We start from the raw sequence: 219159 nt of genomic DNA, 5'->3' as shown, positions 1-219159 counted from the left end.
TAGATAGATAGATAGATAGATAGATAGATGGATGGATGAATGCTTGATGCAGTAAATCATTTGATCTCTCACATGCATGGAAAGACTGGACATAGAATTCCTCCTTAAATCGAGGATTCTGAGGACAAGGAGGAGCGATCTCTGACGCACTTGTTCTAAGGTGAGCATAAGGTGGTCAATTCTGCTCGGTGATGACAGGGGTGGGTGCTGCCATGTGCACAAAGCTCTCATCTAACTGATGCTGACAACCACAACACCTGCCATCCTTCCTTCATGTTAGATTTAGTGTCAATCACAACCTGAGGAAAATATCATCATATATAGATATGTGTACTGCTGCTTGTGGACAAGTATCTAATTTGTATGGATAAGATTGTCTCGGCTATTTTTCTCACTCTGTTGGGAGCAATACCAGCAGACAAGATAAGAAGCTTTAGATCTTGTTTGGCAATTATTGTACTGCAAAGACTAGCTGGTATTAAATTCAGATTATGGTTTCAGATTCAATCCGAAGGTTTCGTTTTTTTCTTCTGTCTCTGTTCACTCTGTGCCAGCTGAGACTCCACAGCAGCCCAGACTTCAACGATGCTGACCTCCATGGCGTCATGCTCTTCCGCCCTCGCTCTCTATATGTATTCCCCGGGACTCGAAGCAAGCCACCACCATCTCGACTCATTCCCTCCTCCCTCTTCCAAAGCCATGAAGTCCAGTGACCCCACCACCACCATCACTTCTAGCTTCCAACACTCCTCCTCCTCCTCCTCCTCCAACTCCTCCTCCCCTACATCTTCCCCCATCTCGTCGTCTCCTCCATCCCTTCCCCCGACGACCCCGCCGCCGCCGGTCATTCACAGCCCCTGTGCCGCCTGCAAGATCCTCCGCCGCCGCTGCGCCGGGAAATGCGTCCTGGCGCCCTACTTCCCGCCCACCGAGCCGCTCAAGTTCACCACCGCGCATCGCGTGTTCGGTGCCAGCAACATCATCAAGCTGCTGCAGGTGAGCAATCCGCATCAACTACAAGATCTTCGACTCATCCCACCGCAACATAACGTTAATGATCGCATGCGCTTGCAGGATCTCCCGGAGAGCCAGAGGGCGGACGCCGTGAGCAGCATGGTGTACGAGGCGAACGCCCGGATCCGGGATCCCGTCTACGGGTGTGCAGGTGCCATCTTCCAGCTTCAGAAGCAGGTGAACGAGCTCCAAGCGCAACTGGCGCAGGCGCAGGCGGAGCTCCTCAACCTGCAAGCCCAGCACAAGAACCTCATCGCCTTGATCTGCGTGGAAGTGGCTCAGAATCAGCAGGACCGCGCGCCTCGCTCCACCGACGCCCTCGCCGCCGGCAATTACCTGCTTCAGAATGATGCATACTTCCTCGATGAGATCAACCAGGAGGGCTCAGTTTGGGACGAACCCCTCTGGATATGACTCGAGATTGGACGAACACCTCAGTAGCAAATAATTCCTTAGTAATTAATCCCGTAGGAGATCGACAAAGTCGAGAGACATGAATGATGAGGAGGGAGAACCCATTTCGTTGTTGTATCCCCTTGACACTACCAACAAGATCAGAGTTGCTTACTTACTTCATGTAGTCCTTTCAATTTCTACCATGTAATAATTCATGTCAATTTCCGTGAATTATGAGTTCCCCATCAACACGAGAATTTGATGTCGACAAGCTCGGAAGAGTCCTTCGTTTTCCCACTAACTTTAAATGACACAGGCAAAAGAAAGTTCAAAGCTCGTAGACTTTCTTCATCACGCACCCATCTAGTGAGAACAAGGAGTTGGGTGCAAGTTCAATCCATCTTAGCTGTACAAAACTCCATGCAGATCTCCATTGACGAACCTTGCAGCTAACACACGCGCTTTAATGGTGTTTCTCAACAAAACAAATAAGCTCTAGTGGGGAAGAGCAGGAAACGGTGGTACCTGAAACACTAGTCAACGTGTCAACATTGGTGAGTTAGGAGAGTAGGTTGACTACGGTATCCAATGTGCCAGCCGAGAGGCTGCGGTCAGCAAGTAGCCAAATGGAGATCGATGCCGGAGGTTGACTGAAGATGAACCTCCAAGACAAAGAAGCCTCGGAACACAATACAAAAATCCTGCGAGAGTAGGCAAAGTCGCCACTGTATTGTCCGTAATTGCTCATTGTAGATTTGACCCCGAAAGGTCCCACTGCTCACATAGTCAAAGCATCCATTGAAAAACCTACAAGGAGAAAAAAAGGAGTGCTTCAAAATCTAGACTCATGTCTGCCTACTTCCTCCTTTGTTCCTCTGTGGATGTACCACTTGGAGTGGGTGAGAACACAATTTCCGGCAGCCTAGCGGAGAAGGTGGGGAGAGGAGTGACGACCAACTTCTAGTAATTGGCAGGTGGTCTTTAAGAGTTTTGAATTATAAGTAGATGTCCGGCCTTTTTGAGCGAAGTATTGATGTATTGATCTCGTTAACTTTGAATCATCGATTCAAAATAGATTAATAACAATATAATGATGGTGATGTAATATATTTTTGAATCCAATTATGATGACTTCTTCTTCTTTTTTTTTCTATTCTTATTATTTATTAATTTTCTATTATTTATGATGAGATGATGACATATGTAACATAAATCATTAGCTTAGACTGCTTAATCTCATGTCAATGATAGTACATTCATTTTTCCCATGTATGGTAAATTAATAGATAGTTTTAAGTTTATGATTGGCATGTGGAAGGTTGTGTGTCATGATCATCTAGAGGCACAATGCACCACTTGGAATGGTGTCAATCTAGGTAGAAACATCCATTTTATGGTACACATCATGTCAGTTCATGGGAGTTCCGATGACTTCTAATGTCTCCACAGTGTGTATGAGCAATCAATGGAAATCTTCACAAACTTGTGAAGAAGTTTAGCATGGCAAACTTTGGGATACCAAATGGAAACTGGTCTCACAAAGGTCTCATCAGTCTCTGTCCAGGATTTGATGCTTGATCTCACGTCATGGAGCAGCTGTGACCTTTGGGGACATGGCAGATCCCTTTCTCACTCTGGAAGGAGCTTTCAGATGACTTGGTTTCTCACTTGCACCATGGAAACAAACATCAGACTTAGCAGAAGGCTGTTCTTCTTCTTCAGGTCTGAAGAACCACCATTCAACAACCTATAAAATGGTATCAGTCAGCTAAATTCGCGTGAGAAGGTGACTTGGATTGGAATCACACGACTCGCTTCAGATATCGAATGACTGCTACTATGCTACTCGACAGATATCATGAAGCATTTTATGGGATAGCAATGACTGAGTTCAGAGCATTTTATTGCTTCCATTTGCTCAGAACAGCCCTATCTGTCAAAGGCCAGTCCCTCAAGAATCCACCTCAGGGCCCATTTGACAAGTACTGGATGTGTTCTGACACAATAATTAAGTCTAAGATTATGTATGATCTAGTTTGGATGTGTGTTTGATCCTCCCTATTTCCTACAATGTTACATATCTTAAGCACTAGACTGGTCATGCTGTTTGCAAGAACTTGTCATTCAAACTGCATCAGAAGAATCCAAAGTATGAGAGATGACATCTACTGTGATCTGAATGAACATACCTCAAAGAACAACTAGGTCTCACCTTTAGTCTTCTTGATTCATTCCCTTCACTCAAATTTCACTAAGATCGAATAGAAACATATTGTTCAGTGAACTGTCTTGTACTCGGAGAGGAGTAATACGAATAACCTCTAAATGTACAAATGCAAGCAGATCCTTGTAAACCTGATGCTTCCATTGTAGAGGAAAGCAAGTAAACCCAACACCTGCTCTAAAACTGGAACCTGATTGGCCTAGCTTTGGTCATCCTGGTCGCTCCAAAGGCCTCGTTGTTGTCGACCCTTCTGGCATTCCTGTATGCAGCACATCCGACGACATAGACGATGACAAGGGCGATGAGCATGATGACGTTGATCACTGAGACCTTCCTCCAGCTGTGCCTGAGGCTGGCCAGAACCCCGGCCTTGCACGAGTTGCACTGATAGCACAGCTGCTGCTGGTCGTTGCTCCACTGGATGCAGTCGGGGTCATCCACCGCCAACCCTGCCACCGGGTTCCAGAACGTCTCATTCACGTAGGTGTAGCCGCATGAGGTGGGCGGCTTGCAGCATCCAGACTACATCATCAATGCATCAAAGAAGTTGAGCCAATTATGCTTCACTTCATGTTCAGGTTCTAAGAATTTGTTTTTGCTATTAACTAAAAGCAAGGCCTATATTCACAATCATGCAAATAATTAGCAAAACCAAAGCTAATTCAGTAACAATTGATGAGAAGGGGCTTCCTAAGTTTCGAGATTAGCTCCGTAAAACAATCCAGAGCGATGTACTCATGTTTCAGTAAGAATCAATGGATCAAAGAAGCTGAGCAAATGAAGGTTAGGTTTCCTGCTTTTTTTCAAAAGCTTTAGTCATTCCACGGATCAACATGATTCGCTTCATGTTTGGTTCTAAGGATTTCTTCACCATTTACCATAAGCAAGGTCTATTCACAATCATGCAAAGAATTAGCAAAAGCAAAGCTATTTCAGTAAGAATCCACGAGGTTAGCTCTGCAAAACAATCTGGAACACTACACTCTACCTTAATTGCTATGGTTATGGTGCTGAATTGGCACAGAACAAAGGTTGATGATGAGATAATCCAAGTGGATTGATACAACAGCAGGACATGAAAAAGATCAAAGACGGCGGCACAGCCGGTGATGGTTGATGCCAGATATGTTGTTTTATGTCAAATCTACAGTAATACCGTTTGCAACTTGAACTGAACTGAGCCTTCTTCATGACAAATCCTGGATCAGGTAAAGAAGAAGAACCACAAAGAATCATAAACCCTCGGACAAGAGGTCTGAGTGCAGGATATGCAGGGAGGATTCGAGACCAAGTATGGCCTCCCACTCCATGGAACATGTGGTGCCGGGATTATTATGCTGTTGCAGGAGACAAAAGTCCTCCATGTGTCTCTTGGCTATTGGCACAAAGCTTGGGTCCCACAAGCAGTAGCATAGAAAAAGATCTCGGTCCTCGATCATGCAGCCATGGTGGTCACTTTTGTTAGTCGATGAATGAAGAAAAGGCACCCCCTTCTTAATCGTTAGAACAAAGGAGAAAGAAAGAACTCATGTTTGCAGAACAGAGATATCCTGATATCAATATGTAGAACAGAGAAAGCAGATTTCTCTTGGACAACAACTAATTTAGAAGCATTTGATGAGCATAAACAATAAACAGCAAAAGAACCTTATTTTTGGCCTACTAATTACCGGTTGTTCTTACTCCAAAAGCATAAGCTTTCATCCATCAAAAGAGAGTTGTTTATAGGCACTAAGAATCAAGCAAGGAAATAGAAATCATAGCATAAAGAGAAGGAGCTTTTGGCTTAAAGTTGTCACCGTTAATGTTTTCTGCTGCTGAGAATTCAAATTTGTTTGGCCCAAAGACGCCATTTTTTTGCAGTCCCCTGTTCACAGACTGTTGCCCTAAAAGCAAACAGAGAAGGGCAAGGAAGGGGAACGCAAGCGGTTACCTCGATGGGGGATAGTTGCCTCTGGTAGAACATATCGGCGGACTCGGGCACCAGCACGCCGGTGGTGGGGTCGCGGACGTAGTGCGACATGCCGGCGCAGGCGTCGCCCTCGCGCAGGCACGAGCTGATCTTGCCCCAGTAGCCGGGGTTGGCGACGCGGTCCCGGAGCCAGCCGGAGTAGTCGACGAGCTGGTACTCGAGGAAGGCGCGGTTGAGGACGACCTGGCCGCGGCCGCGGTCGGTGACGGCGAAGGCGAAGATGATGAAGCCGAGGAGGGCGGCCACGACGACGAACATGGCGAAGAGGTAGGCGCGGAGGAGCCAGGAGAGGCGGTAGCAGGCGCCGGCGAAGCCCATGAGGGAGATGACCATGATGGTGATGCCGATGATGATGAGCGGCCACTGCAGGAAGCGGAGGCAGTCGGTGGAGTTGGCCCGGGCGCTCAGCCATATACCGCCGCCCAGCACGGGGATCGATATCAGGAACGTTACAAAGTTGACGGCCCCTATCAGGCTTGTGCTCCCTCGAATCATCTCTCCTCCTCTCCTCTCGTGCAAAGGTGGTCTTTTTACCTTCCTCCTCTCGGTGTTCTGCTTCCACCGAAGTGGTGATGCAAAGATAAATATGAGTAGCGGAGGAGAGTAGCCATCAATGAAGTCATCGTCATGTGGTATTCATGTGGGTTTGCGACTCACAGGTAGAGGGAGTTTGTGCCATGCCACACTGCCTCCTTTCTGCTCAGAGAAAGAAGAGTTGACCCCAAGTCCACGTGGAAGAAGATTCTTGATATTGTTTTTGTAAACAAAACTTGAGCTCCACAATCTCTGTTTTTTTTTTTTTTTTTTCCTTTCAATTAATTTTTTTTAGTTACATCAAACTGTATATAAATATTAATCATTAAAATATTTTTATTTTATTTTTATAAAATAGTAAATATGATATTTGAACTAGTCCTTTCGATAATCTATCATATCATTTGCTCGGAGAAAAGATTACTAATGTCTTAGTTAGTTAGTTCGATATGATCTGGATCCATATATATGTTAGACTGTCTAACGTGTCTTTAAGGTGAGAATGTTCAGTTTCCGATGTGTCACCTATATAAAAATCGAGGTCGAAAGAGGTTTTTCGATTTAATCTTTGTGACGCTTAAGTTAGTAACATAAGATATTAGAGTACGTTGAAGTTTCTTAATTTTTTTTTCTATGTTAAAGATAATTTTTTATACATAATTATAAAAGGTACGAAGAAAGCTTGTGATTATCTTTATCGACATAAATGATGAAAATGAAATCTATAATAAATACGATTGTCCTCTTCCCTCTGGACGATGATGTGTTGAATGATTAGTCGACAATGTATTTCTTATCACCGATCAAACTAATTAGTATCATAAAAAAAATACTATAATATTATTTTAAAAAATATTATATATATAATAGTTACATTTGTATTATATATTTTAATTATTTATTTGATATTGATAATCCATTCGACATGGTATTGATTTATCGTAAATTACTAGTTAGTATCAACTATGTATAATTTGCATCATAGTTTTTTTAATCTATTTTTTTATATTTTATAAATTAAATATCTACCTCTAAAGGAAAAGAGAAGAATAATTATAGTCATGTCATGGGTCATCATCATTCTCAATAATTGATTGGTCACTTTACAATGGTACATATGCAACCTCTATTTCTTGTTCTTCCCATTCAATAAAGGGCACAAAGTAGGAAGGATCCAATGAAAGAAAAAGCTACCACACTTTGCATGAATCTTCTCCTCTGGCCACATGAAAATGACCGAAAATATACATAACATCTCAAAAAGCAAAAAGAAAAAATTTATAGTTATATTTATCCTCTCAAAAGCAAAAAAAAAAAGAGAAAGAGATTAAAGTATAATAAACATAATATCGGGGAGAAAAAGATCTTTGATAATAAATGAAAATTTCAGATCAATAATAGATCATAATTTAGAAAAATCGATTTCAGATTTATATGATTCGACCCTCGTTATTTATGCTCGTAAAGAAAAATCAAATTACTCGTCCTGAGACAAAACTATAAATTATCTTTAAGTTAAGAGTCGACATATACATCATCTCACATTATATTATTTTTTATTATCTTCATGGATCCAAAAATATTTATTAGTGGGAGTATACTTTAGAACTGTGCACAGATATCACAGGAATATTTCTGATGTGAGTTAGCAAATCTCACAGCCGCTACAGCCACACATCACAAGCGAATCACGCAGTGAATTCTGATACCATTCTGCTTCAATCCTTTGCGTGGTTCTACGAAAAGAAGCAAACTACTTTCCATAAAGCATGAGGCTTTTGAATGGCTTTTCATTCTGCTGCATGACTTCGAGAGAGAGAGAGAGAGAGGAGGATGGAGATGAATCCTTCTCTCCCTGGCTGGCTTTTACGAATGTGACTTCTCACCCACAGCACAATGGTCTTAAGCATGTCACAGACAGACCGAAAGTACACTTTCATCTCATGATTAGATTTGCAGAGTGGCCTTAAGATGCTCTTTTCTGTGTGTCTACTCATCAAGGAGAGTTGTTTGCCTTTTGGCCAGAATTTGTGATGGAGATGGAACAGTCATGCATCGTTGATTCGATTGGATGAGAAATTAGTATGAGTGAAGTGATCTCAATGGAGTTGACGAACACAGCAAGCAATTTGACTCACAACTTTGAATATTTTGCTAACCTTCCATGTCCCATGTCCTATTTAGAAAGTCGATCCAATGAGAGGAAAAGGGCAGTCTGTGGTAGCTTCGTGAGTAAGCAAGCACCTCAAGTGACCAATTGCTTGTTCCTCTGTGCCATCTCTTTTCTAAATTTGACTTGATGGATCGATGATATGGATAACTATATTTGATCAATACTCAAAATTAGAGAAAATTGATTTGGTTTATAAGATTAAATAAAAATATTAGCATATCATATTGTGATAAGCACATAGTCGATACCTCGGAATCATGCCCGAATCCAACATAATATAGACAATACCTTGATACCATATTATCATGAACTTAGTTAATTTTACCTAAGTCATAATACCCTTGCATTTTCGTCCGCAAAGATCAGTCTCCCTAAAATTTCTTATAATTCCTTAAGGACATGTAAAAGAAAAAATGATTAAAGGAAGCATTTAACTTTATAAGCAAATTTTGCAAGCTCTAAATGATTGTACGACAAAAGATATAAGGTAGTTCGTTGTGGTAAAAAATCATTGTAAGTGCCCACATAACTAATATGGAACAAGATAGTGAACTAATCTTAAACAATATTTTAAAGGCTCATATAATCATGTGCCACCTAATTAACTTCAAGGTGTTATATTATTTGACACTTCGTATCACTTTATAAAACTAAAAAAAAAAAAAAGACTATCTAGATGATTTTTTTTTTAATTTTACTTCGCAACACTTTGCATCACTTTTTTTTTTTTAATTTTACTTAAAAAAAAAAAACACTTCGCACACAACTTATGTTTACATGACTAAAACAATCACAAAAGTCAATCAAAATGGGATTATTAAACCTACTACAAGCTCTTTTATATATTGAAAAAAATATAATAAAATTAAAAGATATTGATATACATAAACATTATATTGAGCATCTTTCTATATATTTGTCCATAACAATACGACACTTAAGCTTATAAGGTTGAATAAATATTATTGCATGCCAGATTTGAGAGAGACATGCCACTTTCTCTATAACTAAATATCTATCACGAGAATAATAGTATTACGAGTTAAGTACGGGGAAGGGATACCACTTTTCCATGATCCACATCTACCACACGAGTGTAACAGTGTTGTGAGCTTATTATAAAATAGTTTTTTAGGTATATTTTAGTATATATATCTTTTTCTAAAACATAAGTCAAATCCATTGAATCCATAATGATTTAAGCATAAGAAGGCAGAGCGTCCCAACATAGTTTTATAGGGTTCGTCATGCTCAAAATCAAGTAAGGTTGATATTGACTGAATTCAACTCTTGATAATTAAAAAGGATTTCAATTGACTTTGAATCAATATGTAACCCAAGACAATAAAAAAATTATTTAAAAATTATTATTAATAAAATTAAAAGATTTATGTAATCTCATCCAATAGTGAATTAAATACATAAATGATACAACTCTCGTATTCCAACATATCATCTTATGATATACATAGATCATATTATTATTATTATTTATTAATTATTTTTAAAGTACCTTTCTCACCCTATAATAGCCTGACAAGCTTACTATAAAAGCATATATGTAGATAAATTAGCGTCATTTGATCATAATCTGTTGACTTCCACACAATAACTAATGCCACCTGATATCATATAACAATTAATGGAATCAAGAAACAATATGATTCTCTTCTGCTAAACAAACCTCTTTTGATGCACGTCTCACGAACACACGGCAAGTCCAAAACAACTACTCTCATCTTGGATTTCTGCTACAGTAACGCTCAGAGGAGGTACGTGGCGTTGGCGGTGGAACACGCGGCACACATCAGACTGTTACAGCCCGCCACGTTTTACTAGGTTTCACTTGCTTCTTCCCCCTCTTCCACACCTTCCGGTTCGGAGTCACTCGTGAGAAGACCATCGTGAAGCTCCACTGGTTTCAGAGAGAGAGAGAGATGGGGTCAGAGACGTTCTTGGAAGTCATCTTGGCCATCTTGTTACCACCTGTGGGAGTCTTCCTGCGATATGGCTGTGGTGTAAGCTCTCTCTCTCTCTCTCTCTCTCTGATCAGAATCGGACATTTATGGGGTGATCTCGCAGGTAGAGTTCTGGATCGACCTGCTGTTGACGATACTGGGTTACATACCAGGAATAGTTTACGCCATATATGTGTTGGTAGGATAGTGATGCATGTAGATGGAATGTAGATGGAGGAGGGATCATTACATAGTAGTAGTGGCAGCAAGAACAAGACATGAAGATGTTTCGTGGATAAACGATGATCTACTCTCACTTTTTTATTATAATAAAGCTTGTTTTTTCTTTTGTTTTTCGCAAGTGGTATTGAATTCCCATTCGCATTTTCCTGTTGTTGTTGTGCCTGCAAATTAGCAACCTAACACCTCATTAAGCCATTGCATGTGTTGATGCCGATTAGACCATCAGAAGCAGCAGTGGTATTGGTACACCAATTCAATGAATCATGATCTCAATTATCCTATCGATCACCATCTTGAGTGACTCCCAAGTCAAGAATCGAAGTGCCAAAATTTGAATCGACCTTATAATCGATTCCAGCTATAATAACTTATTGTTTCACTTTGGGTCCTTCAAGATCGATTGAAATGTAGTCACGCAAGTACAGCTCTTTCTCTGTTAATTTTGCTGACTTGAGAATGAAGCTTCGGTTCTGATTAGGAACAAACGATTACAGATTTCAGACATTGCTCAATGTCCAAAACAAAACCTTCTCGTCCTAAGTTGAGTAGAGAACTAACTTTAGTGTCATTTCTTTCCCCAGTGCTGTGCCCATATTTTGTCCTTGAAAGTTGTTCATTCTGCAGGAGACATATTTTCCTTTTCAATGTTGATGGTTGGGGGATCACGGTGATAATTGTTCTGGTTCTCTGTTGCCTGTGTTTCTGAGTGTTTCCAAAGGACTCCGGAACTTCCATCAATCAGGATCATAGCTTCACCTTCCACTGGGATATTGGCCGTATGCTTTGGATGCGGATCACCATCTCGCTCTTTTGTACTTGGTTTTGGCAGTAGATCGCATTCAGCTTTGTTGACAACCGATGCATCAAAAACCTTTAATGGGCTATGGAAATCCTTGACGATGGGACTTGATTCTTTTTGTGCTTCTGATGTATCAGTCAAGCCACCCGATACAACAAGCTTCGGTAGTCGTTTAAGTGATGGGGACTCTGCAAGTGGACTCCGAGATAAAGCTGTTGATCGTGGAGAATCAGAATCGATGGCCATGTCCTGGTTTGCAGGTGTCACATGTTGAATCTTTCTGGGTTTCGTTTTGTTCCCTGAATCAGACTTGTTGGGTACTCCAGTGGTGGTTTTGGGGAAACTGGGCTGCTGCCGAGGCTCTGAAACTGTTTTGACATCGCAGGCAAGAGATTTCTTCTGCATATCCAAATTAAAATCAATGTTAGAACAGGTAAAAGTTACAAAAGACAATGGAGGTGGCTATGATAAGAAATGTGGACGTACTGCATCGAAGTAGCCAATTTTTGGAGTTGGCATTTTGAGTCCTGAAGGTTTGTAGCATTTTGCCCCAGAGCTATCGTTAGGGCAACTTTTTGGATGAACTTTGGTAACATGTAGTCCGTTTGATTGTCCAATATCTTCAGAACTGAGATTTGATTGGAGACCTGGAGGATGAACTTCTTCGTTGTCAGCACCAGGTTCAATGCCATCAATCAATGGTTTAACAGCAGAGAAAGTCGATGAAGAAGATCCTGAAGTGACACTGTCGAAGGAGCTACTCGGAGAAGCAATTGAAGATAACTTGACAGAAGAATTTGGAGATACTGCACTGTTACTTGTATTTCTGCTAATTTTAGATCCACTCGTCCTCATGGATGCTTTATTGGTGATTGATCCAGATAGAGATCGATTGATAGCTCTGGAAGTACTTCTCGATCTTGTTGTCTCGGAAGGAGACTTACGTGCTGTGTCTCTCGAATTGTCGACCAGTTTCGGAGTAGGTTTTGGTGAACGGGAGGACTTTATAGTGTCACAAGAACCTCCTTTTATTTTCTTAGAAACTACAGCAGATTTCTGAGTTGCTGCATTGCCTGCCAAACCCACACTTGGATGAGAATTGATTACCAAAGCATATCTTTAACAGTAAAAGTAATTGCATTGCTCAAAGATGCAAGAGGATCCCTAATGAAATTGTACCTGGGATATCTTTTTTACTACTAGTTTTTATCTGGTTGTTTCCAGAAACAAGATTTGTCTTGGTTGGCATTGCTGGAAGAGTTCCTCTGGACAAAACCCTCGGTGGCTTTAACATCTTTGAATTAGTAACTCCATCAGCACCCTTCATAAAAGTATGAAATGTGAGCTCGACTCGAAAAATGTTTCGATTTGTTTGTATAATTAGATGGCCATAATTATTAGAAGTTTGGAAAATCTTAGAGCCTAAGGAAACTAGTATATAGCACGCGCATACCACATTTGTAACAACAGTGGCTGCTCTGGTGGCACTCTCACGAAGATGGTTGCTAACACCATGTCGCTCTGATGCCACAGGAGTGCACTTCTGATGACATGAGAGTTGTTAAGAACTCAAGTACATCAGCAATATGAACCAGTGAGATGAATACGAATAACGAAAACGTACCTTATTACGGGAAGATGGTTCGAGTTTCATTGATGCTGCAAAGCAGTATGATTGACTCATTTAGAAGAATTGCAAGCCACACAAACAGAAGCAAAATTATGGCAAAAATCTACCACCAAGTGTTTCGAATATCTAAGAACATTCTTATATCCAAGGGAGAGTTCACCTCGCCTCGCTGGGTTGTTTTTCTTGATTGGCTGTGCCACATTCAAAGCTTTCTCTCCGGTGCCAAAGGTCATCTGAATGGAAGCTCGAACATTTTCGAACAAATCTACCTCAAGATTCTCCAGTGCCCAGCTATCATTATCTAAAGTTGATGTTGATTCTGTTGATTTCCTTGCATCTTCCAGAATTATAGGAAGTGAACATGCTTGAGTCTTCTTAAATGTGCTGTTCACGATGGCCAGTTCCTCATGATTCAGAACTCCTGTGGACAACAGATAAGATTCATCAAGCTTATAAAGTTCAGTTCAAAGATATGGAATGTTTGTTTGGTATCACAAACGCCATACCTTCGCTCGTAAAAAAGGCACTATCCCAGGCTAAACTTTTCCGCAAGTTGCATTTGCCAGTCTTTGTTTTATTATACTCTGGGGACTCTGAAAGATCGAGGGCTTGTTCTATTTGCTTGTTTATTTTCACTTGATTCCCGCTTTCCTCCGAACCAACAATCACTGATTGAAAACAGTAACTCTCAACATGATTTTCAGAAAGACCTCTAAGATTAAAGAACTAGAGCAACTATGTAAGAACGATGAGCACTGACAAATAACAAGCTCTAGATCATGCAACTATGATTGTAACACGGCTCTCAACAAAAAAAGAAAAAAAAATGATCAAAGTCCACATCGATGCAGAGACAATCATAGCATCATAAATAGGTTGCTGAAGAGCGTGCAGGAAGATGGTAATCACTATGTCGAACATAACAAACACAATCATAGGAGTTGGAAGTTAAGCACAAAAGGGCATCCCAAACTTGTAATTGGATATATGTAATTCTCATGGATTGTGATTCTGACTGACAACCATTGTCAACAATTACCATAATGTTCATCTCAGCTTTATCTGGTATGACTAACGATATAAGCCAAAGATGAAGAGGTTTCCTTGTCGAATATGTATCAAGAAACATGCATCAATCAAAGAAACATATTCACAAACACAAGACACGCAAGACATGGAAGCTTTGTCATTGTTCTAGTGATCAATATTTAAACCTTGTGCATTATAAATCGATTCTTTATGAGTCTACAGACATCAAAGTTCCACAATCGACCTATCTGTCCATGTGGGGTAGATCAAACCCAAGCACATCAAATCAAACGGATCAAAGGCACAAGAACCATCGACCACATCAAGATTTGTCAGGATATCGTCAAAAAGGAAAGAAAGAAAGAAACGCGATGAGCACCTGGCGAGATCTGACCGATGAAGCCATCGCAAGGGGAGGACGTGAGCAGATCATCCTCCGACGCGACGTCGATCAGAGAGAGCCTCTCCATGCTTCCTCCAAGACCCGATCGCCTCGCGAGCACCCCCAAATCGACTCGAAGAAGCAAGGAAGCGAACGAGAGAAGTGGAGATCGGAGTTCGGAGGCAAGGCAGAAAAGGCCGACTCGGGAAATGAAATGATTTCATTTGGAATAATATAATTTGATTTGTATATACACACTCCTCTTTTTTCAGCAAATGCAGTTGCCCTTTCTCTGTTGTCTTTGGTCGTGGTTGCGAAAAGAAGGGTGAAGTTATCAGATCCCACAACGTTACACAGGGAAATAAACGAGAGCGGGCAATTTGAATTTGGGGGATCGGAAAGGATCACCGCTTGAAGTTCTGCTATTGGAAATGGATCCAAACTTGGTATTGGGTCGGTACGATAGAACCATAAGCTTATTGGATCCAAAATAGAGATCCAAATTAAAGAACCCGGTTCAAACTCGAATTCCGGTTCATCAAACTCGAATCAGAGTGTTCTCTCTCGCTCTCTCTCTCTCTCTCTCTCTCTCTCTCTCTCGTTAAAGGACGAAAACACAGCGGCAAGCGCGACCTCAAAAAGCAAGAAGAAAAATAAATAAATAAATAAATAGAATAAAAAGCGAAGAGAAAGAAGGGTAACAGAATAAGGCTTGGTTTGTTGGGGACGGGAAACAGAATTGGAGGAGGGCATGAGGTTCCGTTCCGTCTTCTTTGGGGCGGCGTCGAGGGCAAAGCTCGGAACTCCGGCGCAGCAGCAGCGGTTTCGGCGCACCTACTCGCATCTCCGGCGGCCGGACTCTGAGAGGTCTCTTTCTTCGCGCGTGCTGCTTCTCCCTGCCTATCGATTCACTCTTCATTCTATTTGCCCACGATTCTGTTTCGCTGTCCTTCTTTTGGGGGTTCGCAGGCCTTCCTTTGGGATCGCGTTCGACATCGATGGCGTGATTCTTCGCGGACGCACCCCCATCGGAGGGTCTCCGCAGGCCCTCCGGAGGCTTTACGACGCCGACGGTATAGCTATTCGTTTTCTCGTTTCTTGAAATCTGGTGTTCCTGTTGAGATCTTCTTGCGTGGTCGTGCCATTTCTTTTTCTTGATAGAAGTCGATCGTGGGGGATTTGGTTAAGGGTTACAGTGTTCTCGAAAGAAATAGGCAGCACATCCCTCCTTAACTAATTCTGCGATGATAACATTAGAACAAGATTGATATACAAATTATCAGAAATTTCTCATAAATAATATCATTCTTGAAGCAGGGTTGCAATGGGTAATTTACTATGAACAAAATGTAGGCATCTCGATCAAGGAACTTTCGATTGAAGTTCCTCCAACATCGATACCATCTTGGAGATGGTCATCGCTCTTGAGCAGGCGGCTGATGCTTTGAACAAAGGAGTCACGAACATTTGGCTACCTTCCTGTACAGATCTTGCATAGTCATTCGATTGTATGACCAACTTTTGCCACGTTTGCTTAATTATTCAGGGCATTCACCTACATATGAATCGAGAATAGTCGGCATGCTGTTTTTCCAGTTCTGTCAAGATTTCTCACTGCTTGGTCTTTTTTGGATTTTATCCTGAAGCCATTCCACATTGTTGTTTCGCATGATTTCATAATCATGTAATAGAACTTCTTATGTAAACTTTGGTATGATTTTCTTGCCAGGCACTCATTTGCCATGTGCTTGTTCCTAAGAACATTCATGGAATGCGTTTAGTATGCTTTAATAGCAGAAATGCTTTTGAACATTGCACATTTATCCAACATGATTTTCCTGTCTGTGTCTGTGCCTTGCTGTTTTTTTCAATGATGTTGACTACAAGGCTTGACACTTTTTTGCAGTTGTGAAATGCGTTCTTTAATTTTCCTACAGGATACATGCAATGCTTTTGAAAATTCATACAGTGCTTGATTGCTTATTTAAAATATTCTTTTTGGATGCCTTAGTTGGAATATTTTGGTTATTTTCCAAAATAGGCATGAGTCAAAATGATTTTGGTTATTTTTCATGGCCAGCTAGATGATCCTTTATGCTTTGGTTGATTCTTTTCTACCATTTAGTTGGAATATTTGTACATATCTATTCCACATGTGGCATTTTTCTTCTGGTCATTCTTGAATATTTCATCTTCAGTTATGCCATGCTGATCATGAGCTGTAATTTTCTGAATTATTCATATTCAGAAGTATGCAGCTGAGTAACATAGAATGATATTAAGCATACAATCACAGTTACTTATATTATACAATAAATGCTCCTTTTGCTCAAGTTTATAACATCTAATAAGGAAGTAATTCTAGAAAGATTTGTGGACACTATGTTGTCTCGTGTGACCTTCTATGGTTATTGCTATTACAATTGTAAATTATCATTATTTTCTTCTTTGCAGGTTCGTTGAAGGTTCCATTTCTGTTCTTGACAAATGGTGAGCTTACTCTTTGGTTTCTTTGAAGTTCATTATATTTTATTTCAACTTATGATAAAACTGCAACTCGAAATGACATGATTTTTTATTCAATGAAGTCTTTCTACCCCTTTCTGCAATTAATTTTTAAGGTTAGCCACCTTAAGTATTTGTGAATCTTATACTGTCAACTAACCTTACATGACTATTCTTTTAGTGAGTTTTGAGGACATGTTTGTTCATTGCATTCCTTTATAACATACATACATACATACATACATACATACATATGTGTGTGTGTGTGTGTGCATATACATATATACATGTACATACATATAGATACATATACATGCATATATATATATATATATATATATATATATATATATATATATATATATATATATATATATATTCAAATTGATTGACTCATTGCAATATGAAGTGGAGTCTTTATAAGTGATGTTGAGAGAAGTTTACCTAAAGCTTGATTCTTGATATCATTGTAAATGTATAGGAGGGGGTGTCCCAGAAACCAAACGAGCTCTGGAGTTGAGTGAGCTTTTGAAAGTTCAGATTTCAGCTCTACAGGTAATATATAAATATTATCTGTTTATTTACTTGTCTATATTCAAATATGAGTGATTTGGCGAAGCTCCTACCCTACCAGTTAAGGATCACATAAAGCCATTTTATTAACTACATCCCAATTATGAATTGAAACAATTGTATGGAAAAGCTACCGAATGGCATCCATGTTATCCTCTCTTGTTTCAAAGGCATCAGGAAGCTGCTGCTAGTAGTATTGAAAATCATGTTTCAAATAACAAACAAAGATTTGAGTTTGAACTTTGAGTTTTGAAAATCTTTTCCTTGACAAGCCTGATGATAAATTGGATGACTTTTTGATATCCAGAACAAACTTGTTCTAGTGTTCCTAAAATATGTATTCTTCTTTTGATATTTTCTTTATACATTTAACATGTTAGTGTGGGGTTTGAAAAATGTATGTTACAATGCTTAAATTTGATAGTCTTCTGTTTGCTGTTGAACAGGTTTTTATGTTCCTCAGTTTCATGCATCATCTGCATAATTATCTGCAAGGACAACTGTCTAGGATCCATAACTTCTACTGATTTAACATGCACAACTGCCTGCTAAGTTAAGAAACATGATAGAAGCTATTTTTTTCTGGTTGCTTGTTTGAATATTGAACAAAAGATAATTATCTGACGTAAATATGTATAGCATTATCGGATATTGCAGCACTAAGGTCATAATATATTCAATTTCTTCCACCATGTTAGTGTATACTTGCTGGAGCAGATAACTAAGGAGTCCTGTAATAGATAATATAAATTATTGCATGTCATGCTGTAATTGATTTATTTAATTCTGCTCTTCTCATTAGCTTATAACCTCTCAAGGTATTTGCTAATTTATGTGACTATGATGCAGGTTGTGCAGGGTCATTCTCCTTTCCGACGGTTGGTCAGCAGGTACTGAAATGAAGATCACAAAATTTTCAAAATATTTGGGTGTTCATTAAAAAAATTCATTATTTTTTGTGATATGTGTAATTTTTATTAAAATTTCTTCCCATTCATGAATTTTCTTAGGAGAATCTATATATTATAGGAATTTGTGATAACTCTTCATAAGTCAATTTGTAATTTTTGTTAAGGACAAAACATTATTGCATGGTTGTTGCTACTTATAATCAGCAGATTCGAGAATGAGCTTATCGTTGCCATTGGAAAAGGGGAACCTGCTGCAGTGATGTTGGAGTATGGATTCAAGTAAGAATGAAGCATTATTATTAATTTTGAATATTCTTATCTACAACAATCAGATATTCCAAAATAGACTGCATTAGTATTGGATGTTGTATACTAGTTTCCTGGCAATATCTTACTTTATGTGCAGAAAAGTTCTTTCTATTGATGATTATGCATCATACTTCAATGACATCGATCCCCTCTCTCAGTACAAGAGTTGGGGTCTCAAGCACTCGTATGAGAGAAACTATAATTCCAAGGGTTTGCAACCAAAATATGATGTGTATTCAGAGAGAGTAAAAGGTGCATTTGTTGTTAGTGACCCTGTTGATTGGGGAAGGGACATTCAGGTACTTATTTTCTCCCATTGCTTCTAGAGTATGTAAGTTGTTTTCTTATATGAAAGTATGTGCAAATATATCGACATATCATAGTCCATTCTTTACATGCCTTTTTGACTATCAAGCACCTATTGATACAAGTATTGCACTTGCACAGATCTCATGGTAACATATAAAATTCAGATGATGAGACACAACACTTATGCAGACATTATGATATCCTGATGCTTCTCTTCAGTCAGAATAAGACCATATAGATATTGGATTATAACAGAAGTGAATTGTGAATCAACAGTTATTCTGGTTCTCGTGTGTTGATCTCTTTGGTTATGTGAAATTAAGTTCTTGTGTTTTAATCTTGCTGCTTCATAATAAGTGCCTCTCTGTTCCTTATTTATTAGATCGTTGCTGATTTGTTTCGTTGAATCGAGTCTTCTTGCAATTTATGTTTTTCCTTGTTCATTTGGATGTACCTAGCATTACGAACCATTTTCGTTAACTTTTCAAGTATGTATATGAAATTACACTACTATATACTCATGAAACTGCCTATCAACTTACGTCGAGAAAATGTTACATTAACTGGTTTTCTCGCAAGCTTCAAATGATACATATCAATTTACGCTGAGAAAATACTACAGTAACTGTTTTTCTCGCAAGCTTCAAATGATAGTTGATGATGTCTAGGTTTGAGTTGGCGATTTGACTTTCACAAACTACAAATTTTGATATGGAACATGCATGGTTGCAGGTGCTTTGTGATATTTTAAGATGTGGCGGTCTTCCTGGAAAGGAAAATGGACATCAACCACCTTTATTTTTTGCAGCAGATGATCTTGAATACCAGGCAAGATAAAATTTAGATTAGAATCTTTTGTTTGAACAAGTTCTGGCTGCTGATAAATATTCGATTTTATATGTGTAATATTCTGTAATTTCTCTGGAGAACTTGAGGGAAATTGACCTCATGCTAATCTTATGTAGGCTGTATTTCCTTCTGAGCGCCTTGGGATGGGTGCTTTCAGGATAGGACTGGAAAGCATATATAACAGGTACTAGATATCACTGCTTACCCACCTCAATGGTCATGAAATTGTGCGAAACCCTCATATGCTTAACTGAAAATGCAGTATCCACAGCAGTCCTCTGGAGTATACTTCTTTTGGGAAACCAAATCCATTTGTTTTCAAGAATGCAGAGTCCATCCTGACCAAACTGGTGACACATGTGTGCCAGGTTAAGGAGACTATGATGGGCGAGAAATGTGCATTCAATACCATTTATATGATTGGTGATAATCCTAAGGTTGACATTAATGGTGCCAAGAAGGTATGTCAAAATGGACTCAGAATTCTTCCATAAAAAAGAATCAGATTCCTGATTGTCATCAGGGGCATTAAATTGTGCTAGCATAAAAAAGAATCAGATTTATATAAGCACAATCCTAGTATGTTTGTGAATCAAAATTCTACCATATTTAAGACTTGAACTCCTAAGCATGGAACACCCGTGGTGGTCATGATCAAGGATTGAAATTTCGTACAGTACCGAAATTTCGAGATTTATTCGGTACGGTACGGTGTACCGAACGGTATATATATATATATATATATACCTCTATGTGGAGCAATGTCGCCTCGGCGATGTTGCAGATTAAAAAAAAAATTATGACGTCGTCTCCCTTCTCGGGTGACATCGCGGAGGCGACGTCATAGATAAAAAAAAAAAAAATTGCAGGCGACGTCACCTGAGAAGAGAAGAAAATAAAAAATCTTCACCTCTCTGCCCCCCGACGTCGATGCCTCTTCTCCCGCGTGCGGATGAGAAGTTGCCGACAGACGAGGAGGAGAGTGGCAATCTCCAGGTTCTCCCTTTTATTCCTATTTCTTTCTTCCCATTCTCCCTCTTCTTTCTTCTCCCTCGGTTACCATCGATGATAACGTCTCAATCGATAACGATAACGTCTCAATGGACAGTATCGCTCAGTAGCGGACGGTCCGTGTACAAGTTGATTGACGAACCGGTATGTACCACCCGGTACGGACAGTATCATTCGGTATTGCAGACCTTGGTCATGATATCCCATGTTGGCTGTAATGTACTGAAATGATCAGCATGTCTCCATTCTGCTGCTCATGCTTTGTAGATCAATAACCAGCATGTGATTCAGTCTGCTGCTGCTTCCACCATTGTCTTCACAACTCATGCTATTAACTACATAATCAGTTGGTTTCCACTTCCATGAATAATGGTGACTTCAGAAAAACCAGGGTGAGATCCTTTCTAACCTGTTTAAGGCTGCTGCTGCTACAATATTTATAACTTCCTGACAAGCTTACTGAATGTTGCAAAGAATGTTTTGAATTTTTGAAACACATCCACTGACAAGTCCTGGTTTATTATTATATTGTTGCAGGTGGGACATCCATGGTTTTCTATTCTCACAAGGACTGGGGTATTCCGGGGTAAAGACAACCATGGACAGTATCCAGCAGACCTGGTAGGTGCAATTATTTTCAAAATTATGTATCTTTTATATTTAATCATACTCTACCAATGTACCCTCACAAACTCAGGTGTGTTGGTATAGTTATGATCACATGCAGATAGAGTGCAGATCAGTAAGATACATGAGATTGTTCAGTATACCACTGTATAGTGCTAAATAATATAAAAGTATCAGGATTTTAATTTATCATCCTGATACTAACAATTTGAGCACTGCTGCAGATCTTAAATTTTATATATGCTTTTAAGAATAGATTTGTTGAGAATACACATTTTAATTAGGTGATACTGTCATAAGTATTGGTTTGGAATAGAAGGCTTGCTGCTATATGCATAATGATCTCTTTTTAGGCAAACATAAATCCAATATGCCAAAACTCGAACTGAATGGCCTGTTTTCTCAGGTTGTGGATACCGTTGGAGACGCTATTGATTTCATTCTGAAAAAGGAGTGCACATGAGGTGGACTTTCTAATATTTTGGTGGATCTCCTCTTGAAGAAGTATGAAAATGTCAAGTTTCAATCTTCACGAGCATTTGGCTGCACCGGTGCAGAGATATCTCAGATATGTTTTTGAATTTGATGTTGCAAAGATACCTCACGAACACTTTACCTGAAGTGAAACTGTTGCTTTGATTTTACTAAATTGCCAAAAGAATGATAGATGCCATGTAGCTTTTTTTCTCTGAGTTCACCAGAAATTTTAATTGACACTAAAATTTGTTAATTTTCTTATCATGTGTTGGATTCGTCCCGCACCGTTGAATGCTGCAAGCTCATACGAGAACCGCCAAAGCTCAGGGAGACGGGGAGAGAGAATTTTGGAGATCCTAAATGAAAAAGATTTGGAGTTCCTAAATCATTAAAAACCTCCATCAGGTGTGATCTACATAGTTTCAGTAAACAGAATAACAAAAAAAAAAAAATCAAGCTTAAAGGGAAATGCGCAACTGTTCTCTTTGCATCGAGAATGAAACTCAGCTACAGAGACCTACCAGGTCAGAGTTCACTTGCCCGATAACATTAGGTGAGCCTTGTGAAAACCTGAACAACAAATGAAAGATAATCAGCTCACTTGATTAGATCTTATATCTAGAGAGCACCATTTAAGAAATAACACCACCAAATGAAAGATAATCAATCACCTGATTGCTCTTGCCTTCCTTTTCTCATCTTCTGAACTATCATCCATCTTGGAGTTTGTTGCAAATCTTTCTAACCGTGCCTTCTTCTTTGCGGCCTCATCAGCTACAGTGCCATTCTTAAGCCCAAACCTAAAATATGGCAGAACAAGAGGCCTTCAAACTTCCCTCACAAAGTTCACAATCTCAGAGTGGAAAAAAAAATGTCAACCAAAAGTAAGCACCTCTCTGCCCGGGCTTTTCTTTTTTGCTCCTCTAGAAGTCCAACATTCTTTGGTCCACTTAATGTTGACCCAGTTCCAAACCTAACAATGAGATTTGCAGTAAATGTAAAGGGAAATTATGATTCCCAACGAATTTTTTTTAAAAATAAAACAGAATCTGAAAACAAAAAAATTGGGTTAAATAATTGGAAACAAGGTACTGAAACAGAACTGAAAAATAATGACCACAACGTACTCCCAACTCATAGCCCACCTGAGACAGCAATATTTTATCACAATATGAAAAAGCCGAATTGGAATGCATTCGCCACCAATTTGGATTGTGCCTCAACCACTAGAAAAAGAATCCTTCTATGTTGTAATAGCAAATATTATAACACCAATACAATTTTAACTCACAGCAACAAACAGTCAATAACACATAAATACAGAAGGCTTTAACCCTCCAATGGTCTTGTTTCAGTGAACCCATCCCATGCTAAGATATAGGCCTACATATCTTTTATATGTAGTAGGTTTGCAGTGGCCGTCATGGAAATAATCCATTCCAAATAAATGGCCGTACCCACACATAACAGTTCAGGGCGCTTAAATTAAAACCCTACAGATATCATTCTCATAGAGAATTCCATGACTTCAAATGCCTATTTAGTTTGATAAAATGGCACCACCAAGGTCAACTGAAACTGAAGGTAGTTCACTTCCAGTGTTTTTTACTACGTTAAGTAGAAAGGAGTGGAGGAAGCCTACCTTCACAAGAGCTGCTTATCTCAAGCTCCAGTGGCGATTCTCAAGAAAATAGCACAAAAACAATTAATACACCAATTTTATTATTTAGCTTAAACCAAAACAAAAAAGATATAGGGCAAAACAAAATTAAATAATTAAATTCTCCAGTGAACCACACTACACAATTTAGTTAAAGCTTTTAAGCAAGAAACTAAACAAGTTTACAATTAACTAAAGATCATATAAAATTGTTTCATAACTGTACCATGCTCTTGTTCTTATTTTTAAAAATGGATTCTCTCTAATATGCCAAAGCTGCATAGACTTTACATTATGATATAGAACAACTTGGAATCTTAGACCAGAATTAAACATAAACTTCAAAATCATTCTATATAATTCTTTATCTCCTCATTTAACCCAAATCAATATATGGTGCCAGATCTGGACATTTTACATCCGAAGAATACTAGCCTCTGCAAATAGCATCTCATACTAAAACTAGGTTCTAAAGACAATCATCTTACTGACATGATTACACATGAGAGTTTTGGCAATATCAAATTATTTCTTAAAGAGGCGATTATCATGAGCCAGCACACAAACATATTATAATTTTTTGTTCCTAAGGACTAGAACTGACAAGTTTCTATGAGATATACCCACCAGATGAACCATTCAAGACATTCCTTATACTATCAGGGAGAATATCTCATCCGCCAGTATGATCGTAATCTCCTACGAGCTATTTCCATGTTCAGTCTTCGTAAATTGGCATGCAACTTAATTTTCTAGTCACCACGATTCTCCTGGTGCCCCCGATTAAATCTTTCTCCCCCCCAAACCCAAGATAAATTTCTCTCAAACGAACTTGAGGATAAATTTCTCGGAAAATAGAATTCAAAATTCAAACTTCTTACCTCTCTGCTCGTGAATTTCGTTTCTCCCCTTCAGAAAGCATCACCGCCGTCCCGAATCGCTCGGCTCGCCGAAGCTTCTTCTGCAGATCAGTGACGGGGCCGTTCTGCATGGCACTCGTCAAGACCGAGTTGGATCCCACGGCCGCAGCGTTCCCATGGATTGCGGGATCCAATAGGGCAGAGCTCGCGTCGGGCGAGGGAATAGGGTTTTCAAGGCATGCCGCCGGAGGAGCGGGCTTGTCGGCGGCCGCTGCAGGAGGGGGAGGTGTCTCTAGGGCTTTCTTTCCGGGCTCGGCGGAAGCATGGGGGTTTTGGTACGCCATGAGGATTTGGGGGTCGGGGAGAGGGAGGCACAGGCGAGGTGGTAGGGCCGAGCGGTAAGTGGCGTCAGTTCGTTGTTGGAAACCAATAAAAGGTGCGGTACCACCGACTCCAAGCCACCGATAAAACCGGTTCAGTTCCTCGTCTCAAACTTGCAGAGTCGCTTGGGACGACAGGCAAAGGAAGGTCTTTGTCACGTAACATATATAAATCCGAGCCGTTACCCCCAATTAGGATATGCATTTAATGGATTTAGGATCATCATGGTAAAAGAGAATTTATGAAATCATTCAGAAATATATACATTGGTTATAATAAAATCTTCTAATATCTTTAATGTTACACTCAAATCTTAACGAGGAAACAAAAAGGAAAGAATTGTGTTCCAATGGACATGGATCTTATATTCATTAATGATAATAAATAAAAACAAATATGTCATATCATTACTATTGCCATGACTATAACCATTACCAAAAACATTACTATTACCATTCTCATTCCCACAACCAATACCAATAACATTACTAATACTATTACTTACCAATACTATTATACCAATACCACTATTATTAAATTTATCAATACAAATTTCGATAACATTACTGTTGTCAACACAGGAAACTAAGCATTGTCAACACATACTTGCTTATTATGCGTAGATGTAAGGCAATAATCTACAAAAAATATTTTCCTTATACTGACTAAAAGAATACCCTATTGGAACAACACGTGCAATTGTTCTTCATAGTAAACACCTTTAAGCGCCCACCGTTATGCTATAATTCTAATTTAACCCGGTCTAAATATCAATCTTTTCTAGTGGCCGAAGAAACATTAAACGCATGAGCCCGGTGGTTCAACAAATTCATACGAAGAAATGACGAAGGAAATAACAATAGGGATCTAATTGTTCCCTCTTGCTAAATTTGATCCATAATCCCCTCGTTTCTTGCATGAAAAGTGCCCGAAAAGATGAAGGAAAAACATAGCAACAAACAAGATCGCAATAGAATTCCAAATGAACAAACGGAAGAGAAGAGAGGGATAAAGGATCTCACCGAAACTTTGGAGCGAAGAGTCGGAGCACTCAGCACCAGATCAAGAAACGGTGAAATCTCCCCTCATTCATAAGTTTCTCCTCCTTGTAATGGAGATCACGAACTCCAATCCGATCGATCAACAGATCTATAGTTTCGATCGATCGCGAGAGGAATCCAAAAGAACGAACGGAAGAGAGGGAGGAGGGTCTCACCGAAAACTCGAGACCATATCAAGAAACGGCGAGGTCTCACCCTATTCATAAGTTTCTGCTTCTTGTAATGGAAATCACGACGTCTAATCCGATCGATCAACAAGTTACAGTTTCAATAGATCGAAAGAGGAACCCAAAGGAGCAAACGGAAGAGACATGAGAGCGAGGAGGGTCTCACCGAATCTTTGGAGCGAAGCGTGGGAGCACTCGACATCAGATCAAGAAACGGTGAGATGTCAACCTTTTCATAAGTTTCTCCTTCTTGTAACGGAGATCACGACGTCCAATTCGATCGGTCAACAGCTTATAATTTCAATAGATCGATAGAGGAATCCGAAGGAACAAACGGAAGAAGGTCTCACCGAAACTTTGGTGCGAAGAACCGGAGCACTCGAGACCATATCAAGTAACGGCGAGATCTTCCCCTGTTCATAAGTATCTCCTTGAGATCACGACGGCCAATCCGATCGATCAAGTTTCAATCGATCGCAAGAGGAACCCAAAGTAACAAACCAAGGAGAGAAGAGAGGGAGGAGGGTCTCACCGAAGCTTTTTGGATCGAAGAACCAGAGAACGCGACGCCAGATCAAGAAAGTTTCTCCTTCTTGTAACGGAGATCACGAAGTCCAATCCGATCGATGAATAGGTTATAGTGTCAATCGACCGAAAGAGGAATCACTATAGTCTCCATCGATCGCAAGAGGAATCGAGAGGAACGAACGGAAGAGAGAAGAGTGGGAGAAGCTTTGGACCGAGGGAACGAAGCATTCGACTAACGGACTATGACACGGCTATTTATGCGTAGTTCCTTCTTGAAACGGACGTGATAGACGACCCATTTCGTCACGTGGCATCTTCTCAACCCGTTGATTAGTCGAACAGTGGGACCGTCGTTCTTCGATGAGATGACGTCAGGGTATTAGTAGTACTCGCCTCCAACAACCATCACCGGGACCGGCTGCAACGCCGATTGGAGCAGACTAACTGACCTGCCACCAGCTGCCCCACACGTGTCCAATCATACTAACCCTCTTCGTATTCTGAACAAATTCATGTAAATATACCGATTAATCAATTTGATAGTCATAATGTTAATTATTTGCAGCAATTTGAAGACAATAAATAATATGCTAATCATTACAATAGTTGTATTAAAAAAATATAAGAAATCAAATATTAAATCAATTTGAACACAACAACACACCAACTCAAACAGATTTATATATATTAGACTCTTCTAATTGCATTTAGAATACAAATATGTATATGTAACAACAATGCCACAATTACAATCTCAAAACATTTAGGAGCGTTTGATTACAATATGCATGAGAATATCTTGTACAAGCCTGGAGGATGATACCAAAATGAATGCAAGAAAAAGAAAAGGAAAAAACTTCAGATTGCTATTGCACGTATAAACAGATGATATATATTTTTTTTCTTTGCAATGAATAAAGTATCAACTGGATTTGTAAAATCTAAAATTCAACCTCAACACAACTTTCATCAACAAGATTACTGGTTTCTTCTGGAACAGAGCTGAGAAAAGCTGCTGCCACTGAGCAAAAGGCACACAAGGCAAACCAAAGGTATCCTTGGAAAGTTCAACAAAAAATGTGAAGCACCTCCCACATGATGATGGGGTCAAAGTCCCTCTCATCCAACTAGAAATGAGTTACTCATCATATTGAGAAAACCATTTAGACCTGTTCAAAATAATTTCACAAGTTTATACGGTAGAAAGCTAGCCGGGTCAGTAGTTATTGATGAATATCAAGTATTTGCCATCAACTTACCGACGCCCAGCCTTCAGCTTACTGTTTTGTTTCTGAAACACTGGATGGATGCGTGCAAATATAGATGGTTTTTTAGGCTTGGCACCGAAAAGGAAGACCTGCAATGGTACCCTGGTCCTACTGGGAGAATGCTCCAAGCCAGCATCGGGGGTGCTTGCCGATGGAAATGGTTCAAAGTTCTCACGTAGCTTAGACCACTGCTGCTCAATTTCAGCTTGAAGCCGCCTGACTTGATCTAGTCCCTCCTGCAATTCACTTGCAGCCTTATTCTTCTCTTGTTTCATGTTCATCACCTCACCTTGAAACCTTGCAGCTTGATAAGGAGTGCACATCGCTTCCCCTGTTTCTGATTTTGTGTTGGCAGCAGTTGATATCTCCTCTTGCATATCATCAAGAGATGAGATTGTACTTTGCAGCTCACCTTTCAACAGTGCATTTTGTTCCAACCACACCTGGAGCTCAGTCTTCAATTCTCTCAGTCTTGTGGCTACTATCGCTGATTCAGGTTCCCCATCCTGATTGCCAGTAGCACCATCATTGCCCCCTGGTGTCTTGTTGTCTTTCAGCCTATCAATATCAGCTTGTAGGTCTTCATATTTGGCCTTGAACTCCTGTATGTGATGGAATGATGTGCTGAACCTTAGCCAGAATTCCAAATTTCTATCAAGCAAAGTGTCAATATCCCTTCTAAGCTTTTCTTCCACTGGTGAAATGCTCTTTGGCTCATTGATGCAATCTGCATTGCTGCCTTCCTCAGGGTGTCCATGTACTTCTGTAAACTCATCATCTGAATCTCTTTTTGTAGTGGATATACTTAGATCTTCAAGCATCTCAGAATCTCGAAGGTTGGAACTCTCTGTGACCATCACAGAGTTGGATGTGCTTTCAAGCTTTTGTTGACCATCCCAAGGGTCTCCAATGGAAGGTGCATCTGCAGTAATATCGGAACTCATCTTTAGAGAGGCCAATTGTTGTTTCAGCAACTGTATCTCCTCATCTTTCATTGCAATGACATTCTTCAGTTCCCCTATCAAAGCCATTGTCTCTTGAAGATGTTCTTCATTTTTATTCTCTACTTCAGAGAGCCTTCTCTTTGTCTCTTCGTAATTTTGTAAGATTGATGTGTACTCAGCAAGCACAATTTTTTCTGTACCTTCTAAACCACTTGGAACTACTTGCTGAAAGTTAAGAGCATGCTCTTTTTCATCAAGCAGGATTTCTTCATTGTCAGATTGACGAATGGCTAGATACGTTTGTGATAAGCCTTTCTCGCCCAGTTCATTTCTTTTCTTTGGGTCCTCAATCTCATCCGAAGCACTCTTGAGCTGAGAACCAGCCTCCATCTGGGAAGGATCTTCTGGGCGGTGACCAAGTTCCTTAGTTGTATGAATCTCCTCTTCCATATCCTTCTTGACGTCATGGATTTCAGTTACTTCTTTATCTTGGCACTCTCTCAGTGGTACAGTGCTAAACGCGGAAGCTTCTTCCTCTGTGGATGCATCTGCAACACACTCATCTTCTGGTGATTTATGAGACTGCAGCTTCTCTGAAATACCACTGAGGCTGTGACAGGCCTCACTAAAGTTGTCATAGAAATTTATTTCTCCATCTCGGACAATTTTCTCGATTGCCTGAACTCTGTTAAGCTCCTCTTCAGCTTCCTTCAGTCTTTCAGACAATGCATTTGAATCACTAATCAGAATCGTTTTCTCCTCTTCCAATTTCTGAAGGTATTTATCAAGTTCATTGTTTTCTGAAGTCAATCGATTTATATGTACAGCCTGTGATGAAACTGTCAGTTCCAGTGCGAGAACTTTATCTACAAGCTCATTAATCTTCTCTGCAATTTCGATCACAGAGCTTTCAGGATTCATTTCTAAATGTGTCTTAATTTTCTCGCATATGGACTGTAACTCAAGCCTTGCATTGTCTAGAGAATAAAGGTCTTCCTCCATTTTTTCAGCTGTGAAGCTCATTTGTGTATTTTCACCAGACATATCTGCATCTTTCATTTCAGATTGGCAATACTCACCTTTGAGAGTCTTCAGTTTGTCCTTAGCAACCTCAATTCTTTCAGACTCTACCTTAGCCTGTTCCAACGATTTTTTCCGCTGTTCCTGCAAACTGACTATGGCATCCTCACAGGATTTAAGAGCTGTCGCTGTCATTAAGGCACGTGCCTCATCGTCTTTGATGACTGAACTGGTACCAAACTCATCTTGCAAGCAACTAACTTTTTCTTGCATATCCATGATTTGCTTCTCAATCTCCCAATACTTGGCTATCCCAGTCTCGTATGAACTCTTGATGAATTCTTTTTCCGTCTGCAGAACCAGTATTCCTTTCTGAAGCTTATCTATCTCTTCTTGAGCCTTTTCTTTATTAATCTGAGGTACATTACTATTCTTCTGTTTTCTCTTAATGGATGATTCATTTTCTCTTCTTCTGTTCATTAATCCCTCCACTGTTGGCTTGTTAATTTTACTTGGATCAATTGGGGTAATTGCTTTTGGAAAATTATCATCCTCCTCCTCTAGCATCGCATACTGGACTTGTTCAGGACAAGCAGTTGCTATCGTGTGGTTGGCCTTGTGCAATTCTCCTGAGATGTGGTCATATCTTTCAGCCAATGCTCTGTATGCCCTGTAGGCATCTTCCACGAAGCTTGTCAACTCAGGTCTCCTTTTGAAGTACAACTCTGCCCTCTTAGCAAAGGAATCAGCATCTGCTTCGATGAGCTTGAGCATTTTTTTCACTACCTCCTCCATCTCTGCAATCAAAGTTAATACCACCTTAAGAAAAACAAGAGGCACAATGATGGATCACACACATTCTTTTACACTAGAATGTTCATTATGAAAATGTTCTACAGTATAAATTTAGCTTATTACAGGCCAGAATTATAAAACCTGCAATCAATGTACACAGATCAGGTACCAAGTCTGTCTTAGCCCTTCATTTCTGTAAGCAAATTGTTGCACTTGTACTGAAGCAACGCACAACCAGATACCAATGAACAAAGGTCCAAGAAACGAATGGTTCAGAGAACTTTGACATTCCATTTATCTTGTGAGTAAGGTCATTCAGTATCTGGAACACTAATAACAGTCTCAAGTGATGGAAAATTTTGGTGAAGGAACATAATTTGCTTGATTTAGAAATGTTGAAAATAATTCATAGGACTGATAAGTAGGGTGCTTTGGAGACTCGACTGGAAATGGCGTGAAGGATCGCCCTCTTATTTGGAGACTCAATTGGAATTAAATAATTCAATGAAGTATTTGCGGGCAACTGCTTGTGCGTGTCGTAAGTATTCAACCAACCAACCATCAAATAGTCTATCATTCCATCATACTATCTGTTCCAAAAAGAGACTGTTCAGTGTAGTCACAATATAAATTTTCATAACTGATTACTTGGATTTCTATTTTTGAAATAATATATTCTTGAGCCCAATATGCAAGTGATGATTAAACGTATAGTTCCAACAAGAAAATTAATTTTGACAGAATTAAAATGCTCGTTAATCAAGATATAAGGTTTTCAAAGTGAAAAAAGAAACCAAATATACATCCTGCGTATGTAATGATCATGACAATTTTCCAATTGTTCATTCATTTCTAACAATTTGCAGAAAGAAACTTGCTCAATAACTTAGTACACCATATATTTCACAGGGATAAAATTGATCGATGAGGAATAAAAATAAAAATAATAAAATAATTTTTAAAATTGATAGATGAGGATTACAAAAGATTAAAAGAAAAAAAATTCTTACTCAAGTTGACCACATATTTCCTTGCTTGAAGCAAAGAAAGTTGTGCCAATGCTTCATTAACCTATGTCAAAGACAAAATACACGAACTGCCTCAAGTTATTGCTCACAGCTCCAAACCTAAAGACAAATTCCAGCTTTGAACCAACAAGTTTAGGCTCTAACCCTGATGCTCCTTTGAAAACTCTCCTATTTTTTCTTCTTTACTTCCAAGTCCTAATATGCCACAAGTACCAACTGCCATATTTGGATGCTACAACTCACCGAAGTCCACATGCATTAGGAGTTGAATGAATGTGTAAAACAACCTTAGCCCTCTTTCCTTCAAATTACAACCCAATTTAAACAGGATCTTTATCACGAATTTAAACATAGTTGAGAATCAACTTCATCGCTTGCGATTTTATCTCAAGATGGTCAAAAATTACTGTCTGAATCAAATAAACAGCAGAATTTTTTTTGGTTGGGTTCTTTTGTGGTTGTTACGCCAATCCTTGTCCCCTTTTCTTTACCACTTCTCTTTTCCCTTTATTCTTTCCTCTGTTTCTCTCTTCTTAACATGTTGTTCTAACCCTTCCCGATCGAATCAGTAAAGTAGCTGTTGTCGCTACTGCGAGTCTGTGGTAAAGACAAAGGATGTCGATTTTGATTGCAAATAACTATTTCACATGTTTATTTTGATTCGGTTCTAAAAATACAAGCATAAATGCCACGGAACGACAAAACACATCAAGATCGCAGATAAGAGACGAGCTAAAGAGAGAGTATAGATCAAAGACTAACCTTGGAGATTGCTGTCGAGCCATTTCGACTGCTTCGTCCGGATGTGGCTCGCCCACCACCACGAGTACGCGTTGCTGGCGGCCCTCTGCAGCATGTCTCCCCTCCCGACCCCTCTCCTCTCTTCTCAGAAAAAGATGAACTCGATGTGAGAAACAAGTACAAGAAAGAAGGGGAGGAGGAGATGGTGGTGAAAGCGTCAAGAAGAAGTGATCGGCGAGCTGTAAAGGGGGAAGCCGAAGGCGGGCGGCGACTCCGAAGCAAAAGAAGGCGAGGCGATCAGTGCGAAGAGGAGGCGGTGCCGTCACCTCCCATCCTTGCGATGCCGGGCTGTCTTCGCTGGGTAAAGAAAGAAAAGAGAAGGAAATGGTCGGCAAAAGGTGGCGGTGAGGGGACACGGCAGTGCAGTACACGTCGAGACTACTTCCTATTAGTATTAAAGAGTGGTATATATATATATACATATATGTATATATGTATATATATATATATGTATATATGTATATATATAGTATATAAATATATTTACATATCGAATACAAACTTATCAATATATTATATAATTAAATATTAAAAGTCCATATCGCCTATGTTGGGTGATATATTATGGTACAATAAATATTGATATTAGTAATTAATCATAATTATCAATGATTAATTTTACTTAAAAATATATAATGTATTTAAATACTTTTAGAAGCAAAACTTTAATAGGATAACAATATCAATTAGAGTCTTAATATTAGTGTAATTTTGTAATAATAGTTAACTAAGTTTGAGTTTTATATCGGTATATGTGTAATAAATATGACGGGTAAATATGAAGGGGCACAAATGTGTGTGTAATTTTGGCATATGAAAATTACTTTTTGTTATAAATATATATATGTATATATCCTACCAAATAGTAAGATCTTGCACGTCTATTGCTATCTTATCACCCATCCGTAAAATTCAAATTAACCACAATAACATGGTGTTTATTAATTAATTTAACTTAAAACGAACAAAGATATAAACATATCTATTATTCCTAATATTTTAGTAAAATAATGAGTTTTTACTGATATTAATTGATCAAAATTTGCATAAGCAAGTTTTCAGATTTTGAAGGGATTATATAATTTTGAAGGGATTATATATATATATATATATATATATATATATATATATATATATATATATATATATATATATATATGTAATTTTGCTAACATAATTGCATAACTAATAGCTTAGTGCATGAGTTCCTTAATAAAATTATAGCAGTCATCACAAGCAACATGTCAACATTCCTAAGGCTTAAGCACGTGACTTCATTACTAAATATCTTAATCCACATTCAAGTCATGCGAGCTATAAATGATAGCCAATTGGCACTTCTTCCTTGTGCCTTTAAGATGTAAATATCATGAAAAGGAACACGCTGTCCAACAGTTCCTAAGAACGACCATTTTACAATATTTAAATATGGTAAATATCATATAATTTTAGGGCAAAGGATAGCACCAACATGTTAGGGTTGATACATACAAGAAAGAGTGAGTAATTAAATTTCCACATCAAGATTTACCATGCAATAATACTTGGGAATACAATAAAGTGAAATCATGTGCCCACAGGCCAACCATCTACGTTGAAGAAGTTTGTATTTAGCAAATTGCTTTGCAAGTTCTTACCAATTGCTACACAATAGTAGTCAACTTGACCGATGCTTTCAAGGTAGCATACTTGACCATGTCTGGCCTTGGATGATGGATGCAGCTTGAATTTGCCAGAAAAGCAGCAGGGTATGATACATTTTGTGAGATTCATCAATGTCATGTTGTGCAATGGAAGGGAGTGGAGTTGGAAGTAAGCTAATCCCAACTCCCATTCAACAATCATCTGTTGGCTGGTCATCCATCAACTATTCTGTTTGCAGTTGCGTAATATAGGGCTAGCAATAGAGCTGTAGAAGAACCTACTGGATGATGATAAACTCCATGACAATTTCTTCCAAGAGGTCATTCTCTAACAATTTCTCCATCTCTTTAACAATTACTTCAATGCTATTTTCGATATCTAACCATCTAGGATACAGAAACTCCTCCAGATTGCAATCCATCTCCTTCCTTTGGTTAACCACCATTTGCCACAGCCTTTCAAGGAGATCCTCGTGTTCCCATGTGTGCGTAGACCTATTTGATGGTGCCCATGGGCGGGGACCAATGCCTGAGGCCACGATACCCGCTAAAACGCAATTAACAAGATCAAACAACAGCTTTCTTTCTAATCTTGACCATGATGCCATCACACCGTACTTCCTTTCAAGTTCATCGAAAACATGTGGGTTTACTGGATAATCAAGCGAGTAGCAAGCATCCAAGAGTCTATCTTGGTCAGCACCATGAATACCTGAAGCAATGAGCATGTCGAGTAAGTATGAGAAATCTCTGTCATCTTCATCCTTGAAGGCTTGAAATATCTCCCCTGTTGGTAGAACTGACAGACTATCTCCTGCAGAATCCTCATCACTTGATATGCTGATGCCCAATTCCTCTTCATACCTTTCTGCCGACTCCAGCTTAAGAAGATTGAGTTGCATTCTGAGCTCTGCAATATAGTGAATTTCATAGGAGTTACGACATGTCACCTAAATATGTTAGAAGATCAGAACAATGGCATGGTTAATTCACTTGCCTTGAAGATCAGCACTTATTCTCTCAAAGCAGCCTGAACATGAACTTTCTTCTTCAGACGGAGGCTCTAGGACAGAGACTGGACTTTGCTGTTCACACTCCTTGGAGCTTAGTAGGCTTGCTTCAGATGTCTCTGATTGAGATAGAAGTGGATCAACTTGGGGATGGTCAGCTAAATCTTCCTGGAGTGTCTAAGATAAATAAGAAAAGACCATCAAGAATCACATGCTGAATATCAAAGAAATAAGCTATAATAGACTCAGCAAAAGGAAAAATGTAGTGTATATATATACACACACTTGGGGATTGAAATTATGTTGTGAACATCGGCAGGCACTCTAAACTGATAGAGGCACAACAAAATTTCAGCAGTAAGCTGACTTTATTTTGTGTCATTATCTTGGTTTATGAAGATGGCTATCAGGCAGTGTGTGTGCCAATGGAAATAGAGGGAATACTGCAAGATAACTTACATATCCAACAAGCATATCTTTTCTAATTTATGGTGTAGGAGGATAAATGAAGAGATTGTGAGATGCTAAAATAGGATCAGAGCAAAAGTTCAGATTATCTTAGACTTAATATCCTTCAGTTTCATCAAGCAATCAAATCTTTAGCTGCTGTCATGCTAGAAAAAATTGTGTGCACAAAACATGAACATGATAGAAAAGCACCTTATTGATAATGTCATTAAGATTGTGGGCAGATAGTTCTTCATTCTCAGGTGTCAACTGCTTAACAAATTGCTTCACATGCTCTCCTGGAGTAGTCAGACTTGTTGCGTCTTCACAAGTGAGAACCGAGGGGGTGTTTGTTAGGTGCTTTATGTCAACGTGAGGCTCATCATGGTGTGCTAGAAGTACATGCTGTTCTTCTGAGAGGTCTCTCAGATGAATGCTCTTCCTCGGTTCTTCTGAATGTACATAAATATCCAGCTCAGGTAGCTCATTTTCTGCTCCAATAGAATGTGACAGGCGATTCTTGTTGGTGCGATGCCTAGAGCTTCTGGAAAGTGGCTTTTGCCTCTTACCAAAGTTTTCGACTGAGAAATCATCAGGACTCATGTTCAGTACATCCTTGAGCATATAACAGTCATCATTAGCACTATCACCACCTTGTTTTCTGTAGCTTACGTTAGGACTTTCAATTGTAGTGGACTTAGCAGGAAGAGACTTGGACCTTTGCAATTTTGTAGATCTGTTCTTGCTGCTAATACCTAAAGAAAATCCCCAGGTTCCAAATGACTTGTTTCCAGAGAATTTGTCATCTGAAACTTTCTTTGTACCTAATGGGACCACAGTGGCATCTGGTGTCTCTCTATCAGATAAAGCAAGCATTTCACCCAGTGTGCTCATGCCTCTGACAACAAGCCCAACATCCTGACACTGGTGGGTCATTTTCCATCTCTCAGACATGCGTTTTCTGGCCTCTCTGCTCACAGATGATTCAATTGAGTATGAAGATGGAGAGCTGAAGTCAATACTCCACTCATCAGAGTGGTTAGGAAACTGGCAAAATGATTCAGTATTGTTGAGCTTAGCAAGATCTGATGGGATAAATGGACTTCCACTCCCTATATGTGTGTTCAGTTCTGAGGCGATCTGCCTATTCGAATGGTTACCTACAGTATAACTCAACTGTCTTGCAATCTCTGTGGCAATATCTCTGGAATCCTTTGTTGTGTGCCCCAAATACTCCACATTTTCAGAAAACTTCTGCCTGTCTGTTCCTTCCTTATGTAACTTCTGAATTGCAGAAACTGCAAATTCTCTGTGCTTTCTTGATCCAAAATGTAAGTTCTCATGTGAAAAGGAAACAGGACCAACCATCTTTTGGGTCTTCTCAAGACTTGGTTTCAAAACAACAATGCGTGTAGGATGTACATGAGTTTCAGTCTTGCCCATGTATGGTGGTGTTGAAGAATTGTGGGGAACAAAACTACTGTATTCCCTACGAGAGCGATTGGTAAAGCCTTGTGTAGATTTCCTAATAGAGCTTGTAATTTCATTTTGCATATGAGAGTACCTTCCATATTTCCTTTCTGATTTTGACCATTCAGTGTTCCTGTGCTTCTCAACTATAGAGGATTTTAGTACCGTAATCTGGCTTGGATGAGAAGAGGGTGGTAGATGGTTAACATCTTTGAGATGTCTATTGAACAAAGAGTCAGGATCTTGTAGTAATTTCATGAAAAGGTCTTTGTTGGAATGAAGAATTTCCAGTGCATCATCAAACTCTTTAGAGTTCTGAAGTGCTTCATCAGTTGAAAGACGCTTGACATCCATGAACTTTTGCCTTACAAAATTCATGCCAGTCTCACTTCTTTTAGAACTTAGCATCGTCTTCCTGGTTGATCGGTTCTTATGTTTCCTAAATTTTGCTGTCTCCATCACTTCAAAAATGTCTTTGAATTCTTGATCCTCATTAATACATTTGTGGTGTGAATGCACCTTTGGTGGCACAAAATTTCCCTGAAATCCAGTAGATGATTCTGGCTGAAAATAAGCTTCAACATTTTTCAGTTCTTTATGGGCTACTGGAGGCGGCGAGGGGAGCGTATTGAGACCCATCAGTTTCGCAATTACACTTGGAGAGGCATGCCTACTTTCCATTTCTTTTGACATATCTTCATCCATTAATGTTTGTATAGGCTTCATAATGGCTTCCTTAGACGAGCATCGTCCAAACTCGAGGGCAAACTTCAAATGCCATGAATGGGTTAGTTAGCATAGTGAACTCGTTTAGAAGCTAAAAAAATAACAGTTGATGCTTTGTAAAATTGGAAGAATAATAAAAAGCTAAACTAAGAAAGCTCAGTAGAAAATTGAGTGAGTATCGAGTGCCACTAAAACCAAAACACAAGCAGCATAGATTTGGATAACAATGATATCTTCTGGGAATCTCTCTCTTGCTGACGATTATGGAGCATTTAGCAAAACACCAGATATAGTAAATTCTTAACATCCCAAATATCTCGTTGGTACCAGGAAATTTCACATGCATCTTCATGACTGAAATACATGAAATTTTCGGATGTCATGGAACCTACAGATTTAAAATACACTTACAGAATTTTCTTCAGCGAAAGAGTTACTTTTATGAGAAGAACCACGTGTGATCCTTGAGGTATCCATTCGTCTTCTGGATTGAACAAAACCTGCGACAAAAGATGCATTCTGTAAAAGAGTCATTCATAAGGTATGAACTACAACCAAGAAAATTCATCCATAAGGCACTTGTGTGCTTGTGAGGAGATCAACACGAATTATATGCACTGTCAAGAATTCACATCCAAGCAAGATGATTTTCATCACCTTGAGTAACTTACGTGAATGATATGTGCAAAAGAGTGGCTATTTTAACTCGATTTTGGTACAGAAAATATGTATGGACATGTACATCAGACGGAACATCAGGGTATATGTAAAACAGGTAATTGAAGGAAAAGACTGTGAAGCATTTCTTAGGCAGACCATCTACTTGAAGGAAAAGAATGTGAAGCATTTCCCTTGACCGATAATTCTATCATGCATTTCCACAGCTACACCTATCTCCGCTCATAATGACAGACCATCTACTCAACTCTATTCTAGAAACTAACATCCCAACACAAATACGTCAAATCCAATTATGGAAGAAACTACGAAATAACTTCTAATGTCCCAAATGTTACTTCTTCTAGTACAAATTTGCACATTTTGTCCCCTGGGTTTAGTGCTTTTCATTTCTTCCTTGCAGTTCACAACTTCACATATACCTGACAGGCTTAGACACTCAAAGCATATGCATGGGACAGTGAAATAGATATTATATATCAAGAAGAAAAGAAATATAGATTTCAGCATTTGAGAGACAACAATGGAAAACATGACCATATCCATAATTAAAGAAATAAATTGCCATAAGCGCTACCACTCTAGTAAGCATAATTAATCCTTGACTTCCAGGCATCATTTAGTATGATTTGCCGTTTACAAACTGGACTTTAGCAATACCTGAAGACAGAGTTGGTTTTCGCACAACCAGAACGAGTTCATTTACATATCCAACTGAGCTTTTCTAGATAACTTACATTAGGTGAATCAGGTGACGGAGGTTGTACATCTCAACCTCTACGGGTAAGGACTAAGGACAGTTGCCCATCCTATAGAATGACCAAAGAGGAGCTAACCTAATAACAGGAACTCATTCGAGAGACCAGTATCTTCCACCAAAAGATCATCCACACATTCGATCCAAAACCTACGGAACTCAAGAATGACAATAGGAAAAAAAAGAAAAAAAACACTAAGGCCCTTAATCAATGCGGCAATCATTCATAGTATGACTTTAAAAGAAGAAACTTGGGGACACCGTCGCCCACACCGTCCACTTCACTGAGATGGACCATAAAGAACTATGCAGAAATGGAGGTCATAAAACGGATCATTAGAAACATATAGTTCAAACAAAAGCCATTTCACCGGAAGAGCCTCTGGCCAGTGCTGGCTTGTCTCTCTTAATTAGACGAAATAAACAGCACATCAATTTATCTAAGCACAATAAAATAAAAGAAAAAAAAGCTAAAAAGATCTCGATTTCCCGTCCGGATTAGAATAGAACCCACTTGGAAGACCTGGTCCGGTGATCACAACTTCACAAGAACGAATTTTTTACTGTTATTATTTGAAACAAACCGACTAAACACAAGGAAACAGAGCAGCACGCCCTCGTTGCATCGCTTTGAAGACGATGAGGAACGAGAACAGCCAAAGCATCCCGAGAACGGTTCAAGAAAACAACAACAACAACAAAGAACCCTCGAAATCCACAGTATCCCACGCTCCGAGCAGCTCAAGAAAACACTAGTCGAGAAAAAAAGAAACAAAATTTGAACCCAAGAAGAGGGAAAAGAGGTGGACCATCCCCGGGGGACGACGTCGCAGCGGCGGGCCGGCCGGAGCCGAGCTGCGGCTCCTTCGAGCGGCGGGGCCTGCCGACGCTCTTGTACATTTCTCACGTCCAAGAACTCGCGGGGGAGATTAGAGACGTCAGGGAAGCAACTCAAAAACCACGAAAGTGGAATGCGAAAGCGGCGGATGGATGGAGCCCCACGAACCGGTAACTCCTGCCAGGAGACGCCGGTGATCGAAACCACAGATCTCAGAAACAAGGAGGAGGCAAGAAGAGGTGGGAGGAGGATGCGGAGGAGAAGAGGGAAAGGTCGGGTTCGAGTGATGGGTAGTACTAATCACACTCCGCTTTCTATTATTTTATATGTTATATATTTATTAATAATAATTATTATTATTATTTTGTTGGGTTTTGAAAATTCAAAACGAGAGGGAGGCGTCGCACGTGCGATCACGCGCCGCATCGAAATTGTATGCGGGGAAACGCTACGCGACTACGGACCTGCTGCAGCGGGGTCCACGTAACACGAACCACGGGATTCGAGGTTTCTTTTTGGGTCCAAATTTAATATCGTATATAATGCGGACTCTCACACACCGACGATGGAACCAACCGAGTCGAGTACGAGGCCGTACCAAAACTGGGAAACGATGGGACCGTGCAGCGGTCTCACCGTGTGACTGACGTGGGTAAAAGAACTGGGGGTAGAACAGACAGTGGTCAGCGGAGGCATGTGAGTGGGGCGGCCGGCGGACGCAGGGGATGGACACGTGCGTCCGGCCGCTACTGCTCGCCGGTGGCTCGTATCAGTACTGCAGCGGCGGTGGGGGACGGAGAAGACGAGAGTGGGCGCCTCTTCGCGGAGTTATCTACTTAGCAATGTATGAGATATTTTTGTATTGATCGATGCATGACAAAATATAAATGAAATAAATACTAGTAGAAGCTTGGCGAGCAGGATGTCATGACATGGACGATCGAAAGAGCACGCAACATGGCCTCCTCCTCCGATCACGGGTTGCGATGAACGCCACCACCCACATGGGAGTCGACATCGATTTCTCGACCAATTATTAGGATTCTGTGATCGGTTAATGATCGTTTTTAATAAAATTAAAATAAGTTTTAATTACATAAATTATAAATTATAAATTATTATTTGTATAATAAATATATTAATGAATTCGGATGTCTCTATATAAACATAAAAAACAAAATCAGCAGAAGTTGGCTCAATCAATCATGTCGAGAATATATTCTTTATGATTCCAATTTGTGCGTCTCTTTGACAAGCAAACATTGCGGACATTAATGTGACATGTGATGCTTCATCATCGATCATTTGTTTAAAGGACAAGCGTCTTCTTAACCAAGAGCTACTAAGAAATGTTCACATGGGAGTCTAACATAGCTTAGGTTAGGTAGTGATGTAGATGGGTGAATCGAACACACTACCAACAACAATAGATGATAGCTTAGTAGACAGAAAGTATATTATGATCTCTTTTAAGAAGTTCATTGACTCTTTAGAGTGATCTTAAGAGGAAGAGAATGATATATAAATATATATATTGTTGTGAACGATATAGCAGCTAAAGATCTGATTGCTAAAGAGAGAGAATAAAAAATAGGATGGCTAAACGATTGCGTATACAATCTACAATCGAGATGAGACAAGAAGCAAATCCCAGAACACGCGCCCACATGGGGACACCTACTTAAAGGCAGCAACAAGACAACAATGGGGAAGAAGAAGAAGAAGAAGAAGAAGACGCAGTTGCGTGCAATACAAACATTGAAGGCTTTCCACAGCACCACGGCAGAGGTTTTTTGTATCTGAAAAATGAACGGCTCGGATCATAACCTTTTTCACGATGGTATGGTCTCATCTTCCCTCAGTGCCATACATTACTCTTACGAGAAGGATAGCAGAGGCAACATTGAAGAAGAGGACATCAACATCATTATTACATGGGTGATGCAAATAAATAAAGACATCCATCCATCCATCCATCCATCTGTAGCTCGTTATGTACCTTTCAGGGATGACTTGTGCAACATTGGATCGTTCCCCTTAATGTTGCTGGTTATGAACCTTTCCGGGGTGACTTGTGTAACAGTTGCAGCCAGCCATCACATTGTGCAATCATAGCTGTAGCAATAAATTAGCAGTCAAAAAGTAAAACTATGCAAAGTAGCAAAGAAATTAACAATCTTTTAGTGTAGAGAGGCCTCTCTCATACCTGCTGAAGCTGCTGCTAATGTCATTGCTCATTGCCTTCTTCGGTAAAGGCATCCTCGTACACACCTTGCCTGGTCGCCATTAAGCTCAAGTATCCCCGTTTTCTCGCCACAGACTTAGCTGACAATATGACATGATATGTTGCATGTCTATTTTATGCTATGGACACCATGAATTAAGTGCAAGATCTGGCTTCCAGCATTACAATTTACAAGCATGATACCAAGGAATTTATCACATGAAGTATTATTTAATTGTGGTACAGAGATTTGAAGATTATTAATTGTCATGTAGTATACATGAAAAATTAGGTCTCTTGAAATAATAACACAAGGATATTCCAGAGCAGTTGGGTCTTAACAGCTCCCGAGTCGGCGAATGCAATGGTAATCCGATACGATTAGTATGATCAATCTACGCAAATTCAAGAAACCTGCATGAGTTGGGAAGAGAAAGCACACGACAATAAGTTAGTTACTGATAAAAACAAATAAGTTATTAGTTTGACAGCTTGAACTACAGAAAAAACACACAAAGAAAAAGGAAAAACGATCGGTGCTTTTAATCTCCAACAAACCATCTTGAAGGTCACTGAATAACATGAGAATGATCCATGGCAAGATGAATTAAAGAAACCAAGCAACTGCCAGCAACATTGTCCAAAAGAGAATAGCAGCAGTATAACATCAACATTATATTACCTCCTGGCAAGAATCCCAAAAACTGATTGTACAAGCGGCAAGGGATGATGCTGAGACAATGTGGAACTCATAGATCGATGCAGTAAGATACCAAAATGTGAGCTTCGATCAACTCTTCACATACACAAGATAACATGATACCATAGACTGTCACTCAACTACTATAGAGATGAAAGTCATTGTTATAGTGAGTAGAATTGGGTTGTCAAGCAATGAGGATCGGATAAGGCACACAGCATACAGAACCAAATTTGTTAGGATAGACAATAAAAGATCTCATTGGGTCCAACAATATCAATGTCTAAACTCAATAGTTTTCTACTCTTAGTTACACATTCAATAGCATCTCCACCCACCCACTTGCAAGATCACATGAGCAAAAAAGAGAAAAAGTTGCAATTTGTTTGCAGCCTCAGTGAAGACAGCATAAGCACTATTATAAAATTACATCATATAGGTGCACATTTAAAGAATGATCTACTGATTCATATGATTGATCACTTCTCTGACTAGGTAAAACTGCTGAGCATGTCCTTTCTTTTATCTATCATCCAGAGTTATATTAATATATTGAAAAGAATTAAATAGAAACTGTTGTAAGAAAGATAGCACCGTCAGAGAGCAAACACAATTATGAATGAAAATTGTGGGATATCGAACTGGAATGTCACATCAAAGAAATAAAAAAAGACCAAGCACCAAAACTACAATATGATATGCAATCATATCTTTCAATGTTGCCATCTTCGTGTTTGACTTTCACTAGATGGTAGGCATAGACATTTATTTGCACGCTGCATGGCAGAGAACCTACAACTTTGTGCATCTTGATCATACCCTTCAAGACCATATAACTTTGTTAACTTTATTTCCTTCACACTTTCTACTAAACTCAACTGATTCCTTGAGGTTCTTACCTCACCTAGAGGAAAATAAAAGATTTTCACTATACCTATGGCTCACAGGAATCTGAAGAAATAAACTACTTCTCTTTTCCGTTGCTTTATTTACTACACCGCAGAAGCAGCCCAAAACAGCCTTTTAGAGAACTCTGATATTAACAGAATATATGATGTTCTAAATGCCAAGAAAGAGAATACATATTTACAATCCGTACCTAGGTGTTTTGAAAAACATTAAGAAGAGATCGGTTCCTTGCGAATCACTATGTATCCAAAAAGTATCCATCTCTCACATGCGTGCATGGTTCTCTTTGCAAAATTCATTATTGGTGAAGGCAGAACTAAAGGAATTGACAGAAGTATACCTCAAGATAGAATACCTCAAGATAGAATAACAAGACCAAGGTATATGGATGCACAAAGAAATGTAAATGATATCAGACCCCTACAAACAAAAATATGAAAAAAAAAAAAAAGTCATCCTAATGAAACAAAGAGAATATGCACCACAAGTAGATTAAAAATACCCTCTCATGATAAGCTCGTCTATCAACAATAAATCTCACCAAACAACCCCCCATGCCACACCGTTAAAAGGGCAAGGACAAAGCAAGCAATTAGCCTTTTCAAAAATATTAACTTTTGCCTTACAAAAAATAACAAAGAAAAAACAAAACAATTGATATAGTCTAATATGTACAACACTGACAAACAGACCTTTAGTCAACATTGTAGCTGAACCACTACAACAAACAAAAGTGTAGTTCATAGACCTTCCTTGTCTTTGTCAGCATGATGCTATAAAGGAACCAATTTCATAGACCTTGTATATATCTACTTGTCTATGTCGATTCGATGAACAAAGCAAGCAACACACTGGTAGCATTTTCGTAGAATTAAACTCCAGCCTACAATAAAAAGGTATTATAGCATGCAGCAGGAAAATTGTCATGGAAAGGCAACTCACTCAAAATTTAAGCATCAAGTGCAAAGATTGCCACCTTTGGGTAAAATTGCGACCGCATACTGCTTACAGAAATTTCCGGCAAAGTTCATGAGCAGTGTGGAAATTAAAGATTGAAGAGTGAGCTACAAGCATCAGCTATCCCTTGAGACATTTCCATGAGTTGCCCCCCTAAAAGAAAAGACTGGAGCAGATCTTTCAACACCTGTAATAATGAGTTTTTCACATTCATTTGCAAGATGCAGTAATTGCATAAAATTATTGAAATATGACATTACATGAGCCAGAAAACTGAGTAAGGTGGCAGATTATTCCACCCATACAATTCTCCAATTTGCACTCATATCAAATATCCTAATTTCTGTACTAACACAAATGCACCTTTCCAATACCTTGGCAAATACTTTAAGAGAAGGTGGAATAGGAAATATTATAAAAGTTTGTGATGACTATTAATCAATTACTAAAGTACTTGAGAATCTAGGCACTTAAGTTCCCCACCTAAGCAGCCATGCAGAAGCGGTCGCATGATCGACTGCTCTCCATGTTGGTATAGCAAATACCTTGTAGAAGAACTGGATAAAGAACAAAAGGATGCCTCTCAAAACTTATTAACAAATGCACATGATCAAATTCATACATATCTCTAAAGGTTGGGTTCACCAAGAAACATAATTATAAAGGCGAATTGGATCTGATGAAATATGATGAGTAAGTCCTATAAGAAGATTCAGTAATGAAAAAATATTAACATTAGTGTCATCATGATAAATCGAACAGGTGGAAAAAGTCTCCAGCTCCCTACTCTTTCAAAACCTATTTCAACAAATTTGGTATGTGATTGACACTAAGATAAAATGTCATGTTTGATGATAGATTAGTGGCAGACACATGAAGGTGGACATGATATTACCAAAATCGCTGATGGTAGTGAGTGAAAACAAACATGAAAGAAGACATGATTACTGAATACAGATGAATCTATGCACTTAACAAGAACTGCTATATCAGTGAAACTTAAGCAGCTGGAAAAGAATACTTACCATGTGCATTAAAGCAGCAAGTTTAGACCCATCTTCGGACAATCCAATGCGACAAAACTCAACAATTTTACTGGTGAATTCTCAAAATGAAGCTTGCTGATCGACACAGGAATTAGTAGGACTAGATAGAATGCTTTGCATTTGTCAAAGGCTGACATTTTACTTTGTAATTTAAATTCCTTGATATAAATATCTTACCGACAACCTTTCTAATGTTTCAGAGCAGTCTTTCTTCTGTATTCATCCATCTGCCCAAAAGCCTTCACAATCATGTTATCGTCGCAATACTGCGCATAAGGTTGGCCCTTCGGAACGACTACGCCTCATCCTTCTTCCTCGACAAAGTTTACATGATGCCCTAACAGAGATAGGGCCGGAAATCCATCGGCTCCTCCTTGACATAGCTAATTGCACAGTTTTCTCTTCATAACCTCCTTCCTCCTGGGCTTCTTGCACAGCCCAATTGCTTCCTCAACCCTCTTTAAGATGCCGTCGAGCTCTCCCTCCTCGTCCAAACGTTCGCTTCCCGGTCCCCGTGTCGTGTCTTTTAACTCTGAAAGTGGGACTTCGGTAGGGGGAGCTCCTTCTCGCCGCATCGAGGGCGATGAGCCGGCCGACGATGTCGATAGCCTCGACGAGCCTCCCAGCCTTGATATTGAGCTCCACGAGGGCGGGCGTGGAGGGAACGGAATTGGTTGGGGTGAGAGGCCAGGCGCTCCTCGAGAATGCGCTGGGGGGTGGCCTCGAAGGATTCGTCGGATTGGGCGGCGGCGGAGGCGATGAAAGTGGACTTGATGAGACCGCGAAGGCGGAGAGGGGGTTCGGGTCAGGAGGAGGAGGAGGAGGAGAAGGAGAAGGACTTAATAAGGAGACGATAAGAGAGTAGGGGTCTGGAGGAGAGAGGGAGGCGGAGCGGGTGGCGATGGGTGGTGCGGCGGAAGACAGAGTGGAGGCAGAAGAAGGCGGGAGAAGACCAAAAGCCTGACAAAGAATAAAGACGATTCTTAAAAGGAACATACTCATCTTACGCACACACTACACGCGGTGACGTGAGGGCACGTTCAGCGTTGGATACCAGAAACAAGGATTTGAAATGATACGCGAGATATATTACGCGTCTTAGTAAATTCTCATAAAAACATAAATATTTCAAATAAATCCAAATTATTAAGAGAAAAATCCAAGTTATAATTTTTTTTTTAATTTTTATAAAAATGACAAGGAAAAAACAAGTTTTTTATTTGAGTATGCAATTAAAATAATTACCTTTTTATGACAAAATAATATTCATAAAGTGTTCTACCAATAATAAAATGTATTTTTCATCTCCAACCTAATAAAAAAAATGAAGGATATAATAAATAAATGAGGGTTTGTTTAAGATTTAAAATAATTTTTTTTTAGTTTTGATACCATCACATAATTTTATCTCTTTTGTTGCACCTATAAGTTGCATTTTTTTATCTCGAATCTAATTCAATTCAACCTTCAGGTTTATTATATGTTAGACATCGAGAAGATTAAAATCTTAATCATATAAAAAATTTATGTCACGAGATAAATGGTCATCTCATACTTAAATTAGTATAAATTTAGATAACTTAGATAATATAAAATAATATAACTTTGAGTAACATTTGTGAGTTAATAACTCAAGAAACGATTATTATACGAAATAATCAACTATCAATAATAAATAGTGAAGTTGTAGTGCGAGATCGAGTGTCCCTCCGTGCCTACATCGAGTCATCGTTGCAGTATGATAGTGGTGTAGTTATCATGTTAGGCTGGCAAGAGATACAACATGTCATTTTCAACATGTGACACCCACCCCATATCTGTTCTAATTTTATTGGCTGAGAATTATGTCATACATATTAGATTTGGTGAAATAAAAATGTATAGTCCACGGAAATTGGAATGATAAACATAAAAAAATTACATATTTTTCATCAATAGATGTTGTAATGTATGGGTTTATCCATTTAATTAAACACAAATTGGTTAAAGCATGAACTAAAAAATGTGGTAATTGTGCTGCTTAATCAAGAGCATAAAAACCATCACTGCAATATTAGCCATCCGATTAGCTTTGAATTTACTTCCATATTCATCAAAATTACATGGAAATTTATATTAACAAACATTGACAATGTAGCTAATCATTAAGCTTTACGTGCAACCCTCGAATGGATAAATCATAACATATAGAGATGGTATTGATCTATGGGTAATTTATCTTTGGACTTGTTTTGTGGGGTAGATAGAAAAGGCATGGAATTAGATTCCATCTTTAAATCTTCTCCTACCACTGTTGATTTATGCTCCTTTCCCATCCCACATTCAATTGTGGTTGCCTCATCAATCATCCCACATAAAGAAGCTTATCTCTAAATTATTCTGATACAGAAGATAAACCAAGAAAATGACATAATTAATGGTAAACAAGAAAAAAATGTAAAGAAAATTTTTATCTCCTTACCATTTAGATTTCTAATTCAAAATATTTCCATTTATATTTCTATTTCAAAATATAGCCACATAAATCTCTCATCAAAACATGGCATATATATATATATATATATAATTATAATTATAATTATAATTAAGAATACTCCTCCCATTATATACATAAAAAAAACTCAAGTTAATGATTTTAACGAATGATTAATATTGACCAACTTAATTTAAGATGGGTATAATATTCTCCTAATATCACAACAATGATATTTATTATTTAGATAATTAAAATGACAATGATGTAGTTTTCATTTAGTAGAGTTTGCAATGATGTATGAATAAATAAAAATAAAAATATAAATATATATACTTTGGCCAAAAAAAAAATCAAAACAACTGAATTAAGGATGTTAAAGCTAAAATTCATTCAGAAAACAAAAAGTATTGACGAATTTAAATTAAAAAAAATAAAAATCTAAAGTCCTCTTAATATTATAACTATCATAATAAATATTTAGTAAATAAGTATTTTAATTAATAATTAAAGGAAAATGAAGATTAACCAACTAATTTAGATGGATAAATACAATATATATATAATTTTGGCCCCAAAAATAAAACTAAATTTATGGATGATTACAACAAATTAAATCATTGCCATTAGCACCCTCACACAACAGAAAAAGATATTCCCACGGCATTAAACCCGTTCAAATTGCCTTTTCCTATCCCATCTCTTCCTCGTCTCCTCTCCTCTCATCTCATCTATAAGTAGCAACACCCTTCACCACCTTTTCCTGTCCCCTCTCTCTCTCTCTCTCTCTCGGTGTCTTCTCTGCTCTATTGCTTTCCTTCCCTCACATCAACGATCGGTCTTTTTTGTGGGGCGATATGGATATCGACTTGACGCCGAAGCTGTCGAAGAAATCGTACGGCGGGGATGGGGGCGCGTACTACGCGTGGTGCAGCGACGATCTCCCGATGCTCCGCGCGGCCGGCATCGGCGCCGGGAAGCTCGCGCTGGAGAAGAGTGGCTTGGCCCTCCCCTTCTACTCCGACTCCTCCAAGGTCGCCTACGTCCTCCAAGGTATACCATAGAAAGATTCGATTTTTATTTCTTTTTGGCCTCCTTGATGCTTGGTAGTTCATGTGCTTTTTGGTGGTGATCCGGGTTTTGGGTTCAGGGTTACGATCTGTTTGCTACGACGTCAGATTTCTGCGAAAAATGGCTTTTTTTTTTAAGACTTCTATATATGGAATTTGTGTGACCGGATCCCGAAATTTTTGCCCTGATTTATCTTTAGACGTTCGTTTTATAGGAACAGTTGGTGTGGCGCGTTGTGGCGAACGATTTATGTTGGCAATCGTTTGAGATTTGGATCCTATTTGTGTATATCCTCGTGCTGAAATTAATCTCTGCACACTGAGAATTACTCGTACTTTGAACTTTAAAGAAATAGATTTAAAAATTTTCGACATGGTAACCTCCGCTGGTTGAGATGCAATTAGATTTTATGGATGATTTAAGGGTCTCCTTGAATGAGAAGATCGAATCTTCTTTTTGTTTTGATTGGTTCGGTACAATCTATTTTATTTATCTTGTCCTTGACACAATCCAAATTCCATATTTGGCTTTTCAATAATGGGGATGAACACATTCTAAGCATCTACATGAAAAGTTTGATCTTTGTATTGGTTTGATTGGGTTATACTGTACTTTGCGATTTTGTTGACTTTGTTTTACTACTATTTTTCACTCAGTGAAAATTTTGATGTATTGACATCAATCTACATATCTAGTGCCACAGATATTCTGTATTACAAACCCAAATGCAAACAGGCATGGCTATAACAGTCATTGATCCCTTTTTTATGTTCATCTACTGATAATGGATAAAAGTCTAGATTCTTTTGCGATAAGAAGGGTCAGAATTGTAGCCATGCCTGTTTGCATTTGGGTTTGTTTCAATTGTAACCAAAATATATATCTTTGCAAATGCTACGGAGTATGATTGTATGTTTAACTGTAAAGCTGTATGGACTCGAAGACAATGTAGGTTACATACGAAATTGTTCTGTTCTAAGACAATATTTTCACAATTCTTAGTGCAATAATTTTGTTGTGTGGAATGAATTGTATTATGATAGTAGCATTCTTGATGTTGCCATTGAAATTTTAGTAGTCCAGTCAGCTATAAACATTCAGGGAGTCTGTTTCTGTCACTAATTCCTCATCAAGTTCTCGATAAGAATCTACGATCAGTTATGCATCAGAATAAGTAGGGCCACTATGATCCTTCATCACATTTTGCTTTTTGTTCATAGGTGGTGGAACTTGTGGAATTGTGCTCCCAGAGGCCACAAAAGAGAAGGTAATTGCAATCAAGAAGGGTGATGCTATTGCCCTTCCCTTTGGAGTAGTGACCTGGTGGTTCAACCCCGGTGACACCGAGCTCGTGGTACTCTTCTTAGGAGACACTTCAAAGGGCCACAAGGCCGGTCAATTCACCAACTTCCCAATCACTGGTGGCAATGGAATCTTCACTGGTTTTACCACCGAGTTCGTTGGCCGTGCCTGGGACCTCACTGAAGATGAGGCAAAGAAACTTGTCCACAGCCAAACCATTGTTGGCATTGTCAAGGTGAAGGACGGGCAAGCCATGCCTGAGCCTTCGGCCAAAGACAGGGAGGGCATGGTTCTCAACTGCTTGGAGGCACCTCTGGATGTCGACATAAAAAATGGGGGCTGTGTTGTGGTGCTGAACACCAAAAATCTTCCCCTGGTAGGAGAGGTTGGGCTTGGTGCTGATCTTGTGAGGTTGAATGGCCATGCCATGTGCTCCCCTGGATTCTCCTGCGACTCTGCATACCAGGTGACCTATGTGGTTAGAGGGAGTGGTCGTGTGCAGGTTGTTGGTGTCGACGGCAAGCGCGTCCTGGAGACAACTGTGAAAGGTGGTTGTCTGTTCATCGTGCCAAGGTTCTTCGTCGTGTCAAAGATTGCTGATGCTGATGGACTGGAATGGTTCTCCATCATCACCACTCCAAAGTAAGTTGGAGCTCCACCTTCGACACTTTCTGCAAACAAATAGGAGCTCCAGTGTGGAATTAGGCTTGTTTTTGATGATGCATGTTTTGTTTGTGGAATTTTGCAGCCCGGTATTCACTCATCTGGCCGGAAAGACATCTGTGTGGAAGGCAATATCGTCGGAAGTGCTGCAGGCTGCATTCAATACCACCCCTGAGATGGAGAAGCTGTTCAGATCCAAGAGGACCTCTGATGAAATCTTCTTCCCTCCTCCTAAGTAAGCCAGAACTCGGCTGCCGTAGTCACCTTTAAATAAGTTCGGTCCAACACCATGTCAAGTTTGTGCTAATCTTTGTTTCTAATAATGGCGACATGTTCTTTGAATGCTCAAGGCATGCTCTAAAACCTCATCAGTGTAATTAGATACTGTTTTTAGCAGTCTTTTTCTGTCTCTTTCAACTTGGATGGCTTGTTCCTTTTCCACCCTAATAATGGTAGGAAATTTTGCAAGATTAGCTTCCTTGGTTCTTGATTCGGTAACATGACTCTAATTAGGTAATGCTATCCAGGTTGCCCAAGAAACATTTATGATCGAGGAGAGTAAGAAGAATAAATTGAAATCACAGGATGACAAAGTAAAAAGTCTAACAGCTTATTAAAATAAACTGGGAGAATAGTTTTATTCTCCTTATATGTATATTGTGGTTAAACATATTTATTACTCCTATAGCCGTCCATCAAAGCAAACAAAGAACTTTTGCAGAACTTTTTCTGCATTGTTCCATCGAGAGAGAGAGAGAGAGAGAGAGATCAAATCAAACAAAGCACTCTCGGAGAACTTTTTCTGAATTGTTCCATCAGAAGAGAGAGAGAGAGAGAGAGAGAGATGAATCAAGCTGCATCATGAAAAATTCCACACAGGAACAGCACAGCAAATCTGAGAAGCTCTATGACCGGCATGGTCTGTTGGGATCATGGCCACCGAAGGAACTTGTAGATGCCGCAGGGGTGGGGGAGGATTGCGCCACTGCGGCAGCTTCCCCGCCACCATAAGAGTCTGCAGCAACGGCCCTGCTTGCAGCACAGCTTGCACAAACCTGCCTCTTTCCGGTCGATTCCCCTTCATGGCGAGGCTATCAGTTACAGCAGAGGCTTGTTCATACTTGCCCATGCTGGAAGACGACGCCCCCCTCGAGGAATCGCCCATGTTCCCGGTCGAGAGCTCCGGAGAAGTGACGGCGGTGGCGTCGACGAACGACTCGACCGGAGACGAAACGTACCGCTGGGAAGGGTGGGCTGTCTCGGATAGGCTGTCGGAGATGTTGGAGCTGCCGATCGCTTGCAGTAATGGAGAAGCATCGGTTGGAGGATGGGGAAGCACTCGAGGGAGACCGGCGAGGCTCGGTTGTCCGATCTGGTTCAGCAGGAGCTGCAGCTGGTTTCTCGCTTCGTCTCTCTCGGAGGTTCGTAGCTCGAGGAGTTCGATCAATTGCTGGTTGCTTTCCTTGGCTTTCTGCAGCTCGTCGTGGGCGTTGGTCCGCAGCGCCTCCAATTCCATGTTGGTGCAGGTGAGCTTGTGCTTCAAGTCCTCGATCGTCTGCTGGAGAAAGATCTGCAACACGATTGATTGATGAGACAAATATACAGAGAGTGACTCCGGTGAACTTCGAAGAGAACCCTCCACAAACAAAAGAGAGAGAGAGAGAGAGAGAGAGAGAGAGAGAGAGATGAACAGCGCCTGACCTCGTGATAATCCCAGGCAGCAGCCAAGCAGTCGCCCGTAGCCAAAGCGTCTCCAAACGACCACGGACTCACATCCATCGCCACGCGCGCGTTCTCTCTCCCGAGCCGATTGCTTTATATATATGATGAGAGGACATAATACGACACGGTAAGGAAAGAAGAAAATACTTGGAATCGGAGTTGAGTTTGCATGGAAACATATTTCTCTTCATGGTAAGAAAAATATAATGTAGGAATTCCAACTCCATTCTCAATAGGGCTTTGATAAGGAAAGTTTTTTTTTTTTATTGAAATCCTTTTTCAATTTCATTTTCCCTTTATAACAATACAAAAGAATCATGAAATTATTCTTTGAGATTCGTGATTGGATCTTGATGGAATCATGGAAGAGTTTCATAGGCATGAGATATTTTTTTTATTTTGTTCAGTCAGAACTACATATAGCCGCTACCATTCTCAAAGCACAAGCAAGATTGATGGATCCAGGGAATCGGACTGGGAGTGAGAAGAGGGATCTCGGCGGAGTTCGTAAAGACTTTTATTTCTAAGGATAAGAAAAGGGTTGGATTTTTTTAATCGATTTATAATTTGGAGAAAGAGAAATTCAAATTCAGAAAAAAAATCTATTTAAAGAAGATATCTTTGGAAAAAAAAAAAAGATTTTGGAATGGGATGTGAAAGAAAAAAATCTTTCAATACTTGTAAGATATTAGAACTTTATGTTAAGAAAAACATTAATAAAAGATAATTATTTCAGGATTGGGATTGTTTTTTCCTGTAGAATAGAAACATAAAGCAGTTTGTCCCAACATCTATCTAACGATATGTTTCAGAAAGCAAGTATGAGAGATTTAATAATGGAGATTAGCATGATATATTTGTCACAGTGTGAATTTAATATGGCTATTTCCTAATGCTCATTTTCTTGAACTAATGCACTCATTCACAAAAGCATAAAGAAAACATAAGTTGAAAGGACAGCAAAATTTGAGTTAACATTTGCAAGAGAAAAAGGAGATGGTGTTCGGTTTTACCATGTTCGGCCAGTATGCTTTCACCATTCTGGGAAGAAGAACAAGGAAGATGATGTCCTGTGCAATAAGGTTTCGCCAATATGATAGAATTAGTTGGACTTGTAAGAGAACTATAACTGCAGGAGAAGTAATTTAATTTGATTTTATGCTTATGGTTCTATGAAATATGAAAAAATAAACATGCATCGAGTCCATAAGCAAACTGAAAAAACAGAATCACGGATAGAAAAGAGAAAAAACAAAAGAATTACAAAACAAATAAAATTTTGAACTTTGGAACCAAAGAGAAATAGGTAGAACGTTAAAGCATGTCGATATCTATCCTACTCCAGAATAAAATAAGTCATGGTATAACTGGTATAACGATCACCTGCTCAGACAAGGATGTGGCTCCATCAAGACTATTTGCAGCAATAATACTCGCTTCCGTTTCAAGTATGATCCTACAAGCGGTATACATGGAAGGAAACACTGAAAAATGGCACAAGTGCTAACATTTTATGCAAGTCATGCAAAGAGAGTACAAAGCAGTATCCTACTCATCAACAAATTTCATCAAGGCAAATAATTCAAATATATAAAATCTTTACTTTGACCAAAATAAATAATTAAAAGCAAATAGATTATGCACCAATTGAAAGAAAGTGGCTTTACCAAGCATTATGTGTTCCAGAATAATGTGGTATAAATGCATTTGAGGGTAAAAAACTAAATTATGAAAGTAGAACAAACTAACAGCAGACATGCTACCTTCAGTGCAAGCATTAATTTTTAGTGTCCTGGTAAATACAGATTTCTCATAAGCCGATTTAGCAGCAAGAGTTGGCCAATCATCTGTATAGTACTTAACATTCTTGATGGATGGACAAGTATCCTGCAAAAGAAACAGATACAGAGAAGATTGTATTATGGGAAACAAAATATTCAATGACTCCAAACGGAGTGGCTGAAAACTTGCTATCATGAACAAAACATAACTCGAAAGAATAACGAGAGAATTCTATGTGGGCATGAGTCTACTGTCTCACCAGTTGATGTCAAGTGAATTTCTAGGTGTCATTTGATAAAACAATTACCACATTTGAACAATAAAACTCATCTCAATCTAAAAAAAGCATTGCAAAGCGAAGCATTAGAAAGCTAAGGCTAAGGACTTTTGCAGACAAATAGAGATTAGAACAATAACCAAAGATATTAAACTGAATCTAGAACCATGGACAAAATATCTGATGATGAAATGTGATCAAATATTAAGTGGGATAAGCAGTTGCAGAACAAGAAACACATGTAATTACCTACTTACATATAGAAAATTTCCTGTGCCAAAAACAGATCCATAAAATTTGTGTGACATGTCCTAGATAGACTGCTGCGACCAATTTAATATGATGATACATCAGTCTATCTAAGAAAAAAGGAGCAAGTCCTCCTTACTAAAAACTTCCAATACCACTGCAGAAAAATAGAAACACAAAGCATTGAACTCTATTCTCAGTTATTCCGATTCATACTCTCAGGTATTTACAAAAGACAAGACCCCACGGAATCCTGATAAATACCTACTAAAACAGATAACAACCAATCAGATCTCTGACAGTCCAATCTAGCTCGATATAAATACTAATTTGTAGTGTGTCCTCGAAGGTTGATCTTAGCTACATTAACACAAAACATTACAGCATTAAAGCTTAAAACCTAACGATTCCTATGACAATCTTCTATATTGGCAAATGCATCATCGACACGTTTACAGTGCAGAGAAGAAGAGAAGGATATGCCATATATTTTCTTGATATTATAATTCAGGCTCGCAAATCCTTATTCCTAATCTTTTCGAGCTAATGCGCCAAATCATTGATTCTACTACACATAAAAAAAGCATCTCCTTCGAATTCTCTCCCTATCGTCCATTCTAATGGCATTCATCAAAGCCTACGAAAACCAGCACACCATCGTCAAAGAGATCTAGATCTTAGTGTTCCTCGGTTAGATCCATCACGACATCGACACCACCAGAATCCGTAAGAATGCAGAAACTTGTAGATCCGTAGAACCCTAAAACCATGGAATTTGACTTGAGGTGAGGAGAGACGATCGAAGAACGTACCATTTCAAGAGCGAGAGGGGAAGGTCGAGATCCGATCCAACGAACGCTGACCAAAGCCGATCTCCAATGCTCTCATGCTCGCCCTTCCGAGGTTAACAAGGAGTCTATGAAGCCACCGCGGCTGTGGTCACCAAATCGGATTCGGGTCAAAATTTGTCCATCGACTGCAATCGGGTCACAGCATCCGCTCCGACAAAGCACATCGAATCCTGATCGTCCAGCGACACTTCCGTTGTTATCGATCTGACGCTATTTTCAAGTGCCACGTTAACGATCCGTAACGGAACCCATTCTCCAATAAAAATCTCCCGCTTGCCCTTTATATATGCCTGCCTCCGCCTCTGCTTTCCCTCGTCGCTTGCGTTCTACGGTTCGATTCCATTCCTTCTCTTCTGCCCACGCAACTCCTCCCTGCTTTCCGAAAGCCGTCTCCCTGATGGCGCCCAAGGCCGAGAAGAAGCCTGCGGAGAAGAAGCCCGCCGCCGAGAAGCCGGCGGAGGAGAAGGAGAAGAAGGCGGAGAAGGCCCCAGCCGAGAAGAAGCCCAAGGCTGAGAAGCGGCTCCCCTCCAAGGACGGCGTCGCCGGCGACAAGAAGAAGAGGAAGAAGACCAAGAAGGGGAGCGAGACCTACAAGATCTACATCTTCAAGGTGCTCAAGCAGGTGCACCCGGACATTGGCATCTCTAGCAAGGCCATGTCCATCATGAACTCCTTCATCAATGACATCTTCGAGAAGCTCGCCCAGGAGGCCGCCCGTCTCGCCCGTTACAACAAGAAGCCGACCATCACCTCCCGCGAGATCCAGACCTCCGTCCGCCTCGTGCTCCCTGGCGAGCTCGCGAAGCACGCCGTCTCTGAAGGGACCAAGGCGGTGACCAAGTTCACCAGCTCTTGAACTGTTGCTGCCGCTTGATGGCGAGCAGGTGGCTTCCCTGATGCTGGGCTAAGATATGTGTCCTGTACAACTTTCTAAGCTGCGTTAACGAGTCAAGAAAGGGTCTTGTAGGGTTTCTAAGATATGTTTCAGCCCACCAACTGTTTGAATGAATGGCGGAAAGGTCACATGCGCTTCTACGGGTCAAGTGTTCTACAGTGAAGTTCAATTCGATTGAGAGTGTTGGTACTGACCTGAACCAAACACACATCTCCGAACCTTTTTGAGGAATAATTCTAACATCTATGAAGACTATATATATATATATATGGAATCCATATAAGTGAATATACAATTATTAATAGATTATAAAAACATCAATCTATCTTTCGTTCGACACATCGTAGTTTAGGTAAGATATCATCGCTAAGTTTATTAATCCGTAAATTAACACTCAAATTTTATCAGAAATTAAAGTTTCAAATCTATGTTTAAAGATGAAAGATGATGTGTTCAATTCCCTTGTTGTTTTGCCAACTAAAAGAATTCAAGAAACGGAGGAACCCAACCGAACCAGATCAACATGAGGAGTCGCTGAGAAGATGCGTCAGCGAGTCCGGTCACCGACTCCTCGTCCACTTAAACCTCACCTCGGCCCCCTCACGCGTTCTGCTTCTCTCAATTCCACCACTGCGACTATTATATACTGTGCTCGCGCGCTCTACCGACAGGCAGCTTTCTGCCACCATGGCCTTCCCTTTCCTCTCCGCCGAGTTCCGAGACGCGCTTCTCCACCGCTGGCCTCTCCTCGTGTACGCCGCCACCTGGACGGCCATGATCACCGCGACGGTCGCGGTGGCGGCCTTCTCGCCGGAGCTGGCCTTCGTGTGGGCCGTCTCGCCGTCCTCGGCCTTCGCGCGCCCGTGCGGCGCCGCCTCGGTGAGGCTCCCGCTAGACGGGCCGCCGGGGGAGGTGGTGTGCGTGCCGGCCTACCTCTTCGACCGCTCCGGCATGGACGTCCTCATCCCCCCGCTGTTCGCGGTGGTGGTGGTCGCCGCCTCTGTCTGCGTCACACGGGCCATCGGGCTGTGGGAGGATGAAGAGGAGGAGACATCCAGCTAAGCCTGGTGGCATCGAAGATCGATTCTTCTTCATGTTCAGGTGGTGGTGCTCCAAAGTCTGATACAGGCCAAGGACCTGAGGGAGCCTCTCTCTTCCCCTGCCAAACCACAGTGTACTGTTGCTGTAAATACTGTCGCATGAACCAATTGATGCCTGCATGCAGTGGCTGTTTCAATCCTGCCTGACTCTTTTTTTCTGATGTCTGCTTGAGATATTGATGTCATCACAAAAATCATCATAAATTTCCAAGCACGAGATAGCATACAATCTATTATGCAATCAACAATCAACAAATAGCACAAGTCAAGGATGAAGCAAGACGAACATTAATATAGTTGGAGCTCACAACATATAATTATAGAATCAGGTGGGAAATTAAAGGTGATGCAGCCATTTAGTTACTTGAAGCAGGGATCATTCAACAACATAAACAATATAAAAAGCTCCAGACCTGATGATTAGAGAGATAATAAGCAAATTAAGCAGGTTTACACTGATCTTGCTGTAGATGTTTCCAGCATTTGGCTGTTTTAAGTTACATAAGAAAACTATTTGCATATGTACATGGAACATATACACAACATGCATCCATAAACACCACCGCAAGGAGCTGTCTCTATAGGACACAAAAGTGAGCAGCTTACTGTACATCAATCTGATGAACACCTTTGTTTAGTATTATTACATTACAGCAACTGCAGTGATGTTCCATTCTTCATTCAAGTTTCCTTTCATCCATCTCTTGAGCATTTCCAGTGCTGTTTCAGGCTGATCCATTGGGACCATATGACCAGCATCATGGACCTAGACAAGCAATAGACCATTGATCTTTCTAAAACTACAGGTGATACATCCCATGTAGAACCATTAAAGCAATTTGAATGGTTCATGCAAGTCAAATAAGAAGGAAAATTCATGATGGGTGGGAACACTATCCAGTCAATGTGAACTACTTTGATTTTTGTAAAAAAAAAAATCCTAATCAAGATGCAGTTCACTTTACACTTTAGGACCTATTGCATCGATTCAACAATCTTGACCCCAGCTCAAATCAGCAAATGCTAGAATGGAAGGAAAAGGACATCAATATAACCATTCATGAGTTCTAACCTTTAGAAAACTCAGAGGCCCGTGTGTTTTTAAGATTCCAGCCTCTTTGCCATGGACAGCAAATTGTCTGAATGGAGCTTTAGTAAAATTCTGACTACCTGACCATTCCATCGAGTTAACCCATCTTAAGTTTCCTGCACAAAACCACATCTGCAAATTAATTACTAGTTCAGTGTAAACACACAACATCATGTTAACATTCACATTCAAACACAGATCTTGGTATCTTGGACATAGATCATTTCCATCTCTTTGAGTTTCTTATATAGGAGTTTACATGTCAGACTCTCTTACATGCAGTATAGACAAGAAATATCCTACTCTCTTTAGCAGCAGAAAAATTTACAGAACCCCTCCTCTACTCAGCAGGTTGCTGAAGTCACATTCTACTATTTATTTGTCAAATGATTAATCCCAAGATACAACAACAACAAAGCCGTAAAGTCTCAACACAAAGTTGCTTTTACATGAGAACATCTCAAACAGTGTAATGTTATATATATCTCAAAAAACGAAATTAGCATGGGATGCACCTTCCACCTTAAGGCTATACAATTAAGCCAGTCCATTTACTGTCAACAGAAACAATCTTTATAAACGGTTTGCTTTACATAAGTTAGGCGCTGGTCATTCTTGAAGATGCAACCAAACCTTAACATGAAGGGGTGACTTGTTCAGCCACCTTTGCAGAAATCCTTGAAGTAGGAACTGTGGGAAAAAGCAGCAAGTTGGAAGACAGTCTAAAGCTTTATGGATTAAGGCTTGGCCAAGAACATGACACTAAGGATAATTAACTAACTCAAGAATAACAGCTAACAGGTCATAAAATTTTGCCATCTTTCATGAAAGCTTCTTAAATGTTGAAGAACACTAGTCTCTAATATGTATTTTTGGAGTTTAGATGACAAGTTGTGTTCTTGGATTTTATGTCTAATTAACATAAAAATACTACTTATAAACACATTACTTTTCTGTTCTTGAATTTTGAACAATATTAAATCATATATCAGATAAATTACATGTAAAACTGAAGAAGGCAACTTTTTGGGGAATAAATAAACATATTTAAATAAGTCAAAATGATACACTTAAGCTTTTATGTTCATCAGTAGGATGTACATGTATCTACCATCAAATATAGGCTTATGTTATTAAGCTACATGCATACTTAGGAACACTGTCTTTAAGTTACTCAAATGTATTAAAACAGTCAGAACAATAAACACCAACGTAACTATGGATTTACTTAGGAGTATGTGCTTACCCAACCAATTACAAATGAGATCATATTCACCAGCATATACCAGCAATTTGATGTCATCCTCAAGAAGAGTAGGAATACCCACTTCTAAGTTCTTCATCCAGTCAGTAATCATGGCTTCATACACAAGAGGACTACATGATACAAACTTCCTACTTCCAACACCAAGAGCATCCCTCACGGACTCCTGGTTCAGAAATTTCTCCATGTTTGAAAAATCATAACAAAGACTCCCTTCACATTTTTTCCGGATATCATAGTACTGTAGGAAAGAAGGTGCTTCTTAGACAAGGAAGATTAAATACAGTGCATTATAACTAATTTGAGGATGGACAGAAATGTACATTAATATCTCCAGCAAGAAGTAAAATTGCATTGAATATGGAGTTGCAGACAATTAGAGAAGCAACACATGATATAACCCCAGAAGAACCTGCACAAGTAACAGTTGGAGATCATTATTTTATCTTACAAAGTTACTCATTTACTTCCTGCAGCATTGAAGGAGCATGACAAAAGAAAGAGCCAGTTACCACAGAGCTTTATTCCAAGTTGGCAAACAGGATATATTCTGGTGATGCTATTATGTGCTCTTTGTCCGATAATACCCATCTCAAGTGCATAATCAGCATAAGCTCCATATTGAATAGCAGGATCTGTTAGCCCATTGCCAATGGCAAAACCCTACATAAAAAGTAAATAATATACTTGCTCAATTATGATTAAGTTCTCCTACTAGACACAACGAACACATGATAATTCTGGAAGACGATGATCATGCTAAAGCATGTCATAAAATCATCTGTTTATATGCTAAAACTACTACACGATCAAGTATTATTCTAAAGCAGTGTTCCATATAGCTACAAGCATGAACTCTAAAAAATGTATCTGCGATTTACCTTTAAATTTAACAGAAGACCTTGCCTTTCTTTGTTTCCTCTATGAATTCTTTCAGCAGCAGCAGGAATATAATGTCCCGCATATGATTCTCCAGTTATATAGAAGTCATTCTTTAAGAAACCTGAATGCTCCTTGAAAAAGGCCTACACTCAAGGAAAACAAATAATAGTGTATTCAAAATATCAACAATCAAATCCTTCTCTGGTGTGTGTGTGTGTGTGTCTGTGTGTGTGTATATATATATATAATAGTAATAATAATATAAATTATTTACCTGAAAAAAATCATATAGGTCATCACTAACACCTTTCTCACCGTAGCGAAGGTCTCTTAAGTCTGTACTATAGCTAAAGCCAGTTCCAGTGGGTTGGTCAACGAAGATAATATTTGAAACCTGGAGAAAAGATAAAGCATGATGAATACCTAAACAATCATGGAATACTATGGTAAAATCAGGATATAGTATTATGGTATAGTAGTGTGTGGTGAAGATATGTAGAGTAACTAGGATAGATTCTTGACTTTTTCACAGAAAAATTATCACGATGATTGACAGGCTAATGTAGGAGTACTGACTAGACATTGTACTTCAACATAAAGTTCCTTGCTTTAGTTTCTCAGTTTATAGATGTCCATCTGTTTATGAGTATATTTTTTTTTTAACAAAAGAGAAAGTGTCCAGAAAAGTTGCTGCATATTCAATTTGCAGAAAGAAATGCCTGCCACAAAATGGAACATTCCATAGATAAACAAATATCAGGATGACATAGTATGTCATCCAAGTGAAAAGTCCGAAACATAAAATTGTTGGTCATAACAGGAAGATGTTTGTAAAGATTCACTAGATCTTTCCAACTAATGATGTGCTATCAGTTCTTAAATCTTCCACGGTTCATTAAACCCTTGTCATGCTTTGGCTATTGGCCATCCTTGTTCCCAGAAAATTGTCTTTATTCTAGTTTAAATGCAGCTTAGATGTATACATATGCACACAGCAGCAGATATTAGTAAGGAGAAGGTGAAAAAGGAATATGCAGCTAGCAAATGTCACCAAGAAAGATAATGTACAGTGCAGAAGTAAATGGAATTAAATATTACCACCTAACTTGGTGACACAGTGACCAAATATGCTAACAGCATGATCAGGCAATGCACTCAATCTCAAGCACTAAATCAGATGAAGAACACGAGGTAACTAATGGATAATCATTTAGAAGATTTCATCCCTTTGGCAAATAATGTACACATTTCAAGAAAATGAAGACAACAATAAAGTGGTCATAGATACAGTACCTTGTCCCATCCATAGTCATTCCATATAAGTGACATGTTATCAGCAATCTTGAAGGGACCATTTTCATAAAATAGGGCCAGTTCACTGCTGCATCCAGGACCACCGGTCAGCCAAATGACAACCGGGTCACTACTTCTGCCACGAGACTCAAAGAAGAAATAGAACATCCTGCAGCCAACAAGAAGCTGCCTATGAAATCCAAGTACCATTGATGCCTGAGTAGCACAGCATAATGGGGAATACAAGCTTCACAAGCACAGATGCAAACATAAATATACATGCATAAGTAGATATAGAAAAATCTCACACACAAGCATTCCAAATTTCCAATCCACTCAAACAAATATCCTGAACTTGTAATGCCCTAATGAAATGATTAGATATATTCTCACATAAGAATTGTCTAACTGTTGTTGTTGCCGGTGGGTATATATGCAAAACTAATTGGTTTTGGACAGAGCTTGAAGAACTATTTGTTGTTTGCGAGAGCTTCAAAATTTTGGATGTCCTCGTCAAGGCTTAGCATAGCCCAGATTAAACTCTAGTACAGTATGTGAGTCATAAACCAGTGATAGCTTCACGTCATGATGAGTTTTCTAACTCCATACTATTTGCCACAACTCGGACACGATGGATTAATTAATTTATCAACTTTATTGAACCAAAGCCACTGACCATCCACAGATAATCCTTTCCTATTTGAGCCCCTCACGATGCTCGACTCTAAGTCGGATGGGCTATCCGGCCAATCAACTATGTTTAATTTAAATTACTTATCAAAATATTTCAACTAAAGTTGACAGTAGTATACTCGTCAAACCCTAAGTGAATCTTAGTCTTGTTCACTTTCGGACTAATCGGGCGGCCAACAAATAGAAAACTTAAAATTTTACTGGATAGTAATTCAAAGGAAAAACAGCCTTTGCTCAGTTAAAGAGCTTTTAACACAACACAAAACACTTCCTAAGTTGAAAGAAAAGGGTTTAGTGCTTCAGTACTTGGCGGCATGAGTGTGTTCTAGGCGATAGTATCCTGCGTGATGACCCAGCTGCTCGACGGGAATCTCCGATCCGCTCTCCCCAAGGATTCGGAGATCGAGCCTTCGCTCGACGAGGCGAGGGCTCGATGGATCGTCCGCCTCAGTTCCCGCTCCGAGTTCTTGGATTCCCGGGAGGAGGTTGAGGTCCCTGATGAGGCTCTCTGCCGACCACAACAGATGACGAGGATATGCTCGGTGACGGTTCGGGGTAGCGGAAGAAGAAGAAGGGAGAAGGAGGAGGAGGAGGAATAGGAAGAACGGGCGATGCGACTCCATCCGACGCCTTCCCAAATGGCGGAGAGTTCGGTCGAGAAACCGAGAGCTCAGTGCCGAATATGGGCAACCAAGTCGCGGCGACTTCAGTTGTGGGATTCTCTGTCAGATTCCACACAGACCTGCTGTTTCCCATGACGATGGCGACTTCCGGAGCCGACCACACTAGATCAGATGGATGTAACTCCACGACAAATCTGAACCCTGACTGCCTAAGTGAGGAATCTGACCTAGAAATTACATAGCGGTGCATCAAAGATAAAGATTAATCTGCTACACCAGAGAGAGATAAAAATAAGATATTATTAATACAATTAATTAATTATTAATCTTTTGAAATCACGATAATAAACTAATAAAGACTTAGTTATACGAAATAACTCAAATAAGAGACAAAGTGGCCCACGTGGCCCACATCTAACCGTCGTTGGGGGTACTTCAGTGAATGATGACACTGTACAATGTCTCGAATCGGAATTCGCATCGCACGGGGAACAGAGAAGGGGGACGAGAGACGAGGAAGTCCGATCCGTGGCCGGTGTTCATCGACAGGGAGTAGAGCCTCACTGACCCTTCCTCGTCGGATTCACCATCACCGGGGCCCTCATCGTCAAGTTCACCGCCTCCCCGGCTGGTTCGCCCATCTTTCCTCTCCGATCTCTCCATTCTTTTTCTTATTCTTCTTCTTATGATCCTTCTTTAACTCCCTTCTTTTTTCTTGATCTGCAGATGAGGACGCCAAGAACTCCCGATTCGTGCAGGAGCTCAATCGGAGGTGAGCAGATCTTCCGACTTTTAACCCTAATAATGGTCGCATGATTCCCAATGCGATCTAATCGCGATTTCCATCTTGACGGTTAATACGGATGTTTGCCAAGGGGGCCAATCTGGTTAGGCGTGGGAGGATATATTAGTTGGGATGGATGATGCGTGTGTGATGGGATTCTTGTCGTAGATTAGTTCTTGGAAGATCAATCTATAGTCAAACTAGATCCGATGTTTAGGCCTCTGCCATTATATCACTAATCTGACTGTAAGGACCTCTTTAATGCGATGAGTGTGCGATAATAGTTGCTATAGGCTCACCTTTTGTTCCATCTTACTAAATTCCATCTTCAGTTTCTTCTGTTCCTCGATTTTTTTCACCCTGATTACTAGTAACAAACAAAGTTGACTTATATAATACTGTTAGCACATATCTATCTTCAAAGCCCTCTATGTGGAATTTATATGCTGTTGTTACCACGTATCTATCTGCAAGCCTCAGGTACATCATGACATGTTAGGTGCTAATTCCTTCCAGAATTTAACCATCTCTGGCCTTTGCTTTGACCAATCATGTAGTTTGTCATGTCCAGTACCTGGCTTGACTGTTATTTTCATCGAGTTTGTGTCATTATGTGGTTGGTTCAATGTCGGAGTTTGTAAATTGAGATAGTATCTCTGAACTGAAAGTAAAAAGTGGTTTAATTGTTGTGCAAATATTACTGCACTTTAATCTCGACTTTTATATTTATTTATGGATCTATTCTTGTTTCTTCATGTGATATTTTTTGAAATGCAAGAGCTTACTGAAAAGCTCATTTTTCGAAATGCGTTTATGCCCAGGCTCAGCATATCAGTGCTAGATATCCATTTGGGTCCTAATTGCACTGCTATGGTGGGGGATAAACCAAACAGGTTGTCATTGTTCGTCACAGGGGAAGGGATCTTGCCCGTCTTTGTGAATGGCAATGGACTATGGAGAAGTAATGAATGGACGATGAGAGAGTGGTGATCAGTTGATACTATCTTAAAGGTAAACGCCCCACCTGAGCTGAATTTCCTCTTTTTTCAAAGAATTTGGCTAGTCCAACATAAACGTCTGTGAAGATGTGATCAGGAAGTTGTTTGGATATAATTATTCGATTGTACTGCTTGGTTTACCTCCTCACCAGTCACCTCTCTCCATCTGTCTCTCTCCTTTCTCCTTAATTTCATTCAATATTATCGGGTGGAAGAAGTTAAACAAAGCAAATTAATGAATGCTGAAGTTTATTCTTTTTCTACTTACTGGGGTAAATGATAGTATCAGCATACTAATGACTTGGAAAGATTGAATTTATTGCATGATAGATCCTTTTGTATTATCAGGTCTAGGAAACAAAGATGGATAAATTAGTAAATTGGTACCAGGATCTAGATGTGGCTTCTGGACAATGAAATGTTGAAATTAGTTCTGAACAGTTTTTTATCATCACATAATGGTTCTTAAAGGCCTGTTAATCTATCACAATATTATTGTATCAGACTAACAGAGGCCTACAAGATTTCTGCTCGACCTGATTCCCACATATAATTGACCCAACAAAGGTAAGGTAAAATTCTTGAGAAGATACTTACACAACCCTTATACCCAAAAACCTATTGAACCCTATTAAGATTTTTTCAAACCTATTTGTTCAGGTAGTGACCAAAGCAAAGCAGCAGTGTGCAAGTAAATCTTGTAAATATTACTTTTCTTTTCAGTCATTACCTACTTTGTGATTTCATCATCAGGTTATATCAGCTAGATTGCAACTCCTAGAGAAGTTGGGAAATTTGAAAGGATGTTTTGCAAATGTGATCAAAGTAGTCCTCCCAGGTATATTTTCCTTTATCTGGAGTTGAACTTTCTGACATATTTTTAGTTCTCATTAAATACCCGGCTTCCAACTTTGATGTCATCAGTCTGTTAGACTAACTATAATTTGAACAGCACTATATCCTTTCTTCTCTATTTAGTACTTCACTAATACCAAGTATTATGTAGAAAACAGATATCATTTTACTATGTGAATCTTGTGCACAATATTAATAAAAAAGATCACATGAATACTGCATAAACAATAACAGAGATCGCATAGCGGAGTGGATATCGCGTTAGACTCCGGATCTAAAGGTCGTGGGTTCGAATCCCACTGCGATCGTTGTAGCATCTGTTTCCCTGTTTTTGTTTTTGATTTTTTTTTGTCTTTAACCAAATCACAAAGTAGGACCACAAACATTTGATGGTAAATTTTGACGTTACATGTGGTGCTGTCCTAGATTTTGCCATGCGTCAATGTTGTATATTTTCATTTGTCTTCTAACTAAATCATAAAGTAGGACCACAAGCATTTGTTGGTAAATTTTGATGTTGCATATGGTGGTGCCCTAGATGTATATTTTCAGTTGTAGCATCTGTTTCCCTGTTTTGTTTTTGATTTTTTTTTGTCTTTAACCAAATCACAAAGTAGGACCACAAACATTTGATGGTAAATTTTGATGTTACATGTGGTGCTGTCCTAGATTTTGCCATGCGTCAATGTTGTATATTTTCATTTGTCTTCTAACTAAATCATAAAGTAGGACCACAAGCATTCGATGGTAAATTTTGATGTTGCATATGGTGGTGCCCTAGATTTTACCATGCTTCCGCATTGTTACACTGTGATATGTTGAAAACTCTCGGTAACTAGTTTACTGGTCTCATTCTAACATTAGTTTTTGTCTCTTCCATATGGTAGCTCTGTTTCATCATGTTGTTGTGGACATGGTGATGAGTAGATTTTTACCATGATCTGATACTATATGATGATATTGTATCTTCAATTAAATCATTGGTGGTAAAGTTTGAGCTACATCTGGTGTCCTAGAATTTATAGTGAATTTGTTATGTTACTTTATGATGATCTGTTGATAAACTCTGTAATTTGTTATATTCAAATAGCTGCTTTCATCTCTTTGCATGTGCTGACTGTTTCCTCGTGATATATGTATTCCGTGATGTGGCACTGCACTATGATAGTAACTTCAGCTAAATCACAAAGTATAGGGCCACAGGCATTTGATGGTAAGATTGTGGATGTTCATGATATTACTTTGTGATGATATGCTGAGAACCCTCAGTGACTAATATGATGGTCTTATTTAAATTTTATTTCTTGGATATGGGAACTCTGGTTTTTAATGGTAGTGTGGTCAAATGATAGCCTACAATTTTACCATGATGTGATATATGATAATATGGACAGTGATGTTGCCAGCAAACAGAAAGTAGGACGGCAAGCAGTTGCCAGCAACCAGGAAGCAGATGGATATTTTTGGTCTCACTCGCATCAGGTGGTAATACTTGCGGATGGTTTACATTGGTAAAAACAGTTCATTCTCTTGTTTTTTGTTCTTTACTGGTGCGGCAATGCCTTTTTCAGTTTTCTTTCGTTCATCATTCTTCAGTTCAGCAGTGTCGACTGTGCTGTTGATTGTTGTAGCTTTTGCTTCTCTGAGTTTTGCAGCCGAGTGGTTTTAGAGAAGAAAAGATCCTGTCTAAACCAATCAGAGATGTCCAGCTAGTCGGCTATAAAGGAATAGAATTATGGGATGACGCAGAAGTCAACCGATCAATTTTAAGCCTAAGCGACAGGCGTTCAGATTTAATATTTGCTACCTTTGTTTCCACTGTAACATAGAAAAGATTTGAGCAGGATTGCTGAAAACATGTACGAGTTCCGACATTCTACAAGTCTGAAACTAGCATACCAGGGTCTCCAGAATTCCAAATCAACTTTGTTTCCACTGTAACACAAAGGAACCCATCCAATGGTCGGAAAAGGCTGCACATGGATCGCCCGATCATTCCTAGGACGAGTTTCTTGGTGCTCACATTGCCTTTTGAGTGCCTATGAAGCATGAAGGTACTTAACATATCTTCATCTTATCACATGTTCGACATTACGGTTTTGCAAATCCAGATTTCAGTAGTGACACTGAAGCTGTAATCAAGCTTTATCTTCTGGTAGTCAGATATATTATGTTGAAAGAAGTACAAATCTGCGAAAGCAACAACCTACATATGCCTCATCGGACGCAATTCTCTCGACAGGGGGTGGAATTCGAAGATTGTGGCCAACAAGGTAAATTTAGAGTTTTTGTTTTTGCGGTGCAATAAAACAACAAATTTTAATTTTCTTTCAGGTCGTATCTTGGTACAGGAACACTCACATATTGCAGGAAGTTGTGGAGAGCGAATTCCACTCTCATATTCTCCAGCTAGTGAACTCTCTGCTCTCTACATCACACTGATCTCATGCTCCCGTGGTCAGGTGGGCGAGAGTTGGAGAGCGGGCAGACGGCCATCGCGTTCACGCCGCTGCACCAGCTGGAAACCGACGGAAGGACCGGCGCCGTCCAATCGCCTACGCGGACGTGGACGTGGCCTACATGCGGGCGGTCGAGAACGGAGCGGTACCGGTGAGTCCGCCCCAGGCCAAGAACTGGGGGCAGATGGTGGTGCGCTGGGAGAACTACTTGGTGGAAGCCCGTCGTCCGACGTGGCGATGCGTGGTCATATTTATCGCTCTAATGGATTATGGTATTTATCTTTGGCAAAGGTTATCCAGAAAAAGTCCCAACGCTTTTACAGGGAGCATTTCTTTTTTTTAGTTTCTTTAATTTACCTGGGTGCCACTAGAACAATTATGTCATTGTTATTTAAGAGCGTGTCGTATTCGATTGCATAATAAAATATATCAAAATTATTCAAAAATAGAAAAATTAATGAAATTATTATTATGAATACGTATCGTATTTATATATCATGTTAAAAGATTATAGTGAGCTTCCCTACAGAATCAAGATTCTAGAATTTAATCGAGTATAAAGATTGACTACTAAGTTTTATCTTTTTAATAGGAAATCGTGTAATAAAAAATTGTGAATTACTGTGAACATTTGATCTGCATAATAAAAACCAGGTTGCAGGTAATTAGAATTTTAATCTAATCATTGGACACCCAAAGATTACCTGCAAAAAAAGTAATATATAATTTAACAAGACCGTACAAAATTGAAATATTGCATTTACTTCGGTGTCTAATGCTGATCATATTTTTTGCTTAGTTTGTGATTGATAAGCTCGACTCATGATATATAACCATGAGAAAGAAAAGAAATTGACTATTAACCGCAAAAAAATGTTCTTCAAAAAAGAAGCAGAATAAATTTAAACCCATCAGTTTCTTCTCTCTCTTTTTTAGAGCTCCATTTGACAATTTTGCCCATCAACCAGTGTGACGGAAGCTGGAATGTTCGAATAAACCCGCGAGAGGGTTCTCGAAGCGCCCAGTGGATGAACGAATCGTCTCCCGCTTTCCAACTCAAACCAGCTTACGGGTGATCGAACGGTCAAAAGCTCAGTGTCAGAAGCTTCCCGAGACCACAGCCCTCCGATATAAAACGACGCCCATCCCTTCTCTCTCCTTCACATAGACAAACCGAGAAAACTCGCATCGAGCGAAAAGCTTAGTCGTCGTCTTCTTCTTCTTTCGTTTCTTGTGGTATTTTCTAGCTGTGTGATCGATGGCGAAGGGCGAGGGGCCAGCTATCGGGATCGACCTCGGCACCACCTACTCGTGCGTCGGGGTGTGGCAGCACGACCGGGTGGAGATCATCGCCAACGACCAAGGCAACCGCACCACCCCATCCTACGTCGCATTCACCGACACCGAGCGCCTAATCGGCGACGCCGCCAAGAACCAGGTCGCCATGAACCCCACCAACACCGTCTTCGGTAAGACCCTCCTTGTCCCTGCTTCGAACATGCTGTGTTGTGTCCGATGCTTATCTGTAGTCGTTCGATGGTCTCGATCCGTGTTTGATGGATGGAGCAAGGAGCGAGTTCTGATCTCTTTGTTGGTGCAGATGCCAAGCGATTGATCGGCAGGCGCTTCAGCGACCCCTCCGTGCAGAGCGACATGAAGTTGTGGCCCTTCAAGGTCATCGCCGGCCCCGGCGACAAGCCCATGATCGTGGTACAGTACAAGGGCGAGGAAAAGCAGTTTTCCCCAGAGGAGATCTCCTCCATGGTGCTCACCAAGATGAAGGAGATCGCTGAGGCCTACCTGGGCACCACCGTCAAGAACGCCGTGGTCACCGTCCCCGCTTACTTCAACGACTCCCAGCGCCAGGCCACCAAGGACGCCGGCGTCATTGCCGGCCTTAACGTCATGCGGATCATTAACGAGCCCACCGCCGCCGCCATCGCGTACGGCCTCGACAAGAAGGCCAGCAGCTCGGGCGAGAAGAACGTGCTCATCTTCGACCTCGGCGGCGGCACCTTCGATGTGTCGCTCCTCACCATCGAAGAGGGCATCTTCGAGGTGAAGGCCACCGCGGGTGACACCCACCTCGGCGGAGAGGACTTCGACAACAGGATGGTGAATCACTTCGTGCAGGAGTTCAAGAGGAAGCACAGGAAGGACATCAGCGGCAATCCGAGGGCTCTGCGGCGGCTGAGGACGGCGTGCGAGAGGGCGAAGCGGACCCTCTCCTCAACCGCTCAGACCACCATCGAGATCGACTCCCTATACGAGGGGATCGACTTCTACTCCAGCGTCACGCGCGCGAGGTTCGAGGAGCTCAACATGGACCTGTTCAGGAAGTGCATGGAGCCAGTGGAGAAGTGCCTGAGGGACGCCAAGATGGACAAGAGCAGCGTCCATGACGTCGTCCTCGTTGGGGGTTCGACCAGGATTCCCAAGGTGCAGCAGCTGTTGCAGGACTTCTTCAATGGGAAGGAGCTTTGCAAGAGCATCAACCCCGACGAGGCTGTCGCCTGCGGTGCGGCGGTGCAAGCCGCGATCCTGAGCGGAGAGGGCAACGAGAAGGTGCAGGATCTGCTGCTGCTGGACGTCACTCCTCTCTCCCTCGGGCTGGAGACCGCTGGCGGCGTGATGACCGTCCTGATTCCGAGAAACACGACCATCCCCACCAAGAAAGAGCAGATCTTCTCGACCTACTCCGACAACCAGCCGGGAGTCTTGATCCAGGTCTACGAGGGCGAGAGGGCGAGGACCAGGGACAACAACCTGCTTGGCAAATTCGAGCTCTCCGGCATCCCTCCCGCCCCCCGCGGCGTGCCTCAGATCAACGTCTGCTTCGATATCGACGCCAATGGGATCCTGAACGTGACGGCAGAGGACAAGACCACCGGGCAAAAGAACAAGATCACCATCACCAACGACAAGGGGAGGCTGAGCAAGGAGGAGATAGAGAAGATGGTCCGGGAGTCAGAGAAGTACAAGGCGGAGGACGAGGAGCACAAGAAAAAGGTGGAAGCGAAGAACGCCCTGGAGAACTACGCCTACAACATGAGGAACACCATCAGGGACGACAAGATCAGCTCCAAGCTTTCGCCTGGTGACAAGAAGAAGATAGAGGACGCGATCGATGAGACGATCAAGTGGCTGGATAACAACCAGCTGGCGGAAGCCGATGAGTTCGAGGACAAGATGAAGGAGCTCGAGAGCCTCTGCAACCCCATCATCGCTAAGATGTACCAAAATGGCGGAGCTGGCATGGACGAGGGTCGTGCCAAGGGCGGCGCCACTGCCGGCGCCGGCGGTGCAGGACCTACGATTGAGGAGGTCGACTAAGTGTGATAGGGTACCGAGTCCTCTGTTTCCGCCATCAAATCAACTGTGTTTTTAACGTTGGTGTCTGGTCATGTTTGACACATCCTCCTACTGTTCCCTGTAAGATGATGACAAGCAATAAATGAACGCTCCCTTTTATTTTCCCCTAAGATTTAACATTGTTGTTTGAATATTAAATTGGGAGAAGGATACGTGAGCTTGAATGTTGATGATCGGAGATAGGCAAAGCTAACCATGACCAAGAATCCGTCTAATCCTGTTTGCCATTGATGGCTTCACCCAGTTCTTGGGAACGCTCCCTCACCACCGAAAGGTCCGATCCCCTGCACTGCTTCTCATGCATCCGATGAGACCAGAACTCCATCAATACTAAAGAGGAAACCGAGGCTCAACATCTCCGCCTTCCTCACCGTGTTCTCTGGCCGCTCCTCGAACACTAACACGACATGTACATGTTCTCCAAGTCGTGTCACGGACAAGCAGCACAATCAAGTTGCAGGCGGGACATGCGAAGCCCCGAGACGCCATTCGCGCTGTGGATGATCTTGCCCTTCGATTTCTCAGTGAGCAGGGAAGAATCGCGCACATCATACGCTGCCCAGCCCCGATGGAGCCACCAGCGGCACCCGCCTTCGAAGATTCGAGGACTCGATCGAGAGCTCATCGTCACGATCGTCGCGGGCGGAGACGAATCCATGGTCTCGATCACCTCCTCGCCTCTTCCGCTCCTACCAATCTGGTAGTGTTGAAGACCCCACAAGACCATCCCGTAAAAGAAACCCTCACCAATTCCATTCCCAAATCCCTGATAAACTGCCATCCCCCACCCTAGAATACCGAGGGGGAAAACCAAGAAAAAGAACGGGCGAAAAGGGGCAGAACGAGCCAAAACCTTGTCCTAACCCTAGAAAAGAACGGATTTCGAGTCTCCCTGTCAGAGGATTTACCTTATGCAGCTCGAAGAAGACGGGGAGGGCTCAAGCGGTGGAAGAATATAGCGCCTCGACGCTCACACGGCGGTCGCCGTCTCCATGTGGGAGTGTCATCCGCGAGGGACGGCAACCCAGAGGATGCCACCGAGAGAGATCGAGGAGGAGAACGAAGAGATGCAGAACCAATTCGGGGTCCACTGATCGGACGGATAAGCACCAACGAGCAGGTGGAATCATCGCCGACCACGTGTCATCCCGTTGGTGCTGAGCATAACGGCTTTAACGACATTCCCGCCATGAGTTCCCGCCTGAAGACCTGCTCTCCATTCTCATTTCTCCTGTTCCCTCCCCACCCTCCCAATTAATCCCTCCCTCCCCACTCCGCTTTCGTTCTTCCTTCATCTCTACAGCTCTCAGTCGAAGAATGGATGAGGAATACGATGTTATAGTCCTTGGCACCGGCCTCAAGGAATGCATCCTCAGCGGCCTCCTCTCTGTCGATGGGCTCAAGGTGCTTCCTCTCCCCTTCCATTTTTTTAACGCATCACATCATTAGCACTCGGTGGAAACAAAAGGCTTGGTGTTTTCTTGATGTGTTTGGCGCTTAATATTGTGCAGTGCATATTGATTGGTTGTGCATGGTGAGACAGGTGCTTCACATGGACTGGAATGACTATTATGGCGGCGAGTCGACATCTCTTAATCTCATTCAGGTATTGTCGGAGGAATCTTTGCCTCGTAATCTCATTGAGTATTATTCATATATTCACATTATTTTTCTTGCACTGAACATGTTTGATATAATAGCTCTGGAAGCGATTCAAAGGCAACGACAAGCCGTCAGAACATCTAGGCTCGAGCAAGGAGTACAATGTCGATATGGTCCCTAAGGTGTAGTGTACTTTTACTGCTCTCTTTTTTATTTAGTTATGGTTTATTATCACTAAATGCACCAAAGGATGTAACATCTTTTAGTGATTCATATAAGGATGCTCTGTTCTAGGTTAGTTTTGGAAGATGGGTATTATTAGCTAGATTTCCTGACCAATTTATGTTAGTTAACCACATTAAAAAAATAGGAAATGTCAAAAATCTCTGCAAAATGAATTCAGGGTGCAAGCAACTCAAAAGAGTGGTATTCTATCTCTGTCTTCACCGGGGATCTTTTTCTGTTAGGTGAGTTCTTCCCAATCTAGTATACATGAATATTGTGGAATAGTGAAAGAAAGCATGTGCAGGAAGGAGAATGTTAAAGAAAATGGTGCACCATGCTCTTGGACAATTCTGTCCTTACAAAAGTTTGTTTCTTTTTCATTTCTGTTATCAAATGTTCAGAGGGATTGGTCATCTTTCCCCTCATCTATCTATTTCCTGCCGAAATAGAACTTGTAATTTGTTTAAGAAATTAGGAAGATGTAATAACCTGATAGAATGTGATTGTAGTTTGCTTTATAAACAGATTCCTCAGAGGAATCCCTCAGACTCTATCAAGATTGAGCTTTTTCTTCATGTTCCCCATGCATTGAAGCAGACAGATCCTTTATATACACACGGCAGGAGAAAAATATCATTTATGAAAACTAGTCATCTGTTAAGAAAGTGTGCTGAACAACAACTATAATGGTACCATGGTCTTTTGTTGATCCTCTTTTCCCCCTCTAGTCTTGCAAATTTGGGATTAAAAGATCTCAAACAAATGTTTGTACTTCGATTTTTCAAATGATTTATACCATATTATTATTTGGCAGTTCATGATGGCCAACGGTGCTCTGGTTCGTGTTCTCATCCACACCAGTGTTACCAAGTATTTGAACTTCAAAGCAGTTGATGGTAGCTTTGTGTACAACAAAGGGAAGGTACAAATGTATTTTCTTTCATCATCTACTATTAGTGTTTGTGATCCACTTCAAAAAAATTTCATTGGATTTCTCATGTTGTTCTGCTAGATATACAAAGTACCAGCCACTGATGTTGAGGCACTGAAATCTCCATTGATGGGACTTTTCGAGAAACGCCGTGCCCGAAAGTTTTTTATCTATGTTCAAGATTATGCAGAGGATGATCCAAAGTCGCATGAAGGACTGGATTTGCATAAAGTTACAACTAAAGAAGTCATTTCGTAGGTCTCTTATCTTTGTCATTCCAAGTTTTTGTTTTATCTAAATGGGCAAAAGTAGCTTAAATCACATTTGATTACTGATTCCACAGGTAGTTCATGTCTAAGTTCCAATAGCAATCAGGGCCATTTTTTATGACAAGGTTGTGTTCATGCTGATCCTTCACAGATATGTGTCTTTTACTAACTAAATTATGTTTGGTTCAAATAGCTGACAAAAAAAAAATTACAGAAGGGTATTATGTGTGCACAAGATCAGAATCCCCTCTATTCTAGTATCATATGTTAGAACAAAACATGGGAGATCATGAGAAAGAATACCTTTAGAATAGAGTTTCAAGTATAAGGTTTGGACTTTATAGGGCATTGAGGGCCTTCAACTGGTAACAAAGTTATTCAGTGGCGATGGTACAATTCACTGAATTTTCCAACCATATTAATCTTATCAACACAGGTAGGCACATTCCAGTTTAGCTTATCCTTCACTGAAGTGCTCCCTTCATCTAACATTCTCTCCATTGAATATTTCACTCTGACAAATATTAGAAGTAATTGCATACAAGTTATTGATTTCTAAAACTTTGCCTTCGTTGCTGCAGCAAGTATGGACTGGAAGACAACACCATTGACTTTATTGGGCATGCATTGGCACTTCATAGAGATGATAGCTACTTGGATGAGCCTGCAATTGATACCATAAAGAGAATGAAGGTAAAACCATTCCTTCCTTACACTGCAATCTTAGATCATGATGGTCTTTTGAGAATCTGTCACACCTACCTGTTCGTCCCATTTTTAGTCTATTATAAACTACTTACTCTTTGAGTTGTGAAACCCCTACCTACTCTAATATTTATGAACTTAGTTGGCCTTGTAATTACCTTAACTGCTCGATTTATGCCTGTAACCTGTAACCTGTATTTCACAGTATTACTAGTTTTACTGACTATTCGTTGTGTTTAAGTGGGTACACAGTAAGTTTATTTTCCTATTGTGATTTCACTAGCTATTCTAATTCAACTCTTTAACTCATATGAAAAATGTAGAAGTTCTCATCATCGCTTTTGTTCTGAACAGCTATATTCGGATTCATTGGCACGCTTTCAAGGAGGTTCTCCATATATATATCCTCTTTATGGTTTGGGAGAGCTTCCTCAGGTTTGTTCTAATCTCACCATGACATTGTTTGAACTTTGAAGCACGATTCCAAGTAATCTGAAGTATAACAATTATTGTTCGGTATAGGGGTTTGCTCGTCTAAGCGCTGTTTATGGTGGCACCTATATGCTTAACAAGCCAGAATGCAAGGTGATAACCTCTGCTTAGTTGATGAAGAAGAACAAAAATAAACCTAAAATATGCTAATGTTCTATAAGACAGGTTGAGTTTGATGCAGATGGAAAAGCCTCTGGGGTGACATCTGAAGGAGAGACTGCTAAATGCAAAAAAGTAGTCTGTGATCCTTCTTACTTGCCTGATAAAGTAAGATCTCTTTAAGTGTATGTCAATTAGCACACACTGAAGTTTTGGTGTTTAAATCAGAATGTGTAACAGGTAAAGAAGGTTGGAAGAGTGGCACGTGCTATATGTATAATGAGTCACCCAATCCCAAATACCAACGATTCACACTCAGTGCAGATTATACTTCCACAGAAACAACTAAGCCGCAAGTCAGACATGTATGTGTTCCTTAATTTGTCTTTTAGAATATTTTTCATTCATTATATTCAACAATGTAAAAAAAAAAAGGCAATAATGCACTAACCACTAATCTTATCTTTCTCTGGCACGTGAAAGCATGCAAATAAATGTTCTAATATATATTATCACTTATAATTTAACTTCCCATAAAAGCCTAATGATAAGTTGGCAAGTTATAGTGGATTGAGCCAACATTTTCAGCTGATATATTACAGAATAATTAACGATCTTCTTTTTGTTTTTATTATATTGATGACATACTTCACTGCTCTAGTTTGTTATGAATTTTTCATTGATAATCCTTCTCTACTCTGGCAAACAATGAATGAGCAAGATTTAATCAGCCTTACTGAAAAGGATTCACTCGAACATTGCTGGATTCTTGTGGAAATAAATCAGCTCTACATTTATTAAATATAGCTGGGGGACCTGTTTTATATCTTTGCAATATTTTGTTAAGGTATTTTCTATTTCTTTTCACAACTATTTTGGCACATACAACAAGAAAGGGTTAAATTTTGCCTAAAAAGAAGAAAGAAGATTGACTGCTCCCATAAAGTTTTCTTTCCTAGAGAAGTGCCTTTTTTGCTCCATGAAGCTACTCCTAAGAAAATGATATGTCCTGATTACTTGCCAATTGATAAAATCCATCTAATAACTGCATAAGAAATATGTGATATTTAGATTCTAACTCCTGTTCTAACTACAGGTACGTGTTTTGTTGCTCTTATACTCACAATGTTGTGCCAAAGGGAAAATATATTGCTTTTGTTTCGACTGAAGCTGAAACGGATCATCCCGAGATGGAACTGAAGCCCGGGATCGATCTGCTTGGACCAGTAGATGAGACTTTCTTCCATATTTATGATAGATATGAACCTACAAACAACCATGAACACGACAACTGCTTCATATCCACTGTATGTATAAGTGTAGCTTCTGAATTTTCCTGCATACAGTTTCACAATTCAAGTCATCGTTCACTAAGCTTTGAGGGTATAACATTTTCCTTTTGCAGAGTTATGATGCAACGACACACTTCGAGTCAACCGTACAAGATGTCATCTCCATGTACAGAAAGATAACTGGAAAGGTAAATTTGAACTGTTTGAAACAAATGTTACAAGCTAATTTTACATATGCTGCATGAGATATGTTTTGGCTTAATAATAGATATGCCAAATGTGCAAGAAAACAGACTTAGAATTCTTGTTAACATTAGTTTGCAATGCTTGCTTTATCTCATAATCAAAAGATGACAAGTCCATACTCTTAGAACGATCTACAAAATCAGAGAGCTTTAGATTTCTAGAGTTCTGGAATTAGAAAGAGGTGAACGGTCATAGGCTTTACCACGAACTTGAGGGTGAAACAGTAAGAAAATTGTAGTTGCACTGCTAAATGCTAACCATTTCTTTTGTTGGTTTCATGCCACAGGAGCCTGATTTGACTGTGGACCTGAGTGCTGCCAGTGCTGCTACAGAAGATGCTTAATCTTTCCTCCATGGATGGCCTATATTAATGATCCCATCTGTGCTTTCTGTTTCACAGTTGAAGACTACATTACCCTCTCTCTTTTTTTTTCCTTCTCTCTTTGATGATGAATTTGAATTCATTCAAACAAGTTAGTTCTGTGCCATTTTTGAGGAGCCTGAAAGCTCGACTAAGTTCCTTGCCTACAATATATGAATCGAATCATCTATGTATTGATTTAATCTCTTCCATTAGATTGGGTTTATCCTGTAAACAAGGATGGAATGAGTTGATGTAGTAGAGGGAATCTCCTTTGATTAGCTAATTGAATCTCTTTCTGTAGTATGACATCCAACAGTCGGACTAAGACTGGTAGATGATGAGATGATTATATGTATCCTATACACATTTTTAGTCCATCATCAATGGGTCATTAAATCATACACCAAGGGATACAATAACGATTAAATCATCGATGGGCCATTAAATCATACACCAAGGGATACAATAACGATTAAATCAACAATAATGTGTCAACCAAATGAAATTGACAAGGCGGAGGTCACATAACGATACAACGTGACCTACTACACTTGTGCTAAAACAAGTAACATCTGCAAACCATCATATCAACAAAAAGAGACGAAGATGCGAAGGACAACCAAGAAGTTTGACTTCAAAGTTCTTTTCAAGACTGCAAACTCTACTGGTCACAAGATAACATTGGCATGAAACAATGTGTTTCTTACAATAAAACTAGCCCACTACAAAGAGACAGAGAATGTGTGAACAACAGCACTTCCTACCACATCTCTCCAGATAGCAAAGTTGTCATAAAGAAACATTGCAGCAACAAGGAACTAAAAGTCAACAAAATAAGTCCTATTACATCCTTGCTTGATCGGGCTTATGCTGTCTTTGACTTGCAGAGAGCCTTCCTGCGCTGCCCAAGCATATACTGGTACATGTGTGGACTTCCTGCCAATATTTGTTATATGATCAGAAGAGAGAGAAAAAAGTTTTTGAATACACAGCTTGGCTAGGATATACGAAGAAAATGCAGATAAACATGCCTGGTATGTAAATTGCAAGAGCAAGAATTGATGCAGAAAAATAATCAAAAGAGAAGTTCCATTTATTGGGCATCCTAATGCAGTACTTCTCAGATGCCTGCACGATGACACAGTTAGACAATACATCACGAGAGAAAGGAAACAAAGAAATCAGAAACAATGCAACTAACTAATAACATTAGTGCATATTCTTGATTTGGATACCTTAATGTAAGGCAAAGCAACATATATGAGGCCAACCTCACTGGTGATTCCAGTTGGGTACAGTATAAAAAAAGTGCTGTACCTGCACACAGTAAATGACACCCAAATAAGATGCTTAACACGAAAAAAAAAAGAGGTTTATTTTTTGTCGAGTGAAAAAAAATATTGTTCTATCATTTGGGGCGACCACTCACCTAAGCCATAAGAACCAGGAAGGTGCAAAGCCAAATGCCTCTTTCATTCTGAAAAAAGAGTACCTAATGATCTGCAAAATATAGAAAACAGAAATAGTATTTAAATTTCCAGATTAAAGTGGCATCCCTCAGGTGAAGAAAGAGGACCATTCATTTATCAATATCATGAAGAATGATGATGTTCATATATGCAGCAATAGTTTTCTTAAAGCAATGTGAACGCTGATCAAAAAATAAAATGCAACATGCAGGACACACTGTTGAAACTACTGACTATATCATGTACAGAAAAAAGAAATAAATGTACAGATGGAAGTATTATTCAGCGGAGAAACTTTGACACATACAGTTGTATAGTTTTAGAAGAACCAATTAGAAAAGATGATCTAAGGCAACAATAATGTCAGTGATAGTTGTTAACTAACAGAAAAAGAAGCCATTCATTACTACCAAGATGTAAAATTCAACAAAACAGAAATGCATTTTTACGAAATCCACTCGATGTTTAGAACCTTGGACTATTTCAGATTTTAGGTTTGTTGTTATTCCCATCCCTCTTTGCCACCTTTCCAACCGGTTCACCTTTTCCTCCAGGCTCTCTTGTTTACCAAAAGAAGCACACCATTAATAGACAATCAAGTTTAGCAGGCTTTGAGTATTACTCTGCCTGAAGAACTAGCAAAGAATGACTTTCCAACAGCTCCCTAATAGACGCACAAGGTCTCAAATCTCAATGGTCACATTCAAAGCAAACTGTATTTATTGACCCAATCATTCATTTCTTAATTGTTTTATCTAACGATGATGGATGATATATGTCAGCATACTGCTGATAAACCAATATCACGCTAGTCTGGTTGGTTAGCAAATTCGATATCATACCAGAGTTTAAATCTTTGCAAACAAAGGTTCTATATCAAAAGACCGACACCAATCGCCGAGACAACCGTGAAGCGGCAAAATCAATCTGGTCCTTCCGGTTGATTGTATCAAAAAGCAAAGAAACAAAAATAGCCCCATCAAATAAGTAATGGAATAAATTAAGCTTTAGTGAAAACATGCCAAATAACACAGGCACTGAACAGCATGCATTTGGTTTGGTTTGGCAGATCATAACATAAAAAATGTTGCATCCAAAAGATAAAATGATGCATCGCAATGCAGATGGAATTATCAATTTATATGTGACTAGACATATAATCTCTCCATGAACCAAGGACCACATAAACAGTGCAAATTCTTGTTTACCTCAAATCTGAAATGCATTTAACATTCAACAATGCAAGCAAGCAACGCATTGTTTTCCCCCCTTATTATCCATCCCAAGTAACTAAAAGGATGTTTCAAGGCCAATTTCTTTCTCTTTTGGTGGTACACAATCAGCTGAAAAGATGCACAAGAATCTTTCTTTCATAAGTTGCATAACTTGATAGTACAAGATTGTAGTTATGTTTTCTTAGAGTACCACCAACTGTTTGCACATTGATCTCTATATCAATTGTCAGAGATATGTGCACTTGGGTTTCAGCCATCACATGATCCATTTAAAACCTGATGACTTCAAAGGAACAGCTTAACCTACCAACACCATAAAAAGGGAATAAAGAATCGTACCTCTGTGATAGACCAGCTGATGACCAAGGAGCTAACGAGAATATGTGCCCTCGTCTGTAAGCCAATTCCAGACGTTGATTCAAAGCAAAACTGTGGTCCAATTGAACGCATTTTTTGGAAAAAAGATACATGATTACCTCAGGGAAGCTCCACAATATGCCCCAGGTTAAAAACAATCTTGATCCAATCTGTGGCAAAGTTGCCGAGACCGGTGACCTGACCAACCCTACAGCAAAAGAAATGACTTGGGGCAAGAAATGTGCACATCTTAAAGAACAATATGTCCTCACAGTGAGACGAAAATGAAATGAAGTAGTTCCTCACCTACAAGGCCATGAAGAATCTGAAAGAAGAAAGAAAGCAAACGGAACTAGATCAACACGAGACACCAGCAAATAGCCGCAGAAGAAACGATCCTTACAAATAAAGTATGCTTAACCTCCATGACCGCGGCAGTCTGTGCGAGCTGCAGAGGCCGCTCCACGAAACCGTACACCGTGGTAGGCCCGCCTTCCCTCAAAGCCTTCACGGCGAAGTAGAGGACTTGGAACCTAGACCGAATACACATCACGAAGAACAAGATCACCACAAAACGGCATGGGCCAAAAAATGAACAGGTCGAGGAAGATGAAATTACCATCCTACGAACACGGTCCAGTTGTAGAGGGAGAGGTAGATCCGTCGGAGAGTGGAGAGGAAACCGGCCATGGGAAGTCGGTGGTGGGATGGGGATGAGAGATTGAAGGGGAGGCGAGGGGTCTGAGGGTGTGTTAGTTAGAGAAGCTCAGGATGAGGAGGAGGAGATGGGTGGTGGACTCGCTTGCATCGATGCGGTTTAGGTGGGGCGGATGAACCACACCGGCGAGGTTGATGAGCTTTCACTGCCGCCTTCGCCTTCTTCGGCTCATCCCCGGTGACAGGGACTACATTGTGATTCCCTTTATTGTGGCCTACGGGGGCATATATAGAGATATCTTCTTTATTTTTCCCTTCACCCTTGTAATTCTTAATAATATATATATATATATATATATATATATATCAAAATCATTATTATCATATTAATAGGATTAATTATATATTATCATATATAATTAACTATCTTTTAGTGTTTCGATCTTTATATTTTTAAAAATTATATTAAGATCTTTATACTTACGAAAGTAAAATATTTAACCTCTTCTTTACGTCATTGAATAGAATTACTATACTAGTAAACATAAGTGAGACAATGTTAGTACGTGCTTGATGGGAAACCCTATAATATTTTTATTAGTAGAGTCAATGACTTGAGGAGAAATGAGATTAAATATTTTACTTCTATAAGTATAGATATCCTAATATAACTTTTAAAAATATAAGAATCAAGATACTAAAGATAGTTAATTATATGAAAAATTCATAATTAACCTAAGTTAATGAGAGAATCAAGTAAACAACCTAAGACTTTAAAGACTTTGGTTGTTTATGATAATAATAATAATAATCTTCTTATGATAATAATAATTAGTAAATTTTTTATCACTAGTTATTGTCTTTGGTTGTTTCCGATCATAAATCAAATTTAATAATTTTTAATTAATATGTATGATATGAGAATAACATAGAATTTTTTCTTAGAAATAAATAGAGAATTATATGCTCTTGATTTAACCAGATATATAGTAGATATTTATAGTAGATATTTAGAATATTATATTAAATCGATCATGATAATTTTATATTCCTTATTTATTTTAGATCAATCACATATTTGAGTGTAAGATTTGAATGCATGTATGATTCAGAAAAATCTTTCTTTACAAATCAATTAGCTCTGATATTAGATATCTCATAGCTTGGTGGAATTAGGACACGGATGATAATCTAATATATATAATCATACGAAAAGCATCAAGATTTTAAAATTTAAAATATATTTTTAGAAAGATTTTAATATGTAGGTTCATTCAAGTGAAGTGTTGGGCTTAAATCCAAAAATAGTTCAAGATACTAAGTGTTTTTCTTATTACGAAACTCAATATAATTTCCTTTTTTTTGTTTCCACCTTGGTTTCTTCTTCTTTTATTTGAATTGATCTTTGGCTAGTAATATCTTGTTACTATTATTTAAGAAATGATTGTAATATTTCTCTTTATTTTTTCATATGGTATCAATGGCATTGTCGGTGAAGAAGATAATCTCTTTCGATTATAGATATCAATAGTCGAATTGGTGGGTTTGGTATTGAATTTCTCAATTAATCTAATTACAAAATCCGGAAGAGCTCACTTGATAAATTCTTCTCCTTTTGCAAAAGAGCATGACATAAAAAAGAAACTCATATTTCCAAATACACTATAATAAAATAGTGTGGTGAACAAAAGATTCGATATCTCATTAAGATTTATAAGTATTGGTTTCATACAAAAAAAAAACTTACCCAAAGTCTTACAACAGATAGAAGGTATGACATATGTAACTTATGCCATTAATCGAACTCTTAGTTCAATCAATTTAAAGTCTCTATATAAACTCATATTTGGTGAGAAACCAAATATTAAATATTTTAGAAATTTGGTTCTCTTCATGCACCAATCTCAAACAGAAGTTGGATGGTAAGGCTAAGAAATTTATCTTTATTGACTATGATTAAAGGAAGAAAGGTTGAAAAGTATGGATCCACAAAATATAGATTTGTGGTATCCCGAGATATTGTGTTTAATGAAGTTTCTTCTTGTTATCCATCACAAAAAATAGTTTCTTTCAAAAATATCAAATTATAATAGTGAAAGTAATATCGGTTCAAAACATGTGATTGAGTTTCCTTTGTTATCTAATGCTTCTATAGATTTTGGCTCATCTTCTTCCTCATCTATATAAGTCCTAAAGATCCTGAAACTTGAATGAGAATAAGGGATTGAGTTATAAAATTATCATTAGAAGTGATAATACTTAATTAAGATTGAATTTGACTTTGATACGGAGATGAAGAAGCAATAAACTGATTAAAAACAAAATACTACGATGTAATTAAAAGATAATATTTCCAAACAAAAAAATTAAAATAGTATTAAACAAGAGATAAAACTAAGAACATTTTAAAATATTCCTAATCTCATACAACCTAATAGTAACTATCTCGTCATCTTATATCACCTATGATTAAGTATAAAAAGATCCCCATGATAATAATTTTTCAGATCATAAGTTACTTAAAATAAAACTAGCTACAATATGATTAATATTATTTAAAATATAAATAAATATCTAAAATAATTATTTATGAATCAATTCTCACCGAAATGTTCCCATCTTTGTCCTTGGCGGAGGTACCTTTGATGTCTCTCTTCTTACAATCGAGGAGGGTATTTTTGAGGTCAGGGCTCCTGTTGGTGAGGATTTTGACGAGTGCATGGCGAACCATCTGTCCAAGAGTTCAGAGAAAGCGCAAGAAGGATATTAGCGGCAACCCAAGGGCTCTTAGGAGGCTGAGAACATCATGTGAGAGGGCAAAGAGGACTCTCTTCTCCACCGCACAGACCACAATTGAGATTGATTTCTTGTACGAGGGCATTGATTTCTACTTCCGTATCACAAGAGCCAGCTTCGAAGAGCTTAACATGGACCTGTTCAGAGAAAGTGTCTGGAACCAGTCGAGAAGTGTTCGAGGGATGCAAAGATGGACGACAAGAGCAGTGTCAACAGCTGTTGCAGGACTTCTTCGACGGGAAGGAGCTATGCAAAAGTATTAATCCTGGTGAGGCAGTTGCTTATGGTGCTGCTGCTGTTCAGGCTGCCATTCTTAGTGGTGAGGGTAATGAGAAGGTGCAGGACTTAGCTTCTGCTGGATGTCACGCCACTCTCTCTCGGTCTGCAGACTGCTGGAGGAGTCATGACCGTCTTGATCCCCTGGAACACCACCATCCCCACAAAGAAGGAGCAGGTCATCTCCCCCTATTCCGACAACCAGCCTGGTGTCTTGATCCGGGTCTCCGAGGGTGAGATAACAATCTGCTTGGAGAAATTGAACTCTCCGGAATTCCGCCTGCTCCGAGGGGTGTTCCTCGTATCACGGTTTGATGCCAGCGGTATCTTGAATGTCTCTGCTGAGGACAAGACCGCCGGACAGAAGAACAAGATCACCATTACCAATGACTGACAAGGAGGAGATTGAGGAGATGGTGCAGGAAGCGGAGAAGTACAGGTCAGTGGACGAAGAGCACAAGAAGAAGGTGGAGGCAAAGAATGCCCTGGAGACCTATGCATACAACATGAGAAATACCATCAAGGATGACAAGATCGCGTCGAAGCTTGATGCAGCAGACAAGAAGAAGGTCGAGGATGCGACCGAGCAGGCTATCCAGTGGCTCGATGGCAACCAGTTGGCGGAGGCTGACGAGTTTGAAGACAAGATGAAGGAACTCGATAGCATTTGCAACCCCGTCTTCGCCAAGATGTATCAGGGAGCTGGTGCAGACATGGGTGGCGGGATGGATGACGATGCCCCTTCTGCCGGTGGCATTGCTGCAGGCCCAAAAATCGGGGACGTGGTTATCTTGAAGTAATTTATCTTGGTAATCGGAACTACTACCTATTGTCGATGCCCTTCGGCCCATTGCATTCAAGTATTCTTTGTCTCAAGCAGATACTCTCGACGAGATCTAAGATGTCGAGCCTTCTTGTGCTGTGTTGCAAACTATTGGTAGGTTGAGACTAGTTTAGGCGCATGATCTTGACATGTTCATCAAACTGTTCGATGTGAATGGCAGTCTATCCCAATAGTTCTGATGTTCATCAAACTCTTTTTTTACTTACGCATTCCACAAGAAAAAATCAACACGCACAATAGTGCAAGAGATGAGTTTCATGTTCATATCGATGGCACGCATTGTGCTCTGTGAACGCATCCTCTTTACTCGGATACTGTGCCTTCAGATACACATGCGAGCATGATTCAAGCTGTAGTCTTAACAAGAAGCATAGCCATCAAATCGAATACTAAAACAGAGACAAATGACCAATTAATCAGCCTAATGCAGCCACAGAGGTAGAATAAATAATGAATCATGATGCCTGAAAATTTTCAAAGCTTAGTGTCTCGTCCAACAGATGCCGCTCCTCCGTAAAATTTGAGGATGAGATACCTTAAATTATCACCATGGCACACGTTACAAACAACTCTTTCGGGACTTTCTGACCTATTTTCCTGCTTACGGCGGTCGCGATTATACGCATCCAGCCTATCTCCCCAACTCAAACATAATAACAAGCCAATTAACTTTTCAAGGCAGGTGATCTTCCACCCCTCCGGTCTTATAATTAGATAACAGCAAGTTACTTCACCTTTGTTAAAAAACCAGCTATGTATCGGTCGAAGCTGACGCAGTTGTATCTCTTGACCTGTCCACCAGACCCTGTATCCAAGCTCGAGTCTGAGCCTTAGCTTGAACATGAGCTTCCTTCTGCTGATCCAGAAACCTGTTCATTCGTTCGAGCAACTGCGCAGCCTTCCTCTTGCCTCTGTCAGTGCCACTCTCTACCATTGCAAACAATGGTTCCATCATCCCCTGTTCCTGCAACTCAGCCAGATGTTGCTGCTGCTGCTCCCCATTACAGAGATGCACCAAAACAGCTGCTGCGTTTTCCTTGTTTCTCGGTGATCCACTTCTTATCACCTTTATCAGCACTGGCAGTGCCTCTGCGGCCGTGATTGCTGCCTTTCCCTCGGGATGACTTGAGAGTATTGCCATGATAGCAAGCGCTTCATCCATCATAGAAGCTTCTGGATCTGTCAAGAGCCCCATCAGCGTCTGAATCACCCCAGCCCTTACAGCCTTTCCCTTGTTCCCCTGGTAAATGCACAGGTTGAAGAGAGCAGTTGCTGCATCCTTTTTGCCTCTTTGACTACCTTCACTTAGCAGCAAAACAAGAGGGGGGATTGCCCCCGACTCGCCAATTATGACTTTATTCCTGTCCACCACAGAGAGGCTGAAGAGTGTCGCTGCCGCATTCTCCCTTGCTTCCATACTGCCCCTCTTAAGAACATGCACTATCCCGGGCACAGCACCAGAGACGATTATCTTCCCCTTGTTCTCCTCAAAGATAGAGAGGTTCAAAAGTGCAGTAACGGCGTGCTCCTGTGTGCGCATATCATGGGTAACGAGCAAACTCACCAGAACAGGTATAGCACCAGCCTCAGCTATGCACACCCTATTGTCAGCATTTCTCTTGGCAAGAAGGCGAAGCTCACCAGCAGCTGATCGTTGGTCTTCAAGGTTCTGTGATGATAGCTTGTGGAGAAGATCAACAACTTTGGCATGTTCACTTGCAGAGCAATCTGATGGAGGCTTGCCAGTTTGAGCTGGGCGCTTGGGTGGTTCCATCCCATTTTCCTCACACCACCGCATTATGAGGCTGCGAAGGACGTAATTTGGTGTTAATGATGTGCTGGATAGTTTCTGTTGTGTCTTGGGGCATGTGTTGTGCCCTGCTTCCAGCCATTTCTTGATGTATCCCCGTTCATAAGTCTGTAGAAGAGGATATAAATAGTTACAGTTATCTTCAAGGCCCATGAGAGATACAACCTAGTAGAGTCAAAATCTAGGATATTTATACCTGTCCAGTGGACACAATAACTGGATCTCCCATCAGCTCCAGGGATATAGGGCAGCGAAAGTCATCAGGAATAATAGGTGTTTTAGTTGTTCCATGAGATGGAAGAACCCTAGGATTTGTTGGAGTGCCCATTTCTGATTGCTGTGTCTGCACAAAATCCTTTACCTTCTTTAGCAGCATTACCATCTTTTCAATAATTTTTCCAGGATCTCCGCCACTGGAGACCACCATCTCATGCAATGCAATTGATTCTTGTTTGAGATCTGATATGGTCATCAACTGTAATTTTTCTGCCAAACTCTGTAGGATTGTAGAGTCTACTTTGGCATCAGCACTCATACTGTAGACGGACAATAGATCAGTGTGCAGCTCAGTATCAGTAGCATCAATCCGTTCTTTGGCTCTTTTGAACTGAGAATGCACAAGTTCAACCTGTACAAAATGCTGAACTTTGTAGGCATTTGAACTAGAAAGTTAATATATAAATGCTGTTTGGATATGATGGAGGAATAAGGACAATAAAATTGTTAACCCCACATATAGTTTCTTAAATGACACTAATAATTAAGTTGAAGGGAGAGAATATCATTATTGATAGTTTACCTGTTCTTTTACTTCATCTGATATGTCAATCTCATCAAAGGGAATTTTATCCAAAGCTTGTTCCAGTTGAAATGTAACAACTTGGAACATTTCCATTATTCTGTCTCGTTCCAAGACCTGGAAACAGAAGTGCAGAAATTGGTGACTGCAGACAGAAGAAGACACCACTAAGAATTTCGCACAAGTACAAATCCATGCTAAGCAGCAGGAAGAAATCAGATACCAGATAGGTTTCTCCAGTTCATGCTTCCAATATAATTGATGCATAGTTCAGAAAATCAATTGTATACACCAAAATTGCCATATTTACATAAGGTTTAGGAAACATGAATTATACTATGTAAGACAGAGAAAGGACCATTCAATCTTTTCATGACAAACTGTTGGTCGTGAAGATCGTTTTTTCCTTCAAGAAACAAACCTCTATTCACAGAGATCAAAAGGCACATCATAGCATAAATCTATGCCACCAACAAATGCATGATTTTGGATTACACGTAGAACCTTAATGCGCACACAAGTCAGCATTTTGGTGCCATAAATCTCACATCTCGAGTGAGGAAGATTGTGATTCTCCAAGAACCTCATAACAGGGTTAGTATGTTAACCCTGTCAATTGCATCATGACAACCCCTCTTTGTCCATTACTCCCTTCACATCGTCTAAGGTTGGACTCTGTTAGCCTCTTCAACATTATATTCACCAGCTCTTTTGATGCCCTGAAAGAGATCCTCCTCAACATTATATTCACCAGTTCTTAGGATGATACGAGGGAGATCCATTTGCTCTTTTCCTCATGAGTTTCCCTATTCAGTTCCCTATGCGGTGCCTTCCTTTCTCATTTCCTTTTTTTTTTTTTTTTACATATTAAGTACCACTTTTAGTTACATTCACCTATGTTTGGCCAATTTCAAGGATAGAACATTTTTATCATCAAACACTTGTTCAGATTAGATGTCTTCTTTACTTATTATATGTTGCCTTTGCTTATTAAATTTTCCAACAGCTAAAAGATGATAGTCTGGTGAACCTCTTGGTAGCAATGGCATGTATGAGAGGTTGGACATAAAACACCGAACATACTGGAAATTCTTTTCCAGTGTATGCTGAATTACCAGTGCCAAAGCATATATGGATTAGACACCACAAACTTACTCGAATTGTACACATCTGTTCTTGAAAGCAATAACAAGGAAGATCTGGAAAAAGAAACCCAACAATTGCAAAGGAAGTGTCAAGATCAGATTTGTCATGCCAAAGCTAATAAGCAAAACTAAAGAATTTAAGCAGTAAGTGCAGGGATTGACAATCGCTTTGTTACATGTGGGAGCAGTTTAGGCCTATGGACAATAAGAATCTGCTAGCAAAGCCACCCAAGAAGGATCATCCTGAGAACTGTGATCATAAAAACTGAACCTTTGAAATGTCTGGCTTGTTCAAAATCTGATAGGGGAATCTCAAAGCATCAGATATGGACAACCTTGCTATTGTTGAAATCAACTTGGACAGTGCTGCTTTTCTTCTTTCTTTTTGGTGGGTAAGTGACCCTATATAGGTAGGTTGGTTCTTATCCTTCTGACCATCTGACAGCAATGGCAGAAAGTGCCTCATCCACTAGGCTGCACTTCTATGATTATTCAAGATTAAGTCATCTTTTACTTAGAGCCACTTAAAGCTACTGATAGTGTGCTAACATATAATAGAATCAATTGGTCCATTGAATGTACACCTGCATTTACTAAGCATGGTGGCCGATCTTCTAGAATGCTTGTGAATATGGCCCGGCTTGTGTAGAACAAGAATCGTGTTAATTCACCTAACACGATTCTTTTCCTTATCGACCAAGGTCTTAACAGAAAGGTTCCGAGTGACATTGTATTCTTGTACATACCCATAAAAAGCACATATACAGCAAAGCAATCATTGAATTTTCTTATTCACCTATTGCACTCCAAGTGAACTGTGGACAATGTATGTCACTGAAATGTACTTCAAGAGTTTGGACTCATAACAAGTTCCCAAGAAATCAAATCATAATCCCTTGATCACATCAGAGGAACAAAATTTTATCTTCCAAAGCTAGAAACAATTTGGTATACCTATCAAAGATTTGCCTTAAGTGAAGGGAAAAGATATTGCAAATATTGTGCATATATAAAAGAAATAAATCTTTTTGACAAACTGAATCTTGCTCCACAATTTTGATAACAAAGAACAGAAAATTCCCAGACAAACAATTGCTTCAAACTTAACAGCTGATAGGTTTCATTCTAATCCTAGTTTCTTATAGCCATTCATGAAACCACATAAATCTAAATGCTTATATATTACTTTCAGAACAAAGTTATTCTGCCGAGGAAAACCACACAGCTCCTAAATCATAGCATTATTCAAAAAGATTAAGAAAACAATTTTCAATTTCGAGGATGCGGCCGATTTTCCTAACAACGGCAGTAAGTATGCAGGATCTAATAGAAAGGTTAGAACAAGAAATAAAAGAGAAAAAAATGGTCTTGATTTCCAGGAAAGACTTAAAATTGAGCTCACGGGATACCAGAAAGAAAAAGGTGCCGCATTTCACACAAAGAGGATAGAAATGAGAGAAAACGAAACGGAAAAGCTTCGGCGACGCCGCTTCGACATACCAGGAAAATCTTGCTCCCTTCTCTCCCCAGCCGGAGGAGGTCCTTGGCCGAATCGAGGGCCCGATTGAGCTTCTCCAGGGCGCCGACCGCCGGCTTCGAAATCGGATCGTTGCTCTCCTTGAGCTCCTCGAACATAGGCGCGAGCAGCTTGATCCGCCGCGAGAGGTTGCAAAATTGCTTCTTGTAAGCGTTCCGGTAGTCGGAGATGCCGGCGATCTCCTCCACCGCCTCCGCCAGCCTATCCACCACCCTCCCCGCCGCCGTTGGCACTTCCGGAGCTGCCGCTTCGTTGGCTCCTTCGTCCATCGCTCTTCTATCTATATCTCCACCAACTGGTCGACGAATCGACCTCTACTCCAGCAACTGATTTGCGGGGATCTCAACGCCGCGATCAATTCCACGAAAGATTGACGGACCTGCTCCGCGTCTAAGATTGCTTCGAGGAAATCACAGAAAGAGACTGGAAAAGGAGCTGCCTTTTTCCCATTCGAGGCGAGTAGAGGGGGAGCGTCGCAGGGTAGGGGATGAAGAGCGTAGCCGCAGCAGGAGGTGCCCCTATAGTTGGTCTCGGGGTGAGGATCCTTCCCAAGCACACATTGTTAACAAAACCATAAAATTCCTACACTAACCGTCCATCTTCGCAAACTTAAACTTGTCCTCCGTCACTTTACAGCAATCAAATTGGAAAGCTACATTCGTTGGAGGCGATCCCACCTCCCGTCGTTCTTTCTTTATTTTATATGCCCTTTTCCTTAAATCGGCGCGGCTTGGAGCCGCGGCTCAGAGAGGGATGAAAGTTGCAATGATTTAAATGGTCCAGTCGGTGTTGCTGCAGTGTGGACCTGAGAAGACTCAAGCTGGAAGCTCATAAATAATATAAATCGGAGATTACAAGGCACTAAAAGCTTCCATTGGTTCCAATTGCTATTCCCACTGTCTCAATCTCGTCGTCGTCTTGGTTAATGAATGGGATGGCAAAGTTGACAGATGTGAAGGAGATATGTATACAGATAAGATGCCTTTCTTCTTTATTGCTGAAACCTTGTGTTGAATGGAGGGAGATATGGGGATTGAATGATTCCGATGAGCATGTTTTCGATCATAAATATGCACATAGTCGACTACATCTGCATGTTTATAATCAAAATTTAATCTTCAATGAAAATTGCAGAAGATTATTATTAGCTCTTTTGCTGGCCTGCTATTCAGCCAACATCCACATTTAATATAGGAGAGAGAATTTTGCTCCTTAGGTAAAAAGCATCAAACTGCTGCTGCACTTGGCAGATTGCCACACTGCAACTAGCAGCAGCAAGAGATCTTCCCTTTACATGATTGACCTCAGGTCAACCTACCATGTCCTGGTTCTTGTGGATATAAACAAAACAAAAGGACCAAAAGGCAAAAGACAGAGTAGCAGCATGTACAAGAAGATCAAATTGACAATGAAGCAACTTAAGGAAAACACTTGTGGTTGTCTCCTATTTATGAGGGGTATTAAAAGGAAGACGAGGAAGGAACAGTAGTGAATGCACATGGACGAGGTGTATGATGCATGCACGGTGCAAAAGAGTCGAAGCCCAGACTGTCACACTAATGGGCGCGGGCGCGGCTTAATGTTAATGACGTTAGTTATGTTGTGATAATATGGTAATAAGTGGATAATATGGGGCTCGGCTTGGAGCCGAGGTCGAGCCGCCGTGGGAGGCTGTTTGCCGCCACATGGGTTGACGTGGCCGGGGAGCGGCGGCCGTCCCCACCGGCCACGCCCACCGACAAGCGGACCCTCCCGACCGTCCGATCTGGGCGGGCGGGCGGCGGTGATAGGATGGGCTGCGAGGACCGCCGGTTCACGCACCCGGTCGCGGCGGTCGCTGTCGCTCGCCACGTGCCCTCTTGTCGACTCGAGGACTGTCGGGTTCGGTGAGCGCACGAGGTCGGTCCCACGCTAACAAGCCGCGCACGTTTAGTGCACTCACGGATCATCCTGACCGTCGATACCATCAATCAAAAAATGTGAAATTTGAAATATCTTGTTCACCCCTCTCTGGCGTCCTTTTTACCTGCACGCTAACAAGCCGCGCACGTTTAGTGCACCCACGGATCATCCTGACCGTCGATCCCATCAATCAAAAAATGTGATTTTTGAAATATCTTGTTCACCCCCTATCTGGTGTCCTTTTTACCTGCACGCTAATAAATAACGTGGCCTGCATGGGTAGAAGAAACAGCAGCGTTGACCCATTGACCTTCATGAATACGTAGAAGAAATAGCATCGTTGACCGGTTGACCTTCATGAACAGATGCAGATGGGATGTAAATAACATCAAAGTGACAATTGTCGAAGAGATCATACTGATATTAATTTGAGCATATTTGTGTAGATGGATAGAAAAGCCTCATATTTCCGATTGTGACGTTTCATTTTGGCCGATGCATAAAGATGCTTTTAAGTGTCGCTAAAATACACACCGACAGATCTAATCAATTGCACAATCAATCACACTGTTGACAGAACATTTGTGCATTAACAATCACAGAACAAGCAGCGATATGTTGATGATAATAATAAAACGGATGCATCTAAATCAATATCAAAACTAAAGTTGCTACGTTAGTTAAACCATGAATCCATAGCCTCAATATTCTTCTTCAGAAATAACACATCCAGGCGTTAAAGGCACAGGGAATACAAAATATTTCAGAAGTAACACATCCTAAAAAGTTTGGATTTTTAGTGCATCTGATCCTGCCAATGACATGAGATCATAAACCCCCGTTTACTTCTTCTTATCGCTAACTCCAGCAGACCTGCAAGTTAGATGACCACATGGAACAACAGATGGGTAATTAGAATCACCATAAACCACAGAATTGTATAGAATTTATAGAAATTTATGCACTTAAACGGCACGGTAGACAATTTTTCTCGTTTGTATATCATGATAGCAAGCGATTAACCCAACACAGAAAACTGATATTTTAATTTTTCATTGTATAAATACCAAATCGTGTCTATTTACGTATGTCCGACATTGCATCTTTGTCATTCGGTATTATGCGGACCAGCCGCCTGTATTTGAAGTTTTGAACTATCATCAGAGACCCATTCCTACACAAGTCCTTATCGCTAATTGTACTTCTTATTGCTAAGTCCACAATGCTTCAATTTCTAGCCACAAAGGTACCTATCAGATATTTCCATGATGAATTCATAATATAAATTATGAAGTATGCCTCCAACCCCAATGCTAAGACAACTGTTATCTTACAATTAGTAAAGAAAACGATAATAAAAATGGAAAATTTGAACACTGACCTCATTTTCCTGAGAACATTGGCCATCTCCTCACGCTTCTTCTTGGCTCGCTTGTGCGTGCCCAACTTTCGCTTTGCCACTTTCAATGCACGCTTGTCCTTCCCAACTTTAAGAAGCTCAGTGATCCTCTTCTCATAAGGAGCAAATCCTGCAACCTCCCTGATTATATTCCTCACGAAATGCACTCTTTTGCTCGTCTTCTGAAAAAAATCAAAAATCATATGATAAATAAAAACATCCAAGCACAACATCAAGTTTGGAACTTATAATGGCAATGGGACTTGCTAACAATCAAAACTTCCAAGGTTCAATAATTTTCAAAACCAAAATGAATGACTAACAATAATTTTCAAATCAGTAGACTTTGCTCTAACACGCTCGAATCAATCCAATATAATAGGATTCACTGTGATAATCTTTGAACGCATATTCTTGCTGCATGGAAGCTGAATTATATCTAGTCAACCTCACAAGGGAAATGTTTCAGAAGAAATTCCAAGGAACAATTTCCCAGATTCTTCGTATATATCCACGAAAATTCACAAGAGCCACAACAAATCAAGGTGTAAAAGACTCAGAAAGATGTCTTTTCTTTATCGATGTAGCCTCATCATATAATACCGGAGAATGGTACAGGATGCAAAAGCCCTTAAATAAACAAATCATAACTATACCCAAATCGATTCATAAGAGCCACATGAAGTTTTTTAACTACAACAATTAGCATGCACCAGACCCATGGTGGGGAGAAGAAATAGATAGATTTCTTGACACTATCACATGATCAAATTTAGGATTCACTCAGATCATCTAAACATACATAAAAAATAGGATAGCACAAAGAATGCACAGTCCCATGGATCAAAAATGTTGTTCAGCCATCAAGTACCAAATTAACATACAACAAAACTGAAATGAAACAAAGAATGCGTAGTTTCATGCATTAAGAATGTTGTTTCATGCATCAAAAGCTGATAGTCACAAATTCCACATTTCATTGCACGAGTTTGCAGAGATCAGTCAGACTGTATGCAAATGGAAAAAAAAAAAAAAGAATACAAAAGATTCATACTCCTTTTCTGCTGGAAGGGCGAGGGAGCAGCTCCCGCTTGGTGACGATATGGCCTTTGTTCAGCCCGACAAAGAGACCGCTGTTCGGCTGCGGAGGAGCCATTGCTTCCTACTGTTCAGAAGATCATCAGGGTTACTAAGCAAAGATCTTTCATTGTTTCGATCACACAACAAGAAGGATAAGTATCAAAAGTCGAGATATAAACGATCTAAATCGCAGATTAAGGCAGATCCAACCACATCTCTTTCTCAATAATAAAATTGGAGAGAATGATCCCACTTTTTGGTCCTTGCGTTAGGATTTTAACCATCACATTAAAAAGCTCCAGTCGACAAAGAAGCAAATGCTGCATTAACTGCACAAACAAAAGAATCTTTTCCCCAAAAACACAAAAGAAGAAGAAAGAATTGCTGCGTACCACCGAACCGAACACACTACCGGCCGCCGAAGAACCCTAATGGCGTAGGATGATGCCTAATGAAGGCGCTATGCGAGAGCTAAACAGTGCCGGAGACCAATTTATTTGCGGAAATGCCCTTTCCCTCGGACTGCGACCCTAATTAGATTTGGTCCGAGTACGTGTTGGTGAAGCCATCGCACGTTGGGTTCCATTACTTGATTCCACGTCGTTCCGCGGTCAAAATTGGTCAAACTCGAACCGATCGAGTCGACTTTTCATGGTCGGGTTAAACCGTGAAGCAAAGGGACTCGATTCCCGATGAGGTCTTCCCATTGTGCCCGACGTCGCGGTCAATTATTTATGGGAGGTGAAGACCGACCCGAGTCAAAAATTGATTGGGCGTAGCCTCGTGAGGCCCATCTCCAATAAATGGTTGCCACGACGGTGATTGGTGACCTACATGTCAGAGTCGGAGTGGTTAGAGCATTCAATGTGCGTGACTCGATCGGGGGGATTCACTCCTCTTGCACGTGAACTGCTCGATGATTTGCCTGACTTATTTTTAATTCGGCAAATTCTTTATAAAAAAAAACCCTATTTTCACTTTTTTTTTTCTAATAACGTATTTTTTTTTATTTGTATCGATAGAACCTCTCTTATTTCTTAAAAATTAAATTTTGTATAATCTGTATAGTATTTCTTAAAAAAAAATGTCTTCGTCTCACCGATTATCTTCGTTTTATTGTCATAACCATCATGTCTAGTCTTTCCTTTTATTTATTTTATTTATAATCATCAATTAGATAAAAAATCAATAATATCGAGATTTATCGAAGGAGAAGTTATGAAAAGTCCAAAGTTATGAATTCTTGAAAAAGTATCATAAATTTGAAAAAAAATATTTTACTCGTATCTATCACCACCATCCCCTCGAACGTCGACCCCCTCCCTTAATCGTTTGTGCTTTTGTGTGTGAGTCGATAGATAACATTAGTCTCCATTTTTTCCTCGTCTAATTTAACTTCTATGAGCGAGTTAGCAATAACAATGATATGACTAACCATGATGAGGTTTTACGAGTCGAGTGATCAAGAATAAGTGAAGGTGCAATTAGGATAGTGCTATTAAGAAGATTTTTGAAAGTTAAAAGGATAAAATGATTTTTTACGAGTTCGAAAATATTTATTATTTTTAATGTATTTATATAGAACTTAATTATTGTAATATTGACCGCGTTTGCGTCATTTTGTGGTCCGTAAAATAATAAAAGCAGCCTAAAGACTTAGTATTATTTTAAAGACGCGAAGACCGCTGCCGTGACGCTTCAGCCGCTTCCCTCCGTCCCTACCAACGCTCGCCTCCCTTTCCCCGGCGGCGCCGCGGCGCTCCCGTGGGAGTCCGAAGACCTCCAGAGCTCACGTATCGACCACCGGTGGAGCTCGGAGAGGCAGGGCGGGGATGGGCCAGGGACTGAGCTGCGCCAGCTCGAGCTACGACCATGACTTCTTCACCGCAGTCCAAGCCGGCGACTTGCAGGCGGTGGACTCCTACCTGAAGGACGACCCGTCACTGCTTCTCCGGACCACCATCTACGACCGCCTCTCCGCCCTCCACATCGCCGCCGCCAATGGCCGCGTTGAGGTGAGCCCATTTCCCTCCGCCCGAGCTTCTTCTGGCGAGGATCGGTCGATGCTTGAGTTTTTGGTCTGATGTGCGATATGTTTGCAGGTTTTGTCTATGATCTTGGATCGATCTGTTAGCCCCGATGTCTTGAATCGAGATAAACAGGTGAAGAGGCCAGAAAAAGACATTGTTTTGTCATGAATTACTACCTTCCTACTCAAAAATCTTTTCATTTTCATGGAATTTGGTTTCCGTAATCAGACCCCATTGATGCTGGCCGCGATGCATGGAAAGATCGAGTGCGTGCAGAAGCTACTCGATTCCGGAGCAAATGTGAGCCGAGCTACTGTCTTCTTCTCAAGATTCCCTTTTTCTGTTACTCTCTTCTCCGAAATCTTGGATTTTGTGCTGGGATTGATCTCTCGTTATCTGTGTGGATAGATCTTGATGTTCGATTCGGTAAATGGAAGAACTTGCCTCCATCATGCTGCTTATTATGGTCATTCCGATTGTCTGCGAGCAATTCTGTCGGCTGCCAAATCCACACATGTTGCAAGTTCTTGGTAGGGCTCTAAAAGATCCACCGATTCATGGCGTGACTGTGGTTGAATGAGTCAAGGTTTAGCTTCTTCTTTTTGTGGACTGACAGGGGATTTGCCCGGTTTGTAAACGTGAGTGATGGCACCGGAGCGACGCCGTTGCACCTCGCGGCGAGGCAAAAAAGGCCCAGCTGCGTCCATATTCTGGTAGACAATGGCGCTCTCGTCTGTGCTTCGACTGGCCGATATGGGTAAGTTTATGCTGTGACTGACTCTTTCTCCATCACACACATGCCTTTGGTGTTAGTTCCAAGTCTGGAGATTGTGACTTAGCTGTGAGCTTAAGAGATCCCAAATTGCAGCTTTCCTGGGAGCACCCCTCTGCACTTGGCAGCTCGGGGGGGAAGCTTGGATTGCATCAGGGAGTTGCTTGCACGCGGTGCTGATCGGCTTCAACGGGATTCATCTGGGTAAGGATGTGTCTCGGCTTGCACATTGTTTCTGCTCCAAGCTTGGAGTTGCTTGATCATAACTTAGGGTTTGTGCAAGTTGCTGGGAGGATGAAATTAGTGTAGATGATTCCATCCAAGCTCGTTAGTGTCCAGGAGCTTCGATCAACTGGTTTTTATTTGTTGCAATTCACAGATCTAGGTGCAGCTTTTGATATTGCTCGGCAATTTTCTACTCCTATGCTATCAAATACTTTGGATAAGCTATTAGGAAATCTTTTGTTGGCTCATGCATTACGAAAATGTCATTTTTCAATCCAGCATCCTTTTAGCTTCTCTAATGTGCGTTCTAGTCGCCATCTTTGTCGGAAAAAATTCTTGTACTGGGACTAAAGATTGGTAGGGCGATTGGATATACCGACTTGTTCATTAATTTGTTTGTGATTTATCATCTCAATGCGGCTGCATAATGTCCTTTTTCTTTGTTGGCACCTGGATTTACAGGAGAATGCCGTATGAGGTTGCACTGAAGCAGAATCATGGAGAATGTGCAGCTCTATTGAACCCATCTGCAGCAGATCCTCTGGTTTGGCCTTCTGCACTGAAGTTCATCAGTGAACTTGATTCAGAGACGAAGGCTCTGCTGGAGGCAGCTCTGATGGAGGGTAACAGGGAAAGGGAAATGAAGATCTTGAAAGGAACTACAGATTCGTTGACATCTCCTGCACATTCAGATAAAGCATTTGATGATGATGTTTCTGAGGTACTGCATCCTTTTTTCCCCCATTTATTCAAGGAAGATATCTTAATTGTTTTCCTTTCTTTTTTTCTTCTGTTTATGATATAACCCTTTTTTGGGATCCATAATTATATCAATGTCATTTTCCTCTTGTTAATTGTGAGATTTAAGCCAATGGCATTTTGTTTGCATGGAGTAAACTCAGTCTTCGATCGAAAGAAAGAAAGAAAGAAAGAGCAGCATCTTTTAGCATTGTTATCTATATATTGCTAAAACTGCATGTGAAGCAGCAGTATGATCATGTTATTGAATCTGGTGGAAGAATTATGCTGCGCTTACTTACTGAATCTGCAAATTATTTCCATAAACCTAACTAGTAGATTAAGACACCATGATTTCACCCTTCATTTAGTTGTTCAGGTCTGGGCCACAACCTGCAATGATTCTTCTCTCCAGTTTTAACCCTTGAATATGAGCAATTTCACTCTGAGTCATGAGATGGGTACATCCCACAATGCTTACAAACTGACACTCATATGACCTACTGAACTCACAGCTGCTTTTGTCCCCCAACGAAAGAGCATTTAGCTTCTTATCGCTAATGATTAAACAATGTAAAGATGATAGAAGGATAACAGCAATAGCACAAGGAGTTGTTTGATGATATTCTGCCTCTGAGAAACTATAATACATCAAATGCAAAGCCTTTTTTACTTCCATCTCATGAAAAATAGTTGTTATTGCAGGGGAGTGATACAGACTTCTGTTCCATCTGCTTCGATCGGGTTTGCACCATCGAGGTCCAAGACTGCCGGCATCAGATGTGTGCCCAATGCACACTGGCCGTGTGCTGCCACAGCAAGCCAAACCCCACAACCTTGTTCTTGCCTTCACCGGCCTGCCCCTTCTGCCGCAGCAGCATATCTCGGCTGGTAACCACCAAGGCCAGAGACACCGAAGACCAGAACACCACCTCGAAGCCAAGGAGGTTCCGGCATTGCAGCAGCGAGGGCAGTAGTAGCTTCAAAGGTCTGTCTTCAGCTGTGGGATCATTTGGAATGATCAGCTGTGGCTCAGGTAGAATAACTGATAGCAGTGACATGGTAGACAAGCTGTAGAACATACAGTGCAGTTCATATGGCTACTGGCCACAACCAGGAATGCTAAACAAAAATAAGGTTTTGGGTATCAAACTACATGATCTTGATGCAGGTGCAGATTCTTGTGCTCTGACATCAAAGGAGAACATAGTTAAACAGTCCTTTGACATTATATATATATATATATATATATATATATATATATATATATATATATATATATATATATAAGGATGATGTCATCTCTTCTGAAGGACAGTGGAGGTGAATTTTCTTATCCTACAACTCATCAATGTCCTTCAAGACAAGCTGATAGAAGCTGCAGCCTGAATGTCTGATTTGAATCATCGTGATGCAATGTACATGGGCACACTGATTGACAAGGGAGACTTTTGGGTTTTGGGTATCAATGTGCATGGGCACAGTGATTCAGAAGAGAGTGTTTTTGGGTATTAGCCATCATGTGACTACCTGCCATGTGATTGATTATGGGGTTGGGCTCCATTTGGTCAGTACTCTCCTTTTAATTATGCAAGCTTCTTGTCAGTGGTCACATCCTTTTAATTATAGTGTTACCAGCTGCTGAGGTGAGATTGTACTGTGGATTCCTTTGTTGTGAGTACATGGATTCTGTATGGGGACAAACTGCTGTGGAAAAGCTAAAGATGCATCTCTTGTTTGGAGAGCATGTCTCCCATCAATGTGAGCTTGGGGGGTCCTCTCTCTTCTTTGGCAGTGTGCACTCTCCATCATTTCACCCACTGGAAGCTTTTGTTTTTTATTTAGATTACTAGCATTTATCTCTCTTCTCAATTTTGTTGCTGCCTGAGAGCTGCACATAATATCCAACAGGTAGGGATGAGTTTGGCAGGTTCAGATTGGGAATTGTCACTGTCATTTGTTATCTTCATCCCTGAAGCTGATGCAGGCTTGCCATTATTGACCCATTCTTTCCAGTATCCACCTAAACAATTCATTGGGATAAGAGAGAGGCTTGGACTTTGTTAGGTGGGTAGTCATTTTGGTTGAGTCCCATCTGCAGGTGAAAGAGGCACCATCATGGTGGAGAAGAACCGGATGAAGCTGAGGAGCTCTCATTATCATCATATTGTTTATGTCATCTCCTTTGAGATCAAAGAGAAGCAGACAATACACTGTTGGAAAAAGAGGGGGTTGCAAGCTTTTTCTTCTTTGACCACTTACATTACCTTTTCCTAACTTACAGTCCATGATAGGTTTAGGTAGGTATGTTTCTTTATGTTGATTGAGTCAAATATAGATCTGAAGAGGGGGGTCACATGGCATGTGCCTGCTTGAGCTAGCAGACTTGGGTCTCAACCCAACAAGTTTCAAAGATGAGGGATATCATGGCTGAAATCTAGATGGATTATTAAGAGTAATATTCTAAAAAACAATACAATATATTCAAAATATCATGAAAGTTTGACATGCACAAAGATATAACATATATGCTTTCTGCTGCTAATAGAGAAAAACGTTGCTGAAAAAAGCAGAGACTGCAACAAGTTATAAACAGCTACTTGATAGTCTATCTGATATATATTCCGATAAGATTGATAATGAAACATCCAAATGTCTCAGTCAATTGATGGACTATAAGAATCAATTCATTCCCTGGAAATACAAAAGAAAATAAAATAAAACAAAGGGTTGCCTATTGCTCATGAAGGAACAATCATTTGCAGTGGGCATGCATTATGGACAAGGTTTGTGTGTTTTGGATGCTCATACCATGAGATGGGAGACAAACTCAGAAAAGAATCATCATTAGATAAAAATAAATCAGCATTCATCATATGGTACAAAAATTCTCCCGTTACTGTGACCAGAGGAAGATTAAAATCTATGACACATTAAAGTAAACACCGTATTGACTCGACTGCTCGCCACCATTCATGTATGTACAGTATTACACAGGAATACGGTGTAATATACACCAGTATTATGCGAGACTCTGATGACACCCTTGTTGTGCAAATCATGGCAAACAATCTTGCTGCACATCTTCATGGCTGACACAGCCAATCCTGTATAGCCAGACGGAGAGCATGATTGGGAGTGAGATGTAGGTGTTTCAGCTTCAAGTTGGTCATAGGGGAAGTATCTCGTCCGCTATCCAACCACTCTCTCAGGGCCCTTCCTTCATAGGTAAATCCATCTGCTGCTACTTGAGGATCATGCATAATCTCCTGTAGCATTTAGAGCGTATGGTGTCAAGGTTACCAGACATTGAGCAGCTAAAATATCAACTAAAATTTTGCTCGTAATTAACAAGTAACCATGAGCAAACTTTTCATGTACACTTGCCTGAAGGATTGGGCACAGGAAGAACGGGGGTACTGGTCTTTCCTCCATCAAATGTAGGTACCCCAGGTCCTTCACCATCTCAGGTGTCAGCTCTGGTCGATCTTGAGCATTCAGTTCACTGCATTGCAAACCAATCTCTGCAAGATTTCTCGCCACATCGGTAGGCCAGTCACCAGCACTAGGATCCAAGATCGACTTCAAATTTCCAGATAACAAAGCCCGGCGTATCTCACCAGACAACCCCCTAGCCGGTTTCCCGGTGAGTAACTGGAGAATGATGATTCCAAAGGAATATACATCAGACTTCGTTGTTGATTCCATAGTCATTTGGTATTCAGGGTCGGAATAAGGAAATGCTGCCTGGGGTTCTCTGTATCGGCATAACGTTGGGTTGTGCCCTGTATCCTGCTGTATGAGCCGGCAAACTCCAAAATTTCCAAGTTTACAATTGTAGCTGTAGTCAAGAAAGATGTTCTCAGGCTTTAGGTCACCATGAACAATTTTCTCAGGTTTGCAGGAGTGCAAGAAGAGGAGCGCGCTTGAGATTTCAGCTATTATTCGGGCTCGGATCTTCCAATTCATTGGAGTGGCTCTGCAGAAGAGGCGATCTTGGAGCGTTCCATTGGGCATATACTCATAAACAACGGACAGGGCTTCTGGGCACATACCAATCAGCGTGACCAGATGTGGGTGCTTAATTTTACCGAGGACATGGACCTACAAGAACATAGGATACAAGAATGGTTTAGTCAACAGCACAAAACCACCACATGCAAAACCACGTAGCGTATTGTACTACTAATACATTCAAAGCCATCCTCACAATAAGCATTTAAAGGTCCCTTTTCACATCTTGGTCTGTTGAACTAGAAAATGATAATCCAAACCCAATTTGCTGATCATAGTTATATTGATGCATAGTATATCAATATTTACCAGTATTATGATCCTCTTAGATAATCTGGTCCACTCTAAACTGTTGCCTGATTATAGTTAAGTATGTTGGTAAAATGTGACCCAAAGTATGTAGTAAGTCGTTGACGATACTTGATCGACAGATATGGAAGTACCACAAGAATATACTAATTTTCTTTAAGGAATTATGATACATGCACAACTTCCTGGTGTTTCTAGAACCAAGTATTATCATGTTAACCAAGGACAACTATCATAAAATTTGGAATGCTAAGAAGATTTTAAAAATAATATCCAGTAAAGAACTAAGGATGGTAAAATTCAATAGTTTACAGGCTGAAAACCAAGCTGTTGTAAAGTGGAAAAGGATAAATAATTCCAAAGATTTTTTGACATAATAAGGGCTCTCAAGATTCAAATCTACATGAAACTTGAAATCTATAAAATGGTGTTATAGCTAAATATGACAGCCCATTGCATGAGACACCTGTCAGTTCATTGCTAGAGGGTCAACATATATAAAGAGTCTGTTTCCATAACCCAAACCCTCATCGCCGGGATCACAAAAGAAACGCAAGATAAGTTCAGGCATGTTGCTGCCCTCCGAATTGAATTTTTGCAACTAATCCATTAAGAATGTCCCAGTCTGCCACTCTCAAGACTGTCGTAAATACTATTGGTTGTTTATACAATCAACAGCAAAGAAACCAGACAGACCAAAACCAACATCTCCATACAAGCTAGAAACATAACCAAAAGAGACTTCTTTCCTAGGAATTCATTGCATTGGATCTCGCATGTAACATGTAGGGGCTATTCTATATTGCGTATTTCATTTATGAACCTTATGTTGGTCCTGAAAACTCACATTGACAGCATTGGATAAAATATCTGAACCAACATTTCATCTCGTAGACATCTAGAATATTATATATTTCTGAATAGAGGGTTCTTATATCTTCAAGTGGAAATTGTTGGATATATCTTTAATGAAATATGAATATCCAATCCTCATTGCAGTTGGTACTAACAAAAAATATGTTATTGCGCCTTTTGGAAAATGTCCCATTGCATTGAATTGATCATAGAATTATAGGATTTAGACAATAGAAAATCACAACTTAATCATATGCTTGAGGAGCAACATACCCGTTTGTGATGAACTGTAACTAAAATTTACTTGGATAGTCACAATGCGTTAGTTTGTTTGTGCGTACATGACAGGGAGCATACCTCTTGTTGAAACTCCACCTGGCCTCGAACATTATGCTGATGTAACCTTTTTATCATCACAGTTCTATTCATAATTTCTCCCTTGTAAAGACAACCATAGCCTCCTCGTCCTAACTTGAAGCTCTCTGAGAAGTCACAAGTAGCAGTTTGCAGATCTGACAATGTAAACTCTGCACAATCATATACATCATCACCATAAACAATAAGCTGGCTGCAATTTGGAGATGGGTCATGCCCACCGGATCCCAAATTTTCAAACTTGTTGTCCTCAATGTCATCTTTCTGGTTGATCTTCTGCCTTCCTCTATTAATAGTCTCTATTGACGATTGGATGATCTCCAATTCACCTTCAGCTTCATCCCTGAGAAGGGCCATTTCTTCAGCACGAGAATGTAGGAGGGCTATGTTTTCCATGACATTTTGCAACTCTCTCAAGACTTCATCCCTTTGGTTTACAATCTCTTCATGCTGCAACTTGATAGTTCTAAGAATATCTTCAAGCTCTTCTCTAATTTTGACTTCATGTTCACAGGCAGCTTCATGAGCTTTGACCTAGTCAAAACCAGGAACAATCATATAAGTTAGCTATCTACAGCCCAACAACTTAAAAGGAAACTATATGACAACCATCATTTTTGGCTGCTTTTGGTGATGTGCACACTTCAGTAGAAATCTAATTAAAGATGTTTTACACTAACATCTTATGCAAACTGTCAAATTCATGCGCGAATGAATAGAATATGAACCAATACAAACAAACAGACTGTGATAGCTTTAGCAATGCTTAGTTGATTGATATAAATAAATATAGTACGTATGTGCTATTGTTGCTTACTCTATTAACAGCTTCTGCAACTTCAGATTCCAGTTGTTTCCGTTTAGCAAGCTCGATAAATGCTTCTCTTTTAGATCTTTCAACTTCTGCTGCTACTTCTTTGAGCTGATCATACAAGATATCCTGATCCGGCTCATCCTATCATTTATATAAATGAAGTCAAAATTATGTCTGAGCAATTTCACGAGATAGCAATGAAGTGTTTGTGTGCATACCTTGGAGATAATTTCCGATAGAAACTCCATAACAGATGGGGAAGAATGCCATGAAGCTGCAGCAAGTGAAGGTTCCTGTGAACTGCAAAATTTTGTTGTACAAGTAACACAGGACTCGGCAGTTGGGATGACAACTGAATTATTGGATTCATTCTGATTCAAGCCCCTACTTCCTTGCAGATCAGCACCAAAGAAGCTATTGAGTGGACATTCCGGATGAAGCAATGGCTCAACATTGTGATCTTGTAAATTTAACCAGAATATCTCTCCATTAACAGATTCATCAGGCCTAAGAACTGGAAGTAAGTCATCTGTGAATTCACTAGCCTCCCTTGTCCAGATATGCCTGCCTTTGCTAACAAACCATATCTCACAGAATGGAGGTACATTTTTTGCAGTAAAAGTCATTTTGCTGGAGCTCCCAATCAACTTGAAGCAACTGTCATCAGTCCATTACAAGAAGTTCACTATCAGAGAGGCAATGCGTGATGATTGAAATATTTGATTCACTCTGATGCAACATAGAATGGGTAATATGTATGATAGAATGTGTGTGGGTCATTTCACACATCAAGCTGATCTATGATGCCACCGAACATTGTGCATATGCCAAAGTGTAACCTAAAAGCTGATGTAAAGTTTTGCACTCAAGGTGATGTCAAAATTATTATATCAAAGTGTAACCTAAAAGCTGTATTTATGCTGACACCACCTACCCTAGTTGCAGTTAAATTATACAAAGCAGCACAGGGGGCATTAATGAAACAAAGCACAATTAGTGGTAGGGAACAACAGAGCTTTAAATGATATTAGCATTTGGAACCTAGTATCAGTTACCAGCTTAAGCAATTAAACTCTTTTAAGCATTAAAATTTTACCCTAGACCTATCGGGTATCTAAATAAATTCTGGATCCTGAATAAATGGAATGAAAATTTCATTGCTTGTAAGCACAACAACTGTCTTTTTGAAACATGTTTTCTGGGAAACTTCAGTCCTAGTTAAATAAGCACAACATAACACGTGTTAATGCAACTTAACCAGCAAATTTACAGCAACTCTATAGAATTGCATTTTCCAGTCAAATAATATAAAACAACTCTTCAGAACTATTTCAACTTGTTCTACCTTGAATTTGACCAAAGTTCCTGAAGTTGGCATGTGCAAGGAAATGGTGATACAGTGAACTTGAAACAATGTTTGGTGGACAGGAAACCTAAAGATTAAAGGGGCCTAAGGAACAAGAAATATAAGAAGCCTAATGAATTGAAATAGTATCAAAATTCAAAGCATAGCAAACTTTAAGTGATAAAAGCATAATTTGCACAACCTAGAACATATAAGAAAAAGGAAAATACCCAAAAAAATGCCATACCAGCACAAAAAATAAGGATACAGGCATAACACAATATAAATTGATGTAGCTAGAAATTTGATTTATATCAGATTCAATATACCTCCAGAGTTTCCTTTTACATATCTCAGCATTAAATTATTGAAGTATTTCTGACTTCTATACTGAGATGGTTACTTTATAAAAAAGAAAATGGTGCATTCACCTGCCAAACACTAAATAAAAGATCCTCAAAAGGTTACATTGTTTGCTAAGTTCCAAAGGCTAGTCAAATTACTCAATGCCGAAATCTAGTTGCTGGTTGGTTGATGCCTAAAACTAGTTGCTGATGAAGAAAGTTAATCATATGACCAAAAATCTCTATGGAGGACACACAATTGTTTAGCTGGATATAAAAGTGGATATAGAGGAAAGAATAAATACCAGGAATCACCACTTACTTGTCTGAAGTTGATCCCATAACAAGCTTCCTAATTTGATCACTTTCAGTCACAATAACACTTGCATGCACCTGCACATTCCATAGTAGGTTTAGCTCCATACACTAGAATGACAATATTTAACAACATATATAAGTTGTTGCATAAAATTTCCACTTCTCTCAGAGATTAAGAGAGTAATTTGAATTGGTTTCTAACTTTACCAACTCCAAAAGACATTAGAGCACCAAAAACTGGTGCACCAATCCTTAAGAAGTGCTCAAGGATTTGGAATGATGCTGCAAGCACATGAGTTTCACTCAGGACCCTAATAGCCAAGTGACTGTCTACAAGAATTGCATCAAGGTGCTGAACCTACAGCCCTAACTTATGATAGAAATTTCCAAATAAGGAATATGCAGACTTGTAAGATACCCAGAGAAAAGATTCCGGTACTATCCTGTCAATTCAAGACCAAACAAGACCTAAAAACGATTCGCAATTCAGCAAAGTTGACTCTCAAATGCTGAACCCATGAAGGCTACAAAAAGAAAACAAAAATGACAAAAGAGAAGCACCTGTGCCTTAAGGCAGAAACTCAGATAATTGAATAGGATCTTCTTTGTCTCTTCCCTCTCAATTCTTCGATACGAGGACACCAGCTCCTCATTAGCTTGATTAACAGGAATTTTTCCTACTGAACATTGATTGACATCACTGTGAGGATAAAAGATAGTTCATACTAAAAGAGTAGAACAGGAATAAAGTACTGCTCAGGAAGATTAAGCATGTACACCACCATCATAATATTTAACCCACTTCATCGAAATTGATCAGGACTTTACGATGCGAAGATTTGGATACACTTTCAATTGTTCGAACCGACCAATTTCATGTTAGTGACAGCCACACCTACAAGCCATTTGGATCTAACAGGTGCAGGTGATTAACTCATGAACATGTACCTCAAGGAAGAATAAGATCCTACAACCAACAGGGCTTCTATAATACTTCATTCGATCAATTTGTATGTCTCAACATTATATAAGCTTCTACATGACTTCCCATCCCATGCTATTATTCGACAATCAAGTTTTCAACGACTCCTGTACTCTCTTATCCGACTGCAACAGAGCATCATACATCAACAAGATCTAAAACAGCTCATTTGGCACAAAAAGAAACCAGGATAAGCTAGATTTATCCAAAATACACATCATGCCAAATCTCCCATCGATGCTTGTAAAGTAAAGCCGCAGATTCCAATGTGCACATTCGCAACACAACAAACAACAACAGTAATAGCACTTAAAACCAAATATAAACCTGCAGCTTAGATACAGAAGCACGACAATGAAGGCTAATAATACCCATATGGTTAATGCCAAGGGCGAACCAATGAAGTGCAGCGCAGCCAATAATACAACCGAGAGAAACAAAAGCAAGAAAACCGACAATATTAAACCTAGAACTCGACATAATCCTAGAGGAGAGAGAGAGAGAGAGAGAGAGAGACTAACAGAGAGTGGGGATCAAGGGCGACGGCTGGTGAACATGGAGCAAACCGATCTCCCTGCATTCGAAGCGGCGAAAGGCCCAGCGGAGAAGCCCCAGGGTCTTCTCCGGTGATCGCCCGACCGCCACGTAGAGCTTTCCGGAAGCAGCGTCCCGGGGCCCGGGCGACGCCCGGTCAAGGAGGAAGCGGAGGGCCGCGCCCTGGGCCGGGCCTCCCCGGCCGTAGCGGTCCACAGCCGGACTGCGTGGCGGCGACGGGCTGAGCACCTCCATCGTCGCCGAATATCCCCGTGGTTTCCGCCGCCACGGACTTTCCTTTCGTTGCCTTGCCTGTCGAGGAGGAGGAAGGAGAGCGATGCGGGACAGGGCGTCCGGCTTTTTTCTGGTGATGGGGAGGCGCGATCGGGCTTCCCAGTGCTGACTTTGGTGACGACTCCGATGCGCGTAGGTGCGTGCATTCGCGAGGGGGCCAGCGCCGTTCGCACCTGTCCGGAGACCCACCGCGATCCCTACCTCCGTGATGACTTGGCAGTTGTTCTGGGTCCCGCACCACCTGTCAGAATCGAAACCACGGGTGAATCCGCAGTGGGGTGGCGCACGGAATTTTGTCATTCTGGACACATCAATGAGGCGGATCTTTCAGCATATTCCCACACCATGCTTACCTACCGTCAAACTATACCCGAATCGTCATGGATAAACCCCATTTTCTATTGCATTTCCTTCCGGTGTGCAACCAAAGTCTTATCAGCTTGCGTTACGGGGCCCACACGCTACCCCAGTCCAGCCTCCCATACCCAATATTCTAACCCACCCACTCTCTCTCAAGAAACTGACGTACAAGGCATATATCCCGGTTTGTAATAGCAAGATTGGGTGATGTGGACAAAGATGACGGCCGTCGGCCTATCAGAATGAGCTTCGAGTTCCCCATGTTAATCCTACGGTCTGCTATCACCTTGTATTTCATTTGAAAGAAGTTGCGATTATTATCTACCATGTACTAATCAAGAAGAGTCATGCTTTGGCATATCTATTACATGACACTGCGACATCCTCATGCAATAGATTCATCATTCTCATGTAGGGTTCATCTTTCAATATCTGACGAGTGATGAGCAGCAGTTAGTGACCACCATTAGCAGCATCTGTACACGAAATGATAGTATTATAAGCCTCGTTGATTAAAATATGATTGAGCATAGAGTATCTTTCTTTATTTTTCTTATAGATTTCTTTTGATAGAACATCTTAGTTAATTATAGTACAAATTAAAAGACGTCATGCGGATATCCGAAGGATCATACCGTAAGACTAACAATAAGAAAAATGGGAATTGTATCTGTAATAATTGTGTGCCCAGTTGTTCATTGAAGAGGAAACACAGGGAAGATTGACACTAAAAATACCTGTCCTGGATCCTTTGTTTCCGCCCAGCCTGGTCAAGCAGGGAAAGGGTGTATCGCACAGCCATGGCAACCAATAGAACTGGTTGATGACTTGGCGCAGGCTTATTTTCGTTTATTGTACGATAAATTAACATATATATATATATATATATAATGAATATATATTAATGAAGAGAACCCATCAGATGAATTGCATACCAGTTTGACGCAGCGGCTGACGTCAGGAAGCAGCCGATAGTGACATCAGCAGGACGGCGAGGGGTGAGCACCGGCCTCGAGAGGAGGAAGGAGAGTGGAAGTTTCGGCAGCCTACCTGCAGTAGTCACTCGGCGGTCTCATGAGAAACGAGCGTGGAAAGATGGGATGCACGCGTGAGATGTCAAAGCAAGCTAACCATGAAGTGACAGTTGAGTTTGGTGTTACCTTTGGATTGACATAGAGGAGTCTCGGAAGAACTTGGAGGACAAGAAATGTCTGATCACAACAGGATCTTCGTTTCTACACGGCAGATTTCTCGTCGACATCTGATACAGTCGATTTTGATCATCCCGTCGTGGTCAGTGAAGGAACCAACCTAACTGGTGTGAAAGAAGCAATGATTGATGCCTGCAGGATCGAACACGAAGCATCAGGAAAGAAACTGAGAGCAATAACTGCATAAAAATGAATGGAAATTAAGTGTTTGGAGTTATATGGTACAAGCAATCTAAAAAGAAGTGCCAATATGACAATTATATGCAGCCTCATCTCCACAAGTAGATGATTGTTTTTGCAATTCCAAAAACTTTAATCTCTCAGATCACATAAGTAGCAAATGAACTGTGAATGCGAGCAATCTAATAACAGTAATCTAGAAAAACAAGAGCCTGCCAGAGTGTCATGCAACTCACTGTGGACTCTACTCCCATCTTTTCTTCTGGGATGGGTCGAAATGACATGCAGCCTGTTATTGAGCTCAAAAAGTATAAATTAACTGATATACACGGCAAGGAAAAGGTGATTTTTGATGTCTTCATGGTTGAATATACGAGTTGGTATTCTCAGGATGACATGACATGAAAATTTATCCTGCTAATTGGGAAACAAGTGCAGGTAAGTCAGACTACATGGGCTCAAATGCATCAAAAGATAGGGAAACAAGTGCAGGCATAATATAGGGAAAGGATATTAGAATTCGATACCATCAGGAGAATTTGGCAGCCACCAATCTTCATGCTGGGTGCGATGGCTTGTAAATTGGGTGTCGGAATTGATCTGATATGAGAGTTATTCAATAGGACCATTCAAGAATTTCCATATTTTCTTGTAATGTTCATGACTGGAACCCTAGAATTCCAGCCAAACTGAAATCTCCAACATGACAGCTGCTTGAGAAAACTAAATTATGGCAGGATGCATAACCATTACCAAAAATCACCACAAGAGCACCAACCATCTCTAAAATGATGGAACCGCTTGTTATCTCTCACGATAATTTCCCTGCCTACCACTTTTGATACCAGCTTAGCAGCATTATGGCAATCTCTGCATATCCTTATGTTCTTGCACACCCTTATTTTCTTGTTCCCGCTTGTCTTCAGCAGTCCAAAAGAAATTGCTTGCTTCTCGCTGTGACCTTGCAATATCTTCAGCTTCTCTTCCTCTCCTTTCTCATGCAGCACTGAACTAGTGTCAGGAATATATCCGATACCGCGTATCTTCTCCTCTAAAGAGCACCACATTCTATGAATCTCGTCAGATTCTGGAAGTCTATTGTCTCCCGACACAAAATCGAAAACTCTACCGCCAACATCTATCCAGCTAAAACCAGGGTCCTTTTGGAGGCCAATCTCCTTCATTCTGTTTCTGATTCTTCGAACACCATCCCACCTCCCAGAACTTGCGTAAAGATTTGATGCCAAAACATAATGTTCAGCCTTGTCAGGCTCCAATTCTAACAGCTTCTCGATGACTCTCTCCCCCAAGCATATGTCTCCATGAGTTCTGCATGCGGCGAGCAATCCACTCCATATTCTGCCATCAGGTTCTTCTGGCATATCTTCAATTATCCTTGCTGCTTCAGCTAATTTACCTACCCGTCCAAGCATGTCCGCAACACACGCATAGTGCTCCAATTTTGGCTCCAAACTATGCTTATTCTTCATATACTCAAAATACCTTAGTCCCTCTTCCACCAGTCCTGCGTGATTGCATGCCATCAAAATACCAAGATAGGTGAAAGCATCAGGCTTCAACCCATGGCCTTCCATTTCATTATAGAGATCTATAGCTTCACTACCATAACCATTAATGCCATACCCCGTGATCATCACAGTCCATGAAACAGCATCCTTGTCCTTCAAATTGTCAAATAAGGTGCGGGCATGCTCTATGGAACCACATTTTGCATACATATCAATTATTGAGCTCCCGAGGAAGGTGTCTGCAGTGAAGCCAACCTTCAACGCATAGCAATGTGCCTCTTGCCCTAGCGGCAAGGCTGATAATTCAGCACAAGCCATGAAGACACTGGTAGTTGCAATGATAGAAGGTTCATATCCTTCATGTTGCATCTGACGAAATAGTTGGAGGGACTCCTGTGCAAGTCCATTCTGAAGGTACCCAGCAATCATAGCATTCCATGAGACAGAATCTTTGTCCTCCATAGTGTCAAACAAGAGCCTCGCTTCCTGTGATCTTCCACACTGGATGTAAAGCGAAAGAAGTGAAATCAAAATGAACGAGTCCTTTTCCAATCCATTCCTAAAGACATAACCATGGAGAGACCTGCCATTAAGAAGATCCTGTAGATGGGCACAAGCAAGCAGCAAACTTCCTACGCTAAACCAATCAGGCTCTAAACCAGAAGACGACATCCGAAGGAATAATTCTATAGCCTTGTTTGGATCACCATTCTGTGCATAACCACCAATCAGCGCATTCCATGCGCTGACGGTCTTGATCTCCACATCTTTGAAGATATTATCTGCAGAATCCAGCAAGCCACATTTTGCATAAGCTGCCATCAGAGCATTCGGCACCAAGTCATTAGTCTGTAGCCCATTTCTGATAACATAGGCATGGAGTTCCTTCACATGTTGTAGTTCCGATGGTCCCAAACAAGCAGGCAAAACATTCAAGACAGTCACTTCATTAGCCTTTATGCCCTCCTCTGATTGCATTTCACGCAGAATATCGAAGGCCCCATCTACATCTCCATTCCTTGCAACACCACCTATCATTGCATTCCAAGACACAACATTTCTCTGCTGGTTATGGCCAAAAAGCAATTGTGCATCCGATAAACAACCGCACTTTGCATACATATCGACCAACGCATTACTCACTCTGAGTTCATGATCCAAATCCAACTTCACCGACATCCCATGTACAACTCTCCCCATCTCAAGCCATCCATCGACCGCACACATAGGCAGCACTGTCACCGCCGTTGCATCGTCCGGTCTCATACTCTCTTCATCGACCGACAGCATCTCTTTGAACAAATCGAATCCATCTTGCAACAAGGCGTTGTCGGAAAAAGCAGACATCATCGTGTTCCAAGAAACCAAGTTTCTCTCAGGCATTGTATCGAACACGTGAGCTGCCTCATCGACGTAACCGCACTTGCCATACATCGATATCAGTGAATTGTTCACGAAAGTATCAGAACCCAGTCCAAGCTTCACGGCGACCCCATGCACGGCTTCCCCGGTCGACATGTTCGACAGGCCCGCGCAGGACTTCAAGACGCAGGGGAGGGTGAAGTTATCGGGTCTGAGTTCGGTCGCGGACATCAGCAGCAAGAAGGTGTCGACGGCTTCGACGAAGAGCTCGTTGCGGGCGTATCCGCTGATCATGGCGTTCCACTGGAAAAGGTTCCTGCGGGGGAGGGCGTCGAAGACGCGGCGGGCGTCGGAAGGGGAGCCGCAGGCGAAGTACATGGTGAGGAGGCGGGTGGTGAGAACGGGGTTGGACATAAGGCCCTCGGAGGAAGCGACGACGCCGTGGACGCGGCTGCCGAGCTCGAGGTCGCCCCGGGCACCGCAAGCCTGCAGGAGAAGGCCGACGCCATCGGCGAGGGGGGGCAAGCCGGCGGGTTCCGCGACGAGGAGGAGATGGAGGGCCTCGTCGAGGCTGCCCTGGGCGCAGAGGGCGCCCAGGCGCTGAGGGAGCAAGGTAGGTGGAGGTGGCGGGAGCGAGACATGGGAGGAGGATACGGAGAGGGAGGCGACAGCTCTGTTACTTCTCTGCTGCTGCTTGAGTTGTGCTCTTATGGTGGTGGACGTCTGTGGATGGCGGTGGGGAAGAATGGGAGGAGGCAAGTAGATTAAGGCGGAGTTGGGTGCCGTCAGGACCATCGTCTTCCGCCGGTATCAGCGCTACCTTGCGCGTGCTCTCCGCCCTCGGTAGCTCGGATAAAGCAAGATCGATGATGTTTTCTTGAATTTTTATTTATTTTTTTTTTAGAAGAAAAAAAATCCTGTGTAATTTTCATATTCATAACTCTAAATTCAAAATTAACATATTTATTCCTCCAAAACCCAGAAAAAATATGTTGTAATTATCTCCCTTGACTATTAGCTAAAGCTAATACATCTTGAAAATTCATTATTGTTAGATGAAAACCGAGTCAATCCCAAGTCAAATTTTTGCCAACCCTATCTGATACCATTCCATCCATCACTATGTCAGGAACATATCCGACAATAGTTTATATATATATGTTAACGAAGATTCGGATCATCAAAATTGCATCCCTCCTGCGTTGCCTCAACGTATCTCGAGTCCTCTGTTTCAATTCATCCTTTAATGTCATCTACCTGTCTGTCACGATCATCGAGGTTGAAATTTCATTGATCTACTGGTGTTCGAATCTCCACGTATCTTCTTGTCTCTTTCCAACGCACGTCACTCTAAACTCCACTAAATTCTTCATCATCTAGTTTAAATTATCTCCCGTTCTAATATAATAATATACAGATCACATATTTGTAATTTTCTACGAATTAATTATCTATAAGATAGCATATCTAAATATATAATTATATATATGAACTGTCAGCGGATTACTCGCCAATATACCTGCTATTCGATTGGTGGAAGCGCATGAGGGACCACAACACGTCGCGTCGGGTGGGACGTCAGTGTCAAACTATTTATTTCCGCGACTGAGGCGGAATAGGTGGGACGTACGGGTGGTCGAGCGCGGACCACCACGTCGTTGATTTCCGTGCTAGACACGTGGTCGGTGGATGACGGGTCTTCGCCTCTATAAAGTGAGAGGCTCGGGAAGGTACCCGAGCATTCGTGCCTACTCCCGTGAAGAGTCCAATTCAATTTAGGCTTCTTTTGGTGTTGCTTTGTGTGGTAGACGAGAGAGAAATGTCTTGCAGCGGAGGGAACTGTGGGTGCGGATCCAGCTGCAGCTGTGGCAGCGGCTGTGGAGGGTAAGGAACAGAAGAAAAGCTGGTCTTGGTTTGGAGTTGTGTATGGAATCCATATGTTTTACCTTTTCTCTTTTGGGTGTGTGCAGATGCAGGATGCTTACTGACCTGGGTGAGGAGAGGAGCAGCACCTCGCAGACCATGATCATGGGGGTTGCACCTCAGAAGGGGTCTGTTGCTGTTCTTTCCGATTGATCCCTTTCATTTCTCTTTGGCTTCATGTTGACCGTGTGATGGTTTTTGGTTCACAGGCACTTTGAGGAGCTTGAGACGGCCGCTGGGTCCGAGAACGGGTGCAAGTGCGGCTCCAACTGCACCTGCGACCCCTGCAACTGCAAGTGAGAAGCTTTAGCGGTTTGGAGGAAGGAAGGAGAGAGAGGGACGGAGCATGAGTGCTGGTGTTGGTCTCTGTGGTGCTTCCTAGTTTGTGTTTAGAGAGTCAGTCCTACTACTGCTATAAAATAAGATGATATGGTTGGCTGATGTATGAGAAAGAACACCTCTCTCTCTTCCTCGTTTTAGATTGTAGTTGAGGATGTATGATTCTGTGTTCTAAGATAATTACTATGTGAATGCAATCTCTATGATTTCGTGTGCAACTTGTCCATCTGCAACTTTTCTTCTTCCTTTAGCTTGAAGGAAAGGCCATGTTTCACTTTCGTCATTGATTTCGTGTGGGAGTCGCCATCGCCGTGTCAGCCTGTCAGAGGTAGATTGATCATGAGAACGATGGAAAGTTGACTCATCATCCACGGACATTCATTGAGATGACAAAGAAAACACTTACAAAGATAATAATGTGCTTTGGACTATGATCTCACAGAACCACTATTAGATAATTGAATCACAGCAATTTCACTTGATCTCCTGATTGATATTATGTATCATTTCATCTTTCGAAACGGTTTGTTCATATCATTAGTCAATTAAATCAACCAATCAACCCGAACAAAAGAGAGAAAAATACCTTCTGTGAGCATCCAATCATGATGATCCGTCGAAGAACTTGGGATCTTCTCTGAAGGATTGGAATCCCCGTTCCGATGAGCACCCGAGCGGATGGAAACACTGTGGCCATAAGAATCAAAACCACGAGTCAGTGAAATTTCAAGAACTGCAATGATGATGTCACGAGCACAGACGTGACTCTTTTGGTTGTATGTGTCAAGGTTCGCGAGGCGAACAGGATCCATCCCTGGTGTGTGTCCTCCGGACAAGTAAAAGCCACATCAAACAGAGGGTGTCCACAGTTCTTGTTACAGTATAGTGATAAGGATCGACCAAAACTAGTCTCATGAGAAACACAGCCATCTCAGTTAATGACACATTCAACCTTTCATGATTCCAGTTGGCTGCTTGGGATGAAGGAACTTGGTCGTACGATTGAGATTGCAGCAGCTGCATTAGAATTATACCTCTGATATGCAGCTTGTTCGAGGATTCAACTTCAAGAATAATAATGATGGGAAGAACAGGCAAATGTTCCTCCAAACACAGTCCATGTTGCTGGAGGAGCCCTCTCTAATCATCAGGCATCGACCAGCCCTGCACACCACAGTCAAGTTTCAAATTTCAGAGACCTATATCGATAACAAGTGTAGAAATGAAAACAGAAACGATTCCCACGAATCATACAGACTCTGCTCCAGCCTTCATTTTATTAAATAGGGAAATGTTCACTACAAGGATAGTCACCCATATATGATTTCCACTTGATCCAGATCCTCAACATCATTGATCAAGTGAAGATGAGAGGTGACAAGCACGGCGACGGAATCATTTAACATAACTAATTGCATAAACTACAAGGTGATCTGATAACACATCAAGTGAAATAGTTGATAAATTCAGCAGCAGTAGCTACAGCACCAGCGGTGATAGCATCCTTGATAACCTTGTCTCTTCCATTATTGCTGGCTGCTGAAATAAGCAACCCACTTATCGCACCACCAAGCGTTGCATTCTTCTGCAAGAGTAAGAAGAGGTTAATGAGAATCCTATAATCTGATCAACAAAATACACAAAATCTGCTCCACCTTAGTCTAATTTTCTGGTTCACCAAGAGATGGCAAATAATTAGACCAGGAAACAAACAGAGTTCACAAATTACTCATTTATATAACCTTTAAATATAAAAACAAGAAGTGAAAATGAGAAACATTTGAGATGAACTTGAGAACAGATAAATCAGCTCAACAGAGGTGATGATGCATCCAAGCACAGAGGAATCGAGATTACCCAGTCTCTTTTACCACGGATCCTTTCCACACCGTACTCCATTCCCGCGTATACCCCAGCTGCAGTTCCTATAATAATGTATTGCACAGAAAGAACACAACAAAGTAAGCACCAAAAGTGCACCAATTAAGAAGCAGCAGCCTATTTTTGCTGATGTTGAAAACGTTAAGCTTACCCCAATATACTCCCTCTTTACACATCTTCTTCAGCTGCAGTCGTAGCACAGCGTCAGTGACAAAGGAACATGATTTTCATGTTCAGTTTCTTTGTATAAACAATGGCAGAGAATACACGATGATTTGTGATGGACTAATTTATGGGAAATTCTAAGTTACTTAGTCTTTAGATTCAGCAAATAATATTGCATTAGTCAAGCCAGATGCCTCAATAACACAATTAGTTACCAGGAAAGCATAACTTCTTGTCATGCACTTGAGTTGTGATAACCGATCAGGGTGATCCATTTTCACCAAATAATTACTACATAACAAAGAAACTAAGGCTGCCCTTCTATTATATTTGAACTTGTCATACAGATATCAGAATATAGAAGAAGAAAAAGGAAATACCCAATTAACCATGTTCAAGCAACACCAAAATAAAAAAGAATTTAAATACTCTAACTAAACTAAACATATGATTTTTTTTATATCTCAACGATAGTAAAAGTTCATACAGCTGACCCCAAATAGATAGGACTAATAGCTTTGTTATTGTTGCTGTTAACTTTTTCCGCAGGCAATATGCTAAACACCAGCTTATTTTACCCAGGTAACTAGCATGCTTTCGAGTTGTCATGGTGTTAGCCCATATTCTTTACCAGTTTTTTCCTAGGATTGAATCCTAGACATAAACAAGAACTAACTGGTTAAGGCATTAGGTATTATATTGATTATTACAACCAACCGAGTCAAGATGGTTTTCCTTTATAACTAGCCAATGAATAGGTCAAGGAGACATATACTGTTACAGCTCTCAGTACACTTATGGGGATATGTACTACTAGTGGTATACAAGAAAAGATGGAAGTTGATGCATAATTTCTGGTACTCTGAAAAGCAAGCTGCAGAAAAAGCAAACGTTTAGAACAGGAAGAACTAACAAGACATCAGAGAGTTGCCATATTGACAAATTTTACTCACATCATGCTGTGTAAAAGGATCACAAGGCATCATAATATCAACATGTACCCAATGCTTGATACACTAACAAATGAAACAATCAATTTGTACTTACAGCAGCCTCTAGTTTTCCCTTGCTGATACTCCCTGCAAAAAATGTAGACACGCAAGTCACATTTATATAAAAGTAACAGGTAAGATTGCAAATTGGAACAAAACATCCTCTTAGCAATATTTATGAGAAGGTAAAAGTTCCAGAGGAGGAACTAAGAGATCCTAACGTGGCCCTTTGTTAGGTGGTGTGCCTATAATGAACGATCATAACAAAACTGGAGGTCCAAAACGTATACGAGCAAAAGGACCCATCCACCAAGCTAGTGCTAGAGTTCTCCCTTATTGGTGCGTTCTAAAGACCAACCCCATAAATGGAAAAGCAGCCTAACCAGCCCAAATGATAAAGATTTAGTATCAGATGCTACTGTTCCAATTGCTGCAGAAATTTACTAATTCAAATTCAGACTGGAAAGGCAGTAGCAACGACATTGATCATCACCACAACCAAAAATCTAGTTAGTTGTGGGAAAATAGCAATAATCCTAGCCCACACTTATAATCACTACTAATGGGACTGAGGTCTCGTTCTAACTCCATACCCACCAGTTACAAATTATTGAGTGCATGTGGCTTTGATGAGTATTCACTTCAATCCCCAACCAGGGAATCATATCAAAGATGATCGATCAAGCAAAAATTGCTAGGCACTTATTAGATGCATGACTATTCTTTCTCGCACGAGGAAATTAAAGCATCACGAATGCTTCCAAATCAAAGTGGATTCCGGAACCAATCCCACCACTAGAAAGCGGTCCATTCCTGCATCTAAAAATCATCCATTCACGACGAAAACTACCTATTCAGCATCTCGAAGTCATAAAGTAGTACGATGTTTCATGAAAAGAAAAGAAAAGAAAAGAAAAGGTGCAGCAGCAGCAGCAGCAAATGGGCATTCCCTTATCGTGTCAGCAAAATCGATTTCGTTTAAAATGCAAGAACAGGCATCAGCAACACATTTGCCCTTATGACTACAACCCAAAATCGAGATCAGAGAACGGATGAGAAAGCAAGTAGAAGGGCAAAAGCAAGTTGAATCGGAGATAGGGGGACGGAACTACCTTTATCCATGCAATGGTAGGTTTCCTCCACGGCAACCTTGGAAGCGGCGACCTGTGCAAACGGTGAGGCATGAGAAGAAGGTAACCGAAGGGGAGGGAAGGGGAGAAAAAAGGGAGTGGAGTGGATACAGTTCCGATCTTGAGGAAGCCGTCGACGGTGCGGTTAAGGAAGGGATTTCCCGTGTCGATGACAACATCGATCTTAGGGGAAGAAATGGAACCGGCAAGCACGCTCCTCGGCATGTCTCACACTCGCTCGCTCCTTTCTTTCGTTCTTTCTCGGGGGCTATCTACGAACGAGGGATGGAGTATAAGAGGAGACGGAGAAGCCGAGGGAGTGAGGAAGTCTCGAGAGGAGGAAGCAAACCAACAAACCAAACAAACGGAGCACCGTTCCTTCAACCCCGCCGAGGGATCCACAACGCGGAAACGGCTCATCGCTCATGATGCCACGATTGGGGAAGGGTTAAGTTGGGTTGGACTCGTTCTCCCTGCGATAGAGGATAAAGAGAGAGCGAGAGCGGTGGGTCAGTCACACGAGTTTTACGTGAGCTATGTTTAGCTTTGGAGCAACGGAAGCGTACACGCGGGAGAGAAAGTAAAGTAGATCGATCACACGAGTTCTACGCGACTGACGAGCGATACTTATTTCTGCGTTAAAGTGGTTCCACTGACAGAATATTGAAGACAACCGGCGAGTGGCGGCAGTCTCCAACGGAGACAATAAAAGGAGCCTTTCTTGGTCTTCCCTATCACGTTGGGAACGTCACTTTCTTCTGTAGAGCCTGCAACAGAAAGGAAAATGTCACCAAAAACAAAACCATAGAGGGGACAGCGTTGAAGCCAGTTTCATCGATAATTGACACATCAGCGTAGCATCTCCGGCAGCGACACATAATCATACAGTACAAATAATTGAAGATGGGATATGTTGACGATCAGTTAGTTGGGTGTGCGAAGATGAATAGTGCAGATCTGTTCAGAAAAGGAGTGCAAATTTTTATATTTAAAAAAAAAATATTATTTTATAAAAATAAAACATCTATATTTATTTAACATGTTATCATTAATTTTATTAATAAAAATATAAAATTAAAAATTAAAAAAATTAATATTTTAATTGATGATGAACGATAATATTGTTAGAATTTACAATTGATTGTTAAAATATTAAAATTATAAAGCAACCTAATACAATTATCTAATACCGAAAGAGCTATCAATATAAATATAAAGCAACATCAATCAATAATTATATCGATATCGATGCAAAACATCCACTATCAATTAAAATATTAAAATTATAATTTATTTTTTATTTTTTATGTTTTTATTAATAAGATCAACGATGTTAGAATAAATAAATCTAAATATTTCACTATAAAAATACTAATGTAACTTTTTAAGATATAAGAATCAAAACATTAAAAATAATTAACTTTGGATAATCTAAAATTAATCCGTAAATTATAGCCAAAAGCACCACAGCCTACCTTAATAAATGAGAGCTAGCTACATTAGAAGTTGATCCCTATCATAATGACGTGTGAACAAGCGACTACTGTATCCACTAACCAAACAACGATCCAGAATTTTCCAGATCAGTTATAATTAATTATTCAGCAGCTGGATTCCAAAAAGAAAGTGGAAAGCATTGTTGGAGTTATCTGATACAATACACCAAATCCATATCGGTGTCGTCTAGTGTTCACAAAAATCACTGTCATATTAGTATGGGCAACGGTAAGATCTACAATGAGTAACTTAATAAATATCCATTATACAAAATAGTACGCAAACTGAAGCTTAACAAGTCTCTTGTAAAGTAATTGAAATAATATTTACCTTAGTCATTATACACATACATTCATGACAAAAGTTTGATATCATCATTTGCCAATTGAGACAAATAACTTTGGTGCATCTACCTCTGCCGAAGATCTCGCTGAAAAGGAGCAAAGAACACAACTTAATGTCAGTTCTTTTTTCATCAACAATTCTAGTATATACTAGCAAAATCGTTTTAAACAATGATCACATGATGGTTCATCATGAAGTGCTTGATTTTTTTTTTTCTAGATTCCATTTTCCAATATTTCTTGTTTTGATTGTGTAGCTTCACCAAGTAGTACCTTATAGCAGAATCCAACTGCCCAATGCAAGTTCATGATTTGGTATATATGCAGAAAAGAAGAGGGCATCGGACCAAATCTAAACAGGCAACGATATATTTTTCCAATGAACCTAAAGCATCTAAAGGCAAATCAAGCAATCAGAAATATTTGAATCATTAATACACCGCAAGGTTACCTGATGTAAAAGCATATTGTACCAATACAATTGTACTAGGAAACCATACTGGAATTTCCAGATAGGATTCGCTATTCGAATGATATCAAATAATTCCAACATAACTAGGGTGGATAAGGTCCATAATAGCTCTAAAAGATTAGTCTGAGCCGTAGGAAAAGAATTTACTATGAAGACACTGAACACATGAATGCTAAAAAAGTAAGATTAGCACATGAATGCTTGGACAAGCTGCTTATACATTATAGACTTATATTTGACATTTGATTCTAGTGCAAAGCGAAAACAGCAACTACTGAAAAACAAACACTAAACAACTTACTCTTGGACCGCGGTCTGGTGCTTGTGGCCGTCTGCTACCTGATTTCTCAGGTTGCTGAATAATATGTGGACTGTCATGTTTATAGAAAGCTTGTAAGGTCCTTATCATGAATGGGCGCACTATATTTACTTCCATTGCAGAGAGATTTTTTAGCTGCAATAAGAAATTATCATATAAGGCAAGAGTTCAATTTTTTATATATGTAATCAGGGTAGTCAACACTCGTGATCTTATTGTGTGTGTGTGTGTGTATATATATATATATACAGAGAGAGAGAGAGAGGGTACAAGCAGAGAGTCCACCTTGGAAAACCATTTTCAGTTTTGAAAACAAGACATGAGAGAAATGTTCTAAAATTTTAGCAATATATTTTTCCCATTTCAGGTCATATTTTCGCATACTTCATACAGTTGACAATTACATAGACAATAGTCAAAAGTCATGGTTCATTTAAGATAAGCCACAAAGAGTCAAACCAAAGTAGATCAAAATTTCAGTCAGTAAAAATAAAGTGTTTAAGTCTCTTGCTATTTGTTAATTAGGGTTACATACATGGAAGAAAATATAGAACATTGTTTCATTTGGTCAACTTAGACATCAGTATATACACACGCGCACGCATACACACACACACATATGTATATCAGTATATATATATATATACATACATACACACACACACACACACACATATATATATATATATATACATATATACACATACATATATGTATCACCTAATCTTTAGGTACCACTTTATGAAGCCTCCTTAGGCACCCAGTGACAACAAATTGTTACCTACACCAACAACACAAAAAGTGACCAGCAACCAATTCCTGGTCCTTAAGGTGACTCCAACAACTATATGTAGCCTCTATAGACTATCTTTAGTCTTTAAACTCTCATGTAGCTATAAAACATGCATGTGCAAAAAAAAGAAATACTGTGTTCAAAACAAGCGAAAAAGGGGAATACTGAAGGAGCAGTTAAGGTCTGCAGACTTGGATTAAACAACTATTTGACTGGCTGACACTAGGTTCCAAGGGTCGAGAGTTTACCTCACCAGGCATTTGACAATCTCTTTACATTAAGAGTCCTGCCTGTAATATTCTGGAGCAGATTTATACATATTTAATTTCATTGTTCCCCTAAAACAGTCATATTAACAGTGATACAGATAAAAAATAATGTCCTTAAATAATGGAAATAAATGGATTCATCGTATGTATACCTTTACTGCATGTGTACGACCAGATATCGTCTGCAAGCCAGTTTCCACCTTATGGAACCTCACATCTCTAATATCCTCAATTAAAGATCTCACCTGTATGGTCATGACTGACAATGAGAACAAAGAAATATAGATCGCTGTACAACTTGCATTTGTGCATTTAATGCTCACCATGTATATATCTTGGATATTATCATGAGCACTGGAGAGGACCATGATTAGATTAGCATCTCAATAATGGCAATATAAGAAGGCAAGAGAAACGAAACATGGGATGATCATATACTGTTTAAATAAAAGCTTTGAAATTTCAATGTAGTGGAAAGGCAGAGGTTGAAATTCCCTAGGAGACTCTCGTTCTGCTTCTAGGATTTGCATCAACTTATCTGCAAATGAAAAATGAGTGAACTACGATATTTTGAGCCAGATAATAGGAATGCCCTTAAAGCAGAAGTCATTTAAAAGAAAGAAAAAAATAGAACAAGGATGAAATGAAGGACAATAAAATTGACATATAGCAATCAACTTGATGTCTGTTAAAAGAACCCCCAAAGCAAAAGATGTTTTATCTGATGCTAATTATTGCTGGATGAATACGAGGTAAAAGGTCACAAACTGAATATAGACCTTGAGAAATCTGATAGTGGAAAAAACTAAAAATATTAGCCAACAAAAGCAGTACAACCCTCAGGAAAGAAGCCTTGATGATATAGTGTGTAGTCCTGAAAGAAAGTTGACATGGGACTCTTGCATTGTTTTTTTGTGGTTGATGCAATACAGATGTTGAGGGTAAGAGTATATCAATAGACTAGTACAGATCAAAAAGTTCAGCCGGTATTCTGGACTAAGAACCGACAACATTTAACTCTTTCAGCATAACACTATAAAACATAAGGCAATTTGTTTGAACTCTATGATATAGAAACATGACCATTACAGACAAAAATATATATAGAGAGAGAGTACTCTGACTGGTTTTCAGTTTTATTTCATATAAATGCTCAAGCCTCTAGAATCATAAAAAATTTCAAGTTATACATACATACATAATACATACATATTGTAAATGATATTTTTCAACTTCTGATGGACAACCACATTCTAGCACAATTTTGTTTACCAGCATAAAAGAGCCACACTATCACGATATGTGGCGCCAGGCTGACAACACATGCCCAATTACATCCCAATGTGTCATGCATACTGATCAAGCATGCAGATGTAGGCACCTCCATTCTGGATCTCGGTTTAACAGCATAACATAATGTCTAATTCAGTAAACACTGAACGATCAGTGATTTAACTAACTCTTTATATTTAACCTTCAAACCTCGTGAAAGCAACTATTTGAACAGCAGCAAAGGAATAAACTCTCACCAACTGACATCCAATCAGGAGCACGAATGTCGCATTTTCCGCGTTCCTTCAGAGCCACCGCCAGCCACAACGGTACTTCACTAGCAATGTTCGGACGGAAAGGGCCGAAATCACCCTGACATCGCACGAACACCAAAATCACCATCAATTACACGGATTAGAGCCATCCACAGTTCTCATCAGAACAAAACCCACATCCACGACGGTAATGGGGAAGGCAAGAAAAAGATCAAATTACACAGATCATGTGCAGAGACCCCAGTGACAATTTGGGGATGATCTCCACCTTTTCATCCTCCGCGAGAAACTCCACCTGAAGAAAAGGTCCAATCCCCATACATCAGGATCGCTCGTACTGAAGAGATCGGAAGCGATGAGAAGATATACGCACCTCCGGAGGAGAGAATACGGACAGATGGGGATCGGATTGGCCCGCCATTGATCGCAAATCTAGGGTTCTTGGTAGAACCCTCGCAGATGGGATGGAGATTCGGGGTGAGCGAAGCGGAAAAGAAACCCTAGTTACTTTTGGCGGCCATTCCCGCTCAATATACTTATATACACCCTTCTCGAGGGCGGGAAGTAAGGATTTGGTCTTTTTCGCATTTGCAGGCGGCAACAGCCGAAACGTTACACCCGATCCGGATACTATTATAACGGTATATGCTGCTATGAACATAAATAAAAAAGAAGATTGCCAATCTTATTAATTTAAAATAGTTAGTTAATAATAAAATATTTAATATTTAATGTTTTATTGATTATTTTAATAATGTGAGCATGATCATAATTTCAGTACTCTCGAATCAGCATATTAAATATATTTCTGATTTAAAAATATAATAATAAAAATTATAAGGTCTTATGATCAAATTTTATCTTAATTAGTTATCCTTTATAGATAAAATAATAATAATAATTATTATTATATATTTTTACATTAATATAATTTCATCTATTTCGTAATCAAAATAGATGCTATAAAAGTTTTGGAGTTTCAAAGTTTACTCTGCTATCATTTATTTTCTTTTTCATTTCTTAAAATTAGTTTGAATTGGAGAATGAAATAATGACATGATCAACACCCCAACAATCACACGGTCGATATCTCGATGCTACGCAATTGATATTTCAATGTTACATCTCTAACATTTCAATTGTATATTATTGATATGGAGCCATCTCTCGTACATTACCAATCATATTATAATTATTAAACGTCATATGAATTTTAAACAATACGATTCATGTAGTTTCATATAGGATCAAGAGATACACGTAACCATCCTTAACATCATTATGTATTACTAATATATTTGCAATCCATACCTTCCTTTTTAAATTGACTTAAGTATCAAAGGAATTTCGTCGTATGTGACTATAATATAATTTTGTAGGGTTCAGTAGTTTAATTTAATACTCTAATCAGACAATCAAATTTTAATTTAATATGACTTAAAAGTGATATGTTATTCTTACCGAGCATATTTTTCGCTTTGGCCAACTATTATCTCAATGGAGTCCACGGTGAATGGGCGAAGTAGGTCTCATCTATTGTTGTTATTTTCTTCTTCATGCAATGAAATCGAACAAGTCTTGAGACTCGTTCTCCCGAGACGTTCAAACGAGAAACACTATACGTCCTACATGTTGACGCATTTCAGATGGCTGAAAGATGAAATATCATACAGCTTTTGACCCAAATCCATCTAGATTTCCCATCTCTTAATTTGTCAATGCAATCTTAATGTCACAACATAGAAAACTGGAATCTGGTCCTTGTCATGGAGCCCTCCTCCATCAGACATTGCAGGTGGAAACAAGGAGGAAGAAGAAGAAGACGATCTCACGAGGAAGAAGAATAGTCAAAGGTGTGGCTGCCTACCCCTACCCAACAACGAGACGACGGGAAGGTGACAGAGCCTCTTCCTGCACACACAAATATGAACGAACAACTCTCTACACCAAATGCACAAGGATTCACACTTGAAACAGAGTCCTGCTTCATATTAAAAGCAGAAACACAGACTTACTTCATTCAAAAAAACATTAAGAGTTGTATCCAATCGTGGAACTCTGTTTTCTCATACTTCCAAAAGTCAGATTTGGTTGCTCCTCCTCAAATGACACATTACTGACGTGAAAGTGGTCTTCTTTGTTTACTCTACAATTTGGTGGGCAAATATCTTCCTTTCAAGTTCAAACTCTGATCTACTTGTCTCAGTGCGTAGAACAGCCACGAACCAAAAGTAGCTTAAGACGCCTCTCAATTATCGTGGCTTTATCTCCCCTGTATCACTTGTTTTCCAATCATACTTCCATTCTCCAACTATTTTTATACTCTGTTACAGCTCAATTCAGCTCAGCTCAGTTCTACTAAAATGAAATTATAATTAAAAGACATTTTGAGTAGTCCACAAGCCTTCTCTGCTAGATTTGTTCCGACTTCGAAGTCTCAGCTGGATATACGAATAAAAGTGACTGCGGTGACATGTATTGCAGCCTCGATGCTCTAAAAATGTGATTTTTTGTACTACTTAATGCTATTATTATTATTATTATAAGGTACGACAAGAAGCACGAAAGTCAAGTTCACCGGAGCCGACGGAAAAGGTCCACCTGCCGCGGCGGTGGATGCAGGTCCACTTAGACCAACGTCCAACGAGCTCACCACCGTCCGATTCCGATCCGACGGCTGTTCATCCACCGCCCGCTCCAACAAAGTTGATTAGCCACCGGAAAACGGTACCTACCGCGCGATTCTAGCGATAATAATAAATATTGTATCGGATAAGCTCGGATTCCGTTACGAACCGGTGGCCGTCGCCCGCCATTAATTCTCAAATCTGGAATAGTTCGTGTTCTATCTCAAGCACAGGATATCTGTTTCACCAACTATAGATCGACACGTCATGATTAAACATTTCGTGTTGGATGATGAATTGTGTCTGTGATGATGTCTGATGGGAACAGAAAATCGGATCCGGGCCCACTCTCCCCACAGTATGAAACTAATCAGCGTTGAAGGGGCAAGTATTAGGAGAACACAGCGGAAGGGGCGAAAGAAAGGAGCCACCTTTGGCTCTCCTTTCCTCCTCGCTGTTTCGTCGCCACCATCGCCCCGCTGTTGAATCGGAGCTTCCATTTTGGGGTTCCGGCAGCCGAGACCGTTCTTGGCCGGTCGGAACTCGCCCGAGGAGGTTTTGAGCTCGGTGCACTCGGGTTCGGTGTTGCTTCTGGACAGGAAGGAGTTCCTCCTCGGCGGATCCCGGTGGCCCTCCGTCACGGAACCCTGCCTTTTTAAGTTGTTGCTACCGGTGCGTAGTTGGAGAACGAGGCGGAGGTTGTCTCGTCGCGGCTTTGGAGTTCGAGATGGGGAATTGCTGGGGTGGTCCGGTCAAGGCGGAGAGTACCTTCCGTAGCCTTTTTACTTCAGGTACTAACTGGTTGATATTTTGAACGGGCTTTAAATTTGATTGAGGTTTAGAAAGGAATGTAGGAATGGAAAGTAAGAAACTTTGGTTTGTTTCTTTTGTGTTTGGCACTTTTAGGATCCCTAAAAATGGAGTTCGTGTGGTTACTATTTTAATTGATCGGATAATGGTTGAGTTTTTTATGCTTTCTCTCATGAATAATATTTTTAACCACGATCCCCTTTTAGCTAGATGCAGAGATTTGGTTAATTTAGAGTAGAGATATCTTTATCTTCCATGACTAGGTTTACTAAATTTTGTGCTTGTTTTGTAGATTAAAGTTGCAACTTTTTGCACTGGATGTGATTGCATCTTCTTTAATTCTTAACCTCTGTTTTAAGAGATTATTGTGGAATATGATTAGAGACAGTTCCATAGGCTCTTTTACCTTGATGCTTCCTGGGGACTCAGGGGTTTGATAAGGGATTCAGCTAGAATGATGTTCCCAGTACTTAAATGTAACAACACAATGCTTTACTTCTTTTCTAATTTTCAATAGGTTTAATGGAGTTAAACATCAATCTAAAGACATTCTACGAGGTCTTTATCCACTATGTCGGCTTAATGGTCAACCTGTGGGTCTTAGTATTCATCTTGATTTGGTTTATGGGAACTTCATGGATAGTTTGCTTCAAGTCTTTTGTTTATTATCATATTTTATTTTTTTCTGGAATGTGATCTGGCAGGAGGCGTGTTTTCATGCCTAGGGGTGAATTCTAAAAGCCAGAGCAGAGAAGGAAAGAAGTTAAGTGGTTCCAGTAGCAAGGTGTCTGCAGCATCTGTGCCTGCAACACCTCGAAGTGAGGATGACATCTTGCAGTCAGTGAATGTGAGGAGTTTTACCTTTAATGAGCTGAAAACAGCCACCAGAAACTTCCGTCCAGACAGTGTGTTAGGAGAGGGAGGCTTTGGTTCGGTATTTAAGGGATGGATTGATGAGCACACATTTGCTGCTGCCAAGCCCGGTACTGGTATGATTATTGCTGTGAAGAAGCTTAACCAGGAAGGTGTTCAGGGTCACAGGGAATGGTTGGTAAGTATCATTTTCCTCTCAATTTAGAAGTTTCCATAACTTTTAACCTTTCGACAATAAAATTAATCTGCTGTTTGATTTATTCAGTGCTTTCGGGCAGCCGAAATCATGTTGTTATTCAGTTTCTGTTTAATCTGATAAGCGAATCCCCAAAAACTTGTAGACGGAGATAAATTACCTTGGTCAACTATCTCATCCTCATCTTGTAAAGCTCATTGGATACTGCCTGGAGGATGAACAACGGCTTCTCGTGTATGAATTCATGCCTCGAGGGAGCTTGGAGAATCATCTCTTTAGAAGTATGTTTCTTGTGATTGACATCCTTCCCATTCCTTCTTGAATTGATGCAGTGTCTTTCTTTAAAGCTTTCTACAGTTCAGTATTGTTGAACTATATGATCAAGTAGATCATTCTTCTCTGACACAGGGAGTTCATATTTTCAACCACTCTCTTGGAACCTTCGCATGAAGATTGCTCTGGGAGCTGCAAAGGGGCTTGCTTTTCTACATAGTGACATGGCAAAAGTCATATATCGTGATTTTAAGACGTCTAATGTGCTTCTAGATTCAGTAAGTGGTTTTCTATATTTCTCTGTTCCGTCAACCTGACATGATTTATCTCAAATTCGCTGTTTCTTCTTTTGTTCTCTATACAGAATTACGATGCAAAGCTTTCAGATTTTGGATTGGCGAAAGATGGTCCAACCGATGACAAAAGTCATGTCTCTACAAGGATCATGGGGACATATGGATATGCTGCTCCTGAATATCTTGCAACAGGTGATCTTCTTATTCTTGCTGAATCTTTTCCGACCATGCTTGAGAGAGCTGTAGTTGCAGTCTGGCCTATAATATATATGTATTCAAATTACCAGCTCTTTGGCACATAGTCATCATGATCCTAATGATCCAAAAAAAATTTCAGTCATTTTCGTTATTGCTTCAGGAGATAGCAATTTAGTAGATTCTTCACGGATGCATTAATTTGTGTCCAACCGATAGTGAATTTCTGAAGTTCTATGCTCACTTACAAAGCTCTATGATGTTTTGAAATGTTGGGTTTTGCATCTTTCCTATAATATGTTGCCAAAACTGTCAAAACTGGTTCTCGTTGTGAATCGACAAGAATAACTATTAAGAGTTTCCTACACTCTGATACTTCACATGAGCCTGATACTCTTATACCGACTGCACTTAAGATTGATGACACAACTCCAGTTTGCTTCTCATAGTATGAGCCGCTTGATGGTACCTGTGCGACCACTGAATCTTGTGTGCAGACTCTAATCATCTAGTCTTTTATATCGATGAAATCAATGGTGAATCGATGTAGCTTGTAATTTGTCCAACTTGACGGTATATATATTCCTTGATTTGGTTTCTTGATAGGTTTCTGCTGCATTTACGAGTTCATGCTAGAACATGAGAATATACCGACGACTTATTGTCTTTGGCAGGTCATCTGACTACCAAAAGCGATGTGTATAGCTTTGGAGTTGTTCTACTCGAGATGTTGTCCGGGCGACGTGCCCTGGACAAGAACCGACCAACCGGGGAGCACAATCTAGTGGAGTGGGCGAGGCCTTATCTCGCCAGCAAGCGAAAGATCTTCCGCGTCTTGGATGCACGACTGGAAAGGCAGTACTCGCCGGTCGGAGCACAGAAGGCTGCTGTTCTCTCATTCCAGTGCCTATCGCTAGAAGCGAGCTACAGGCCAACCATGGATCAAGTGGTGGCTGCGTTAGAAGAGCTTCAGAATGCTACGGACATCGGGATGAGCCCTCGGAATGAACAGAAGTCGAATGGCCAAAGCATCAGTAGCTATCCACGTAAGTCGAATCAAAGAAGAAGTTCGGAAGAACAGCTCCACAGAAAGGCTACTCGTGCAACCGAGTGAGGAGAAGAATAGATGTAGCTTTCTGATGTCAGTAGTAGAGCAAAACCGAGGAATATTTATAGAATATATGTATAATCTGAACTTTTTGACTGTGTATAGAGCTATTATTACTCTGAGAAAAATAAAAGAGAAAGCCTTTTATTCGAAAAAAAATTGCCAGGTTTAATTGCAATAAATTGACAACATATACTTGTAGCTCGTGCAATGTCTTCTCCTTCAAATCCACCATTCCCTCCATTTTAGCTTCATGGCCTGCCACAAGAACACGAGTCTAAGAACTCGAGTTTGATCCATTTTGCGTTCAATGTTATTACATCTAATTGGGCCTGAGATCGGCCCAACATTCAGCTGGAACAGCTCCACTATAGGCCCAATATAGGCCCATACTGTTCATATTGAGCCCATAATCTATAAATATCAGGACTCGTTATCCGGTCGCTCTTGATTTGTTTGTTGAGTCGCCTCCCATGGCGGTGCTGCAGCACGCGTGCACCGCCCCGCTCGCGCGCGCCCTGCGCTCCCGCGCAGCCGCCTCCATCGCTTCCTCCCCTCCGGTGCGCTTGCCCCGGGCGGACTCCCGCGTGCTCCTCGGCTTGTCCGAGCCGGAGCTCCGCCAGCTCGCCCTTGACTTCGGCCAGGTAAACCGGTAGTTAGTAGCTGCCACCTGTTTGTTTTAATTCCTCAATGAGAAACTTCGCTGTTTTTCCCTTTTATTCTCTTCCCCTTTTTCCTCATGGGGCATTATTCGGCACAGCAAAGCTATCGAGGGAAGCAGCTTCATGATTTACTGTACAAGACCAAGGTTAAAGAAATCCAAGACTTCAGCCACCGTGAGTGTCTTCTCTTGAGTTGGTATTTGGTTTCTATATCGTCTGGCTCGTTTCTTTATAAGTTTGTGGTCTTGATTTTATGTCATTGTATCCTATCACGACATGTCTTCCGGGGCATGATATCTTTTGCTGTGACAGTGCCACAAGCATTTCGGGAGAGCCTTCGGGAAGCTGGATGGAGGGTTGGGAGATCTCCTGTTCATCATGTTGTTTCCGCAGCTGATGGCACTCTTAAGGTGAAAATATCTCCCTCTTTCTCCCTCTCCAGTTAATGATCCATTGGACAGTGAGCTTAAGACCAGGTTGATTGTCATTTGCTGATGTTCTATTGATTGCAGTTTGTTGCTATACTTAGTGTCATAAGACTTTTAACTGATTTTTAAACATGTAAGTCACACAATTAAGCTATCATGAAGGGCACTAGAATAAATGTTAGGTTAAGGTCATAGATTTTGAAACATAAATAAATGTGTTACCCTGCCAATGGCAACGAAATGTGTTAATGCTAGATCGGGTCACTGAATACACACCTTGATTATTGATCCACATGATAACTGTAATGCTTCATTTCCCTAAGATATAGAGAATAATAATCAGATTTATCACATATGATGTATAAATCTGGACTTCTAAGTACCTACATGCACGACTTTGTAGAGACCCTTTTAAGAATCTAGAGATGCAAAATTGATAGACAAACACAGATTTAAAATCATAATCTCTTTTTCCGATGATCATCATACAATACATATACCAGGTATAAGTAATAAAAATCACAATCGAGGGATCCATCGTAGCCTCACACCAAATTCTGGGAAATGGAGTCCAACAAGATCAGAAACTGATACTTCTCGCTGCTGAGTTGGCTGCGGAAGGTGTTTGATTTATTAGAATTTCTGAAATATGCTCAAGCACTCTGCAAATCACACTTGCGCATTTGACTCTGCAGAACATTTGAAAGTTGAGTCCAGGATATAGTTGAATTATTAGATTCAGAAGCATCACACTTGCGCATGATCTATTGTAGGTGGCTTGTAAGAATAAGGTTGTTGTAAATCTGGCATTCATCCTAGTTCTGAACATTGAGTAGAGAGAGTGGAATAAATGTGGAAAATCAGTATCTTGAAGGAAAGCCTTTTGAGTAAATGAATTAAAAGAAAAGGAGTTTTTGGTTGAGATATTTTTGCATTTCTAATATCGTATTTGGCATAACAAAGAGGTTTTCCAATGTGTAAATTGGAGCCTTATGCCCTCTTAACTCTTGCCAATATGAGCAGTTATCTAAAAAGCATACATGTAACTGAACTAAAGTGACTGGATCTGAACCATATTGCATTGTCCATTGGGTTTTATTGTCTTACACTCTTACTTGCTGATAATTTCTCATATAGAATTGCTAGATAAATACCTTGAACATGCCTGTAGAGCCATTGTCCCGAATATTGCATTAAGAACAAAAAGAGATGGTTGCCAAATGTCGTATGTGTTTCCTGATTTTTAAGCTTGAACTTTTAATCCAGTGTTTTCAATCTCTATTTGTACCTTAATACTACGAGATGCTTCTATAACTTTTCAATCTACATAATGTTCTTACTTCAGTTAACTGTCCAGAGTCCATCCAATTTTGACCTTGCAGATACTCATAAAGTTGGAAGACAACAGATTGATTGAAACTGTAGGAATTCCTGTTGAAGATGGTAATGGTTCCTTTCGTCTCACTGCTTGTGTGTCATCACAGGTATAATGTTCAGACATCAATGGCTAACATCAACATGTTGATCTTTCTTCTCTCCAAACTGAACTCTGCATCCAATGAATAAACTAAGAAATTTGTATTTCTTGTTATGTTTTGTCTTCAAGTTAGTTTTGTCCTTTTTCTTTTATTTATATATTTTTGTGTATTGGTAAATAACATAGGTAGGCTGTCCCTTGCGTTGCTCATTTTGTGCTACTGGGAAGGGTGGGTTTTCAAGAAACCTCCTGCCACATGAGATTGTTGAGCAGGTTCTTGCCTACTCTGTCAGCTTTTCTTTTTATGCTGTTCACAGATGTTTCTAGGAGCTGCTTCATTGAGTTATGATCAATCTAGTTATGGATGTAGGTCTTGGCTATTGAGGATCTCTTCAAACATAGGGTAACGAATGTTGTGTTCATGGGCATGGGTGAACCAATGTTGAATCTGAAGTCAGTTCTGGAATCACACACATGCCTCAATAAGGTTTGACCGTCTTTTGTGTGCTTAGGGATAGCATTAGAGTAATAAAATTTAAATCAAGGCACATCAGTTCAAGGTTCAATGTAATCTTTTACCGATATGCCATCATCTTATATATTGCGGCTTGACAAAAGAGTGCATGTATATTTTTTTACTGATATGCTGCCATTTTATTTTCGACCAAAAAAATGTCAGGAGTAGGAACAGAAATAGTTCTCTTTAGATGAAGAGGACAGGACCTTGGTACTCAATAATGTTCAATATCATTTTCTCCCCCATCATCTAGATGTCATCAACACATGCTTCAGAATTTAGTGTGGTTCTTGTTTGTACTTTGCACTTTTCAAATAATCTTATTTGCCACAATATTCCTCGTTAGGTGAAAGCAAGTAGTATGATGTGCAAACATTTGAAAAGTCACTTCTCTTCTCCTATTAACATGCCACTTGTAAAAATGAAAATTATCTTCGTGGGAGACAAGATACAACAATCTAGTCTGGAATATAGACTGTAGAACATGCATGCCAGGTCTGTTTTATGGTGCTATTTCATTTTCTCTTTGTATCTAGATGCCCTGTTCCCTGTTGTCTGATGCTTTTGTTAGTTGCACTTCCTGGCATGTCAGACATTCAATTTTCTTTGTTTTCTTACACTGATAGGAAGTATCTTATGCCTGTGAAAGAAATTCGTGTTAGAGGTTATTGATATCACATGTCATCCTTCCCAACAGCTGATGAAATTATTGCATGTGCAAGTAATTTTCACCACGTTCATAAAAAAAGAAAAGGGAACCTGATCTAAGAGGAGACCAATGATAAAATCATCGATAATAATTAATTATTTTGATTCATGATACACTGTTTGAATCTTTTTCTCTTGATATATATACACTATTAAATAGCAAGCTATGTAATAGGAAAAAGCTTATGAATGCATTTGGTTTGGGAATTGGAAATCTAGGATTTCTTGGAGAGTTCCAGATGGTTATTCAAGTCATTTTATGTTGGCTACATTTTTGAAATCTCGATCTTGGATATTTAACTTCCAACCTACTCTTTTGTTGCTAAGAGAATTCCCTGCATATTTTGTGTTTATTCTAGAATTTTTGAGGCACCTATCCTTGTGATTCCCAAGTTCCAGGAGTACCAAAAGAACCTAAATTCCAAAATTTGCACAATCGATCAGAATTGCTGAGATGCCCAAATCTTGGAAGGGATGTTTAGGTTGAATTCTAAAATTTTAAGAGAAATCCCCACACAAAAAGTATTTCCAATTTCAACTTTTTTTTTCTTCAAATAACCTATGTATTTTCATGGAGATAGTCAATTCATTTCGCTGGAGTGTTACGATCTTTGGATGTGCATCGGGCTTTTGTTTCATGTGATACACTAGTTGCATTTCATCTTATGAACACCCTCTATGTATATATATTATTTACATTCAACTAAATGTAGCTCCTCAGAAATGTGTCCTCCTCATGCATGCAATTTGAAATATAGCTATCTTGAATCTATCGTAGTCATGGGAAAAAGTTGTTAAAATGAGTGGGGTTGTGCGCATCAGTGCAATCTCTTATGATCCTGCATGCAGTGCAGGATTTTGGTATATGTTTAGGTGTTCTTATTTCTTATTCTTTCATTGTTATACGTGTCATGGAATCTCTCAAGGATGTGCAAATTGGGCAAAGAATGATGACAATATCAACAGTTGGTGTTCCCAACACAATCAAGATGCTGGCGACACACAAGCTGCAGTCAACATTGGCTGTGAGGTAAGTTTCCTCTGGAATAATTACTCCAAAAGTTGTATGATATTTATCTTGTATTTCTTTTTTACACTTTTATAACTCCAAAAGTTGTATGATATTATCTTTTATTTCTTTTTTAACCCAAAAGTGAAATTGCATGCATCTTAAATTTTTTTTTTTTTCACTACACATTATAATCTACCAAGTCTACGCCTCTGCTTATCGGTGTGTTGCTTTTTATATTGCAGATTTCATGTTAATTTTCTAATGTCTACACTAGTTAAAAATTGAATCACAAGTGCACAAAATAACCAGACGCACCTCATGTACACTTTTTGCGTGTAGCAAAGCTAGTACTTTTCTGTTAAACAGTACCAGAATTTTTGGGTTGTGAAATCAATCATCATGCTGGGTCTTACACATGGAGTTGAGCCTTGTTGCAGCTATAATCTTTTGTTGTCTTTCAACTGCTGATCTGTTTGATATGCCTTTGTGGATCTTCAGCTTACATGCACCTAACCAGAAACTCCGAGAAACAATAGTCCCCAGTGCAAAGTCTTACCCCTTGAATGCGCTGATCGACGACTGCAAGCATTACTTTTCGGAAACCAGACGCCGAGTAACATTCGAGTATACACTTTTAGGTGCTTGGCTTGAATCATTGCATCAGTGCTGGATATATAGTCGGATTATAGTTTGAACTATAATCCATTGACATTTTTCCTGATACTTACATGTGGAACAGCTGGGATAAATGATGGAGTGGAACATGCAGCGGAACTCGCGGAACTAATTCATACTTGTGGTCGTGGTTATCATGTGAATCTGATCCCTTTCAATCCAATAGAAGGTTCTGAGTACCGAAGGCCATACAAGAAAGCGGTACCCCCTGAATTCTCAACTTCATAATGGTGAATTATATGTATAATCAGGCTCCTTAATCGTCCTCTTTAAGACAAATCGGTCAAGTTAGCTGCTAGAAAAACATGTTCATACCAAGATTATTGATCAAGCATCTGAGTCCACCATTGCTTTGTGATGTTGGCAGGTATTAGCTTTCATGGCGACACTGGAATCTAAGAAGATTACAGTTAGTGTTCGGCAGACACGTGGGCTCGATGCGAGTGCAGCTTGTGGGCAACTGAGAAACGCCCACCAGAAAAGTCCACTGGTTGAAGTTGAACCTTCGGCAGCTCTACCTCAACTCTCACCCAGCTGATGGAGGTAAAACCCATGCATCTGTCATCTGAGTCTCCACCAAGGGATATCCCTTGAAAGCCAGACAAGGTTGGTTGCTTGTGCCATCAACTAGCAACAAAAGCTATGGATTGCATCCTTTGTTTGATGAGCATAGGATGTCCGATTTGAGGAGATGGTGAAGCAGATTCAGGTTCAAAACTAGGAGGATTCCATGCATAATTCTGAGGCAAATCCAATGTCTTGACCCAAGTAACTGTTTCGAAATTGTTCATGTTAGAATTAATTCCAATGCCACGGAATCCCACACCAAGCTAACAAACTATTAACATCCCTATCGATATATAAAAATAGCAGATGGTATTGGGGTGCTTGGGCTCAAAGAAAGGTAAGGTTTTAATTAAAGTCATGTGCACCCAAATTCTGTCCCTAATTGCTTTATGATTTTTGAGCTCCAATCTTTACAGATTTCCTTGGCTTGGCTTGATATATATATATATATATATATATATATATATATATATATATATATATATATATATATATATATATATATATATATATATATATATATATATATATATATATATATTCCAAGCTCATTTGGGGGACAATCTCAGGTCGCTCCACGTTTTGTAAAGTGGATGATGGTCCGTCCGTCCGTCCTTACTGCTTTCTTTTAGTGTTTTAACAATATTTTTCTTTCACCAAAAAAAAAAAAAATTAAAAAAATAAAGTATTATAGTAACTTTCCAAGTACATCAGTGCCTAAAAAAAAAATTATATCGAAGTAATTGGAAAGTTGATGTACTTTTAACAGTAATCATGATTGGCTCCCAACTCCCCCACACTTCCAATTACTAGGATATGCATCAACACACTAAAATTCCATTTAAGAACCAATGTAATTCACATGAACTGATGGATAGATACAAATGGTATAAGATTCTTCAAAATATATAAACATTAGTTTAACGCAAAATTAAAAAAAAAATTCATATGTTTTATTTCATTTTTGACATAATATGAATGATCAATTAAGATTTATGAAGATCTTAACTAATTAAGACCGAGTGTTTTCAAGAAAATTATAATTTTTTTTAATTTATTAATACAAAACGATACAAGTCCATTAAAAAAAACATTATAACTTCATTTACAAAATACTGTGAGAACATTGTGAATATTTGAAAAATGAAAATAAAATCTCTCCACAAAAAAATATTAAGTTGCCACTCGGGACAAAAAAGAAATACCAAAAGTGTGAGGTCCTACAAAGCCCCTCCTGCACGCACATAAACGCACAAAGGAGATACGGATGTTCTTTGTGATAACAGCAGAAATGCGAGGTTCGTAGCCAACTTTGTAAAAAGGGAAAACAATAATGTGCTGTTACAAACTTGAATATTTGGCATAATACTCACAACAATAAGCCTTAAGATATGATTAATCTCCACCACCACCTCCTCTTTGTTTCCAATAATATGCCTACAACATCTTCGATATCCATCCAAATATACTGGCTACAAAATCATGTGCCTTTTTTAACGGGAGTAAGTCAGAAAAGTGGGATTGGAGGGGGGTGGGGTCATCAACATTCTGCTTTCATTGTAGAAATGCTGCCACTCTATTTAGCAGGTTAAGGCCAAATACAGTATCTTCACAATTGATTTTGACTGCCATATCCAACGGTTCAGAGAACTTACCCTCGGCTAAGATAGCAATCAAGCATGGTTTTGAGCTGCTCAATATTTCCCCACTGAATCGTAAGCACAAGCCTGATGCATCATCAATGTTGAAAGATACTGGGATGTCCACACTTACAAGGAACACATTTGAATTGCTGAGAACCTTAGATGCAATTGTTCGAGATATCAAAATAATTTTATCAGAATGGAAAGAACTATCATCCTTTTCGTGGTCAATGTGCTCTTTGAAGGTGCACCTGTTACAAATGATTTCATGATATTGGTTAAGCTTTACTCAACGACAGACAAAACGTACAACTTCTCTGCATATTCTAATTTCTCACAAAATCAAACTCCTTTTCCAATACTCCTAATAATAAACTTATACTTGGGTTTTCTGTAATATTGTTTTTTTTAGTATATGACTTGACTCCATGTTTTGTCAGAACCTACGATTAACTAAGACAACCCATGCCTCTTTCTAGTGCCTGAGAATATCAACAATTTATCAAGCTTAAGATGCCAAAACTTATTATGACCTGTTTAATAAAATGCATCGGCAGACAATTTATAAGTTCAAGATTCACAACTAATGTCAATTCATAATTTTTATATTATGTACAGATTTATTTCACATTTAAACTTTAAATGACATCAATGACCCACGTATCTTTGGATCTTTCCATGTCCTACAATCACCCTTCATCTTCTAGAAGGAATAGATCATGTTTTAATTGTATTAATTCTACACTTTCCACTTTTCATGCAGGGATATTTCTTCACTGATTTTGATCTGAGTTAAACTTAAGTGATCCAATGTAATCTATCATTACATTAGACAACCAGTGAAAATATTCAACAACAAAAAATTTCAAACTTGAACAAACAAGGCAGTCTGCTGACCTCTTTGTACACTCAAACATCCCAGGTAACCGTCGTTCCTTCTCAATAAAAGCATCCATGCTCATGGAGAGTGGTCTAAGAAAATACCCAATATCAGGCCACAGCTTTGTCAAATACTTTTTCCCATTGCATAACACAGCCAACTTAAATGGCAGAAGATGATGATGAAAACGGACTTGAATAACTTTCTTCAACCTCTGACCTGGATCTAGAGATGCAATCTCTTCAGTAGGAAGCATAGATGGTGCATTATCAGTTGGAAGCAGGCTACGGACGAAACAAGAAAAAGAGCATTTGTAAGTATATCAGAGATTAATTCAACTTCTACTAGGCTGAAACTAAAATTGAGATCGGATAACATAAAACTAATGTAGGGGCATGGCTAACATCAGCACCTTTCATGTTCTTCCAACACTGGATCTGAAGAATCCACACGAGAATTATATTCTCCATCCTTCAAGGCTATCTTTACTAATGATTCGGACAAGCAGTTCTCAAAGAAAACTTCAATTTGGACCATCACTGGTGATATAGTTGAAACTTCATAAGAAAAGGCATATTCCACTCTCAAGCCATTACCATTTGTAGGATCAAGCAGCATGTGGATCTTAGGTGTAACAGTGCAATCAAGATTGTTTATAGATATTCTACCAGAAGGAGGTTGTTGAGACATCTGTACCGACGTCAAACCAGGTTGCTCGTCCAGCCATGACTCCAGTGCTGACTTTGACATCAACTCCGCCAAATCTGTAGAGACGAGTGCAGATAAATTCCCCTTGGCACTTTGACTTGCATGATCATTATCAACACCAGCATCAGAAACATCAATTAGGGTTTTGTCCCAGTCATCATGCATAACCTCCAAAGAAGAATGGCCAATTTCATTTGATTCACTTGTAATTTCATTCCCCTCGCTGTCTGAGCTAATTATAGAATGATGAGAATCATAGACAGAGCCACTTTCTTCAAATGAAGATCCAGAAGATGCATCATGATCACCTGTTCCAAATGAATTGTTCTTAGCCATTTTTTTAGACTCCTTTGTCTCATCACCCAACTCCATGCGTAGTTTGAGATCATTGGCATGCAGACTACAAGGTTTGGGAAGAGGTTCATAACCAGGAGCTGCATGTAGAACTATTTGTGATAGAGATCCAGGAAGGTAAATCCGAAAGCTTTTTGCTGAGGATGCTGTCGAATGTATTTTCCCACTAAATATGTTTTCCGCAAATTCATGATGAATCCCTACATTCTGCAGGAAACATGACATGGTCTCTTCCTCAGATGTGGAGGTTAGGTTCCGGGGCACAAGTTTTAATATGAAACGAGCACGGTCACGGACATCATAATTCGAGTCATATTTTGCCAATTCAATAACATAGCTCAGAATCTTTCTAAATGTCAATAAATCTTCTCCTTCAGTACATAACAGAACCTACAAAATAAAACCAATGAAAAAGTATGAAACAGCATCTTAAGTGCGTCTAAAAAGAAGCACATAGAACACTGACTAGTCATAAGATATATAATCATGGGAAAATTATGAGTAGTTTTTTTTTTTGCAACATTAACTAGTTAAAGAATAACTATTCAGAATTTCCAGATAAAATGAAAAGAGTGCTAATTGCTTATTCATAACAACTATTTCTATTAAGAAGTTCACCATTACCAATACCAACATAAAACACAGAGCAACTCAATATCATCTTATGGTTTCACCAATCCGGCATATTTCTGCCCTGAATTTATGACATCACTGACAAATTGGAGAATTTGTTACACAAGAGCTGTGCATATATTTTCTTGTTGACATGTCCAAAGGTTTATTTTTGCTATAAAATAAAACATGGTGGTCAAATGTAGTTCTTTCAAATGTTCCTACCACGACACAGTTCCCACTAGATTTTCTAGGCCAGTCATATATAAATCCATAACCGTAAAATAGTTATCCTGTACTTCTTTCTTCTGACTCAAAAGATAAACAGAACTTCAACAAAACCTACCTACATAAACCTATGAGAAGTTCGCATGCCTAGGCTATATTCATAGTCATAGGTTCATGTTTAAGAATTGATTGGCTTGGATCAAAAGCCTGGAATCTGAAAAAAGAAGGCTGTGTACAATGAGCCAAATTACATCATTAGGGAAATATCATTAGCATAAAATTATAGACAAACAAGAATTTCAAGATTAGTCTCTATACTAATCTAAATAATCAAAGAATGGGCCAAAAGTCTGTTTATGTAAAATTTGACCAAACATGTCAAAATAACTTCATCACGGTGGTTCATTAAATGTGTCTAATGGGTGAAGAAATGGTGATGAATATAGATGACAAATATTACTTTAAAGAACTAATGCATAAAAGGATAATGCAAAGAGGTACCTTAGCAGCAGTATTTAGGATCTGAAGCTTTGTCTCAAGCTCCTCTGAATTAAAAGTCCATGCGAGGTACTTTAGTACACTTGGAAGTATTCTGGGAATAATCTGTCCAACAGAGCAGTACTCTCCTATAATCCAAATAATTAATGCACGTGCAGCAGGTTCTTTAACTCTGTCCAAATTGCATGCTAATCGGACAATCACCTTCAACACAAACATAATATGAGATAGTAAAGGACAATAGAAAATGAACTGTAACTACATAAATGTGCAATTCTGAACACATGAATTAAATTAACCAGGAAATCATAAGGTCTAACATATATTCAGTACTCATGGTAAAATAATTAGGAAGAACCATGCACAAGCAGGAAAACTAACAACTTTGAGAATGTTTTTACAAATCAACAGTAAGTACCAAAAACATAATGCAGATATGGTTTTATCAAAACTAAAATCATCAGACAAATTTAATAACACGTAAAACATCCAATCAGTTTAAAAATACTGACCAATATCTTTTTATGCTAGAATACCAAGAATGATGTCTAATTTATCTTCTGAACAATATCAATGTGGGTGTTCACAAAGATATGTAAGACCAAGTTAAATTCAGAATAGTGACCAATATATTTTTGTATGACACATCCAAGTAAAATGGATAATGTTAAAAACCCTTCCACATAGTAACTAAGTGGCATTCACAATGATTGGCATCACACTGTTATGCAAAGTCAACCTATCGATTGGCAGGGTGGGGTGTAGGATGCAGAGACCCGGCTGTACCAGCATGCATTGGCATATGAAGATACACTTTTCCTTTGAACACTGAGAATACTGGAACTGGGGCTTAAAATTACGTTCACAAAAGGAATGTGCATGAAATGCATTGAATAACAAGACTGCAATCTGCATGAGTAAGTCTGCTAGTGGTTATACTATGTATTTGTTTTACAGGTAACAACATCTTTTCATAAAACACTTCATTATGATGCCACTCCTAATATAATTCAATCAGTTGAAGTGGCAATGGACTACAAGAGCTTTGATTATATGGTTAGCAACTTCTTATATATACAGCCTAATGACAAGAATGCACAGAGAGGGAGTGTACACTCAACCAACATTTGCCAACAGCATGACCTTACATTGTCAAATAACATGTACATCATATCCTTCTACAGAATACCATTATTTAAGTAGAACCGACCTTTTATTCTGAGATGACTTCCATTTCTGTGAAATCTTAACAGGCTACACATGTAGAAGATACATCATAATTTGTAGTTTAGAACTTACAAGTTATGTTCTAAATGGTGTTTCCAAAATAATCTCGACCATATATATGTTTTCCCACAACTTACAGCTATTCTTTTACATGGTTCCCCAAATTCGTAGGCTTGCCAAACACAAAACAATGTCAAAGCGCACATGGTGCTTTATTTTATTGCCTCTGAAACTGAAGATCATCTATAGGCTTTATGATTATACTACAAGAATGTCCTGTTAATAGGATGAAGTAGGGACCACATTTTCATGCGCCTTATAAGAGATAATGATGATCTTATCCATTCATCAGATATGTAAGTTTAGGTAAATCAAGCTGTATGATTTGACTTTCGCTGTCATATCAATCTTCTAGAGCACGTGAGAAATTGAGGTTGCAAAGATAACTTTACCATGAACTTAATTTATGAAGGATCAACCTAAAAAACATAATCATGGTCTGAAGAGAAGGACAATAACCTTGTCATAACTAGTTGGGTCATGCTTTATTATAGCTTTGATTGACATGATTGCTTGAACCAAAACACCTGCTTCTCTATCAAGCTGGCTCGAACTGCTTATGGATGATTCTGCAAAACAAATTTTTTTTCTAAAAAAACTTTCAATCATCAGAGAATGTTACAAATATATAAATATCAATTCAGTTACCATGAAATATGAGACCCAAAAGCCCTTCTAAGCAAGTAGATGCTACCATAGGTAGTCTTTGTGCGCACAACCCAATTGCAGCTACTGTATCAGCAACAAATCTCCTATCTGGATCTTTAACATAATCCTAACAGCACAACTAAAAAAATGAACATAAAAAATTATTTAATATCAAAAGGTTGCAATAACCTACATTAGGTTTTCTTTTAGTCCTCAACTACCTGCTCTAGATACAGAACACCTGTCTGTTATGAAAGTGTAACTGCCACTTGACCAGCCAAATAAAACACGATATTGAACTCAAAATGGAAAAATCAACATTTGGGAAACTAAAATATAAGCCCTTTTTCATGAATGCAAAGTTAAAAACATTCAGAGCATTAATTGTCGATTAGAAGAACTCCAAATTATCTAAAGAGTATCAGACGATTATGCTTCAAAATTCAAATAAATCTTAGAACAAAAGGAAGAAAATTGGCAAGCACCAGTGCTGCAGGTGACTTCTAATGTCCATATGCAGTGCACAATCTAAAGACTCTAGGGAAGACATATGTTAAACATTAAATAAATTTGACCTCGTCAATCTTCACTAGCGAGATCTTTTTTCCTTTTTAGTTTTTTGATGCTCAGTAAAATTTTATACCAGTCAATCGATAATACATTTCTGCCTCATTTTTAAAGTATATCTCGATTACAACAGACAAGATACATCCAACCCACAAGCGATGGATCCTTTAGCTCCAACAAGGCACTCCAGACAACAAACTAAGAATAAGATAAATGAAAGACAATGATTAACGACTATTACTCACATGTGAACTTTGCATCTACAATATCTAATTAATTATTCTTATATATATATATATATATATATATATATAACATAGAGCTTAAAAATGCTTTTTTTTATTTCTTGATACAAATGTTTAGAATAAATGTTGAGATTACACACAGAAAGGACATAGTATAACAAAGGATATGATACATGAAGCTAAAAGATAACCTGAAATTCCTCCAGAATGATTGGTAGCGAAGATTTTGTTGCAATAGTGGATAATATCTCAAGCTTCAAGACTTTGATTTGGTATGAATCAGAGCTAAATACAAAAAAGTCTTCATAATTCAGGGAAAACAATGATGGATCTGCTTTGGCAAACACTAATATGTTACAGAGAATCTGCAACAAACAACAGAGTAATAAATCAGTTTTCCTCATATTCCATCAAAGATTCAAAAATTAGCGCTGGAGCATAAGGTCAAATGGCCACTTAAGCCATGACAGAACAATCGTTTTGGTTTGATAAATTGATAGGAATTATGATACCCGTGGCCTACATGTGCCAATTGTATTAATCTAAAGCATGTTCAAGAATTCATGTGATAAATGATGAAAGAAATAGCTGGTACTAAAAGATAATGGCTGAACTAGACTACGGAAACCAGGTCATTTAGCCATATCATTTTATTTTACCAGGTTCTTAGAAATGTGATAATGAATCACCATTTTAAAATAAAAATATTGTGATATTGATCCTTGAATGTATAAAATGGACTTAAAATTAGAAGAACATTATAAGAAGTTAAGAACTTAGAGACGAGTTGTACTTTATGAAGAAAAGAATGTTGGAAGTAGGAAAGAACATAAAAAATATTAGTATAGCCGAGATGAGAATGTGCAATTGACATCAGGTGTGCCAGATAGGCAACAAAGTAATAAGCGTGTTCGCTATAATTTGATTTATAAACAGACTAAAACAAGCATATTTTGTTCCAACATTAGGGGAAAGAGGAAAGCGACAAGATGATAGTTCTAACTAGTATTGAAGATATATACAAATTCTAGATGTTAGATTTCCTTCATGGGAAAATCTACATCTACATTGAAGAGGCAAATAGCTTAATCACTTAATGTTGTTACATTATTATAAGATCACTTTGGAGGATGAAAATCCATAATAAATCTCAATAATCCAATTAGAGTTTCATTATCTTCAATCAGGTTGACTGTTTTATGTAAGTTTAAAGCCGGAGCCAATCGATGCCGTAAACAATTGACATTTGACATTAATGCTAAATAAAGAATATATGACAATTCATGTGATGCAGCATTTATTAACTAAAATATACTTAAAAATGAGATGCTAGGTCAAGCCAATTTAGCTAAAGCATCCAAGCACTAAGAATAATCTTTTTATAAAAAGTCATGACTTGCCACATATTTGGAGGCTTGAGATGATCTTAGAATAAACAAAATGGGCTTGATAATCCTCTCCATTTCCTTCCTCGGGGCTATAATCCAATGAACCCCTGCAGCTGCAAGTACAACTGCACTATTATGACTCCATAGTAGAGGTGATGTACACCGCAAGAGAATGTCGACATCATCATTTGTGCTGGATGTTAGAGGAGGAAGGTCCAACTTATCATCATCTCCTTTTGCGCATCCAGCCTGGGTAAAACTCTCCTTTTGTCCTTCTATGTAACTTTTGTACATTACAGTAACCATATTGGAATCGCATGCCATGTCCACCACAGAGTGATGATGATGATGGTGATCCAACATATCGCCGGAAGTTGCAAAATTCTCATCAGCTTGCGAATGTGACGCTGAATTTGAACTAAACATAATGGACTCTTTGACAAGTCCATGTCTCGCTATGACATATCTTAAAAGAATCTCAATTAGAACAATCTGGCCCCACTCTTCGACGTCTGGGAGTGTCTCACATAACCTTCTAAAACTTTTAGCAATCAAAAATAGACTGGTTGGACAAACAGATTTAAAGGCTGCAGCAGCAGCCCCAACAACTCCAGGGGAATGATCGCTTAACAAGATATCTACAAGCTGCAAAAAAACATAGAAGAATCAGCTATCCCCATGATCAAATCTGATGATATAAATATTTTTTGTTCATTTCATGTCACTTATGTGAGCAGAGGGCACAGAGTGAGCTGACCTCCTCAAGAGCAGTGCTGTCCTCGTCATGGTGCAGATCATATAACTTTGGAAGTGCATAGGCAGCACATTTTCTGACATAGGCAGATGGATCTCTTGCACACTTACTAATAGCTGCTAAGACAAGTGGTGCAACTGCATGTAAACGGATTCCTGCCATAGCACGAAGGGCCCATGCACGGACCAAAGGATTTGTATCTGATAAATCCTTCTGAAAACAGTTGATAGACAGGAGAGCTTCATTCTGTCGCCTAATGAGAACCAAGAAAAGATTTAAATGGAAAAAGTTGGCGAATGCTGCATCAACATCATGCCATTCATATCTGGGGAAAAGGCAGACAAAAAAGAAGCCAAGAAAAAGGAAGGGAGGTGGAAGGACATCGTTACACACAGAGATATTCACTCCCAATGTAAATGTCAAAAGACATTGGTAAATTAAGAGAATAGTACAAATATGCTATGTATATTCAGTGGCAAAAGAATTTCATAATATGTCCACGGCAAGGAAAAGAAGTTAAGCATCCATTAAATGTTATACTAAATAGAAAGAACTCTAATGACAAAAACTCAAGAAGTTCTTATCCTTCCTCACACTTCTTTTTAGAGCAAATAGGACAATGAATGCCCAACTTTGGCTTGACATCATGCCAGAGAGTTTTAACAGTGATATTCTGCAAGCACAAAAAAGTACTACAAGAGTCTTATCTTTCGGCCGAAATTTTCCCAAGGCTAGGTAAAGTTCAAAGGCATTCTCCTTGGCTAATATGACCTTAGAATGGGACTAATAAGATTCTATAGCCATAATTTTCTCTCAGATATGACTGAGCATTCACTCTTAAATAAGTCACTGTCAAGATTTAAGGCTACCAACAGAGGCATCATCTGTCGCTACCTAAAATTGGAGCCCTTTTTAGATTGAAACTGTATTCCCGTAGCCACACACCTATCAACATACACCAGTCTTGATAAATAATAGTAACAAATTGGGGATTACGAGTCAGTAACCCAAGGAATAGTTGATGTCCTACGTCAGTGGCCAATCGAAGACAATGTCATCCCTTCTTGGTTGGGCTTACAACTCGCATCCCAAAACTTATTTGGCAGTCACTCTGGTCCTTTTTCCTGGATTTAGGCGACACTTGAATTGATTTCGTTCACCCCCTTCTATAGACTCCACTTCCCTAAGGGAAAAATGGGAAGCATGAAGGTTCTCTAGAATCATAAGAAATTAATTCAATTCGAGAGAGGTACTCGTCAAGCACATTAAGAACAAAGGATAGGGAGGCTGAAGACATTACACATCCATCATAACCAATTGAAATATGGTCCTACTCCTCACGTTTGGACAATTCAAGAAGGGGAGAAAAAGGAAGGCTGAGATGCAATTCCGTCACCACCAATTCTAGTACAACAATTCGATTCATTTTGATATGGCACAAGATAAGAAGAGAAACGAACAACACAAGTAAACCTATTCGAGAAACATGAGAAAACAACAAACATCTCCCGTTAGGGTTCTGGTTTCCCCGAATCCAGTCCCTTCTGGAGGTCATTTTTTGAACACCCAGGCAAAGATTCTCAAGAACAGTAGCGTAGAGAGGGAGAGCAGACGTACTTCTCGGCGTAATGAAGCAGGTAGAGATACACGAGCTTCTTGACCTCCAGCGACTGCGACGCGACGTTCTTGACGACCTAAAGAATTCAAACACCCGAGGAATTCATCGACATCAATTCCCAAGAAACGATTGACAAAAGAGGAGTTGAGGAGGAGGAGAAGGGATGGAGAGCAGAGTCGAGCGGATCCAGACCTGGGGGAAGAAGTGGGAGACGTCGGCGCCCTGGGCGATGAGGGCCAGAAGGCGCTTGAGGGCGTCGACCTTCTCCGAGTCGTAGCGGCTGTCGAGAAGGGGGCCGATGCTGACGTCGTCGGGGTCGTCGTAGAGGTGCGCGTCGGTGCCTATGCGGAGCACCAGCGACGACGCCTTGCTCAGGCTCTCCGCCGTCGCCCCGAACTGGGCGAACATCGCCCCTCGCGGACCTCCTCCACCTCACGACGGGATCGCCCTCTCGCCCCTTCCGGCCGCGGCGACACCCGACAAGAGAGAGCGAACGGGTTTCAGGAAATGATCGCGGCGGTTGTTATCAAGCAGCACCGCATCCGAGGACCTCCTCTGTATATAGCATCCGCGTTAATCACGCTTCACGATGTGTGCACCGATTTGATCGGATCCGTTGCGGCCAGCATACGGACGGCAAGAGATCCGGCCCGCTCTACCGTCACGATCCCGCAAATTGGCGCCGCATGCATCCAAGAACCTCTGCGATGGATTGCATCAGCGTTAATCACGCTTTACGATGTGTGCACCGATTTGATCGGATCCTTTGCGGCCGGCTTAGGGACGGCAAGAGCTCCGGCCCGCTCTGGCGTCCCGATCCCCGCAACTGGGCCGATCCACCTATCAATTGTACGAAACATTATGACTCGTTTTTTGTCAATTTACATTCCTCTTTTTTTTTTTTTCTTGTTTTCTTCGATTAGTTCTTTGCAATGCAATAATTTATATTCACTACAAATCTCTAATTACTTGTATGAGCGAGTCGCTTGCAATGGGTTCTGTGGGTCACCGTGTCCTGCCATGGACATTATTTCACTTGTTCCGAGAACACTTGCGAATCTGCTGCTGCTGCTGCTGCTGCTATAAAGCTTCATAATGAGTGGAGGGAAAAGCATGTGGCAGCTGCAGAGGTTGTGGGGAGAAAAGTAACATGGGAGCGGTATGTCGAGAGGAAGCTTCATGGAGAGACGCTGCCATGGTCGTCCTCATATGCTCCGCAGCTCGTACAGGAACCTCCATGTCGCTTCTGCAACCTCATTGACTTGGGATGCGCCCCACCATGTGAGGTGCCATAGGTCTCAGAGGATGGTTGGTAATGGAGAATGACGCATCCGCTTAGGACTTATCACATTCATGAGACTGCAATCACAAATAGGACGATGATGTCTTTAAGCAGCTGCGGGCTACACGCTCCGTTTTGGTCTGCAGTCACTTCAGCTGCTGCCTTCATCGCTACTAGCTAACACACCATTACAGGCCTTAAAGCACTCGACTCGACTCGACTCGACTCGACACAGAGGAACCCGTACGACAGCACTGCTGTCTTGCCGCCGCCTTCTTCATCACCTCTTGTAGCAATATGAGGACGGGCGGACTGACTGACCGACTGAGAACGCTGGAAGGGTTCAGACCCGGAAGTTCTTGCCGGAGAAGGTCTGGCCGAACTGCCAGGTGGCGGGGGCGATGTTCCAGGAGGTGGAGGTGCGGTGGTCGCTGCCGGTGACGCGGAAGGAGAGGGACTGGCCGACGAGGACGGCGTTGGACTGCCAGTTCTGGCCCCAGTTGCGGGACATGGGCATCCACCCGGTGCGGGAGCCCTTCACGCTGGCGCGGATGATGTCGCCGGCGCCGGCCACGTTGGTGATGAGCACCAGGTTGAAGTACTGGAAGCCGTTGATGGTGAACCGTATCCCGCCCGCCTTCCTGCACGGCACCCTGCACAAGAAACGGCATTGTTTGGTGGCGTGTGCATCACATCAAGACGTCCAAACGCTCGAGACGCTGCACCGCCACAACGGGGGGACAGCGGAACATGGCAGAACAGTGGCGGTGGGCCGAGGTATTCATGTTCTGTCAAGGGTGCGTGGGGGCAAGTGCCGCGGTCTCGCCCTCGGTCTCCCATGATTCACGCGGTTTCGCGACGCGTTAGTGCGAGAGAGAGAGAGAGAGAGATAGAGAGAGAGAGGCAAAGGAGTCACGGGCGGGCCAGATTTGGTGTGGTGCGGTAGGAGAACATGTCATGTGGTCAAGAGCGAAGGACCATTGAATGCTTTCATGGATCAAGTGCGTACCAGAGGAAGGCGAGGGAGGAGGAGGAGGAGAGGGCGTGCGTGACTGTACCTGCGGTAGGAGACGGGGACAATGCCGGCGCGGTACTCGGCGATCTTGAGGAACATGGGCATGGCGAGGTCGAAGTGAGGACGGGGCGGGTTGCACCAGCCGCCGTCATCGGAGGGGAGAGCGTAGTTGGGGGGGCAGAAGTTGGTGGCCGTGATGAAGATGGAAGGGCTGCCGCCCTTGCACCACCGGGGATCGTCCGCGCACTTGATCTCAAAGCACGCCCCACAGCTGAGCCCGTCGTTGAACAGCGCCGTGCTCAGCGCCGCCGTCTCCACCCCGTACCCCTGGCTGTAGAGGTTCCCGTACCCACACGCCCCGCCTGCGACAACCAGCCCATGAACCAGGCGAAATGCAGGTGGGTGGCGGGGAGAGATCGAGCGAGGGCAGGTACGTACCCATGGTGCCGGAGGCATCGCTGCCACCGTAGAAGGTGGCGTGGGCGCTCTGCCACGGGCCGCCGGTGTATACGCCGGGGATGCGAGCGTCGGCGAGGAGCGCGGACGACGCGAGGACGAGGGCGACCGTCGCGGCCACGGCGCTGCAGATCGAAGCCATGGGGAGGAAGTGCGGAGGAAGGTGGGATACTTAAAAAGCGAGCGAGGAGGCCGAGTAATAATAGCGAGTGCGAGGCAGCGAGCGTAAGAGATGGTAAGGCTCGTCGTGTTGCCAAGATTAAGACAACGGAGTGACGGCAGTGAAGATGGGGGAGCAAAAAGGAACGGAGTACCGCGTGGGAGAAACCCACTCGGTGGGGCCCGAGACCTATATATGGACTCGTTCGATACTAAGACTCGATCGATGTGGTCGGAAGCGAAACGATGGGAATGGCGATCACGATCGGTTGTTCGCGAGATGGCTTGTGGAGAAAGGGAGGAAGAAAAAGAGTAAGATTGCTTGTGGTTGCGACATCAATCTCATATATTGCTGCAATCGATAGGTCCTTCCTTCACCCCATGCATCCAATCATTCATCTTCTCCCTCTTTCAAATTGGATATGCATCATAACAATGCGAAATGATTATAAGGTGGTGGATTTGGATTCCATGCAAATGGAACCCACGTAATTGGGTTCATGAACCAAGTGGTCCTTGGGCAAATAGAACCGTCGGTGGTTGGTGGGACACTTGCCGCCATTGCTAATTTCGACCTCATCAAGAAAAATAGAGAAAAAATATATATAAATATAATATGGAATATATTTAATGATGAAGATGGATTAATATGATGAGTTAATTTAACGTATGATTGTATTAATATTAGTGCTGACGTGTGATTGGGGATATGAAGGGGGGCCATATCGGTACGGAGGCGCACTGAATCGGTCGGCCACATCGGAGAAACAGGGAGAGGACGGGCGATGCTTCGACTGCAAATCTAACACGCTCGCTTTGACTTGGCTGTCGGCATGAGAAGGGAAGGCTTCGGACATGGACTCGTCTCTGTCATTCACCACCGAGGTAGTGTAGATCGAGAGAGAGAGAGAAAGTAGGGTCGAAGTAGGCCGGTGGCACGGCGTGAGGCAAAAGGGATGCAGTCTTAAATGCCCGACTGCTACTATTGCTGCTGCTGATGAAGCACGATACAGAGACAGAAATGTATCTGTACATTTGTGGAGGCGATCAAAAACAAGTTGGAGAGGATGAGGAATGGGCGGCGTTGGTGTTCGTGGAGGACGTCCTGATGAACAGTGGCGGGTTGCACGAGTCAGCAGGGAACCGTGGAGGCAAGCCATGAGCTTTTTCTATGCCTTCTCACACCTCCATGTGGTGGGGCGGGGGAGATAATTTGGCTGCTGCCTCCATGCTCTGCACCTCGACCAACGCCATGTGCTTCCTCCTTATCTGCTGCAAGAGAAAAAGATCCCCTCATTCAATGAAAAAGAGTGAACTTTTTGTCGGCTCTCGTTTCACTTCCAACACCATATTAATATCTCAGGCCAACTCCCATTGCCTGCCGGACAATGCAATCGCAGGGGGAGGTACCGCTGCAAAGCTGGGACGAGGCAATGCTCACATGCAACCGATGTCCATCTTCATCGCTAACATTTTTTATTTTTTATTTTTCGATGATGATAATATTCATTATCATCGTTTTGGTATCAACTGTGACTGTTCTTATCAATCGAGCTAGTTGATATTTTTTAAAATTTTATTTGATGATATTTTAAATTTTTATTTTTATAAGTGAGCCTAATACATAAAATATTGATCCGATGGTTATGTTTCAAACTCACTTATTTACTACGAGCGAAGGGTTTAAAATCTTAACATCAAAACTCACTTATCGTCGTTGATAAATCGTCGTTGTCGTCCTAATGCAATGGGACACAGTCCATGAAACCAAACACATAATAGGCTTGGCTGCATCTCGTCCCGTGTTTCCTGGAACCTCCTCGCAAGAGAACTCGATGTGGAACAATAATAATAATAATGAATAAGAAAACATCTCTCACGGTAATTTCTTCGAGTAGGTAGATGAAACTTTGACATGCTCCCATAGCAGTAAAGGGCCAAAATGATTCATTGCTTGTGTTGGATCTAATCGCTGTGATCCCACTTCTTGGCATGCGTTCAACAGGTAGGTGACCATCCTCTTGCCAAATACAAACAATCGTGTGTTGGAAATACTTGAAACTGAGTCTGGATAAGAGATAACAACTTGAAGTAGAAAGTGAATGATGTTTGTATTGCAGGATCAAATGAATCACATGTTGTTACATGAAGTAAATGTTTCGATGTAAAAGAAAACAAGAAAAGAATCAGTAAATAGAAAAAGAGAACCAAACTGGTCCAATTGAACAGAAGAATCGAGTTAAACAGGTGAGGGTGTCACTGGTTGCAATCAGAGATTTTTACACCCATTTGTGACGTTTTTGCCCAAGAAAGCTCTTTTCCTTCTTAATTAACACAGGAAGAAGAACCCGTGGCTTGAAAGAATGGTGTGAGTGAATATAACACAACTTCGTCAGCTACTTGTACCTTGTTTTTTTGTTTTCCGAATGTTTCAGGAGATCTTTACAGGGGTAGATTGGCTTCTCCCCTCGTGGAATAGGAGAGGAGAGGCTGTGGGACTAGAGGAGCAGACGAGTCTCAGCTGAAGCCGGTGGTTTCAGCAGCAGCTTGGCTTGCTGCTGGGACCAGTAGGCCTGGGCCGAGAGCACCCGGTCCAAGAGCTCTTGAGGGACTGGTTCTCCCCTCCTCTGCTGCGGGGAAATCCTGGCTGTGTGCACCAACGTTTTCCATTTGTCCTGCACCCACCAAGAAAAATTCACCGTGATAAGCTCACGACGAGGTGGTAGAATGGAAAGTTGTTGCTAGGTCAACACCACCAACCACGCTCAAGTGACAAGTCTATCTTTATTGGAACATGGATATAGCTAACTTTCCTACCATGATCCACCAATCCAAACGAATTATTGACTCCCTGTGTATGACTACAAGAGCAGGTGGAGAATTATCTAAACGTTGAAGTCTTAAGAACAGGCAATACTGTCACAGTCAGGTTGGCCATCCTTCCCAACGAGAACACTACCACATGTATCTGACAGTTGAGAGATCAAGCATGCATAGTTTGGCTCTAAAATTGTGATGGTGAAGACACTAATACCAATTGAGTTTGTAACACATGGATTACCTTGAGATCTACGTAAGTCCGGTGCTTTGCATTCTCAAAGGCACAGAGTTTGACATCTCGCCACCTGCAGAAATGGAGACAGAGAGAGCAGTATGGAAGCCTGCCTGCGAAAGTGAGATATTAACATGTTGGTGTACTGAAAGCAGACCACACACCTTCCCGTCCCGAGTTTTTCGACTGCCTGAACCAGAGCTTCCACTTCGGCAACGGAGAAGGGCCTACGAACCCGGCGTTGAGTGGCTTCAGATCGCTTGGGCTTGTTATGAAGTGGAACCATGGCCAGTGCCTCAGTATCCATGGGTGGCACAGCTACCAGTGCTAGCGAGTTTGCTTTTGTTTTTTCTAGTGATGATGCAGCATCAGTTGGAGACGGAACCGAATCATGATCACTCTCTGGACAGATCTGTAGAAATTGAGTGGCATCTGGCCCTCCTTGATCTACCACAGCAGGAGCTACAGGGGAAATCCTACAAAATGCACAAAAATAACAAGGTATTTAATGACTAACTTAAAACAATTTTCAGAGGCAAAAACCATTTCTTAGTTAAAATGTAAAAAATATATATATTGGCTTATCAAATCTCATTGCTGCGCCATTACAAATTCTTCTTGTTTTACCAGTGTAAAGGAGCCAAATCATGTGTTCCAAACAGAATCGGTCTTAATGAGGATATGCTATGGTACAATGATAAACTTTACGGAGCACATATCTACTAATAAAGTTGCAAAAAGGTTGTAAGATTCAATTACCTATCCAGTGGTTCAGCCGCACAACCAATACTTAGAAAATTTGGGTCTTCGGAACTTGTTAGTGGTGCTGGAGATTGTCTAGGATTTGGCTCCAATGTAAACCCTAAGTTATCCAGTTTGTCACCATGAGAAATCCCAACCTGGTGCAAGGTCTTGTTGTCATCTCTAACCTTCTTTCCTTGAAGAAGAACACCGACACACAGTCCACCCCCGAGGATTGCAGTCACAGCATCCAGTACTGTCCTCTGCATGATAATTTCATTAATATACCACCCAGAAATAAAGCACAACTTTTGGGAAAAAAAAAAGGTATTGTTTATCTAATACAGACATGCACATGCTGGAGTAATGGAGTTGTCTATGGATCAGATGTCCAAGACAGGTTTAAATTGAACAAATGAAAATGTCCCTTTATAATTGAAGCACTAGTTTTTACAAACCTATAACATTAATCAAGTACTTATTTTTAAAAAAATGCTAACTAATCACTGAATACTTTCGTTGGCAGTACAACAGAATTGCATGATAGAAATATTAAAAAATAATGCAAAAAGGTTATATATACCTTTAGGGAACCAACTGTAGCAGTTTCAGGAATCTCAATAACAAGTTCTGGCACCTTAAAAGATTTAATGCTGAGTTTCACTGGAACATAAAAGAAAGCATAGCACCCATCAGAACGTACTAATGCCAAGGTCGAATAAAAGTACTAATGGCATGTAATCATCATAAAAGTACAATGTACTCAGCCAAGATTTTACCATGGTATTCTGGTGATTCATAGCGTGACTTTTGTCCTGTTGTGGTTGATGATACACCATTTGCTGTAAAGATAGAAAAATGAGGTCTCAATATCCAAAGGTATCATAGCAGGTGGACTGGGCATGTCGATAACTTATATGTAACAAACCTTCACACAAATTGCCTTGTGAATCATATGTTTCTAATTTGATCCCACCATTTTCACATAAATTTGACACATCATCATAAATCCCTCCACCACAAACTGATACTGAACAACGATCAAACAATTTCCTTCTCTTGGAGGAGTTCCTCTGCGTTCTTTGGCGTGTATAACACATTCTCTTGCCTTGTAGAGCATGCTTCTGTTCTACATCTGAAACACAAAGGAAACTTCATCTTTTCTGAATGTAATCAACACCAAGCTGCAAGACATGTAACTATAAGTGCAAGCTTTCTGCCTGCGGAGAAATCAAGTAAAAGAAGGGATGAAAAACATTACACATACCATAGTTAGATGTTTCACTGTCCTGCAACATCGTTGGGGCTACTCTCCAGAACTTAGATGCTAAGAGCTTCCTTATCCTACGGTCACCTATCTGCTGCATCCTAGAGGTCTTATTAGTAACAACAGTTGGATGAGTGCATCCAGAAGAATTTTCGTCATCATCATTACATGCAGCAAGATCCATACCATCTTCCTGCTTGGGTAACAAAGTGTTACGATAAATGTTGTTCCTGTGTAGGGGAACTTCAACACTGCTGTCAGAGCTACCTAAAACAGAATGTTTGGCATCCAAGTCCACAGGACCATCCAAACGATATAGAGCATTTCCATCTGTTGCATTTCCTGCTGTTTGCTGTTGACCTTGTGGTAGTTTCTTGCTCCCATCTTTACATTCATGTGATTCCATGGAACAAGAAATCCTCACATTGTCGAAATTTTCAGCAACAGCAGCAACACCACATCCAATTTTACGACTGTCTTCGATGAATTTTGACTCTCCACCAATAGCATCCTCATCAGATATCTCTGACTTTACAATGGGAGAAGTAGGTCCTGACGATGTTGCTTTTGAAGACTTCGGGTGTTCATTACAGCTCAGCAAATCAAACGCTTCAAATTTGATTGACCTCTCGTTACTGTCTATTTGCTCCCGTTTAATGGTATCCTTTGCTGCAGCAGGGTCAGATGTTCCAGTATTGTCACATGAAGCCAGAGAATTTTCCCTCTCCGATAACAATTTACCTGCTACAGTAGCAAGCAAATCAAATGCACACAATGGCTTGCCCTCGACCTTCTTTCTTATCGAACGCTTTCCCTGTGGATGCACGCACCATGACGAGTTACACGGCGCCAAAATAACAACAAAAGGAAGAGAGCAATCGAGATGACAAATATACCCTGGCAGATCTTGGAACATGTGGCATCACAGCGGCCTGGTAGCCACTGGATCCGCAATCCAACCTCCGTTGCAAAACCATATCCCAATGACTTATAACAAGATGAAATTGAGCGACTGCAGAAGAGAAACAACAGGAAGTCCACAATCTGCCATGAATTCAGAAGAACTGCCAAAATTTCAGATAATTCATAAAAAGGTGTAAGCTTATAAGATTGACAACCAAAGATCCAAATTCCCTAAAAATAGTTTTCCAATGAAACCAATGCTGCGAAATATCCATATTCTATAATTCGATGAGAATTCCAAGGGTAGGAAATCAAAATCATGTTTTACAGCTGATTCTCTCTCTGAAATGACTAACCAAACGAGAGAACGATGACATAACGGAAGGAAGCAGAGAGAAGGAGAGAGGGGTATGTCAAATCAACCCTTTGGCAAAACGCTCCACCTTCAGAGTTAATTGTGAAGGAACAGGTTTGGTGTTCTATATGAAGAAAGTCTTTCGAAAAGATTCGTAGATTAAATAAACATAGGCAAGCACCACATAAAGAAACATAATGTACCTTCTTTTTCTGGTTCGAACCCCTTCAATCTGATGTCAAAATTATGACACCGGGAAACAAAAAGGATCGAAAAGGAAAACCACGACGTACATCAGCAAAGCATCATCACAAATAACATGATGATTGAATGGTGTTCAAGCATCAAAAACCCAAAACCTCCCGTACCACGATGCTTAAACGGGAGCGGAAATTCAAAACAAAAAACAGGATCAGGAATACGACAACGGTACGCCTTTGCCAGATCGTAGATTTACCCATTTCATTTAAGATCGAAGGATACGAGGCATATTCCAGTAACACCTTCAAGCAGCGCAAATGGTTGACAATGAAAAAAAAAAAAGGAATTTTCCCATCTCGAGGAAGGAGGAGTTTTGACAAATGACGACACCCTGAAACGAAGCGATCAAGACAAAAACCACAAGCATAGGCCCGTACATCTTTAAGGAATTCAGGTCCCAGATCCAAACCCTCGACAAGATAACATGATAAAAGAAAAATCGCGAGGCTCGAGATGAATTCCGCAGGCACAGATGGGATGGCGATGGAATTCCAACGGAGAAACGCCAAAATTATATTTAAACAGATTCGGATCAATCCTCCAACGAAACAAACCGACGGGATCAAGAGAACGAAAGGAGAAACCGACGAATTTCGACGAGAATGACGCGAACCAGGCGAAATTCACATATTTGGTCAGCTAAAATAGGCAGAAATCGTAGCTTCTTGAAATGAAATGCAACAGAACTCGGTCAGCTCACCTTCTAGAACAGGATGAGAATGACTTCCTCGCACGGATCTCAAATTGCCATCGAATCGCCAAAATTCCGGCTCAATTCAAATCGGAAACGAGATGGAGCTCCAGATCTCTCTCGGTCGCTATTCGCATCCAAATCCCTCTTCTCCGGAGAATCCCTCTCGCCAAACGAAAAGAAACCCTCTCTCTCTCTCTCTCTCTCGTAATTCCAATCTCTCGCAATTCCAAATAGGTAAGTCTCCTCTCGTCCCCTCTCTGCTTTTATCGATGGTCAGAACCCCTTTAAACCATCCACATTTGGCCTTAAAACCCCGCTCCTACACCTTTGACCCCGGCAACCGACCCTTCCGGTAACGCACCCCTGCCCATTCCGCCCAAACCAACCACGAGGGTTCATCACCCCTCCCACCGTCTCCGATCCCCACCACGTGTCCCGATCCCCCCGATCGTACGGATACGGACGCAGCACAACACATCCTCCGGTTTCATGCGTCCAGGACGGGACAAGCCACCGGCTCCAGACCCGTTCGTTTCGGTAAGCATACCCGGGTTACCCGTTTTCCCGTTCCCAATCGCCCACCTGCCTTGTTATTGGTGGTTGAGCCGTCACCGCGTGGGTCCTACCCGGGTGCGGTGAATCCATGAACGGGTAGCTCGGTCTGTCACTCTCTCGTTGGTCTGCAGAATATTGAGAGCTACAAGTATTTGTGAACCAGTAATCGGATAATGGAATTTGAGTCATAATTCTATTTATTTTATTTTTCTTTTTTGTGGTCGGAAGCATGTGGGAAGATGCGAAGCCGGATGCCAAGATTCCGCTCCACACGGCGCAACAACAAGGATTCCAATTTGTATCCCGATCGTACTGATAGAATCTGAGTTCGACGCAACTCGGATCACCGACCGACACGGTGCATCGCGATCGATCGCTTCCATGATGTCGTGTCGAATTCACGAAACTACCCCCCTTCCGAGGGGGCTATTACCGCCATTTCACGTCGGGGGCCGCCACGTAGGAATGAGCGTACGCCACGTGGAAAATGGTTATTTTTGGTTCACGTTTTGGTTTAAGAAAATAGAGGAATTAATTTATGTGGCGGAGTGAATGGGCCGTCAGTTTCGACGGAGTCGACTGACGGCGTGGGCAGCGGGGTATCACGTGGTGCGACTTCGATCACTCGATGTGACGGGCGTTAATGTTGATAAGATGAGGGCAGCAGGTGGAGAAGAAAGAAGGGGGATGCAGCGGTCGACACGTGGGCTTTGTAGATGTGTAAAGGAATCGGAAGGTGTCTTTTCTTGTGTGTGTGAAGGATAAGAGTTGCTCATTTACACGTGTCGAGTTCCCGTGTACGATCATGTCCATAGGTATAATGTTGGCGATGAATCACCCAAAGGAGAGTTATTAGTGACCCATCAGATATGATTGTGATCACCTGCAGCACATCATCATATCGACTGTGGAGGCGAGACGAGACAGCTAGAGATTAGAGCTGGAGTTGAGTTAAGACGGCCTGCAGACCACATGCCATGGGGAATCTTGTAACGTGTAGGGAAGGCGAAGCCTGTGGATTGTGGAGGATCACTAACGTGCATGGAGGCGTCGTCTTGTGTAACTTTACTATGGATGCAGGCTTTGACAGTTGCCAATCATGCAGGAGGAGGAGGAGGAAGGAGAATGTGAGCTCCCAAAACAAGGAGGAGTTTTCTTGACGGACAAGGGAGGGACCGGAGAGCATCTGCAGGTGTCCATGAGTTGTGCCAGCTCTGGCAGAAGCAAAGCTTGCGTGCTCCCCACATGGCCAAGCTTTCTTGTCCGGAAAAGCTTGCGATGGTGAACGCCCGCCGGTTTGACTCCTCTCCTGCCTCTGCGGTCTCTGCCGCCATGAGAGGTGCTTTGGGGATGCAGAGCTGTTTACCACCATCAGCAATCAGCTTGGATCCTCCGACGCCGCCGGCATCATCCAGGTGACGGCAAGCTGGGTTGGGACAATCTTCATCATCGACCTCGGTCGTTCGAGGAGAGCTTCCCACCTCTCACTAGATCAGGAGCTTCAACTTGTCGACCGAACTCCATCCATCTCGGCAGCTCAATTACAGCTAAAAGACCTGCATGCAAGACTGAAAGTGAGTTCCATCTCTTGTTAGAGATTCATGGATCCAAGTTTTTCTACTTAAATGGGTTGAGCCCATGGATTTCTATTGGACCACACTAAGAACTTGGAACGAGCAATGACTTATTTATATCAATGAAAATTAATAATATATTTGTATGAGTAAATACCACTGAATCATATTAACGTTTAGTTGACCTCCTCGTCTCCGCACGGACGTGGAAGCGGCAAGCACGAAGCAAAACGCAGGCCTCCATGCATTCTTTTATTAGCATTGCTGTTTCTACATATGGAGAAGTATGTACAAAGCTTGTGCAGCTATCAACACCAAGACACAAAGCACGAGGTCAACTATTTGACCTTCTTGAAGAATCGGACAAAGTTTACGCCTACGTTGTACATTATGATATATATAATGCGATCATATTGCATATATTAAATTCCCGAGAAGAAAATAGGTAGGCAGTAATATGTACCGAGAAAGATATAATAGCACGGCCTTATCAAGGAAGCCGAAAGCACATGGGAAGCATACAGAATAAGGCCTTGCGAACTCATCGAACGACTTGAGGTAGGCCATATGAGTATCTCCTCCTCCAAGCCTTGTGCGAGTTAAATATTGATTAGGTGGAAGTCAGAAGGAAAGGTAGGCTATCTCTTTCATGACTCGAACTGATATCCAAACTCTTTTATAATGTTATTCTCGGAAGAGAATATATAATGATGGAAGGAATGCAGTCAAAGGTTACATATTGAGTGGAAAAGTTGGCAGTCTTCTTCTGCTGCCAAAGTTTTCTCGGCTTCCTTTGACAAGAGAAGAACCAGCCTAATCTCACCCGAAGCCTTTTCGCATAGTCAAGTGGACAAGACTGGCCATGAAAGCCTCGGTTGGCTTGTCCTCGATGCCAAGTCCTTGTGTCACCATGGAGGAGATGACAGCAACAGCTCCACCTGATGCGTTGGGAGAGGACGACTGGCTTTGACGGATGGCTTAATTATTGGGAGCAGATGCAGTGCATCGAGGCGAGTCTCGGAGCTGAGACAACGATGCGTCGTCGTCGCCTGCACATGCTGCCTCCGTCCATGTGCCACCCTCTCTAGCAGCCACACCAGAATGCTCATCAGCCTGAGAGTGCTCTCCACCCCCCTTCTGTTGTCGATGAGCGACATAAAGTATGGCATTCACCAGCCAAAAGATGGGCAGTAGTACAACCATTAAGAGCAGACGAGAGAAGCATGTGGTGGCTTGTTCGTACACATTGATTTCTAGGTTTATGAAGAAGCCATGTTGCTGCTGTACCAATTTTAGGGTTTGAGAGTAATAGAAAAATAATAAATTGACCAGCACCTCACTATTACGTATCCATCACATAAATGTCACATATATCAATGCTAAGTGATTGGCATCTCGATGCTGATCACCTAGATGTTCTTATATATTAATTTAATGATACTAGGTTATCGACATATAGTTGATTTCATACTATATAGTTGACATGACATTATCTCCCATATGTTATCTATCACGTTATACCTATATCATAGTTGCCTGCTTAATTAGATACGTATGAGTACAAGAAGACACTGGATGGGGATTGAGATTCATTGGTTTCCCTACGTTCGTTATCGTCACCCGTCTCGGTACCCGTGTGTTTATTGGGAAGACCTGTGTGGCCGACGCTTTCAAGGGACGGTAACGGAACGAGGGAGATGCGACAGGTGACGCCGAGCGATCCCCCGTGTCCCACAGCAGGACCCCGCGTCGACGCGTGACACACACCGGACCACGTGTCGAGGCGACCTCCGCGGTGGGGGCCGCCGTAGTATATATACGTGGACACGTATCCGTCAAAAGCCGAGCCGCCGTGGCCGGCGCCCGCCCCCCTCGGCGGCTTCGTGACCTGACGATTCGCACGTGCTCCGCTGGCGCGCGCACTCGCTCGCTTCAAAAGAAACGCTTTACCTTTTCCCGCACCCTTTCCCCACCCACCCGTTTTAACTTCTCACCGACCTAGCGGACCCCACACCACGGTTTCCTTCCTCGGAGTGACACCGGCATCGTGCGGTGAAACGCCAGCGGACGGCTCTGATGCGCCCACGTATACGGACAGCCCCCCCAGAAGATTCGTCTTAATAATAATAATTATTATTATTTGTTACCAATATATATAATTACCCCAACGGGTGGGCGTTACGGAGGGGTAAGCAATAAATCCATATCTCAGACGACAAGGAAGGGGGGTTGGACCAAAGAGCCAAGGCATGGCCTTCGCACTGTTCGTCATGAGCGCGGCCTCTCTTTCCGTCTCTCTCCTCCTCTCATTTTCCTTCGCTTCCGCTCCGAACTAGGGTTTCGATAAGGTAAGCCTTTCCTCCTCCTCCCTCCTCCTCGTGATTTCCTGCCGGATTTGGGCCCGCCAACCTTTGTTCGATCTGGTCTCACGCTTTCCTTGATCGTAAACTTACCTTCTTGGGGTCCGTGGTGGCTTTTGATGCCGCAAGAAATGAACTCACGCTTCTAGTTTCTTCTCTGTCTCACTCGATTCGCCTGTTCTTTGAATGCGTTGTTTTTGATCGATCTTTTTCTGGTGATCAGTGCGCTGATCTGACTAGTACGACTGCAGATGTTGACTAGTCTCAGGATCTCTCCCTGCGAAATTAAATTGTGGTAGCTGCTAATTTTTTTAGAGCTTAGATAGCGGTGGCTATCCGGTGTTTGGGTTCCCCAGCATTTCGCCAAGCTTTAGTTTTTGGCATCCCACATGATGAAAAATTAGGTTTTTTTTTTTTTTTTCTCTTGTATCTGTGTGGTTGTCATGCTGTAGGAACGATTAATAATTTGCGAGTGCTTAGGGTTGATCTCGGTCTAGAATTACGTTTTGTAGGAGATACACCGTTCAATGGTTATGGATTCTGGCCCCCATAACAACCTGTCCGGCATGATGAGGGGATTGCGTTATGATGATCTTTATTCTAATCAACACAATTTCGGGGCTCTTGGGTTAGGAGAATCACAGCCCCCTGGAGGCCGTAGTAATTATGTGGGCTTGCCGCAAATGTGCTCCCGGACAACCCAAAGCAGATATCCCGTCTCTACAATTGGCAAAAGTGTCGAGGGAGATAGTCCAGAAGATAGTGATATCTTCTACTCGGACATGGCCCTTAGCTACATAAGCCGAATGCTCATGGAGGAAGATATTGATGAGAAAATTAGTACATACAAGGAAGAGTCGGCCCTTCGAGCTGCAGAGAAGCCTTTCTATGACATCCTTGGCCAGAAGTACCCATCGTCCCCTGATCGGCCACCTCCGATCAACATTTACCAAAGTTCGGAGAGCCCATATGAGAGAAGCAGCAATCAGTATATGAATCTCTACAGCAGTGGTACCACTAGCAGCGGCGGCGGCAGCAGCAGCAGCAGCAGCGGCAGCAGCAGCAGCAGCAGCGCGGTTGTGGACAATAGTGATTCATCAGATAACCAACACTCTCGTGCTCATGCAGGTTCTGTTGATTATTCACCTCAGACTCCTTCAAGCTCCTCAAATAGCGTCAGCAGCAGTATTGAGGAGCCTTTTAATAATGTGTCCATATCTCCTAATTTATTTTTTGGAAGCGTGCCGGCCTGGCATTTCAAGAGAGGAATCGAAGAAGCACGTAAATTTCTTCCGATCAATGATAAGTTGGTAATCAACTTAGAGTCTAATGATGTTTCATCAGCTCGAGTACCCAAAAGAGAAGGTAGTACTTTCAGTATCAAGGCAGAGGGGGAGGAGAAAGAATTTTCATCAAGCGGATCTAAGGTTAGAAAGAATTTAAACAGTGAGGACTTGGATTTAGCAGAGGGAAGGAGCAACAAACAGTCAGCTGTTTCCTCTCAGGAGGAGGTTAGGTCCGAAATGTTTGACATGGTATTGCTTTGTCAGGGAGATAAATGCTCCAAGAAAATGTCTGATCTACGAGAAGCAATGCAGAATGAAGCGAGCAGAAATTCACAGAATGGTCAAACAAAAGGCTCAAGTGGTGGCAAGGCACGAGGAAAGAAGCAAACAAAGAAGGAGGTGGTGGATCTTAGGACTCTTCTCATCCTGTGTGCTCAAGCAGTGGCAGCTGATGACAGGCGAACTGCTAATGAACTACTGAAGCAGATTAGACAGCACTCTTTCCCTCACGGAGATGGGTCTCAGAGGTTGGCACATTGCTTTGCAGATGGTTTGGAGGCTCGTTTGGCTGGCACGGGAAGTCAGATCTATCATGCTCTTGTGGCCAAAAGGACCACTGCAACCGATGTATTGAAGGCTTATCATTTGTATCTCGCAGCATGCCCTTTCAAGAGAATTTCACATTTTTTCTCCAACCAGACAATCCTTAATCTGGCAGACAAGGCATCAAAGGTGCACATAATTGATTTTGGCATTTATTTTGGGTTTCAATGGCCATGCCTTATACAGCGCCTTGCCTCTAGGGATGGTGGCCCCCCAAAACTGCGAATAACTGGTATTGATGTGCCTCAACCAGGTTTCCGTCCAACAGAACGAATTGAAGAGACAGGGAGAAGGCTTGCAGATTATGCAAAAAGTTTTAATGTTCCCTTTGAGTATCAGGCCATAGCCTCTAAATGGGAGACCATTCGGGTTGAGGATCTTCACATTGCTAAGGATGAGGTTGTGGTTGTCAACTGCTTGTACCGCTTCAGGAATCTCATTGATGAGACTGTTGTTGTGGATAGCCCGAGGAATAGGGTCCTCAACACGATAAGGAAGATGAACCCCGATGCTTTTATCCATGCAGTCGTGAATGGATCATACAGTGCCCCCTTCTTTATAACACGCTTCCGAGAGGCTCTGTTCCACTTCTCAGCTTTGTTTGACATGCTCGATATGAATGTGCCCCGTGACGACGAACAAAGGTCATTGATCGAGAGGGATCTTTTTGGAAGGGAGGCTCTTAATGTCATAGCATGTGAGGGCCCAGAAAGGGTTGAGAGACCCGAGACTTACAAGCAGTGGCAGGTCAGGAATCTCAGGGCTGGGTTTGTGCAGCTTCGGCCGAACCCAGACATCATGAAGAAAGCAAAAGATAAGGTGAAAGGTTGCTACCACAAGGATTTTGTCATCGATGAAGATGGTGGATGGCTGATTCAGGGATGGAAGGGAAGGATCGTTTATGCGATATCTGCATGGAAGCCTAAAGGAGCTTAGTATTACCTTTTGGACATTTGCATAGAGTTGCACATGCATGCTTAGGGGGATACCTTGCTTTTCTATATTCAAGCAATTGGATCTGATTTATCTCAACCAAGTCCTGACGAGGTACATCGTTCTACCTGTATTCAGGTTCCTTCATGCATCTGAAATATTGACATGTGGCTGATCTCCTACTTCATGGCTTGATGATGCAGGTATTCGGGGCCAGACTTCCGGATGCAACCCGGTCAAGACATTGTAGAGATCGGCATTATTGGCAAAGAAGTCACTGAAATTATGGATTGCGATGGACAATCCATCTCGAAAGTCTGATATGTCAACAAGCCACTGAAATTATGGATTGTGATGGACTACTCAAAAATTCTGATTGGGGATCGATGCAAGGCGCTGCTGATAACAAAATTTGAGGGTGATGTCTTCTGGTTTGCAGGCTACAGCAAAGAATATGCTTACTATTGTATTGTTTGAATAATGAGAAATCAACAGTCAAATTGAGTAACCATTAAGTCCAAATTGCAGTGATCTGGTGATAACTATCTACAAGACTACTATGTGTATTCTTTTTGGTGAGTCCTTCCTTGTCCAAAGCATGCATGAGCAACTGTCTGTATCAACCACCCTCCATTTATTTTGGGTTTGAGGTCCTCCTCCTGCATTGTTTAGTGACATTGATCTTATCCCTACTTGTTTGGCATTGAATGTGAGCTCCATGGTAATGGCAGCAACTCATATTGGACTGGACCATTTGTAAAACAGGGAATCAACAGCTGAGAAGGGCATGCTTTTTTTGTTCGGTTGAAGTTTGGAACTATCCACATATTGATGTGATGACAAGGAAGTGTATCACCACTCTTGGATGATCATTTTGCATCCGAATTCAAGCTTTGGTGTTCCTAAGATTCGTGGACAAAGTTTATGAATAATATTATTAATTTTCTTTTTGTTTGAGGGCTTGCTAATATAAATTAGCTTCAGAAGATATGTCCTTAACAATAATGCCTTTTTGCTCCAAGTCTTTGTTTTGCATCTAAACATTATTTTCAGATTCCTATGTTTCCTAATGTTATTTTCTCACCTTTAGTTTTAATGTGAAATAACAACATTATTTTCATATTATATTGTTTCTTTGAGTTCTTTCTTACACTACCATTCTCCATCTATATGTTTATCTTACATCACACTATATTATTTGCTCTTATATATATATATATACACACACACACACCATCATCTAACTCTGTAGGTATAAGAATAATAAGATGGAAATGTGTGCTGAAAGTATAGTTAAAGACCCTCACCCACTCTCAACAGGTGATGTTGGAGAGAGATGCACTAAATTGTTTGACCATGTGGTGGACAATTCAAAGATGAGGAAAAGAAATTGGCAACAAAATGACCAGGTGCATCTTCCTTTAATTCCATTAACTGGTGGGATAACAGGTTCTCATGTTCTGCTGACCACAAAGTATTGACTTGGACTAGCTTGTTTAACAAACCAGATTTCCCAAGATCACATATTTTGTTTAAGCCTTCACACTGGAATGACATTCTTGGACCAGCTTCAATCATATGTGAAGAAGATCCCCATGGTATCTTCCATCACTGTTGGTGTTGATTCTGCAGCTCAAATCTCTCCATGTCACTAAACTTGTTCTCTTATGCTGCCAACAGGTGATTTTTCATGGTCAACTGTTCCTGCCAAAAGAACTGCCACTTATCTGTAATATAATGGATGCTAATCCTGCAATAATCATGTCTTGTATCATACTTCTTCTCACCTGAACATTGACAGCAAGACAGAGAGTGGCATGTCAGCCAAGATCAATACTGTCAAAAGAATGGCTGATAAAACAATTCTCACAGTACAAAGAAGAAATCAAGTTGCAAGGTTGCCACCAGCCGTGGAAGAAGTGAAGGCAATGTTTTTGTATCAGTAGTTAGCATGTAGGAAGAGATCACACAGGATCTGAAGCTTGCAAAACAATTTCTCCTTAAACAGGCCAACAATGTTTATGGCTAATTGGTGGTCTTTCGAGCAACTGAATCAAACCAAAGTTTACTAAGGAGAACAAGAAAACTCTCAAAATCTTCTCTGCAGAACACAAGCCTCACAAACTACTTCACTTTAGAATCTAAACTTGTTCTACAAAGAAGTGCTTTGGCTGATAACAATGATTCATCATTACTGCATACAGTGATTCATGCCAACTAATTAGCCCGAAGTAGGAATAGAAGATAAAGCTTGGGAGGAACCGAACAAATCAATCCCCTCAATGATCAAGAAGAAGCCAGACTATAATCCGGTACATCTCAACAAGGCCGACTACCATCTATCACTCTCTCTCAAGATAATTAGACCAGAAAGACTAAAATGGTACCTTTCAACTTATCCATTCAAGAAACAAAAAAAGTTGGCAGGTTAATCATCCCAAGGCAAGAAAGACCATTTCAAATAGAATATACTTTAAGAGGTGTGGAACAAAATCTTAAACTTTAACTATGATGAAGAAAGCAAGAATGTATACTAACATGATCAAATGTGGGTATTAAAAGGAACAGCTTAATTTAGAACCATGACACTGTAGCATAACATGCAAGGATTCTTCAAATCTACAACATATTTCGTAATCAAAATGATATCAACATGATACAATCAGGAAAGCATCCCAAAAACATGCTTGGCTGCGACATGGTGTTTGATCCCCATGCTCTACAATCGACTCAATCGACAGGTTTTCGGCAAAAAAGTGGAGGATTAAGGAATCACATCAAATTTGGAGGTATGTTTATCATTAATCTTGAAGCAAGTCTCATATTCTTAAATTGACGTAATTTTCACTGCTCCGAGAGGGGATATATTCAAATCCCATTCTCGAAAACCGAAACAATTTGGAGAAAATCTAAATGATAAGAGCATATATATTCCATCACGAAAGATCTACTTGATTCTTTCGGGCAATAAATTTATGGAGATATAGATCAGACAATGCTACAATGCTTGGGGATATCATATATTTACACCGAAAACATAAAGGCAAAATCACCAACTTTCGACTTTTGTATACCGTCATCGAGAAATCACATTGGCATTTCCATCCCAATTGCTGCCTCGACTTTGCGAACGCCTTCTGAAAAATGAACCTCTTTCATCCCTGTGAGAAAATGCAGGATGAGAATCTGAGCTCGGCTGTGAGGAAGAGGAAGCCGACCGTGACAGCCTGAATAATGAGAAGAAATTGCGAATGGTTTGACCAATTCCTCCGCTCTCCCTCCTCCTACCACTGCCTGTTGAGGTCCACGAGATCCTTCTTGGTGCTCCACGGTTGTTGAATCCACCGTCCATCTCGGTGTAAACCACTGGAAACTCTCGTTCCCCTGCTCTTCTCCCCCCTGAGAACCTCCCCACTGCAAAACCTCCACCCGGAAGCCTCCATATCGTCAACCCCACCGCCTCCTCCTCGTTCCTGGCGGCAGCAGCCTGCTCTTCGCCTTCTGCCACCGCCACACCCCGTCCTTGCACATCGGTTGGCATCTCGTGGCGGCAAACAGGACATGAATTCCGGAGCGAAAGCCACGGCAAGATGCAGTCTTGATGATAGATGTGCTTGCAAGGCATCTCCCGGGCCTCGATCCCAAGTTCGAATGGATCCATGCAGATGGCGCAATGGCAATCTTTCCTTATGTGGTCGTCGACGATCTCTATGGTGGGCATTGACTCGACGGATGCCTTCGACGCGGGCGGATGCTCGCACCCCCTTCCCTGACCGATGCCGTTGAGCTCGATCTGGGCGAGCTGCTCGAGTAGGCGGTCGAAGCCTGAGCCCATTAGGAAATCCGAGATGCTTTCAGGCAAGGGGCGGAGGCCGGATCCGGTGCCGTCGTCGTAGAAAAGCTCGAAGCTGTTGGTGGTGGCTCGATCCGCCTCACGGGCGCCACCGTCGGGCTGGCCGCGGAGGACGATGACCGGATTAAAGGGAGAGCGGTCGCCGGAGGGGGACCGGCGGTTGCGGCCAAACCTGAGTTCGGATGACTGGCGGGTGCGGGCGGCCGCGGCGGACCAGCCGCTGCCGAGCGTGTGAGCGTCGGTGGAGGGCACCCGGCGGCGTCGGGGCTCGGCGGCCGGGTGGGGGCGGGGAGGAGGACTGCTGATCTCCTCAAGAAAGCCACCGTCGCAGTCGGGGCAGACGATGGCGTCCTGAGGCCACACCCGGACGGAGCGGCTACACCGGTAGCACCAGTACGACGACGCCGTCGCCATGGAAGAAGGCACCGAAACAGACCAAGAACACCCACAAAAACCCCACCTTTCCCTCAAAAAATCCCAGAACAAAGACCCCGAAAAACACGATCTTTTGAATGAATCAAACGATTCAAATCCCACCTCCAACCCAAACCCCTCAAAAATTCCCAAAATCAAACGTAAAACCGACCAAATTCCTCCATCCGCTCGCGATCAAATCCTTCGACGCGGAGGCGAAATCCCAGAATCGGGTGGAGACGGAGCGGACCGAGGAGAGCAGGAAGAGTGGGATCTGGCGAGGAAGGGATAGGTGGAGAAGTGGGGGGGTTCTTATTATCGGTGACCAAGCATCAATGGCGGAACCGCGTGATGATGACGGCAGGTTTTGGACTTTTCCTCACGGTACCGGAGTCACCCATCCCCTCTTACATCGCGTATTCGTATTGGGCGTGCCACTGACGCCGTCAACACGCCTCTCGGTCAAACCAAAGACGGGAGCACTCACCCAACACACGCGGTCCCACGATGCCACCTTCAACTCTCTCCAACCAACGAAAAGGTAGAGAATGGGTGTTTTCCGTTCGGGTCGGAAAAGTATTTACTGGTCAACAGAGCTCGGTGCCGCGTTGAAAGTTCTGTCGGTCACCGCCGCCCTGAAGACTTCGTTCCGGTCCACAAGCCAAAGGGAAGAAGCAAAGATCAACAATGCTACATCAAACATGCTCCGAAAACCAAGAAAATTTCATATAATTCAGACAAAAATGCATAAGATAAATCCATGCTCCAAGGTGAAACAAAAGGAAAAAAGAGCAAACACCAGTTCCTGGAAGGAGCACTGGAGTTGACTAAAAGCAGCCATCAGTTCCCGGAAGATGCTGGGAAAAGACAAGAGGCTTTCTTTGTGCCAGTAGCAGTAGGAAACGGTCCTCGACTTTGAACTCTGGCAGTATCTTTTTCTCCTTCCTCCCTCCCTCAGAGCTCAGGCCAAGGATGGTTGACTGCACGTGAGCCTGCGCCGCAGTGCTCCCTGTTGACTCACACATCCACTTAGCCCTGTTCCTTATCCTCTGCTTTTGCTTGCTGCTGCAGCAACTTTGGACCCACCGGTGCGAGAGACCAACTGTTTTACGCTGGAGATCTTTTTCTCGAGTGTGAGCTTGTCATCTTCTCCATCGTCCATTTGCTCCATCGGAATTGGCCAGAGAAAGATCAGCAGCCATGTGTAAAGAGCAGCAGAACGCAAGCATGCTTTCTTTTACGTCATGGGATAACACATGCCTCCTTTTCTGGATCAATCTGTGCTCCCAATGAGCAAGACAGAAGGTGGAATGCCAGCTTAGGGAGCAATCGACTGCTTGTGACATTGATATCTGATGTTACTCCACTCCATACATCTCCCCCTTGGAAACATCTAATTTTACTGGTAATTGTGTGTGTGTGTGAGAGAGAGAGAGAGACAGAAGAGTAATGAGCAAAATGCCAATTAAATCAGGTAAAAAGCAGCAGAAATTGTAGATGTGAATTTCTGCCCCAAAAAAAGGAATATTATTTAATATTTTTTATAAGTATTTCATTAAATTGCATATATGATACTCAATCTTGCAATGGTCAACGTTACAATCCAAAGTCAAAATAAATCCAATCCATCTCGAAGCCCAAGTCGAGTATGGGCCGAGAAATTGAAGTCCAAATCCTCGAATGATGGGTTCCGCTTGGGCAATTGATTGGGTCGAACCACCGGCCCTAATTGCGAGCCCTACTCTGCACCATCTCTACATCCTTCTCGTGATTTCTAGAAGGCCTTGTCGTGACCATAAAATTGGGGGCGGGGGTGGAGGAGAAGGAAGGATATTGATCGCAGTCGGCCTCTTGCAATTTTCGAGCGACAGAAGGACTATGGCGGGCGACGGCTTGAAGTGGGATGGATTGCTCAAGTGGAGCCTCGCCCATGCCGATGGGACTCGCCCTCCTCGAAACTTGAGGTATTATTACACCGATCCCTTTGCCCTGTATCGGCCGTCCCCTTTCCCTAGGGGTTTTGATGGCTTTAGAAGAGCTCCTCCTGCATGATCTGGCGAAGATGTCGATTCACGTGCGTGGTCGCTGTTCTTGATTCTGGTTTGTTTATTGGTTGGTTAGCGAGGAGGATAGGAAGTGGTTCATGGAAGCGATGCAAGCGCAGACCGTCGACGTGGTTAAGCGAATGAAGGAGATTACTTCTGTCATGAAAACCCCGGAGGATGTTTTGGAGGCGCAGGGAGTCAAGCCGGAGGATATCGTAGGTAATGCCTTGGAGTAACTTATCGTTAGACAAAGCCTTCACGGACATAACTTCAAAACTAGACAACTCATCTCATGTGCATTTGAAGCGACACCAATTGTCTCGATCTAAATATTCCAATTAAAACCAGTTCATCATTTGATTTCAGGATTTAGCAGCTAGACATTTGTGTTTGCAGCGGCTACTTAAAACAATCACCTATATTATTGTGTATGAAGGTTATTGATTTTCCATCTATATCCAAACCATCATGAGAGATTTGAAATGCATAGAAACTTTGTTAAGTGCTGGGTTAGAACTTCTCTTAAATTGATTGTTTTCATCTTGATTAGGGATCCTGAAAATACATTAGGTATAAATATAACTGGATTTAAGTTATAGGGGAACTTAAATTTATAGATGATTTCTTTAAATGGTAATTTGGTTGTTTTCACTACCTAGTTGTGAATTGATCTTATTGCAATAATGCTTAGAAAGACCCTTAAATCATGGCTGATTTATTTTTACAAATATGTTGATATTTTTGGAACTTGGCTCTTGAGTCTTCTATTAGACGAGACAACTTAAGGTTAACTCTTTTCTTTTTTTTTACATTTTTTTCATTGGTAACTATTAGAACACTTAATGTCTGGATGGCCTCTATCTACACATGTTAAGATTAAATAGGTAAGAGATAAACAATAGATTATAAAAGAATCGACATTTTCTTTTAGATAAAAGAAATTTTACCATATATTAGCACCTTAAAATTCTGATTCAAGCTCTTTGTAGAGATTGTCAAAGATTCTTGTTCCTGCTGATAGAGACAAGCTTGAAATGTCAAATTTTTTTATTATCAAGGGTAAAATTTGTATCAAGGACAACCAGACCATCATTGTCGGTTCCACAGCTATAATGACCAACTTGTTTTTTTTTAATGAATATTGATCTTTTGGTCAGCTGAGCCCAAATAGTTGGTACATCATGCTTCTTGTTGTTGAATGATCCTCTAATCATTCTATAGCTATAATCTGTTAAATCTTAAAATGCTGAATTGTTTTTTGCTATTTCAGTTCCGTGTCTATATGTGTACGTATAGTTATTTCTGGTATAAATTGTTAAAGGCAAAATGATAAAATTATCCGGTCTGCTTTTCTCACTGGCAGATTGTCTTTTTCATATTCATCACTCACAAGATTATTTGTATCTTGCAGAAATGTTGGATGAGCTTCAAGAGCATGTTGAGTCTATTGATATGGCAAATGGTAAGTGTAAATGATTTTGTACTTGCTTTCTTTTGGAAGTTGTTTAACACAACACCGGTTGAATAAATTCATTTATCTCATGTTACAATTACACTTCGTAGTATGTGGATTCATGCTTCATGTACAGCCAAACTGTATAATGGTCTGGCTTCTAATGTTCTCAATGTCATGCTTGTCAAAGTCATGAAACCTGTTCATTCAACTATATCTATGTCAAATCACAGGCATCTCGGCTGATTTTAAGTAACCTCTTATCAGTCAGTTCTGTTCATAAGGAATATAAACATTGGGCACTATAAGATGTTTATTATGTTTTTTTTCCTTGTTCATTGATGATATGCTTTTGCATGTTTTCCTAGTTGAAATATATGTGCCAACTGCGTTGTCTTTTGTGGCACTTCAGAAAGAGTCCCTGTTATGTGGCTGTCTTATATGATGACCACAGCCATGGATTTAAGTGTTTTTCGTATTACTCTGAACAGCCTTACCATCTGCTATCTGATGTAGATAACATGTAAAGGGTCACAGAGGATGATGTATCCCAAAGTGTTTTTTTCGTACTTGTGTCTCTTTTCTATTGCCTCTGTTATCCTCTGCATTTATAGATGCATATAGCTTTGTAATTGAGGTGGTTATGACATTTAATTAAACTCTCTTCTGAGTTCTTAGATATAACTTCTTGTGGATATAGTGCAAACTGCTTTTTATCTATGTTTTTTTACTGGAAAATGTTACGTTTGAGGTCAGAAACCATGTTGATGAGAGACAATGTTTTAAATGCTGAGCCTTGTTTGTCTTGTTTTGAAATTTGTATCCTGTGAAAGCTTGAACAGTGACACCGAATGGTAGTCTATCATTTTTCTCGTGAAGCCAACAGATCTTCTGATTGGCTTGATATTTGTGGTACCACTCTTGGTTTGCTTGAACTTGTTATCTCTGCTTTTAGAGGGGCTCATATTAGATCGGGACCTTTGGTTCGTCGGGAGCCTATTTGACCATGTGCTCCTTGAATACAGTCTGTACAAAGCACTTGATCATGATTAAAGGAAAGTTCAGATTTTGTTAGCTATACTCGTATCTTCTTTTGACCATATCACATCATAGTTTCATGGTTTGTTTCTCATGCTTTGCTTCATGCTTTATGCTATCCACGTGCCCTTGTCACAAGAGATTAGTTTTTCTGACTATAACTTTTTTATCAGCTGATTATGAGAATTAATCTCTGCCTTGATGTTTTTAGTTAGAAATTTAAGCCCTTAACTTTTTGTGAATGACATCATTTATTTGGTCTTAATGCACTAGATTTGCACTCAATTGGTGGTTTAGTCCCTCTGCTTGGTTACCTTAAAAACTCTGATTCTGGTATTCGAGCAAAGGCTGCAGATGTTGTAACTACCATTGTGCAGAACAATCCCTGCAGTCAGCAACTTGTGATGGAAGCCAGTGGTCTTGAGCCTCTCATGTCAAATTTTACATTGGATCCTGATTTAGCTGTTCGCACAAAAGCTCTTGGTGCTATATCATGTATGTATCTATTATTATCCATGTTGTCTAATCCACACAACAAAATGTGGACTGATTTTTCTCTGCATATGCTAACTTGATAGTCTGAAATGATTCTTTTGTTTCCTGTTCTTTTTGGTGCCTAATGATGCAGCTCTGATTCGAAACAACAAGGCTGGAATTGCTGCATTTCGTCTAGCAAATGGTTATGCTGGGCTCAGAGATGCATTGGGTTCTGACAATGTTAGATTTCAAAGGTTTTGGTTCTCTCCATTTCCCCTCTTTTTTTTCCCGCTAGAGCACTGTTCCCTTGGCTATCATTAAGTGTTTGACATTTTTTATCTTGGTTTGCTAGGGTTTAGTGATGGTTGCTAGCCTGACTTTGCTATAATCGAGTTAATGCTTTTTCTGTGCGTATGAGAGCAGATGCCATTTTCTTCATGTCATCAGCCTTCTTCTAATCATGAGTTTTTTTTGTTTTTTTCCTATCATCGTCCAGGAAGGCACTTAACTTGATTCAGTACCTGCTTAAGGAGAACAATTTGGATTGCAATATTGTTACAGAACTTGGGCTTCCACGGCTCATGGTGCATCTGGTCTCCAGCGATGACTCGAATGTGCGAGAAGCCGCTCTAGGTGGCCTTCTGGAGCTTGCACGGGACCGGACATCTGGAAGCAGCACCGTGCTAGCCGAAGAAGATAAGCTGAAACAAATCCTTGAGAACCGTATCGAGAATATCAGCTCAATGTCAGCTGAAGATCTTGGAGCTGCTAGGGAGGAGAGGCAACTCGTCGATTCCCTCTGGAGCACATGTTACAATGAGCCATCGTCCCTCCGAGAGAAGGGTCTGATGGTGCTTCCGGGTGAGGAGGCGCCCCAGCCTCCGCCTGATGTCGCGGGCAAAATTTTTGAGCCACCATTACGTGCTTGGGCAGCATCAAAACAAGTACAAAAAGGGGGCTCAAATTCAGCTGAAGATAAGAAGCAAGCGAAGCCGCTGCTGCTGGGCCCCGGCCCGGTAGGTTCAAGTTTGAGTTCCAACCAAGAGCAACAGAATCCCAACTGAGGTGGTGGAAGGGCCAGTTTTAATCGGCAGGAGGGAGTAGTGTCATTGCTTCCTAGTCTCTGTTCTCTTGTACTTCTAGTCATGTTTATTTCCTTAATCGTCTGTTATGTTTTGGCAAGGCAGATTCGAGTTTCTCTAACACATTTTCCCATAACCTAAATCATGGTTCCAACTAAATAACAAAGAAGAAGGTTGTGCTTGTATGATCAGTGGGGAGGGAAACATCGATGACAGCTTTGCTCACCGAGATGATTTTGGTGCCACATTTTGTTCCAACTAATACCACTCCTCTCTCTACTAAATGGAGTGTTAATCCTATGTACCCTCATTTTTACATGTATTTATTCAAACCCATTATTGATTGGCTTGCCATCTATGGCAACCTACCGAACAGTTCTTTTTGGTGCTTACGGATTTAGTCTTTCCACTTATGTGGTGTCACGGGTCGTGCGGCATCTTTACGTATTCGTTCGCAAGGGTCAGTCTTTTCGAAACCTCTCATAATCCCTTAGGATCTATAAAAGAGAAAACGGGTTAGAGAAAACGTTTCACTCGGAAGCCACAAGCAAACATTCCAGGAAACATTTCATAGATAATGCAAATTACAAACAGACTTTACAAGCTCTAAACAGTTACACAACAAAGGGTCAAAATGGTCCATTATAGATCGAAAATCTCTCACAAATGTCTATATGACACGATCTTTATTTATAAGCCTAAAGCGGCCACCAAACTCAACTAAATTGATACTATTAAGTCTTTGGTTGTCCCTCTACATGTTGTGCAAAGCATGAACATACCAAAAGACACGGACATACATAAGCGTTACATCAAACATCCTGTTTAGAACCCAAAAACTTCAAAAGTTTATGAGACGATGCTCGTTAAAGCTCCAACAAGCATCCACCCAGTATAAGTAGCATGAGGCATTTGAGAGACTGACGCAAAGTAAAGATGATCTTTTCCTTTATTTGAAGGATCCGTAGGAACCAACAGGGATCAACACAACTCAGCCAACCCCACACAAGAGTCAGAGTCATTGGCGAGTTGAAGCAGCATAGTAGATCAAAAGTTCGACTACTCAACAATAGTAGCGGAGAGCAGCAGGGAACCAAGAGGCGCGTTGCAGCTGGAGCAGAAGATTGAAGACCTAGCAAAGGCAATAAGTTGTAGTGTCGACAAAAGCTTTGACGAGGACATCGAAGGAATGGGTGGGGGAGAATGTCACTTTATTTAGAAGCCTAAAACGACCATCAAACCTAACTAAATTGAGATTATTAAGCTTTCAACTGTCCCTTTATATGTTGTGCAAAGCATGAATATATCAAAATACATAAATATTTTATTTAAAAATTTATCCGCATAATGGGGCACAGACAAATAAGATATGTTTCCAAGCGTCCACCAATTATTCGATACAATTTATTTCATCCAGTAGAATTCGTGGGGGCACATAGAAAAAAGAGAGATTGAATTCTCAAGGTCTTCTTCCATGTTGCACTCGTCAGTGCATCTTTCAGTATATCACAGCATATCTTTTCCAATCTACTACTGGAATCATCACTGGTTTCATGTCCAGAAGCTTAAATCCTCCATGAATTCTCATTCTCATGGCCTCCATCCAAAGCGTTGGAGCGAACATGAAAGCTGGGTGCGCGGTTTTGGTGCTCGTCCTTCTCGGCACTCTCCTGCCTCTTGACCACTGCAAGAAACTCTTTGCCAACCACTACTGTTTTCCTCCCTCCCTCTTTAAGATTCTGAGAAGGAAGCCGGAATCTCTTCGAAGCTATGGCATGTAACTTCGTCTTGTTCCCTTCTCGTTTCTAACAGGCCGGGACGTGCCGACGCTGCCGGAGAAATCGTCCAACGCCGGCCCTGAGAGCATCGAATATGGAAGCAAGTTCGCAGCTTGCTACCCCACGACTTGCGACAATGGCGACCAATGCTTCTGCTGCAGGTTCGCGCCGGGTTCTGCTTGCTTTCCTACCGAGGGCGAGTGCAGGGATCGTTGCCGTCCATGATGTCCCACATGCCCCCTGCCGTGCGCCAGTTTGACCTTCAACAACTGTAGGATCGATGTATAAGGCTTTGTTCCTCAAATAAAAATTGCATTTTGCTGCTTTGGTAATGGCATGATTAAGATTCCAAGAAATTAAAAAGTGATCATTGATTGAAATGAAATGCCTCCTCTATTCTCGGACCAAAGAAATAGTCGTGTTGGTTTGGATCTCAACATGATCTTTGCTAAATTGTATGAGGACGGTTATGTCCACTGTGTCAGCCTCCCTATCGACGCCTCAAGTTGGCATCTCCTTCCCCGCATCCACAGCCTCCACATCCGGGTGACGGTGACCACCTCCACCCCAGCTGCGATCATATAATCTCCTCTCCGCATCTCCGTCTCCGCACCCCGAACGCCATGGAGATAAAGATCCCAAGACGAGGAGACGGCAAGAACGGCAAGGAAGCCGAGAAGCCCCCGAGCCGGCTCCAGAGGCAGGCACCGGGATTGCTACAGCTCGACGCCAAGATGAAGGACGCCCTTGCGTCGCCGGAGAACGCCGCTGCTTCCGCTCCGATCCCCTTGCTGTCCCCGCTTGTGCCGTCTCCGCCGCTGTGGGACGTTCAGGAAACAGGCTCCCGAGGGGAGGAGGGCGAAGGCGTCGATGGCGCCGGTGTGGACGTGGGCATGGAGACGACGTCCCCGCCATCTCCGCCGGAGGGATGGCGTCACCCGGCTCTGGCCGTGGCGGCCGCGGAACCCGCGTCTCTCGTCCCTCTCTTCGAGTTCCAGTGCTCCATGGTGCGCAACGTGCAATAGCTAGCTTGGTAGACGGCGCAACTCCCTTTGACGAGGTTGAAGTGGCATCCGTGGACGGCAGACGGTGGTGCCATCCGTCCGCATTGCTCTACGTGGGCGGGTGTAGATGAATGGATGCATTCCAACGCTGGGATTGGTGACATTATAGTTCTTTGTGTTGTCTTACTATAATCTTCAAACAAGTACAATAAACTTATGTTAATTGATCATAATTAACGTTACAAAGTTAAGCTAACAACAGAGGTCCTAAAAGACATGAACACTGGGAAAAGCTCTTATCGTTTTTGCACGACATGAAGACAGCCCCCACCACCTAAAATCTTATTGGATTCATCGAATCTTAGATGGCTTGACCAACTCGATAGCTTTACGTAAACTGACAACGACTTGGCACCAAAGTCAAACACATATCCTGCTCCAACAAGCGACGTTGGCATGCAGCGCATCATAAGACAGCAGGACGAAAAGAAATCAAGGTCTCTTGTTTGCTATCTGCAAAGACCATACCAACCCATGACAGTCCAAGAAAGAACAGAGATGCCATGATTCCATCCCTCGGAGAAGAAGATGCATGAATGAATGAATGGTACTCACAAACCAACATAGTATAAGAGATCTCCGGAGGAATTAGCAAACACTCCTGTGTCGAGCAGAATTGTCTTTACGAATTCCCCACTGGCGGCCACGAATTAGCAAACCATTAACCTTCTTCAATCCAGAGGAGGTCTGTGCCTGGAATCGGCCTTCCTGCAACTTAGAATCTGAGCGAGTGGCGTCTTCTTTCCTCGTACCAGCACATGCAGCTCAGCCCGACGAGCACCTCCACGATGGCCGCCTCCGTCTTCTCCCTGTCCGAGAAGTGCAGGGTCTGCATTAGCAGCGCCCTCGGCCGGGGGTCGAACCGTTGCTGCCGCTCCATCTGGCGCTCTTCCTGCCACCGCAGCGTGTCGTGCCCCACCGGCCCTAGCCAGGTCAGGATCCTCCTGACCGCCTCGTTCCACCCCTCCGCCAGCGACCCGTCCACCGTCCCGCCCTCCCTCCTCCAGCACTCCCTCAGCTTGGCCCTTACCGCACCCTGCATCGCCGACGGCATCATCTGATACAACTCCGCCCTCGTCGCCTCCTCCTCCTCGTCTTCGGCTTCGTGGCTGTCGACTGACCTCATCGCCAGTAGCTTCTCGGCTAGGACGATTACGTTGGCGTACCGCAACGCCAATCCCGACCCCCCGACGGTGGTCGGGCCTGCTTCCAACAGGCTGCTCAGACTCTCGAACGGCTTTTTGAGAGATCCCTTGGCTACGAATATGGGAGCTGAATTCCTCAGGATGGGGACGGCCATCGCCAGCGGCCGGTCGAGCGGCCCCGAGGAGTGCTTGCTGGGGTTATGTGGATTGCCGCCGCGGAGCAACAGAGTCCGACGGTTTCTGTTGGGTAGCGGAGGCAAGCCTAGGACGCAGGGGCCGAAGACGGCGCAGATCCTGGCGAAAACGGTGATCACGGCGCGGACCATGAGCTTCACGACCTTGTCGAAGGTCTTGTTCCAGAGGGACTCCTCCTTGAGCCGCCGGACCTTGTGGCGCTGCGAACGGAGATCGAGCTGGTTGGCGGAAGGGACGCCGGACTTCTGCGTCGGGATCGGGCCGCTGTGCCGCCGCCACTGCTGCTCCATCCGCCGCTCGGACGCCTCCAGCTCGTTCAACGCCTCCATCTCCGCGTGCAGCCGGGAGGTCGTCGCCACGTACCTCTCCATCCTCTTGACCCGCTTCTCGACCCCCTTCGCGGTGGAGCCAAGCCCGACCCTCTCCAAGTCAGCGACGCGGCCGCCGGTAGGGGCAGAGTAGACCCCGCCGGCCTTGAGGTCTGGGTAGAACCGGTCGAAGCCCGAGAGAAGGGCGTCGCAGCACTTGGCGCCGAGGCGGGAGACAACAGAGGCGGCCTTATCGAGCTCAGCAACCATCTCGGCACAGGCGAGGCGGAGGAGGAAGGGCTGGTCCCTGGAGGTCAGGTAGGCCACGCCCTGGGAGCGCATATCCGTGCGGAGTCGGCGGACCTCGTCATCGGCAAGGGAGCGAAAGAGGGAGACGAGACGCGACATAGCGGCCGCGGCCTCAAACGCGAGGATCCCGACGACAGGTCGCTCCGGGTCGATGCTGCCCATTCGGGTCCGGAGATCCGCGAGCACCCTCGGAACTCCCATGTGGCAGGACACTAGAATTGAAGGGAGAAGCACAAGACAAAAACAGAGAAACGGGATCAGCTCGGCGTTGCTCGACTGTTCGGATTAATGCTTCTGATAACCGCTACTGGAATTGGATTCGGTGGTAGCAGTGTGGGGATATATGAGGGAGAAGGATGGCGACGGCATGCGCATCGCCATTTCCTAGAGCCTTCTCTTCTCGGGGGACGCGGTTGCCCGACAGCAGAGGAATCGCCGCAAACGAAACGTATGAAGATAAGCATATCGATGAATCAGGTCGGCAATGTAGACACAAGGAGAGATCGCAGGCGCAAAGTCAACTGCGTTTACCGCCGCACTGTTTGTGGTTTCCCTACACGTGTCATTTACTTGGCCCACATGCCTACCTCCAATCACAAAGCAGGTATACGTATTATTCTCCTCTTAATCTAATCCTCCCGCGGGCTCTCGCTCATCTCTCTCTCTCTCTCTCTCTCAGGTTTGGTCAACGCATTGCCCAGCTTTGGAGTTCAATGGCCACGGCGCGTTGTTTGCGTCCCAAAGTCAACGACACGGCGACGCCCGTAGTGTGTGGGGTGGGACGGGCCGCCTGCAGCTGCCATCACTTAACGTGCGCGTCCGGTGGCCGTCGGCGTCACACGGTGCATGCATGTTTACCCGTTACAGTTGTTAGCCACTTGTTTTGCTTGAGAATCTGTGGACCATAACGTTGACCATCGGTGTTCTGGTCAAAGCGTCGTCATTGGGTTAGTGAGATCACATCCTTCCTCGATAAACCCCTCTTTGAATTGGTCTTCAGATCCGATCAGTGCTGCGACGTCCGACAAACCCTTTTCCAGACAAAACACACGTGAGGAAATCGAAGTCAACCTCATCAGGTACAGCGTCCACATAAGCTTACGATCCATAGTAGCAGTAGGAAATCCTCGTCGTCGTCTACGATGCGTTCGATTGCCTTCCCCATCACGTCCATGCACAAATTCCACCGAGGAACGTAATGCATGGCATTAATGATGCAATAATGCAGAAGTGGGCCTTCTCTTCTCTTTGGGGAACTCCGGCACATATGTTGGAACTTATAAGTACCAAAGCAACGTCTCTCTCTCTCTCTCGTTCTGCGTGAGTGAATTATTTCTTTGTTGAGGTGATGTCATGTAGAGTTATCCAACCAGTAATATGGAATTCAAGTCGAACTTGGAGGATAAGTTCAATGAAGTCAGGTGTGACGTTTATGTCTCGTAAGGAGACTTTGAAGGGAAGCATCAAACAAAGAGAATTTAATTGCTCGAACATGCCAATCGCTGACTTCTACCACATCCGATGTCAAAGTTGTGCGAATAGATTCACACTTGAGAAATAAAAGTTAGGTGATACAAGTGAAAAAAAATTGAATAAGTTGTTCAACAAGGAGAATAATAATAATAATAATATTATTATTATTATTATCGAACATTATAGATTTTGATTGAAATTCTTAAAGATTCATAGATGAAAGTTTATTTGTGTATTTGGTGGTGGTAAAGACAGCAAGTGCATAGGAAAAGGGGCTTCGAAAGAGGAGAAATAAAAAAGGATGGAAGGATGGATTTAGAGCAAACAAAGTCATCTGCAGTGTTCATCGGATCATTTTGAGAGTAATGATGGAATCCTACACGACAACAGAAGCGACCACAGAATTTATAGCCAAATAGTATACACTAAAGTTCATGCTACTCATGAATGCAGCTCGGGAAGATCGGTAGCGAACGGCTGCTGATAGCAATGGACTCGATCTGCTACTCTATTTCAACCTGCTACACTATAGCCGTTGGTCACTCTACTCTATCTCGTAGTGTTACGGTAAATAACTTTCTGGCCGCGACTTTGGGGTTGACGCGGTTGGTTCAGGGCTCCAAATGTTTGGGATCGGTCGTGTTTCCCTTTATAGGGCTTGAGAGCTCCGCCTTGACGAACCGGGTTGACGGTGGTCGGGTACCTGCACACAGGTCGGGTCGGTATCTCGGCCCGACCCCTCTGACGATCAAGTTAGTGGGAAGGAGTATTGTATCTGGTTCCCCTCTGGTGCTGGGAGCCGGAGGGGTATTTATGAGGGGGGTTGATGTTACCTGATGGGCCATCCTGCCAGAGCATGACCATACCTCTGACGGTGTCTGTCGCCGCCGTGGGCGTTGCGTGGAGAGCCGAGCTGCTAGATTGGCGCTAGAAGGAGGGCCGACGTCCAAATGTCAAGCGATCAGCAAATTTACCCCGGCGGATCCTCAAATGCGGAGCTCCCCGCCTTAGGGGAACGGCATGACGAGACCCACGACGAACGGCCCGCAGCGGTGTCAGAACGCTACTGGCGACTGTTCAACGACCCGGGCTTATCACCCCCTGGCGGCGCACCCGCCGACTCCTCGCAAGTGTCGCCCGAGGCCTTTCATGGCCTCGCCCACCAGGTCTGAACTCTGACAAGCATGGTGCAGACCATTGTCTCCCAACGAACCCCTCCGCGTGCGGCGAGGCCCTCGCAGCAACAGGAGACTCTCGCCCGGACCCACGCACCACCCCCAGAACTTCCGGGCTCGCCTCGAAACCCCACAACACGACCGGGGAGCACGGAAGCCGAGGGCACGGTGAGCCGCCCCGAGCCCGAGGCCCCGACTGCTGACTCGACGAACGCCCTACGGGCCCAGCTGCGCGTCGTCAGTCAAAGGCTGGACGAGGTACAACAGGAGGTTCGTAAGTCAAAAGGAGAACTCGGGACGGACGTACACCAAGGATCTCCGTTCACCCCCGAGATACAGGATCAGGCGATCACGCCGCACTTCCGCCTCCCTGCCCTGGACGCGTATGACGGCGCAACCGACCCCGCGGACCATGTGGCCGCTTTCCGGGCCTAGATGGCGCTATTCGGGACTTCAGACGCCCTGATGTGCCGGGCGTTCCCGACGACCTTGCGAGGACCAGCCCGCGCGTGGTACAACGGCGTGAAGCCAGGTACCATCGCCTCCTTCGACCAGCTCGCCAAGGATTTCGAGCTTAACTTCCTAGCGTACTCCCGACCAAAGCCATCCATGGCGTTGCTCTTGGGGCTCAACCATAAGGAGGACGAGCCCCTTTCTCACTTTGTGAACCGGTTTACGACGCAAATCCGTGGATTATCGGATGCTCACCCCTCTCTCTTGATGCAGGCCTTCATGACCGGCCTGCGGCCGTCCAGGTTCTTCTGGTCCCTCGTGGAAAGGCCCCCCGTCGCGGTCCCTGAGATGCTCCAACGGGCCAGTCAGTTCATCGCCGCAGAAACCTGGATGGTGGGAAGGCGAGAAGAGCACAGAAAGGTCAAGTCGGAGCCGCCTCGACACCAGCAACCCACCACCTCCCGGCGAAAGTTGGACAGGCCTGACCCAAGGCCTCCTCTTCCCGCCTTGAACTCTTCCCGGACAGAGATATTCCTACACGAAAGGGGGAAGGGGCTGCTCAGGGACCCCCACCCGATGAAGAACCCGCGAGAGCTCGCAGACCGCTCAAAGTACTACCGATTTCATCGACAGCACGGGCACGACACGGAGCAGTGTTACGAGCTAAAAAGACAAATCGAGGAACTCACTCAGACACAAAACACTCAGAGGCTCTTCTTCTGCCTCACCCACAATCCCCTCCACATCTTTCTCTAATTTGATCGTCGGAAGGGTCGGGCCGAGCTCCCGGCCCGACCTGTGTGCAGGTGCGAGACGGTGTTGCCTCTTCCTGAAGCTGCGGCGGAACTGTCTCCCGACCCGAACCGCCGACCCGACCTCCCGACCCGAGCCATCGACCCGAACCACGGTGCTAGGCCGCCGGGAGATCCCGAGGAGCTGCGCCCGAGATCCCCGACATCCGGACCCCAGAACCAAGCCACGTCGGCCCCGAGCCACAGCTAAAAAAGTTACTTACCGTAACAGTTCTTATCACATGTTATACTTTTAACGTGGATCACTCAGCATAATTATATATACTACATGATAATAATCACATCAATATCATCAATTTTAATCTTAAAATAAAATAATATTAATTATTTTCAAATGGCACATCTAGATAGAACTTTTATGTTCATCAAATTATAAAGACATGAGATATCAATCTCTCAATAGTCCTCGATCAATTATAATCATAATTGAAATATCCTAATTGACTTAGATCAAACTCAATTCAATTATTACATGATGGAATCAACCTCAAATCTTTATGATCAATCCAGAATCACCATAAACTAATTTAATTAATATTTTATTAATTTCAATTAGGTTAAGTGATTTTAAATCAATCAAATTGGTATGAAATCACATTAAACTAGTTTGGATCGATTAAGCCTGTGTGATTTAATCGATTAACGAGCTCATATCAATAAGAAGAAAAATTGAACTATGTCACGTAGTACTAGTCCAAATCAAATGGATCCACCTGAGCCTTGGATGAGTCACATATACCACACATACATGTCTTAGGTAATAGGTTTGGTTGGGGTACAATGGGTTAGATAGAGAAGCAATAATATGTTTAACGCTAATCACATAGTTGAGTAGTCTTAGCTTCGCGAGTTGGGTTGAGTCTCGCTCATGTGTTAAGCTAAGCCTTACTACTAAACAAGGTCACTTCTAATTTGCGGGTGGGGTCATTGTTGAATCTCGGATTTTGATGATGAAACCAATTAAGAGTGGTTATGATTTAATTTGCGTTTTGAGTAACGCAGGATGCTTCGATCAGGATGAGACAATTAAAACAAGAAAAATCATGTTGTGCCAGAGGAAAACATGTCAGAAGATTGGACGTCGAGCCGGAGGATCGGTCGATGTATCGCCAGAAGGCTTCAACGGAAGAGAAATCGACGGAGTGGATGTAGGTCACGACGACCGAACCATTATAAATCTGGTTTGCATTTTACTTTCTGTATATTACATTAACTGCAAACTGCCTTCGATACACTCTTACTTCGCTTTCAAAGTTAAGCATTTTCAAGTTCGGTTTTCATCGTACGAAAAGATATCTCAAAACCGACATAATTTTACCGTTGCATTAATTCAACCCCCCCCCTCTTAGTGCCAACCTCGATCCTAACAGTCGTGTTTAGCCACATGGGTTGGGTATGTCTGACTATAAGCTGGGTCATGCTTGATTATATAGGTTACGTCATACTTGACTATATGGGTTAGGTCGTACTTGATCGCATGAGTTGAGTTATATCTAGTCACATAGATTGGATTATACTTGGTCATATGGGCAAGGTCATATCTAACCACATGGACTTAACTCTGATTAAATCAAAATTTAATATTTTTAGAAGTACTTTAAAATATTATAAAATAATAAGTAATCTCAAATCCATTATTTTTTCATAAATTAACTAATTTATATTTATGATTCTAAATTTAAAACTAATTAAATCATTAAAATTCATATATACTTCCAAGAAATAGAAGTATATCTAATTAAATAAATTAAATTTATTTATTAAATTAACTAATCTTTTTAATATTATGATTTAATTATTATTATTTATTAATCATAAAATTTTAAAATTAAATATATTTATTATATATTATATAAATTATAATAATTCTAATATCAAAATTTTAAAATATGAAAAAAATTTGATATGAAAAAAAAAAAATAGAATCCTTTTTTTGGAATTCTCTCCTCGATGTTTTATCGTTAGGCCAGCAAGGGACGAGGACAGGGGAACCCCTTAGAAGAAGCTGAGCTCTCCTCGAACAATGTTTTCCTTTCTTTCTCCTTCTATCGGGGGAAGATGAAGACTCTCACTTACCGAGTTGTTTGTCCCATTGCACTTGGCCCCACTACCAAATGTTTGGCTCGTGGCTTAATATTTATTTATTTTTTTTTATTTTTTATTTTTTTCATAGATAAAATTATAATATTTATTTCTTATGATTTAGACAAAATAAAATAAAATCTAAATTATTTACTTTTTAAAAATTATAGAAATAAATTAATTAATAATTTAATTAAGTGATAAAATTTATAACTTATCCATATAAAATAAATTTTAATTATTTTCTTAATCATACAATTTAAACAAAAAAAAATATTTACGATAAATTTAATTCATGTTAAAGAAGAAAAATAATTGGTTATTACACCCAAGGTTCGTCGTACCGTATCGTACCGGCGTTTCGACCCGGGCTCGGTACCGATACGGTACGGTATACCGCTCGGTACACCCAGGTGTACCGAGCGATACGCTCACGTGTACCGAGCACTGTACACTGTTACAGTGTCGGTACGGTACGGAGCGGTCCGCGTACCGCTAGCCTGTCGGACCGGTACGTACCACCCGTACCGGGTGGTACAGTCCGGTACGGCAAACCTTGATTACACCATCCCTATCGGCCCCTCTTCGATGGGGAGAGATAGCTACTCATTTGTTAGTGAAGGTGGTTGCTAGTAACATCATCGGCTCCCGATGCCATCGACTCACCCACCACATTCCCATCCACCACCTAGCCTCGCCCCTCAGCCAAATACATCACCGGAAGATGAATTATAATTTTTATTTTTTTCTCTTATATTTATGAAAAGAGATTAGAACATTATGATTACAATTCGTCATTAGAAGATGAAGCAACAAATCGAGTATTTTTTGGTGATTGGTGCAAAGATCACCGATTATTTTTTCGATGGAATGATTCGATCGTTCCACGTGCGAGACGTAAATTAAAAATATCATTATAACTCGGCTATATCACAACTTAAATTGCAATCTATGATCAGTGTGTTGCACTCTTCTTTTGCCTTTGCATGTGAGTTGAGCAAGTCACAACTTACAAAACATGTTCTAAGTGAGACGGAATCTGCCACACACAACTTGGATTGTTGCTAAAACATTACGAGATAATAATAATAATAATCTGAGCAGGACATTTGATTCCATATTCTCTTCAGGCTTTTCTTAATGTTTTGTTCCAACCACTCTCAAACAAAGAATTATGGAGTGCCACAGCTTGTCCTCCTCATTCCTTTCCTCCACTGTTTTGTATCGCTTCGATGCCATGACCACATACGATTAGGGTTTCAGGTTGCAGACATGGAGAAGAAGGAACAAAAGAGAGCAGTGCAAGTATTCCCTGCGGAGCCCTGAAGAACAAATAGATGGATTTACGAGGAAGAGACATCCCATCATGTCTTGGAATGCTTCGTAAAAGGGAATCTGCGTACTGATGAGGAAGAGACATTCCATATGCTTAACTCACAAGAATAAACCGATCATAATATGATTGATTCATCGAGACTTAGAAGCAATGTTTTGTTATCTAATGGATCCTTCCATTGTAATACTCCATCTGTGAGAGTTATAAGTCCTTATCAAATCTATTCTTATCTAACAAATGGCAAAGATAAGATTGAGAAAGGGATAATTTTTCTCGAAAAAGATTTGAGCATCTTATTTTCAGAAAGATTGTAGTCAACCATTTTACAGTTGCAACCAAACCTAACATCTTCGTTTTTATCATCACAATCTATGACTAAGAGGAAATCTATGAGTTGGAAGATGGAAGAATGATGAGAGGTGCATAAAGATTCAGACAAAAGAGTTTTGATTCTACTTGATCTTAGGAGCATCTCCGAGCCTAAGCTCGAGATCCAACTCCTGGACGGGGTTATCATCGAGTGCCTCGTATCGTCGATCACCAGAAAAGGCTGCAAGGAAGAAGCCTTCGGGCGTGGGCTCGATTCTCCTCCTCTTGTTGCAGTTGGTCTCCTCGTCGGAGATTTCTGGATCTGTCCATGATCCCAGAACGCCGGACTCCGAGACGACGAGGAGATGGAGAGGTGCCGTGGAGTCTTCCGGAGATCTGATCGTGGAGAGGTGCGACCCGGTGAGGTAGTCTCGAGTGATGCTGGAAGAGAAAGGAGGAGCAGGTTTCGGTGGTACGACACCGGAATTAGGGTTAGGGTTAGCGGCAGGGTGGAGGACGAGTGGGGGGCTACGAGGATCTGGACGTCGATGGTCGTCCGTGGTTTCCCCGCTGAGGCTCGAACACTGTTTGAGCCTGGCTCGATCTCTTCGGTGCACGTTCATGTGCCCGCCGAGTGCCTGCGCCGACCGGAACTCTCGTCTGCAGAAGCTGCAGAAGTAAGATCTCGGCGGCCACACGCAGCCTCCCGACCGGCCTGCAGCGTCCTCCCACGATTCGTCGACGACGAGCCCGGGGATCCGAGGCCCGCTGCTGCTGTATTCTGTCGTTGCCCACTTCCAAAACTCCATGGAGAAGAGGAGGGGAAGCCCCGAGGACAAAGCATCTATATCCTCCGAGCTGGGGACAAAGAGGTACATGAGAATCTATGGAGGGAATTCTAAGCCTAGAAAGTCTCTTCGATGTAATTTTTAGGTGCTTTTTGTTTCTCAACCTACTTCTGTTTTTATCTGCACAACTCGTTCTTCCTTCCCCATTATAATTAAGTCCCAGGTTGAATTCTACCCTTATGAGCAGACTTGGATTGGATTCAACAACAACAACAAAACATACCTCGGTAAGCATTACTTAATGGTCTTGTCACTGTTCTTTCGGCTTCACAGCTTCAGCTCAAGTCTAAATCATGGCCACAAAGGCAAAAGAGCTATCGGTTTGTTCTATGTTTGCTGTTGCTACAAAGAGAGAAGACCAACCGTACTACTTTGTTCATCTTCATCTTTTAGTGCAGGAAAGATATGAATGCAGAAGACCTAAAGCTGATTAATACCACGTGTTTGGTCCTGCTCGAACACACGGAGTTCTCGTTTTGCTGATCATACGCAATCATCAGAAACAGCTTTAAAACTCGGTTCGTGATGATGTTGTGGAAGCTTTCCTCACGTAGGACATAATTTTATGGTGAGAACAAACAAGATCTTGCTGGCTCCCATGAGGTCCCAACTCAATCTATGACGACACCGATGCATGAAGCCGCCGACCTAATCTTAGACCTCGGTTAACATCGGACCTGTTGATTCACATGCATCGATCCCTCTCCTTTGTGCCTTTCTGAGGAGGGTTAAACTGCGTGTCTCCGACGGCTTACTTCTCCGCAATGGAATGATCGAGTGGGACAGCAGCGATCACCTTGTAGAGAAATTTCTTTGGCTGAGTTTATTAAGCTAATCAAGGAGCGAATTCTGGCGATCAGCTCGTACGTCAGCTGTAGAGACGATTCGTAAAGAACAATTGCAACGACAAAGAAATTACGTCGAGAGCATCTTTCCTTGTCTTCTTCGGCTGTTTGTTTAATCGATCTCGTGAGAACAGACTGCATCAAAGGTTGAATACAGATTCTTCGAAAACATGGTTGAAGAGAGATCATCATTTTCTTTTATTTTTACAAAGGATAAATGACAAAAACGAAGAAAAAAAATATATATATATGATGGAAGAAGAAGAACGAGTTGTGCACTCATTGCATGGTGGATGAGAGTTGAAAGGAACAGAAATTTAGGTTGACGCTGTGGTCTCCGGTCGAACAAGAATGTTGAGATGCTAGAAATATAATAGGAAGAAACAGTAATGGAAAACTGAGCACACAAAAGGAGATTTCAATCCATTTGACTGCTTGTATAGTGCAAACATGAGATATGCTCAACATAAATATGCATTGTCGTCTCGCCAAAATAATTCAAATCTAAAACAAATTTCTAGGACAATTATAAAGCAACATGACAAAAACACTGATCATCTTTAAGGACAATCTGCTAAACAACTTGAAGAAAGTAGAGTCTCAATTCGGCCTCGGAGTCGCCCGCTCCACCCATAAACAAAATTATAAAGCCACATGACAAAAACACTGAATCTGCTAAATGTTAAGAACAGAATCTGCTAAACAAATTGCAGAAATTAGAGTCTCAATTCGGCCTTGGAGTCGCCAACTCCACCCGTAAGATAAGGTTGTCGTAGCCATAGCCATTAAGCTTGTTGATGGCTCTCTCTGCATCTTCCCTGTTGACGAAGTTGACAAAGCCAAATCCTCGACTAAGCCCGGTCTTCTGGTCCACAGCAACATACACACGAGTGACGGGGCCAAAAGTATGGAAGAGTTCCAACAGGTCAGGCTCACGGGTGTCCTCTGACAGATTGGTCACACGAACCGAGTTCTCATCGTTACGACGCCTCATCTCCGTCCCGCTCCTCTCCGCACCTGCTCTCATGCTAGGAGGCACGTAGGTGCCCTTGCCAGTGCCTGTGGTGGAAGCTGCAGCTTCAGCACCAGGAGGCTTGTCGATAAAGCTGTCTGTTTGTGGCGCCAGATCCTTGTAAGGGCACTTCGATGTCCAGTGGTCACCCTTCTTACCACAAGTCCTGCATACCATGAGGACAGCACCTGCTTTGCCCATGGCAGCTAATGGATCCCCTGCAACCTTTGGTTCTTCCGCTTTGCTGCCTATCGAAGATGGGGATCGATGGACACCAAAGAAATGAGAGAATTAGAAACAAAGCACACATAACAGATTAAATTTAGAAAAGACTTGTTTTCTTTGCATATCGAATGGTACAAATATAATTTAAAAAATCAGATTAACTATTTTTTATGTATGCTTGAAAGATAATTTTTCCTTTAGTTTGTTGCTAAAGATATCAAATAAAAACAGACTTTGCCTGAAGAAACAACAAATTGTCTCATTTGTTGATGGTAACCTCAGACAGGAGGTAACCCATGATGTTGAAACTCCCTAACACCAAGATACATATGTGTTGTTTTTTTTATGTCTATAGCACTAGCCACAAAGCTCAAAGTCTCCATAAATTGCTTCTGAGATGAAACTATTGTTTAATAGAACAACACATTGTTGTCCGAGACATTCTAAATTTCCCTTGCCATAACAGAGATGGAGATTGTATCTGATGTCTAGACACCCACCCACCTTCACATGCACCACCTTGCCTCTTCCACATGACACTTAAGTGGTAAAAATACAAAGAATCTTCCCCTCAGTCAAAGGATAGATCAGAACAAATATATGCTTCCGATCATCACACATGCCCGAGACATCAATTATACATCTGTTTGACCTGCTTAAGTTACTACAAGTACAGAATACAATTGTGCATGTACTGCCTATAATGTACCATACAACAATATGGTGTTGTTATTTCAGTGTCAATGAACTCTCATCGACTAAAGTAAATGTAACATAAACCCCTTGCCCACTTTTAATATCAACAAGACTAGTAATAAAGTGCTTTTAAAATTGTACTACTTGACCCAATTTCCACACATAATGTATTCCATGTTTATCTTTGATCACCCAGGAGAAAAGTCTCATCAGCATAGTCACCAGGACTAGCAACAGAGGCTAGTCTTTTTATCATTACAATACTTGTCAATTCCTAAAAATGATTCAATATGAATTTGTTCTTAAACATCGTCGATGATGTAAAAATCTGCACTTTATGTAAACAAGCAAAAACAGTCCAATGTATTTGAAGATCCAAGCATTCACCAGTCGATACCTAGACCTCAAATCTTTAGACATGAGATGATTCACATTGGCTTCTTCAACAGAGAGTTCCCAAGATCACCAATAGATTCTCAAAACAAATACAAATAAAGAACTGGAATAAAATATGTCCATCTATAAAACAGTTAATGTAGTAATAGGTGCTCTTGTAGATAAAAAAGAAGCTATCAAAAGAAATATATACTGGGAGATCTTCCCTTAGTTTCAGACTTTCCATTCATCAGATCTATTTTCGCCTTCAGTACCAATGCATTGTGAAAGAACCATACCTTCATCAGTTCATACCTAAACCCCCAATTTTTAAGGACATAAGGTGCTTGCCAATTATCAATTAAATAGGGAGTTTCCACTTCTGAAACAACACCCAAGAACAAAACAGGGAAAGAAATGTATATGTTCATAAAATATTTATGGTAATTATAGATAATACATACATATATACACACAAATAACCCAACAGACAAGATACATAGCGGAGGCTATTCTTATTTCTTAGTATGGACTAAGGAGGCATGGGACAATACTCCCGAGTGTAACATTAAGAATCCCCATTTTATTCTTACTCTCCAAACAAGACTTTTTACTTGCAACTCTCGCATTTTAAGTATAATCATAAGCCCTTGATTTCATTAGGGATCTTATTCTCATACACCGAAGACTGCAGAATATGGTATAGTGGAGGGCTACTGTTCATGGAGAAGACAACAAAGGGGAACAGTCTGCAGCCTGGTCATGCACACCTAAATCATTACAGATACCAAAATCAGGATCTAGTGATTGGCCTTCAGGCTCTAATCCGATCAGAAATATCCAATGGAAAACAAAGCATAAGGACAGTTCCAGATTAATCCCTTAAATCACCCACACCCCGAAGTCCCAATTAGGACAGTAAAGATATGGATTTGCATCACGGATCCAGGAACAGGCAACATCGTCTGTAGGAAATGTCAATTTGCACAAAAAGGAGATATCTTTTTATTGATCGAGAAAGAAAAATACTAGTAAATTGGCACATCACAGATCAGAAATAAGAATTCCTAAAAGAAGTTCAATTATCGATCGTCTCTTTTGACCACAGAGATATACGCCAAGTAGAAGAGAACTAATCGAATTTAATTGACTTAAAAGCCTAACAAAGAGGAACCAGAAGGTGATTAAAAAGAAGAAGAAGACAAGGGTCGAACCGGGGGGGCGAGGGCGCTCGAGGAGGATCTCCTCGGTGGAGACCATGGTGAGCCGGGCGCCGGCGTCCTCGTGGACGGCGTCGCCGAACTTGGGCCAGGAGCGACGCTCGAGGGCGCGCTTGCTAAGGCGGGCGCGGGTGAGCTTGCGGACGCGGGTGGTGGTGGTGACCCGAACCTTGTTACCCTCGTCGTCGAACCGGTACTCGATCACCTTCTTCACACCATTCTCGTCCGGCCCGACCACCACCCGCGGCGGCAGCAAGAAGTCGAGGTCCTCCGCGTCGTCATCGAGCTCTCCCCACCGCAGCTTCCCCATGTCCACCGCCATCCCCTCCCCCGCTCTCTCTCCGTCTCCCTCTACCGCCGCCCACGCTTATAAAAAAACCCTAAGTGGTTCCCCGAGTCAGAGATATGTCAGAGTGAGTCGGTTAACCACAATCAAGCCCGAGCGGAATCAATCGGACAAGACAATCATAGATTGAATCAAACGGTACAGATGCGATCCGACCTAAAGAGTCGACCAAAGCTATAAACTCTTCCAGTTTGAGGTTTGCTGCCACAGAAGCCATTTGCTTCATGAACTTTTGCCCTCCAACTCATCCGGGGTTGGTTCATTTCGTTCAGGATTCCGGCTGGGTTTTGGGTGGACATCGCACGGTCCAAGGCATTCACCTACAGTGCGTGGGAACAGGGCGAAAGTAACGGTCTCCTGACTGGTTAGTTACTCGAATGATGGCAATTAGTCCCACATCGACGATTTCTGGAATAGGGGAACACGGCGAGGTCGTCAAGAAGTGCTTCCCCCAGCCTTTTGTCCATACTTACCTGGACGGGGTCGATGGGCGATCAAGAGGGCCCATGGCCTAGGCTAGCGGCCTCCATTGCACTTGGGAGGAGCACTGGCTTACCATCTCCCCTAGTGGGAGAGTGGACGTCGTAATTTGTGGTAGAGGGGGAACGCGCGCGCCGCGGCCCCTGCCCAATCCTTCAAACGAGCTTGATCATTGCAGGACTACGAGGTTCCTCTTAGTCACCCCTTCTGTATTTGTTCTTCTCAGTTACGATTCTTCATAGTTTTGTATCATTGGAAATGATGCTTGATGCTTCAAGTCTCGTGCTCAAACAACCTTTCCATGTGTCATTTTCAACGTTTTGTAGTAGCATTTTTTTTCTGGCATTCAATTATATACTATACGCTGCTGGAGAAAAGAAATGCCGTAAATATAGATCACATGTTGAAGGCAGGAAGTCATAAAAGAAATGCCGATAACAAAACTGAGAGATGACTGTCGTGCATAGCCTACTAAATACAATTTGACCTGTTTCTCACGTAAATATAGATCACATGTTGATGTCGCAATCACAAAAGTTCTACCACCAGGTGGTTCCATAAGGTTGCTTCTTCGAGCTCTCTCCAGTTAACTCAGCAAGTATCAATAGCTGATTCTAAAGATCAGAAAGTGCTTCGGGCTACCGCTCATTAGGTGACCCAGAAAGGCATGACTTTAGTGCCTCAAAGGTCATGAAAGCGATGCCGACTCCGGGAACAACTTTGTAGTATTCCGGCAAAATGCCTCTGTACAAGCCTCGAACACCCTCGGTGCCAAGTATGTGCCTGAATGTCCCAAACAGGCTCGTCGTGTACACACGGCTCCTTCCAGCTGCCCCCTCCAACTGCTTTCTCCGTCGGACGAGATCCAATGGGAATGTCACTGCAACATCATACGAAAAAAAAAAAAAAAACAGTAAATGAGCACATGTTGTAGGCATTGGTTTTTTTCATGGTACATCCATTTTACATGACACTGCCTAAAGAAATTACCAGCACCGATGACAAATAATTCGTCAAACCATGCGCCAACTAAGTGCAATAGGGATGAAAAGGGGGCCTGAAGAGGCTTAGGGGGCGAAAGCAAGTTTCACAAGAGCAAGACAGACATGGAGAGAAGGAATTCCTGACAAGAAGTCCCATGTACCACAGGGATGAAGTTGTCTCGGCAACTTCAGACTCTTGCTATCCAAAGAAACCATTATTTTGAAAAGAAAGTGATAATGATGTAAATGCCATTATCGCGCACCTGCTGCAATCCATCCATTCCTACCATCAAGTAACAAATTTAAGGTTCACATCAGGAAACTTTTTTCCCTTAGGAGAGAGACCATAAGCACCACATCTTATGCTTTACAATTTAATCCAGTTGGTATACTGTTTTCGACCATTAGTTATAGCAACCAAGCCAGACTTCGATTGGTTTATACTGTTCCTCTCTCTATTGCAGCACAACTGACATTTTCACTTGTACTCTCCAACTTGTGCAATTATTAATCCACTAACTCATTTGGTGGTGATAATTTCATTGATTGCTAGATAATCCAACTTTTTGTGGCACATCATCAGTAAGTTGCATTTACCTTCCACATCTCACTGAAGTGTCTCAAAAAATAATTAACCTAATACATACAAGTTTCTACATCAGAAGATGGGTATAATAATAAAAAGGTCACAAAGTAGTTTGACAGCAGCAAATGGCATCTTAAGCTCATCATAGATATAGTTAACTAGACTCCCATGAAGCACACCATAAGCAAAGAGCAATAATTAGAAAGTCATAATTGATTGTGATAATTGTAAATAATGCCATCCTGAAGATAGTGGAACAGGCATTTTTTTGACCTAATTAAGTTTACCAAGAAAATCGAATATGTCATATCTAACGAAATAAACTTCTCAATAATTTCTGCAAATATGTGCTCTGTTCAAGAATATACGCCCCTGCCATCAATTAGTTATTTGGGGTTTTAAGCAATAGAATCTTGCATTATTCATTATTCTGATGACCTTTTATTTGTCTTGTTAAACCAACTCATAAATCCGCTGTAAGTTTGTTGGTTTCTTACCCGTTGATGACGCAATGCCAGAAAGACTTCCGCTGGCCAAACTAACTAAGACAGCAGAGTCATGTGGCCTGGCATCCAAAATCGTAAATCCATATGTTAGCATTGACTGAAGGAATAATTTCCTCGGCACATGAAAATGTTCACCAACCTAAAAGTATCACCTTTTCAATTGCCAATGAGATCTCAGGGTTTCATATACAGAAAAGCTGATGGCTAGACTAGGTCCAACGCCCTGCAATCCAGCAATATAGCAAAACTAAATAGATTGAAAGCAGTACAATCAGTGTTAAGATTAAATGTAACAAAAAAATACCAGCAATGTTGCTCCAAGACCCTTGTATAACCCTTTGACACCCTCATCTCTGCAAATAGCATAAAGGGCATGTGAAATGCCTCTATAATACATGGTGTTTGTCTGCAAAAGTTTAGAGCCAACAAGATTGTGATACACCTGAGAGTCTTGAAAGGACTAAATAATGATTGCTAACTAGGAAGCTAAAAGACAAATACCTAACCATGAGATTGTCAATGTAATTACAGTACCTAACAAGAAGCCAAACATGCTCACTGTTTGCTAGAGAGCACTGAGACCAAGACTCAGTTATAATAGAAAACCTATTCAGTCCAACATTTTACATACTTTCCCAGCAAATTAAAAGGCAATAGAAAAATTAATTCAATGTGAAAGTATGGTGCATCGTACATGGAAAGATGGTTCCATGTTAAAAGCAACAGAAAATTAAGCTCCTAGAATGTATGGTGCATCGTACAGACAAAATACCACATAGAAGAAAAACAAACAAAAAAATAAGACCTAAAGTGATGGTTCTTTGATTTTAATAATCCAACTTATTTCACCTGCAAAAAATCTGGTCATGTGCACGAGATGATAAGCTTACCTGAGCTGCAAGACGAGTTCTCACGAGGTCCAATGGATAAGTGATGGAAGCAGCCGTTATTCCTGCCAAACCACCACCCAACAGTCGCACGCATGCATCTGCGCTTTCACTATTTCTATGCCTACTCAGCCCAGGAATTAACTGGAGTAGCTGCAAGAAAATAAAATCAAAACATAATCACTTATCAGTGGTAAAGCATCAGGTATTAAAGAGAAACATGCAATCAACCAAGTCCATGAAATATTTCTCCAACAAAATTGCAGACTCACATGTTTGTACCACTCGTAAGAACAAAAGCTAATAGATGAATAAGGTAGTCGATGCACAACAGTCACCAAATTCCCTTTCCAAAATGCTCTAAAACCTTCTTCATAGACAACGCGAGAAGCTTCACGCCATATACTAGCTTTCCTTAGAGTTGCTACATCGGAATGCATGCCTTGCACCTAAAAAGCAATTATGCCATAAAAACAACCAATTATGCATCATATCAAATGGTGTAAATAGATACAAACGAGATGAATATACCAGGAAAGAAAAAACAGAATAATCTTTTCCCCTGCTTAAGCTTCATAGAACAAAAACACCAGGAAAGAAAAATTAGATTACAGCTACCGTAGAACTTAATGAATCTGATGCTCCTAAATTGACGTGAAAAAATCACAAATAAAAATTAGAGCTTCTTCGTCAAAGCTTATTTTTGAGAGAATAAGCAAATCATTCATTCAGAATCAACAGAACAGTACATCTCAGGATAACAGAACAAGTTCTGAGGTACAATATTTTCACCATTGGTAAGATACTCAATTTGGTCTACCAAAATTACCAAGGATGCGGGCATCCCTATCGTCTTTCCCATAAATAAAGCTACTTAACAAGTTCTACAGAAATACAAAATAGATACAGTATTGCAAAATACCCTTCGACTTCAATGAATTAGGCTCTGAGTCAGCATGCAGGTCTATCCCAGCAGCAAGGAATACCTTCAGCTGCCTTGGAATAACCTGCGAGAAATCAGATCTAACCCAAGAGCTATGGAGACCTTCCTTCCTGTAAGGCCCTCCGGAGACCATCCAGAATAGCCAGCACTCACCTAAATGGGGCTGTGGACTATTAGAGAGCAGCACCCAGCTACAGTGGTCGAACCCTGAGAATTTCTCTTAAGTACCAAGCATCCTATAAGTCCATAATTAGACCTGAAGGAGCCATCACAAATCCAAGACACCATAATCCCCACAATAATACCAATCCTTTTCCGTCCAAGTGGTTCACCACAAACTAGAAGCTAAGGAATAGTTAAGCTTCAACAACACTGAAGCCCGTACCAACCAAGATTGCGAAGGATAGCAAGATATGTAGAGAGAGGAGCTTTGGCGAGAAGATAAACGCAAGGCGAATGCAGGTCTGACCTGAAGGAGGATGGTAAGACGAGCGAGCGGAGCCGTGCAGGTCTTGCTAACGGCTCCGGCGACGCCACCAGAGAGGAGACGCGCCACTGTCTCTATCTGCGGCTGACGCTGTTCGTGGCGGTGAAGAACGCTGCCACCGGAGAGGAGGGACCTCTGCGCGCCTCCGCCCTCCGCCACCACCTCGATCCGCGCCTCTGTCTGCATCTCCGACCTAGCAAGAGCAGCCACGGATTGCATCACCGGCCGAGCTAAAACCCTAGGGAAACCCTCGGCGCCGCCTTGGTGGTTCTTGGAATCAAAAAGAGGCCACGAGCGCCACTTTGTCCTCTCGTTATATCCATTTAAAATTTGTTCCCGGCTCGGTTTAAGTGTCGGGCTTCAAGAAAACCAAAACGGGCCGGGCTGTCCGGTCCGAACCGGGTCATATAGCCCAAGAGAAATGACTCTTGGGTGCCACTTATGCATCCAAATTATGACTCAAATTGCGAACCCAATGTGGCTTCAAAGGTTGGTGGCTTCACCGGCGTGACTATAAAGGCCCATGGAGTTGGACTGTGGGCTCCACTAGTGGGTCCATTCGAGATGCTTGTCGTGGACTTTGGGCCGAAAGGTAATGCATCCCAAAGCCTGACGTCACCCCTGGAGGGGAACAGAAAAGCAGGGCGAGAGAATTCAGGGGTGATTCGACCAGAAACTTTCAAGGGCGACGCCACCTCTCATAACCGGAAAGCGGGCCCCAACGTGTTGTGTGCCACATCAGCCCGACGACATTCAGGGGCGATCGGGTCAGCTCACAGGCTTTTCGTTTTGTCGTCATGCCGCGGGCGGGCGTGACCGACGCAACGGGACGGGGGCTGAGGCGCGGAACATAAAAAGGAGGGACAGACACATGAAGGAAACGCCGTGGAATGCCCTTGTCATTTCCGAGACACCGCATTCATTCTAACGCGACCACAGGGAAAGTCATTTCCAAGGCGGTGCGACATTCCGGCCACTCGACAGTGCCCCCGTTGATTTCCCGCCTCCCCCCCTCTCCCCTCTGTAAACTCTGAGGAGACGACAGACAACCAAGGAGCAAAATGGCGCCCCTATGGCCGGATCATGCCACCACAGCAGCCATCGGAGGACTCACAGAGATGAGATTTCGAAGACGATTCAAACTCAAGGAGTCGTTCGTGCATGAGAATTGGCTCCAGTCTTCCAAGCCTCTGAAGGATATGCATAAATAATGTTACAGCGGCAACGCGTGCGGGCAAAACGTTGCAAGCCTTGACAAGAGGCCTGTTGTTTGTATACAACAATTGAGATCAGTAGAACGCGTCCGATTAATCTTATGTTCATCTCTTAGGAGCTCAGACTACTCGAGGTTTGGTGTCACCCGACAAAATCATGGAGCGAACGGGTGCCGACATCCTTCCCGAATTGCCTCTCTTGGTCGCCAAACGGAGTCACCAGATACGTGTCACTGCACTCCTCCAAGCCGAAACGACGGGCGACGCTGAGGGGTAGCGGCTCCGAAAGGCAAACCCCATTGTTCTGATGGAGGCCGAGGGTGAGAGAGACGCCATTGCCAACGCCCCCGACGTGCCGATGGTTGGACGTGCCATCGCACACAAGGTTAACTGGAACGGGAGACAGCTCTTCTTGATCAATGCATTTGGTCCCCATCAAGTACTCCATCGGGGGAGGCTGAGAACCAAATGCGTTCGCCTTGGAAGATGATGGCGGCAGCCGAGACTGTTCATCAGTAACCAGGAAGCGGTGGTCGCCGGCCGACACTTTGTTCTTTTGACGCATCTCTAGGGAATGGATTTCCTCCACCATTGGCTTCCAAAGCCTCACTCTCGCATTAATAAACCAGTTAGAAACCTGCAATTAGAACTATCATATCAAACGACTTATTCCAAATGAATCACCCATCTCGTATCATCAATCATGTAATGGATTACCTGATTTCTCGTTAGACCAGTCTGTTTGGCCAAGTCCTGCTTGTCTACATCAGTAGGATACCTGCAAATGACCAAAGATATGTAAGATGGTTACTACAACCACAATCACTACAAGCTCTAAGCAATGAAAGATTCTGCCACTATTAAATTGCTGCAAACACATTTCAATTATTGATATATCAGTGCCTAGTGGGCTCGATTTGGATCACTTTTTCATCTATATGGGAGAAAAGAAAATGATTGGACATTGGGACAGCGAAATCCAGCCAAGAATAAGTGTCAACTGTCTTTTAAGATGGCCAGCAAAATACAACATATAACAAGTGTAGAATGACCAAAAGCTCGATCAGACTTTGTTAATCGAAAGCAAGCAAGAGAGCCCTCAAAAAAAGAGATTATATGCCTTTCTTCTCGATGGTTTAACACTCAGTTATAAGGCATGCATCAGAAACATTCTGTGCCATGAAAATGCAGTTCAATCAGAAGTTAGGGGTCACTTACGGATGCAAGAAGTGTTCGAAAAGCCATGAACGAAGCACCGAGACGGCCCGTTCGGGAAGTCCTCTCTGAGGCCTCCAAACATGTGGTTGAGCAAAGGTACCGGTGCTATTGGTTGTTCTCTGGAGATAACCGATATTGTTGACGAGGCCAAAGCTCGAAATCTCTTCCCTGCTGTTCCCTTCATTTCGGATACCCTTGTTTGCATGATGAATTTGGTCAGAGATGATGTTCTTAAGGCATCTGAAGTGTTTCGACATCGCCTTGAGCGCCATCGAGGCATATGGGGCAGCACTACTCAATCCCACAACGGACTCGAATGATGTAATAACAGCTTGCATCTGCTGGTAGTATTGCTTGTATCTTCTGTAAACCTAGAAATGCACCATTGGAATGAAAGGGAGAATTCTAAGATTATAGCATACAAGAAAAGAGCCTATCGTATAATACTAGTCTCATGTTAAGTAAAGAAGACTTATAAGTTCATTATCTAACAACAAGTGACAAGCAATCATAATCAGCAAAATAAAGACATAACACACACTTAACTTGCAGAAAGATACTGCAAACATCACGAAACTTGAGAGTATTGTGCTCGAGACAAACACAATCTCTTTTTCGATCAGTTCTACGAGTGCTCAATGATGACCACAGCTGCTTGTTTAATTTCATTGCAGCTGCCAATCTTGCCAATGCCGGTTGTCATGCATTAATCTTCGGATGAGTGAGGTCAAACAGCCATGCATACACAGTCACCCCTAATCTTTTGACATTTTCTATTACTCGAAACCAACATAACATCCAACACAATTTTCCAAAGGAAAGCAATAAAATAGAAGAAGAAAACTATACTTAAAAACCTCACTCACTTACCATAAAAAAGATAAATAGTCATCATAATGTTTAATATGCCAAAGCAGATGCCATTGCCTGCATATCGCTTTCAAGCAGTGATCGTCTTATCACAACTATATATATGTCAGCAGACTATGAACAGTCCTAGAAAGATTTAAACAAAAAAGATCTAATCTTGACTGCCTCATGTTTGCCAATATGGAAATTAAAAGACTCCTAATTAGTCCATAAAAAATTAATGAGAACCTTAGAAATCTAGTTTAGCATTTTGTGCTTACAATTGTCTTTCTCATCCCGATCGATTAGTTTATGTGGGACATAATTTGAAGCCTCCTCAGAATCAACATCTCAAACTGGATTAGTTTTCTACTTATAAATCATAAACATTATTAGTCATGAATCAGAATCATTAATCATTCCTCTTTGTCATATGTGTAAATTTCTTAAAGTCCTCTGGCAAGAAATGGCTATCAAAATAGGCAAATCAATTGAAGACTTGTTAAAGATGAACAATTCACACATCCAAACTTAATTTTGAAAACATAGAACAAAATGTCAAGATTCCCTAACCTATTTAAAGCTACTGGATTAAAGAAAGAGTCATGATCTGGGATCATCATCTTGTACTTGAACTAGCTCAGATGTAACAATCTTTCTTGGCACAGCATGACAAGTAATCTACAAGTTCATCGATGACATGCAAATCAAACTATGTCTCTATCTCCTGCCAGATGTATGATGGATCAAACAATGCCTCCCATTCTCTATAATCACAGGCAAACACAGTGTTCCTATCCTCTTCTCTAAGTATGTTATGTGGTGATGATGTAGAAGAAGAATTACATATTGCATCTAATAAGATCATTTGGGTTTGCGGTCAATCCAATCTAACCAAGATTATAGCCGGCCTTGTCACCTAAACAGATGCTTTCATGGCAGTATCACACAGTAATGTGTGTGTGTGTGTGTGTGTGTGTGAGAGAGAGTGTGTGTGTGTGTGTGTGTGTGAGAGAGAGAGAGAGAGAGAGAGAGAGAGAGAAAGACCAACAAAGAAATGAAGTCATCTCAAAGTAGCAGTGGTCACAAGAAACAATTCAGTGACCTTTTTCGTAAGTTCATGCTGCTAACCTCATCGAGCATGGAGATGAGACTGGTCTTCTTCCACTGCTGCTGATACATGCCCGAGATCTGGCGGTCCGCCTTGGTGCCGTGGTCGGTCCAACCATCCCCGCCGCGATCCACCAGCGACTCCCTCGACGGATCCACGTCCAGGAGCATCTCCCTGCTGCCGCCACCTGCTGCTGCTTGCTGCCCCACATGGCACACCTCCTCCATCAGCTTCCTCGCCGGGTCCAGGAACCTGGAGCGGTTGAGGACGGCCGCGTAGCCCGTGAAGGGGCCCAAGGGGGTCGTCCGGGTTATAACTTGGTGCCGCGAAGTCGTGGGGCGGGGGGAGGAGGAGGAGGAAAGCGAGAGGGAGAAGCCTTGGTTGTGGATCTGGTGCTGGTGTTGCGAGGGGATCGGTAGCGCGCCGTGGCCGTCGAATTGCGCCACACCGTTGCTAATGGCTGGGTTGTGAGAGTAGTCGGACGAGGAGAAGGAAGTGCAAAAGGAAGGGAGAAAGGCCGTCAAAGAACCGGCGGGATAGAGCGGCGTCGCGGCGTTGTGGTCGTGGAGGAGAAGGAAAGAGGTGTGCGAGGGGGACATCTCCTGCGGGAACCGTAGCTTCTCCCTCCGGCTGTGCTGCGGCACGTGATAGTACATCTGAGGCTGCTGCTGCAGCAGCTGTTCCTCCCCTCCGCCGCCTCCTCCCACGAATCGATCCGCCGCCGACGAACCCATCTCTCTCTCTCTCTCTCTCTAGACTCAGTGCCACCTCTTCTTTCTTCTCCTATTTCTACTGCTCGACTTCTCTCGGCCAAGCCCTGGAGATAGCAAACCGTGGAGAAGCTCACAGCTTTTTGTTTCTTGCAGTCCACACAGACACACAACTGCTTCTGTTTCTCGATTTTATCCACCCAACCATATATATTACACATTAATCATAAAAATAATAACCATTAGAAGGCAGAGAATATGATCTGTCTTGTTTCCGATAACAATAGAACATAAATGAGCAGCCCCACACGATTAGGGAGGAGGTTAACACGTTCCCCACGGTTAGGGCGTCGACTGCTCGTTGACAGGAGGAGCAAGACAGAGGGACAGAGCATCCAATTAGCAGAGACTAGCGCACGTGGGAGGCACCTCAGCTTCCGGTTCGCTCGCAGGCGATTGCTGGTGCGGTGGACGTACTCGGGAATGCTCGGCTCAGGTGGGATGCTTCTGCTGTTGGCATGTTGCTAAGCCGCCGGTGGCCCCACCGCTCTTGAGATGTTCCATCCACCATTAGCTGTCTCCGGGCCCGCCGGCGGACCTTTTAGCACGAGAAATGAACGCCGGGATCGCGCCATGTCACCACCTCAACGCCGTCGGATCGTCCCTGTAGCAACTCCGTGGAGCCTATCTACGCGACATGATGAAGGCAAAACAGGGGTTATCACGTCGATCAAGCTCACCCCCACAACAACGTGTCGAGTTGAGATGTGAAGCCAGAGGTGATGTTATCACCACCGCTGCTTTGGTAGTGACGGAGAAGGGGGGCAGGTGTGGAGGTGTGACGCAGCTGTTACGGAGGTGAGGGTCACATCGATCTGTGCAATACCCCTTGTAGAATTCCGAACTGGGAAAGTAGAGAGAGAGAGAGAGAGAGAGGAGAGGAGGAAGTATAGTGTTGCAGGAACAGCAGCAGCTACTGGGCATTGGTTTTCAATCACCTTTCTTTCTTTTTGGCTGCTCTTTACCTCGCTTTGCTGGCTTTCTTCGCGGGCGGAGTTGTTAAAGCGCCGAGGGAGATCTTTTGCTTGTCCGTGGGGGGATGGGGGGGAAGAGGCAAGCGAGAGCGCCCGAGTTTTCCGTCGATTCGCTGATACCGAGGCACTGCTGGGCCACTGATCACTGTGTCACACGCTGCGCCATACTTCAAAAAGCTATGTCCGACTGTGTCTTGCCTGCGAAGAGCGAGAGAGAGAGGAGCGAGCACCGCGGTGATGCACTCGACGTCAAATCAATCCTAGCGATATCTCCACCCTGCTCTCTGTAGATTGCACCAACTGCGAGCCGATTCCAAGTTGGGCTAAGAAATTTGGACTACGCCCGAGGGAAGCTCCCTGATTCCCACGCTTGCGGTTAAGAGCGATGAGAGGCGTCATCGCCGTACTAATCAGCTTCTTAATGTGACAAAGAAGCCTCTCATCGCTCAGCTGTGTTTTAGGAACCTAAGAGAGTTCTCCGGCGTCTGAAGGAAGAGGAAGGCGCCTTCTGGCCACGTCGGCCACCGCAACTTGCAGCCTGCCGTCGTGAATGGGCCTGCCGTCTAGGAAGATCGACTTGGCTCAGGGGCAATTGGCAGCGAATCGACCCGGTTAAGGGGTAAATGAAGTCGATTTAAACGGTTCAATAAGTAATTGAGCCGGTTCGTACCGGTTCAATGTGATTTACAGCCGGTTCGGGTGATATTTAGACTGGTTTAACATGAATCCAAGCTTGCTATTCGAAAATTGAGCTTTATTGACATGTTGAACATGTGAAAGGATACTATAATAACATGATACATGTAATGAGACGAATGCAGGACATCGATACGCTGAGTTAGACATCATCTTCGGAGGAATCGATAACTCCCACCCTTCTCTGGTGCACCTTCTTGTAAGAGTAACTTCTTGCCAAGAACACATAGCAACACAGGTTCAGCGCGCCCATGATGGCCAGCAACCAGTAGAAGAGATCCAACCGGCTCTTGTTCACATCCTTGGCAAACCAACTTCCTCTTCCTTCTCTCGAAGTTATACGATCGACCACGGTGATCAAGACGCTGCTGATGAAGTTGGCCAATCCCAGTACACTCAGGTAGAAGGCGATACCCAGACTCCTCATACTATCGGGAACTTGATCGTAGAAGTACTCTTGCAAGCCGACCAACGCAAATCCATCTCCAACTCCTATGATCACGAATTGAGGCGCCAGCCACAACACACTCATGGAGACCGCATTGGTTCCTTCCTTCTCCGCTACCTTAAGTCTCTTCATTTCCACCAGTGCAGCAGAGATCATACCCACCGTTGTGATCGCCATGCCGATGCCGATTCTTCTGAGGATGCTGACGCCCCTCTCGTCGGCCGTGACTCTTCTCAGGAAGGGAACCAGCATTCTTTCATAGAAGGTGACGGAGATGACCATACCCAGAGCACCGAGGGAGAATATGGAGGCCGCAGGGATGATGAATCCATTGCCGATTTGTCTGTCCATGACGCTTCCTTGCTTGACGAAGAAGGTGTTGGTCTGCGCGATGCAAATGCCGAACGGTAGTACGGTTATCCATATGGGCACCATGGATAGGACTAGCTTGAGTTCCTCCACCTGCGTCACCGTGGCTAGCCGCCATGGGTTCTGCTTTCCGGCGGCGGCGGTTGCAGCTTCGTCGTGTTTCTGCTCGATAATGGCAGCTTTGTCGAGAAATCTGACAACCAAGTTCTGCGTTTATACAAGTCGCGTCGACTGAAGCTTGTGGTTAGATCAGGCTTACCGTAGCTTATTAGTGTGGCAGAGAAGCCTCTTACTAGTCGTCTGTGTTTCCGGCACCTCACAGAGTTCTCTGGCATCTGAAGGAAGAGGAAGGTGTCGTTTGGCCATGGCCGCCGCTACGACCTGCAGCATGGGCGTTAACGGGCTTCCCTCCGGCTTCCGGTAGCGGTAGAACGGCCTGCCCGCGAGGAAGATCACCAGGCTCAAAGCCATGGTGGCAGTAAGCGCGACGTCGGCCTGCCACCAGCCTACTCTGTCCTGCACGTAAACGACCACGGTGACCCCAAGGATCAACCCGCTGCAGAGGGCGAAGTTCCACCAATTGAAGAAGGACATCCTCTTTCTCCGCTCCTCGTCGTGGTTGTCGTCGAACTGGTCAGCGCCGAAGCTCTCGAGCGACGGCTTGTGGCCACCCGTGCCAAGGGAGATCAAGTACATGGCCAGGAAGAAGATGACCTCGTGGAGGCCCAGTGACCTGCCGCAGGTGACGGGGTCGCACGGCTTCAGCCGCGGGACGATCTGCGACATCGTCAACAGGAGGAGACCCTGCGGAGACGACATCAGTGTTAGAAAAGACACATGACATGACATGAGACGCCACGAGGTGAGCACTGTACTCCGATGTAGATGAGGGTGGAGATGATAACAGTGGAGAACCTCCCCAGGTATGCGTCGGCGATGAAGCCACCGACGAGCGGCACCACCGTGGTGACGCCGCTCCAGTAGTTGACGTTCTTGGCTGCCGTCTTCAGCTCCTGACGCAGCACCTTGGTGAGGTATATGATGAGGTTGGTGGCCAGTCCGAAGTAGCTCAGCCGCTCACTGAACTCGATTGCTTCCACCACACCAGCCAAAATGGCCGTTCATAGTGTGCAGGAAAACAAAATGCAGGGGAGATGTAAGTCTCTGCTGTCAAGTAATTACCTACGATGAATAGGGACGCCTTCCAACACCCGGTGGAGGTTCTGCATGGAACTCGTCCATTGTGGTCAACCGAGGAGTCAAACACGAATCTCTGCTCATCGTCCTTTGACTTCTCCATCCTCCCTTTTTCGACCATCACAGCTTCCATGGCGAGCGAGCTTTGTGATCGCAGAGCAGAAGAACAAGGATGGATGAAAGCTAAAGAAGCTCGTCGCCTCCTAAATAACATATTCCTTTCACTTGTTCTTCTCTACCTCTCATTCTGTTCATTCATCTTTGCTTGATGAAAAAGGTATGGTAATTAGTGACGTCCATATCCAGTCGATCGAGATAGTATGATTCATATGCCTCTCATATCATTTTTTTTCACTTGCCTAATATTAAGAAAGCTAAAAATAAGTGCAAATATATGCCGTGATGTCATCTTGTCATCGAATACTTTTGATCTTGCCATTTCTACCCTGTACAGCTACTGAATCCTGTAGTGTTCTTTCTTTTGAGGAAAGCATAAAGGGTTTCCGAAACCAATGGCCGAGGCACAATTAGCAATTGCTTCTGCCGGAGATTCATCATAGAAAACATGGAAAGTGCATCAATCGTTTCATATGAAAGATTTTGATCTTATATCCTAGAAAAGGTGCTGTCAGATACGCTTCACACGGTTGGAGATCTAATGATAAAACAGTAGCTTTATATAACATGATATACTAATATCTATCTATCAGAAGAATGCATGACAGTCACAGCTCGTGTTTCTACGTAGGGATAAAGCAAATGCCACTGGTGATGGCTGGTTCAGACGTCAGCCCGAGGGGAATCAGCGACCGCCACCTTTCTCTGCACCTTCTTGTAAGAGTACCTTCTTGCCAAGTACACGTAGCCACAGAGGTTCACAGCACTTATGGTGGCTATCAACCAGTAGTAGAGGTCCAGTCGACTCTTGTTCAGATCCTTGGCAAACCAACTTCCCTTTCCTTCCCTTGAAGTTATATGATCGACGATGGTGATCAGGAGACTGCTGAGGAAGTTGGCGGCTCCCAGTACACTCAGGTAGAAGGCGATACCGAGACTCCTCATGCCGTCGGGAACTTGATCGTAGAAGTACTCTTGCAATCCAACTAGTGCGAACCCGTCTCCTATTCCCATGATCACGAACTGAGGCAACAGCCAGAACACACTCATGGAGACCACGCTGGTTTGTTCTGTCACGGCCACCCTAAGCCTCTTTCTTTCGACCAAGGCGGCAGAGATCATGGCCACTGTTGTGATCGCCATGCCGATTCCAATCCTTTTGAGGATGCTGATGCCCCTCTCGTTCCCCGTGGCTTTCCTCAGGAAGGGCACCAGGAGTTTGTCGTAGAAGGTGACCGAGACGATCATGCCGATGGCACTGAGGGAGTATACGGAGGCCGGAGGGATCTTGAAGCTGTTGGTCACCTGCCTATCCATGACGCTTCCTTGCTTGATGAAGAAGGTATTAGCTTGCGCCACGCAGATGCCGAAGGGCAGTGCGGCTAGCCATATGGGCACCATGGATAGTATTAGCTTCAGTTCCTCCACCTGGGTCACGGTAGCCAGCCGCCACGAGTTGTGCTTCTCGGCGGCGAAGGCTGCTTCGTCGTATTTGTGCTCCACAATGGCAGCTCTGTCGAGGAATCTGAGATGAGATATGATGCGGTCAGCCGAAGCAAGTCACATAACTCTTACGAGCTCCATCGACTGTAGATACCGCTTACCTTAGCTGATTAGTATGGCAGAGAAGCCTCTTATCGCTCTTCTGTGTTTTGGGAACCTCATAGAGTTCGCCTGCGTCCGAAGGAAGAGGAAGGTGTCTCTTGGCCGCGGCCGCCACCACAACCTGTAGCATGGGCTTGAAAGGGCTTCCCTCGGGCGCTCGGTAGCGGTAGAATGGACTGCCCACGACGAAGACCACCAGGCTGAAGCACATGACGGCAGTGAGCACCACGTCCGCCAGCCACCAGCCGACGGCGTCCTGGACGTAGACGACCATGGTGACCCCAAGCATCAGCCCGCTGCAAAGGGCGAAGTTCCACCAGTTGAAGTAGGACATCTTCTTCTTCCGCTCCTCGTCGTGGTTGTCGTCGAACTGGTCGGCGCCGAAGCTCTCGAGCGACGGCTTGTGGCCGCCCGTGCCCACGGAGATCAAGTACATGGCCAGGAAGAAGATAACCTCGTGGAGGCGCAGTGATCTGCCGCAGATGCTGGGGTCGCATGGCTTCAGCCGCGGGACCAGCTCCGACACCATCAACAAAACGAGACCCTAACAACGATGCAATCAAGATTGTACGGAGAAATGAAAAGAACCATACGATGCTCAGAGACTATGAATTATTATGTTTAATTTAGAAATATTTTTTTTCTCTAAGATCAGTCATCTATGATTCTGTAATATCCATCATTTTTGGGATAGATTTTTTTAGCATCTTACACCTACGAAAACAAAGATGATTAGATTACTGTGGGATCTAATACTTGTACGGCTTTAGAGGCTGATGTCACCTTATGCCTTTCATTGGTGGATTTATGGAATTTGTCCTGCACATCACGTTTGGATCGATTCTTTGTGACATGGAGATAAGCAACGATTCTTTGGCAGTTCTTCGGTCGTGAGGGGGTGTTGGGTTCGGTACACGACAAGCAGAGTCAATTGGGCGAGCAATTTACCGCGATATAGATGAGGGAGGAGATGACAACGGTGGAGAACCTCCCCAGGTAGCCGTCGGCGACGAAGCCGCCGACGAGGGGCATCATGGTGGTGACGCCGCTCCAGTAGTTGACGTTCTTGGCCGCCGTCTTCACCTCTTCGTGCAGTACCTTGGTGAGGTATATGATGAGGTTGGTGGCCAGTCCGAAGTAGCTCAGCCTCTCGCTGAACTCGATCACTGCACGCACCGACGCACACAGATCATGGCTACCAAAAGGAAAAGATCGATCGACATGGAACCACAGCGAGAAGGATTCGTCGAGTTACCTATAATGAAAAGGGAAGCCTTCCAACACCCAGTGGAGGCTCTGCGAGGAACCCTGCCCTTGTGATCCACAGAGGAGTCGCCCACCCACTTCTGCGCATCCTCCTGTGGCTTCTCCATGACCGGTTGAAGTAGAAGAAGGTTTTACTGCGAAGGCAAGATGGGAGTCGAAGGAGACGGTGGCCTCGTTATATAATATTCCTTTGACGTGACATACCACACTCTTCACTCTGTACTCCATCATTTCAGACTGGAAAGTGAAGTGTGTCACTTTAGACTCGTCTTCTTTTGGCACAGAAGAATGCGAAATCAAAATGCTTCAAGGAAAGAAGCTTGGGTTGGACCACAGCATGCAAAAGTTGAGAGCCTTCATGGCCATCCTTCTCCTCAAGAATATGTCCTTTTGGCAAAGACTAAATATACTGTGTGATACTTCAATCGCCTCTCTCTCTCTCTCTCTCTCACACTCTCTCTCTCTCTCTCATACTTGAGAAGGGGTTTCGATCAAAGATTGCTGCCTATTTACAACCAAACATTTAGTTTTGACGAAAAATTGCACCCACTTTTCTTATACTTCAAGAAAGGTTATATGAGAATCTTCGGTTCAAGTGTTCACCCACTACTTTGATTACCCTATGAGAACCATAATGATAATTTATTTATCACTTTGATCGACCAAGTTCACATTCAACATCTATCAACATCTAAAGCATCTCAGAATGTCGAAGGCAATGATCGAGTTGGAATTGTTGAATTGATTCATATCTTTATATTTGAATATCAAAACAAATTTTATGATTAAATATGATCTTTGGTTTATAAATATTAGTTAATTAAGTATTGTATTAATTAAAAGTGTTTAATTGATATAATAGGGTTGAGAATGTACTCTTGGCCGTTGGATGTAGCGTGTCATATGCCCTATGGACACGTGTCGATTTCTCGTGACATCGTCACAGGATCTACCGACATCCTCTCATCGAAACCCCAATATATATATATATATATATATATATATATATATATAGAGAGAGAGAGAGAGAGAGAGAGAGAGAGAATACGTCATGAAGACGTTTAAAGGGGGAAAAGCTGGATATTGTTTGTGAACTGATCGATCAACGTCGCAAATCTGCGACAAAGCGTGTTTCGTCGATCAAAGTCGCACTAACGAGTTCCAACAAAGGTGGTGGAAGCGTAGGCTGCAATGAAGCTGCCGGCACAGCTTGTGGGTGTCGTTCGGCAATGCTTCCCATTAGTTCTCGTGCACATGAGAAACATGGTCCAGTCTCTGTTACGCAGGCAGCAGACGCAATCGACCCACTAGTGTTCTTCACGGCCATCATATAATATTTGTGCTCGGTGCGCCAATTCCTCTTGTCCCAGAGTAGGTCAGCGTATCATCAACCGTAATCTTTGTTTGTGTCAAGTTGATCTCAGCTCACTCCACCAACTCGCACCGTGTTTCCTCTTATCGTTCTAGCTTATGATCCTGTCAAGCTTCGCAGCTTAACCTTCAAGGATGGTAGTAATCTTGTAAGAGAAGGCACAGCGAATATGCAGCATGAATGCATGCTTATGCTGCTGTACAGCTGAGAGAATAAGTTCCCAATAGGACCAACTGTTAAGTCTCATGTTTATGTTGCTAGGCACGCAGTGCCTCTTTCGCCAAAGAAAGAGGTCGAGATCGATGGCGGAGGAAGTGGTGGTAGGTGGGTCGACACCTAACCAAATTGTGGCCTAGCAAATAAGCTTCATTTAAGCCGATCATGGAGTGTAGAGAGAGAGAGAGAGAGAGAGGATGCGTGATATTATTACAAGGTAGAGTATAAGATCTATATCGATGACTACCACTATTTATTCTCTGGTAGTGGGCAACAAGATAAACTCTACTGACTCCTCCATTTGACTTTAATGAGCGACGGCTGCTACGCGGGTGATGGCATCAGCAGAAGCCATTAGTTATCGTGAGAGTTATAAGTAATCGCGATGCTTTAAGAGACTAATATGGGTGGGTAATCGGGTTGCATATGCCATGCATGGTGATGGTGCAAGTGGAGAACCCACTCGCAAAGATTTCTTCCCTTTAGGACTCAGAAGTGACTGCCACTGTTCTTCCGGGCCTTCAATCATTCTGCGTCCCCTGTGTTTTAGAGCTCTCTCTCTCTCTCTCTCGCTCGCTCGTTCTCGTCGGCCACACAAATCCCATTATTCCGAAGCACTCACAGAGTTCATGGCATGAGGGTTTTGGTTCACGTGATCGTATTGCGTTTCCATGCCTTCCATCATTCGCCGAGGTACCTTATGCATGTTCTGCCATGTTCTGCTGCTGCTGTAAGGAAGATGATGGCATGGACCGAATACGTTGATGTTCCATCTTGTATATCCTCGGTTCTTCTCCTTCTACTAAGACACGCGAAACATGAAGCCCAGATAGCGACTAAGATGCCGATCGAGACTGCGACTTATCGATCATGGGATTGGCACAGACACCGAAGCACTGACATGCCACCAACTACAGTGCTCTCTGGTCAGCAACGTTGAAAGAGGAGGATAGCAGCTGCATCTGCCAAGATTTTTGTTGACTCCACGGCGGTAATGGGAGTTTTGGAGTCTCCATGGACGCAAAACAGAAGCGATGGAGATACGCTTCATATTGCGGCTTCACGCAGCGGTCAACCATCTCACGAGTCCAAGCAGAAGAAGAAGCTGCTGCTGCCGACCTCAAGGTTCTTCTCTCTCTCTCTCTCTCTCTTCTCTCTTGTCCTGATGTCATATATACATCAAATTGAATCGTATTCATTAGCAGCCTGTAATCTTCGAGTCGTGAATTAGGAAGGACATTGTAAGTGGATATCGAAGGACAAATATGACGAGACACCATAAACGTCGATTCATATGACAAGACAAATGTGATGAGACACCAAAGCTTCTCCATCACCATTGATTGCAACAAAAAGTGGTGGCAGAAACAACACTGCTAGTGCTTTCTACAGCACCAGCATGTGATGAAGATAAACTATACCTATGTTTATCGAGGAAAAACAAAATCTGTGATTATGTTTTTTGGCTTCATAGATATGAATGTATACGAGGGAATGGAGTCACTATCATCATCGTTGGGTAGGCCATTGCCCAAACATGACATCAACTGTTCCTTTCGTTGCCAAGCTAAGTCATGGAGAGGGTCCGCATCAACTATTCCTTTCGTTGAGAAGTGGCGAAGTAGAATTAGGATGGCATCAATATTTTAATGCACGTGATGTGTACACACCACACATGACGACATTGCATAATTCAACCAACACCATTTATGTCTCGATAAACATCTCATTATCTAAAGAAAAGAATTCGGTGCACGACTTGTTCTTCTTGGAAGGGTTCGGCATGCAAGTTGACGGAACATCCTATGGTGAGATTTTTCGTGAAGAATTGAAAGGTGTTGACTCTTCCTGGTTGCGTGCTTCATGTGTTCTTTTAGCAGGTCAAGGCTAATCGAGTGGGATCTCTCTCTCGACATGTCAAGGCTAATCGAGAGGGACCTCTCTCAGTCTCTCTCTCTTGCCACATCAAACTCTTTACGTGTCCTGGCAGAAGTTGGGACACGAAGCGTTAGTGTGCACCCCATATAGTGTATAAACTACGTGGGGTTGTTTCGAGTCTCGGTTTAATGAGATAAATAATTTAAAATATTCTAATTATATATATATATATATATATATATATATATATATATATATTGATTACGAGATAAAACCAAATTATAACCTTCAACAAAATAAGATTTATTTATCAACATATTTTTTAAAATAATAATTTATATAAATATTTTAGTTTCCTTGATATGTGTAGTTACTATGGCTTGTCGATAGTAAATATTTATTTTTAAAAAAATTAGAAAAATAAATTATAATTATATGATGAAATTTTGCTCAATTAATTTGCTAAAATATTTAAGCTCAAGCTAATTACTTTAGAATAAAAAAAAACATAATAGAGCATAAAGAATACGATAGTATTAACAATATTGATCGAAGAACATTAAATATTAGACATCTTAATCGACCATCATTATGTGTGGGTGAGTTATGTACTTGTGATAGAAGATCATGATAAAGGTAAATAAAGAATCATAACTTTGCATTCTTTATCTATCTTGATCCTTAATTAATTTATGATTTGAAGATAAATCATAAATTTGTGTACATGACTTGAATATATGATTGAGAGAAATATCTTTTTTCAAAACTTATATATATTTATATTATCTTAATGAATGAAATCATCCATTTTATAATAAATTCTTTGGTTTTTCATGATATTAGAGCCTTCGTGCTTCAAGCAAGACTCTCTATTTCTTCCTCTCTTTTCTTCTCTATCCCGTTGATTTTTTGGCGACGACTATTCCTCTGTCTTGCTGCAACGATTTCATTTTTTCGTTGCTACTTCCTTGTAACTCACTTAAAGCAGATAGCATCTGCCCCTATTGGTCTCTTTTACCCTGCAATCGAGTAAAGGGATTTGGGAAAGAAGAGATTGCCCTCTTCTACAAATCCCAGATAAGATCATCAAACGTGAACAAGGCCTTCATGCTTTACTTCCTGTACACTACAGTGGCTTACCGCATGCCAACGCATCAGTGGTTGATCTCACCACTTCCTAGTCGATGACTCCGTCGACTAATCCACCTCCAATAGCCATAGCCATCGACAATGCTCGTCGGCTTACGATTAAGGGAAATTTGGGCCTCGTATCTCCACCGTATGTAGTTTTACAAATCTGAAATCCTTCTTTCAACAATAGCTAATTTATCAGTGTATCTTTCAACTTCCAAATCCAATAGAATTATAACTTATTATGATGGTTGTTTCGGTAATAAAAATCATAGACTATAGATCATCGTTTGGAATGTCTTTTATATCTTGCTCCATATTATTTATATTGATGTTTTGTACTTTATCTCAATCACTTCTTTTGATAATACTATTGAATCTTGAATTTTGATGATGAAATCAATTGATAAATTATTTGATTTAATCCATATGTTAAGATAAGTATGTAGGATTAACTACGATAGCAGTAAGGCGTAAAGCGGATGATGGGCCGGAGTCGAAGACTCGGACGATATACCGGGAGCTCGCCAAGAGTTCATCGTGAGATCATCGGAAGCACATTGGAAGACTCGTTGAAAGCTCATCGGAAGATCGTCGGAAGACTAGCCGAGAGTTGGTCGGGAGTTCGCAGGAAGCTCGCCGGAAGACTCATCGAAAAGTTTGCCAAAAGATCGCAGAGTGAAAAATCGACGAACCATGCTTGTCTTAATCGTAGTTAGAACGATAATTATAGTTGATTTAGGAGGTAATCTCATCAACTCTATTAGGGGCCAACTAGGTTCGGAGTTGGGCTGGTTTGGGTCGGAGTCAAGGCCCAACCAAGATGTTGAATTCCTGGCCGGTGGTGGCATCGATTGGAAAACAACACCCGAGGTGGTCTAGGCGATGGCACCATCGGTAGTTATTACTATCAGCGGTGGTACTGCCCCTGTTAGGCGATGGTACCGCTATAGCTCAGTCTCCGAGCTCTGTCAGGCAGTGGTACCACCCAGTAATGGCAATGGTATCGCCAGTACCCCAGAAATCCGGGATAAGATATTTTTTGGCTCCATTTTTTAAAGTCATTGGGGCCTATAAATACCCCACCTATTTCAGCATGAAAAGACACTGAAGTGTGATTATAATCTTAAGTTATTAGGGTGTACAAGTGTTGTAAATAAAGTGGTAGAGTTCTTTTCCTCCCTTTCTAAGTTTTGATATCATTCAAGAGAAGTGTGAGACTTGTAAGGGTTCTCTCCTAAACCCGTGAAAAGGAGAAAGCGCTGTAAAAGGTGGTTGGTCTTCATCTATTGAAGGAATGCCTTTAGTGGACGCCGGAGACCTCATCGAAGGAGGAATCCAATAGTAGATATAGGTCATATTGACCGAACCACTCTAAATCTGGTTTGCATTTCATTTTGAGCAATTTTCTTTAACTGCAAATCATTTTATAGCAAAGTGCTTCTTCTCCTCGTATTGCTTTCACTACACTAATGCTCTCTTACGTTTTAAAGTTACTATCTTTCCGAATCGATTTCCTTCGAACGTATGAAATATTTTTTGAAATCGTAAAAGTTTTTTACTGCATTAATTCACCCCCCCCCCCCCTTCTCAGTGCTACTCTTGATCCAACAAATATTAGATTTTATGCCATTTTTATATATTATTTCACTAAATATGCATGAATGTATCCTTTCAAATATAAATCTAAAGTTATTATAGTCTTTACGAGACGGTCGAGAATTTCTTCCAATTTACCATTAAGATAGTTTACTCGGGAATGTTACTTTTAGGCCTTAACAACTTAACTCTCATCATATGGTAT

The 219159-nt window shown here is 41.7% G+C and overlaps 39 protein-coding genes, 2 non-coding genes and 2 pseudogenes across 65 annotated transcripts; 19 read left to right on the top strand and 24 right to left on the bottom strand.

The window, feature by feature from the left end:
* The first annotated feature begins 522 nt into the window (after window positions 1-522).
* LOC103969008 (LOB domain-containing protein 1) lies at window positions 523-1641 on the top strand. The gene is made up of 2 exons (XM_009382402.3): window positions 523-996; window positions 1075-1641. Exons 1-2 carry the CDS (start codon window positions 586-588, stop codon window positions 1426-1428), a joined length of 765 nt encoding a protein of 254 aa, XP_009380677.2. The 5' UTR covers window positions 523-585; the 3' UTR covers window positions 1429-1641.
* A 1977-nt stretch (window positions 1642-3618) lies between these two features.
* LOC135625234 (tetraspanin-3-like) lies at window positions 3619-6158 on the bottom strand. Its single transcript, XM_065129708.1, has 2 exons — window positions 5568-6158; window positions 3619-4156 (listed from the first exon to the last, which is right to left on the bottom strand). Exons 1-2 carry the CDS (start codon window positions 6099-6101, stop codon window positions 3812-3814), a joined length of 879 nt encoding a protein of 292 aa, XP_064985780.1. The 5' UTR covers window positions 6102-6158; the 3' UTR covers window positions 3619-3811.
* A 4006-nt stretch (window positions 6159-10164) lies between these two features.
* LOC103969006 (salt stress-induced hydrophobic peptide ESI3) lies at window positions 10165-10615 on the top strand. Its single transcript, XM_009382399.3, has 2 exons — window positions 10165-10331; window positions 10396-10615. The coding sequence occupies exons 1-2, from the start codon at window positions 10251-10253 to the stop codon at window positions 10477-10479; spliced, it is 165 nt and encodes a 54-aa protein (XP_009380674.2). The 5' UTR covers window positions 10165-10250; the 3' UTR covers window positions 10480-10615.
* Window positions 10616-10954: 339 nt separating this feature from the next.
* On the bottom strand, window positions 10955-14596 carry LOC135625973 (uncharacterized). Its single transcript, XM_065131147.1, has 8 exons — window positions 14352-14596; window positions 13450-13611; window positions 13104-13364; window positions 12938-12972; window positions 12767-12856; window positions 12493-12634; window positions 11800-12386; window positions 10955-11712 (listed from the first exon to the last, which is right to left on the bottom strand). Exons 1-8 carry the CDS (start codon window positions 14440-14442, stop codon window positions 11128-11130), a joined length of 1953 nt encoding a protein of 650 aa, XP_064987219.1. The 5' UTR covers window positions 14443-14596; the 3' UTR covers window positions 10955-11127.
* Window positions 14597-15004: 408 nt separating this feature from the next.
* LOC103969005 (mitochondrial hydrolase YKR070W) lies at window positions 15005-22135 on the top strand. 3 transcript variants are annotated; one of them, XM_009382397.3, is made up of 12 exons: window positions 15006-15221; window positions 15324-15427; window positions 16809-16844; window positions 17341-17414; window positions 18282-18322; window positions 18548-18622; window positions 18750-18951; window positions 19694-19789; window positions 19927-19994; window positions 20073-20271; window positions 21359-21442; window positions 21855-22135. In XM_009382397.3, exons 1-12 carry the CDS (start codon window positions 15106-15108, stop codon window positions 21909-21911), a joined length of 1152 nt encoding a protein of 383 aa, XP_009380672.2. In that variant the 5' UTR covers window positions 15006-15105; the 3' UTR covers window positions 21912-22135. The 3 variants fall into 3 exon arrangements, with proteins under 3 accessions (XP_064985775.1, XP_009380672.2, XP_009380673.2); XM_009382398.3 differs by having other exon boundaries at window positions 15007-15221; window positions 18551-18622; XM_065129703.1 differs by lacking the exon at window positions 20073-20271 and having other exon boundaries at window positions 15005-15221.
* Window positions 22066-26825, bottom strand: LOC103969859 (protein MODIFIER OF SNC1 11). 4 transcript variants are annotated; one of them, XM_065129707.1, is made up of 9 exons: window positions 26587-26825; window positions 26405-26484; window positions 26221-26303; window positions 25849-26125; window positions 24467-24975; window positions 22818-22898; window positions 22597-22725; window positions 22447-22495; window positions 22066-22305 (listed from the first exon to the last, which is right to left on the bottom strand). In XM_065129707.1, the coding sequence occupies exons 5-9, from the start codon at window positions 24787-24789 to the stop codon at window positions 22282-22284; spliced, it is 606 nt and encodes a 201-aa protein (XP_064985779.1). In that variant the 5' UTR covers window positions 24790-24975; window positions 25849-26125; window positions 26221-26303; window positions 26405-26484; window positions 26587-26825; the 3' UTR covers window positions 22066-22281. The 4 variants fall into 4 exon arrangements, with proteins under 4 accessions (XP_064985779.1, XP_064985777.1, XP_064985778.1 ...); XM_065129705.1 differs by having other exon boundaries at window positions 26405-26467; XM_065129706.1 differs by having other exon boundaries at window positions 26221-26484.
* A 633-nt stretch (window positions 26826-27458) lies between these two features.
* Window positions 27459-32781, bottom strand: LOC135625233 (protein NETWORKED 2D-like). The gene is made up of 3 exons (XM_065129701.1): window positions 32400-32781; window positions 27842-30611; window positions 27459-27751 (listed from the first exon to the last, which is right to left on the bottom strand). Exons 1-3 carry the CDS (start codon window positions 32491-32493, stop codon window positions 27721-27723), a joined length of 2895 nt encoding a protein of 964 aa, XP_064985773.1. The 5' UTR covers window positions 32494-32781; the 3' UTR covers window positions 27459-27720.
* Window positions 32782-33964: 1183 nt separating this feature from the next.
* LOC135625270 (uncharacterized) lies at window positions 33965-40278 on the bottom strand. Its single transcript, XM_065129815.1, has 5 exons — window positions 39979-40278; window positions 38146-38234; window positions 35752-37776; window positions 35079-35268; window positions 33965-34991 (listed from the first exon to the last, which is right to left on the bottom strand). Exons 1-5 carry the CDS (start codon window positions 40067-40069, stop codon window positions 34360-34362), a joined length of 3027 nt encoding a protein of 1008 aa, XP_064985887.1. The 5' UTR covers window positions 40070-40278; the 3' UTR covers window positions 33965-34359.
* An 8802-nt stretch (window positions 40279-49080) lies between these two features.
* Window positions 49081-51769, top strand: LOC135625231 (12S seed storage globulin 1-like). Its single transcript, XM_065129699.1, has 3 exons — window positions 49081-49369; window positions 50608-51331; window positions 51438-51769. The coding sequence occupies exons 1-3, from the start codon at window positions 49174-49176 to the stop codon at window positions 51589-51591; spliced, it is 1074 nt and encodes a 357-aa protein (XP_064985771.1). The 5' UTR covers window positions 49081-49173; the 3' UTR covers window positions 51592-51769.
* Window positions 51770-52125: 356 nt separating this feature from the next.
* On the bottom strand, window positions 52126-56338 carry LOC103968999 (uncharacterized). 5 transcript variants are annotated; one of them, XM_065129692.1, is made up of 6 exons: window positions 56195-56338; window positions 54838-54961; window positions 54458-54558; window positions 54088-54144; window positions 53054-53165; window positions 52126-52922 (listed from the first exon to the last, which is right to left on the bottom strand). In XM_065129692.1, the coding sequence occupies exons 1-6, from the start codon at window positions 56195-56197 to the stop codon at window positions 52468-52470; spliced, it is 852 nt and encodes a 283-aa protein (XP_064985764.1). In that variant the 5' UTR covers window positions 56198-56338; the 3' UTR covers window positions 52126-52467. The 5 variants fall into 5 exon arrangements, with proteins under 5 accessions (XP_064985764.1, XP_064985769.1, XP_064985765.1 ...); XM_065129697.1 differs by having other exon boundaries at window positions 54088-54115; window positions 56195-56337; XM_065129693.1 differs by having other exon boundaries at window positions 54458-54530; window positions 56195-56337.
* A 201-nt stretch (window positions 56339-56539) lies between these two features.
* LOC135625232 (histone H2B.11-like) lies at window positions 56540-57268 on the top strand. The gene has a single exon (XM_065129700.1). It carries the CDS (start codon window positions 56631-56633, stop codon window positions 57087-57089), a length of 459 nt encoding a protein of 152 aa, XP_064985772.1. The 5' UTR covers window positions 56540-56630; the 3' UTR covers window positions 57090-57268.
* A 470-nt stretch (window positions 57269-57738) lies between these two features.
* On the top strand, window positions 57739-58389 carry LOC135625230 (uncharacterized). Its single transcript, XM_065129698.1, has one exon. The coding sequence runs from the start codon at window positions 57816-57818 to the stop codon at window positions 58188-58190; it is 375 nt and encodes a 124-aa protein (XP_064985770.1). The 5' UTR covers window positions 57739-57815; the 3' UTR covers window positions 58191-58389.
* A 228-nt stretch (window positions 58390-58617) lies between these two features.
* LOC103968996 (serine carboxypeptidase-like) lies at window positions 58618-64191 on the bottom strand. The gene is made up of 9 exons (XM_009382389.3): window positions 63757-64191; window positions 62758-62926; window positions 61739-61858; window positions 61464-61607; window positions 61095-61245; window positions 60906-60994; window positions 60565-60823; window positions 59301-59434; window positions 58618-58994 (listed from the first exon to the last, which is right to left on the bottom strand). The coding sequence occupies exons 1-9, from the start codon at window positions 64071-64073 to the stop codon at window positions 58872-58874; spliced, it is 1506 nt and encodes a 501-aa protein (XP_009380664.2). The 5' UTR covers window positions 64074-64191; the 3' UTR covers window positions 58618-58871.
* A 327-nt stretch (window positions 64192-64518) lies between these two features.
* Window positions 64519-69507, top strand: LOC135625784 (uncharacterized; annotated as a pseudogene).
* Window positions 66946-67018, top strand: TRNAR-CCG (transfer RNA arginine (anticodon CCG)). Its single transcript has one exon. It is a non-coding gene; the product is annotated as a tRNA-Arg (tRNA).
* An 820-nt stretch (window positions 69508-70327) lies between the features above and the next one.
* On the top strand, window positions 70328-72645 carry LOC103968995 (heat shock cognate 70 kDa protein). Its single transcript, XM_009382388.3, has 2 exons — window positions 70328-70638; window positions 70770-72645. Exons 1-2 carry the CDS (start codon window positions 70428-70430, stop codon window positions 72500-72502), a joined length of 1944 nt encoding a protein of 647 aa, XP_009380663.2. The 5' UTR covers window positions 70328-70427; the 3' UTR covers window positions 72503-72645.
* An 81-nt stretch (window positions 72646-72726) lies between these two features.
* On the top strand, window positions 72727-79068 carry LOC103968994 (guanosine nucleotide diphosphate dissociation inhibitor At5g09550). Its single transcript, XM_009382387.3, has 13 exons — window positions 72727-73945; window positions 74085-74147; window positions 74242-74325; window positions 75183-75290; window positions 75381-75553; window positions 76150-76261; window positions 76628-76708; window positions 76796-76858; window positions 76931-77032; window positions 77105-77229; window positions 77961-78171; window positions 78270-78344; window positions 78689-79068. Exons 1-13 carry the CDS (start codon window positions 73859-73861, stop codon window positions 78743-78745), a joined length of 1341 nt encoding a protein of 446 aa, XP_009380662.2. The 5' UTR covers window positions 72727-73858; the 3' UTR covers window positions 78746-79068.
* A 307-nt stretch (window positions 79069-79375) lies between these two features.
* Window positions 79376-82738, bottom strand: LOC135625615 (very-long-chain (3R)-3-hydroxyacyl-CoA dehydratase PASTICCINO 2A-like). Of its 2 annotated transcripts, none has more exons than XM_065130657.1 (9): window positions 82447-82738; window positions 82249-82360; window positions 82134-82152; window positions 81947-82053; window positions 81810-81863; window positions 80196-80266; window positions 80002-80083; window positions 79794-79894; window positions 79376-79698 (listed from the first exon to the last, which is right to left on the bottom strand). In XM_065130657.1, the coding sequence occupies exons 1-9, from the start codon at window positions 82515-82517 to the stop codon at window positions 79632-79634; spliced, it is 684 nt and encodes a 227-aa protein (XP_064986729.1). In that variant the 5' UTR covers window positions 82518-82738; the 3' UTR covers window positions 79376-79631. The 2 variants fall into 2 exon arrangements, with proteins under 2 accessions (XP_064986729.1, XP_064986730.1); XM_065130658.1 differs by having other exon boundaries at window positions 81947-82035.
* A 2351-nt stretch (window positions 82739-85089) lies between these two features.
* LOC135625782 (heat shock 70 kDa protein 4-like) lies at window positions 85090-86356 on the top strand (annotated as a pseudogene).
* A 483-nt stretch (window positions 86357-86839) lies between these two features.
* On the bottom strand, window positions 86840-92219 carry LOC103968991 (protein spotted leaf 11). Its single transcript, XM_009382383.3, has 4 exons — window positions 91655-92219; window positions 89010-89126; window positions 88407-88838; window positions 86840-88318 (listed from the first exon to the last, which is right to left on the bottom strand). The coding sequence occupies exons 1-4, from the start codon at window positions 91958-91960 to the stop codon at window positions 87152-87154; spliced, it is 2022 nt and encodes a 673-aa protein (XP_009380658.2). The 5' UTR covers window positions 91961-92219; the 3' UTR covers window positions 86840-87151.
* Window positions 92220-94239: 2020 nt separating this feature from the next.
* On the bottom strand, window positions 94240-96599 carry LOC103968990 (large ribosomal subunit protein eL36y). 2 transcript variants are annotated; one of them, XM_009382381.3, is made up of 4 exons: window positions 96465-96599; window positions 96047-96157; window positions 94975-95174; window positions 94240-94466 (listed from the first exon to the last, which is right to left on the bottom strand). In XM_009382381.3, the coding sequence occupies exons 2-4, from the start codon at window positions 96146-96148 to the stop codon at window positions 94436-94438; spliced, it is 333 nt and encodes a 110-aa protein (XP_009380656.1). In that variant the 5' UTR covers window positions 96149-96157; window positions 96465-96599; the 3' UTR covers window positions 94240-94435. The 2 variants fall into 2 exon arrangements, with proteins under 2 accessions (XP_009380656.1, XP_009380657.1); XM_009382382.3 differs by having other exon boundaries at window positions 96047-96154; window positions 96465-96510.
* Window positions 96600-97741: 1142 nt separating this feature from the next.
* On the top strand, window positions 97742-101560 carry LOC103968989 (E3 ubiquitin-protein ligase XB3). 2 transcript variants are annotated; one of them, XM_009382380.3, is made up of 8 exons: window positions 97743-98087; window positions 98175-98234; window positions 98331-98402; window positions 98511-98632; window positions 98719-98859; window positions 98971-99078; window positions 99562-99820; window positions 100543-101560. In XM_009382380.3, the coding sequence occupies exons 1-8, from the start codon at window positions 97905-97907 to the stop codon at window positions 100912-100914; spliced, it is 1317 nt and encodes a 438-aa protein (XP_009380655.2). In that variant the 5' UTR covers window positions 97743-97904; the 3' UTR covers window positions 100915-101560. The 2 variants fall into 2 exon arrangements, with proteins under 2 accessions (XP_064985761.1, XP_009380655.2); XM_065129689.1 differs by lacking the exon at window positions 98971-99078 and having other exon boundaries at window positions 97742-98087.
* A 1110-nt stretch (window positions 101561-102670) lies between these two features.
* On the bottom strand, window positions 102671-116406 carry LOC103968987 (U-box domain-containing protein 33). 8 transcript variants are annotated; one of them, XM_065129686.1, is made up of 12 exons: window positions 112300-112510; window positions 112009-112186; window positions 111542-111724; window positions 111317-111431; window positions 109715-110857; window positions 108773-108891; window positions 108216-108286; window positions 106423-106861; window positions 106208-106345; window positions 105373-105924; window positions 103225-103941; window positions 102671-103106 (listed from the first exon to the last, which is right to left on the bottom strand). In XM_065129686.1, exons 5-12 carry the CDS (start codon window positions 110319-110321, stop codon window positions 102924-102926), a joined length of 2826 nt encoding a protein of 941 aa, XP_064985758.1. In that variant the 5' UTR covers window positions 110322-110857; window positions 111317-111431; window positions 111542-111724; window positions 112009-112186; window positions 112300-112510; the 3' UTR covers window positions 102671-102923. The 8 variants fall into 8 exon arrangements, 2 of the variants coding, with proteins under 2 accessions (XP_064985758.1, XP_064985760.1); XM_065129688.1 differs by lacking the exons at window positions 112009-112186; window positions 112300-112510 and having other exon boundaries at window positions 109715-110262; window positions 111542-111556; XR_010491938.1 differs by lacking the exons at window positions 102671-103106; window positions 103225-103941; window positions 105373-105924; ... (2 more) ...; window positions 108216-108286; window positions 108773-108891 and having other exon boundaries at window positions 110123-110262; window positions 112009-112189; window positions 112300-116406.
* LOC135625229 (metallothionein-like protein type 2) lies at window positions 116390-117143 on the top strand. The gene is made up of 3 exons (XM_065129691.1): window positions 116390-116547; window positions 116634-116714; window positions 116796-117143. Exons 1-3 carry the CDS (start codon window positions 116483-116485, stop codon window positions 116884-116886), a joined length of 237 nt encoding a protein of 78 aa, XP_064985763.1. The 5' UTR covers window positions 116390-116482; the 3' UTR covers window positions 116887-117143.
* A 1033-nt stretch (window positions 117144-118176) lies between these two features.
* On the bottom strand, window positions 118177-121582 carry LOC103968984 (outer envelope pore protein 16, chloroplastic). 2 transcript variants are annotated; one of them, XM_009382369.3, is made up of 7 exons: window positions 121451-121582; window positions 121205-121361; window positions 121076-121127; window positions 120019-120050; window positions 118958-118991; window positions 118783-118850; window positions 118177-118510 (listed from the first exon to the last, which is right to left on the bottom strand). In XM_009382369.3, the coding sequence occupies exons 2-7, from the start codon at window positions 121316-121318 to the stop codon at window positions 118370-118372; spliced, it is 441 nt and encodes a 146-aa protein (XP_009380644.1). In that variant the 5' UTR covers window positions 121319-121361; window positions 121451-121582; the 3' UTR covers window positions 118177-118369. The 2 variants fall into 2 exon arrangements, with proteins under 2 accessions (XP_009380644.1, XP_009380645.1); XM_009382370.3 differs by having other exon boundaries at window positions 121205-121365; window positions 121451-121580.
* Window positions 121583-122807: 1225 nt separating this feature from the next.
* LOC103969857 (DNA replication complex GINS protein PSF2) lies at window positions 122808-126832 on the bottom strand. Of its 2 annotated transcripts, none has more exons than XM_018819453.2 (8): window positions 126708-126832; window positions 126555-126629; window positions 126317-126431; window positions 125226-125325; window positions 125111-125141; window positions 124940-125032; window positions 123708-123860; window positions 122808-123020 (listed from the first exon to the last, which is right to left on the bottom strand). In XM_018819453.2, exons 1-8 carry the CDS (start codon window positions 126753-126755, stop codon window positions 123000-123002), a joined length of 636 nt encoding a protein of 211 aa, XP_018674998.2. In that variant the 5' UTR covers window positions 126756-126832; the 3' UTR covers window positions 122808-122999. The 2 variants fall into 2 exon arrangements, with proteins under 2 accessions (XP_018674998.2, XP_064985757.1); XM_065129685.1 differs by lacking the exon at window positions 122808-123020 and adding an exon at window positions 124767-124818 and having other exon boundaries at window positions 123732-123860.
* A 2535-nt stretch (window positions 126833-129367) lies between these two features.
* Window positions 129368-132871, top strand: LOC103968983 (receptor-like cytoplasmic kinase 176). Of its 2 annotated transcripts, none has more exons than XM_009382366.3 (6): window positions 129368-129752; window positions 130476-130822; window positions 130986-131121; window positions 131249-131391; window positions 131478-131601; window positions 132279-132871. In XM_009382366.3, exons 1-6 carry the CDS (start codon window positions 129689-129691, stop codon window positions 132716-132718), a joined length of 1254 nt encoding a protein of 417 aa, XP_009380641.2. In that variant the 5' UTR covers window positions 129368-129688; the 3' UTR covers window positions 132719-132871. The 2 variants fall into 2 exon arrangements, with proteins under 2 accessions (XP_009380641.2, XP_018674997.2); XM_018819452.2 differs by having other exon boundaries at window positions 129547-129752; window positions 130497-130822.
* Window positions 132872-133154: 283 nt separating this feature from the next.
* LOC103968982 (uncharacterized) lies at window positions 133155-139165 on the top strand. Its single transcript, XM_009382364.3, has 10 exons — window positions 133155-133356; window positions 133473-133548; window positions 133687-133784; window positions 135185-135286; window positions 135466-135552; window positions 135650-135766; window positions 137431-137534; window positions 138015-138154; window positions 138256-138392; window positions 138559-139165. The coding sequence occupies exons 1-10, from the start codon at window positions 133186-133188 to the stop codon at window positions 138727-138729; spliced, it is 1203 nt and encodes a 400-aa protein (XP_009380639.2). The 5' UTR covers window positions 133155-133185; the 3' UTR covers window positions 138730-139165.
* An 885-nt stretch (window positions 139166-140050) lies between these two features.
* On the bottom strand, window positions 140051-150725 carry LOC135625228 (AP3-complex subunit beta-A-like). The gene is made up of 11 exons (XM_065129684.1): window positions 150381-150725; window positions 150188-150264; window positions 148574-148823; window positions 147829-148461; window positions 146620-146793; window positions 145617-145743; window positions 145428-145537; window positions 143685-143885; window positions 141694-142733; window positions 141299-141565; window positions 140051-140652 (listed from the first exon to the last, which is right to left on the bottom strand). Exons 1-11 carry the CDS (start codon window positions 150594-150596, stop codon window positions 140313-140315), a joined length of 3435 nt encoding a protein of 1144 aa, XP_064985756.1. The 5' UTR covers window positions 150597-150725; the 3' UTR covers window positions 140051-140312.
* Window positions 150726-151501: 776 nt separating this feature from the next.
* On the bottom strand, window positions 151502-153177 carry LOC135625227 (expansin-A4-like). Its single transcript, XM_065129683.1, has 3 exons — window positions 152924-153177; window positions 152529-152847; window positions 151502-152123 (listed from the first exon to the last, which is right to left on the bottom strand). Exons 1-3 carry the CDS (start codon window positions 153081-153083, stop codon window positions 151814-151816), a joined length of 789 nt encoding a protein of 262 aa, XP_064985755.1. The 5' UTR covers window positions 153084-153177; the 3' UTR covers window positions 151502-151813.
* A 2009-nt stretch (window positions 153178-155186) lies between these two features.
* On the bottom strand, window positions 155187-160637 carry LOC103968979 (telomere repeat-binding protein 2). 2 transcript variants are annotated; one of them, XM_009382359.3, is made up of 10 exons: window positions 160380-160637; window positions 159057-159224; window positions 158161-158974; window positions 157822-158028; window positions 157673-157735; window positions 157477-157556; window positions 156912-157156; window positions 156317-156628; window positions 156162-156225; window positions 155187-155775 (listed from the first exon to the last, which is right to left on the bottom strand). In XM_009382359.3, the coding sequence occupies exons 2-10, from the start codon at window positions 159135-159137 to the stop codon at window positions 155599-155601; spliced, it is 2043 nt and encodes a 680-aa protein (XP_009380634.2). In that variant the 5' UTR covers window positions 159138-159224; window positions 160380-160637; the 3' UTR covers window positions 155187-155598. The 2 variants fall into 2 exon arrangements, with proteins under 2 accessions (XP_009380634.2, XP_009380635.2); XM_009382360.3 differs by having other exon boundaries at window positions 159057-159204.
* Window positions 160638-164677: 4040 nt separating this feature from the next.
* LOC135625225 (scarecrow-like protein 9) lies at window positions 164678-168486 on the top strand. 2 transcript variants are annotated; one of them, XM_065129680.1, is made up of 3 exons: window positions 164678-164850; window positions 165360-167798; window positions 167888-168486. In XM_065129680.1, the coding sequence occupies exon 2, from the start codon at window positions 165390-165392 to the stop codon at window positions 167685-167687; it is 2298 nt and encodes a 765-aa protein (XP_064985752.1). In that variant the 5' UTR covers window positions 164678-164850; window positions 165360-165389; the 3' UTR covers window positions 167688-167798; window positions 167888-168486. The 2 variants fall into 2 exon arrangements, with proteins under 2 accessions (XP_064985752.1, XP_064985751.1); XM_065129679.1 differs by having other exon boundaries at window positions 164679-164850; window positions 165375-167798; window positions 167888-168418.
* A 588-nt stretch (window positions 168487-169074) lies between these two features.
* LOC135625226 (probable E3 ubiquitin-protein ligase RHC2A) lies at window positions 169075-172245 on the bottom strand. The gene is made up of 2 exons (XM_065129681.1): window positions 170759-172245; window positions 169075-169471 (listed from the first exon to the last, which is right to left on the bottom strand). The coding sequence occupies exon 1, from the start codon at window positions 171949-171951 to the stop codon at window positions 170761-170763; it is 1191 nt and encodes a 396-aa protein (XP_064985753.1). The 5' UTR covers window positions 171952-172245; the 3' UTR covers window positions 169075-169471; window positions 170759-170760.
* A 1501-nt stretch (window positions 172246-173746) lies between these two features.
* LOC135625224 (uncharacterized) lies at window positions 173747-178237 on the top strand. Its single transcript, XM_065129678.1, has 6 exons — window positions 173747-173915; window positions 174073-174215; window positions 175408-175458; window positions 176761-176982; window positions 177116-177218; window positions 177461-178237. The coding sequence occupies exons 1-6, from the start codon at window positions 173830-173832 to the stop codon at window positions 178026-178028; spliced, it is 1173 nt and encodes a 390-aa protein (XP_064985750.1). The 5' UTR covers window positions 173747-173829; the 3' UTR covers window positions 178029-178237.
* A 3150-nt stretch (window positions 178238-181387) lies between these two features.
* On the bottom strand, window positions 181388-183173 carry LOC103968974 (protein PSK SIMULATOR 1). The gene has a single exon (XM_009382355.3). The coding sequence runs from the start codon at window positions 183044-183046 to the stop codon at window positions 181604-181606; it is 1443 nt and encodes a 480-aa protein (XP_009380630.2). The 5' UTR covers window positions 183047-183173; the 3' UTR covers window positions 181388-181603.
* A 2755-nt stretch (window positions 183174-185928) lies between these two features.
* On the top strand, window positions 185929-186702 carry LOC135625781 (uncharacterized). The gene has a single exon (XM_065130871.1). The coding sequence runs from the start codon at window positions 185929-185931 to the stop codon at window positions 186700-186702; it is 774 nt and encodes a 257-aa protein (XP_064986943.1).
* A 3926-nt stretch (window positions 186703-190628) lies between these two features.
* LOC135625780 (transcriptional regulator SUPERMAN-like) lies at window positions 190629-191363 on the bottom strand. Its single transcript, XM_065130870.1, has one exon. The coding sequence runs from the start codon at window positions 191361-191363 to the stop codon at window positions 190629-190631; it is 735 nt and encodes a 244-aa protein (XP_064986942.1).
* A 1273-nt stretch (window positions 191364-192636) lies between these two features.
* LOC135625223 (uncharacterized) lies at window positions 192637-196062 on the bottom strand. Its single transcript, XM_065129677.1, has 2 exons — window positions 195701-196062; window positions 192637-193438 (listed from the first exon to the last, which is right to left on the bottom strand). The coding sequence occupies exons 1-2, from the start codon at window positions 196026-196028 to the stop codon at window positions 192903-192905; spliced, it is 864 nt and encodes a 287-aa protein (XP_064985749.1). The 5' UTR covers window positions 196029-196062; the 3' UTR covers window positions 192637-192902.
* Window positions 196063-196517: 455 nt separating this feature from the next.
* Window positions 196518-196678, top strand: LOC135626073 (U1 spliceosomal RNA). The gene has a single exon (XR_010492242.1). It is a non-coding gene; the product is annotated as a U1 spliceosomal RNA (small nuclear RNA).
* Window positions 196679-196900: 222 nt separating this feature from the next.
* LOC103968972 (uncharacterized) lies at window positions 196901-201231 on the bottom strand. The gene is made up of 7 exons (XM_009382353.3): window positions 200907-201231; window positions 199767-199943; window positions 199498-199647; window positions 198912-199013; window positions 198760-198830; window positions 198599-198666; window positions 196901-197412 (listed from the first exon to the last, which is right to left on the bottom strand). Exons 1-7 carry the CDS (start codon window positions 201141-201143, stop codon window positions 197171-197173), a joined length of 1047 nt encoding a protein of 348 aa, XP_009380628.2. The 5' UTR covers window positions 201144-201231; the 3' UTR covers window positions 196901-197170.
* An 851-nt stretch (window positions 201232-202082) lies between these two features.
* On the bottom strand, window positions 202083-207258 carry LOC103968971 (BEL1-like homeodomain protein 9). The gene is made up of 4 exons (XM_009382352.3): window positions 205337-207258; window positions 203357-203727; window positions 202856-202916; window positions 202083-202775 (listed from the first exon to the last, which is right to left on the bottom strand). Exons 1-4 carry the CDS (start codon window positions 206048-206050, stop codon window positions 202281-202283), a joined length of 1641 nt encoding a protein of 546 aa, XP_009380627.2. The 5' UTR covers window positions 206051-207258; the 3' UTR covers window positions 202083-202280.
* A 640-nt stretch (window positions 207259-207898) lies between these two features.
* On the bottom strand, window positions 207899-209882 carry LOC103968970 (protein NRT1/ PTR FAMILY 5.6-like). The gene is made up of 4 exons (XM_009382351.3): window positions 209756-209882; window positions 209449-209666; window positions 208833-209377; window positions 207899-208766 (listed from the first exon to the last, which is right to left on the bottom strand). Exons 1-4 carry the CDS (start codon window positions 209871-209873, stop codon window positions 207899-207901), a joined length of 1749 nt encoding a protein of 582 aa, XP_009380626.3. The 5' UTR covers window positions 209874-209882.
* Window positions 209883-210426: 544 nt separating this feature from the next.
* LOC135625222 (protein NRT1/ PTR FAMILY 5.7-like) lies at window positions 210427-212890 on the bottom strand. The gene is made up of 4 exons (XM_065129675.1): window positions 212748-212890; window positions 212441-212658; window positions 211492-212036; window positions 210427-211412 (listed from the first exon to the last, which is right to left on the bottom strand). Exons 1-4 carry the CDS (start codon window positions 212863-212865, stop codon window positions 210551-210553), a joined length of 1743 nt encoding a protein of 580 aa, XP_064985747.1. The 5' UTR covers window positions 212866-212890; the 3' UTR covers window positions 210427-210550.
* Between the last annotated feature and the right edge of the window lie 6269 nt (window positions 212891-219159).

The sequence above is a fragment of the Musa acuminata genome, chromosome BXJ2-10 (assembly GCF_036884655.1).
Source record: "Musa acuminata AAA Group cultivar baxijiao chromosome BXJ2-10, Cavendish_Baxijiao_AAA, whole genome shotgun sequence".
Taxonomy (NCBI): domain Eukaryota; kingdom Viridiplantae; phylum Streptophyta; class Magnoliopsida; order Zingiberales; family Musaceae; genus Musa; species Musa acuminata.
The sequence above is the reverse complement of the archived record's forward strand: the minus strand, read 5'-3'. Positions and strand labels throughout refer to the sequence as shown.

Bases quoted from the DNA above. Each gene is read 5' to 3' on its own strand.
- LOC103969008 (XM_009382402.3), top strand. From the start codon at position 586: ATGCTGACCTCCATGGCGTCATGCTCTTCCGCCCTCGCTCTCTATATG. The intron at 997-1,074 runs GTGAGCAATCCG...ATGCGCTTGCAG, and splicing joins ACATCATCAAGCTGCTGCAG to GATCTCCCGGAGAGCCAGAG.
- LOC135625234 (XM_065129708.1), bottom strand. From the start codon at position 6,101: ATGATTCGAGGGAGCACAAGCCTGATAGGGGCCGTCAACTTTGTAACG. The intron at 4,157-5,567 runs GTAACCGCTTGC...TTGATGATGTAG, and splicing joins GGCAACTATCCCCCATCGAG to TCTGGATGCTGCAAGCCGCC.
- LOC103969006 (XM_009382399.3), top strand. From the start codon at position 10,251: ATGGGGTCAGAGACGTTCTTGGAAGTCATCTTGGCCATCTTGTTACCA. The intron at 10,332-10,395 runs GTAAGCTCTCTC...GTGATCTCGCAG, and splicing joins TCCTGCGATATGGCTGTGGT to GTAGAGTTCTGGATCGACCT.
- LOC135625973 (XM_065131147.1), bottom strand. From the start codon at position 14,442: ATGGAGAGGCTCTCTCTGATCGACGTCGCGTCGGAGGATGATCTGCTC. The intron at 12,973-13,103 runs GTGAACTCTCCC...ACTGCTTTGCAG, and splicing joins AAACAACCCAGCGAGGCGAG to CATCAATGAAACTCGAACCA. The intron at 12,387-12,492 runs GTACAATTTCAT...TGGGTTTGGCAG, and splicing joins TAGTAAAAAAGATATCCCAG to GCAATGCAGCAACTCAGAAA.
- LOC103969005 (XM_009382397.3), top strand. From the start codon at position 15,106: ATGAGGTTCCGTTCCGTCTTCTTTGGGGCGGCGTCGAGGGCAAAGCTC. The intron at 15,222-15,323 runs GTCTCTTTCTTC...GGGGGTTCGCAG, and splicing joins CGGCGGCCGGACTCTGAGAG to GCCTTCCTTTGGGATCGCGT. The intron at 18,952-19,693 runs GTACTTATTTTC...GCATGGTTGCAG, and splicing joins ATTGGGGAAGGGACATTCAG to GTGCTTTGTGATATTTTAAG.
- LOC103969859 (XM_065129706.1), bottom strand. From the start codon at position 24,789: ATGGCGTACCAAAACCCCCATGCTTCCGCCGAGCCCGGAAAGAAAGCC. The intron at 22,496-22,596 runs GTGATTGATTAT...TTTGTTGTTCAG, and splicing joins AGGAAGGCAAGAGCAATCAG to GTTTTCACAAGGCTCACCTA. The intron at 22,306-22,446 runs GTAGGTCTCTGT...TTAATGATTTAG, and splicing joins GGCAAGTGAACTCTGACCTG to GAACTCCAAATCTTTTTCAT.
- LOC135625233 (XM_065129701.1), bottom strand. From the start codon at position 32,493: ATGCTGCAGAGGGCCGCCAGCAACGCGTACTCGTGGTGGTGGGCGAGC. The intron at 30,612-32,399 runs GTTAGTCTTTGA...CTTTGATTGCAG, and splicing joins GCTCGACAGCAATCTCCAAG to AGATGGAGGAGGTAGTGAAA. The intron at 27,752-27,841 runs GTAAGTTGATGG...TATTTTGAACAG, and splicing joins AAGCTGAAGGCTGGGCGTCG to GTCTAAATGGTTTTCTCAAT.
- LOC135625270 (XM_065129815.1), bottom strand. From the start codon at position 40,069: ATGTACAAGAGCGTCGGCAGGCCCCGCCGCTCGAAGGAGCCGCAGCTC. The intron at 38,235-39,978 runs GTCCACCTCTTT...CTTTTGTCGCAG, and splicing joins GACGTCGTCCCCCGGGGATG to GTTTTGTTCAATCCAGAAGA. The intron at 35,269-35,751 runs GTGCTTTTCTAT...TATTTATCTTAG, and splicing joins TTAATGACATTATCAATAAG to ACACTCCAGGAAGATTTAGC.
- LOC135625231 (XM_065129699.1), top strand. From the start codon at position 49,174: ATGGATATCGACTTGACGCCGAAGCTGTCGAAGAAATCGTACGGCGGG. The intron at 49,370-50,607 runs GTATACCATAGA...TTTTGTTCATAG, and splicing joins GGTCGCCTACGTCCTCCAAG to GTGGTGGAACTTGTGGAATT. The intron at 51,332-51,437 runs GTAAGTTGGAGC...GGAATTTTGCAG, and splicing joins TCCATCATCACCACTCCAAA to CCCGGTATTCACTCATCTGG.
- LOC103968999 (XM_065129692.1), bottom strand. The intron at 54,145-54,457 runs GTGATCGTTATA...CTTATTGCACAG, and splicing joins CCACATCCTTGTCTGAGCAG to GACATCATCTTCCTTGTTCT. The intron at 52,923-53,053 runs GTCAGGCGCTGT...ATCGTGTTGCAG, and splicing joins CTGCCTGGGATTATCACGAG to ATCTTTCTCCAGCAGACGAT.
- LOC135625232 (XM_065129700.1), top strand. From the start codon at position 56,631: ATGGCGCCCAAGGCCGAGAAGAAGCCTGCGGAGAAGAAGCCCGCCGCC.
- LOC135625230 (XM_065129698.1), top strand. From the start codon at position 57,816: ATGGCCTTCCCTTTCCTCTCCGCCGAGTTCCGAGACGCGCTTCTCCAC.
- LOC103968996 (XM_009382389.3), bottom strand. From the start codon at position 64,073: ATGGAGTCGCATCGCCCGTTCTTCCTATTCCTCCTCCTCCTCCTTCTC. The intron at 61,859-62,757 runs GTACTGTATCTA...TCTTTTCTCCAG, and splicing joins ATGACTATGGATGGGACAAG to GTTTCAAATATTATCTTCGT. The intron at 61,246-61,463 runs GTAAATCGCAGA...CTTTTTATGTAG, and splicing joins GTCTTCTGTTAAATTTAAAG to GGTTTTGCCATTGGCAATGG.
- LOC103968995 (XM_009382388.3), top strand. From the start codon at position 70,428: ATGGCGAAGGGCGAGGGGCCAGCTATCGGGATCGACCTCGGCACCACC. The intron at 70,639-70,769 runs GTAAGACCCTCC...TTGTTGGTGCAG, and splicing joins CCCCACCAACACCGTCTTCG to ATGCCAAGCGATTGATCGGC.
- LOC103968994 (XM_009382387.3), top strand. From the start codon at position 73,859: ATGGATGAGGAATACGATGTTATAGTCCTTGGCACCGGCCTCAAGGAA. The intron at 74,148-74,241 runs GTATTGTCGGAG...TTGATATAATAG, and splicing joins CATCTCTTAATCTCATTCAG to CTCTGGAAGCGATTCAAAGG. The intron at 78,345-78,688 runs GTAAATTTGAAC...TTCATGCCACAG, and splicing joins ACAGAAAGATAACTGGAAAG to GAGCCTGATTTGACTGTGGA.
- LOC135625615 (XM_065130657.1), bottom strand. From the start codon at position 82,517: ATGGCCGGTTTCCTCTCCACTCTCCGACGGATCTACCTCTCCCTCTAC. The intron at 82,361-82,446 runs GTAATTTCATCT...TATTCGGTCTAG, and splicing joins TGGACCGTGTTCGTAGGATG to GTTCCAAGTCCTCTACTTCG. The intron at 80,084-80,195 runs GTGAGTGGTCGC...TACTGTGTGCAG, and splicing joins TCCTGGTTCTTATGGCTTAG to GTACAGCACTTTTTTTATAC.
- LOC103968991 (XM_009382383.3), bottom strand. From the start codon at position 91,960: ATGGACGAAGGAGCCAACGAAGCGGCAGCTCCGGAAGTGCCAACGGCG. The intron at 89,127-91,654 runs GTATGTCGAAGC...TTCTGTTTCCAG, and splicing joins AAGGGAGCAAGATTTTCCTG to GTCTTGGAACGAGACAGAAT. The intron at 88,319-88,406 runs GTATAAATATCC...CCTCTTCTACAG, and splicing joins TTATTGTGTCCACTGGACAG to ACTTATGAACGGGGATACAT.
- LOC103968990 (XM_009382381.3), bottom strand. From the start codon at position 96,148: ATGGCTCCTCCGCAGCCGAACAGCGGTCTCTTTGTCGGGCTGAACAAA. The intron at 95,175-96,046 runs GTATGAATCTTT...GATTTTTTTCAG, and splicing joins GCCCTTCCAGCAGAAAAGGA to AAGACGAGCAAAAGAGTGCA. The intron at 94,467-94,974 runs GTCAGTGTTCAA...TCTAACTTGCAG, and splicing joins AATGTTCTCAGGAAAATGAG to GTCTGCTGGAGTTAGCGATA.
- LOC103968989 (XM_009382380.3), top strand. From the start codon at position 97,905: ATGGGCCAGGGACTGAGCTGCGCCAGCTCGAGCTACGACCATGACTTC. The intron at 98,235-98,330 runs GTGAAGAGGCCA...TTCCGTAATCAG, and splicing joins TCTTGAATCGAGATAAACAG to ACCCCATTGATGCTGGCCGC. The intron at 99,821-100,542 runs GTACTGCATCCT...TTGTTATTGCAG, and splicing joins TTGATGATGATGTTTCTGAG to GGGAGTGATACAGACTTCTG.
- LOC103968987 (XM_065129686.1), bottom strand. From the start codon at position 110,321: ATGACAAAATTCCGTGCGCCACCCCACTGCGGATTCACCCGTGGTTTC. The intron at 105,925-106,207 runs GTAAGCAACAAT...GGTTTTGACTAG, and splicing joins TTGCAGAAGCTGTTAATAGA to GTCAAAGCTCATGAAGCTGC. The intron at 103,107-103,224 runs GCAAGTGTACAT...TAAATGCTACAG, and splicing joins TCCTGTGCCCAATCCTTCAG to GAGATTATGCATGATCCTCA.
- LOC135625229 (XM_065129691.1), top strand. From the start codon at position 116,483: ATGTCTTGCAGCGGAGGGAACTGTGGGTGCGGATCCAGCTGCAGCTGT. The intron at 116,548-116,633 runs GTAAGGAACAGA...GGGTGTGTGCAG, and splicing joins TGTGGCAGCGGCTGTGGAGG to ATGCAGGATGCTTACTGACC. The intron at 116,715-116,795 runs GTCTGTTGCTGT...TTTGGTTCACAG, and splicing joins GGGGTTGCACCTCAGAAGGG to GCACTTTGAGGAGCTTGAGA.
- LOC103968984 (XM_009382369.3), bottom strand. From the start codon at position 121,318: ATGCCGAGGAGCGTGCTTGCCGGTTCCATTTCTTCCCCTAAGATCGAT. The intron at 118,992-120,018 runs GTAAGTACAAAT...CTACGACTGCAG, and splicing joins AGGGAAAACTAGAGGCTGCT to CTGAAGAAGATGTGTAAAGA. The intron at 118,511-118,782 runs GTAATCTCGATT...TTACTCTTGCAG, and splicing joins TCCGTGGTAAAAGAGACTGG to AAGAATGCAACGCTTGGTGG.
- LOC103969857 (XM_018819453.2), bottom strand. From the start codon at position 126,755: ATGGCGGGCCAATCCGATCCCCATCTGTCCGTATTCTCTCCTCCGGAG. The intron at 125,033-125,110 runs GTGAGCATTAAA...ATGACCATACAG, and splicing joins ATATCCAAGATATATACATG to GTGAGATCTTTAATTGAGGA. The intron at 123,861-124,939 runs GTATACATACGA...TTCTTATTGCAG, and splicing joins GTCGTACACATGCAGTAAAG to CTAAAAAATCTCTCTGCAAT.
- LOC103968983 (XM_009382366.3), top strand. From the start codon at position 129,689: ATGGGGAATTGCTGGGGTGGTCCGGTCAAGGCGGAGAGTACCTTCCGT. The intron at 129,753-130,475 runs GTACTAACTGGT...GTGATCTGGCAG, and splicing joins CCGTAGCCTTTTTACTTCAG to GAGGCGTGTTTTCATGCCTA. The intron at 131,392-131,477 runs GTAAGTGGTTTT...TTCTCTATACAG, and splicing joins CTAATGTGCTTCTAGATTCA to AATTACGATGCAAAGCTTTC.
- LOC103968982 (XM_009382364.3), top strand. From the start codon at position 133,186: ATGGCGGTGCTGCAGCACGCGTGCACCGCCCCGCTCGCGCGCGCCCTG. The intron at 135,287-135,465 runs GTATAATGTTCA...TAAATAACATAG, and splicing joins CTGCTTGTGTGTCATCACAG to GTAGGCTGTCCCTTGCGTTG. The intron at 135,767-137,430 runs GTTTGACCGTCT...GAATCTCTCAAG, and splicing joins CACACACATGCCTCAATAAG to GATGTGCAAATTGGGCAAAG.
- LOC135625228 (XM_065129684.1), bottom strand. From the start codon at position 150,596: ATGTTCGCCCAGTTCGGGGCGACGGCGGAGAGCCTGAGCAAGGCGTCG. The intron at 145,538-145,616 runs GTAACTGAATTG...TTTGTTTTGCAG, and splicing joins TTTGGGTCTCATATTTCATG to AATCATCCATAAGCAGTTCG. The intron at 140,653-141,298 runs GTCAGCAGACTG...CATTTGTAACAG, and splicing joins ATGTTTGAGTGTACAAAGAG to GTGCACCTTCAAAGAGCACA.
- LOC135625227 (XM_065129683.1), bottom strand. From the start codon at position 153,083: ATGGCTTCGATCTGCAGCGCCGTGGCCGCGACGGTCGCCCTCGTCCTC. The intron at 152,848-152,923 runs GTACGTACCTGC...TGGTTGTCGCAG, and splicing joins CGATGCCTCCGGCACCATGG to GCGGGGCGTGTGGGTACGGG. The intron at 152,124-152,528 runs GTACAGTCACGC...TTTCTTGTGCAG, and splicing joins GTCCCCGTCTCCTACCGCAG to GGTGCCGTGCAGGAAGGCGG.
- LOC103968979 (XM_009382359.3), bottom strand. From the start codon at position 159,137: ATGGTTTTGCAACGGAGGTTGGATTGCGGATCCAGTGGCTACCAGGCC. The intron at 157,736-157,821 runs GTTTGTTACATA...CTATCTTTACAG, and splicing joins ACAAGGCAATTTGTGTGAAG to CAAATGGTGTATCATCAACC. The intron at 156,629-156,911 runs GTAATTGAATCT...TGCATTTTGTAG, and splicing joins GCGGCTGAACCACTGGATAG to GATTTCCCCTGTAGCTCCTG.
- LOC135625225 (XM_065129680.1), top strand. From the start codon at position 165,390: ATGGTTATGGATTCTGGCCCCCATAACAACCTGTCCGGCATGATGAGG.
- LOC135625226 (XM_065129681.1), bottom strand. From the start codon at position 171,951: ATGGCGACGGCGTCGTCGTACTGGTGCTACCGGTGTAGCCGCTCCGTC.
- LOC135625224 (XM_065129678.1), top strand. From the start codon at position 173,830: ATGGCGGGCGACGGCTTGAAGTGGGATGGATTGCTCAAGTGGAGCCTC. The intron at 176,983-177,115 runs GTATGTATCTAT...CTAATGATGCAG, and splicing joins AGCTCTTGGTGCTATATCAT to CTCTGATTCGAAACAACAAG. The intron at 177,219-177,460 runs GTTTTGGTTCTC...ATCATCGTCCAG, and splicing joins GACAATGTTAGATTTCAAAG to GAAGGCACTTAACTTGATTC.
- LOC103968974 (XM_009382355.3), bottom strand. From the start codon at position 183,046: ATGGGAGTTCCGAGGGTGCTCGCGGATCTCCGGACCCGAATGGGCAGC.
- LOC135625781 (XM_065130871.1), top strand. From the start codon at position 185,929: ATGGCGCTATTCGGGACTTCAGACGCCCTGATGTGCCGGGCGTTCCCG.
- LOC135625780 (XM_065130870.1), bottom strand. From the start codon at position 191,363: ATGTACCTCTTTGTCCCCAGCTCGGAGGATATAGATGCTTTGTCCTCG.
- LOC135625223 (XM_065129677.1), bottom strand. From the start codon at position 196,028: ATGGCGGTGGACATGGGGAAGCTGCGGTGGGGAGAGCTCGATGACGAC. The intron at 193,439-195,700 runs GTTCGACCCTTG...CATCTTCGATAG, and splicing joins CGAGCGCCCTCGCCCCCCCG to GCAGCAAAGCGGAAGAACCA.
- LOC103968972 (XM_009382353.3), bottom strand. From the start codon at position 201,143: ATGCAATCCGTGGCTGCTCTTGCTAGGTCGGAGATGCAGACAGAGGCG. The intron at 199,648-199,766 runs GTGAGTCTGCAA...ATTTTCTTGCAG, and splicing joins CTTACGAGTGGTACAAACAT to CTACTCCAGTTAATTCCTGG. The intron at 199,014-199,497 runs GTAAGCTTATCA...AAACTTTTGCAG, and splicing joins GAACTCGTCTTGCAGCTCAG to ACAAACACCATGTATTATAG.
- LOC103968971 (XM_009382352.3), bottom strand. From the start codon at position 206,050: ATGGGTTCGTCGGCGGCGGATCGATTCGTGGGAGGAGGCGGCGGAGGG. The intron at 203,728-205,336 runs GTTAGCAGCATG...GTGCATTTCTAG, and splicing joins TCATCTCCATGCTCGATGAG to GTTTACAGAAGATACAAGCA. The intron at 202,776-202,855 runs GTAATCCATTAC...TTCTAATTGCAG, and splicing joins CTGGTCTAACGAGAAATCAG to GTTTCTAACTGGTTTATTAA.
- LOC103968970 (XM_009382351.3), bottom strand. From the start codon at position 209,873: ATGGAGAAGTCAAAGGACGATGAGCAGAGATTCGTGTTTGACTCCTCG. The intron at 209,378-209,448 runs GTACAGTGCTCA...TCGTCTCCGCAG, and splicing joins CCACCCTCATCTACATCGGA to GGTCTCCTCCTGTTGACGAT. The intron at 208,767-208,832 runs GTAAGCCTGATC...CTTGGTTGTCAG, and splicing joins TGCCACACTAATAAGCTACG to ATTTCTCGACAAAGCTGCCA.
- LOC135625222 (XM_065129675.1), bottom strand. From the start codon at position 212,865: ATGGAGAAGCCACAGGAGGATGCGCAGAAGTGGGTGGGCGACTCCTCT. The intron at 212,659-212,747 runs GTAACTCGACGA...CGGTGCGTGCAG, and splicing joins GGCTTCCCTTTTCATTATAG to TGATCGAGTTCAGCGAGAGG. The intron at 211,413-211,491 runs GTAAGCGGTATC...ATCTCATCTCAG, and splicing joins TGCCATACTAATCAGCTAAG to ATTCCTCGACAGAGCTGCCA.